Source organism: Ostrinia nubilalis, chromosome 12, assembly GCF_963855985.1.
Source record: "Ostrinia nubilalis chromosome 12, ilOstNubi1.1, whole genome shotgun sequence".
NCBI classification, from domain to species: domain Eukaryota; kingdom Metazoa; phylum Arthropoda; class Insecta; order Lepidoptera; family Crambidae; genus Ostrinia; species Ostrinia nubilalis.
Window position 1 is genome coordinate 12380878 of NC_087099.1, and position 245159 is coordinate 12626036.

Below are 245159 nucleotides of genomic sequence, written 5' to 3' on the forward strand. Positions count from 1 at the left end.
GACCTGGTAGAAACAAAATAAGGTACCTAATCCTCTAATTTGATTTCCCAGTGATCAAACATTTAGCGATTTTCGGTATGCGGTCCTGGGTTCAATACCTGGTTTATTGTAAGAAAATTATATTTATTAATAGCAATGACATAATGTAAAAAAAAATCAATACTTAAAATTACCTAAATAGTAATCCAGCTGGAAGAATTTGAAAAATAAAAAACAGCTAGGTACGTAACTTAACTTTTTCCTATGATGCACATTTTGGCACGCGTGGTGCACCCGTCCGTAGGGACTCTGCGTTCCGCCGCGTGCGTGTAGCCCGCGATAAAAACGTGTAAATAATGAAATGCGGGTAGCCCGCATGCGGATTAAACCCGCACGTGCGTACGCGTGCCGAATTTCGCATTCGCATTCAAAAGGCACTATACCTAACTGACTGTAAATATAACTTCAGTGTTTCAGTGTATGTGGTCTCGATTCGAGATCGTGATGGATTGACTGCCTCTCCAATAACAAAACAAAACTAGTAGGTTTAATTAGAATACAAGTATACCTCATTATCCTGAGAACAAGAAAAATCCAATAAGTTATTTATTTTATGATTTTAAGTATCTTGTACCTATTTATCCTGCATAACTATAGTTATACGACTAGTCCCTAGGACTACGATTATAAATAAAATACAATTGTATTATTGAGTAAGTAGTATGTAACTTAATAATTATGATCTATGCTTAGTAGCTTAGAAATCAAAATCTTCAATCAAAGACTTGAAAGTGGATTTGGTCCTTCAAGCCGGATTCGATATCTAATTAATCAATAATTATGTCTGTTTTGATGATTTTTCTGAAAATTGTAAATGCTAATCAAAGGATTGTAGTTATTGCAGAGTTAGTTTTTGATGCGAGACTTTTACATTGCTATGGTCATCTCAAGTGGCCACTTGGCTAGATTTCGGCTAAAGCATGACTGTCCGTTAATTCTGGATAACATTGGTTAGGTCTGGACGGTCATCAATCGGATGCAAGAGCTCCGCCGGCTGCGCCATACATGATGGACTCGGTGTATAGTAGGTATAGATGGCATTCAGGTCGCGCGCCGCTCTCGCGCGGACGTTCGCTGTGCTCTCGCGCGCGCTCACCTCGTTCAAACATTTCTATCGAAATCGTTTTTTGTTCCGTTGCTTTTTTATTCAGTCTGAACGGCCAGTCTGCGGGCGAGTGCTAGCACGAGAAAAAAGTTCGGTCACAGGGAGCGGACTAATTGTGACTCCGTGAGTTCCTTTCTATCGAGACTGTTGGTGCCAATAAATTGAATTTTGTCGAGGTGACGTAAAGCACGGTGCCGGTGATAACGGAGAGTGATGTGAGTTGTGTTGTGTTGCGATGTGTGTCGGTTAGTGAGGACGTGGTTTGTTTACGATGGGGTACGCCGCGTCGGGTGCGGGGCGGGCGGCGCACGAGGCGCTGCTGGCTCGCCAGGACGCTGAGCTGCGCCTGATGGAGGCCATGAAGCGCAGCCTGCAGGCCAAGATGAAGAGCGACCGCGAGTACGCGCTGGCACTCTCCGCCGCCGCCGCGCAAGGACAGAAAATGGACAAATGCGAGGAACTCAACGGTTAGAACTTAGATCCGACCACCTGATAAACAAAGCTCGCTTGAACTTAACACGCCACAGCTTTAGGCACTTTCAACCTCTAATTTACTCGCCTTATCGTTTTGTTGGAGTTTAGTCTGATTGGATCCCATTACCACTTTCAAATTTAAAATTCTTAATGGCATTTCAGTGGTTGGTTCTGTAGAACTGGATTTACAACTACCCTTAAACATTCGCGCGGATTGAACAACTGTGCGGTGAAAAACTTTATGATTGCATTGACGTCTTTGTCAATGTTTGCTGAAGGAATTTAATATGCTATCACAATTTTCACAAACAGCCATTCTTTGTTGGGTTACTTACATTTGCTTCTACAATTGCACAATAAATATGTACTTATATAGTTACCTACCTACTTACTTATCTATTTAAGTTTGTGTTTTTCAATTATTAATACATAAAGGATTAAATTAATTACCTTACAGTAATAGGTTTTCAATTGGATTTGTCCAAATACAAGTATCAATAAACTTACGCTGATGACTTTCTAAAAGGTGTCACATCACTTACTTAAATAGTGTTCTAGAATTACTTGATACTTAATATAAGATCTGTTAAAGCACTTTAAGTACCTATGCATTGTACTTAGATAAGGAAATATGTTATTGTTGCTCAGTAGTAAGCTTTTACCTGTCGATAAACGACAAAACCTTTCGAACAAAAGATTCGAAGCTAAGTAAAGATTTCCATTGTCTTGCCCTGACATGGTTCTTTGACTGGCTTTTTAGTGAAACTCGTAACTTTACTATTTGAGATAAAGTTTTTTGTTATGTTTACGTATTTGTAAGTAGGTTATCCATAATTTTCCACTGGAATAGCTTTAAGAGGCAGGTCTCTGTAGTTTGTGGTTAATGATTTGTTGACACAATTATTCATATTTTCCGGTTCAGCCTAACCTTATTTAAAGACTGCTTTATTTGGTTCAAATTAGCGTAATTTTATCGTGATGGTTCAGGAAACTTCGAGTAGGTAAATATTGAATTTACTTAGGTTAGGAGGCAAGAAGCAGCCTATGATGGTATTCAGAAAATCATTTAGTAAGATATCACTTGCTCTTACTTACATCTTTTATCGTCATCATTTCAGCCATAGGACGTCCACTGCTGGACATAGGCCTCGCCTAATGATTTCCACAAAGTTTAGGTCGGTTGGTAGCTGCATCCAGCGCCTTCCTGCTACCTTTATGAGGTCGTACATCTTTACCTTGAAGAAACATCAACACGTTCCACCTTCCAGGGTCCGTGATAGCGTCAGCATGGCGCACGATGACGGAGGAGTGGGAGAACACCAGCCGCCTGATCAGGGCCAACGCGGAGGCGCTGGAGTCGCGCGCTCTGGACCGCCTCACCACCCTCATGACCGAGCGACGGAAGGCCAGGAAGGTCTACCAGGAAGACCATTCGAAGATATCCTCGCAATTCACTCAGGTATGTTTTTTTGCTACAAACGTTTCAAATTGTATAGAAAGTGAAGGCTTTTCTCAAACTTAGGATATTTTTAGGTGCGATTATGTTCCGATTCTCGCTCAACGCAACTAATCCAACTTACCATCATATTATATTGACTTCAGGCAATTTCTAAGCGGTGATAGTCATTTGACTGTACTTATCTGTATGTAGTAACTTACAAAATAGAATAATTTTCTTACCTTTATAATTTAAGCTGTATTTTTATGGAAATGAAAATGTAAGGTTTTGTGCAGTTTCTACGCTTTTGTCTCGTAAATCATGTGTTCCATAACAATTACACCGTATTGTAGTTCCTTTATCAGTCGGCTACTATCACCGTATCGGATCACGTCCTGTCGATAGTGCACTGACTCATGGCGTGTTCTGGAGCTCATTGACTGATACATCACGTCGGATAGACTTGCCCTATCGTAGGGTTAGGTCTGTTTTAAAAGAACATTGTTTAGCAACCTTGTAGAGAAGCTTTGTTGGTTAATACTAAATGTTGTTCGGCGAACAGTAAATTGTAAGTTCCTATAATATAAATATAATAATACTGTGATGTAACTCTCACCGAGTCGAGAAATTAATTTTCTATTAGCTTTTACATAAAGCGCTCGTGAGTTTCAAAATAGACGCCCGCTTTGCCGTTACGTAGACCGGTTCAGCTTGCCGCTGGTCCCTCGTCTTCCTATCGCTGATCAACTCCTAGCGCCTACATAATTAGGTCTCAGCAAACGGCGCAGCAAAGAACTGTGTCGAGGCCGGTTTCTAACAGCTCAGCTTTCCCTACCAGTACTACCGTAAACGCTTTCGATGTGGGCTAATCTTTCCTGTTCGAGCAGAATCGAATGATTTCGTTACAACACTCACCTGACACAGATGAACGATATGCAGTCGACGTCAATTACCAATGCTCAATAACAAATCGATTTGAAATATTGTGCTCCAACTCTTCTAACGCTGCGCTGCGCGTGACGAAACGAACGAGCTTATAAAGTGGATTTATTTTTCCAGTTATCCGTCGTAAACCTAAAACCTGTTTATCTGCATTAGGATTCGGAGGCGGCGGGTTATCGCAGCGGACGCTCAGCACGTCTGTAGGATCGGGCCGATTGCCAAATTTTTCCCTGTGATGTAAATAAAACGAGCGATATTGGCGCCATTTAGCGGTGCGCGTTAGTTCCCATCGGTTAGAAATTTATCGGCATCTTAAAATTAGGCTGCTCCAGATTGTATGCTCCGATGCTCGTTTATAATTTCCAATAGATTAATGTTTCCATTCAGCGGAAAAACTGAGGGTGTGACTAAGCGCTTTAGAAAGTTTGTTAGTTTGCAGCGAGGTCGACGCGAGTCGTAACCGACAGGAAGGACACTTTGTATGCGACGGAATGCACTTCATCTAATGAATGATTAACTGTGGGCTGCTCGGACAACCGCTCGGAATGTAGATAACAGGCTGCGTTAGATTTTAAAGTTCGTTGTCTGAGTTCTACGGTTCCTTTGTCTGAAAGGTGCACGATTAGTTCCTAAAGCTTATCATCCTTTACGATACCGTGATTGTTTTACCCGAGAAGGCGAGTTTACCGTAACGTCTGAAAAAGGAAAGCAATCTTGGAGATTGATCAGTAAACAAAGACCGAGAAGGCAAAGATCGGCGTATAGTGCGCGGAACGCGAGGTCCTCGGAGCTTGGTGCTCTCGCTCTTACGTAAGAGGCCAGCGACGGTGTAGAAAAGGATGTGAGACATAATTCAGTGATTTCTAACCAAGTCGCGTAAAGTGACGCTCTGCATGGGGATTGGCCGCGCGGCACCTGTCACCGTTCATTGGCCCTGCGCCTGCGCGCGTGCACCATCGATTTCTTTCTTCTGCAGCGTTTATTTTATTGCCATTATTTCCATTAGGTTTTTGTTCATGGGAAACTTAAGATTGTAGCCGAAGAAAAAGTTAGATCTGCTTCCATTAATCGATTTGTGCTGCAACCTACAATCATGACCTCATTAGACTTGTTTCTGTTTTATGACGGACACCACAAACACCACCATTCATATCAGTTTGATTGCAAACAAACTTGAATTCAGAAGGAAACATAAATTCCGGCCGATCATGTTTAATGAGCTTTAAAGTTGGTGAACTAATCTTGGTTTTGTCAAATACATTTGAGTTGGTCATAACAATGAATCAGCCTACTACCGTTCAACCTTCGATCTCGAGTTTCTTTACGTTGAAATGTTGAAATTAGTAAGTCAGGAAAATCCCATAATGTTTTTTGAATCTTCGAGGTTACTGCAAGGCTGGACGTCCTAGTAACCATACCTACATCCGACTTTTTTAACATTTTGTTTTATTAGATGCTAAATTCGCAGAACACACGGCAATGGCTGTAGTCGAATGGGGAGTTTAGCATGCATGTGCGGTTACACAAATAAACCCTGCAATCTGGGACAAAGAATCGCCATGCAGACGTGTCCGCGTCTATTCTAGTTTCTATCTAGATCTCGCATGAGACGTGATTTTCAAACGGATGTGATACCTCAGCTGTAATATTTTATAAATTAGCAGTCAAGTCGATTATAGCTTATCCAAATTGGAATCAATAAATTGAACAGAATTCTAAATAATTAGTTACAGAATCTAAATATTTATGGAAAATCTTATCCGAGAAGGACATGATTAAGTTTATTATTGGTATCTGTTAAATTAGGTTTTATAACATATTAGTAGTCAAATAGCTCTATAGAAGCTATGATCCTAGACTAGAAAGACTAGTCTTTCACCAGACATTTACAAATCTGCATGGACATTTTTGTGTGACATTTTTGGAACTGTGCCCAAAGTCTGATGCGCTCTTTTCTATTTACATTTTTGCTTGAAGTACCTACCTAACTAGATAAGATATAAGTTTGCAAAAACAAAATAGCAAGTCAGGAAAATATGCTGAAAATTCTTCGAAATAAACCTGGTTAGATATAATTACCAAGTAACGCCATCTCTGATGATGCAGCAAGAGCAAAACTTATGCACTCAAAGAGCGTATGGTACTACGAGTAACGTCAGCTACATTTCAGATGTCTGATGCTGCAGCAAGAGCAAATCTTATGCACTCAAAGAGCATATGATTGCTACTGATGATCAATCGCTAATATAAGATGTCACATGCATGACCGGTTCGCGGTGCTATTGTTGCGCAATCGATGCGTCTGTCGCGGGCGGAAAGTGAAATCGGCCGATCAGTGAAAGTGCCCTGACAGTTATCTAATTTTGATAGCAAGTGATTATGACGCCGCGAGGGCCCACCTGACCAGTTCGAGCGTATAATGAGCGTCTGCTCACTTCCATTGGTAGGCAAATTGGAATGTTGAATTTTTATTTAGCTTTTGCTCACTGGGTTTCTTTCAGTCGCTATAAAAAATTTAAGCTTTTGATCTCCGTACAAAATATGTTCACAAATCGGTACTTGTGACGAAAATTATCAACAGACTTGGAAAATTATTGTGGAACTGTGTATCTTAATGAGGCTATCAATTTAGGCTTTGTTAATTAACTGCTGTAGGTCAAAAATCAATGTACCTATCAACGTGTATTAAATATTTGATGATTCTTTTGGGCATTTCCACCCAATAACTTATTTATTAACACATAGATTTTGAAATTTCTAACAATATGGATTATTTCTAATAGAATACGAATGGTTTCTGGTTGTAAATAATTTTAAAAATCGACTCTACCTACATACTTTACTTATCAATGTGATAGAAGATTTCCATCTGTAGTTACTCGTAGTACTTAGCATCATAATGCGATACGCGTTGTTAACAAAATTCGAATAAATTAATTTATCTTAATCATTACTAATTGACAGTGTGTTTGTTTCGCTGTCTACCTACACACGTTCTTTTTTGGCAAGTAATCAAAAAAGTATAATATCTATTAGGTACTAAAACTACTGATTTTTTATTTTTTATGTTTTAGTACCTAATTGATATTATACTTTTTACAAATCGACCTAAACGGTAGAACCTCCTACTGGAGGTTCTACCTAGTCATGCAATAATCAAACGATTTTAATTTATGTAGTTATGACGTATTTAATATTTATTTTACTTAGAGGTAGTCCTATTCATCTCCTTATTAACCAAGCATTAATGATTGAAAATTACTCTAGAGCAGATTCTGCATTTTTCTAAAATCTGAAATGTCTGAAACGTTTGAAACATAATAAAGTTTGTTTAAAGATTTGTCGATTCTGTATTGCAAGCGTAGATCACATCAACCACATCAAACTCAGTAACTTTGTGTTGATTAGCGGTAAAAACAAAAGAACTTCCTGAATTTACATCAATTTTAAAGACAAGTCGTAAATGTCACGCATTAGCGAGTCCCGTTGAAAGCTTCGCCCGTGAATTTAATTAAAATGAGCAGCTAATTTTAGCTGATAATAGCTATGAATAACCATGACAGCTACAGAGCCACGTGCATTTCAATCCGTCGAATTTAAAAACACCAACTGTTTATTGATTGAGATTATTCACAGAAAACACCTTGGCAATAAAAACTCAATTTTTGCCTCAATATTTCTTCATTCGATTGAATTCACCTCGGAAATTACCTAGGAAAGAGATAGAACTTTTGTGAAATGAACCTAGATCTTATGATCTCACATAATGTTTATTTGGCATAATGATACATGTATGTATTAATCTGTATGAAGCAGATAACATGCTAATATACCTACTAAAGTGTATTTAATTAAACATAATGTAGGTACATTTGTATACGTAAGATATCTTATTCTACTAGGTAGAGCCGTTGTAACAGCAATCAGGCCAAGTTCAAGTTGAAACTAAGTAATTAGGGGTAAATGCATTCGCTTAAAAAGTCTTGGCAAAAAATAAACAATGTAAAACGCAACGATGCGATGATCGCGAGTTAATTCGCACCATTATGCAATTACAAAGGTATTCGAGATCTTAATGGATTAATATAGAGCCCTGCCCAGTGGCTCATTGCCAAGGGTATGTGTCAAATAAATACACGCTATAGTATTTATAATAAAACATACATATTAGAACATATAGCATTTATTAGCAGGTACTTACATAGTATAGGAACGCCAATTTCCTCCATCTACGATGTATGCTGTTTGCATGATTTCTATTCTGTTTAATCACTGATGACGTATTAAAATGCCTGTAGAATATTCTTCTTATTCGATTGAACAATGAAGACGTTCTCGTAGTAAATTAAAAATAGGTACACCTATTTTCACCGTAACCTTTAGCTTAAAGTAGGTACATTTTTGGTCCCGTAGTATTAATTTGCATGTAAATATCATTTACTTAACTAATGTTAGTAAAGTACGGTAACGTTGTTTCTGTTGTACAGAAATAAAAAATGTCGTACCTAGTGATTATTCACATTTGCGAGTAGCTATACCTACTTATTTACTTACACAACCCAGAGCATTATAGATACTTAACGTTATATCAATACTTAGTGTATTGCTAACTTTTATCACATGCATTCACAGCCTTATCACTTGGTATTATTTTCACTAATAATTACTACATTTTACCTTCTATACGATTTACTACAAAAATTACATTGAAAATTTTTCACATTTTGTAGTTATCACATCACTAAAGTAGTACGATCCTTTATCACTTACTGCTGATCTTTTAGGTCCAATGGTCGTGCGGTCGCCTTCTACAGCGATTGTTGTCGAAGATTCAATGTTCACTGCACCACACTGGCCGATCACTTCCACTTTACCAAAATTCTCTTTGATGTCAATGTTGCAGTTCAGCCCGACCATTACTAGGTCACCCACATTCCTTGTTATTTTTATGTGGTTATTGGATCCGATTATTCTCAATCGATTGTTGTTTTCTTCCAGCTCTAGTTCCATATTGTTCCCTGTAAGAATGTATTTCTTCATCTTGTTCTCGTACTTGTATTTGAAGTCCGTTTTCCTCGAGCGTTTTACTGGAAATGTTGAGACGTTTTCTTGAGTTCTTTTTATCTAAGGAAGGAGTACGCTGCAGGGTCTTCCCCGTAGTTAATGAAGACATAATCATTATGTATTTATCTAAAAAAAAGTTATGATGTTTGGACGGGGGACTTGACCGGATAAATCTTGTGGAATAGGTAAAAAGAGTACTTAGAATTATGTAGTTACAAAGTTTTTCCTACATACGAGTATGTGGGGATCACGAGTTCAATACGGCACAACGCGACAGTGCGATATTATTTGTAAATTCTTTAAAAACATTTTTGTAAGTAAGTGTGTTTGATACAATAATATTTCACAAGATCAACCAACAAATATCTAGGCTAAGGACATAGCCAGACATGAATGATGTTATGCATGCTTGAGCATACTCATCAAGTTGGTTGCACTTTAATTATTAACACTCACAAATGACGTGGCTACATAACTCTTATTGAGGAATGCATTGTTAGATAACGATTATGTAATTCATCTTGCGATTGTTATCCTCCCTTACCCTAAGATTAAAGTGTCTTAGGTCGTTGCGTTCTAACGGTTACTCATAGAGAACTTACACAATAAATTCTCATCTTCCGAGTATTCTCTTGAATGACTTTTTATAATGAATGTTGGCTGTAGATTGATATGACCATGGAGTGAACTTGTCATGACAATTAACATTTTTACCATAAAATAGTGCGGGATACCGAAATGATAGCATGCTATTACGGTATGTACGTTACGCTACCTGTCTGAACAATCTAAGTTTGGTCTTATAAAATAATCTTCAATCTTTTCAATTAGACTAAAGTCTAAAGGCTAAAGCCTGTATTCTGAAACACTTACAAATATGCAGCTATAAAGCTAAGGTAAACATAACATTACGGTCCAATAAGGTATGGGCCCAGTTTTAGGTACAAAGGAACCCAGTGCCCAAAGCAATTAATATCATGATGAGGATGACCCCAGCTGTCTCTGTAACGTCATTATCCACCTTGATTCGCCGCGGTGGGCACCTCCGAGGTGATTAATCCCTCCTTACTGTGACGGCTGTCTGCTGATCGCTGATTGGATTCAGGGATATTCGCACCGACATAATGTAATGTCCATCAATTAATTAAAGAATATTAAACAATTGAAGTTTTTTGGTGTATTTTTAATGCCAATACATTATTAAGATGCAAAATATAGTGTCGGAATCGTCTTCTTTCTCTACCTTTCCGGTTTTAGGCAGATGAGAAGTACCTACCTTTTTGAACTGGGTTTATTTTGTATACGAGAGTATGATTTATCAATTTTAATAGTGATCAAAAACACTGGTCCGAAAGATTTACCAAAAGCTTTCTTCTCGATACTTTTCTCGTAGCTTGGACACGTTCAATCGTTACCAAAACGATCGGTGTGAACAATATTAAAGGATCGACTGTTTGATGTAATTACAATATACTCGCAATATTAACGAGTCGGTGCAGCGTGCAACCTCATTCTGTTGCCGTTGCCATAAATTGGCGTGCTTTGACGACGTCGCCGCCGTTTAATTTCGCTGAGAGGCCGTCTCGGACAGTTTAGTGAGGGGACGACTGGACAATATTCGATTTAATATAGTCTTAGTCAACTTCGTCATTTTTTCCTTCGTTTCTGATAGGTACTGTTCTAGAAATATCTCTCTGTGTAATTTTCTGTATAATTTTAGTTTAGTACCTACTTGACTATGTGTCTTATCGTCTTTATTGCGTAGGTTATTTTGATTCGTCTCATCTTTTTTCCTCAAAAGTTGCCTTATTGAGCTGCATATTATTATCAGTTCAAATACTGTTACTTGCTGATTTGTATACCTATCTTTCGTTACTTAAAACTGATGTCTCAGAATCAGCTAGACTCTAGCTGCTAGAGCCGTTCATATTATTGTCTCAAAGTAGGTTTTTAAGGCAATATATTCAGCGCTCCACTTTCATCGACTATTTTATTCGCATCACTACTCAGATACATGGGTTTCTCGTCTGGCCGATCCCTGTTATTTGTGTCTCGGTAACCCTACACTGCTCTTTCATATCGCGTGAAATTGCCCCATGCCGCTCCGGTCTAACCGTGCAGACTTTTTGTATTGACGGCCAATAAAATAAACAAGGTCACGAACTAAATTTTGACTGCAGACCGGAACTTACGGAATCGTTGCCTGGGCTGATTGTGAAGATCTAGTGCAAAATATTTGAAAGAAGAAACTCCTGACTCTACATCTGAAAAAATAATCATACCTACCTACTTATTATGTCATGAGGATTTCGAGTTTATTATGAAAGTGCGAAATACTTAATACTTTAACATTTTACAGTTAAAACTAACCACTGAAAGATAATTTCCTTGTAATTAATTAGCAAGTTCACATTTAAAAGCGACGAAATTAGATAGCTTAACCATACAAAATAGGAAATAGAGTACTTGGAATTGGCAAACGTAATAATTTGAAATTTATCGGTTTATTTTAAACATAGTTATTGTTGTTTAATCACTAGTAACTAAAGAACAAATGCCTCATTCAATAAACCTTTGACAATCATTATTGAGGTTCAACAATAAGCAAATCTGCCAATTCCCTTTGAGGTTATTTGATTACGCTCGCTCATTAAGGGAATCATAACACTCGGTCGGTGGCGGCGTATATTTTATCTGTTGCAGAACACATCAATTACCGATATTAATTTGATATGCACAGAAATAGAATGCACTCCGCCGCCGCTGTCTGGATCTGTCTAATCTACAGGATGTTTATCGAAGCATGTAAATTGATGGGCCTCTAAAAAGTGGTGTATTAATTGCGATCTGTTTTTTGATAAAATCGCACTGAATACGTCATTGGTTGAGTTTTTATTAGTGATCAGCTGTAGATCCTGTCCTGGCTGCACAGAAGTTGCACAAGAGGTGGGAATAATAATCCTTGTTACTGTGAAAAAAAGAAATTTCATCGCCCTTTTCCCTTTAAAAATGTCCATACATTTTAGCTCCCAGGACTCATTCAGCTTTAGTAGGTAAACTCGAAAATAGGTAAGGATTATGTCAAGGTATACTGATATGCTGTTATGAGGATTACAAACGTTCATACTTTGGTGGACAGCTTGTTCGACATCCCGGCATCGGCTAACGTCGGAACAGACACCCTGTCAATGTGTATAATTTTCAGTAATGCCCTGACCGATAATTTAAAGCGCGTGTTTAGATCGATTTGCATTGGTTAAACAACATGCCATGCAAATTGAGGTTTAGTGGGAGAACATCAGGTTCTCCATTTGGAGAGAAATTGCTGAAAGGCGATGATATTTTTGACTCTTACAACATTTTCAATCTTTGTTCTATTTCCTTCAATTCGTTGTCTCTCCTCTTTCTTCTTCTCTACTTGTATATTATTATTTTGGGGATAGATTTTAAGAAACATTTTGGCGTATACCGATCATGTTTGCCGATCCGTGAAAAATATCGAGATGATTTCTTGAATTTTGATCGCGTTTTACCTGTTTAAATAAAATCAAATCGTCATTTATAGAGCCTCCTTATTTGGTTCTTAAAAAATAACATTGTATTATTGCTGTATCCTTTAGTTATTGCGTCACCGCGACCACAATTAATATTCGACAATGACCGGTTTCTGATATTATTTGTAACGAACGAATCAACGGCCGAATAATCAGTCTGATCGACAAGTTTAAAGAACTAAGATTAAAGTTAGCTAAGTTGATTTTTGAACCACATAAAGTTAATTTCTTTTAAGTTTTAAGGATGACAATTTTCTTTTAAACAACTCTACATTGATATAATATAACTTCAAAGTATTCTATAGCTACAAATTATGCCAGAACAATCTAGAGATTGTCGGGTATATAATATCGGATTTGTTCCAAAAAACTAGCCATATTGTAAGTTTACGATAGCAAGATTCTCATATGCCGATTGATTGACCATTTATACGCTTAACAAGCGTGAAATATTACACTTCCCACGAGGTTAAAATAACTGGTAACGTAAGATTAAGAGTAACTTAGATTACAAAACGTAGTTTGTTATTGTTGAAAATGTAGTGGGTATTGTTATAAATAAAGGCATAATATTTTTTGTATAATGACGAGAAGTGTTTTTAGTGAAATTATTAAATGACAGTAAAATATTTAACAGTAATATTTTCATCGTGTAGAGTCGTCATTTTAAAGACTGAAAACGACTAAAAGTATTAATTTGCTTTTGATATTCGTGGGTATGATGATAAACCTTGGTCTATTAAATCACCAACAAATTGGTAAAGCTACGTAATTTTACTAATTACATCATGGTTATTTAATATTTTACACAATATGGAGCAGGCGAGAGAATTCGTCTGGCGCTTAGCCGAGCGGGCTGCGCGCGCGCAACGCTTCTCGGAATCGTTCGTCTGCCTCAAATACATGGTTCGTTGCACTGTCCTCTCGCTCAGCCGCGACCTCACACTCGCATCATAAACCCACTATAATTTTAAATGGAACTTTATCAAACAAAAACACATAAAATAGCACCACTCGTGTGTCCCGCAAACTCACAATATACGAAAACACTGGCATTGTCAGTTCATTCAGTGTTGGTAAATAATTAAATGATATTTATCAATAAATCATGGTCTTGGATTGAAAAAATCTAACCTGATTTGTTTGACCTATAAATAATATTGACCTATAAATAAGGTTGAACTATGGTTATTCGTTTAGTGGTTTCAACCAAATGACGTCCACTGCTGCATAAAGGCCTCCCCTACTGATTTTCACTTTGCACACTACAACTTTGCTCTACCGTGGTACTTTTTACGTGGAATATGATATAGGAAGTGATTATCATGACACCCATGATATAAAACTAAGTAGAACTAAATTTAGACTTATCGTATCCTGTAACCACGGTAGTTAACAGTAAAACCTTTCAAACATAAGTTTCTTAGTGGTATATGATATCGATAAAAGCCTGCTTCAAACTGTACTGTGTTAATAAGTTTATGTGTCGAACTTGTCACGATTTTGATTCAGACTGCTTGACTTTTATGTAACATACGAGTACATGACTAATGTTGCACTAGAAAATCTGATTATTAAACAAACATACATCGTATTGTTTCACTGTCGCAATAATAGTGATAGGTGAATTGTGAAATTTGACCGACGAGTCGTGCCGTTTGGTACAACAGCTTTTTTGCTTAGTTCAACTTTCGTCATTTTGCTTGACATTAATTTTGCAGCCAACAAATGCAATATAAAATGCGCAGTTATCTTGAATGATGAATTTCCCTAAATGACTTTAATTAATCTGTTCATCTGTAATTTAAGGTTCAAATGTTCCAAAAATAAGTGAACATTGGATTATAATTAACCCGTATTCAAGTATGTTACCATTAAAAAACAATCTTTAATTTGAATTCTTTGACAAAAATTGATAATTTTTGTATCGAACCAAAAAGCATTTTGCTAAAGATAAGCATTATGGCAGTATAAAATATCAAAATATTCGGTGTTACATTTTGGTCTTGAAGTCTGCACGAAAATAATTATTTGTACAACTGTGGACTGGCGCCATAGATAACAGGCCATGCTACTGCTATAAATTGTAACAGAAACACTTCAATTGCCTTTCGTTTCTACAGATACAGAGTGTATCTGTATACTAATAAAATACAAATATAGGTACATCTTTGTTGGCGATTACATCTTAGTTACGAGCTATATGTTTATTGAAATGTGTAGTTTAATCCCGTTTTCTTAAACATTTTAAGGGGAACTTATTAGTTCCTAAGAAAAGAAGCGTGAAAGAGACTGAGCTTTTCAATTAAGGGAATATTAATGAATCGTCCTTGATTTTTCAAGAATAATTTGTAAAAGTTGTTTTTAGCCTGGAACTGATATGTAATGTTTTTTTATTTTAACGAAGCATTTGTCACTAATAACAAAGTATGACGCTTCCGCTTAGAAATATAAAATGTAATAATTAACATGTTCGTGTCAATATGCAGTTGAATTTAATTGACCGTAAAATAATAGATAATGGTGTATTAAGTCTGATTGGATAGTTAACAGACTATTATGTAATGTACAGTTACCATTGTTATGTGTTTTTATTAACCCATATAAGTTGACTTATACCGTTTTAACGTCAGTGTTAATGGTCAGTAAAGTTTTAAATAGTATATTCTAATCAAGTTACAGTTCAATGAACTCTACAATAACAAGTAGAACAATAATTAAAGCTAAAGCAATTAATAAAAATGTAATCAAAAATAACGCGAATACTGAAGTAGTATTGCAATTTCTTCGGAATTGCTCATGAGGCGAATGATATAATGTTTTATTGTTAAAAGTAGGTTGTGTAAGTGCCGTGGGAACTCGAATTACATTTTGGATGAGATTGAACTTTTGATTACGTTTAGTATCATAGCCATGGAATGTATGACATTTCCTGATTACCTTTCGCCCTTATTTTGATTGCAATCTTTACATAATGCATTTTTTCTGAAAAATATGAGTGTAGAGTTAAATGTTACTTCAAGTAATATACAGATTACCACCAATAGAGACTGGTATTGTCTTGAGATAGCGCCATGAATGTAGACTTTAGATGCTTCCAATTAAAGATTGCAGTGCAATAACACTGCTGGCTTCAATTTAGATGTCAAACGAAAGGTCAATTGCCAATTTCCTTCGTGATTGTCTCTGCCTAATTGCAGACGTGATCAGTCCAGCAGTCGTGTTCCTGAGCTCACTTAAACCATGATTAAAGATGATTGAGGCGTCATGTTTTACACCACCAGCGAACTCATGTCTCTTGCAGGTAGCTATTTAATCGCTATAATATTTTAGAAGTTTAATAGTGAGCTGAGACCCAAAGAACTGGTTCCGAAAGCGATTCTAATGTTTAATAACTGCAGGTGTTCGGAATTTATCGCCGTTGTCTATTTTTCTATTACATCGGTTGGCTTTTCTCGGAATATTTAACAGCGGTTTTTTTAGTTTGTGCTGTGACATGAATTCGCCAAGTGCTGTAAAGTTTGTAATCAATTTTAAACAATGGACACTCTCTACAGCAGCGTGAGTTGAATGCAAATTCTATTCGAAATAAACTTTTATTGGGGTAGGCAAAGTCCAATACATACACTTTACATAAAAATGTAGTTGTTAATTATGATAATCCTTTCTTGTACTTTTATGACTGGGTTCTAAAGCTTGTATTTGGCCAAAAAAAAACGAATTGTGTACTTGGTTGGCCAAGGTTAAAAAACTTTTCTTTGTTAAATTACCACGAACAGTTCGCGAAGATAAAGCCATTAGTGAACATTTCAATGTCTCCGAGCCGTACCTTATACCCGGCAGTCGTTTAGCATATAATTTTGTAATGTTCCATTCCATTAGTTCTTTGATTTGAATTGAATGGTGGTCGTCTAAGATTATGTTAACAATCTTCCTTCCGTGAATTGGATTAACTAATAATTTTATTGTTATGAACTGATGCTTCAAAACCATCGCCCACATTGCTTTTGTGAATAACGTTTAGCATCTTATTTTGGTTTTGTTGATGTAGGCGATTGTAGATGACAAAGAAGCTTGAGTTAATCTTGCAAATCGTCTGTACCGATTTAACTTTAATCTCATTTATCGTTGTATTAATGTTCATTATTTCCGTCTCTTTTACAAGGATTGCCTTTCTTTCCCAGATTTCCATATAATTAAAGTTTTATTAATATAAATTACATCTTTAGAGCATTTCACACGATCGGGGCGTCACAATAATCTCTCACCGTAACAATAATGGGAGACGTCACTGTTCAGGTATCTAACGAAGTTCGCATAAAAAACAGGACAAGTGGTGTCGGACAACAAGAGGATTCCGTATAATATTCGTAATGCTCCTGGAAAAGTATGAACGAAGCAATGAGTCAGTGTTTGTGTCTTTATTATAATATCCTTATTGTACCTGTAATTGTACCAATAAGGAAAGTATTAAACCTGTATTTTGATTTTTGGTAAACTTAACTATATTTCCTTTGTTTAATCCAGTTTGTCTTTTGATTCTTTTATTTTATTTGCTACATTGCATTGTGCGTGCACTATGCATTAACTGGTGAAGAATTTTTATATGCAACTATTGCTTATGCAACTATTGCTACATATTTTCCTATTTGTAATACTACGACTATCACAGTTTTAAATTCCATGCTTGCTATGCAGTTGTGTAACCTTACGATAATTAATACTTGTACCTCAAGGTGCGTATGAGAATGATATAAAAATAAACACACAATGTTTACTTCTTTATTGTTGATACACAATCGGCCTGAGATGTACCTGTTTACGGAACCCTGATAAGCAAACTGACAGCAAGCGTCCAACGTAATATATTAATGAAAAGATGGGGTACAAAAAACTCGGGATTTAAAATTTAAATGGCGGCGCGCTCAAGCAACTGTTACCAGAGTTTATTTTGTTTGAGAGTTCGGTAAAGAAAACAAAAGTGGGGACGTTCTTTTCTCCTATTTGCCTCTGACCTCGGTCTTATTGACAATGGCTGCCAGGATGAAATATGGCGTGGCTAACAAAAAAGAGATTAGGTGGAGGACGGAGCCGTGCTCTATTGTGGAGCCGCGGGCCGTTTGATTCCGCTTGCCGTTTGGAGTGTCTTTTTTACCATGACTGTTCGATGTTTTCTTAGGATATCACCCCGTAAGTCAAATAGGACAAATGATGATGACGATACGTCGGTATAATTCACATTGTGTATTTATGGGTTTTTATCGGAATTTGTTCAAAGTTTGTGGAATACAAACAAATGTAGAAGTATTAATCTTTAAGGTATTTTCATGTTGTTAGAAGTTTACGATTGACAAAATTTTCCTTTCGTTTAAAAATAACATCATAAATAGTGAAACAAGAGCATAGGTTCTTTTTACTGCTTAAAAGCTCAGATAAGAAAGCAGAAAGTTCAGCGCTTTTGCTTAAAATAATTCCTAGTAAAAAATACAAATCAAACTGACAGTTGATATCTTGATCTTCTAAACATCTTAAAGCTTCAATTGGTACAATCTAACTTAAAAGCTTCTCCAATGGCAACAATGAACTGGCTCAAAGACAATAAAGTATCAGGGCTAATTTAGCATTAGCCAAAGGCGCGAATCGCAGCGCAAACACGAGGTGATACAATTGGCGCCCGTCGGATGCACGGGAGGGGAGGACGGAGGTAATGGAGCGGCGCGTGTGGCAGAGGGCAGACACAATAGCAGCCGCCGACGCCGAGCGTTCCCAGAACCGGTTCTGGCAGGGCACAGCTCCGCCGAATTTCGCGTCGACCACCCATCGCCGCTCCGGCCCGGCTGATACTTATCGCGCCTGTATTTATGACTAGAAACGCCATTACCGATACCGTCCTCGGGCGAACGAATCGCATTGCGGACCGCGGACCAAAGCGGACCTCGGACCACCCGTTGCACCGTTGTCGGCAATATAAATTATGTTGTGGTCGGACCCAACACACGCGCAATGCTTTACCGTCAATCGTTACGTATGTCGATACGGTGCATGAAAAAGTTGCGTTTATGCTCTAAATTATAAATGATATAACATTACGACAGCGTCTGGAAGCAAAGATTGAGGGAGAAGAATTGCTGGTTGCTGCACCGCTACTCTTTAGAGAGCGATCGTCCAATCTTACCGATCCACAGACGAAGGCAGTGACGAGGTTGAAACCTATTTCTGTATCGATTTTAATTAGAAACCATTATTCTGGAAAAAACAAATGTTAATAATACCTAAAATCGTTCGAAGACCAACTCGAGACAATGAAATCGTCTATGTATGTAATAATACATCACATCAAGCAGACTCGTTCTCGGTTGAAATTGATAAATCGTGGCATGAAGTATTTTAGTCTGTGACGCTTAGAAGCGATAAATTAAAACAAGTGAGTGTCATTAGGCCGATCGTAAACAGCAGAGTCGTCTGCTGCCTTGTCGTGATCACATTATAAAAAGGTGACGCATCTACCGAAATATATTGGCAGTGACCGTATTGACTACTTGATAGCAAATGTTAAGCTTGTATCAACGTTAAGTAAGATATCAATCTTACGTGTCAAACACGATACTAATTACGATGTCATATATGTATGTATTACCATGCGATTGCGGTCAAGTTTCACACCTGTTTGATTGAGAAGATTAGCGGGGATTAGATTTTTATTTCACTTCACCACTTAGATGAACAATAAAGATCAAGAACATAGAATTTATTATTTTTCTTTCTACAGATTTCTTTGTATTAGGAGACAAAAATCATTTGCTTCCTGAAATTGAATATTTAAGTTATCAATGAGCGGCTTTTCCAATTTGAATGTCGATACTCCCAGTGTGATCCCATCTCTAGAGTGCACACAGTTCATTGAGTAAACCCGTGTCCCGGCTGCGCGTGCGCGTGTGTGCGACTCGTTTGTTGCGCGAGTTAGAAGCTCGTCGCCGTCGGCGCCGCTCTCCGCCGTGTTCCGACCGCTTTAACAGTTGTTATTGTACTTATAGTTTATTGTTGATAATCACTCGATTGGTAATCATGATACTACTCAATTTCAACTTGTATTTTGATATCTTTGTCGCTTTGTTTTATAACACCAGCGTTGAATGTATGGAACCTACATTATCCAATGTAATTAACATTTATATCCGATATAAAAATGTACTATCCTTGATTGTTAGTATCCGACGGCACTGCAAGGGAAAGTGCAACTTTCTGAATTCTGATCGACTAAAAGTAAAAGCCCGTTAATGCATAACCAACCTATACTTATGGAAAGATTTATAGCTTACATAGGTAAAACTTTGACTCGTGTAACGTAACAGATAAATAAAGTATTTGGAAATGTGAGAATATGATTAAGTACTTTTATTTAAGATCTTATAAAAATGTAATGCCACTATGTTGTGCAGTTGTTCAAATAAGTTGTAGACTTCGTGGAGCTATAATTATTGAAATTTCACCGTAAAAGCGTTCCTCAAGGAACGATACTGGGGCCAATATCTGTGAAAGAGATAAGACAAGATACTGTGGTCTCTATTTACTAGCAAAAGATCGAGGAAACAATAGATGCAGTCAGACTAGAACAAATGTAAAAGCGAGTAAGGTAAATAACCCGACCTAGTTCGAGCGATATCGTCGACAATGATGCTATTATTTTACAGTTTTTCTCGTACTGGCGCAACTTCATCAACACTGATATAATTTAGCCACCATAATAAGAGCTATTATGACGTGTTACGCTGCGTTCCTTTGTTCGATTAACGTAATGGTTGAGGGAGGTGTGGGAGACCTGGAAAGACTGGTGGCACGATATCAACAAACGTAGAGTTTGCTTAGCTGTGCAAATAGAGTCGGTTTGGTAGCAAATGGTGCCACACGCGCGCATTACCAAGAACTTTCTCGTTTACATACTGCTGTACTTACGTTTATCTTTTTTATTTAGAATAATAATCGTAATCGTTTAATAGCAAATATTTTTCACCTGGTATCCTCGACTGAGTACGTCAATCCGATGTAGAAATAGGTATAATGTTTTTCTTATTATGCACATTTTATGGTGAATTTCAGATTAATTTTGAAATAGAATAGGTAAATTTCGATTCTCAAGAAATTGAATATAGCTTACAATGTAGCAAACTGCAGTTGTTTATGTTGTGATAGTATGTGCCTAGTTCTGTCTACTTCCATGGCACATGGGCACGCTATTTATCATTTTAAGACTATAAATCGTGAACTGCGCGATGGAAGTACACATCCATCATGACGAACGATGCTCTGCCAACGTAAAGTTCTAAATGATCTGCGTCTTACCTATGTTTTATTCATCTAGGCACCGTATTATGAATATTGGTATTATTATGCCTGTTGTCATTTGTTTTATTCTAATTCTAGCAGACTCAGCGTACGAAGTGAGCCACCTATGTTCATCAGAAATAATGATTCTAATGGTGAAAAAATCTGTCAAATCGGTCCAGTAGTTTTGAAGCCTATTCAATGCAAACCAACAATTAAATCTTTCCTCATAATAGTGTAGATTTGGACCAAATGGAGTGTAGATTCATACGCGGTATCGTTTTATATTATGGGCCTCAGACTAATGTGGATAGTGGAGGGAGAGCCACCCAGGTAACGGTTGTCACAAGGGCCGGCAAGTGCGTTAACATCTCGACTCGAGACGTGTTGGCATTTGGTGGCATGTCAACGTTCTAACTACTGCGCAGTAATGTTTGTTTATTGTTTTGTAAACGTACCTTTAATGCACGTTTAATCATTTTAATACTTAATAAAAGTCAATTTAGCTTTTATAATTTTATTACTGCCTTTATTATTTGTTTAGTTTGTGTATGCAGTAACATAACGCTTTCAATTTAATTGTTCGACATTATTTATTCGTTTGAACTAGTCCAGTTGATCACAATGACGACTGACGTAAATATATAAACGATATTGGTTAATAAACAATTCTTTGAAGGCTATGTGGATGAGTAAGTAAATTGTAGGTCTGTCCTCAAATGATATTGAAGCTTTTGGTGTAAAGCTTAAAGTTGTTTGTTGGTTGGCAAGGATTTAACTGTCGGGTTTCCTCATGAGGTCCATTGAAGGACTGTTCCCGCCCGGGGCCCTTTCTCACGAACTGCTGTGCCAATTAGATGCAACACGCCCCATACTGATATAATGCACATTATGCGCGCACAATCGCAAATGCCATTGTACACGTTAAACACACGGCTGGTCTTAATAAGTGGCAATGTATACGACCATCATTAACCTGGCTTTGATAAAGCTTCTTATTAGGTTTGTTGGCTTTGCTTTTTACGACTTAGGTTTGATATTAAGATCGCAATTCTTGGGCATTTCTTTACTAATAGATGACGTAGGATCAACTATTGCCAACTCAACAATGTAGGTACAGATTCGCAATATTGGCACATCTACATTAATAATATAATTTTGATTGATGGCTATTGTGGTTTGCTCTACAAACTTCGAGGTAAACATTGTAAGAACAATGTACCTACGCAAGTTTGTTCTGTAATGTAGGTGACAATTTAGTAACAGCAAATAAAGCTAAAGCTGTCCTATCTTATGTACTTGAAATAGGTATTATTTTGCAACTGTATTGTATACTTTGTCGTGCTGTCGTCTATATCGAATATGGTAACAAAACAGGTGTCTCGCTATCATATTAATTGGGTGTGTTTGCGCAGCATGCTAGTTGCTGTTTGACGTCATGAGATGACACCCAGCACGTTAAAGACCTTCGGTACGTGTTGAAATGTTTGTTATTTCCACCAGCACCTAACAAGCCATTACATAAAGATAGGTGCACATACTTCGCGACAGTTTTGCTGAAGATCTGTTCGCCATGTAGATGTTGGTTAATTGGATTGTCAATCTACGAGTACACACAGTTGAAGCTTTTAAAACTATCAGTCATTAACAATTTGGCTGTGACAATCGTAATAGTAAGACAAAAGGGGCAATTTCCATATGTCCAGTCTGGTACCTACCTACTCGAAACGGAAATAAAAGCTTCGAGATTAAGTAATATTACAATGAATATCGTATCACCTTCTGTCTGATAACGAACTCTTTTTAGGGTATTTTTTGCATTTTACAAAATACAAACGATGATGGCAAATTGGGAAATCTATGGATCAATATCGCGGATAAATCGCGTAAGATGACGCCGTGATAATAATTATACGCCATTACTAATTACGTGGTACTTAATGACTAGCACATAGATCATTTTTAATGCTCAAACAGCATCGATATCACAAGCAGTAGGTACTTAAGTGACCACCTGTGCAGTGTGCGTCCAGCGCTATTTCAGGTTGCGACAGACACGTGCACCGGAGAAAGCCGCACGACCACACCTCGGCCTGTTCACTGTTGGCTCTCCTATTCAGATTTATGGCCTTTGGTTAAGCGAGAGACCGAGGAAAGAACATGTGCTTTTAATAATTGTGCAACAGTCAACAGATAACTATGGCTAATGCAATGTTGACATTCTTGCTTTTATTGTTGCGGATAATATTATGTGTTTAGCCGATCAATTGTTATGCGGGTTATGTTTTTATGAGTCACAGTAACTGTACATGCCACAGGCGCTGTTATGTTTAGGAAATCTAGACTTTTCTTTTTGGAGCCAAAATGACTAAAAACAAACAAAACTTACCTAGTTAAAAAACTTTGTACAGCTAAAGTAGCAGTCTCGTTCGTTCGTTTCAGCCAAAAGACGTCCACTGCTGGACAAAGGCCTCCCCCAAAAATTTCCACAAAGACCGGTCCTGTAAAGTAGCAGTCTATTTTCAATCAAAATTAAGAGCCTTTGATTTCAAGTCTTCAAGACACTAAACTGACTTTTTTACCTGTAAATACTACCATACGAGGTATGAAGTAAGTTAAATTGTATGTTATGAGTTGAAAAACACAACACCTTAGGCATTTCGCTGCGGGACCCCGCGCGACGTGTGCGGAATGTAAAGCGGCTCCGGGGCGGATCCCTTCATTTACTATGAGCCACAAAACACGTTGACACGCATATTTACAAACCCTGTGTCCATGCTTTAGTATCCCTAAAGCAGTGGTTCTTAACCTTTAAGTCATGAGGGACCATTTTGCCAAATCTCTGTCTTGTCAGGGACCACTTTTTTTTTCATAATCCTATGAAAGGGGAGGTCGATTTCTCGCCCACTGTGCGACGTTTGCGTTGTGTTGACTCGACTCATCACGTCACTTCACTTGTTTATTACGATGTCTTCGTGGACCACTTGGAATGCCTCCAGGGACCACCAGTGGTTCGCGGACCACTGGTTAAGAACCACTGCCCTAAAGTGTCGAGATTAATTTCTTTGCGGGTCCAATGACAGTTTAACTTTCCCCGGGACAAACTCGACCGTCACTGGTTGGGTTTATATTGGTAGATCCTGGCTACGCAGGAGTTGCAGCGGAGGGAACTAGAGGTGGGAATAGTCCAGTATTCCTAAAGTACGTGGAATATTTTGAAATTCTTGCGCGACTGCCTGTTTACTTGTTAAGAGCCATTTTACATTTTCGTGCGAATTTCTAAGATTTTGGAAGCATGAATTACTATCTTAAGCAACACCCAGAGATTATTTAATAACTGCGAAAGATAGGTCAATCCTTGTTGTTGACCATTAATGAAACGGATTTACTAAAACTCTTTTGCTTAATTCACAGTGCCCCATCTCCCACAACCATTTTACGAAAAAATTGCCGCAGACTCATTTTCAAAGTCCTGTATCTATTATTTATGCTCATATAATAAGCTTAAAAATATATAGTAATCATCGGACATATATTCTTGTAGTCCATTAATGAAATAGATTCTTGAATTTCATTACCATTATTGAGTAAAATCTAAAAATAATTTGGCAAATTTGAAGATTAACGTCACATTTTGATCGTGGTTTTTGGTTTAAAAACACAGCAATAACTGCAATAAAAGTATCCCAAAATAAAGAATATTCATTGTAGAATTAATTTCTACAGTTATTGTTTCAATATTAGTAACCACTTTGTCAAAATATTGATGTGAATATCAGTATAAATTACAATGCGCAAGCCGACATCGATTAGTATGGCGCGAGCGCCCGTCAAGGCAGGACCTGTGTCATTTTTCCCGCCGTGACGTTTACGTGCGTTCGTGTCGCAAAGCGGTGATTTGTACGGCGACCAAATACATTTGATACTATGCCGAGAGGCTGTTTTGAGTCGGCCGGCCGAGCAGAAATTGAAATGATGAATTTTAATTTCTTTGACGGATCTGGGTGTAACTATGTATAATATGTAGGTAGGTACCATGTATTTAATTTAATAAATAAATTATAAAAAAGTATATCCATTATGATAGCACCCTTAACACAAGCATATTGGTTGCCTACTTTTGGACTAGACGGCGCTGTGAAATTGTCCAAAGATTTGTTTATTTATTTATCCGCTTTGAGTTTTGTTTCGTGAAGAAGAAAAAGAAGCGTTTTGTTGTTAAATCTATACTAATAAAAGAGGAAAGATTTAATTGTTTGTTTGTTTGTTTGGAGGCTATAGGCTCCGAAAAAAATTTCTTTCACGATTTAGAATCCTAATTTTTTTCTATGTAGGCTATAAAATATTTTCAAAAACTTTAGTCCAAAATCTTTGATAAAATTCGACGTTTAATAAATAAATTAGATAACATATTAATACGTTTTTTTTTCAGTACGATTTTAGTACTTGTTTTTCAGAAATTCTACGATTTAACTAAACTTCTAAAGTGTTTATATTTTATGCATAATTTATTAACTTCTAAAATATACATATCCTATTGATAGATGACGTGCTTCGTATTTTATTAAAATGATTACCTGACTAGGTTAAAAAGGTGTGGAATGTTATTTTGGAGATAACATGGTTCCATAGAAATATAGAGAGATGCTAAGTAATGCGCTGAGTTCGAAACTCAGTGTCGTATTAGAAATTCACACACACAAAGAAATCAAATTATGTGCTCATTATCCACTGCGGTATCAGTATTCAACGTTCGAATAATCTTTAGTACTATGCAAGCAATATAAACTGTTTACATAATGACGTCGCTACTGTCATCATTGCTTTCACAAGCAATATGTTCCAATTTGTCCCTTGTCACATTTCCCTTTAGTTTCTGTGATCTGTGCTTGTTTCTAAGTTGATATCAATGAAATATTCCTTAGTACTTTTGATTTAAAATATTTTTTATTTTGAAACGTGTTTGAAAAATCAAGGTCAGATTACAATAAAATAACAAGTGAAAACGTAACATTGCATTGCAACTCGCAATTTCGCAATATTGATGAGGAGATTCCATTGGAAAGTCTGTATTCATTCCTAGGATTCCCCTAACACCATCAAATTCAAGAGAATTCAAGAGAGTGCAGTTTCCCATCTCATGCTTAGGGACCACGGATTAAAATAGTGTGGTTGCATAGAGCCTGCAACGGGTAACCGCGTGCGCAGCTGTTCATACTAATTTTCGATACAAAAGCAAGTGTTGGCGCCCTCACGAGTTTTAGTGGAGTTCCATATGGTAGCGGGAGTAGACTTAATGGAAATCTATGCTTCTCCGACAACCAGTTGTATGTGGAATACTCCAGAGTATGCGCACACAATAGCCTGGTGATTTTAGCACCTGAAGGAAAAACAAAAAAACATTGTTTACAAAGAAATCTGCGGCAGGTGTAGTGTTTTAATTTTGTTTTAGAAAGATCTCATAATTTTGTAAGTATTCAAATATTTAAACATAATGATGTGTAGATTTTATATCAAAAAATATAATCATTTAACAAAATTAATTTTCTTAGAATATTTTAATTCTATTAGAACCATTTTCCACTTCATCGCAGAAGAAGTCGCGGGCAAAAAGCTAGTATGAAATATGTAGTATTGCCCGCGGCTTCACCCGCTTGAAATTTAGTTTGTCACAGATCGTCATAAATTATAGCCTATACATTGTTACTCTGGTCGACGCCAGGGATGGATGAGCGTCGCTGTTGCTGGCGACAGGGTCTTCTGGTTCAGGGTTCATGGCGTAGGTCTCAGGCAAAATGAAATCCACTCGTAGAAATTAATAAACTCAGTGTATTCACGAAAATAATTACACACAGCACTAGAGTCGTATCGGAACTGAGTGAACCAAAGGTCTTGCGATAGAAACGTCCGACCCGAGTGATAGTTGAACACAGACTGCCTAGTACTGCTGTACTGTACTGTAAAGTTTCATCAAAATCTGTTCAGTAGTTTTTGCGTGAAAGTGTAACAAACATCCAGACATCAACACAAACTTTCGTATTTATAATATTAGTAAGACTAGTAAAAAGTAAGATAGTAAGATGAATTATTTTAGTTATTTGTTTACTTATAATAATGTTTATTTATTTATTTCTTAGCTTTGTCTGATAATGGATCTGGAGGAGATGCAATGGCCACCTCCGTAACAAAACAATAGAACCCTATGGAGTTTGGGCTTGTGTGATTCGCCTTGACGAATATTTCGTATCCAGGGTCCGATGATGGAGCTGTAAGGGGGCAGATTTTTTTTTCACTATGTGACTGTCTTTATTTTGTACTTAATATATTTTACATATTATACCAATTCGTGTTTCATTATTCGTATCCAGGGTCCGATGATGGAGCTGTAAGGGGGCAGATTTATTTTTCACTATGTGACTGTCTTTATTTTGTACTTAATATATATTTTACATATTATACCTATTCGTGTTTCATTATGAATCGAAATATAAAAGACTTAATAAACTCTATTAAAATTTTAAATTAATTAATCAAGTTTGAATACCTCATTCTACCTTAAAATTAATAACTTAAATCAAGTCTAATACGGTCACGGCTCAAGATTTTTTTGTTCATTTCAGCGTTCTTTTTACTCTTTTGACGTTGCGTTGACAGCTTTTACCTAAATTCGCGCGGAATATTTTTGTGAAATGGCTCTTAATGGAATTGGTGACTAACTCCCGGACTACATTTATCAAACTTTTGACATGAGCCAAATGTAAATAAATAAAATAAATATTTGTATTTTTTTCCCTTCCTTGGATAGCTACGAAACTACGACTAATCAGTAATCTTATCTACGACGTGTTAGAGCGAGATAGAACGATGATTTGGTGCATCCTTGAAAAAGACATCAACGGGGTCTTATTTTTTGTGCGGAAATAAATAATTTTATGGAAATAATGGAAACAGTCTGTATTTAGCGTGGATATAAAGATAAAAGAAATATTTTTTTGACAAAAAGTATTCTAAATTAAATAAATATTAATATTTAAATGATAAAATAATATTTGGACCAAATTAATTAATTTCCAAAACTTATAAATTGAACCAAATATTAAATAAACAAAAATTTCTCGCATCTTGGTTTTATTTTCTACCTTACTCCAGCACACACATAGTCCAACTCTCAGGGCTAAAGTCCTAAAGGCTTCGTAAATACGCCGTCGCGGCGTCGGTTGACTGCAATGCTGCATTCAAAATTACCGTACAGTCTGCAGCGGCCGATGAGTCATAGTCGATGGCAATTAAAATGTTACTGCGAGACTGTTCCCCGTGTGATCGACATTCTGGTTTATGCAGTCAGCCACTTTCCTGTTACTTACGATGTCGTGGGAGTGCATAAAAACCACTTTTTTGGGTTGGTTTTGTTAATAAGTAATTTTGTTAAAAGCTCCGAGTGTTAGGCATGAAGCGAAAAACTCGTTTCAGTGTCACGCAAAGATGAAAGAATTTCGACATTTAGACCAAACAAGGCTTAAATCGAATATGGAGTATCGATTTATACTTGAGTGTCATTAATAAATAAGAGCCCGTTTTCACCATCAATACCCAATTTTTAAGTGACCCCTGTGGTAACACAATATAACTTTTTTTCATAGGGGTCACTCAAAATTTAGGGATTAATGGTGAAAATGGGCATTAATCTTTTTTTTCCTCTAAAGTTTAAGAACCAGCACCACATAAACTGTATTGAACTATTACAGTCTTGATTGGTAATATTCTTCTTCTTTTCGTGTCGACAACATTTTGTGCCTACACAGTGTCAGCCAAAAACTCCGCCACAAGAGTGGCGTTGTCAGTAGCAGTTGGTAATATTGGTATGCGGAATAATAGTAAATCGTTAACAAATTCCTATTTAATTTTTTCCCAATCCGTATGCGAATTGGAGCTCTAATGCTTTAAAATATGCTCACTTCCACTAACTGTAAGTGAATACTCGGTATAATGAGTGTTAACATTATTGTGTTAATCTGAAAATGGTTCGCTTTCCCTTAATTAATTAAAATTTAATTAAGCGTTTCATCGGTTTTTTAATTTATTAAGCATGTTCGATCCCGGAAATAATAATAAAACAATTACATGGATAGGCGATTGTTACTTATTAATTAGCCTAGATTTAATTAATATAATACGGATGTAATCTGATTCATAAATTACCTAACCACCGTCCATCATTGGTATTTATTGTTCAGACGGTAGTAGCAACTTAGCTAGTATTTATAAAATAAATATGTAGTAGGTGCATTGGACCATAAACCAATGTTCACCTCGAAGTAAATAACTATTCTTTTGTGACGAAGTATCAACAGATTTATGCCTTCAGTAAGGCGATTATATTATCACACTGCACCGCGCTCCGCCGCGGTCCGCGTGGCGACATATAAAAAATCATGCACGTAAACGCGTTTTCAGTGTGTTGTGCCGCGCGTGTTTTCTATAGAAACTGAGGTACTTGCATATAATGATTAAATCTGTCGTCCCGCGTACCGCGGCGGAGCGCGGTGCAGTGTGATAATCGCCTAAGTGTAGTTATTTTGTAACATGTAAGCTTTTAAAACTCCATTAAAATAGTTTGCGTGTTTTCTTAAACACATGTGTTAGCGGGCGTGGGCTAGCCTAGTTATATTGGGGGCAGTACACGCGTATTTAAAGCTAGTTGTAAAATACATCTAGTTTCCACTGAGCTAATTATAAATCGCACAAAGCGAATGACTAAAGATTGCAGAGGTAAGACAGTGGCCGGTATTCTGTGTGATTTAAATTAAATTGAATTTTATGCGCTATCCAGTTAATGATAAGAAAGAATATTCATTAGAGCTTGTAGAAAGGTCAATGTAGCATTTATAATAATACCAGATCTAAAACACAAAAATGAGGAAATGAAAGGTCATCATCGCATGTTACTAAGTAGAATTCGCGGCGACGTGATTTATGTTATTATAATAATATCTTCGAAAATTTGTATTAACTTTGTATTACTTTTATAGTCCAGTAGAATTAGCTTTTAAATCGGAAATAATTCCTACAAAAGATTTTATTGTTTTAATGGCTTCATTGGTTGCCTATTAAGACTCTCCTAAGTTTTCGACTTCGACGGAGTTGTGCTTAAGTGGTGGGGGCCCCCGATAGGGGCATTTTTTCGGTTTTCCGGTTATACCGCGTAAAGGACTTACCCTATCAAAAAGTGGTCTTCATGACGGTTGAAGGGCACTTAATCCTGCATTGAATAAGACCAAATTCATATGTTTTGGACAAACCGTTTTCGCGCTGAAGTTCGGCAAAGTAGAAAATATACGTATAATTAATTACCCTCTCCACGTCCAATGGTTTGTTACCCACAGGCTTCCAAGTCTTGAAAAGGGCCACCTCAACCAGTGTAACCCTATCAAGGCTTACGAGCTTGATGCACCTATCCTTGTTCGTCCCAGCCATTCCTTAACTGCGGTTGCTGCACCTCTTCCAGGCACTCACCTGAACGACTCTGTGTTACCTACTGTGGCTGCCCCTCTTCCTTGTATCCTCCTGCATGACTACGTTGCCTAGCCGTATGCCTGGTCTAAGGTTCGACGCCAAAAATCAACAACAACAAGTTCATATTAAAAAGCTGAAGAGTTTTTTGTTTGTTTGTTTGAACGCGCTAATCTTAAGAATTACTAGTTTGATTGAAATCATTATTTTTGTGTTGAATAGCTCATACATTGAGGAAGGCTATAGGATATATACAATCACTCTACGACTAATAGAGGCGAAGCAGTAAAGAAAAATGTTGCAAGCATGGGAAATAGTATTTAAACTATTTTCACTCGTATGAAGTTGATTTTGTGGCGTCGAACCTTGGACCAGGCATATGGCTAAGCAATGAAATCGTACAGGAGGGTACAAGGAAGAGGGGCAGCCACATTAGGTAACACAGAGTCGTTCAGGAGAGTGCCAGGAAGAGGTGCAGCAACCGCAGTTAAGGAACGGCTGGGACGAACAAGGATAAGCGAATCAAACTCGTGAGCCTTGTTAGGGTTACACTGGTTAAGGCAACCCTTTACAAGGCTTGGAAGCATGTGGGTAACAAGCCATTGGACGTGGAGAGGGTCATTAATTATACGTATATTTTCTACTTTGCCGAACTTTAGCGCGAGAACGGTTTGTCCAAAACATATGAATTTGGTCTTATTCAATGCAGGATTAAGTGCCCTTTAACCGTCATGAAGACCACTTTTCGATAGGGTAAGTCCTTTACGCGGTATAACCGGAAAACCGAAAAAACGCCCCTTTCGGGGGCCCCCACCACTTAAGCACAACTCCGTCGAAGTCGAAAACTTAGGAGAGTCTTAATGGGCAACCAATGAAGCCATTAAAGCAAAAAAATCTTTTGTAGGAATTATTTCCGATTTAATCAATTTTTGTGTTTAATTCTACTGGCCTATTATTCTACTAGCTTACTCGGTGAGCTTCGTATGCCTACGTTCACCAAACATAATGTAGAATCTAATAGTGAAAGAACTTTTGTAATCGGTCCAGCAGTTTCGGATCCCATTCAATAAAAACAAATTAAGCAAATCTTTCCTCTTTACAATATTAGTGTAGACATCAGACACTTGTTACGGATGAGTGAATAATGGTCGTAAGTGTCATTCCCCTCAGTATTTCCATACAAAATGTAAACAAAAACAATGTTTACACTGTAAATGAGAATGCCCCCAGCGCGGGTCGTGGTGCGTGTATCCGAGAGCCGCTTGCATGTCTGTGCAAGGGTTCGATGCTTTTAGAATTCCGCTGTACAAATAACAAAACCGTTGTGGAACCTCTGAATCCTAATGCTGCATATCCTATGATCTCCTATGTAGACAGTATTTCAGAGGAAATTAGAAACAGAAGGGGTTCGTTGAATTATGCAAACCGGAGTTCATACTCCGGTTTGACCAGACGGAGAACCAGATAACGAAAAAATACGAAAAAATATGTATAAATACGAAAATGCACCACGAACAGTTTTAGCATTTACTACATGAACTTTCAGGACTTTTAGCTATATGTGCCCGGGACAAACTTAACCTTCACCGGTTAGGTTTTATTGGCGGTCAAGCTGTAGATCCTGGCTACACAGGAGTTGCAGCGGTAGGAACGAGAGGTGGGAATAGTCCCATAGCTATATGTGAAACGCAAAATAGCTTAACAGCTTTTCCTTAGCTTAGCTTAAAAGCTATTGGGGGAGCATTGTTTTCAAGGACAACCAAGCGTGATTATTGAAATGTTTCACTTAGAATCCGTTTCTTTTATTGTACGAGACATTAGCGGTCAGCAAAAAACGACGCTTGACCATTTTCCCAGCTGACCACACGTCACGGGCCGTGAGTCTGTCGCGGCCTGCGCTCTGTGACCGCCGTGATTTGTCCATTGGAAAATTACGCTTTTCCGCTCCAATCTCTAAAGCGTTTCGCTTTTTTTATATTACAAATTACGCAAACGTTGATCTTGGATCATTTGGAATTTCTCAAGATTGTTTTTAAAGATGTTTACAACCTACACGAAAAACTAACGGTATTTACTCCGAACAAGTGCCTTACCGGAAGTCTTAATGTTAGCATTGGATAACAAGCGATAACGTTTTATTGTTTCACACTCACACCTCATGATTTTATCCAAACAAGATGTCTCTGAACACTCGTAAAACTTATTAACTAGGTTTATTTAACTCGAGCTCATAAAAAGGTCTGTGTGCATTTTTCCAAAGAAAACGCTTTCTCCGAGTAGCGGCGAGCTCAAAGTAGTGGCCACACGGGTTAACGACGTCGTTGTACATTTTACAGGCTGCCATTTGGGACAGCAGTCACACCCAAATCACTTGACAAGTTTTTGTAACAATCTGAATCTGTTTTTAATTTGGGTGTTACCAGTGTGTTACCATTCCATCCACTTAGGGAAATAGTTTAATGGATTACGAAATGCCGTAACAGCATTTATTGCATGAAATGATTTATTTGCATTGCATTCTAATTTTTTCAGATGTTATCTCCTAATCAAATAGGTACGATGGATGAGAATGTGGAAAGCAGTTTGAACTCAGCTTATAGATTTTCTATTGTAGATGAAGTGATTGTTACTAGGTTCGATCGGAGACGTATTGGATAATGTATAATGTTATTCTTTATTAAATCTATTTCTCAGTAAGAAGATCGTTCGAAGATGTTTTAAAATTTAAACCTGTAACTTTTTAAGAAGCTTAAAACATTTCGATTGGAATGTTATTATTACAAATACCAAACACTAAGTAACCCTTGATCAGCTGTTTATTACCCGTGGTGTTTCTCACGGGCCATTCAGTTCTCAGAAGTAGCGTTCCGCTTTTGAAATGTTTATGATTATGAGGTAATGTTGATAAGGATCTGGTGCAGTTGCCGTTTGTGATGAAAGTTGTACTGCTGTTCTGCGGATTCGTGTCGCGAATGTGAGTGTGTCCCAGAAGCTTACCACTGTGCACTATTTTTGTGCTACTTAGATTTAAAAACATAATTGACACACACATAACAGTACATAAAACATGAAAAAGTACCAGTCTGTTTACTGTCTGATTATGTGCTGTCTGGTTCTTTCGTCCGTTCGTTGAACTTTTGAATTTAAAATGGTCATTAAAATATTTTTCCCTTAAATTTTCCTTATACATTTACTGCATTCCTGTCTGATTCTTTATTTTCGAGGTCCAGACAGACTAAAAAGACTTGGACTTCTTGGTAAACATGTCGCGCCATAACTTCGTTGTAAACAAATCTACCTATATCACACAGTATAATAGTTGCTAATTCATTCGAGTTACATTCTATACTTTAGCTACATGGTTATAATCATTATTTTGTTTTGCCGTTTAAAATTGGTAATTTATAAAATAATACTGCTGTTAAGTGTCACTCACGAATAATGCGACCGTCGACGCACAGTATTCTGTATTAGTTATCGTGACTGATTGATATACAGTTTATGCAGGTAATTCATTGCATGAGTACGTATGTGTCATCCAAACGAAGCCTAACAATTTCTACTCGATAAGGGAAAATGTATTGGGTTTTCCAATACTTAAATTGCGTAAGTAAATGTCGTCATTCCGTGTAAGTAATGATGAAAATTAGTCTTTAATTGGTATACATTTACATACATGCCCTTAGGCTAGTGTCTCACCTCAAAACATCGTAACTAGGTATCAGTCGAGTGATAGATTTGCATTCGTCGTATGTTTATACGATGAGAATTATTTAAAATCTAAACGACATCAAAATCAAATGTTGATAATTGAAACATACACACATTACCAAAACCTTTTGATAAATATTATCGTATTCCAATTAATGTACCTATAGAACCGTACATTCTAGAACACCTATTAGTAAGGCATGTTTATGGATTTGATAATTTTCTTGGTAATCTACAGTTTGTTATCAAGCAAATACCATTTGTGCAAATATAGGCAGTTGTTTCATTACGTACATACGAACACTGTTGTTTCAAGCACCTTCGATTTAGTTGTTATGTTTGTTATGATAGGTCAATGACGTAATCCGACAGATCCGTCGATGATGCGCGTGCCACTGTGAGAGAACCGCGTTTAGGGCGAAGGCAGACTAATTAAATATTGCAATTAACTTTTGCGCTAGAGACTTCTTCTGCGTCGTAGTTTTTGTCTTTTAAGTTTGTACCAAAAATTTTCATAAAAATCTTTATTGAATTAGACATGAAAAGGTTCTACAAAAAATAAAATATAAAGGTAAATAACCTATGCAATGTCTTTTTCCCTGAAAATTTTCATTGGAAAACTTACTTCGGTCGTTTCAGTGAACATGCCCAGTCTACCAAAATAGTAACCGAACATTTTTATTAATCAGTTGATGTAGGAATTCGTCTTTTACCTCCTAATTATGGTAAATTAAATAGTTTTCCCTTTGGTTATGAAGAAAGTCAAGGCAATTAGACGTTAATGCTCTAAAAGTGGTTGCTAAAGTTATTGAACACGATAGTAATATCGTAATGTTTTTTAATATAAGTCTTGTACAAGAGCTCTTAGATCACTCCACTACAAGAAGGTATGCGCGTACGACTCGCTATGTGGGTCATCGTTGACAATAGTCTGTTTATAAATACGTAGTAAAATACACTCAAGCGGCAAGCATTTGCTGTTTCTTCTTTTAAGTAACGGTACCTATAGGTGCTGGAGTTTCATTTTGTACCTGATGCTTTAGGCTGGATTGCACTATCTTACTTTAACTCTAACAAATGTCTAAAATCTGTCAAACTCCATACAAAAACACCGGTTATCGTTAAAGTTACGGTTAAAGTATTATTGAGCTTTACACTATGAGTTACTCCTGAAGGTTCTTGTTTTCTTTGAAAGTTGCTTGTCACTTGAATAATTCAAGAAAGCTGCTACTTTTCAAGACAAAGTCTGTCTTTTAGAAGCTAACAGTCAACGATTGGGTCCCGTTAACAAAAGATGCCGTGGTACGGTGGTAATCAAGTTTTTAGTTAGTCTAGGTATTCATTACCTACTTACTGCGTGATCGGAGCTTTCACTTTCATCTTTAGTAAATACTCGTATAAAATAATCATATAATAATACTACGCTTCCATTACATACAACGAAATCGTTTTCACTTTCTTTCTATGGCTTTTTTGTGCAGTCAATGCGAAGTTTAAAAGCAAATAGGCTTTTAATGGTACGATGATAGGTTTTGAATATTGCAGTATCGGGTATTTCAATAAAATCATATGGATTCAATAAACGAAAAAATGTGTACTAAAAGCGAGAGTGGCGAAGTCCATTGAACTGTGCAAGTAGTTAGTGGTTTACCGCAAGGGTCCATTCTGGGCCCATACTGACCCTTCGGTTGAGTGTAGGTTGGGTTGGGTGCCATCTTTATTTTTATTTGTATGTATGTAGGTAAGGCTTCAGCGAGATAAGTAAGTGTCCCTTTGAAAATTGAAAAATAAACTAATGTAGAGAAATAGAAAATAGAGGAACTTACGGCTTGTAAAATCACCATCTTAACTTTTTAACACGGAAATACTCGTATAGTAAAATTACAAATCACGTTAATCAGCATTTAACGGTAAAAATATCTAATCATCTACAACTCTATTATATTAGTATAGAAGCGAAAACGTAGTATATTTTTAGAGGAGGTCAAAGCAAATGTTGATCTCATCATTATGTGTAAATACAGAATCGAAAGTAAGTGTGCGACGATATTTGAATGCGTATACTTTCGTTCAATTCATTATTTGCAACCGAATACAACCACTTTCTTCTATTTTGTATAGCCCGGCCTTTGAGATGACTCGGCATTAACATAACAATCTCAATTCTTTTCAATAACATTTAATAAGTGTGAAGTGTCCATTATTCAATGTAAACCGCGTAATTTGCCAGTAAGTTACAGCAAAGATTTTTAATTAACTTGAGCAAAAACAATAAATAATAACGGTACCTATTATAACTGTGAGTTATTTAAAATAATTGACTGAACAGACAGTATCTTTATAATTCAATAATGCATATCAAATTGCCGCACATTATAAAGTTTTATTACTTGTGTATCACCGTTTGGAAGGAAAGTCATTCACGTTATAGGAATGGTATTTTGTTATTCGCAGGTAACATCGAATCAAAATATTTTTTTCAACAAGAGGATCAGTTTTTTATTTATATAAAGGAATGCTTTACGTACGACTACATTATCTCGTGAATGTTTTCCTTTTTAAATGTCAATGTCAAGATAGAATGTAATAAAATGCTCGGCAGATTACGTGTTCTACTTGTAGCCTTGGGATTGATGATTTTGTCTCGTTTTGTTCTTAAATGGTACTTTGTAGCTTGAAGCTTTACGTTGATTGTTATTTTCAGGTCAGTTTCAGGCCCGGTTTCTTGATTGAGATTTTTAGCTTGAGCATGTTCATTTTCTACTTAAGTATGAGTACTTATTATGTATTATATTGTGATGGTCGCGGAAAGTACCTGGATGCGGGCAGCACAGGATCGGTCGTTATGGAACTCCTTGAGGGAGGCCTTTGTCCAGCAGTGGACGTCATTTGGCTGAAACGAACGATGAGTATTAACTACAATGAATAAGAAAACCGGGAGATTCTCGCAAAAGTCAACTAGGTAGTTTAGTACAGTCGCAACTTCAGTCTCGTCTTTAACTTAAATCGTGAACGCATTATGGCATTTGCGTGTCAGTTAACAAAGTAAATGATACTTAAATCAATATTCTCGTAACGCGTTTTTAATTCACTTCACCGTTCCACTCGGTTAATAAAGGGTTCTCGGCTATTTAATGTGTAATATCATTAGACTCACGTGATTCATCTAATGATCGTCTTGACATAGCAAATGATGCAAAATAAGATTTATGGTCCCGTTTTTACCATATTGTAAAAACTGAAAATTATATTGAAATTAATCGCGGAATAACTTTAACCTTAAGTTAATAATAGTCATAAGTGCGAAATTCTTTTTGTTCGTTCAGATTGATGAATTTAACAGATGTTTTACAATGTTCAGTAAATGAAGCTAGTGATATAAACGTCAATTTTAACTAGATTACCGATTGCACAAAAAACATTAGTTTAAAAGTATCGGCAATTCGGTATGCATACCTATTGATACTTAACCCGATTGGGCTTGGGAATCTCAAATATTTCCGGAGCCACTCGACGTACTGGCAGTTTGACGCCTGACTGATCATTGTATATTATTAATAAATTGTTACGAACGCTCATATTCATTGCAAAGTTTTATTACAGATCAGAATTCCAAAAGAGCTTTTTCATGTACGAAGTAGTAATCATTATTTACATAAACAATTTACCTGCACTATTAAAAAGTAGATACATAGAAGCAATAGTTTATTTGTGTAACAGTATACAACAACAGATTAGAAGCGCGTTGGCGTTACGCTGCGCCCGCGCCGCGCCGCGTGGGAGTAGCACAATCGATTTCAATACGGAACAAAATAGAGCAAAACAATAGCTTTATAGCTACGTTGAAATAGTGCCCTCATTTTTCTGCTTTATGCCTAGAAAATAAACACAACACACCTGCACCAAACGTGAAAATAACAAAGAAATTCATACTTCTGTAACCCACTTCAAACTACCTATCCGTTTCACCAAAGATAATGAACGCTTTGTCTACCGTTTAAAACGTAATCAGCGATCAAATTAATTACAATACAATGTTCAATAGGTGAGAAAAACAAAGTTGTCAGCAATTAAGTCTTAATTCATCTAATTAATTGATGTATGGTAACAGAGGGATAAAACTTTATCTTGTCTTATTATCGCATTATCTTTTTATAGCGTAATTAACGGTAGAATTTGGTTCTTACTGAATATTACCTGAGATTAATTAGGTAGTTAGGTATGTAAAGCTATAAAGTCACTTGAAAACATCGTTATGATCGTTACTAAAAGTGCTAAAAGTAGTAACTGCCTGTAAATAAGTTAGAGCGAGGCTAAGGCTTAATTTTCAGATAGATCCAGTATATTCTGTAACCTAAGTAGGTATACCGTTTGATAGAGTAAAGAGTACATGAAGCACTTTCAGGATTAGTAACCAGTTTTTAGAAATAATCAAGTTATCGTTTCCGCCCTGTTTATAGATATCGCCTGGAACACCCTGGTCTGATCCAACAATTCCTTTCCTTTTTTGATCTGAGGTCTGATCCAAATTTCCCGTATAATTAGGTACAAAACCAGAGTTATGATATTGAATCTCTGTCTTTTTGTCCGCAGTTGTCAGAGGAGGTGCAGAGGAAACAAAGCGAGTACCAGAAGTGCCTGGAGTCCTACAAGCAAATGAGGGCCAAGTTCGAGGAGAACTACCTTAAATGTAAGTGTAAGTTTACTCATCCCATTTTCTAATACAATCATATTAATATAAGGCGATACTAATACCTAAAATACACATAAACAATGATGATGTAAGGGAAAGGAAATAATAATGCCGGGATAATCCGTTGGGGTTTCCGCAATAAAGAAACAATTCATTCAAGATAATACATTATCTACCTAACCTAGTTTATTACATAAATAAACATATGATTAACATCTAATCTAATACTTCAGAACCTAATTTAGTAGTGTTAATAGGAAAATTTTCTACGAAATTTTCATCGGTATGATTTCATTGTACTAAAATTCAATGTCACAAGATCAAGAAAGCAGGATTTCGACAATAAAAGCTCAATTTTTAAATCTTATCCCATGGATAAGATTTAAAAATTGAGCTTTTATTGAATATGATTTTTAATGATTACTTGCTTACTAGAACTACCTACTTATTATAGGTACATGTTTCAATAAATTATTAGAAATCCAATCCCCAACGGATTATTCCGACATAATTCTTTTCCCTTTATAGATACCCCCACCTCAAAGTGACCATAACCTTTTCCAGGTCCGACAAGTCGGGGAGGTCGCAAGCTCGATGAGACCCGCGACAAGTACGGCAAGGCTTGCAGGAGGCTGCACAGGGCACACAACGAGTACGTGCTCCTCCTGGCTGAGGCCACGGAGTGCGAGAGGGCGCTGAGGACAGCCGCGCTGCCGGCGCTGCTGGACCAGCAGCGGAGGCAGGGAGAGGCCACTGCTACGTCGTGGTAAGTAGTGAAGTTGAATCAAAGGAAGAAACACTGCAAGAACCTACCAGTAGTGCGATAGTAGGAAGAGGCCACGGAGTGCGAGAGGGCGCTAAGAACAGTGGCGCTGCTAGGCCAGCAGAGGAGGCAGGGAGAGGCCACTGCAACGTCATGGTATGTACAAAATCAAAGTTTTTTATTCAGTACTTAAGCCCTTTCCAGGGTGCTTATATTCGTCCCAAATAGCTTGCCCTGCCACCACTTCAGGAGTTCTGAAGTTCAATCAAAGACTGGAACACAGCAAGAACCCAACAGTAAAGCGACAGTAGGTAGAGGTCACGGAGTACAAGAGGGTGCTGCGGACAGCCGCGCTGCCGGCGCTGCACGCTGCTAGACCAGCAGAGGAGGCAGGGAGAGGCCACTGCTACGTCGTGGTAAGTACACTAAAGATCCAGCAAAGACTACAAGGTACAAAGTACATAGCTTAAATAGAATTCATGACTAGTGCGACAGTGTAGAGGCCACAGAGTACAAGGGCGTTGAGGACAGACGCGTTACTGGATCAGAAGGGGAGGCAGGGAGAGGCCACTGCTACGTCGTGGTGAGTACACTGAAGGTCGCGGGTACACTGCATAGATAGAAGCAATTGCTAATGCAACAGCAGTAGGCAGAGGCCCGGGGTGCGAGAGGGTGATTTTAACTTACAGTACCTATACATATGAATTTAGAAGCGTACTTTTCTAAAGATTTTATACTCAGGAAAATTTGAATTGGAACTAGTTAGAATAAGGACAGGAGGTAAGGCTATGCTGATAAATAGAATCAACTTGGAAACTCACCTACTGTAAATATTCCTGTTGACCACAACAATTAATTGTGACTATGACGTCATATCCTTATTTGAAACAAAATCATAAACGAGGAAAGGTAATAATTGTGATACACAAGTTTTATTTGCATAGTTCTAATTTTGAAACAGCTTTATCATGTGCTGTTGGGTAATGTGGCTTGACGTCATTGTTAATGGGATATTAAATGGGTTAATGTTTCCGTGTAAACAGGAAAGGCATCTTGCTGGAGGTAGTGCAGAGGTCAGACTTCAGCACGGACAAGTTCAGAGAAATCCAGAGCAAGATCGAAACCACGGTGCAGAACCTCAGGCCGCAGGATGAGTACAAGGAATTCATCGAGAAGTACAAGTAAGTGGTCAATAGATTGCAGTTTATGTTTTTGTAATCGATATTTTAAGAGTTAAGCTTACTCCTTGCCTAAACCCACAATGAACATTATCTGGATTCTTCCCTTAAAGTGTTGGGTAGGGAAAATAAAGACCAAAATAAATGAGCGTACTTTGTTATTGATAGAATCAATCAAAATTGGTTCTACTTCTTTGCAGATCACCTCCATCAACGCCCATCTCATTCACGTTCGACGAGAGCCTGGTCGAAGACACGAGCGGGAAGCTTCAACCGAACCAGCTGACGGTGGACAATCTAACGGTGGAGTGGCTCAAGGAGAAACTCACAGAACTAGAGGCGTCCCTCCAGGACAACCGGGAGAAGCAGACGGCGTTGCAAGGGCCCGAGATTATCGGCAATGGCGTTTGTAAGAACAATAACACAGGTCTTACGAATGGCGTTAACGGTATTGACAGGTAAAGTATTTCCTTATACCTAAAATAAGTAGGTCTGAATGAATCATAACGTTATTTCCCTATTTTGTTGACTTGTTCAAATGATTGTCCATACTAGGACGCAAAAGTTGTGGCTTTCTCGGGATTTTAAATTGCAGTTATTATGGTCTACCGTTTTGTACTCGTACTCGTATAATTATATTGATTATATTTTTTAACTCCCAGTAATTGATGTACGGCCTGACGACCCAGTAGGAAAACTTAGGCTGAGTTGCACCACCTAACTTTAACCGAAACTATGACGATAACCAGTATTTTTTGAATAGAGTTTGACAGATTTTTGACGTTTGTTATAGTTAAAGTAAGGATGGTGCAACCCAGCCAATGACATCATCTTGGAACCCAGCCTTATTCTTTTAACTTTGACGTGTTCACGTTTTCCAATTGATTAATTTTCTTTATTCTATCCTCCAGGCATTCACCGCCGCCGATCCCAGTGACGACATCCGAGCCAATGAAGCTTCTAGAACTCCGGGTAGCAGAGCGCAAGTGCGCCAAGCAGGCCGAGATGATCAGGTCTGCGCTGGCCGAGCTTGGCTGCGAAGAGGCGCCGAGCGGGTGCCCTGATTTGTCTGCGGAGACAGTCGGCGTGGACAGTCTTGATGGCAGCTCTCCTGATCACCAGGTATTTGATTGGTTTCTTCTTTGCTTACCAATTTAAGTTTATGGCCCGTTGGTAATACATGATGAGATGCTGCTAGAACTTATTTTACAGAATTACCTAAAAATATTTGTTTTAAACTGAATAAGTATGAAAATGGATACCTATAATGTATAGGCGGTTTGCTGGCTATAATATCTTGTGTATTACAAAAAATAACCTTATCAGGATCGATCCTCGCTCGGGTCTAAGGCGTCGATGGACGTGTTGCGGTTGCACCTCCACTCGATTATCCCTCCGAAGCCCTTCTTCAAAATGTTCACGCGGCCCTTCCGACGCAAATCCGTCCCGTCCAGCCCAGCGCTGCCGCCCAAAACCTACCGAAGCAGCAGCGAGGGCCCCGCCGATACGGTAACAGTCGGGTTCCGCAAGAGGCGCCTCAGGCTGAAGCGGCGCCTGCGCAAGCGTGTCGATGTTTATGTGCATTGTCGTGTTCAAGGCCACAGCGTGTTTAGAAAGAGAAAGAAGAACCGTAGCGCTACCAATCTTTGTCCTAACAGTGTGGTGAGTGCAACTAACCACGCGTAGTGCGCATGGCATGGAAACCGCGCTGCATGAAGCTTTATCTCCCACGACGCACTGAATCCGAGCAAAATAGTCTGCAAAGTACTGTTCCGACGTGGCAGTGTTAAATTTAGCGTCACCGTGCACCGCACGAACTTCGCTCCGGAATAAGCTTTTGAAATTAAAATAGCACAGGCTCTCACTAAAAGTCAGTTTCAAAATCAAGGTGAAGCCGCTTGCGACGTTCCAGAAATGTTTGCCTGTTTACGCGGCGTCTGCTCACGCGGCGGTCGTTGGTTTTACGTCAACTTCATCCTGTTTTTGTGGTGCTCCTACCGACCGATGGAAATAAAAAGATAATAAAGTGTAGCTATCATGTTGTATTATGAGTTCTGAAGACGTCCGGTGTTGAGAAATGGATCCGTTTGCGATGTATATCACACACTCGGAGCTGCCGCCGCCAGTGGTCGTTCCGCGAAAAAAGAAGCGATTGAAGCAGTTGCAACTTGAATTGGAACAAGAACTCGTATGTTGAAATGTTGTTGTGTGTGTTGATTTGATCATAGTTACACTAATGTACGTGGCTCCTATTCTATACTCAATCGATAGTCGAGTTGTCACGATTTGTCATTGACACAATTGCACCAATCATGCTTCTTGAATTAACCGTATCTCAACTCGACTTGATTGGTTTAGGAGCCGGCACGTGGCATGTGTTTCGCGTGGTATTTTGTATTTCAGTTTGAAATAACCTGAGATGTTGTTTATTTACTTTGTTGTGGCATCTAATGTTCCGCTTTATATAATCCAGTTACACATTAATTTATGATTTCCCACGATTTTCTCATTGGTCCCAAAGTGGATATTTGCACAAGTTGGATCTACATTAAGATATGACATCGATCTAATTATTATCAGTTCTACTACACCTACGAGTACTTTTAAACTTTTCCTAACACAGTCTTTCGCTTTTAGGTCAGCGTCAGCGAAACAGAGAGGTCCCTGGTGGAGCAAGAATGGTTCCATGGGGTGCTCCCGAGGGAAGAAGTGGTGCGGCTATTACGAGCTGATGGGGACTACCTGGTGCGGGAGACTACCAGGAACCACGCGAGGCAGCTGGTGCTCTCCGTATGCTGGGGACAGCATAAGCACTTCATCGTACAAACCACGCCTGAGGTGAGTAAGCATCAGTGATGTTGGAGCTCTCATGCCCGTTTTCACCATCAATCCCTAATTTTTAAGTGGCCCCTATGACAACAAATTCCTGTTACTTATGTGTTACCATAGGGGTCACTTAAAAATTAGGGATTGATGGTGAAAACGGGCATCAGTCCCGTTTAAGCACTTGAATGGGTGCCAAAATGAGGCGGGACAAATGAGTTTTTAAGCCTTTTGGGTTACCTTTTTTAACTTGATATTGAATTGACACGCTTTTTAGCATGATCAAACTAATCAAAAGTGCATTTCGTAAAGTGAGTAGGTAGGTACCTAATTGAATAACTGTGATCTTTATTAATTAGATACATGTCTGCGGATCAAGACGTCAAGACCAGTCTGGTCTGTTTCCTATGCAAATATAATTTCATCGGGGCTATGCCATCGCCCACGGCTTTATCAGTGCTTTCCAGAACTTTGACGTCATAGAAACAAACGATCCGCAAACACGAGGGCGTAAATCTGGTTTGGATCTGACGCATCTGTTTAGGTACTTACAAGCTCCCCGAAGACGTTATTGTTAACAAACTACTAACATTACTTCCGTTACAAGGTCTAATTAGAACTAAGAATATCTTAAGTATTATGTATTACCAATTCTTATAAAGAATGCACCAGGATCAATGCTCTTTACCTTTACTTACTATCCATATTTCAAACTAAAGACTACCTTGCGTTCTTTCGCATATTTAAGACTTGGATCGTAAAGTTAAGTCACTTTTACTTAATTACGGCCATCGTTTATGTTCGACTAATAAGCGTTTATTCGGAGGCGATTAAGCGTATATGGTAAATGATCTCTTCGCTATGAATTTAATCGATTTCTTAAACAAAACCCTTCAGTACCATCCCATTTGGGTAAAACCAACAATTAAACTTTTACGGCTTATTTAATTACTCTAACCGGCTGTTTTTGCCATTAACTGTTAAAATGGACCCTAAACCGACTAACTAGAGATGGATTCCACTGACTGAGAAGGGCAATACATTCCAGGGCCACTATCGGTTCGAAGGGGCAGCTTTCCCGTCGGTGGCCGAGCTGATAGCGTGGCAGAGAACGAGCGGGGTCCCGGTGACGGCCCGCTCGGGCGCGCTGCTGCGGCGAGCGGTGCCAAGAGAGACTTGGGAGCTTAATAACGACGATGTGCAGCTATGCGATAAGATTGGAAGGGTAAGTGTACATAGCTTGACCATTGGGCTGAAAAGTTTTCGAGTGTCGAGACGACTCTTAAGTTGCCTAGTCTAGTCTTAACTAGAAGGCGTAGTAGGCAGGAAACAGGATTATCGACAACCACCAGATCTTCATCAGAAGCACCTGGATGCGGGCAACGCTGGACCGGTTGTTGTGAAAATCCTTGGCTTAGTCTACCGACGAGGACGTATTGGGTTGAAGCGAAGTGTTCATACTTATTTGTATTTATTGGTCTTCGACTTGATTTCGTCGTGATGACGATGGTCCGTTCAGTTCACACGTGATGCATTTCAAAGGTCAATATTCTGTTGTTCAAACTGATTGGGCTATTCGTCAAATCTTTTACAGGGAAACTTCGGCGACGTATACAAGGCGCGCCTAAAGACGACTGGCCAAGAAGTGGCAGTCAAGACCTGCAGGGTGGCGCTGCCTGAAGAGCAGAAACGAACGTTCCTGCAAGAGGGCCGCATCCTCAAGCAGTACCAGCATCCTAACATCGTGCGGCTCATAGGCATCGCGGTGCAGAAGCCACCGATTATGATCGTCATGGAGCTCGTGTCAGGTGAGGTCATGAAAAGGAGAATTTTAAATGCTTCGCCTTTTCCCGTCGGGAAATGCTTTGCCTACTGCATGAGGCATGAATCCATGTCGGCCGATGGAAACGGACACTACGGACAGTGGCTTATGTAGGCCTCTCCCCGTCAGAAGGGTGAAGCCTACTCACTATAACCAGATGGACGGTGTTCTCCGGAGCTATTGAAACGGAGTCGCGAGTTATTCGTTGGACATACGTTAGCTTGTCTAAACTCCAAACAGACATGACAAGTTTGGCCCTGCCACATCTAAAATCAGCTGCCCTTGGTCTACTGGTGAATTCGCCACAGGTGAAAGTACCACCACAGGTAGTGAAAAATATTGTTTGAGAAAATCTCTTAATTAGTTATAAGGGATTATTTCAGTCCGAGTTGAACTCACGAGTAATTTTAGACTTTGTCTTCCAGGTGGCTCTCTCCTAACATTTTTACGGACGCGGTCATCAAGCCTCGGGTCCCGAGCTCTCCTTGCCATGTGTCGAGACGCGGCCGCGGGCATGCGGTACCTCGAGTCCAAGAACTGCATTCATCGGGACCTGGCTGCTAGGAACTGCCTCGTTGGCGACGACAACATAGTCAAGATATCAGACTTCGGCATGTCGAGGGAGGAAGAGGAATACATCGTGTCTGGCGGCATGAAACAGATACCGATCAAGTGGACGGCGCCGGAGGCACTCAATTTTGGTGAGAACTCATTATTAATGTAAAACTTTCAGTGCCCATAACTCGCTTCGCGGGTTCTTCAAATTGATAACGCCCAAAACTTGGATGCCGAGTTCAAATAAAGCTAAGTAGTTTGTACATATTTGACTTGTTCTCTCTTACACGTTTAGGGGCCTAGTCTCTGACAGTTCAAAAAATACAGGAAAAATCTTGAGATGTTGAAAAGATAACAAATATAGAAAAAACCTACTTTTACACAAGTCCTCACTCCTCAACTATTGAGGTAGTATGTTTTCTACATGTTGTGTTCATAACACAATTCTATTGACGTCATTCCATGTGCTTTATTACCTTAAATAATCATGCGTACGTACGTAATTTCGCGTGTGCTATGACAAATATTTATTTCTCGTACTTAGAAATAGGACAAATGAAATTACCATTTCCTTGTGGTTTTAGCGTTTCATAATTCGACACGGAAAATAGATAACCTTTCTAAACTTGGTTAACCTTTTTCATTATATTAATCAAATAATATTATGACTATGAATGACCTATATTTATAAGGATATTCTTCGTTTTAGGAAAATACACGTCGCTATGTGACGTGTGGAGCTACGGCGTGCTAATGTGGGAGATCTTTTCCAAGGGAGACACGCCTTATGCAGGGATGAGCAACTCGAGGGCCCGGGAGAAGATCGATGCTGGTAAGTTGTCGATGTAATTGGAAATTATTCCAGAAATAAATTAGCTCACAATACCTACACGATATTGGAACCCAACCACCTGGGTGAACAAATTAAAAAAATTGTGATCAAGCAATTTCAGTAGGTATGTTAAGTTTAACTTTGGCAGATTGCTTATGATGGACCAAAAAATATCATTTGTGTAGGGACAGATTACGTAATAGTTACTGGTAGCTTATTTGTCTGTTTATATGCTCTCTAATAAATTCATATGATTTCTTAATAACGACAACAGTCAGCGTTCAAAAAACCTGACTTTTTTTAGGTGTGCTCGTGGTGTTACTTATTTATAACTGTGAACATTTCTACAGGCTACAGGATGCCCGCACCCGAAGGCTGTGCCGAAGACGTATACGCACTAATGCTGCGCTGCTGGGAGTACGAAGCGGATAAGCGACCGCACTTCCACCAGATCTACACCATCATCGACAACATCTACAACAGATAGCCACAAGCCACGTCACTCGCCCGCCTGTGGAACCGGATAGGAACTAAAGTCAAACTTACGGCCTTTTAGTACGCAAACATAGGGCAAGTGGCCGCGCCTTTGGTAAGCGCATCGATAAAAGACAGCTAACGAGCACATCACTAGCTAGACGTGTTGCTCAATAAATTCGATTATGCGGTAAATAAATCTTAGCATAAATTGATTGAGCACCAAAATAATCGGATTGTAAGAAGCCGTTTAATTCTCGTCTTCCGTAATTCAATGAATTTAATTTCTCGAGGTAGGTATAAACTTATTGACTGAAAAAGCGTGTTCTAAGAATAAAACGTGCCTGATAAGTCATTTTAAACAATACATCGACATAAATAACTCGTTAGATTTATTGTTTTGAATATAATCAAAATACTCTCGTGCAACTACATTATCGTATGGTGTTGAAATATCGACGCTTTTAAACTGAAACTTTTATACTTTAGTAAGTACTCTTTTTATCGAATTTCTTTATAGCTGACCACGTGTGTAGTGAGTGTAGTAAACATTACAAAAGTACCTATTGGATGATGAAAGACTAAGTGCGAATTGCGTCATGGACATGACAAAATAATAACTACTTAAAATGAGGTATTCCGCAACTCTTGACCTGGTTTGGGAACAAATGTATTGGGAGATGAGTGTTCACGCTATTTTTCACGTATAGATGAGTGATCGATGTACTGATACTCTTACTGGTTACATTATTCAATCATCGCTATTCCGAATTATAATTTAACGAATGTTAAGCATATAATTGTTGTAATAATAGGGGGTAAAGTGTGAAATTGCCCATTTTTCTTATTCTTTCTTTTACTAGAAATAAATCGTCAAAAACAGCTTGTCCTAAGTGGTTTCCCTTACCGTTACAAAAATATGAGTATCTTTTAAAAGTATCACTTTATTTTTTTTCTTTAAGTATCCTATAGCTTAATGTTGTCTTAATCTACCCACAAAATTTTATAAAATTCAAATTTATGGTTCTCTAAAAAATCGCAAAAATGAATTTTCTCAATTTCTCCATACAAAATGGCAATTTCATACTTTAAACACCTAACCTCATAACAGTTTATTTTGAATTGTATTCTACTCTCTTATGGATTTATGTATTTTTATGCATAGTCATATTAAGTACATTTTAAAAGAGATGTCATATTAGTATTTCTTTTATAGTATTGTGGATTGCCTCAGGTTACGAAATGTTGATCTCCTTCGGATGGTACTTTCTTAGGGAAGTAAGTGTAGCTACGTATGACCGAAATTTATTCGCATTGTAACTGAAATATGTTTTATGAAAGTACAATTTAGTATCATTAATATGTATTTAAAGTATAACGAATATCGACTGTTTTCAATGAGTGTAAGTATTATTTGTGTAACACGATACGTTTATTTGAAACTTAATACTTGATTTAATTTTTTTAGCTATTACGATTTATATTTTAAACCAATATTTACTCTCTTATATTATGTTGACGCAGAGTGTTATTTTTGTATGTAAAGTTGCAATAAATGTATTCTATGTGATAGTTTTGTCTGTTGCTGCTGCCAATATGTAGTATTTTAGATATTTGTGCTTCCAGTAAATAAGCAAATGATGTAGGTTTGTAGGCGGCACGTGGTCGCCAGACAAAGGAAACGTACTGTTATGTTGACAAATGTAACACAAAGTGAGATATGGATACTAAAGTTTATTTGAGTGTTTAGTATTTTATTTAGTGTAAGATTGACTGTAAATATTTTTTCATGTCATATTCAATAAAGTGCCAGACAATTTTGGATTAAATACATGCGAAGTTTTAATTTTTAGCCACCCTTAGATGAGATATACGAAAAAATAAGATATACCTACTCGACTTCATCGAATCGAAATCTATGACGAATTTTACGTTGTCTAGCCTAGTAATCTCCAGGAAAATTTAATTAAACCATAAATATCAATATGTACAAAATTTATTACATTACATAACATTATAAGGCACAACTTACACTACAAATACAGTTTGATGAGTTCGTCACTAACAGCTGACGGCGTGAGAATTCCTAGATCCGTAAACAATAAGGTAATATAGACTGGCGGTGTGTAATCTACTAAGGGATGCTGTTTCGTGAGGTCCTTACCAGATTTGAGGACACTTGAGAGGTACTTGAACTCGTTGGGGACATCCCTTTGGTTGAGAGGATATATCCGGGAGAATTTGAAGCTCTCTGTTAGAACGTAGACTGGTTTCTTGAGTTCTGACGCCGCTATACCGAGGCCGTAAGTGCCGATCTGCAAAGACGGAAGTCAGTTTTAGGTTACTTAATGAATAAAATTGCCTGCTGCTTGACTTGACTGAATTTCAGTCTGTCGTACTATGACTTTAACGTTTTTCTTTTTCCTTTTTTAAATTTTTGTTTTTCCAAGACATTCAAACTATCTCCATATTTGAACCCACTTGTACTCGTAACACAAGCATATTTAGCTTACCAGGAGGTGCGGGCGAGCATTCTACCACAACCACCGGAGGGTTTTTATTGGCAGTCAAGCTGTAGCTCTTGGCTACGAGTTAGCGGTGAGAAAGAGAGGTAGGAATAGTCCCGTTACCACGAGGGATTAACGGGACATAAATAAACTAAATGGGGTTAAGAAAAAGCCGCCACGGAAGAAGCCACGATAGCCGAACGGTGAAGGGGTCGGACTGGCCGACTCGTGATTCGGGGAACGCGGGTTTGGTCCCCACCGCCGCTCGACTATTGTGGTGAGCTCACTCGTGATATAAGCATATTTAGCTTACCACGAGAGGGTCAGGCGAGCATTCTACCACTGAACCACTGTTTTTATTGGCGGTCATGCCGTAGATCTTGGCTACACAGGAGTTGCAGTGGTGGGAATAGTCCCGTTACCACGAGGGGTTAACGGCACTTAAATAAACTAAACAGGGTTAAAAAAACACAATTTGAGCTGTATTCGTTTCATCCATCAAGACGCGCCCCACCAATTTTTGGTCGAGGGAAGCGCGGGGTGCGGGGAGTTTGATCCGAGCAATCCGAGCATCATTATTGTACATAGTGTGCGTGTGCACTCATGGATAATTTAGCGTGTACCGATAACACTCAAACATTAGAGGAAAAATGGTGGGGCGCGTCTTCGTGGATGAAACGATCTGTACCAACCTTGTTGATGATGCCGCCGCTCTCGGTAACGCCCTCTGCGCCGATCATGACGAGGTCCACCTGCTCCATGATGTATCCTACCGCGCTGTCCAGGATTAATGTGGCGTCGATGCCCGCAGCCACCAGCTGTTTGTGCATAAGCTCACTGCAACACAAACATATTTTTTGTTACTTAAAAATTTCAAAATGGCAATTCAAAATTTTGCAGCCTATTTGCAGAAAACTTTTACGACTATAGTGGCCGTTCCACTTTAAACATGAAAATAAGTTTAAAACACTTCAAAATGGCTTGGCAAAATTCATGTTATACTTGCCCTAGATACATGCATTGTTTTCTAAAGAAAAGAGTTAACACCCTCAGTCAAATAGTGTGTTTAAAGTCTATTTGCAGGTAATAAGTGACTTATGACTTTAGTGGTCAATCCAAATTGAACTTGAAAATAATTTTAAAACACTAATAATTATAAAGAAGTTTTTATCAGTGAAGTAATTTAATTTCTTTTGAGATAATAAAGTTTACTATATTCTGCAAACCATTAATATAAAAAAGTTACTTACCCACTATTATCTGGAGATGACATAGTGACAAACACTTGAAACCTTTTATTAGCTTTTGATGCTTCTAACATTGCTTGTAATACTACTCTGGACCGAGAATGTGTTAGGATTTTCTGTGAACAAACAATTTTGCTTTGAAATTGATTTAATACACATTTTTAGAATCATTATAAGCCAGAAACAGCTTTGATAATACAATAATATTAGATAACTTACACAACCATCACTAATGAAGGGTAAAGCTTGTTTGGCCACCTTCCCTCTGGCCTCAAGCAATGTGTCAAGGAATATTCGACCTCTCTGCAACATTATCTGTTCACATTCTTCAAACGACTGCAAAAAGAAACAAGATATGTTTTAAATTTTACAAACTATAATTGAAATACTCATTGCCATATCTTATTTTATATGATAAGATTTTATATTTAACTAGCTTTGTGTGTCATAAACAGACTATTGTATGTTTGTCCCCCTTTTCAAAAACTTTTCTTGGTATTTCTCTCAGTCTTTATAGATCAAATTCCATTTAATTTGGTTCAATAGTATAAACGTGAAATAGTAACAGACAGTTAATTTAGTATGATTTGCAATACAAACCTTAACATCTAACTTTGCCAAGGTTATGAATCTCATGAAGAGTTCGCAGCCGGAGGAAATGGCCGTTACAGGCTGGTCGCAGTGTCGCATCGCGTCTACAGCCAACTGCAGGTTTAAGTCCAGCTCTCTCACTGTTGCAACTAGAAAATGTTACAATTGATAAAGTGCCTACCTATGGCAGTTATGAGTTAATTAAACACAACATCAACGGGGTCATAATTCAACTAAGTAACAGCAACATCAAGACTTACAGCCGTATTCACAAACGATGCTTGCTTAGGTGAAGCAGAAAATCGAACGCACAGCGTTGAATAGAGCTCTGTGGTTGGTTCATGTGTGACCCTGTGCGTCCACGCGCACTGGGAGACCTCATACGGTTTGTGAATACGGGCGTTAAAGATTACCCAAGGCTTTAATCAGTTGTATCATGCATTGATGGCAAATTGTATACAAGTACCTTTATAGTTTTCTATCACAGTCAAAAGGGTTCGTATAGCTGCAACTCCTGCGGATACATCCTCTTCTTCTCTCAGTATTTTGAGGAATATATCTTGAACTTCTGTGAACACATGAGCAAGTTTTTAAAATTATTGAGCAATCCGAAAAAACGCTACCTACGTGAAAATTGAGGTTTATTAACAAAAATGTTATTGGAAATCTTACCTTCCTTTTTCATTTTGGAATTAAGTTTTAATCCAGTAGAAAATATTGGACGCCAACTTTATATTTTAATTAATATTTATTTAATTTTCAACATAACCTCCCACAAAACCACATAACGAAATTGACTGAAATTGACATTGACAGCTGACGGCTGACTGCTGCTGACGTTGACAGATTAATTAACAAGTTCCATTCTAAGCAGTATATTGTGTTTTGGTTAAAATATAGGCAGGCATTACGCCCATTCAAGAGAGTTAGGACGTTCTCGGGTTTGATTTCCGGACAGGATCAACAAACCATAATAAAATTCTACGTTGGCAATATGAAGACCCTGCGTAAAAAAATGCTTTGTAAATATTTAGAAAATTGAATTGAATTTACTTACATTTAGGTACATAGGTACTTAAGTACCTTCCTAGGCATAGAAATTGGCTAAATGATGGTAAATACCATTAATCTTGCTTAAATTATATTAAACCCGGAATCAAACCTGTTTATAGCACGAGCTTAAAAAGTTTCCTTGAGTAGAGTAAGTCAGTCTTCACAAGTAGACCTAATATGTAAGTACACTAGTGACTATGGTACACTAGTCATAGGTATTATATTACCAGTAGCGGCGTAAGGGGGGGGCGGTGGGGGCGGTCCGCCCCGGGTGCCAAGCATCAGGGGGTGACACAAGTCGCGCAGATTAGTACTCACTGGCATATCTGCATGGCAAATCTGCGGTCAATGTCATGATACGGGGGGGTGGGGGGTGTGATTGTCTTTCAATCTTCGAATCGGTCGGTAGTCCCCAAAATCCTGGGGGGTACCAGGGGGTGCCATAGGACTTGTGACGGGGGGGGGGGGGGGGGGGGTGATCGCCCCGGGTACCAACCCATGCTACGCCGCCACTGTATATTACATCCATATACCTACCTACCTAATAAAATGTTATGAATCACGAAATTCATATTTGTTTTTACGATGAACTATGTTATATAATATGACCGTTACCTACAGAATAATGTCTTACTTAGGTAGGTACTTATACTATGATGACATGAGACCCTTAGGTAATTAAGTACCTATTATATCTGCCAAGTAAGATCGTTACATTTAAATGACCTTTCCTACTGATTACTGAATAAACCTAGTGCGACATCTAGTGGCCAATACGATTAGAAGAAAGCATTTCCCAATCCCAATTCGGAAATTATTTATTGCCCATATTAGGGGTATCAACAATGATTCTTATTGTTTCAAATGACGCAAAGTTTTGCAAGGGAAAGTCATGGCCGCACGCGCTGCAGCCAGTTCACCCGAGTACTGTAGCTCGGCTGCCCGGATGGCTAAGACGCTTCCATCCTCGTAAACCGCGCGCGGAATTTGTAAACTATGGGCAACTCCGCGTCGTTGAAACTGAACGACAAAAGGCGATGGCAGTGAGTATTATCGTATTATCAATTGTTCTAGTTTTAACGTTTGAAAACATTAACTTCACCCGTTGCAATTAATGGTTGCGCGCATGTAATGTTAAATATGTAATACCTAATCATATTCTGTATGAGCTTAGTTAAATTATTTCGCACTTAGTATCATTGTATCTTCTGCTTTTACCACAAAACTGATACATATTTGGAATAGGTACGAGTGGTCCTCTAAGGAATAAAATGCGCTCCATGATTATTTACAAATTATTGAGCAAATGTATGGGGTGGGTATTCGCGAAAAAGTTTGACTTAATCAAAAACAATTCAATTTCGTAAACAATAGGGTTTTTATAATTTTTAATGGGATTTTTATTAGGTACGTAAACGTTACGATTACCTAAGTACCTATGTAAATACATCTGTCTACTTCACAGGCACTGTTACTATGTAAGTAATTATTTATTAGGTATTTAAATTGTGAATAATGGCAATAATATGTAAAGTTTACTTAACGATAAATGCCTAGCAAAGACACTAATAAAACTACTAACAGAAGATGTAACTAGTAAGTTTTAACTACAAACTGAACAACACGCGTAAATACAGTGTAAACGTAATAATGTACCTAAGTAGTCTGTCGAAAGATCAAGCGAAGAAAATCTGCGTTCCTTTACTATGCGTTTACAAAATAAGATACCTACGTTTATATTTACTGTAGGTATAGCTACTATGCAACAGCTTGCTACAATAAACAAGTTGCACTAAGTTACTTTGCGCTAGTTACTAACGAATTACATGACAGCTAGTACAGTAGGTAACTATAAGTTATAACCAAGTGAAAATAAACTATGAAATTGGCGCATAATCATTGTGATATATGACGAAAGGCACCACGGTCGTGTGGCTTTGATGATTGACATGATTTCTTACTCTAAAAGATAGGTGAAATCTTTGTGGTTATTACCTCTAATGATACTATGATAGGGGATTGAAAACAAACAAGAAATCTACTTAGGAGTAAAATGAGAAATCGCTGTCGCTGAACTCATTAATAGCCTGTATAAAAAGCTGAACCATTTGTGTTTAATTTAACACGTACATGTTGAATGAGAGTTTCAAGACACAACGCCCGTAATAACAAACGACACCTGAAGTTACGCTGAAAATGGTCTCTCCAGTTTCTTCGGTCCATTCCGAAACTAAATACCTATTGAAGAAATGCTTTATCCAGTGACTCCCATTTTGTTAGGAATAGGGATGATGACTGGGCAGACAGATAATAAAAAAAATTGGACACATATTTTTTAATTTTTTTCATAATCGAATACCTAATTACAGTATTTTAATGAGTTGAAATGTCGCGTGACGTCACTTTTGAGTAAATTTGTCTGACGGACAAAAAATTGAAATTTTGTCATCTAGCATTAACACAACTATTAATGAGTTTTGAGTCCCTTTAAAAGTTTTTTCTTAAAAGAAGAGGTACAGAGGACAGTAGATCAGAATTTTTTTTTTTGTAATATCGCATCTATTATTTATCGTGGTGTGATGTACCTGCAGCTTACTAATACCAGTTTGTATTCTGTAATTGTACATCATGTAACAGCTAGTCATATAAACCTCTAATACTTCATTGTGGTTGCAACAGGTAATTTGTAAAAGAAATAATAAAACATTGAATGAATCACATGCGGAAATTAATTCATGTTTCTGCTAGTTGTTAACGTCAAGAGTGGAATTGGAAACGTATATTTTAAATAAATCAAAAGCTTTATAGTTTACTAGTTATTTAAAGCATGTGTTGTGTTGTTTTTGTTATTTACTTACTTTTTACCAGTTTAGGAGTTTGGCTGATTACTTTATTTGGTTATTAAATAGACTGAATCAAATCCTTGACATAGCTCAGGGTGAGCCAAAGAAAAACGTCTTGATTCGTGGTGCAATCCTCGGTCGTCAATACTTAGTAAACTTATCTATTGCATTTGAAGAAATGGTGCCAATTCTATGGCTATGCCTTATTATTGAAGTCTATTTGTGGCTTATGTTTGAATAGAATATCATGTAACGTAAACAATATAACACTTTATTTTTATTGTAGTTTTAAATTAAAAAAAAAACAATCACTAAGAATTTCTATTACCAGTGGCCTAGCTAGGAAGCGCGCCGCGCCATTTTATCTATTTATTTTACGCGATAAGCCCATACGTTTGTCGTCTAAAATCATCTATAAGATTATATCACGATGCTCATCCTAGCCCGGCAGGTTTTCAGTGGAAACCACTGTATGGGGGCGCTACAGTCAGGGAAGACAAAACATTGCATCCCAATATTCCAAGGTCAATTAAGAAAGCGCATTTATTATAACGTAGAATGAATAATTTGAATAACAACATATTTATAACTAATCTTATTACTTACCTTAGTCAGACGATTACCTCACTTCGGGATAAACAGCTCATGACCCGCTGACATTGTCTTTTTTGCGACAACAGTTTTTGCCAGACCTTGGCATTGTTAACGGATTACAGGTGTTTCTTAGATTTAACTAAGTACTTAACATAATTAAGTGTAGAACAAAAACGATTAAGTAGTTACACTTTTTTTGCAATTTTGAAGTGGTGTCATTGCAGTTTGTAAAATTATTTTTGTTAATTATCTTGGTAGGTATAATTCCACCATAACAAGTTATAAACATGTTTGGAATTAAATGTAAGAAATGTGTTTTTGTGCGTTTCTTTCTTGAAGTAACAATTTGTTGTTTATGTGCACTCCTCTCTACGTAGCGAGTTTAGCTGTGCTCTCAGCAGTTGGTTAAAATTGGACTTAACGATGTCGCTGATATTATGCAGTGATCTTTTACCTACTTTGGAAATTCGCATGAGCTTTTTTCAACTTAAAGATCTTACCTCTACATCATTGCGGAGAAGTTTGCTGCCAGAATTAATGGCACGAACTTAAGTTTTTTTATGACAGCCGCAAGGTAGTGCTATGTAATCTATTACAAGGTGCAGGAAGTGCAATTAGTGACAGAAGCCGGCGACCTCGACCCGGGCAGGCTCTGTGCATGATACAGATGTTGTTCAGAGGGTCATTAGTTTGATTCTTAAATGTCAAAATAGCGGTTATGAACATAATATTTTATAGCCACTTCGCTAAAACGATTTGGGAAACGAGATAGTTACCTACTTCTGCATTTAATCAAACATTGTGTCGTTTCAAAATCCGAGATTGACAAGGGGGAGCCGGGAACAAATAGTAAAAACCGAAAAAGTTGTCTCTACATAGGGAAGTAGGACCAATATTTTTTAATAAATAAATATCCTTGGACATTATACACTGCGCATCTAGTCCCAAACTAAGCAAAGCTTGTACTATGGGTACTAGACAACGGATATAAAAATACTTAATTTTTTTTTTGTAAATACATACATCACTCCACTACAAACAAATATATTCATGCACACAAATGTTTGTACTGTGCGGGAGTTGAACCCGCAACCTCTGGAATAGTAGTCGGTTTCGAATCACTTCACCAACTGGCCAACTGGAATTGGATTGGAATCCATTCTCTTAGATCTTCATAAAGTGTAACTACTTCTTTGAAAAGCTAGTTAATCTAATGCAGATTACCTACCTATGTTTAGGTCACTCTAACTGGTGACTAATCTACAGATCTTTCTATTTGTAGTCTAAGAGCTAGATTACTATCTGCTACCATTTATAAACTTTATAAAGTTTATCTTTTTCTTCTATTTTCGGTATATTTTTTTTACATTAACTTTTCGAAGTTCATCTTTTTCCTCATTTTCGGTATCCACTTACATTTAAGATGAAAAGGTTTAGAAATAAAAAAGTTTTTATCGTTGTCGCATGCCAGGTTAAAAATGCCAATATGGTTAGAAAACTGGTTCTCTCAGACAATATCTAGTCAGCTCTCGGTCTACCTCGATTCTGTCAGACACAACGACGCCTAGATTGATCGCCGCCATTACTCGCGGATCCGCATATCCTCGCCATTGAGGTGTCGACCCAGTTTCTTATTGCGACTTTGACAACCTTTGTGCTGCACAAATTTATTTCGCATACGATATTCAGTGCTAGTGCTACTTATGTAAGGTAGTCATTGCAAAATAATAGAAATGACTAAACGTTTTCTTATGCATAAGCACATCATGTTGTATTTATTGAGAAACTTTAGTCTAAGAGAAGATTTTAGTGTAGGTAATGCAATGGAGACTGCAACAGAGTAAATATGGGATTCTGTTGCCAATTACATACTGAATATCGGTTGATTAGATCTCTAAGTAAACTAAAACCTCCGCTTGCTCCCTTAAACTATCAATGTAGAGACAATGGAGGATAACTTTTCGACTTTTATATATCCTTCCGTGATGAGGAGAACTGTAGGTAGTAGAGTCTCCCTTTAACTTCTATGGTTTTTTGTAACTCCTTTATATCCGGTATCTACCTAGTCTATTGTGTGTCTATTTTAAGTGACGATTAAGCTTGTGTAAACATAATTAATTGCAGTTAATCGGCACTTGTCAACACTTTCTCTACGCAAAACATCAACCTGTCAACAAAATTGAGGAACCTAATATTATGTTGATTTGTTTGTGAAGCGCACATAATTATTGCTAAATAACAAACATTACAATGCTTATTCGTCAATCAATCGATCAACCTGTAAAATCTACGAAACGTACTTGTTTGTATTGTACAGAAAGTCATTTCGGCTGTAATACAATATTTTAGAGGTTCAAGTAATACAGACGACGGCATATACTACCTGACAAGGATGTTTACTCATTACTATAGTCACCCTGTATGTACCTAAAGCTAAACACTGATGAATCATAAGTATATAACTTAAATATATGTAATGTAACGTAACATAGTTTGATTGCTATCAAGAAAAAAGTTTTAAATCAGGCGCTCGAACGAATGTTAAAATGTGTGATTAAACGACAAGTTGCGTTTTTTGCGGTTGTGATTTTGCAACGACACCGTCGCCACGTCGGCTGGTGGTTAGTATGAAGACTGTCTGCCGGCAATTATTTCGTAAGACCGGCGAGGGACTATAATTTCTGTCATCCGATTTAGTTTATGAGGCAAGAACAACTACTTACTATAAGACTTACCTTACCATAAATATGGTAAGTATGTTTTTCATAAAAATTATGAAGCAGAAGTAGTTCCTCTTACACTAACGTAAGTCCATGTTCTTTTGAGGTAGACCGAGGTAGAGGTTCGAACCACTGCGAACCTCTTTTCATGGGTAAACATTAGTTTGCTCTACAAAAAAACCTCATGAAATCGCGGGTAAAACCGTACGAACTCGAGTACAAGCTGGTAATTAGTAAATTGTTAGGGCGATTATTGCAGCAAGTAAATAGTGCTGTATACCTAACACCTAAATAAATGTTTATTTACACATTATTACACCATATAGCCTAATCAAAGAGCCTACTATCTTAATGAGGGCTATCGTTTTTATACTTAACAGTTGGCACCCCTGGCGATTGACAGGACCTTACTCTACAGTGGCGCCATCTTGATGAGTACAAATGCGATAGTCCTCCTACCACTTTAGCGCTCACCAGTTGGTGCCACTGTCTTCGCTACTAGCAAGTGACAGGATCTTACTCTACAGTGGCGCTAACTGGTGAGCGCTAAAACGATAGCCCTCATTACAACAGTTATTAAATATTTAATTGTACTGGCTACCAAAGTTAAGAATGCATAGTTGTTTAACCTCTTACCTACGGGAGGCACCTATAGTTGCCAAGTCAAAAGTCACTTCTCAATACGGGTGGCATCTATTGTTATTTTGGCAAAGCCAATACCAAATCACGGTTTACGACAAAATAACAATAAAATTTCAAATTAAGTGTAAAATGCGCTTGTAATTATGAAACTAAATTAGTTGCAGAATATAATATTCCAAATTTCAATACCGTAAGTCTCATACTTTTTAAAATATCTTGATGTAACGTTTAGTTAGTATAAATTGATGACTTTCTGTGATTGTAGAATGCCAATTTAAAAATTAGTATAGCAAAAACCATAAATGCATAACCAGTTCAATGAAGTTTTTCTAACACTACGTGATCTCTACAAACATAACACATATTACACATACTTATATGCATAACAGGTTAATACTAGCTATGTACATGTATGTAGGTATGTGCAGTATACGTATAGTACACTGTGACGTATATAAACAGTCGTTATCACAGGCTTATCAGTTGTTAACGATCTAGTATATTTCCTCTTGCACTCGTTATACAACTATGTCTGTCAGGTGTAATATAATAAATTAAATATCTGACCCTGATAAATCCGCATTAAAATAATCTTAGTTAACATTTTGAAGCTTCAGGTCTAAACTATCTCAAAATTGAATCTATGTAGTTATTATTATACCTATGATAGCTGCCCCCGCGACTTCGTACGTGTGAAAATAATTCGAATAATATTTCCCATTTTCGCAACGTTTTTCTCTACTGCTCCGCACCTATTTAGGACGTACGGGTGATGTTATATAACCTAATTAAAGCCTCCTCGATAAATGGGCTATCCAACAAAAAAAGAATTTTTCAAATTAAACCAGAGTAGGTAGTTCCAGAGATTAGCGTGTTCAACCAAACAAAAACAAACTATTCAGCTTTTAATATTAGTTTATCTAGATGTAGAGTTACTTTTGTTACTGTAAATTAATTAAAAAATCCAAGAAGCGAATTACCATCGTCGTAACTTAGTTTCATCCGCGTTCACGATAATAAACTATTTTCGTAGTAGGTACGCTACGAAATTAAATTGAGATAGTTAGCTAACTTGTTTATTGTGATAACTTTGTAAAAACAAGTGTTTTTATTTTGTATAAGTTAAGAGTAAGAGACAAAAAAGCTTCCTTAAGAAAGTGACTTAACTTACTTGAAAGTATTTTATAACAAAAAATATATATAATATACTAGCTAATTAAATAATTACTATTATTATATCAGAATAGATAAGAAAAATATTAAAACCATGAGAGGGCAGAGAGATTTAGTTCGTTGTATAAAAAATTGACAAAAGCTTCTTCTTTTCCAACTTTAGCCAAAATTAGCTTTGCTACGAATCAAACAAAGACCTTCGTAGCACATGACCCTGTCTGTACTACGGGAAATTTTTTTCGCCTCCCCTGGATGACCATCCGTAGTATACACCAAGATAAACCCTAATGACCCTGCGTAGCTTTCTAGCGCCCTTTCTCCAGGCGCAGGGCGTCACGCGATCAGCCGCAGTGGGCGAGTGCGCGTGCGCCGCGCGACCTTGCCGTGATCTTGACGCGACCCGCGTGCCACGCATGTGCACGGGAGTAATCACATTCCGACATTTGACCAGTCTTAACTTTATTCTCATAAACTTTAATATAGGAAATATTAGTTATACCGCAGAATAATAATAGTAGGTATGCTTATCCGGTGTTAAATTATTCAGGAAAATCAAATAACTAACTTAATTGTCAAGATAACGTAAATAAATGTTAGTTAAAGTGTTGGCTAGCTAATCTACATGCGTAGATTTTATATGTAAGATGAAAAATATACGAGTAAATTATGACTTTCAAGCCAATTATATGCGGAAAATTACAAAACTATGTTTTTATATTTACTAATTAAATCAGGTCGTATGTACTATCCTACCTACAATAACAACTACACCGCACGAAGCGATACTATGCGGTTTGTTATCAAAATGGCATCATATCACAGCAATTTTTAAGTGAGTGTGAGATAAATATTTATTGTGACTAAAAAAATCTTTATTTATTATGTAGTCCAACGATTAATAGGTATGGATAGATAGCGAGTCGATGTCTGCTGATATTAGCGTGATCAGTAGCTTCCAACCTTCAGTCGTCATTTCGAGTTCGGCAGAGCTCAATGGCACTGTATTAAGAAAATGTCCAATTAAATTCTAAAACTCAATCTAAAAATTATTTTAACAATTTCTTACCTTTAGTAAAACTTTTTTTAAAGTTATTTGGGTATCTGTGATAATATTTGATCTCCTTTTCGGTTATTTTTTTTTATTTACTATGGAATTCCTTTCTCGCAAAGTCAAATCTAACAGCCAAATTGACACCCGTCAGATGAACGGCGCAGGAGACATTTGCAAAAAACGGTGAGTTTTTTACACTTTGTACAATTTTACACTGAATTATAAAATTTTTCGTTTTGGAAACCAATATTAATAAAGGGAAGCTAAAATAATGTCATCAAGAAAGAGGATTCAATCCAGTAAATACTTTTTGATTTTTTTTATAAAACGATTTATATTTTATACTAGCGGCTGCCCGCGACTTCGTACGCGTGGATCCCGTTTTACCCCCTTCATCTATCTTACGCGGTTTAGATTTTTTCATATAAATGTTTTTTTCCGCTAACTCCCGTTCCCGTGGGAATTTTGCAATATCCTGTTGTAACTAAGCTTCAAGTTTACTAAGGTACCTGCATGCCAAATTTCAAGCGTCTAACTTAAGCGGTTTAGATTTTTCATACAAATGTTTTTTCCCGCTAACTCCCGTTCCCGTGGGAATTTTGCAATATCCTGTTGTAACTAAGCTTTAAGTTTACTAAGGTACCTGCATGCCGAATTTCAAGCGTCTAACTTAAGCGGTTCAGATTTTTCATACAAAACGATTTTCCCGCTAATTCCCATTCCCGTGGGAATTCTTAGGTATCCTATAACCTGCCCAGGAATATGAAGAATAATTGTACCAAGTTTCGTTAAAATCCGTCGAGTAGTTTTTGTTTCTATAAGGAACATACAGACAGACAGACAGACAGACAGATAGACAGACAGACAGACAGACAGACAAAAATTTTACTGATTGCATTTTTGGCATCAGTATCGATCACTAATCACCCCCTGATAGTTATTTTGAAAATATATTTAATGTACAGAATTGACCTCTCTACAGATTTATTATAAGTATAGATTTAATCTGCAACATCAGTTTTTTTGTATTTTAGTAATCTCGCAGGCTGTTAAAACAGCTGTCGTCAACAAGCCTAACTTACGGTAATGAAATTATTCAGGATTTTCTGTATAGTAATGAAATCTGCAGTAGTCTCCCATAGTCCAATAAGATACTTCATGTAGATACAGGAGTAAAAATGAGTAAAAATAGATAGATAGTAAATACCTAAATTTTTATCACAGCATTTTATAAAATTCAGGCTTGTAGAGATGTAGTGTAACTTAATAGCCTTAGGCTCATGTTTGACTAGAATCAGTAATCTTATTTTACTGACTTGTTGAATCTTATTTTGAGAGGAAAACCCATTTTTAAAATATAATAAATAAGGTATAGACTACAAAATATTAAAGGAGAACTAAATCGGTTCTAAAATCCATTGGGCTTTATTACAAAAAGTTAAATTCGCGTTGAACGCTCGTTCAACATTGTTGTTTTATACTTTTTAAAGCAATCTATTCGCCTTATAATTACAATATTAATTTTGCAGTGTGATTCATATGAGCTGTCCCTGTCGGCAGGACGGTATGGCGTGCCCCGCGGTTTTGCTTAGGTACTACAGAACCTCGACTTAAATCCCTAATAAGTAGGTCAAATTCTTCGTAGCTATTTCGTAGTTTGGCAGCTTAGATCTGTAGATGTTCGTAGATTTCGTAGCATACTCGTAGCGAAAGGATTTTGTTATGTTGAAATTAGTTAAAATGCGAAAGCTTCATTTTCTCGACGTTTTTTGAATGCTATCTTAAAACTTTTACCCCTTTTGTATTATTCACAAGAAATAAATAATCTCAGGCAAATGGCTTATTTATAATTTATTAATTTAAACATTTGGATCAATAAATTACAACAAACAAAATGAACGCAAGACATCTGTCTTCAACATTAAAGTTCAAGACTGTATTTTTAACGTCTAGTCTAGTCTGTTTAATAATTCAAATACTTTTATAGACCGAAGTTTGAATAACACAATTCCTATTAGATCCAAAAACTCTGAAAACATTTTTCATATTGAATTTTCTTTATTCGAAATGAATGCCTAATTAATGACTACTTAAGTAGTTTTCTCTGGTTGGGGTTTTTTCGCGTGCAAAGAGAATTAGACTTTGGCTATACATTCGACAGTTATAGACCGTAGAAATTGCCTCTGAAAGAAAAATAAAGATACCTACGTCGATAATAAACTGTTTAAGTTAGGTTTTCTTCACTGGCCTCTGTAATTGCTAGGGGTCGCGTCCACGTTAAGATCGATAACATTGAAGAGGTCGTGTAAATAGAGGTCACTCATGTCGCACCACCGTGCCTCGTGGGTAGGACATGATGCGTTCGAATTCCGTGTTAGCTGTTACGGGGTTAACAATTTAATTTTATGAAAAAGTACTTTTGAGGCCGCTTGAAAACACCCGTTTTTTGATCGAATTCGGCCCGATTTTTTCTCCTGAGCGGTGCAATGTGTATGGTTTATAACATAGGTCCGGCGAGAAAATTGACGGCAAACAAAGGATAATTATGCCGTTTTTTGACGGTCCGTCGTCCGGTGAAAAAACGGATGTTTACAAACCGCCTGACAATTCAGAGAAAAAGACTTGGAACAACAAAGTTCTCTACTTAGTTAATGTTTAGCCAAAGTTTGATCACACTCACTGTGTATGTTTACCTACTACAGGAAGGTGTGGTAAATAGATTGACAAAATACAAAAATAATACATATTATTTACAAAAAATAAATAGTACTTTTATTTGGTGCTCCATAATTGTCAAAGTAGAGCGAAAAACGTAGAAGTTTTTTCTAAAACATATAAAAATTAAAAAACATTTTCACATGTATTGTATTGTATTGTTACATGTAGGTAATTAATTCTATTTTCACTGAAAAGTAACCTCAAGTCATCCCTGACCCATCCATATACGCATTGCCGCAAATGTTATTATTCCCACGGCTGGTGTCATTGCCCCGCGCCGCGCCATCTGTTATCGGCCGGGCGCAACCGCACTGGTTCATATCTGCGTTGTGGTTCGTATCTCGCTGAAAATTTTCCCGCTTTCCCAGGAGCGAGACCGCGATGAGTCCAGCGCCCCCCGCGCACCGAGACAAAAGTGGCGCTCCGTTCGCTGCCGCCAAGCAGTCGCAAGCCGCCGGCGGAGGGAAGTGTACGTACGACGTCATGGAGCGCGATCGCATCGGACTGTGGGGCAGCGGCGATGGCCAGTCCACCAGCCGCCTGTCCGGCCTGGACCGCCTCAAGCACCCCGGCCTCAACAAGGTAAGCCAACTGTTACATTGTCAACAATCCATCATCACAATATTCGGTTAGGTCATGGTTGCATTCACGCATCGCCGGGCGGAAGTGTTTGGCTCTTCAGCACATTGAAACATCCACACTGACCCAGTTAGCTGACGACCAAGTGACATGTGAACCGGCCCCATCCGTCGATTGTATTTTAATGTTTGTTTTGAACTTTATTCCCGGCGCGAAGTTCACGTGGGTCGCGGCGCGTGTCAACAAACGCTCACCTGATGTTAGTTAACCGTATTTATTAATTGTGTTTGTTAACTCCGCGTAATCGCAACGAGGAAAATTATGCAATGTCAATATTGGTATCCGCTGACGTTCTAACTGCGATATTAGATATTAACCGGACTTTTAACAAATGCGGATGTTGTTTAGTACATATTCTATTTGATAAGATAGTACTTGAAATATAAGTTGCAGGAGATTATTTAAAGTGCATGGATGTGTAGTCCATCCTGAAAAATCTTGTTATCTTTGAACGTCAACTGGCCAATAAACAAAATTCAAACAAACCAGCTGTTTGCTGAGTCACCCGTTATCACATAATGCTTTCAAATAACGCGTTCGAGTTTCAGGCTTTGTAATATAATAATTATGTAAGCAATTACGACATTGCTCTGTAAAATATTTTCTCAGTTAACGAACTCGTTAATTAAATAAAAGGAGATTAAATTAATAATAACGAGGGTTATGCGGTTATGCTTATAACCACGGAAAATATGCACGCTGAAACAAAATACAAAGACGGGAAACAATATAATAAACCAAAGAATAGAAACAATTTTATTCATAGAGTTTGTTGTACGAGGATGTAGAGATTTAGGTAAACAATTATGCTGACACTTGCTTACCTGTACAGTTATTTTTCAGTTTAGTGTTAATCCTGTTAAATATGATTATAATATTATTTACATCACACAAAGTAAGCTTTACTAAAGAATATTACATTATAATGGTGGTCCTATCGCTAAATGCAACCCCTTCCAGACAAGGTTGGTGACGGTTGCATTACAATAAGAGGGTCAGTTTTATTCTAAAAGGTCGAATCGATATTCAAATAAGGTTTAATTTAGGTTAATATCCTAAACGGTTTTATCATGCTACTTATTGTATGATAATCCTTATAAATATTACGTTTTCTCTCCTAAAAGTTTCTTCCAAATTGACTTATCCTAAGCACTCTTGTAGAGCTTGAGATCTCTCCAGTCGTTCCATTTATCCAGAACATTTTGCGCCTGCTTTCGTCGACAAAATAATCTAGAAACGTTCTCGTCCTGATTCGCGACGCAATTTTATACTCAAAAGAGCCGGTGGAGTAGCAATACCTAGCTAAGAGGGGTCGCGACTGGCGGGCACTCAGGGGTGACTCGGTTCACCCTACCCTCATATAACTTGACTTACATTTATGACATAGGAATATTAAATTTTCATTATGGAAACGAATAGGTACGCCAGTTTTACATCTAGAGGCAGGCGTCTGTCTTATTTTGAGGTCGTTAGCTTTGAAATTTGAAATTTCTTTCATCAATATTTGCCAGAAAGGCACTACCTATTTGGCTCTATGCCAAAATTTTACTATAATATTTTACATGTTTGTTTACTTCAATATGCAAATGTAGCATGCCTAAATAGTAACACAATATAATTTAAGCATGAGGATAGTTATGTATCAGCTGTTAATGAATGCTAAAAGTACCTACGTCATTCACGACTAACAATAAAATTTGTGTGTATTGAACATTTAGATTTTATTTTAAGTTTTCCTTACGAATTGCTGATGTTATAAAAATATTACGAAAAATTGAAATATTCACAAAATAATTCAAATAGCGGTTCATATGACCGAAAAATGTTATCTATTACATCAAAAACGTCATTCAAAACGTGATATTTCAATTCACATTGCGTACCCTTCTTTCCCTTTTAATCTTGGGTTTCCTTTACGAATTCTGCTATCCCTAATCCGTGACAGGTCACGAGGATGCTCGCTTCGCTAGATTTTCTTTTTTGCCTCGACGGTTGTTGATTCGAGCAATTTATTCCATGCCCTTTTCTGCTCTACTAATAAATATTTCATTTTCTTTCTTATTACGGTCAAATGGCTACACATTAGCCTCTAAGTAACTTATTAATTACACGTTTTGGACGATGTTTTCTGACATTAATAAGGAAGGCCTTCACTTTATTACTCGGGAAGGTATTAATTAATAATTTGCGAAGAAATGTTGGAGAATAGTGCGTAGAATGATTTTAATAAGTCACTAATAAATTGTTTCAATTAGCACAACAACGCCTAACCCAAAAATAAGTAGAGTTTGCATTATGATGACTCTTTATTGGATAATCATACTTATTAGAAAAGTGTGATATTCATATGAGTATAGTTTTAATTAGTACTTTTAGTAGAGACGATCTTAATATGTATAGTGTGATAGGAGCTATATTTTCCAGAAAAAAACATATTGACTGTTATTCTATCAATTTGTCGATCATTCTTTCAAATGGTAATCTCAAAGGTTTCTATGCTTTGCCTAGACTAGACTGCCTGACTGACTAGGTAGACTCTCCCTGACCTTAGTCTTTCGCATATTTGTCCACGTTCACGTTAGGTATCCAATAAATGAACTATGCGTCCATCGACAGTGGGTGTGGGTTCGAAGTATCGATCCACAGCTGGTCGCGGTTGCCTCACGGTGCCAGGCGGCAATTAACACTACTAGTATGTACGCTACTTGCCCACTGACACCTTTTACTTTCCTGCTCCGATTGCTGATCATTCAAGGTCTGCGTAGAACAAGTAGTGAATGTTGAACGAAATGGCTTGATTACTAGACTAGATTATACCTTGGTCATCGCTTCATAGTCCAAACTCCATTTTATTACATCTAGATCCGTATCACTAGCCCGCGGCAAAAATATGTTTGTTTTCCGTAACCAGGTAACAAATTACCTAACAGTGACGTCAGCTGATCGTCTTTTTATTTATCATCATAAAATCATCGTTTAATGCTTTGCGTGCACAAACTTGACAGTGACTATACTAAAAAAGGTTAAAGTACACACTCCATTATAAACTGACTCGTTTAGAGAACAATCGCAAGTGGGAACTGTGGGACACAACGAAAATAAATATTTTTTTCTTTACTATTACACTAGCTTAATAAAAAAATATTAGGAAAAAGTAGGTAGGATTATTATATCAAATATCTCTGCCACACCACACTATATCTTACGTCATAGATAAAATGATATTTCGTAGGACTGCCTAGCCCAAATCTTACTTGATCGATCAGTTAAGGGCGCCCTTTGCGTGGGTCATAATGACGTATTGTTCCTGGAGCCTATTTAGTTTACTATCGTAGACACAAATCACTATGACTGTCAGAAATATCGGTTTGTCATCGCTCTGAAGTTGTGTGTCACGTTCTGGTGGATAGCAAGGTTGGTCTGTCTCAGAAAAGCGTGAATTTGGCTGTTTACGTATGTTTTGAGAGTGTCAAAGATATGTAAGTAGATCTGTCAACAGCATGTAACAATGTTTTAGTTAATCCTCCTATTTGTTCGTAGGTTTGTCCCTTAGTGGCATTTTACGACATCCACATGAAAAGTCGGAATGATCCTATTTTACTCTTCCGGAACCAAACGGCTTTCCTCTGTAAAAGGTTTAAAAATAATCAATTTCGATGTTTTTTTGCCGTTGGCGGTCATTTGTAATCTTCTAAAGAGATATATTTTCCTTTTCTTGATCCTTGTGATATGCTTTCATTGAATTGTAACGGGCTTTTCCTAAAAAATGTAGGTGTGTTAATCATCAAAATAACCGACGAGTAACAGTTACATCAGTCTGACGCATGATTGAATTTTCCTTATTTTTGATTTATTGAGTTACATCTGTCTAAAACAGTAAACTATAAATGATTTTGTTTCCTTCTTTTCATCAAAGACTGCTTAAGCAAGCGCTATTTTACGATCCTTTAGTTTGGGTCAACATCAAATTCACGAAAACAGTGAATAAAATGAAAACTTTATGACCATTTGCCAGTTACCCTCAGACACACACAATACAATCGAACATAACAAAAGTTTTTAACTTCATTCAGATCTGTAAACAAGTCACGTATAGACAATACTCTTTACACCTAGAATAAATAAATAAATGCTCGTTGAGAGTATCGAGATTCGAGCCCATGATCTAACCGTATTATTTAAATGATCGACGTGCCCAGACGACTCAGACGGAGGGTGGCGCCACCATTCCCCGCGGTGGACCGGCAAATGGGACTCCATTTAACTAAACGGGATATATGCCACCTGCAGCCCTTTTGCAGATTTAATATTGTTCTCACTGATAATATTATGACTACCAGATGACTAATAGGGAGATAGGGTATTGACAGAAAATGTGGTAGGACATCTTGCCTATGGTTGATCGTAAATTAAGATTTGAGTCCATAAACACAGTCTGTGTTTATTGGAATAACAATAATGGGCGGCTATGGCCAGTGGGTGTGGTGAAGCCGTGTGGTGACGGCAGAGTAGAATACATTTGTCACCAACCCCTACTCTTCCCGCGGGTGTCGTAAGAGGAGACTTAGGGACTACACATCAAACAGAGAATGGGCAGCAGCGCTCTCTGAAAAACATCAATCTTTTAAACTGCGATCTCCAACCCGCCTGCCAAGCGTGGAGATTATGGCAAAACCCTTCACTATAGTGGAGGAGGCTCATAGTCCAGCAGTGGACTGTAAAGGGCTGTTGATGAATGGCCAGTGGGCGTCCATTTCGCAACAATAGACTTTAAAAACCTGGCAAATCAATAAAACCGACTAGACTAACAATGACTTTAAATTCTATGGTGCTTGTTATCAGATTACGAATTGAAATAATATCGAAATCACTGTGACATTTCAGTCTTGGTTTGAGAGAGACGTTTGTAATCATATTTAATGTACAAAATTGCGAAAGTATAGGGGCACAGAATAGAAAATTATGTAGGTGGCTAAAGAGGGAATTCATTTAAATCTCTTTAGGTAAACGACATTTCTGGGAACATGAAGAAATTCCATGGCAACGGGTATAGACAACGTAACGCAATTTTGTAAATTCGTGCAAAGGAGGAAAATGTAGACAATACTCGAAGCAGACTTTTGTGAAAGTAAATAAGATGAAAGTCGTTTCAATTCTTCAATAAAAGCTTCTTAGAAATGGCAGACTAATTAATAGGAGGCACAGATGGTTGATAACGACATCGTTAAACAAGTTTAAACTCTGTCGTCCATTTGTAACCGTTGAGTTATTATAACATAAATCTATATTACAATTAAAATGTTCCAATAAGGCAATGTCTGGCCAGGTAACTGATAGCTCGGATAATAGACATGGTCGTGGAAAAACTGTTCAATTGTGTAATATGTTTGCTCGTCGCGTCGCGTTGCTATATGGATTACTCGTATTAGTTACTTCATTTAATTAGGTAGGTATCATAATTATGAAGAACCTACTTTTATTTTAAAGTAAACATTGAACTATGACATTAGTACTTTTTAAGTACTTACCTAGTTACCTAACTATGTTGGTGTGAATCTACAAACAGTGTAGAGTTGCGCACTAAGTAGCTTGACTCTACAATTTATTTAATAGGTCGTATTGCTTTTATTGCTTTCCATACAACACTATTATTTAAATTACTTATTATTCAAATTGAATTCAGAACAACGTGCAACGTTTGGTTTCAGCGGACTATTACCTGAAAATAGCTATTATTCTTTGTTAAATTACGAATTCTTTTTGAAGTAAGTGCTTGTACAAATTCTAAGTATCTATTCATCTGACAATAGCGACTCAATTTATCGAACCAACATTGACTTGTCCGAAGTTCCTACGGAAGAACGCGTGACACGTCGAATGTAAGACATTGTTAAAAGTTTTTCCATTAAAAGATGTTTTACAAATTTTAGGTTTGATCAAAGCTCAGAAAAGTTAACGCAATTGCGTTACAAAATGTTAAGTAAAACACAACATTTGAACAGCAAACAGTAATCTTAAATACTACAAGTATTATACTTTTCTTAGTACCTATGCATTATTGCTTTCCAAGGTACGAACCTACTCGTATCATTTATATCGGTGTCCTCTTTCAGCTTGCCCAGTTTTCATCAATAGATATTGATTCAAGAGAAAGACTAATGAATGAAGATACTATCTTACTTATCACAACTGTTAAGTAACTTAACTAAGCATTTCCTCCGCGACAAAAAAAAACTGTCAAACTCCATACTAGGTCTTTCTGCAGAATACCAGTGGCCGTAACGTGCTCCCGAGTACGTTATGGCCTCATACTGAGCAGAGACCAATTTGGTACAACAATTTTATTATTTTTGCTTTATATTGTCAATGTATATCATTTAGTACCAAATAAATATTTTTATTCCTTTCTTTCTTTACTTAAAACACCGGTTATTGTTAAAGTAAGTTGGTGCAACTCAGCCTAAGTATCTTTATTGCACCCATATTATGCGCAGCTGGGTCGGGTAGTTAGTTTAGGTGGTAGGTATTAATAGCCTCGTATAGGTCGTCTTGACATTGGTTTGCGGTCGCGTTGCAGTGACTTAGTAACCTAGTCGTCGCCTGATTCACTGTTCGACTATCTTTTGATTGACTCTATGACTTTGATCGTAAGACTTCCTTTTGTTATAAGTCTAGATCCTCTCTCTTAAAATTATTAAGTGCCTTAAGAGCCATTTCACAAAAATATTCCGCGCGAATTTAGGTAAAAGCTGTCAACGCAACGTCAAAAGAGTAAAAAGAACGCTGAAATGGACAAAAAAATCTTGAGCCGTGACCGTATTAAGACTTGATTTAAGTTATTAATTTTAAGGTAGAATGAGGTATTCAAACTTGATTAATTAATTTAAATTTTTAATAGAGTTTATTAAGTCTTTTATATTTCGATTCATAATGAAACACGAATAGGTATAATATGTAAAATATATATTAAGTACAAAATAAAGACAGTCACATAGTGAAAAATAAATCTGCCCCCTTACAGCTCCATCATCGGACCCTGGATACGAATAATGAAACACGAATAGGTATAATATGTAAAATATATTAAGTACAAAATAAAGACAGTCACATAGTGAAAAAAAAAATCTGCCCCCTTACAGCTCCATCATCGGACCCTGGATACGAAATATTCGTCAAGGCGAATCACACAAGCCCAAACTCCATATGGTTCTATTGTTTTGTTACGGAGGTGGCCATTGCATCTCCTCCAGATCCATTATCAGACAGAGCTAAGAAATAAATAAATAAATATTATTATAAGTAAACAAATAACTAAAATAATTCATCTTACTATCTTACTTTTTACTAGTCTTACTAATATTATAAATACGAAAGTTTGTGTGGATGTCTGGATGTTTGTTACACTTTCACGCAAAAACTACTAAACAGATTTTGATGAAACTTTACAGTACAGTACAGCAGTACTAGGCAGTCTGTGTTCAACTATCACTCGGGTCGGACGTTCCTATCGCAAGACCTTTGGTTCACTCAGTTCCGATACGACTCTAGTGCTGTGTGTAATTATTTTCGGTAATACACTGAGTTTATTAATTTCTACGAGTGGATTTCATTTTGCCTGAGACCTACGCCATGAACCCTGAACCAGAAGACCCTGTCGCCAGCGACAGCGACGCTCATCCATCCAGAATAACAATGTATAGGCTATAATTTATGACGATCACTACTACATATTTCATACTAGCTTTTTGCCCGCGACTTCTTCTGCGATGAAGTGGAAAATGGTTCTAATAGAATTAAAATATTCTAAGAAAATTAACTTTGTTAAATGATTATATTTTTTGATATAAAATCTACACATCATTATGTTTAAATATTTGAATACTTACACAATTATGAGATCTTTCTAAAACAAAATTAAAACACTACACCTGCCGCAGATTTCTTTGTAAACAATGTTTTTTTGTTTTTCCTTCAGGTGCTAAAATCACCAGGCTATTGTGTGCGCATACTCTGGAGTATTCCACATACAACTGGTCGTCGGAGAAGCATAGATTTCCATTAAGTCTACTCCCGCTACCATATGGAACTCCGCTAAAACTCGTGAGGGCGCCAACACTTGCTTTTGTATCGAAAATTAGTATGAGCAGCTGCGCACGCGGTTGCCCGTTGCAGGCTCTATGCAACTACACTATTTTAAACCGTGGTCCCTAAGCATGAGATGGGAAACTGCACTCTCTTGAATTCTCTTGAATTTGATGGTGTTAGGGGAATCCTAGGAATGAATACAGACTTTCCAATGGAATCTCCTCATCAATATTGCGAAATTGCGAGTTGCAATGCAATGTTACGTTTTCACTTGTTATTTTATTGTAATCTGACCTTGATTTTTCAAACACGTGTCAAAATAAAAAAAAAGAATTTAAATCAAAAGTACTAAGGAATATTTCATTGATATCAACTTAGAAACAAGCACAGATCACAGAAACTAAAGGGAAATGTGACAAGGGACAAATTGGAACATATTGCTTGTGAAAGCAATGATGACACTAGCGACGTCATTATGTAAACAGTTAATATTGCTTGCATAGTACTAAAGGGCATTTCTACTGTACGGTGTATTTTTTCTCAATTCGGTGCTAAAATTTATATTTAGTTTTTTAAGTAGTTTCAATACAAAAAAATAAATGTTACTCCATTCTGAATGTAAAAATAGCATTGTCACTAAATATTGTGAAGTGGTTTATGAGAAATGTTAAGCATCGAATTGAGAGAGCACCGAATTGAGAAAATGAAACACGGAATTGAGAAATGAATCTCCAAATATAAAAATCGCTCCGTAAACTTAGAATTGATGACATTATGAAGAAATACCCAATGTATTTCAATAATAAATACTTAAAACGTTTTGATATCTGATTGCTGGTCTATTAGATGGTTCATTTTAGGTTTATGTGTCTGAAATACCAATGGAATAAAACAAAAATCCTAATCAATATGTTAAATTTTTTAATAAGGAACTATAATAAATTCTTAATTTTTATATATTATTTTAATTTTATTTAAATAAAACAAATAAATACATAATACAGGGTCTCTTTGTTTATTTATTCTTAACCTTAAACAAACAAATATTGCAAAACCCAAGAGCTAGATTGACCTGACACTATACCGAAGATATTATATCGGACGTCAGTTTGTACACGATTAAAATGGCACTCAAATAGCTGAAATACAACAAAGCACCAGGTGTTACGGCATTATAGCTGAGCTTCGCCGGTACTAAAGGCTCTACAGAAGCAGTTCAATTCCGTCATTCTCGAAGAAAAAACGCCTCCGGCATGGCACAGAAGTGTGGTGATAGCATTATAGACTTATCTCACTTATGAGGCGTGTTTACAAGCTGTTTTCGAGAGTCCTTACGAATCATCTCGCTCGCAGACTCGACGACTTCCAGTCTTCCGAACAAGCTTGTTTCCGAAAAGGCTTTAGTATTATGGTACACACACAGGTACGCTACGGCAGATTATACAGAAGACCAAGGAGTCGCGATATCGGGGATGATATCGGAGTCATGGCCTCCGTAGAGCCTTTCAACAAGTGGGTCTCAAAATGAACATGGACAAGACAAAAATCATGTCAAATGCCCGTGTTGCACCCACTTCTCTGAAGGTTGGAGACTACACTCGAAGTTGTTGACAATTGTGTATACCTGGGACAAGAGTCCAATGATTGGTAGTTCACCCTATTATTATGATATATTGATTTCATTATTATTTTAAGTTACACAAACAATTTATAGCACAATAAAAGTATCTATTTTCATTTAATATCAATTCGGTGTACGTGTTTTCTCAATTCGATGCCCCATATTCCGCGGAATTGAGATCCACGGAATTGAGGAAAAGTCACATTTCATCAAATTACTCGAAAATATTATAAATTACAACGATTTCTACCAAACGTAATGGCAGATATCAGTTAAATACTTAATTAATTCAGCAGTAATCTCGTTAAATACTTCATGAACATTATTAATGTCGCACACCGGTTTGAGAAATGACCAGTGACCAAAAATTCTGAGTGATTTCAAACCTCTGAAAAATGCTCCTCAAAGCGACTGATCCCTCTTTTATACTGCTCCACCACTCGAGTGCAACTGCTAGTTTATGGGAATCAGGCGTGGGTGTTCGTATTGTGCGTTGTTAGTGATATAGGAGCACAAAAGTAAAAATCACGGAATTGAGGCACACACGTCGGACAAAATTTAAATGTGTTACTGTATTAAAACCCAAGGACTTGCAATAAAGAAACTCATTTATATAGCTTTATTAACTATCCCTTGTTCTGTGAATGTGGGTTTCATAATGGGGAAGTTATTATTTCAAAAGTTATGAAGCAAAAACGAGTAAATTCTGGAAACCGGACACTCCATTTTAGGCCAAATTTCGCCCGTTTTTGAACTTTCGGATTTTTTCAAGGCGAGATGTAAAACCTGGCGGTCTTCTAAATATGCTCTCCATCAAGTCAAGAGTCCTATAAATACGTGTGATTTTTTTCAAGTCCGTACTTCAATTTTAAAGGTACTTTTTTCGCCCCAGTAGGTCGATCGGTCGTCCCCGTAGAAATGCCCTAAAGATTATTCGAACGTTGAATACTGATACCGCAATGGATAATGAGCACATAATTTGATTTCTTTGTGTGTGTGAATTTCTAATACGACACTGAGTTTCGAACTCAGCGCATTACTTAGCATCTCTCTATATTTCTATGGAACCAAGTTATCTCCAAAATAACATTCCACACCTTTTTAACCTAGTCAGGTAATAATTTTAATAAAATACGAAGCACGTCATCTATCAATAGGATATATGTAAAACACTTTAGAAGTTTAGTTAAATCGTAGAATTTCTGAAAAACAAGTACTAAAATCGTACTGAAAAAAAAAGTATTAACATGTTATCTAATTTATTTATTAAACGTCGAATTTTATCAAAGATTTTGGACTAAAGTTTTTGAAAATATTTTATAGCCTACATAGAAAAAAATTAGGATCCTAAATCGTGAAAGACATTTTTTTCGGAGCCTATTGCCTCCAAACAAACAAACAAACAATTAAATCTTTCCTCTTTTATTAGTATAGATTTAACAACAAAACAAAACGCTTCTTTTTCTTCTTCACGAAACAAAACTCAAAGCGGATAAATAAATAAACAAATCTTTGGACAATTTCACAGCGCCATCTAGTCCAAAAGTAGGCAACCAATATGCTTGTGTTAAGGGTGCTATCATAATGGATATCGTATCGTATCGTTTCAGCCAAATGACGTCCACTGCTGGACAAAGGCCTCCCCTCCTCAAATGGATATACTTTTTTATAATTTATTTATTAAATTAAATACATGGTACCTACATATTATACATAGTTACACCCAGATCCGTCAAAGAAATTAAAATTCATCATTTCAATTTCTGCTCGGCCGGCCGACTCGAAACAGCCTCTGGGCATAGTATCAAATGTATTTGGTCGCCGTACAAATCACCGCTTTACGACACGAACGCACGTAAACGTCACGGCGGGAAAAATGACACAGGTCCTGCCTTGACGGGCGCTCGCGCCATACTAATCGATGTCGGCTTGCGCATTGTAATTTATACTGATATTCACATCAATATTTTGACAAAGTGGTTACTAATATTTAAACAATAACTGTAGAAATTAATTCTACAATGAATATTCTTTATTTTGGGATACTTTTATTGCAGTTTATGCTGTGTTTTTAAACCAAAAACCACGATCAAAATGTGACGTTAATCTTCAAATTTGCCAAATTATTTTTAGATTTTACTCAATAATGGTAATGAAATTCAAGAATCTATTTCATTAATGGACTACAAGAATATATGTCCGATGATTACTATATATTTTTAAGCTTATTATATGAGCATAAATAATAGATACAGGACTTTGAAAATGAGTCTGCGGCAATTTTTTCGTAAAATGGTTGTGGGAGATGGGGCACTGTGAATTAAGCAAAAGAGTTTTAGTAAATCCGTTTCATTAATGGTCAACAACAAGGATTGACCTATCTTTCGCAGTTATTAAATAATCTCTGGGTGTTGCTTAAGATAGTAATTCATGCTTCCAAAATCTTAGAAATTCGCACGAAAATGTAAAATGGCTCTTAAAAATACAGTATAGCTTGTTGTTGTTTTCGCGTTATAACGTAAAAAATAGCCAGACAGACACAGATAATTTCGTAATCATTTCGTATTGGTAAACATGAAAATAATATTATGTATTGTGTCTAAAATGTTAATGAATCTCTGAAGAATTTTTATTGACACTTATATTGTTGTGTCGCGCTATATTGTTTTACAAGCTCGGCCGGCGGTCACCAAAGTCAATGTTCCAATGTTATGAAAATAACAATATTACATACAAAAACTGATGATGATGATGATACAAAAACTGTAAATACTTAATCACCATAAACATAGTTACAATCTGTCGTCGTATTATCTGAGAGTGTCTAGACTATTTCCGTGGATTTCTATCATTCATAAATACCACATAATTATCAATGTGTAATGGTCCTTGAAATCTTCAAAGTGCTCGGTATACATATGCAGTACATTTGGGTTTATCAAAAGACGTGTTCAAAGGCGGGATAATCTTTTACCAGCACTTGTGTTACCAAACGTTCTACTATTATCGGACAGATTAAGATCAAATGAAAGGTGTAAATACTTGTAGGTCAAAATATCTTTAATTAGTATGAAATACCAAAAAGCTTTGGCTCCGACCTCCTCGTTAATAATGTTGGATTGCCATTTTGCCATACTTCATGTAGAGTAAGACAGATTCAAAGTCGTCATCGCTTCGCTTCTTCGATCATAAAATTAACGCTGTCACAATGAGGGTTTTCGCCTATGAAAGATCCGCTAGATGGCGGGACGTAGATGTGGGGTCTGACTGCTGCGTGATTGGTGGATTTTGACATATCTGTGAATGTCATGTCAAAAATAACCAATCATGCAGCATTTGGACCTCGCGTCTACGTAGTGCCATCTGGCGGATTTTTCATACGCGAAAACCCTCATTGTTTCAAAAGACAGAGACCCTGTAAAATTAACTTCTGATTAGTGATGTGGCAAGTCATAAGAAAGTTATTTTACCAAAAGCATAGTCATTATAATTATTGATTGTATCCCTGTCTCGAGTCTTAAACGTTGATCCAGGCTACAGAGTAGTTAATATTACCCTTTTTACTGGATACCCTACTCACATGTCTAGCAGAGCTGTGCAAATCTTTCTGATCCTCTTGGGATGGTGGAATTTATTCACGCGCGTACCCTTCATCTGTCAAAGGACAAGATTGAAAAGGCCAGGATTTCCAATAAAGTGGAAAACAATTTGGTAAATCTGGTTTTGGTTCGACGGGTTGTACCGAGAAGTATTCTTTGGAGACGTTTTGAACATATTTTCAGAAATGAAATGTGTTTGTATTTGCAGATGGATGGATTGAAAACTTCTGATTCATGAGTGATGGTGAATCAATTGTCAATTTAGTATCCTTTTCTATACATAGCATATGCTTTATGCGTGCGTTATCAACTGGAGGGGATTGTTGATAACTTTGTTAGTCCTGTTTATCTGTTGTCAAAATATTTTGAGCTTTGTCTCTCCCTACAGAAAGTTCATAATTACAAGTTAGCGGTATTGGCTGCGTTTAATTAAATTTAGCTCGATTGATTTTGGCGGTGGCGAATCTTCATTAGGCCGAAGGTAAATAAAGGGATTGTGAAAGGGATTAGTGTTGCCATGGCAACGCAATAACTTGACACAATAAGCCACCGAAGTGCTTCATAACTTAGCACTTGGTTTAGTTTAATGCATCTTTTTTATCGGGACACATGTGTAATGTTGTGATGTGTGTATTTGTGACAAAAATAAAGAAGTGGAAATGCGGAAAATTATTCGCTAAACTGTTAATTTTAAGCAGAAGTGTAAATTGAAACCATTCCAATGTTGAGCTTAGAGTGTTACTTTGAAACGCCAAATAGTGTATTTACAAATAAGAAATATTGTGCTCCCTATTGCTAGAGAAATGATCAACCAAAATTAAAATAGCGATAAATTAAGTTACTTTTTTTATAAACTTTATTATTTCTAACACCATATAAAGACACACATACGTAACCCATTATTCTACATTAGCTCAAGAATAAATTAATATAAATATCATTTGTATGTCAAAGTAACCTCGCTAAGGTTACAAATGATTGTGTGGAACAAGTAGAGTAGGTAATAAATAGGCGTTGTCTTACACCTTGATCCAAATTTTGACTAATGTGAGCATGCATGCTCTACGGTCTACCTTACTTAAGCCAGGGTGATCGCGCACTAGTCTACTAAATAATAGAATTACATAGAGTCAGTAAATGTCAGGTAATCTGTGGTAGAGTTTAGGTCAATTTGCGATAAGCTAGCAGGATTAATAGAGTTTGGACCAGATCAGCAAGTCTAATCCCAGTTCTCTTTTAAAAGATGTTCGGGATATACTTAAAACACACGTAAAGTGATAAAAGGGCTCAAATCTAGATTGATTCTAGACTAAATATATTGCTTTTGTGAACGACTGAAAAATGTGAAATTCTCCACCGGTAATGCTCGTAGTTTATGAACTTCTCTAATTAGGTATAATTATATTATTACTTCTCTAATTAATTATATCCTTAAGATGTAAAAGTATGGCGTAAAATAATTGAACAAATGTAGAGACTTTAGATACCAACCGGTTTGTAAAGTGAATATATGGCTTAAAATCAGTAAATTCATGTAGATTTTAGAGGTTCATGTTGATCCATTTGAAATGTAGTATAGTATCTCGTCACTACAACATTAGTTTATGTGCAGCCTTATTTTGCCCGCGGTCTTAGGCGGTAAAAACTTGAATGATATGTCGCTAATGACTCCTAACGAGCGCATATTGTCAATTACTTTATAATATTTCAGCATTTATTATACTAATAATAATCGGAAATAGCCCGTTCTGATAACCTAAGCTTAACGTTATTTAATAAAGGTAATCAATAGCCATTGAGCTATTTTTAGATGTATTGTAAAACGTTTTTTAAATTACTAAGGTGACAAATTAGCTACACAAATAATCACCGATTGCAAAACTACTCTTGGGCTACCTCGTTATACTGTACACCTGTACCTCTTCCTACATTTACAGTATTTTTAGTGTCTGAAGACGTATGAATATCGTGTCAGTAGGCCGTTACGTGAGTGCTCCCAGTTTGGCGATAGTCGCGATGGCTCACGTAGTTTGCCAAGTTTTTACACCACATCAGACTACTATGTTTGTTGGAAAATCGAACCAATTATATACATTTGATGACACTATTTGGTTTGATGTGTCGTCGTCTTTACTTTATAATATTTGTCAACGTGAAATTTTAAACTACTTATCATAGCTTTTGGGGCTAGGATGGCGCTGTGTGAAATTGTTCAAGGATATTTAAAAAAAAACTCCATCTGTTTTTATAACGCGTGAGATTGTAAACTAACAATCGGTAATTGGTTATGTTACATTGAAATCTAACAACGTCAGATTATAATCTGTTTCACGTAACGTTTCATGAAATTGTTTCAGTACTAAGTAAATAGCAATTTAAAATTTTATCATGCATCAGTCAATTCAGCTCTTCGCTCTAGTAAATAAAATGTGTGTATAAGGCATAAGGTTTAAGGTCTGAGCAAGATAAATTGGCAAGTTTAATTAACAAAAAATTCAAACATTTTACTGGACGAGAAAAAATGCAATAAGGAGATAAATTATCTTAAATTAGCTAAATCCCCTTAATTGCCATGGCGTTAATCACTCTGCGGCCTAATTAAAATATTTCGGTGGAAAATTAATCAAAGGCCCATCTAAGTTCAGTAATTAACAGGCAATGATCTATCCGTATTAACATTTTCATGAAAGTTTTCAATGTGAATATTTTATTCAAAAAGTTTTCATAGTTTTTCCCGTTTTCTCACAATTTTTGGATCTATAGAATTGTTTAGTTAACACAACATGTAACAGTTATTCATGATTCAGATAATTTAGAAAAAGCACCCATTTATTCTGGCCAAGAATGTCTTGTGAGATGTCAGGTTTTGAACAAACTTAACTCTACAAAAATTCGGTTAAGGGAAGTACTATCATTGTACAGTCACGATGCTGTAACAAGGTGAAATCCTTGATATAATAAATAAGTCTTCCAACTAAATTAGTTTAGTAGTCAATGACATATCATACTCGAAGTAATGAGTTAATAACATAATCGTTACAAACGTTAATCACGCCAAACACATAACCGAATATATTAATTAATTACAATCAGATTATGATCTACAGATTGTATTGAGAAATATGTGTAGGTGATAGCCTTTGATGATAGATTACTTCAACTAAACATGCAAGTAGAATGTGTAATACTTGTCGAACAAGTTGTCGCATTCGGCTTGAGAATTATGTTGTCTAATTTATTTAATCCATTTAGATGACTATGAATTTTCTTGATTCGTCATTCCGTATTCTTATTACGTTTACATGAATAGATAAATAGTAAACGTATCATCGTTAATACTAGATATGTAAAAGTTATTTTTTGTATAAAAACTACAAAAAAAGGTAATTATTCATTGCACAAAGGTAACCTACCACCCACGAAAATCAAATACACATTCAGAATCAGGGTAATTTATACAGCCAAAAACTGTTTACTTAGTAACGGTCAAAATTAGTTTAAATCATAAAGGTGGTGTACCACCGATGTACAACGTTTCACTAGTTGATTCTCTCAGGAAGGTCTTTTTTCATTTATTCGCTCTTATAAAAGTACCACAGAGCTTATTTACGTCATTGTTTGAGACAGTGCGCGCACATGAAAACTTATAAAAAATGTATAAACATTTATTGTTCGCTCGAACATTTGGTGGACTTGTGCCTTTAGTGTGTTTGCCTACTTGATTGCGGACGGCTATTTTGTGGGTAAATAACGTAACGAGGGCCTTTCTGAAATAGGTCTGGGGTAATCTAATATGTATGAACTCAACACACATTAGCCATTAATTTTAATCCTAGGTAATTCATATAAATTCAAGTTTTTTCTGTTTAAAAGTTATCAAGGTCGACTGTCCAGAAGTAGTAAAATATTATTTTGGTTCCTTCACATAGGTATTTCTGATTTCTAATTCATGTATTTGAAATCAAAATGTGATACGACAAAAGTGTCCACCAGAGAAAAGTTTCATACATTCACCCAAAAATCATTACACATTAAATACACTAAGTGTTGCATTATTATGTACGTATGGTTGTTGGTACTTTATATGCTTGCCCGTCTTTAAACTCGTACTCAGCCAAATAAACACAATTTTCCTTCACAAACATGTGCTCCGCATTCTGTATCGAAATTGAATCGAAGAGAAGATGTGACGAAGTCTTGTAATCCAATTCATTAGTAATCTTGCATATATCTTCGTCTCTACTACGAGTAAGATAAAGCTTTTGAGCTTTAGAGTTCGTTCGTTTCCCGATAAATGATATCCCTTTATTCGCATAATATCAGATTCTCAAAATATCAGATTCTTAAAATATTAGATTATCGAAATAGCAGAATCTCAATATAACCGAAAATGGACACTCAACGTGAAAAATATATTTGTATTACCTATATAGGGTGTCCAGAAAGTAGAGGTCAAGCCGAAATGAACATGTTATCTACTTTAAATAAATATGAAGAATACTAATTTAATTGCTGAGAAGATTAATATGTAGTTACATAACATTGTTTATGATAAATGTTACCGTGCTCCCCGCTATGAGTAGAGAGCAAGTTGGACGGTCAAGTTTCAGAAACCTGTGTAGTTTATGCGTATGATTGCCGCTGCATTTATTTTTAAATCTATGGGGATTTTTTTGTTTGAAATAAGTGTTTGTCTCATATTTAAAAATAAATTCGATTTAAAAAATAAAATGTTGTCTTGATTGTACTTTGGCTATATTGAGAATCTGCTATTTTGATAATCTGATATTTTAAGAATCAGATTCATCAGTGGATATCATCCTTTATTCGCTTATGCGAATTGATATCCACTGCTGGACAAAGGCCTTCCCCAAGGATTTCTACAACGACCGGTCTCTAAATTCTTTGTCCAAAAGAACCTATGTTACTTTTACTAACATCTAGGTATCGGTCACAATGGCAGTTCACGTCGTTCAAACTCGTAGTTGGTTCAAGTTGAAGGTCGTATTATTTAGGAAGTCTTACATAATTGGTAGCTTAAACTTAAGTCAATGTTTGATAGAAGTTTTTATCATTATTTCAAAAATAAAGTTACATTATAGAACTTACTAAGGTAAAATAATCCGCTGTATGGGCCGGTGAATCATTTAGCCTTCTGACCATGATAAATATACTCCTTGATACGGCTAGCGGCGTGTTTATCGTAATAACAATATTCCGTATGTTATGATATGAACCGCTTTGTCGGCGTCGATCGATCGGGTATCGCCCGCAACACGTTTTCTAATAAATTTCTAATGGTGTTTCTTGCAATGTCCCACTTCAAGCAGTACTCCTGTGGCTTTGGTAGAAGTGGTTTGCAATGTGCCACGTTTCGCCGCAGTAATTTTGTTAGCACGGCTAACTTGTTTGAAAACTTTTGTAGTACAAAGTTTGTTCGTAACAGTGTGTTTACATTTTAACTTTTATTGTAACTGTGTATGTGTGTGTAGTCATGATTATGTTATTATTTGTGTTATCTCGTTACGAACGAACACCGTTTTTCTTGTCTTCTGTATACTACGGAAGCTGCAGCTGGTAGCAGTATACACTTCGTAGCAGTATACTGTTCGTAGCAGTGTACTGTTCGTAGCAGTATGCTGTTCGTAGCAGTATACTATTCGTAGCAGTATACAGTTCGTAGCAGACCGTACTCGTAGTAGACGCTACGTTTCGTAGTACACGTCTTTTGTAGCGGTAGTCCACTTCGAAAGACGTGTACTACGAAACGATTTTAGTAAATCTCTGGAAAAAGTGTCAATATTGTAACCGGAGCTCAGACTTGCCAGCACAATGGCTCGGAAAATAAGAAAGATATTGTAAAGTCTACTTACGAGAGTTTAGAGCGCATTGTATTTTACACAGAAGTGAAACGACGATATCGCGCAGAAGCTCGTAAACTGTGAAATTGTTTGCACATAAAGTAAACGGTTCTTGTGTCAGTGGGTGGGTAGGGCGATTGTTTTCATAAGAGATTCTAAGAAAAGAATTGGCACAGTTGTGATGTTGTAATGACATATTGTTTGTATTGTTTTGTAAAAAATATCTTGATTGCTTATGAAAATAGTTGCATTTCCAATTAGTAATAATTTGCGCAAGGGTTGAAAACGTAACCCTTTTTCGGATGACTGAACTTACAACATTACATAATATTTTTTACAAATAATTGTTTGTTTATTCGTAAAAATGTTATGTAGCATATTGACGAAACTGTTCATTGTAACAAACAAATTAAAAAAGTACTTTGTTTTGCCTGTTAAACCCAAGAGCACGTAAATTCTTACTTTTAAGGAGCCATTATTTGGAAATGGCAAAACATCACAAGGATTTCTCAAGTTCGTGCAAAGTTAAAACACAATTTCTGTGACGACGCGACGTCCTTAATGACTTATTCATTGTCGGATCTTACAATAATAGCAGTGGATTAAGAAAGCCGATTCGAGAGCCACTCTTTTGCAAATTACGGAGTTATTGAGGGATTACCAGAATTATCGAGGGAGTCGCAGAATTTAAGAAGAGAGCGGTCATAAATGAATGGAAAATAAGGAGTACCTACTTCTACTTAATGGCCACAACTTATAAAAGGGAGAAAAATAGAGCTAGAGAGATCGCTGCTTACCATTAGAGGAATATGTCTATGTGTTGATGGGCGTAGTGACAGAGGATAAATAAAATGGAAAGAGATTGGTGGCAGCTGGCGCCTCGTCGTGACCTCTACGGAGTACCGGAGTGCCTCGCCTCCTGTGACTCAAGGGTTGGTTTCGTTTCTTGTGCTTTTTAGATTAGTGTTATTGATCATGCTTATTTATTTGTTCTTCTTCTAAAAACTTATCTAGCATGAAACTGTTGAGCTATGTTACTCTGGTATTAGATCGATTTTCGGTCGATCGATCGATTAGTGGAAAGAAAATAGAATTTAAGCACCGATTTAATCCTTTAATTACATACTTTGGGCGTTAAGGTATATTATACATATTTCATTTGATTTAATTGAAGGCTTAAATATTGTTAACGTATCACAATTAAACTTTTCTGTTGGAAAATGTGTCCTACTTTCCTATTTAGTTTTAGTTGTCTCTAATTCCATCTAACTTTCGGGCACGTAGCTTTTATTCTAACAGCGGCTCGTTGCGGAGTTTCGTCGTGTTAATAAGTTCGCAGTTTGCATATTAATTCGAGTTTCAGTCAAAACAAACGTCAGAGACACGCCCCCAGACGCGAGGGTAGCGTGTAGATTGGTAAAGTTTATTGAAATTGATTTTTTGTTAACGAATTGAATAAGTAAGGCTGTGAATTTGAAATCGTACACGTGTGTCATTTGAGGTTATATATTTTATTTAAGTACATAAGTAACATTAAAGTATTAAGTTTTACCCGTAATTGCAGTTTATAAACAGTACTGAATAGTGAATAACAGCGCTACACAAAAGTATAATTTTGGCAATTTTCTTAGATACGAAATTCATTACAATTTCATGATTTTGAATATTAAACAGGAAGAACAGCCCTTTTAAAACCGAGAGCCGTTTGAATAAAACATTCGGAAGATTTATGATGAAGGCCGGTAGGGCCAGTTGCCTGAAAGGGATTTGCACGACACCGTTATAAATGATAAAACGGGTCGCAGCCGGCTTCAGAAACGGGAACAATATGACATATTCTACGAGTATTACAATATTAATCAGATTAAGATGTGATGCGAGAAATTAGTTTTATCATCAATACAGTTTTCTTCAGACCGCACAAAACTGACAAATAAAAGAAATTGTTAGGGAGAAATTTGCAACGGAAACGGCTGTATTCGCCAGGAATAAAACTATAATTTTGAATAAACATTCAACCTTAGTTATTTATTTTCATTTCAGTTACATTTAAATTCTAAAGTCTCGCGATTTCAATGCAAAGTTCACAATTTGAATGTCGATAGAGTAATCAAAGCGCACTTGGCACGCAATCGGCGAACTACTGATATGAATGACTGCAACGAATGGTAGAGCCATTGGAAAACAACTTTTAAGCCCGGGTGATAGCGTCCTCAGATTTGATCGGAACTGGTGTGCATGATTCCAATGATGAAGGTCAAATAGGATACCAACGTTTATAAGTTTGCGAAAATAATAAATAGGATTATGGAATTAGAAGCTGAAAAAAGGGTTTAGTTGTATCTCTACATCCTTTTCGTATCTTGATCCTATGCAAAAACTGTATTTCTTGGATCACCGCACAATAATAGTAGCTTATAATGTATTTGTATTTGCTTTGACGCAAATACTTATAGTCCGGCATGTGTCTCAGTCATGGTCACTTCTCTCGGAGTGTGACGCCGCTGACGTCATGGCTCCCAGCTGACTGTCAACCGTTCGCTCGGTCATTTCCGGATATCGGTATGACGCGAACGTAATCATCGTGAATATGGGATTAAACGTTTTCCAGCACATTTGCGGAAAAAAACGAGCGGAGTCATGACAATAACGTTTTTGCCGTAAATGCTTTATTGATTTACTTGGCTTTTCCCACAACTCCGCTCGCCCGAATGTCGATAGGTTAATTGAATGTAGGAGTGTTTAACTCCGGAAGTCTATTGTTATTTGGACTGGAAAGGGAAAATATTCAAAATAACACGTTTCAACTCCAAACAAAGCAAGAGAATGTCATTATTTCAATGTAATCTCACAAGGGATGCTATTGAAGCGCAAATAGCCCTAACAAAAAAGATACGACATCCATTCTATCAATAAATGAGGACTCGAACCGTCTTTACCTTTGTTTCAGAACTTTTCTAAATGTTTTTACGGAAATAAGATCCTTTTGTCACGCAGATGTTTGTTTCTATCAAATTATCCTTCTTTGGTTTTTTTTTTTTATAATTTTGTAGACTTTAATTTTAAGACAATCAAGAAATTGATTCAGCGATTTTAATGGATTGTTTCTTTCTTCCCCAGGGCATGGCCTTCTCCATCGAGGAGAGGCAGGTGCTCGGCATCCACGGGCTGCTTCCAGCCAGGGTGAAGAGCCAGGAAGAGCAGGTCCAGCTGTGCAAGCTGTCTATCGACCGCTACGAGGACCCGCTCAACAAATACATCTATCTTATGGGATTGCTTGTGAGTTTACCTTCAATAATACAAAACCTATCTTTAAATAGGGTTCACCACTAAGCATACAAAACATGTCTTTAAATAACTACTAATAATAGTTTATTTATGAGATGCTAAAATTGGAATGGTACACAATAGACACAATATTTTTCCTTTCGATAGCTTCTAAGCTATCGATTCTTTTTAGCAATAATTTTCATGCGTCATCCAAGAGATCGTAATCGAGCAGAGGTCGCTGACATAGCTTACCGGATTAGCAGCTAAACTAGGCCATACAGCGTTATGGAGGGCCGATGGGGAATAATGGTTATGATCCGAGCAACGACATACCTACTTAGGTATAAAGCGATGGAGCACTTACTGCTTATGGTTTGTTCCCTAAACTAGGTAATCAATAGTGAAAGAACTAGGGTAAAACTAGGTATTGGTTTGAGGTAAAAAATATGATGGTGATGATGTCAATTCTAAAAGCAAAGTAAATAAAGTAGTTTTAATCTGATCGTTAGTCGTCACACAATTGAGTTTATTATGATAAGATCGAGATAAGATAATATGTAATTTACTGCTGTTAGGTGCAACCTTGTAAAATATTTTTATAGGTTTACTTTTTATTTAGAAGTAGATACTTCTCATATTAACGCCTACATATTTTAACGAAAACATGCTATGAGCGCCCTTGGGTTAGAACTCCTACCTAATTGACTTTAGCGTGTGAAACTACCTCTAGTCAAAGCTTCTAAATTTGATAAGACACTCATATGATTAAAACCTGCTTAGTGCCAGTTAAATCGTATTAAGAGCATGAGGCAAGAGGTTCCGTCAAGCGTGATTCCCGCCGCGGGCGTCTTGCAAGCCCGCAAGGTCATCCCCTATGTCATGGAATTAATGGCCATTACAAGGTGTTGCGAAAACTTGCTACAGTTTTGACGTCCAAGGCAAGCACTTATGCTGTCGTTAAAGTAAACTCTAGTAAAGTTATACGAAAAATATTCAGCGACTTGTCTTACATTACAAAAGAGGAGCAAACTTGTCATAAATATCGTTATCTGCCAGAGAAATGCAATCACTGCCAATTTTTCCTATCTTATTTACGTAATCGGATCGGTCGATCAAACGTAATGGGTATTCCTACTAAACTTAAAATCTAGCCATGATAACAACAATCAGCACACTGCAAACTTTGGCCTTACAAGGCTACGCCGATAATTTCCTCCTCTCACAGTGAGAATTTGTGCTCTGCTGACAGTGATTTAACATTTATAGGATCGCAAATATTAATGCCTCGTCACGTATCTTGACAAGGTCGTATTTTTCGCACCCATTAATGGTTATTATCCATTAAGCTTACCTTTATGCAAAACTCGTGAGTATAATATTGATATACCTAAAGAAAATTGTAGCGTTTTATAAGAATGAACAGTGAATACATCAATGATGAAAAGGAGTTATTTGATGTTAAGTAATAAGCTAGCTTAGATCTATCTACATTTATTTTGTAAATCATTGAAATACCTTGTTTCTCATTTTAAGTGAAATGTACAATTTCTTTTGAGAAATAAATTCTTAAACCTGAACCTACAACCTGAAGCCTAAATGCAGTCTCGGATAGTAAAAAAACAAACTCGTAAGCACTCTTACTTTAAAATTGAGTCGTCTTATGTTTTTTGTCTAGCTACAATCTAGAATAAATTAATCGGAATACAACTTTATTCGCCAACGTCCTCTCTTTAGATTGAAAGTTCAAATGTGCATCTCATCCATCTCGCGAGCCCATGCGCCCGTTGTGGACGCGGCTTAAGATATACCACATACTAAACCGGTCCCATTTCCAGGACCGCAACGAGCACTTGTTCTACCGCTTCGTCGGCGAGAACGTGGCCCAGATGCTGCCCATCGTGTACACCCCAACCGTGGGCCTGGCCTGCCAGAAGTACGGGCTGGTGTACCGGCGCCCGCGCGGTCTCTTCATCACCATCCATGATAAGGGACACGTCTATGAGGTGCTTAAGAACTGGTAAGTGGTTACGTAGGTTTCATGTGATTTGTAGGGGAGACCGAGGAGACTTTCATGTAACAGGTTTGTTGAAATTTCTCTGAATCAACAGTTTATCGAGCTAGCAATTGCACGAATTCGTTACTCTTTTTTTCAACACTCCATTACGGTTTTCAGCTCGCTTCAACAACTCTCCTGTCCATCTTTTTTTTAGTCTTTCCATAGAATCCCCTCAGTAAAGATGTTTACTTTTACTTCATAGGCCTGAAACAGACGTTCGTGCCATCGTAGTGACAGACGGCGAGCGTATCCTCGGTCTGGGAGACTTGGGAGCGTGTGGTATGGGCATCCCTGTCGGCAAGCTGGCGCTGTACACCGCTCTCGCGGGCATCAAGCCACACCAGTGCCTGCCCATTACACTAGGTAAGAAATGAAGAAAGAAAGAAATGACGCTTCACGTCTTACTTAGAGGCAAAGGTCTACTGTGTTGAAGAAAGATTCACGTAAAAAGGTCAAAATATTTCTTCGTAGTGGCAAAGGTTGAAAGCAACTTGAAGTGGTTTTCTTTCAATGGACAACACGCATAAGTTGTAATATTAAGTTAAATTATGACTTAATTTAAAGTTTAGATCACACACATTACACTAGTTTTTATTTCACCTCAATCCATCCAGTATTACCGAAGATAGAGCCTCGAGAAGTTTACGGACATTTTAAAATTTTCAAAAATTTCCAATATTCGCGCGTGACGTCACAACATGATTTTGCAGCCCCCGCACGTTAACCCATTTACCACTTTTTGTCTTTTTCCAACTAAAATAAAATTTTACCTAACTGACAACTGTTGTTAGTTGTCATCGTTCAATCACATTTCAAACTAGGCGCTAAAAAAGTAACCATTATTATGCCACCTATTGCCAATTTTGTGCACTATGAAGCCATTTTTACATTTATGCACTTAAATATAAATTTTCTGGAAAAATAACCAAGTTTGTGTCTCTGTGCTCAATAACGAGTAAATAGTCCAGTTATTTGTTAATTTTACTTGGAAAGTTTTCCGGAATTTTTGAAAATTGGTGAATAAATAGATTTCGCTATGTTCTTTCCGAATTTTGTGACCTCGTTTATAGCCGCGCGCGCGCCCGCCTTATTGAAAAAAATCCGCCTTAAAAAGGTTTTTGACAACTACTTTTTTCATTTTATAATTTTTGGGACATAGACAAGCTAAGAAGCTTTGATAAATGTGATAAATTTCATGTAATGTAAGTTAAATAGATTTAGAGTTGTGAAACAGTCAAATTAATGTACCTGCTAAATTGCGAGTTCTTTTTTCTTTGATCATGGCAGGACACGCTGCCGGGTGTCCTAAATATGCTGAAGTATAAAAAAATTCGCGTTGCTGAAGTATACATTTTTTTTGTCTTGTTTGTTTCTACATTACATAATTTTGTATCCTACTAATATTATAAATGCGAAAGTTTGGATGTCTGGAAGTTTAAAATAAAGTAAAGTAATGTTATTTCTCACCAACATAACAGATAATATTATGATAACAAACAATCAGGAAAAACAAAAAGTATGAATGTTGGTGGGTTGATACCTGAACTAGGAAGATTCCTGTGTCTCAGGTTTGTTACTCTTTCACGCAAAAAGTACTCAACGGATTTTGTTGAAACTGTACAATATTATTGTTTTGTTTGTACCCCAGATTAACATATAGGCTATAATTTATGCCGATCTGTGACACTAAATTTCACGCGGGTGAAGCCGCAGGCAAAAGCTAGTCGTGAAATAAATAGGAAAGTTTAAGGTTCTGAAACGTGGTCGCTTACTATGGGCCTCATAAGAAGGCTCAAGGTCACCCAAAGGGTGATGGAGCGGGCTATGCTCGGGGTTTCCCTGCGTGATCGAATCAGAAATGAGGAGATCCGCAGGAGAACATAAGTGACCGACATAGCACGCAGAATTGCTAAAATCAAGTGGCAGTGGGCGGGACACATAGCTCGTAGAGACAGACAGAGTTGGGGCAGAAAATTTCTTGAGTGGCGACCACGGGCTGGAAGACGTAGCGTGGGCAGGCCTCCTACTAGGTGGACCGACGATCTGGTAAAGGTCGCGGGAAGAACCTGAATACGGGCAGCGCAGGACTGTTCATTATGAAAAACCTATGGAAAACCAAAAGGCCTCTCGCCTTTGTCCAGCAGTGAACGTCATTTGGCTGTAACGACGAAATAGGAAAGAATGTAACTATCAAAAATCTTCTCTAAGGCAGCATTTTTCCAATTTCGCAACGAGCGCGGCAATCACACTTAACTAACAGAGAGCATAGCGAAATCTATTTTAATCACCAATTTTCAAAAGTCCCGGAACACTTTCCAGGTAACCACGTTAATTTGTACCAAACGACTGGACTACAATTAAATTGATATAAAAATTTGGGTACATCTTCTCAAAAACAAAAGAACTGGTGCTAAAAGGGTTAAGTGACGTTTTGACATTTGTAGAGGGCCTTGTAGAAGGGGAGGCTATGGTGCTGAATGTGGATTAACTCGAGTGTCATAGTAACTTATTAGACTGCTAAGCTTGATGATAAAAAGAAAAATATTTTATTCAATGTGCATAGTCTGGTCATAAGTTCTGTCATATGATAATAACTTTTGAATTTTGAATGAAGGTTTCAAAAACATTTTTTACTGAATTAGAATTAAAAAGAAAAAATGTGCGATAGTTCGAATTTTATTGTATGTGTAGTGGACGCATAAAGAAGTCCGAACTGCAGTTGTCACGTTGCATTGCTACGCGCCAAAGCAGATTTTCGTTGTGCTGAAAAAGTTTAGTTTATCTTTTCATTAAGTGATAGGTATAGGTGTACCAGAATCTCATGGCAAACAAAAATATTGGAAAAGTGTGTCTTTCATATGGCAAATGTCTATGGCTTTATTGTCACCTGTCAAAGTAAATCAAGTGAACTGTCAGTCGCTGCAGAAATTTTGTAATCTCTTCATGCCTATTTGTTATTTTTGTGAAAAAGTCGAAAAAGCTCAAGCAAGTCATATTGTTTTCAATGTGTATTGTAAAATAAGGCATAATTCAAAGTCAATCTTTGATTTTAAAGCGCGTCGTTGAGTTGACAGTAAGTTGGAGTGAAATTGGATACATTTAGTTTATTACCTAACTGCGTCAGAAGGAGGGTTTTTTTTAAATATTATTCTTATAATAGCTGCTTTATCGGGGGTTTCAGGTGTACCTCACAAATTGGTGCAGAGGAATGGTGAAAATGTTATGACCATGTAAATAAAATTGAAAAAGATTTCATCAAGTAAGATGTAAGATAGAATAATTGAAATGGTGGAAGAGCAATTTATAATAAATACCTCTTTATCTTGATCATCTATTGAAGAAAAGTGGAATCCTTGGAATCGTTTTCTAGTTCTGAATGTAGTGATTAGTTATAAGTATGATACATAATAAAATTAGTTACATAAAGTAATATACGATTTACTTATTTTTCAAGACATTTTCTTACTATTATTACTGACGGGATTGCTACCATGTACCTTAGTTTTGAGTTTCCAATATTTCGGCACTGTTGCAAGCGCCATGGTCACGGAGTAACTGAAGAAATTAAAACCAGACATCGTTCAGACGTGCGTTCAAAAGACCTGAGATTTAAAAAAATCCCACGTTTCGTTTAAACAGTAAGCGAAAAAAAAGTGACTTGAAAATGGAATACAAAATGATAATGTATGGTAAATGATAAGTCTTTATCAATGAAGAAGCAGAAGTTCAATTTCATGTGTCCTCCATCTAGGCTAGTTTCCATCGTCACTCAAAGTTTGGCTGCGGTCTCAAATTTGGGCTTAATTGAGGTATTTTTTGGGTGAGAGGCATAAGAACTAATGCCGTTTTATATCAAAAATTCATACTTAAAGGTAATCAACCAGGTACAAAGTATTTCCTTGTATGTTAGTCTGCCACTCTTTAGTAAGTCCCGAAATCCCCGCTTCGGCTCCCCTACTAACCATTCTAACCATTGTACACAGATAATATCTTACATGCAGCTTTTCATGTTACTACGTCACATTTTCAAAATCCGCGCGGAAAATCGCTCCTAGCGGAAGAGCGCACTTTGTTCTTGAATATTTCAGTCATTTTTAAAGATATCAAAAAAGTAAAAATACAGTATTCATTCTAATTTTTTGTAGTATTTTTTGGCATCTTCAACAAAAATTGTGCGCCATGTCCATTAGTTTATGTATCATCGATACCTACTCGAGTGAATATGTTTCTTAGCTATGAACTTTCTTAGCTATTATTACTTACCGAGATGCAGGTCGTTGCAAACTCAGTTGTAAGAAAAAATACAACAACTCATAAACCCGCTCTTTTCCATAGACGTTGGTACAAACAACCAAACAATGCTGGATGACCCGTTATACATCGGACTTCGTGAGAAGCGCGTGCGCGGCGCGGAGTACGACGAGTTCGTTGAAGAGTTCATGCAGGCGGTCGTGCGCCGCTTTGGACAGAACTGCCTGATCCAGTTCGAGGACTTCGGCAATGCCAACGCCTTCAGGCTGCTGGAGAAGTACCGTGGCAAGTGAGTAACCTTCAAAGTTTTTTTTGTGTAATCGGAGACTTGTTTCTCAGGATGATCAGAAAAGATTCGTAGTCCCGTGGTCTTCTGTAACTTATGTTTGTTTTTATATTTTAGTTGTAAGAATTGTATCTAAATTCGTGTTTTGTTACAGATACTGCACATTCAACGATGACATCCAGGGTACCGCGTCAGTGGCAGTTGCTGGTCTGCTGGCCAGTCTCAGGGTTACCGGCAAGAAGCTGTCCGAAAACACCATCGTTTTCCAGGGAGCAGGAGAGGTAAGAGTCAAATCTATAAGGATATCATCCCTCTACCCACCAAAGTACTTGGACTTATAAAAAAGAGAATAAGGACTCACCAATATTCTCAATCCACAGGCGTCTCTCGGTATCGCCGAATTGTGCGTGATGGCAATGAAGGCTGAAGGCACACCTGAGGCCGACGCGCGTGGACGTATCTTCATGGTGGACTCCAAGGGGCTGATCGTCAAGAACCGTCCCGAGGGAGGACTCAACGAGCACAAGGATAAGTTCGCGAAGGAGCAAGCACCCGTGCGCACTCTGGAAGAGGTCGTCGACCAGGTCAAGCCATCAGTGCTTATTGGTAAGTTTCCTATGAAATTAATTCTAGGTCAGATTTACAGTGTAGTTTCGTAGTAGTAGTAGTAGTAGAAGAAGAATAGGACCACTCTCTCATGTGGATGTCGTGGAGGCGTATTAACGTCATTAAGGTCTCTCCAACCCATATGTTCAGCGTGGGGAATGTAGGCTAAATTACTAGCTCCATCTGCCGATGATGATGGTCTAGTGGTACTAGAAACAGTTAATTTCCCAAATAACTTCCACGTATTTCTTCTTTTACTATAAAAGAGCAATGTTTATCATTTAGTGTCTTGGCATGGATATTTGTAATTTGTCTGGTATTTCAAATAAAGCCTTTTCTGTGCTACAAAATTAAACAGCTGCTAACGTAACTTCTACATTATAGGTGCCGCGGCCATCGGTGGTGCTTTCACGAGCTCCATCCTGCGCAAGATGGGCCAGTTCAACGACCGGCCCGTCATCTTCGCGCTGTCCAACCCCACCAGCAAGGCCGAGTGCACCGCCGAGGAGGCCTACAGCAATACTGATGTATGTATAATACAGAAAATTTCACAGCTCTTATTTTAAGCTGCTCCACAGTCAATCGGCTGTGACCACAATCACACTTGATGTCAAAGTTAGAAATACCTAAGACATAGGAATTGAATCAATTGATTCCACCAGAAAACCCATTTGAGACCCATTTAGTTCAAGGCAGTTTACCGTGTACAGTATCAATTCTCTAATCACACACACTACCATGTCGATTAAAGATAATCAGACCTATGTAGACTTAAGATCCAATGAAATCATTAGAATTTTTATCCTGTCTGATGCTTCTCACGCCATGCATTGCTTACCTACCGAGTTTGCTTAAAGCTACAGCTTGTACCTTGACACAACAATCTCGTATTAAGCTGAAAATTGTATCTTGCTGTTAATATATTACACGCAGCTACTACGCAAAACTGTATATCACTAACCTTGTGTTTCATCTCAGGACCGCGCGATCTTCGCATCAGGCTCGCCATTCCCCGACTACCGCACCAAAGACGGGCGCGTGCTGCGGCCCGGGCAGGGCAACAACGCCTATATCTTCCCCGGGCTCGCCCTCGGCATCATTTGTGCTGGCATCGTCGATATTTCTGATGACTTCATGCTGCTGGCTGCTGAGGTAATTTTCTTTATATTTTTGAGAAAAACGGTGGATATCTGCAGGCTTAAAAACTAATAAGCACGTTACGGAGCTGGTAAGATGGCAATGTAAAAAGAACACAGAACTTAAAGTACCTACATATTGGACTTCACCTTCGATTACATAGGTAGTACTACTATTTTTTATGCCTGAAAGAAAAGCATGTGTGCTTTTCAGGAAAAAAACATAACATTATAACTATGTCTGAGAGTCCTCCGCCTGGACATGAGCTCGCCTGGCCTACATGGAAATCTGAGCCCCGATTACGGTAACTTTTAACGTTTCTGTTCCGGGGATTCTTGGATAGCTCAAACTTGGAGTGCAAGTGTGGTTTTGTTCCCCAGCCGACGAAGCACATGATGTTAATGAAGGCTACTGACAACGCCACTCTTGTGGCGGAGTTTTGGGCTGACGCTGTGTAGGTTTGTTGTCGACATGACAAGAAGAAGATAGTTCAACGTCAAGGATACCTCAATACCAACCTCTTATGGATGACATCGCAGGAGTCGGTCTCAGTTTAAAATGATATCGTAATTATCATATTCAATTATTCATGTTTTCAGGCGTTGTCAGACATCGTGTCACAGACAGACTTGGACAAGGGAAGCTTATACCCACCTCTAGAGGAGATCCAGAACTGCTCCGTGAAAATCGCCAAAAAGATCGTCGAACACGCATACCAAATCGGTGAGATATTCTTCGTACAAATATATTCATCAACGCAAACAAAGACTTAAGAATTAAGGATTTTTTAAAGGAAAATATTGTTATCTCCATACTCAATATTTAATGAAGCTGTTAACGATTTTTTCGAGTTAGCCTGATACTGGATATTGTGTCTTACAAGAACGAGATAAAGGCTCAAATGGCATTTCTAGTTTCCACTCTGACCATGAAAAACCACTCGCCTTAATGGCTTGTTGTTCTGAATCATACGGTATAACCAACGGTGGTATACTGATCTATTAAGTTTATTAGCATGATGTCAAATGAACCGCAAAGTTGCCATTAAGTATGGTTGTTATTGCCATGACTCGATCTTGATTATGGGTTTTGTTTACATACGATACCTACATAAGTTTTTGATTTAAGTGTCGCTTATGACTGTCCCAAGTAAATCTTTGAATTATTATTATAAACAAGTCTTGCTAACCTCTCGTGGTATTGGCTCTGTGCACGATTACAGCGCCAACTAGCGTCCACAACTTTGTGGGCTCTGTCACATTGACATTTAGGTCGTATTTTTGTGAAAAAATATCAAAATGAAAACATAACAAATATTTTCGACTAATAAATTGTTGCGATACCACGATTTGGGTGGAAAAAAGGTTTTGAAATCATTTTGGTCATTCAAATCAAATGAGGTAAGTCCAAAAAGTGTGTTTAATTTTGATTGTGTCAAGGTTTGTTTATTTCATTTATAGTTGTAGTTTTACAGTAAAACAAAAAGAAAAAGCTACTTTAACGGTTTCATTATATAACAGTAAATATATTTAAATGTTCCTGTATCGCTAGTAATAAATTAAATATCGTTTTCAGATCGAAATGAGTATTGTTTTGAAGACCGGGTGTGTGAGTGTTACAATATCAAATTCCAACCACAAACCGTATTTAAAGGAAAGTTGTTGGTATTGGCTGGACAAGTCCGAGATGTAGAAGAATTAAGAACAAAACAAGGGCAGAGTTCAATAATTCACGCTCTCATCATAAGGCAAACATCTGTGCACTGAGGTGCACAACAACTACTGTGACTCATTTTTGTACTACCACGTTGTATAGTCTAGTTATTTCCAAATTGTAAACGGCTATTAAACCAGCCCTATCGAAATACAGTCCACTCTTTTATTTAAGTTCCCAGTAGGACCCTTTTCATGCGATTAATTAATGATATGGGTATTTCTTCGGAGGCAAAATTTTCGATGTCTTTGGGTATAGTTCAGTAACTAACTAACAAAATGGCATGCAATATTTTTTTTCCTATAGCTTAGCTATAGCCCTATCTGGCGCAAATTACATTTTTGACATAATTGCTGTCTTTATACAAATTAAAAATATTTGAAGTGTGATTCTCTGATTCATATGGTGTGTCCGTTAGCCATTTTCCGGAACAAAATGGTTGATGTAGCATTTTCCTTTTGATATATCAATATAAATTAAAATTATTTCGAAAGCTAATGAGTTGTCCTTCTACAAAAAAAATGTGTAATAATTTTAATTAAGTTAGTTTGTTCGCAAAAAAATAAATAAGCAGTGTCCGGCATAAAATACTGATTCATATGGCGTGAGCTGTTCTTGATCATAACTGGTCAGGTTTTAATCATGAGAGTCTGGTTTCTGGCGTGGAGGCAAGCCCATCTTGCAACGGATGAGCTAGAAGGCAGACGTGGAGCTGGTTGGCTTAGAACCCGGTGTGACGAAGGCAAATACTTGATTCATCTGTGCTTGGTTCAGGTGGCATGCTGATTACAATGCCTACTTTATAAAATTATATTTTTGCTTTAAAAATCTAATCTGTCTTCCATGTGATGCTTTTGGGTTATAGATTCATGTAGAAAAATGACAACACTGTAGTTTGTATGTATGACGAGTTTTACTCGATTTCAGGCAAAAAACTGATTCATCTGTGCGTGATTCATATGGTCAGGGCCCTATATGAATCATAAAATAAATTAGTTTTTGATCTATCAAGCACCAAAAAGGTGTTTATTAGCTGAGAATGATATCCCAGACTGCATCTCACTTACTTCTCACCAGATGTGATTGCGGTTTTGTTATGAATAAAAAAAATCATCATCATTTTTATACTATGAATAATGTATGTTTAAACAGTAAATAAGTAGTATATCCGTTAAGCTAGGAACCATAACACAAGCATATGTGTTGCTTATTTTATGGCTAAATGGCGCTGTATGAAATTCATCATCATCATCATCATTTCAGCCATAGGACGTCCATTGCTGAACATAGGCCTCCCCCAATGCTTTCCATCTGTATGAAATTGCCCAACGATTATTCATTTTTATTATTATTTTAGCTACACTTATAGCGTCCATAGCACATAATAATACTGCTGAGCATAGGCCTCCAATGATTTCGAGATTAACTGATTGCCATTGCTACAACCTCTATAAGCTCATCTCACCTTCTTCATCTCTTTGGGTGGACGTCTTAACAACGATAGCTTGGATAAGTGATACAGCTGGGTAGAGCCATCTAAAATATCTTAGTGCCATAAGATGAAAGTCTACATCCAGTGTGTGTTATCAGTGATGACATATTGTTCTGAAAAGCGGCCTCTCACTATAGGCTTACGAACCACAAAATTGCATACCATACTATGGAGTGGACTATGCTTGGTTTTTTTATGCAATCGAATCTGAAATGAGGAAATCCATAAACGGTCTAAAGTCGCATGGTGGCATAGTCCGATGTTTTAGCAAGCTGAAGTGATAATGGGCAGGACACATAGTATGCAGAACTGATGGCCTAGATGACCATCCAATGGATAGCAAGTTTCTGGAGTGGAAGCCACGTGCCGGAAACCTCAGTGTAGAACGTTCACTCACAGGAAGGCGCTGGATGCAGTCCGCTACCAACTGGTCATTATTGAAATCATTGGGGTAGGCTTATGTTCAGTAGTGGATCTTATGGTTAAAATGATTATGATGATGACAAAATATTATGGATGTATACTAAAGTTTCAGAAAAATGTTTTTCACGATTTATTGTGGAATTCGTTGCATTTTTTTTCGTAATATTTTGATCTGATATTGTTTTCATAACAACTGATCTTTTTTTTTGTTATAATATGATTATTTTCTTAATATAGAGCCAATTGTACATAAAGATTTTGAATGTTTTTTCTATTTTTGATTAATATGTAACAAATTCTGATTCATATGGGCACAAAATATTTAAACGTCGATATCTTGAAAACTACTTTACAAAAACGAGTCCCTTATCCAAATATATGTTATTGGGTGTACCTATTTTCATATGAGTCTATTTTACAGACCTAAAATTGAATTTGAAATTTGTCCATATGAATCAGCCGAAGAATGCAATTTCGAAGAAGTGCCCATATTAAAATGTATTACACAGAGACAGAGCTTACATTATTTCTACTTTTGACCACCATGAGCGCTGCGATAGATTATGTTACCCCCACCTAGTACTTCGCACCCAGCGAATAAGCTAATTATGCTTGTTACGAGTGGGTTCACCACAATAGTCCAGCGACGCGACGGCGGGGTTCGAATCTGCGTACCTCGAATTTCTTTTTTTTTTCGACTGGAAAATGCATGAAACTGCATACTCACCCCTTTCATCGTTGGGCTATTGTCGATTCAATGGTTATTGTGACTTACCCAGTCTCGATGATTTAGTTTCAACGGGACACAATTTCAACGAGACACATTTTCAATCAGACACATTCCCACGTGGACACAGTTACAAACTGACACAATACAGTCAGTCGAATAAATGAAAGTGAAATGAAAAATATGAACATTAAAACAACTATATTTTATTACAATTAAAAACAAAATTAAACAGAAATAAGCATCTTCGCGTACTTTCCTTAAATCAATAAAATAGGTAACCTAAACATAACATAGACCAATCAATAAAATTTACCTTGGCTTTTATGAGGGGTTAGGAGGTCAGTTAAAATTCAGATTTCGTGACGTTTCCGCACATAGATATGGAAAGACTAGCGGCCGCCCGCGACTTCGTAGGCGTGGATCCCGTTTTATTACCCCCTTCATCTATCTTACGCGGTTTAGATTTTTTCATACAAATGTTTTTTCCCGCTAACTCTAATTTTGCAATATCCTGTTGTCTAAGCTTTAAGTTTACTAAGGTACCTGCATGCCAAATTTCAAGCGTCTAACTTAAGCGGTTTAGATTTTTCATACAAAAGGATTTTCCCGCTAATTCCCGTTCCCGTGGGTTACTCCTAAGTATACTACTAAGTATAACCTGCCCAGGAGTATGAAAAATAATTGTACCAAGTTTCGTTAAAATCCGTCAAGTAGTTTTTGTTTCTATAAGGAACATACAGACAGACAATAATTTTACTGATTGCATTTTTGGCATCAGTATCGATCACTAATCACTCCCTGGTAGTTATTTTGAAAATATATTTCATGTACAGAATTGACCTCTCTACAGATTTATTATAAGTATAGATAGTCTAACACCCAGACCGGTCACAGGAATGTAAATGCATCATTTCAATTTCTGCCTGGCCGAGAATCGAACCCAGGACCTCTCGGCATAGTAGTCCGTTCCGAACCACTACACCAAACGGCAGACGAATACATACCTACCCATGACATTTAACACATTTTTTTATTTTTTTCATTAAAACATTTAACTGATGATACAATAATTGATGTGTCCACGTGGGAATGTGTCTGATTGAAAATGTGTCCCGTTGAAATTGTGTCTCGTTGGAACCAAATCGTCTCGATCGCATATTCCGTGAAATGCTTGTCATAATATTAAGAGTTGGTATCCTCATTTGTTGTATTTCTACCTCAGGCAAAGCGTCAGTGCTGCCGCAGCCCCTGGACACGGAGAAGTTCATCCGCGCGCAAATGTACGACGTGCACTACGCCGGCGCCGTCCCGCCCGTCTACTCGTGGCCCGCCTCCACGGTGCGCGTCGACATGGTCTAACTACCCACCTCACGCTAACGCCCACTAATAAACGATTTTCAGATTTCGTCCATTTGCAACGACAGTGTGGCATCTCCAATTAGATTAACGTAGATGTCACAGTCGTCGCAAGAGCACGATTTGAATTTAAACACTGTTGTTCAGCAAAGTGGCGACGAGACGAGAAGAAAACTAATAGAATATCGTCATGCGAAGCTGTACGCTTTATCGGGCTTTCACACAAAATTGTCACACACAGCGGGACCGGAGCTGGGACGAAAAGAGAAAAAGTATTCGCTCCGCTTCGTTAGAAATAATCAACCTGCTATGCCGCCCGTCTCAGCACATCTTGTCGCGTCTCCAATTTAGTGAAAAGTGGTACTTTTACTCAATCCCCTAAAAAGCTGAAGTGAGACAGTGCAGATGTCTTGAAATCGTTTACTAGCACAGCCTGAAACAATACTCAAGTCCGTTATGGTCGTAAATCTTGGCTAATAGGTGTCGTTGTGTCTCTGTTCATAATTAATTTGAGCATTGTTTCAAGTTTCGGGCAGAACCTAAAGGACTATATTGTGGTGCCACGATCTTTGTTTGACCGTATTACAGATTGGCCAGTCACTTCAGCGATGAAAATTGATTACACAGTTCCAATGAAAAACAAAATCAAAGATCGTGAAACTACACTATGCGCAGCTGTGATTTACATAAACAAAGAAATTATGTGTATCGCAGTTTTGTAGAGGTGCATAATATCCGCTCTATACTCGTTAAATAAAAATATGCATGTTTTCCTGATATACCATGCGTCATGTTTCTCTCTACAACATTCGAAATATGCAGATATTAAATCGCAATTTCCCAGCGCGTAAAATACGTGTAAACACCAATTAATTTAAAAGGTGCACCAAATAACACTATGAATAAATTCATCTGTCATCTATTTCAATAAATGTTGTTAAAATTGATCGAGCTCACCTGGGCAATGTGACGTCACAAATTCCATTATAAATGTTTTCATCGTGTCACGTTAAAGCATTCTTATCTTGATATCGATCTAAAACATCTTGCTTCTTAGGAGTAATTTTAAATATTTATAATCATACATGTTCTTCATTCTAAAATCTGTTCAAAGCGCTTGAAATGATGTATTGGCCTGTATTAAGCAATGACCCTCAAGTATGAGTTTGAACCAGGATTTGAGCTTCATTACATAATACAAGCCTAGAGGAGAGATGGCGTGGGAGAATTTGTCGTCCATTCGATTAGGATTTACGCAATTAAAATTAAAAATTGTTGATAGATCGGATAGTTACTTCATGGGCGTAATAGATGTTGACGACAGTAAAATTATTTGTGCCCATTTTTTGTATATTACAGGGTGAAATTATTTATAGTACCTAACGTTATAGATGTAGTTACCATTTGTTTATTTATATGCCAGATGTACTTCAAAAATTAAAATTGAATAAGCTATTGTAAAAATATCGAATGTTGATCATTTTCAGAAAATATTACCGCATTTATTATAAGCTTGCACATGTATCTTACAATGTTTAGCCATTCCAAATCGTTATACCTATTTAATACTGCTACTTATGTTATTCCTAGAACGAGCATGTACACCTAGTGCTCGATTGCCTACTTCAAATGAATAATATTGTTTAAGTTAATATGAATATGTATGAGGTATTTTTATGAAAATTTTAATATATTTGATGCGAAGTCGTAGCTATTTGTCTTTTCTTTTCTTCATCATCTACACTTCCTTTACACACACACATACCACTTGCAATATTTTTTTACCAGAATAGATTACAATCATCACAATAATAAAGTCAAGACAGGTAACCCTATGAAGATTGTTAAAATGAGCAGTGTAAACACCGCTTACGTGGAGCCCGCAATGTCTTGGACCGCGGGTTTTTCACAAAATATAAAACTAAGCAAAAACATCAATAAAAATAGAACGTCAGAAAAACAAGTGAAAAGGAGAAATGTAACCTAACAAAAACAAATGAGTGGCGTCAGAATGATGACAAAAATAATGCCGTCTACAATAAAATTGCTGATTGATGTTAATATCGTCAAAGCAGGTCTTCAGGACTTATCAAAAAGAAATAGATCGAACGCTTCGTATAAAACAAATGAAAATACCACATAACGTTTCAGACCGACAGTCTTTATTTCGAATAATTATTTTATAAATACAAATTGAGAAGTACCGATTCACAACAAAATATTACCTAGATTACAATGTTCGACAAATAATTATCACTTATCACTTCATTACTGTACAAGTTTTCACAAGTCGCGGGCGGGCTCACCGCGACAGGGAGTGCGAGCGAGAGCGCGCGCCCGCGCCGGCGCCGTTGCAGCGCGCGCGGTCATTGCCTGCAAGCAACACGCCGTTATTGTAGTAGACATAGTGATAAAGCCAGGTTTACACCGCCAAGTCATGCGATAGACAAATTATACTATGTGTTAAGCTTCAGCCAAACTAACGCTTGTAAAGCCTGGTCCGTGAGCACGTAGAATTTTGTCCAATGACCCCAAGCTACCCAACCTTATATAATAATGTTGCTGTCGCGCTCGCACACTCACTGCGGGCGCCCGTCGCACAGTTGCGACAGCAATATAATTACGCGCGAGCGATAAGGATGGGTAGCTTGGGGTCATTGGACAAAATTCTACGTGCTCACGGACCAGGCTTTAGATCAGATCATAGGCCAATTACAGGACGTGTCATTGGCCTATGATCACGTCGGCGATGGCGATCTACACGCGTTGGTTTGGCTGAAGCTTAAACATTGCTACATGGCTTGTGCAGCGCGTGCGACGTATAAAACTGCGGGAATAGGAAGATCCGTCTCGCGCTCGCACGCTACATACCGATGTAAATGTACCTAATTCCCGTCAATAAAATTACCAATCAAACATGAGAACTTAAATTAAAAATGAGAATGTTAGAAACTTGCCACTTTACTGTACACATACATATTACAATACACATTTTGTTAATTTTCTTTATAAAATAACTTGCTATCTTTGAAATTCGACGAAAGAACTCGGCTTGTATAAACCTGGCCGAACAAAAGAGTAACAGCAGATGCCGTGAGCATTGGGACGGTTACCCTGACTTCTCAAGAATAACAATTTTGGAATAATTTGACTAAAAAGTGACCGTCTGGGAATTCTCGCGGCATTGCATTTATTTCCATTGACTGATAAACGATCAATATCTTTTGGGTAATATGTTATTGACAAAGCAATACTTCCACAAAATAATAATCTATATATATAAAAGAAAGTCGTGTTAGTTACTCCACTTATAACTCAAGAACGGCTGAACCGATTTAGCTGAAAATTGTCAGGGAGGTAGTTTAGAGCCAGGAGAAGGACATAGGATACTTTTTATCCCGTTCGGAATTTAAAAAAAAGTCTGCTTATTTATTGCCATTAAGGCGGAACAAAGTTCGCCGGGTCAGCTAGTTAGAAATATTCTTTATAAAAAAAAATTCGCCATTTAGTAAAAAGTGTCATAATATGTCAGTTGCCGGTAGTGCCGGGTTTTCATGATAATAACATTTATGACATTATTTTATAATAATTATAGCGAATGGTCATCGTTTTAAAAACTAAATTGGTGCCATTCGATGCCAATTAAAACGAATCGGAACTGTTATCGTATAAAATATTTCCTAAGATCATTTCATGCTCTACAAATTTTCTAATAGTTCTAAATGTCAATTAGAGCAAAATAAAATACCGGGAACGCATTACCGTGAAAATGTTGATCGTTTCATATACAACACATTCATTAAGTAAAATAACCTGTTCACCATTTTCTGCGTTTCACTTATGTTATTGAGAGCTTTCAGTAAATTGTGAAACAGTACAAATAAAGTATCAGAAGAAAAAAATACGAAAAGAAAGTCTATCTAAAATTCGTGTAACCTATATACCATAGGATAGAAAAATATATCAATATCAAACAATGTAAAAGAAACAAACAATGTTATCAACAGTGACAAATTACGACTGAAGCGAAAATCAAATGGCACACTGACAAAACAATATTAAATTGGTCAATCATGTCGCAATATGTATTGGGCAAGAGACAAAAAGCTTCAGAAGCAACTAACAGCAATAAGAGCCTGACCTAAGGAATGATGGCCTTGTAAACTGGTGTCCTATAACAAAATATTCGTATGTCAAACATTATTTTAATAACGACTATAAGTTCCCTAACATTGGTTACAAAATGTTAATCTTTTATTAAAAACTAATAATAATTAAGAGGTCAGTCTTCGTTAAATCTATTTATCTATTCTGTAACTCCCACGGCATTGGACTGCAGTACGGCTCGATTGACATTATTTTCATCTTCAGAGTGTTTGAACGCGACTCTAGTCATTCGAATGACGTGTCACAGCTTTATAATGGCCATTTAGTAAAAAAGTTACTAAATGTTATCTTTTTTTACCAATATGTTAGTATATGAGCCGTTTACGCGTCACAGTCGTGCCACTGACCTATATCGTCCACCCAGCGTGGCTGCCGCGCTAGGCAGGAGACTAGGAGTACGCATCGAGGCACTGGTGCGGCGGCAGCTTGTTAAGTAGACAGACACAACATCTTAATATGTTAGTAGTATACGAGCCGTTTACGCGTCACAGCCGTGCCACTGACCCATTATCATCTACCCAGCGTGGCTGACGCGCTAGGCGGGAGACTAGGAGTACGGACCGGGGCGCATGTTAGTAATATATGAGCCGTTAACGCGTCACAGCCGGGGCACTGACCTATCCAGCTAGCCTGGCTTGGCGTCGTGTATGCTACGCACCGAGGCGCTGGTGCGGCGGCAGCTTGTTAAGTAGAGACAGTTTATCTTATATGTTAGTAGTATACGAGCCTTTTACGCGTCACCGCCGTGCCACTGACCTATTATCATCTACCCAGCGTGGCTGACGCGCTAGGCGGGATACTAGGACTACGCATCGAGGCGCTATTCCGGTGGCAGCTTGCTGAAGAAGTTTTTTGACTAATGTTAGTAGTGTTTGCTATATAGGAGCCGTTCAAACGCGTCACAGCCGTGCCACTGACCTATTATCATCTACCCAGCGTGGCTGACGCGCTAGTCGGGAGACTAGGAGTACCCTTATGTCCAAAGGGTACTACAAGGTTCGAGACTATATTGATGACAAGGATGCGTGGTCAGTTCAGTCTGCACATATTTGATGTACTTAAATTTGACTATTCTTACCGTTAGATAATTCCTGGCAATAAGTGGTGACTGAGTTTGTTCCGGCGTTTCTTCTCAGCACTTGCCATATGTTTGTCTCGAAGCGCTGGTAGGGCCCAAAAGATAAGGAGACATGTAAAGTGCCCCATAAGGGCTACCTTTTCTTTTTTTATTATTTTCTATTGACGTTCATAAGTGCCACTTGTGGTCTAAACTGAATAAATATTTTTGATTTTGATTTTACACATCGGGGCTTTGGCGAAATAAAGATAGTTGAACTTTTTTTATCAACATGTTAGTAGTATATGAGCCGTTTACGTCTCACAGCTGTGGTACTGACACATCTACCTAGCCTTTTACCAATATGTTAGTAGTATACGAGCCGTTAACGCGTCACAGCCGGGGCAAGGACCTATCCAGCTAGCCTGGCTTGGCGTCGTGTATGCTACGCACCGAGGCGCTGTTCCAGTGGCAGCTTGTTGAAGCTGAACTTTTTTGTTAGTAGTATTTATTTATGGAGCCGTTCGAACGCGTCACAGCCGGGGCACTGACCTATCCAGCCAGCCTGTGGCCAGTGATTGCTACGCACCGAGGCGCTGTTCCAGTGACAGCTTGTTGAAGCTGAACTTTTTTGTTAGTAGTATTTATTTATGGAGCCGTTCGAGCGCGTCACAGCTGGGGCACTGACCTATCCAGCTAGCCTGGCTTGGCGTCGTGTATGCTACGCACCGAGGCGCTGGTGCAGCGGCATCTTGTTGATGAACTTTTTTGTTAGTAGTATTTACTTTATAGAGCCGTTCGAACGCGTCACAGCCGTGCCACTGACCTATTATCATCTACCCAGCGTGGCTGACGCGCTAGGCGGGAGACTAGGAGTTTGATCAACATGTTAGTAGTATACGAGCCGTTTACGCGTCACAGCCGGGGCACTGACCTATCCAGCTAGCCTGGCTTGGCGTCGTGTATGCTACGCACCGAGGCGCTGGTGCGGCGGCAGCTTGGCGAAGAAGGGGTGCGCGAGCGCGTCCCGCAGCGTGATGCGCTGCTGCGGCTCGTACTCCAGCATGCGGCCGATCAGCTCGAACAGCTGCCGGTGCTCCTCCGACGTGCTTTGCAGGTACCTCTGCGGAGACATTGGACAAATATATCAAATCCAGTCAGATAATAATAGCAACTGGCCCGTTAATATGGTTCCAGAGTGCGAATGCTACATCTAAGTTGTTATGCTTTATAAATCATCGAGAATAACTCATTAACATAACATCTTAATAATGAACATAACTAAATTATAGTCAAAAAATCAATCAATTTAATCAGGAATAGCCATAGCTATTCCTGATTAAATTGATTGATTTTTAAGCTGCATCTTAAACTAGGTCTCCAGCGCGTGTTTTGCCCTACACAATCAAAAAAAGCATGTCAACATTCAAAATTCTTTGTAGGAAATTTTATTGATAGTTGACATATTTTTGTTTATTGTGTAGGGCAAAACGCGCTGGAGACCCGGCTTTACTTTATTAAATACAACTTCGCTTTAGCAAATGTTTTTGTACATTCCTCAGGGTAACCGAGCTATCAGTAAATACCTATCCATATAGTGGAAAAAACAACAACTTACAAGTAGTGGTTTGCAGTTTTCTCTAACGTATCTGCCTGCTGACGATTTTTCGTCCCAGTCTAATTTGCCGTGGTAGAAATATTTTGTTCTAGTTTTGCGTGCCATTCTGAAATAATAAAAATAAATTTCATTAATAAATGTACAATGTATGCAAACTCTAGTGTTTAAAATAATACAGCTAGATCTAGTGGGTCTAGTATGTGTCTTGACAGTCCCGAAGGGTTGTCATCTTTTTATGGCTCAGGGCTAACTTTTTATGCTAACACTTAGTTGTTGCCAAACAATATTGTAATACCTATAACTAAGACAATAAATGATTTATTGATTTGATTTGATTTGAATATGTGTTGTGGCTTGTCGTCATAAAAAAGGTAATCAAGCGACGCGACGGCATATCTTATTATAGTTGCGATAAGTGTTTTTGCAACAAAATGTTTAACCTGACGTAGAACTGTCTAGCATCGTGGCATCTTAGTTAGTTGCATTAAGTGCGTTTTTTGCAACAAACATAATAATAATAATAAATACACTTTATTGCACACCAAAGATAAGAACAGAAAGAAAAGGAACACACAAGGTACAACTAGGCGGTCTTATCGCTATGAAGCGATCTCTTCCAGACAAACATTTATATACTGGCGCTGGATGCAGGCCGCTACCAGCCGTGCGATGTGGAAGTCATTGGGGGAGGCTATGTTCAGCAGTGGACGTCATGTGGCTTAAATGATGATGATGATTTATATACTGATGCGATATTAGTACCTGTAGGGGATGGGTCCGAGGATCCTCTCCATCATGGCGAGGTGCTCGCGGTTGTCGTGCGTCTGGAACAGCGTGATGCCGAGGTGCAGCTCGAACATGATGCAGCCGATGGACCACACGTCGCACGGCTGCGACCAACCTAATTCTGGAACGGAAAAATACTATCGTTAGTCACATACTTTATGACGCATAAATACAGGGGACAAAAGGCGACAATATAGACTAAGAGCTAGTGAACGCCAGACCTACGTCATTTTATAAAAGCTGAAAGTTTGTCAGCGTATGCTCCCAATATAGGATATAATGTTGGTGAATTATGAAGTTTGGGTCATGGTGAAAAACTGTCTGGCAAGGAGTTGGAATTGTCATAACTGTCTGGCTGTTGGGAAAAAATACTTCTAATTATTGGCCAAATATTATACATAGGTAAAAATCAAATTTTATGGTATTTTATGGCGTTCACTAGCTCTTAGTCTAATATCTCAACGATGTCACGGACTGGCGATTCTAGGATCGGAAGTTCGAACCCCATCGCCCGCTGTGGCCTATCGACTATAACGGAACCATTTCATAAAAAATGCCATATGGCAGTCAATCTGTTCCGGACAGTGCACAGTAGGCGGTGCATAAGAGTTACGTTGTAGAGAACTGAACTAAAAATAACCGATTTAGAGGGCATTTGATGTAAACAAGTCAACTCTTTTTTTGTTTCGGTTATTCACTGATATACAAAGTCTGTTTGAATCACAAAAAAATAAGACGAAATAGGTTATCGTCATAATATTGACTTTATACTGAAATGGAAGTTCAATGACGATCGTAAGTCAGATGAATTTATTTTATTTTATTTTATTTATTTATTAGGGACATCAACAGCTTACAGATTTCAATGTAACATTAGACACTTAACACTATGGAAAGCCAATAACAGATATCCACGCAGTAACTTAGTTTAAATTTTGTCTGTGTACAAACAAACATTTGTGAAGAGAAGCTGGGATAAGTTACATAATTTTATTAGTCTTATTACAAACATTTTACAATTAAACTTGTAAAATATTTGCAAAAAACAGTGCTCATAACCTATTAAATTATACTATATTTACATTCCACATTGTTATTTACCATTTACTCGAACGCCAAATGGAGGGAAGCACAGCAAAGAGCGAGGTTAAGCGCTGTCATCAACCTTATCACACAGACAAGGTTGAGCAACGTAGTATTATATTATTTCGAAGATAACGACGAATGCTTCCGTCGTTCGTGTTATAATAATAATGCTCGATTCTAATCACTGAATCGGAACTTAATTAGTGATATTAATTCAAACAAGGCGTTAGGGTACAAGCAACAGCAAATACTATTTTTATTTAAGCAGTATTTAGCTTGATGTGCTGTTGTTGTACTTTGTATGATTTTAGCTTCATTGTGTGGCCACAAAGAAAAGTTTGCTGAACTGATGTGACAAAAGCCATATTTTTAGCGTTGGCGTTTGACTACAAAGAACTAGCTCCCTTACGTCTAGAGCTATATTTGAAACGTTGGTGTGTGGCCACAAAGAGCAGCTAGCTCAAGCCATATCATTAGCGTCAGAGTAGTCACAAAGAACAACTAGCTTATTTAATGTGAAAAAAGTCCAATTTTTAGAATCGGTGTATAGCTCGGTCTGTTTCAACTCAACTAACATAGTTTTTAAGTGCAATTGTTATTAACAAACTGAGTCCTAGTAACTTGAATAAAGAATCATTTATTATTATTATTATAGCTACAAAGAAGAGCTAGCTCATCTCAAACGGCAAGTCATATTTTTAGCACGGATGTGTGGCCACAAAGAAGAGCTAGCTCACGTTTAGTTATATTACAAGCAAAGTTGATTCGCCACAAAGAGCAGCTAGCTCAAAGGGCCATATCATTAGCGTCGGTGTGGCCACAAAGAAGAGCTAGCTCACGTTTAGTTATATTATAAGCAAAGTTGATTCGCCACAAAGAGCAGCTAGCTCAAAGGACCATATCATTAGCGTCGGTGTGTGGCCACAAAGAAGAGCTACCTCACTATAAGGGCCATTAGTTTTGGTGTATGGCCAGAGTAAATACAAATGTAGTAGTAGGTCATCTTCATAGAAACGCACCGAGCGCGGTTTGTATGTGAGCGCGCCAATATACGTATGCGGCGCGCACACACACACTGACAAAATTCGGCGCAACCACGACTGGCTCCCCGCTAATCCACGCTAAATTTTGTCAGTGTGTGCGTGCGCGCTCACATACAAACCGCGCCCGTGCGTTTCTATGAAGATGACCTACTCATTTGTATTTACTCTGGTATGTCCCCCAGGTATAGCTCACCTAATATGACTTCTGGCGCGCGGTAGTGGCGCGTCGAGACAATGGTACTGTGGTGCTCGTGGTCGAAGGTTGCGCTGCCGAAGTCAATTAGTCGCACGTCGCTCCGCTTCACACGCAGCAGATCGTGACTCTGAAGAGTAGAGAAAATTAGTAAATAAATATACATGGACAATGGACATGTTACAGTGCGATAAGTCCCATGCCTAGCAAAGCTTTCACTGTGGGAACTAGATGACGGTTATAATCATACTTAAATATGTATGTACTTTTTATTTTAACCATAAATATCATGCCTTTACAAACGACTGTATGAATATTCAATTAAGTCTGATTTGCAGTAAAAACTCGCTTGTAAAAGCGCTTTCTAAGTCTACTTGCAAAAAATAAACGAGTTTTATGAAAGTTTTTTATAGCACCGTCGAACTTCACGTCCTACGCTATATTGCAAGTAATTATTTTCTGCTACAGTGTCAGCAATTTCTAAGACCTACATTTGAGAAGCTATGATGAATCTGGAGTCATATATCGCATAATATAGCGAATCCACCCAGATTCCGTATGCTTGTAATACGAGCCTAACCGACCGTGTCGTACCGTCGATTGATATTCAATAACAATTAAAGAAAATAAATCGTTCGAAGCGGCTGGCAATGGATTTATTTCCCACATTTAGAAAGTATAGTATTTTAAGTGTTATTGAAATTGAAATTGAAAAAATTTATTGTCAGACCGGGGTCCATAATCGTGTTATTATATCCATATTGCATTGACTTTTGTATTTTTTATCTCAATAATAAGTAATATTAAAAAGTACAGAGTTAATTTGTATGTTAGAAATGTATGAATATTTTAAATTACATAATATAAATTATCTTGAAGCCAAATTATCCATTTTCAAGAAAAAAAAAATATTGCGTATGTTTACTAGTGTTATTTACGCAACTGATATTATGTTATCACATTTGTTTAGTCTATTATGCTGATATTATAATTGTCCTATATAAGCCCGAATAAGACTATTTGGATTGTCTACAGATGACATGACTAGGCATAGACATAGGCCATGAACATTAAACATTTCTACTACGAAATTACAACTGCGTATTAGAAAGAAGTTCTTTTGTATGATGTCATGAAATTTTACATATAACAACTGTTCTCAAAAAGGCGAGTGAACTCGTTAATTTAGTTTGTATGAATTCTTATCACGACTATATTTGTGACGCAATAACACGTGTATACGTATTGTTGTGAACTGACGAGTTCAATCACCTTGCTATATTTACGATTCCAAACTAGGTGTTTACAATCAAGGTGAGTTGAACTGATATTATATTGCGTTTTGTGGTGACATAAGTTACAGTATGACACATCTATATTAATAATTTCGTCAAGGGGTACGGTAGACTGGATCGAAACCTTATATGAATAACAAAGCATAAAAAAATAACGATTTTGAGTCGACAACATATATCCGCAAAATTCGGATAATGGAGAATTTCGTTAAATTCCGATGGCATTGACAAACAAACCGCTGTCGCCATCTTTAGTAGTTCACCATCCACTCACTATGCGATCAACGCCAAAAGCTGGGTTGTCATCGATCCATAAATAAATGGAAATCAGTGCGTTTCGCGATTTTTATGATAATATACTCTTTGTTATGTGTTTTTTCTTTAAACCTGGTATTGGCCGATTCAACCACAAAAAAAGAATATTAGCCATAACCTTATAAGTTGAAGTTCAAATGTCAATGTCATTTAGTTTCTCACAGTGATATAGTTGACCCACGCTGAACTGTCCCACCAAACTCAATGACAGGGGGGCGCTACCATCGTTCAACTATATGGTTTCCAACATGGCAAAAATCGGAACCAGCGATCCGGTATTGACGGTGGCGCCCCACTGTCAATGTCATCGATAGGACAGTCCAGTATTTTGGAACTATAAATTCCAGTGACATGCAATTTTTGTAATGGTAAAATATTTGTAAGAAACTGCAAACAAATGCAAATGTGCAGTCGATGTGTGGAATGCGACAACATTATACTCGGTAAGCGGCTTAATATTTTTTTTTATTTAACCCGAAAAATAATAATAAATGACCACATGCATAGCCTGTGTTGAGTTGTTATCAACATAAATACAGAAACAGACACGATTTTTGCCCCGTTTTTTCTGATAACCGAATAGACTCCTTCATGCGCAAGTTCCACTTGAGCTCGGCTGGTTCTTATTATAAATAATTGTGTAATATATTTTTGCAGATAATTTCAATTATTGCGAGTGTTGTGGCTTAGAAACAATTAGGCAGTTAAGAATAAACAAGGCTCGGGCACTATCAAACCTTTTTCCTAAAAAGCAAAAAGCTGCTTCTGCTGCTTCACAAGATTTATTTGATGACTTTCAGGTAAGTTAATAGTGTAGGTCACTGAGTAAAGTAAAATAATAATAATAATAAATAAACTTTATTTATCTTTCACAGAGGTATAAATAAATATAGAGGTGGGAGGATATACCTACACCTACATACATTCACAATACTTATTATTATTTGAATATTTGTCTAAAAATAAAATATATTTCTCTTATTAAACTCAGTTAGCTCAGATGGAGCGCGACAACGTAGAAGTCGAGGATGTAGGTTCAATTCCTGCATGTGGTGTATTTTTTCATCACATCTTATTAAATTTGTTTAATAAGAGTAACACAATATATTTCTCTTTTAAGGTTGATAACGAAGAGTTGGCGCTAATCGAGGATTCATTGATGATTGATGATGCTTCTTCGGACAACAAGAAAAAACAGCTACTGTCAGTCAGCAGTGATGATTCTTCTTCAGACAACAAGGAAAAACAGCTGCTGTCAGTCAGCAGTGATTTAATTTCTTTAGAAGAAGAAGAGAAAGAAAACATATCAAATGGGGGGCAGACCCCCGAAAAAACGTAAATATTCAAGCAGGTTTAGTACAGAATATCAGCCCCCCAGGACTAACTATTTATATTTAGCACTTTCAAATAACACCATTCAAGTATCAGTACATTCAGTTGGTTCTATGATTTATGAATGTGTTCAATGTCAAGCACTTCATTTTTAGGTGAAAAAATTTAAAATCATTTTAAAAATTGTTGGGTCTATGTATGGGAAGGTATACATAGACCCAGACAGTCTTAAAGCCAATTCCAGAAATATTATTAGCATTTTTTGAACCAAACAGAACAGATGAAAGTGTTCGACAATATCTTTACACTGAAATTCCGACACATTTCAGATTTATCCATGGACAGTGGCAACCACGGAATATCTCAGTCAGCGGCTGATAAAGTAATTGCAAGAATGTATAATTATTCCTTTTCTGATCGGGAACGATATTATCTCCGGCTATTACTACTTCACGTCAAAGGGCCGACTTGCTTCAGAGATGTTAGAACTTATTAATATGAAAATATTATTTACACATCATTTCGAGAAGCTGCTCAAGCAAGGGGGCTACTTTTTGACGATCAAGAATGGGAAAGATGTTTGGATGAAGCAATTGGTTTCAAACTTCCTCGGCAATTACGACAGCTGTTTGCGTTAATTTGCGTGTTTAGTGAAGTAACTGATCCTAATGCTCTTTGGGAAAAATTTGCATCACATTTTATCGAAAACTTTACAAGATCCCGCCCTGAAATATTATCCAAACAGTTGGCTTTACAAGAAATTGATGAAACATTAAAACTCCACGGAAAGAGACTAACAGATTTCGGACTTCCGGAGCCAGATATTGATGAAAATAGTATTTTCTTATCTGATCCCGTTTCTGACTATTAATAAGAGTTATTTACATAACCTATATTAACGATTGAATTTGATTGTTTTGTTAATTTGTCTTAGTTTATTTTGAATGTTGATTTAAAATAAAAATAATTTGTGTAAAAACATTTGCAGTTTTTATTTACCATATTTAATATTCTTTGAGAACCGATGACTACAGAAACATCTATCTACATTTTGCACCTAGAATTGTGTATTATGAGTCAAATTGCACCCGAGCGAAGCCGGGTTTTCATCTAGTACTTTAATAATATTCGGACACATTTCAGTAAGTGGCGATCTTCTTTCAGTCATGACAATCCGATTTGTTTTGGATACGCTTCTTACGGTTTTTGTGGCTAGCGTCGACTTCTAACTGGTTTTACGGTTGTTAGTTACTTACGTTATGTATTAAATACTCTGGAGGCATGTTAAGTAACAAACCGCAATTTTTAATAAGCTTGCCCGACTTTATTAGTCTCGACCTAGCGAGAACGACTTAGTGAACAAAATGCCTCAACGCAAGCGATTAAAGTGCCTATTTAGTCTTATGTCATAAACCCTGTTTATGCTATGTACAGTAAAGTAAAGTAAGTATAAAAGTAAAGTGTTAACTGCCCATTGCCGGTCATGACGTCTCGTTCTATCGCAAAGAATCACCATTTGATGAGAGCGAGAGTAAAAACGGAAATGGATAGTTAGCACTGTGACCGATAGTACTTAATAAAACGTCTAGCGCTTAACCATTTCAGGTCAGTGCCTGAAGTATGTATGGGAGCGACACGGGAAGTTTTTGAGACGTCAAACGTCAGCGAGACTTGAGACGTGATTCAGGCCTCCTAGACAAAACGCACTTTTTGATCGAATCGAAAATCGAATCCGTCAAAACTCTATACAAAAAAGGGGCTTTTCGACCACTTTTCGACTGGTTTGCGATTATAATTTGCACTTTGTCTAGACCCACTGATTCGTATGCTCTGTCACGTCAAAATGTCAATAGCACCCTCCCGTATAGATCCAATATACTGAACTGTCCTATCCGTGACATTGACAGCGGGGCGCCACTGTCTATACCGGATCGCTGGTTCCGATTATTGGCATGTTGGAAACTATACAGGGTGTTAGGTAAATGGGTATATGAGCCGACACTAGCCCATGTTAACATATGCATATAAATGGTATGGTGAAGTTAGAAATTTGATATCATCATTTTATTTTTTTAAATTTTCATACAAAATAAAATTTATAAGATCAGATTTCTATGAAAATTAAAATAATTAAAACGATGATATCAATTTTCTGACTTCACCATACCATTTATATGCATATGTTAACATGGGCTAGTGTCGGCTCATATACCCATTTACCTAACACCCTGTATAGTTGAACGATGGTGGCGTCCCCCTGTTAATGAGTTTGGGTGGACAGTTCAATTTAGGTCATCTATACACTTTATTGATCCAGTTACGCGCGAGACCTAATTTGAAATAATAACCAACCTTTTTGGAGCTCGTGTACACGTTGACGACCTCGTAGTCGCTGTCGACGAACAGTATGTTCTCCGGCTTGAGGTCGGTGTGCGTGAGCTTGTTGTCGTGCAGGAACAGCACGCTGTAGATGAGCTGGTACGAGATGTGCCGCACTTGCTCCAGCGGGTAGGGTTGGTAGTTGTTGTCTTTCTGCAACCGCAAACAAACACCGGTTAGGCCCAGAACAGACGGTGAAACGCAACTGCAACGAAACTGCAACATTCTGATGATTCTGATGAATGAAACTGAAAGTTTCAAACTGGTCGCGTCATGTGTGGTCTCTCAACGGACGCTATGGAAGAAACTTAGATACAACTCAAAAGTAACTAGCAGTTGCAGTTTCGTTTCACCGTCTGTTCTGGGCCTTACATAACTTAAAGTTTATAATATTATCATAACCACTGATTAAAGAATCTAAAGGGAGATGTGAAAAGGCACCGGCCCCGCCGTGACGCAGCAATATGCCCAAAAACAGAACACATTGCTCGCGACAGCGATGTGACAGCAGTGACGTTATACACGGTGTTTCCTTTCTTTGCATTCTTGCCATATTTACACAGAGGTAATTACTGATACTGAACACAAATCAGTAAAAAAAGGAATGCCGTAAAATTTTGTTTTTTAATCTTGAGTATTTTATTTTATCGACAATCTGTTAAACACCACTAATTTATCGTAACACATGCACATCACTTGTTGGCGATGGCGACGGAGACTCTTTCTATTTTTAAATATCTATTGCAATCTTTGTTTTTAAATAATTTTTGACACTTGTAAAAAGCTGACGCCCACTAGGTTTATTCCAATTGCGCCTATTGAACGTGCGAGACAAAATTGGTTTAATCCAATTTGTACTGCAAAACCAAATTTACTAAAAACTTAGTGTGCTTTCTTTATGGGGGTCTCTAGTTTATCTAAAATAACAGGTATTGTTTGCTATGTTTATCTCTGTGAATATGACAAGGATGCAGAGTAACACCCTGTATAAAGTTTATATTATCATAACCAATGTGATGTAACTGACACGGTTCTTATCGAGTTAATGTCATGTTGATAACATTTCTAGAACTAATTAATGCAAATTACTTTGGCACTTCCAATGTCGTAACTTGGTAGGAAGAAAGTTTTATTCATAACTTAATATTTATGATGTTAGAGACGGAAACAATAATTTTAAGTGCCGGAAGCTCAGTAATGAGTCAGGTTTTCGCATATTCCCGTAACTTGCGCTTGCGCAACCGGGATTAAGCAGCGATACTCCGTGAATGCTAAATGCGATATCTTTAAACATCAGATTACTCACCAGGAAGTCAAATACACTCTGTCCGAGCATTTCGAATGCGATGCACATGTGTCCGTGGTACTCGAACCAGTCTAACATCTTTACACATAGGCTGAAACAAAAATATGGGTATTTTAGACCGGGGTTGTGTCATCAAGATGACATGAGTTGGTAAATTTAGAATACTAATAATACGTCATTTATTTTAAGATGAATTGCAAATCAAGGGCTCAGTGATTCAGTATCAAGGGCGCTCTCGTTCGGCGCCGTTTTGATATTTAGAAGATTAGGGGCAAGCGGCAGACGGTATTTTTATGTTTTCGGTTGACATCAAGATGTTGCTGGCGCGCGGCCAGGCGGGAGCCGTAGCGTCGCGTATAAACGCGCAAGGTCAAATATTGTTACATTGCGCGCCGTCACCGAAGAATTAACAGATATCAACAAGTGCGTGCTTTAATCAACGATAATACCTAATGAATACGTTCATGTACTCACTTCTTACAATCTGGGTCAACTTCTGCCAATTTCTCTAGTACGTTTATCTCTAGTTTCGCAGCCTCTCTGTACTTCTCAACATTCTTGATTATCTTCAGAGCCATTCTGTGCTCCCTGAAAATTATAAATAGACAAAACATTAATCATTTTCCCAGACAAATTTTGGTATTCGCTGGCAATAAGTATCGAAAGTAGCCGTTAGTATAAACAAACTAAAATAGCGTTGAATAATTGGAGTCAGGTATGCGGTGCCAAACAATGTGTCATCATCCGGAGAAGTGAACGACACTGCACATAAGCCGAAAAACTGTACACTGCAAGCCAGCAGAGATATCTTCGGCCGCGTTCTATATACTTGCGATGGACGCGGAGAAAACACAATTAAAAAAGAAAAAATCACACGTGATTTCACAGCGTAATAAGACTATGAAAGTTATGTATCTGGCATATTTATTGCAGCAATATTTGTTCTAATGATGCATTAAAATAACATTTACTAAACCGATAATTAAAGTTGTTTTCAGCTGACAGATTTATAGCAATGTTTCACATCATACAATTAGTTAATAAACAATTTAATGAAAATTAATGAACATATACAAATTATAAAAACGCATACATTATAGGCACATATCATCAGCATTATTATAGATATACAGGGTGGAAACGATAAGTGATATCACTCGATTATTTCTAAACTATACAAGATATCGAAAAACTGGTTACTAATCCTGAAAGTGCTTCACGTGCTTGCTTTCAAACGGTACCAATAATAGGTTACAGAATAAATGGGATCTATCCGAAAATTTAATGTTTCCAGCTTCCATACTAAATGTATGCCAACTACATAATACTACAAGTCTTAGTGTGTTTTTTTTAATTAAATTATAAATTCTTAAAATAAACTCGTTAATTGCATTCATTTAAAATTATTTATGAAAAACGATGTCGAACAAGAGATGAGTGGTATGACTGTGGTGTTCGTTTCAGCCAAATGACGTCCACTGCTGGACAAAGGCCTCCCCCAAGGTTTTCCACAATGAACGGTCCTGCGCTGCCCGCATCCAGGCTCTTCCCGCGACCTTTACCAGATCGTCGGTCCACCTAGTAGGAGGCCTGCCCACGCTACGTTTTCCAGCCCGTGGTCGCCACTCGAGAACTTTCCTGCCCCAACGGCCATCGTCTCTACGAGCTATGTGCCCCGCCCACTGCCACTTGATTTTAGCAATTCTGCGAGCTATGTCGGTTACTTTGGTTCTCCTACGGATCTCCTCATTTCTGATTCGATCACGCAGGGAAACTCCGAGCATAGCTCCGAGCATAGACTGTGGTGTATGAAAGATGAAAAAAATAATTTTTTATTTAGATCCAGTTTATACTGTAATCTACTTTATCTACTATTGATACCGTTGGATAGAGCTCGTGAAGCACTTTTAGGATCAGTAACCAGTTCTACGATATCTTGTGTAGTATTTAATATTATAGGGCTGTATCTTGTACAGTTTCGAAATAATCGAGTGAGATCACATAACGTTTACACCCTGTATATACATTTTTTGTATAATTTTAGAATGTTTCGATTTGGTTTTATTCATGAGTGACTTTTGAACAAATACGAATTACATTCTTAATTCTTTTGACATTGATTGGAATTATCAATTTGAACTGTAAAATATAATATACTTGATAAAACATTTATTCAGGAATTACATAATAATAATGACTATGTTTATGCATACAGAGTGATAACATGCGTTGAAAGCGTCATACAGAACAAACTGGAGTGAGACAGGACGAAGTGAAACTATAAAAACATAATTTTACTCACATTTCTAAATCCTTCACCTCGACCACCTTGCCGAAGGTGCCCTCACCGAGTGTGTCGATGATTTTGTCTGCAATTAAACCAAGGTGACATATTAATTAAATGCACACAAACAGTCATGATGGAATTCGGCATTGGTTTTTAATGAAAAGGGCTCATTATAATAGCAATTGAACACATTCAATAAATGCATTTACATATTAGTGAGCTAAAAACCAATGACTACCACTCCAACATGACTGAGAATTCGATGATCTGTAAGTTACCACTGAATTGTGAAAAATTTAAATTAAATAAAAAAAAAATAGATTGAATTCTTGATTCCACATAACACTGAGCACTAAAATTTGATTTGGGTCATTAACAGAACTAGGTTTCTTGAAATTTCTGCTGTCTGTATCAAAAGGAAATGCAATGTGTTTATTGTTTATGTGTAAATGATGTTAAAAATATTTGATTAACTGTCACTGTGTGTGTAATGTATGGTATGGTGTGGTGTTTGTGTAGTGTAGTAGCAGTTTGTTTAAGTTATGGTGTGGACACGAACATCTCGCTCCCATGACATAGCCGGGCCAGTACACCAGGTGTCCGTCCTTGTCGTCCTTGACGGAGGAGCGTGCCCGGGAGCTCTGCAGGCGCCAGCCAGCCGCGCCGCCGGGAGCGAAGCGCCGCACGCCAGCCGCACGCCAATGCGCCAACGCCACACGGATGCCAATGCCACGGAGAGCGCCACGCGTTCGCCACGACCCGAGTAGTGTTGTACCCAACAATCAGACAATGGAACGGTTGCCCGTCAGACAAGCGACAATTGGTATGGTGTCGTACATGCTGTTAAAGGGCGGACGGGTGGGCGCTGCGGAACGGCGCTGGCGGACGCCCGAGCCGGGCCCGGGCCTCGGGCGCCCGCCGAGCGCGCCGCCGTTCGCACGGACCGGCCGGGAGCGGGACGGGACGGGAGCGGAGCTGGGATCACTGGGAGGGGTTCCGACGCACCTCACGCACTCTTTCAATCTCACATCGACCGCTCACCCTGGGTTTAAGGAATAACAGTGTCCACCCGATTGCCATTTAAAAATAAATAAACACAATCCTAATTATACTAACGCTAGCACCGAGCGTATCGGGATATCGCTTACGCTTAGAATTAGACAAAATATTAACGTAAATATGTGACATTATGTTAGTTTTCAAAACACGCATAAGTAATGTTATCACATGCACTATCATGGCACTTTTTTATTCTTTACGTCCACGTTCAACGAATGTCAACAGATTATTAGCGACTGCGTTCGTATTTGTTTGAAACCGTCAAGCAGTTATTTGCTTCTACCTCACATTTCTATAATAAAATTTTACTACTGTTTGTTTTTAAACGTCGAGACACATGCATTCCACAGAGTAAATATTGTTTGAGGTGCTATTATAAATCGTAATTAGGCGTACAATGATTACGAGTCATTCATTCGATGTAAATAAATATTAGGCTAAATAATGTTTACTGGTACAAGTGTTGCAACACTTCACATTGAATAGGAAAACCACGGACCGGGTGTTTGTTAGCGGCACACAGAGCGCAGGCGGTTAGCAGTGCTTACAGGCGGCGTGACCGCGCGCCGCAGCAGGTGGCGCGGCCGGCGCGGGCGCTGGCGCGCGCGCAGCTCGGGCGGCAGCGCCACCACGTCGCCCACGCCCAGCGGCTCCGGCTTCTTCGTTGCGACAGTTTCGTTCGACACATCGTTGCCCTCCTTTTCTCCGATGCGACCGTACACCTCGTCCAGGTGCGCGTACTTCATTATGAGGCTCTGTATCTCCTTTCGTCGCGTCTCTCGCTCGCTCAGCACCCGATCTCCCACCGGGGTCTTGTCGTCGTCCTCGTCGCTGGACGGAAAGTATATTTGCTTTTGTCCCACTGTCTCTTTTGATGGAGAGGATGCGGGAGTCTTTGTTAATTTTGATTTTGTCTTTTCGCTGCTGAGCGGTGAAACCAAATCGCGAACACCCGAATGTATGTCGATATTGACAGGTCGCAGTGCTAATTTACCTTTCTTATCACTGTTCTCACTTTTTTCGGCTCGGAGTGATCGTCTCTGGTGTCTTCTGTAAACACTATCCCTATCTTTCCCATAGTATGGACGATCTCTTAAGGGTATTATATCATATCCGTTTTTGTTTTCATCTTTGTCCTTCTGTTTCTGATTAGATGATAATCGGCGGTCAGCTGTGTTTCTAAACGGCGTCTTGTCTCTGGTTTTCTCACGAGAATAATTGTTTCGTTTAAATGAACTTTCACCGAAAACTGCAGTCGTCAAGCTTCTCATTAATCCTCTAGGCATAGGAGGTTCCGGTTCTAATGTTTTATCACGATCTTCTTTCTCTTTTCTAGCTCTCTCTTTTTTCTGGACGGCTATTCTGTCTAAGACTGACGAATATTTATCTTCTAATCGGCTACGTGTACTTCCTAGAAGGATCGTGCTATCGACATTATTATTGGCTTCCTTGAGAGGATATCGTTTGGTAAATGGAGATGATTTATTATCTTTCATATGGGCTCTGCGGAATGAGTCACTACGACCGAGAGCACTAATGCCGGAGGTAGAATGTAAAGGTGATATGTCAAGTCTTGATTTGGGTGAGCTGAGGTAACCGTACGTACGATCATCATTCAGTTTCCTCGTGGCCGCTGAGACACCGGTAAGCAAAGGTGTGTACGGTGATATATGTCTGGAGTTTTCGTATCGTCTTACACTGGCAAGAGCTGAATTTTTACTAGAAAGCAACTTGTCATCATATCTGGTTCGTGCGGCACTTAATTTTGTGTCTGGGACATCTGATTTTTCTGAGGGTCCCCGTCGAGTTAGCCGATTGATGATGTTGGAATAGCCATCCGACAATAGCTGTGTCACGCTTGTGGTAGACGACCGGCTGTAACGATGACGCCGAGGGCTAGTCGTGCCATTTCCATTGGCGTTTATTGTTGTCATGTTTATTCGATAAACTTATTTATTATTTACACTCACTTTACCCTGGATAAATTACGTAGTATTCGAATAACGTCATAATTCCACAATGAACCACAATACACAAAACATATTTTTTTCAAAAAGTGGTGAATGCTTCGGTACCGGACATTAGACTGGGTCTATCTCGAGATTGGGAGCGTACCTAAGCGCGAACGAATTTCAGAAAGATCACTAGCGCAGGCGAGTGCGGCCGCCGGTGCCAAGTAATGGTCGTGGACTAAAAATATCGGCAACCCGTGGGAGCGCCCTCCCGCGCACTCCCGGTGTGCGCGCGCGCATTTCTTCGCATTACACTTGTTATAATTTTGTATCTCAATTTACTTTTTCTTATTTCTTTATTTGCGTATTTACACAAGTCTGCGGTCGTGATATATTTGACATGGAAACGTTTGCAGGACCTAATAGGGAACGACATACGTAGATGTCTACCTACGTATTTACGATTTTGTTTTGGCAAACTTATGTAGTGGAATGCTAGTGTCTTTTTATACGGAAAATACTTATTAATAGAGTAAGAGCTGGTTCAACGAACAAAGTTGTCAATCAGTGTCAAATTATAATGGAGAAGTAGTAATTAGTCATGCGAGTCGGTGAACTTTTTGATATTTCTGAAACTTACACCTTTCTCTGAACGATGAGCTGGGCCGCCAAGACAGTTCTGTCAATAAGCGGTAAGTAATTGGGTTAGTGGGGCGCGTGTGAGTAGCGAACAATGCCGCCTGCGCACGCGGCCAGCACGCAACAGATCCATCTCACAAGATAAACAATTATTATCCCATAGGTCAGCTGTGTGTTTATCTCGAGTTAAACTTGAACGAGAGATTACTACGTGTGTTATCTCACTGGACATGACATGTCACGGGTAGTCCGAAGCGCTCGGGAACGGCGGATGCGGGCGCCGCGATAAAACGTCCAGTGACACGAATGCTCTACGTGTCTCACGCTTATCATTTTGTAAACGATCCGTGTTACATTTGTTTTTTATTCTACTTGACGCCCCGACAATTCTGCAATTGGTTTAAATAAGTAGCTCCTATTTTCTTTCACCATCATAATAGTATAATCATGTCAATTTAGCTGTTTTTAGATTGTATCTACTATTTATGAAATATTCATAAGAAACTGAAAGTGAATTAATTACCTTTCATCGCAGGATTTTACAATTCTAGGTAAGAATGTTCTAGCTTTCGAAGGAAGTGGTACTGGTATTGGTGCAGGCAGCGGAAACCGCGCGAAAATAACCAACATTCTATAGCCACATTCGCGTACCGACCTCTTGCATGCTTTGAACTTTTCCCCTTTTATTCACCAACACTTTTTATTACGATTATCGATTTAATAATAAATTTCAACTCTATTACGAGTATTTTCATCAACATAATAGTAACATCGAATGATTGACTGAATTCATTGAAAAAAGTATCCGCAGTTGATATGGAATGCACGTAAGTGGCAACAGTTTAAATGTTTACACAGTTGTATCACAAACATGGGTCAAACGCACCTGCAGGAATACATTATCATCAGATATAAGTGGATAGTTGTATTTGAAGATTACTTGAAATATGTGAGATGAATTATTGTATGAATTAACTTTACGAGATGTTATGACACAGAGAGCGATTAGAACAAAAAACACTGATGCAACATATTCATCGGCACTGATAACGTTGCGGAAGTATTGGTTTAGACTCATCGCCACATGTGAACTGTTGGTAAGCATCGCACACAGACTGTCGGCGTGCTCTCAAACCAGCTGTTTAGTGCGCCGCAGGGAATAACAATAGCAGGTAAGGAGACCTCTTGCGCTATTGGCCCATCATTCATTGTAGGGTAGGGGCAAGTAACTGAACATTTTAAAAGGCCATGCGATATTGCCCATTTGAATATGTCACATCTGCAGTGTTTATGTTAATTATATTTAGATTATGTAAGATGATAGTTTAATAATTAATTATTAAAACTGACCTTGCCTGCTAGCCGACTACAGGCACCGTCTATATCAAAAAGGACTTCTGCCACGACAGAGAGCAGTTTCGCAACATCATGCCACTTGCACCTGTGCTCCTTGAGAAACCGCTTGTAAAGCTCATAAAAGGAGGCTAGACGTAAGGGCACTCTCACACGATCGTGTTTTAATGATATTTCAGTCATTGTACGAGGTTGCACTACGATTGATAACACTAAACAGAGCACTGCACGCCACAGCCCGAGCGTGGGGGCGGGTAGGCACTGCGCCGGCTGCCTCACAACTGCTCTGTACTGGCGACCGATACCGCCGGCCGACCACAATTCTTCTTCAAATCAACGCGACAAAGGTTAAGAAAGGTTTGTAAACTCATCGAAACGTAACAATCAGTGGAAAATGGAAATTAAAATTGCAACTATTAATCAACATGAAACGTTCACGTTCAACGGCGAAGAATGGACTGAGGGAACTGCGCGGTGGTACTTTAATTAAAAATGTCCAGCAGGAATGAAGCAAACAATTTGTAACGTGAGCTTTCGGTTCAAACAGGATTGATCCGCGTTGGAGCGACTCAGCTGGTCTTAATTACTATAGTAATTAGAAATATTGAAAGAATTAGTAATTAGATTTATGAATAGCATCAAATTGGTTACATGAGAAATTTTATACTCACTGCGATTAGTTAGTTTACGGTAGGTTACATGAAAATCGTCACGTGTTAAATAGAAACGCAAGTTTTTGTTTACCAATGATAACAATAGTTTTACATAAATTGATCAAATATATCAGGTAAGTAGGTATAACAATAAACAATAATTGTTTTTGTTCCGTATAAGGCTCTAATGAAAGCTACTTTTCAATTATGAAAAGAGTGATTAGACCGATATAGCGGTATTTTGAGGCTAGTAGTGGTCGGGCGGTTGGCGCAACATGCGCGGTATCGCAAGGTCGGCCGGAAGGAACTGGGCATTACCAAATAGATAGGTGGGTTCGAAACACCGCATGCCGCATTTATCAGACCATATCAACCGCGCCGTACAATGTATTTAATGATACGCGATAGGACCGCCATCCTCTATCAGCGTTCTTGACCTTAGAATACGCCTTAATGTTAAGGTAAACGCTTCATCTATGTTACTAAACTTGGTGTATTACGTGACCAATATTTCTTTGCGCAATATACAACTATTTCTGCGATAAAGAGGTCGCGTTTTTGAATCAGTAATATTTACTGACAGAAGGATGAGTAAGAAATTACATTCGTGTAGTAGTCAGCGAGGGGTCTGATTCACGAGATCCGCACTGAGCCGCCTGCGACGGGTTTCAATTGATAGATTCGGTACTACAATTCAAAACAATTGAGCCGCACGCTACTTGATGAACGCCCATTAACTGCTTCGTGGGCTCGTTGCCTTCTTATGAAATGCATATTAACATACCCCGTTTATTTTTACATTAAATAATGAATATTTCATCCTCATTAAATATTTTCGTACTTCGCGAATCTAGTTCTCCGCCTGTTTTCATTATTATGAGCAGCTGTGTTAACTCAGTAAAGGAATAAGCCTGGCACAGTTTTTAAAGTATGTAGCACAAAACCTACTATTAAAACAAACAACTTGGTCAAATTGTTATCGTTGACAGGCAAAAAGGTCACTTTCAATACCTACACTAATATACTAGGTTACTGTTAAACTTGGATTTTTCGATCCAAATAAAGAGCTTATTTATATGAATAAGAATAAATTCTTGAATCTAAATCAAATTGATAATAAAATACAAGTATGTAACTCATATAAATCGCAAGTACATGAAGTGCGGTAATAAGTTGTGCAAACTACTAATAAACAACTAACGTTTTTTATGAACTGTGAAACAAATAACGGAATAATTTTTGACTAATATTGATTTCTGAACTGAATTGAAACACGACTATTACGTTTTTTTTAAGATATTGTTACATATTATCGATTTCTGGACTTCTTATTTAATTAATTATTATGTCAGCTCGTTAGGTTTCTGCCAAACCAGTTCGATTGAATTTCAAATTGGTTAAGTCAGGTAATATTTTAATAACATTAATTACAAAATCTAATTAAATTAATAATATATCTTATTAAATTAATAGTATGTTCAGTACGCTTCAGTAACCATTTATTAACCCTTTAACGGACAAAGCAAGTTAAATTCTTTTCAGTGTTTTAAGATCTGAAAATGTAACAAAACTATTACTGAAATCAAAATTACTGAAAATTACCATTTTGAATAGATTTTGACCAATTTGACCGTAAATGACAAGTCAGTCATTTTCAGCAATAATTGCGTCCTTCAGCTAATCACCATAGATAACTAAATCAAGTTTATTATCTCTGGATACGTAAATAGGAAACGTCAAACCTAAAATTAGTTTTAGAGAGTGAGTGATTCCAAAATAGCAAACCTAGTCTGACACTAATATATTTATAAGTTTCAATTTTCTTTTAGAAATCGACCGTGGGAATAAATAAATAATGAAGTGTGTGTTGTTAAATAATGAGCTATTCCTGCACTTTGCGTTTGTAATAGTTGCTAGTCTAGTGAATATAGTACGTTATTAGGCACTTTAATTATGAGTGTAAAAGCTCTTTTAAAAGCTTAAATGCAAAAAATAAATATCCGTAAACTCTTAGTTTATGATACCAATTATTATTGCTGTTAACCTGCCTACTATATTGTAATAAATTGTCTGAATTAATTAGTTAGCGTGAGAGGCTGTGGTTTCCACTCCAGTGTGACTCGATATCACACGGAGTGGACGAGACGGTCGATGGATTCGCCTAGGTGAAGGTAAGCATCACGGTACTATTTCTGTGCTCATGCGTCGTCCATGTTATCAAAGGCAGAACACGTGGCGCCATCTAGCGAACGGCATCAGAATCGCATAGCTAGCTACATACAAGCGTAAAAGCTGGACTATTTTCGAGACGGTCATACGTATGTTATTTACTACTATAGGAACATAAAAATGTAATTGTTGTTTGTTTTATAAAACAAAAATAGATTATCGGAAAGTTTTTAAATTATGCATGACGTAGATGGTCCCATCTAAAGGTGCGTCTTATATTTCAGGACCTTAACTATCAAATTTAATTATGTATTACGATGACTGGTTGTAATGAAAATCAGAAAAACAGATGCAATAAGTGGGTTTTCAACACACAACAAGTGTTAGTGCATGCTTAAGTAACATATCAATCAACCTAGCCTTGACATTTTTGTAAGTTCACAGTTTCCTGTAAACTGTTTCAGACTGTAATAAAATGGGCAAGAGAATAGTGATGAATTAAATCCTTGACCTGATAGTATACTCTAAAATAGATGCGCATTGCTCTCAATATACACACGTTGGCAGAGCATTGCGCAGTTACTTTTAATATAACGTTCATACATTTATTTCATTTATAGCGTTTCTAAAATGTATTGGCGCTTAAGATGAAAAGGTTGATTAAGTAGTATCTGACCTCTACTTCCTTGGGTTGCTTGTCAAGCTTTAGCTGGGACACAGGCGGAGGCAGGCGTGGCGGTTGATATGAGCAAGAAGGTTGAGGCTCCACTTGGTGGTTTGCATTGGGGGGTGCTTGCGGAGAGGGTTTTGGACTCTTCGGAGCACTCACTGGCTGACCTTCCGCATTCTGTACACGTATTTGAGGTGCTGACTGGGGTCCACTTGGTGTGACCTCATTAAACGGCCTTTTGGGAGCCAACCAAGCGGGTGGGACAGCAGGTGGTTGAGGCGCCTGTCGTAACACTTGCTTGTTGCTGGTGGTACTCTTTACTTCCTCAGGTATATGTTTTTCTGGTGGCTGGTCATTCGTTTTTTTACTGTTCGAATTTAAACTCGATGAAGCAGGTTCAGCCGTTATCACACTTTGATTTTTAGGAGGTTCAACGAATTGTGTTTCCTGATTTGGTAATGAATTAGGTACAGGAGGTAGTTTCGTAGGTAATGGATCTTGAAGTGGAATGGATGGCAATTGGCTAAGAGGTAGATTGGCCATTGTCGTTGTACTCAAAGGCAAATGTTGCATTTCGTCCGTTTTATTAGACTCTTTGATAGTTTCACTTTTAGTAACTGCACTAGGTTTAGGAGGATCAGGTATAACTGGAGATGTGTCATCTCTACTTTGAGAATAATCACTATCACAACATGATAATTCATCGAGACTTTGTACTAAATCTAGAGCAGATGCTTCGTGATAATCTGTTGAACATGGTGAGGTGTCATTACTTGTATCATCGCCAGCGATACCATGTAATCTTTGTGGTGAACATTTGCTGCTAGGTATGAACGCTAAACTAGATGTTATATCATTTGAAATATCAGCATTTAAAGATTCTTCCGTGGAAGATTCTCTATTGAGAGTTTCAACTACATTCACTTTTTCATCGTCACTCACTATATTACTCACTACAGCCGTTTCGCGAGCCACTAATGCTTCTTCAGACAAATTTTCACATTCTTCAGTATTATTCTCACTAGGATCATCAATTATTGCAGTTGCGAGTTCTTCAAGACACGAATTGTCATCAAATGATTCGATCTTGGCTTGTTCTACTACAGGTAAGCTCATGTACTGAGGTATTGCATATTCTAAGTCAGTCAAAGGCATATAATGAATAGCATCCTGATCTCCAATAGGAGTCTCAAAGTGTGGAGGATAGTATTCAAACGCCGAATTATCTGTCCCGTACGTAGACCAAGGATCATTCGGTGGGATCATAGGTAACCTATCATAATATAATTCAGGATTAAAATTACAATCGACTAGTAGTTCAGGTTTATAGTCCCAGGTTGGCACAAATGAATCTTCAAAAGCCAAATAGTTTTCAGGAAGAACAACCATAGTGTTGTTTATCTGATTAGGATCTAAAGCGTATGTTCCGTCATAAAACGGATTATTAAGAACTAGCGGTGCTGGTTGTAGAGGACCAATGGGTTCAACAGATATTTCAGCTTCCACGAATAATCCATACTTTGATAAATCTGGTTCTGATCGCCTGTGTCGAAGAGCACTACAATCAACATCAGACGGAGACGAAAATATGTCCGAAATGTCGAAACTATGAGTTCTTCTTAAAATATATCCTTCTGGTTGGAACTGTTGCTCATTGTCCATATCAGTTTGCAGAACACCTTTGTCGTCATGGTTTTCGTAAAGCGTTTCGTATGTCGGTACACCCACGTTGTTTATTTCGTTCAAGGCTGATGCATCGTTTGTTTGGTTGTGATCAGCATCGGCGGTAGCGTCGACGTCACAAATGTCACGGACGACATCACTGGGCAAGAGCACCACGTGCGGCAGGGCAGGTGGGGGCCCGCAAAACAACAGGTTGTTAGGTGGCGGTCGCGGCGGCGGAGCAGCCATGGCTGCGCGCTGGCCACCCGCGGTCCAGCGCGACGGACTAGTATTTCGGCGCGCGGCGAAGACGCGCCGGGCGGCCGACCGAGCTTTGCGACTGACTGAAGGCGTTCCGAGTGACGAAGGCGAACACAAATAGAACGGGCGCAAGCGCGAGGAGGTCGCCGTCTCTCGCGCACATCTTCACGGGCGAAGGCGCATGCGCACGCGCAATGGCAAGCCAAACCCGTCCCGCGTGTTATCCCAAACAGGCACGCTGACGTTTATGCTTTATTCTGGTTCCGCACTTCGCTTACGACGGGTCCTATTCTCTACTAAATAACATACAGGTTTTCGGGTGGACACTTGTTATAATGGCGAGCGACGAGTTTGAACTATAGATCATACAACCTTCCATACTTCAACTAAAATAAAATAACAAATGAAAAGAAACGGTGGGACTCACCTGCTCAGGTGGTGACCGCGGTGAGGAGTCGTCGCGATGGTGTCTCCTCCGCCTGTGAGATGTTGGTGAACGCCTGTGATGTGACCGTTTGGAACGTTCATTTCTCCGCCTCCACGAATGCTCCGAGCTGTGAAATCATCGATCGGCAGGCTGTAGGGTTAGTTAATAGGATAACGACGAAGCATCACTACAAAACATGTTTTGGTGAGATCGGAACGTATGCTAAGAGCGATTGAGCAAAATCCGTTTCTACTAACGTGGGTGAACGGTCTCCGTAGCCAGAATGAGGGTCTACAAGTTGCGCGAGTTGGTCTGGTGGTGGCAAGCAACAAGCGCTCAGGACCGCTCGCACAGCAGCCCAGCGCTGTCGCCCCGTGCCCTTGATTGTGGTCAATTTCTATAACTACCTTTACATACTTTTACGGATGCTGGTTTGTAAACAAATCGACAACAGAAATAAATCGTATGTACGCTTGACTAAATTGAGCATTTAATTGTACTCGTACATTTACATAGTTTCCATTTGTTAAAAACTATTCAGCTTGCGCTATAAACGCAGAGTTATTACACAAATCACTTGTGACATGACTGAGTGGTGTTGCTAGGTGATGAATGGGAGAGAATGACGGAGATAATTAGATGTTATCGTCGTGTAAATGGAACTCAACAAGGACCGACGCGGGCTGCGGTCGCGGACAAACTGCTTGTTCCGATTCGTCGTCCGCTACGAGATACTTGGAATAGTGACGTACAATCATTGCTCGTTTCAAAACAAGCGCCGTCACTGAATACAGCCGAACAATCAGAATACTACGTCAGGAAGCACATTGTCATCGCATCATCGCCTATGAGCACACGTACCTACTTTGTATATTGTACTTTGATGTACCATGACTAACCAAATATAAGTATATCGAACTCTTACGTTGTTTTGAACTCTAGACCGACTCACCAACAAATTCGAAAACTTTGTGGACTAGAAGTATAATGGTTGCCATTAAGACTAGAGAAACTTTCACTTCTGTCCTTCATCAAGCGAGAAGTCATCATTACGAATGCAACACTAATTTGCAGCACTATTTAACTTTAGGTGTGTCTTCGAGACTGACCAAGAAATAACTGCAGGATGGCACTAAGAGACGCAGTGAGTCTAATAGAATTAAGTTGCACGTAATTGGTTTACCTAGCTTCTATGAGACATTAATAGAAAAAGGGCAAAGGCTTTACTGCAACGATTGACGCACATGGCAATTCTTTTTTTTACTGCATAACGTGCTGACACTGCTGACATACTTTATACTATAACACTCACTGAATGATTGAAACTTAGTATAGTTTGCACGGATGATTTACATTTCTTTCTTAATTTCCAATTCCATATCTTTTGCAAATATCACTAGATAAATATTAGGTTCTTTTAATAGTTACACGATGTAACAATCTGGAGCTGTGTGCATATTGCGAAGGCGTTTTTAATGTATGACGGGCGTAATGTTGTATTGTGCCGAGTGACTCCTAACGCGTTGAACTTGAACATAGTCACTTTTAAAATAGTGGACCTTCGTATCTAACCGCCGCGCCACAATAACACAGACAGATGGCAGTATTTTTCTTACATACTTAACTTTGATTTAATGTGACAAATGCACATAAACCCTTGTCTTAGCTATCCTTACTTTTTGTTGCCTAAACTTGACAGACGATACGACATACAGCAGAAAAACGTAGTGGCGGACTTATGATTTGCTATACGCAAACCATGCCATGCATTTAATGCAGTGTTTTGAATAACAAATGGATCGATTTCCTTCTGCGAGCCGTCCACATAAGTGACACAATTAAGTCACAGACAGTGAAGCAGACTTGACACTCGGCGACACTGTGCACGTCTCATGACACGTAACTATGCGAATAACAAACACAGCGTTCACTTTCAACGAGCGACGACATCCAACCTCATCGATTCGTTTGTTACGTGTTGATCTTTCCGAAACTGGCTTTTATAGAAATCTTTGAAAACCAGCCTGACCAGTAGAAATACGTCATATACTTAGTCCGGAATCAGAATTTGTTTATCTATTGGTTAGCGGATGATGGTATTTCCTATTAGCATTCGTAAGCATGGTGAAACTCTCTTCCTTCCGTTTTCATTTATCAGCAAGGATTGTGTTGTGTGCGGAGGTGAAAGTGAAAATAGACGTTAACACGTATGTTCTTGTTGCCATAACGAGAACCGACTGTTACACTCAAATAACGACATAAGCTATGTTTGGTTGTGATAAGAATATTGATAAACAATTTTAAGAAAGTCTTGGAGTCAATATTTACTTATTTTTAAGGACAAAATATAATGTAAATAACGAGTTCTTACTTAAATGTTCTGTTATCATTCATAAGTATACTGGTACGATTGTAAGCAATTAATGCAAATTAAGTGATATTGGTAAAATGGTTTGATTGTATGAACAAAAACATTATTCGTAATGCGGTCAACGTTCAAGCAGCAACGGTATTCACACAACGGTTCTTTATATTTAGAAACACCGAACACGTGTTATATTGGGATTGAATCATCATTTCTCTTTTTAGTGATAAACTGGTATTTCCTGATCACACGTGTGATTTAACTTTCGATTATTTATTTACAATTTCACATCTAAAACGTGTTTCAGGGATTGAATAAATGCCGTATTATGTTAATAACGTTACTGGATGACAACGACGCGACGAAAAATATGCAATGACAATTCGCGTTAAGGTCAGCGAGGCAGCAGAGCAGGCAAATCGTGGCGAGAGTGGAACGCCTGGGGCACAATGACCATAATCGATCATTCGGCCGGTGCACACTGCGGCCAGTTACGAAATCGAAAGCCGCAGTCTGCGACGTGACACGAACTGTACCCGGTCAAGGATCAATCTCAAAACTGGACAAACTGTAGAAGACCGCGTTACAAAGTTATTAAAATCGTGCATCAATGTTGCAATATCCTACGTGGTTCGTTTTGATTGCGTACAGTGGGGTAGGGTGATGGACTTATTTTACGGTCGAGTGGTCGAACATCCTGGCTGGAGTTTGTGGGGCATTTTTTGTGAGTCGGTGATGTGATCGCGGTCGGTGCGGCAGACAAGGCCGCGCCGGATGAGCGCTCGCTGTGAACCGTGTCAACGGTGCACCGCGACTAATCGCACGCCCGCGCCGCCGCTCCGTCGGGTCAATGACAAGCATGGATCTAGCCAACTTTTATGGTCATACCAGATTTTTCACTCCGCCTGGTGATTTGTTGTTCGACCATATCTGAACTTTTCGGTTACTATTTTAGGCATGTTCCGAATAATATTTTAATTGACAATGAAATAAATTAAACAACTATAATAGATTTGCGATTGATTTGCAAACTTTATCAAATTCATAAGATGTTAATCCTTATAGAACTGCAAAAAAGACAACGCTTGGAAATAACCAAGCAATAGATTAGCAATAGAATGTAAATGTTAATCGGTTTAAACAGATTGTTATTTTTATTTTAAACGATAACTACGGACCTAGTCATTTACTAACTTTAATCTACATGAAAAAATAATGCAACCGAAATACCGATTAATCCCATGAATATTTTATTGAAGCATAAGACTCAGAAGAAACAAAATCTGTATAAAAAATCTTCCCGTTTTTTATGTTTTATCAATTAGTTGTATCATGAGATAAAAAGCGTGTTTTCCACCTGGCCCAATTACGTGTAAACAGGTATCTGACCTATGTCTCATCGAATTAACTCGGTAGTTTTCTCAAGTCGGGATACATTTTGTGATTCATACTCAGGAAAAAAATTATCTTACGATTTGCAACCATTAATAACTACGTTGCTAAAATACTTGGAACATGTACGTCAAAACAATACAGGAAAGTAGATATTCTTCGTAATCTCAACATAATATCGTTTTTCATAGCCCGAGCGATCTATCTCTTACCCTAACAAAAGAATAACAACTCTTGTAGCATAAACATCTTTGTTAATGTGTTTTGGTCGATAAGTTTTTAGGTATTGTCACATAAAATAATACGAAATTGTATAGATACTATAAATGCTAACCCGGAGGGTACCGTCAACTCGTACGATATTCACTTTATTGCACCTTGTAAAGGGTGTGGGGGTTTGGTAGAGCGACTCTAATGCCGCGAGGTTAAGCATTATGGAGAGATAGCAGTAAATTCGAAATATTTCGGGAATATCATGTTTAGCAAACATAATAAATGTTAGAACTAAGATACACCTATGATGTCTAATATTACGTTAATCGTAGTAATACTAAACTGGCTCTAAACTAAAAGATACCTAATATTGTAAAGAATATTATGCATTTTGCCTTGTTTACACATTATCTGATAATGTAATTCTACGTAACACCATGTAATATTGTTTGAGGCGATAGCGTCTCCCGAGAATAGTGGTGCACAACACGTACGGCGCAGGACCAGTTCGCAGTGAAAGTTGTTCATACATGTAGCCAGCTTTTGACATTTGGCAGATGTACGTGAGCAGTTTGCAAACTATACCATTAGTATTAGCGGAGTTTACTTGCTGAAACGACTGTAGCCATATATTTCAGCCACTTCAGGACTGTAACTGTATTAAGTTAAATTACGACTTAAACTCTACCCTCGCAGATGATCACGACAGTTTTAAAGTAATCTATTAAGATTATACAAATCATTGACATCGCCTGGCAGTCCTGAATCCATTACAAAATAGCAAAATGAAAAAATAAAACAACTAAAATGAAAAATAAATGGAAAATTGGCCTGTACTTATTTCACTTTTAAAGTACTTAAATAGCAAAATAACTAGTGAGAGCGTCAGTCGAGAAGCCACAAATTTTACCCGCAACATCTTGGCGACACTTTCTCTGAACAATTGCTCAGTCAGGTAATAGTTAGCTTACACTTCGGTGGGTAAAATAATCGCGAGACAATAACATTTTCATTACGTCATGACGCCTACCGAGTTGACAAATCCTTTGCGAGCGTTCAAACCAGGACAGGACCTTGAAACATTCACTGTGAGCGCTATCAAGACGAATCTTTTAAGCTGCGGCTGCCGGGCGCCCACGAATTTGCAAAATGTTTACATTTGTGTAGAACAAATTAAAACATTCGCGTATCGATACGGAATAACAAAAACAACAGTTAGACGTTGTTTGCATGGATAATTACTCACGTAAGCATGATCGCGATACACGGTCTGAAAACTTCGACTGCAGCTTTATGTAACAGTCAATGCAGTTTATCATTAGAGAAGTTTTGTACTCGAGGGCACTATCGAGAGTCGACGTACAATGTGCTTCCATCGGTATTCAAAGTTAGTCAAATGGCGATAATGAGCATGGAGATTAAGCAACCAGCAGCAGCGGGATGGAATAAAGCGCAACGTAGTGAGTCACGGCGACGGTTGTGCAACCATTTTGCACAACAGTACCCAAACCCTCGGTGCTACTGTCATACAGTATAATAATTTAAGCCAAATAGTTTAGTGGCAATGAACGGATTTACGATTTTATACGGCCAGGGTCAGGTTACAAACTCTGGGTGGGTTTTATGAAACAATGGCAACAGGTAAAAAACGTGAAATGACAACACAAACGGTACATTGAATGCTCAACAAAACTAACGAAATCAAGATACGCCTCGTTGGTTAAACTACCTTACCTAAGGTTGATGCCTAACTTATTATTTCAGACATAGAGCGAGTAAATAGACGATTTCGAACGCGAAAGTTTTTTCCAGTTTTACGAGACGAATACTTGGACTTTAATGTTTTAGAAATTTTGCAGACTCAAAAGCTCGTTAACATACTTCCAGTAGGTAATTTGGAGCGCGATAAGGACGGTGTTAGTAAGATGCATCTCGTCATTAGTCTACATACGATACGCTCCACTCGTGTTCGCGCATGCTCTTCTGGAAAGCGGCCGACTTGGGCGTCCAGGAGTCCACGCCGAGGTAGAGCGCGGGCAGCTCGGCCACCTTGACCTCCAGGCGCTCGGCCAGCCGCTGCTCCACCACGCACTTGGGCCCGCTCGTCAGCGGCCGCGGCGGCTCCTTCCCGCTGCGTCTCTCCGGCCCGCTGTATCCGTTCAGTTTCTCCCCGTTGCAAGACGTCACGCTTTTCGGACTATCTGTGCTGAGCAATTTGCTCTTAACGGTGTCCGTCTTACCGTAACTTTTATATTGCACTGACTCTGTTCCGTTCGCTGTTCGCGAATATTTCAAAGAATCATACGTATCGCCGTTCAGGCTGCTGTACTCGACATTGTTCAGGCTGTCGACGCGTTTGGATGCGACGTCGTACCCGGTTCGTTTACTGTAACGTTCCTCGTGACTCTGTTTGAGAAAGTTATTTTCGAAACTAGTTTTACATTTAGGAACATTGTTTAGGTAGTCGCTATAGCTTAAATCCTTATTGTGTAACCCTTTATCACAGCCCTTTTTGAGTGTCTCTTGTATATCTATACCGTTCCCATTCACACGGTTATAGCTGAAGCTCGAAGGCTGGTCATTGTTGACTCTGGAGTCTAAAGACTCGATTCGTTCTGCATCCTTACTTTCGAATTCATGTTTAACGAGAGCAACTCGCGATACATCGCCGTTAACGCCGTTTTTATATTGCGACTTGTTGGCAAAATCTGCGGCAGTAATTCCAGCTCTACTCTGTTCACTCGGGACCGTCCACGTGTCGTGCTTCTTCCTCTCGCTGCTCTTGGAGGACCAGGCCTTGGCGAGCGCCGCCTTCAGAGCTTCGCGCCGTTCGTGCACGCTGACCCTCGGGTACTCGTGGATAGGGACTATGGCGGGCGCGTATAAAGTCGATCGCGGCGTGGCCCGCGTTATGCGGAAACTTCTGAACTCCCTGTTGAACTCCGAATTCAGAGAATAAGCCGGTATTCTCGAAGTCACCATTTTGAGATCAAAATTTCCACTGGCAGTTATAACTTTGTTCACTTTCAAACTTATATTTGCACCGGGCACACTGAACACATATCGACTCTACCTGTAACGTTCGTATAGGAAACGTGTTGAACTGAGACGGTTGCAAATGTTGGAAGGAGGCGATTTACATGCCGGGAGTCGGTTGCACGTAAGGAATTGCACGGATGTGTCGGTGGTCGGTGGGCTGCGCGACCTTCGCGGTGGGCGGCGGCGCGCGGGACAACGCTCTGGTCAACGAACCGCCCCGCCGGCCACTCCGGCTACCAGCTTGCATAACGCACTCGCGAACCGTAGCCCTAACTTATCTCTTATGCAGTTATGCCACCGTGATCGGTGGTCATGATTGACGCGCATAATTCAATGCAACACATACATCACGAATGCACCGCTTTAATATTTATGAACATTAGTGATAGATAAATTTATTAAGTCGTCGAGTGATAAGGCGTCATTTAAGCGTGTTTTGTAGAGCAGTTATGCCGTATAAGTGCAACAAGTGTCGCCTTGATGGTGTCCCTAATATGGCCCGTGGAGCTGCTGCCATATGGCCCGCGAGCGATACATCCTCGCCTGTCTCCACTCCAGCTGCACTGACATAAACATATCTTTAAACAAACATCTTTTCTGGGTCAACACTCGACGCAAATAATGATACGACGACGGTCGATTTAACTAACAATATTTAAACTACAACTCACTATGTAAGCACTGTCTAATTGGTATTGTATAAATCTTAGACATTGATTAAAAACATTAGTTCGTCTTGATCGATAAGGCCAACTTGCATTACGTAGGTATGTATGAATACGTTAAGGCTGTATTATTGAATAATACATCACATGAGATAAGTCAGTCAGGCCTGTTTATTAATGTATTAAACTACAGTTATTGTTCTGTTATCATCGCGACAAGGGAAAAACACTGCAGACACATCTAGTTCAACACATTTCCGTATTTAAAGATGGTAATTGGAGCACTTTTCATAGAGGAAACGAGCACTGTTCGTCAACACACTGACACTATCGGTGGCTGCGGCCGATGAGTCCTCAAATAGGCATTGAACACGGTTATCATTCGGGTATGTGGTATTCGATAAGACGAGTGATCGTTGGACAAAGGAGAGCAGCCACCGGAAGCGAGTGCGTGAGTGGTGCGGCGGCGCGACCGGTCCTCGTGCATACCTTCTCGTAGCGCGCGCGAGAACTGCGTGCGGCGTGCGTGCACCGCAGCGACTATACTGACGAAGGGAGGCAACGCGCGCCCGCAGCGAGGACCCCACCGCTGCCGCCGCCTCTCTCCTGCTCACCACTTGTGACTCTAACGCCAGAGCACTACGGGTGGAATCGCAGGAGCACTGACCTTCGCTACCACAGCGTGTCGTCGACATGCGAGCTATGAGCCAGTTCGAGTGCTCGCCTGCACCGGCCCGAGTGCACTACTCGTTCGAGTTTTAATTTAAACCACTCGACAAACAAAATGCAATCTATGCCTTTACCAATACAAACTTTACAGGAACGTTCAGATACAGTCGATATTGCGAAATCCTGCACTGAAACTGGGTCTCTTAAATACCAGAGACGACTTACTGTTATTTTATTTCATTTTTAAGTCTGCATCTTAATGTGGCATCCGTATTCGTCTCGAAGAACCGTAACAAACGTGAATTTTATTAATTAGCGCAGCGAACGTTCACGCAATACTAATTAGAGTTATGTTATAAATACAATTATTTGTGAAATCACAACGGACTCCTTGCTCACGCTGTTCTCAGTGTTCGGTTCCGTAATGACGTGACTGGTAACAAATTCTGAAACTACGGCAATTAGTACACGCGCGATCTCACCTTAAACATTTCTTGTAGCTCAACTATAACGGATAATTTATTACCTGAAACAAAAGAATTTCTCTTATTAGCAGTTGTAGCTTCAATGAAATATTTTTAGTGTAGATAGTAAAATTATAATTAGCGAAGTTGTTCAATGTGAATACAACTAGCGAGTACTTGAAGGTCGGGTGGGTTTCGAAACGACTGCATCAACCGAAGATTATAATGTATGCATTTGGGCCACTGACAAAAACCACGAATGTCTACCGGCGATTTCGATTCGATAATTTACAAAGCCTCGTATCGCCTTATATAAACATTAACAATTAACGAAAATTACACTTAAATAGCTTATAACTAAATTAGGATGGGTAATTTTCATATTATTTTTAAGGTGGCCAATTAATTTATACTGCTAGCTAGCTGATAATCACGTTCATAAAACTATGTTTATATCATAATTTAATTAGGCAAGTGAATATTTCGCAATAAATTAGATATTTTCGTCGCGAAGGCACATGTTATTATGAAAATTTTGTTTTATACGACATCTAAATTATTGAAGAATCGCGTGAAGTGGGCGAAGAAACATTAATTTATTAATTAAGAAATTTAAGAATTAATAGGATCGTTGAGACTGAATGTAGAATTTCCATGTTGCCGAATAAAAAGAGAAAGTTGCGGGGCGATATTGACAAAGTGAGTTATTACAGACGAGGACTAGAGAATGATTTATTGCCGACCGTCTTTATCGCTTCGCTAAGACATCCCATAACCATAGTTTTTATGAATGTATCGAGTATATTCGACACAAAAATCCTTTATTTGTGTTTATTTTCACATACATTCCGCCCCGCTCCTAATCGTGTCAGTGTGCCACACTGGTTTAGTGTGGTACAGGCGTTGCGCGAAATGATTACAATGAGAAAAAGATTGTGATTAAAGGTGAATTAGGTAAAACAAGAGTAAATTATAAATTATCAATCAAAAGCCAAAACTTCTAAAAGAAATTATTTTTTGCTATCGCTTTACTGCTGTCCATGGTGCTTAAAATTCAAATTCAAACTATTACAGACAAAAGCTAAATAACTCCATAATAATTTCTATATTAAAAAGTGTACATAATGAGTAACGTCTGATCGGTAAACTACGTGCTTCAAACCCATACAGACATTGAATTTCAAGAAACACAGAAACGTGCCATGGATCATAACTTCTATGTTTAAACCACAAAGCCTTATTTTGTTGCAAATTATGATTTTAATGGAATATTTTTAAAGGGTAAATAATTTAAAAGTACCAGTCTACCAGTGTCCTATTAAAGTAGAATAAACAAGGCCTAACATTAATGAAGCTCATTAACGACGATATTATAATATTTGTAAATATGGTTCACGATTATTGAATTGATATGCTTTTTCATTTAAAATCATCCATGCTGTTAGTTATATTAGCACTACTTACACAACGAGAATATTATTTCAATTAGATCGTGCCTTATATGAAAACGTATGAAGTGACAAACATTCCTAGTGCTAAAATATTTTGTTCTTGAACCTCGTTAAGTCGTATCCAGTTAGAGACAACAACCCCCTTGACCGATGGGTATGCCGCAAACTGACGTTTAGCTGAAAAATGTATTTTGCCTACTAAAACGACCTATTTTTTATTTGCCAGGTGAACACACAAATAAAATTAATAATAATAATAAATAATAAATAATAATAAATAGTCTTTATTTCAGGCTTTTACATCCCATAGATATCTTAATAATAAATTTTCAAAAAATGTAAGTTGTAACGTTGGAGACAATAATTATAATTTACCTAGTAGGTACATAAAATTTATAAAATTTTAAAAGTTATTTAAAAACATGGGTAAAATTTTAAAATACGATTATTTAATAAATTAAAAAATTAATGGATTATTGAATAATTTTCAAAACTGTAAAAATTTAAAATATTGTTTTATTTCCTATATAAAATAAAATTAAAATAAAGATAAAATTAAGCCATGGTCGGTTTGCTTTTTATTTATGTGAGATACAAATATGGCATACACTGGGGCATTATATCTTACTCAGTGGTGATGTGTGTCACTGCCAACGATTATACGCTCGTATGGCTTTATTCCCCTTAGGGTGCTATATCTACTATCGTGATATTCACTCAACCTATAAATAATAATAAAATTACTTTATAATGTCGCGTTACTTATGGTCAGAAGATAGTTTGCTGAGGCCTATTCTAAAATGGTTTTCCTCAATAGTTATTTCTAAATGTAGACAATTATCAATATAATTGTATTAGTTTCCTCATAAATTAATTGAAAACGTACAAAGTGCGGCAGCTTAAGCTCAGTTGTAATAGGCGCTACTTTTCAGCATTTCATAATTATAGCCTGATGTACTAACTATTGACGTGCATATTAAATACCTATTTCACAATAATAATATGCATATCCAGGTCAGTATAAATTTCACTTGACGAAAAACCCAAATAATGAGTAATTTTCAGATGATTCATCAATAACATTTTCCTAAGGGACCGTTATGGTCTCGTTCCTCACAACCTACACACACGGAGTTCTTTGTAACCCTAAATCGAAGGCATTCCGTTACATATGATGGAAGAAAACATGTTAATTTGACAGTACTTACAGCAGAACTTGGCAAAAAGTTCAAGAGATGGTGCTGTAGGCGATCGCGTCAGACTATTCAATTGGCGGCACGTAAATGGAGGCAAAAAATTATGGTACCGGAGGCGGCTGTCGACAAACGGCGAGGTCCAATGACCCAAATGGTTCATTACTAGGCCGCCTAGGCTAACGAAAGAAAAATCGGTCACTGTCTAGCACACGCCATTACCGACTCACCTCACTTAGCGAATGCGTACGCTCAGAGAAACTTTACCCGAGCTATTAGTGTCAATTGATTTAACATGATTTTTCTCATTACTCCATTTCAGGAGTTCAATCACTTTTGTTATGAAAAGTTCCGACAGTTCCGCGTACAGTCCGATGTTGAAGTACACATAAGTCACGAACAGATAACGATACTCTTCAGTACGTGCTCTATAAGGGTTGATTGTAGAGATTAAGTTCTCGGAGATGGATCAGATTAACAAATACCAATCATTGTATACAAAAAAACTAGGAACAGTGTATTAGTTGAGCACTCTAAATCAGTGTTGTTATTATTCATACTCTACCAAAGCGAATTAATCCTATGCCATACATGGCACTCCCACAGAAACCTGATCTGGCAAGTCCAACACAATCTAAACAATTTATCAAAATAGCGACCGTAAATGGACTTCCTGGATAGAGCCCTGGGATTCTCGCCACCACTTTAGGTGCAACACGCTAAGTGATCGTGAAAACACACTTTTTGCCCGAGATAATTGTTATGGATGATGACCTAATCAGAATTTTAAATTACATTACATACAAGTATCATCATTTAGTTGATTATGGTTTTGAATTTAAGATTAATAAAACAGTTTTTCTTTACTTTAAGAAATTTTCTGTACCTACCTTTAATTAAGCGTCTGAAGAACGCCTATTAATTGAAGATAACAGAGCAGTCGACTCACCTAGTAGCTCGTAGTCATTAAAATATCATAAATATGAACAAATCAACACAATATTTTTAAATTACTTTAAATAAAATAAATCTTTGGTCAGACTTTCTTGAAAGATGATGTCTCACTGATAAATAAAAGTAATATAGGTAATTGGGGCTGATTCATGACACCAAATCAATGTGGTGAGAAAAAGGATGATCACCTGCGGTGTAAACGGTTGTTCGCCTAATTACTATGCATTAGCGTTGGTGATGAGTTTCAAAAAGTAACGCAATAATAACTGAGTCAAACATAACGGTCCTCATTAATCATTGGGGTCAAAAATCTAACAGAACATTACTCGATATTGACGTGTCATCGCTCCTTATTACCGCGGTCTACGACGCAAAAGCTGGCCACTTTCCGATGTGGTGCAATGTTTTCCTGGTCGAGTCGTTCAACCTATAATTCTATGGCTGCATTAAATATTAGCTACAATCCGTCAATGTTATTACACGTTGCCCAACTCACAGAACCCACATAGAGCGTTACTAAAATACGTAAAGATCTATAATCGTATTACACTCGATGGTAAAACTGGTTCATTTGAAGAATATTTATACAACAGATTGGGCTGTATTGATGAATGTTAATGTAAGCAGTCCGCGTACGTATAAGGCGACGATAAAATTAGACTACTTATAAGTTTTATTTTCTACGTGTTTCTATCTCGTTGTGGTGGCTATTTATAAAAGTTGCCTTATTTGTAGAGGTAAGTAAACTTTAATCTGCTTACTTTAATGTAAATAAGTCTAGTTTGATTTAAATTTTCACTAATAAAAGTTGTTTTTCTTTTCACCTAGGATTTTTATGAGTAAAAAATTTATCGAAACCGAACGGAAATTCAAACAGATGAATCATTAGACATAAGTTTTTATAATGTTGCGTCATAATAACATTTCTAATATGACTAGAATGCTATGTATAAAGATGCCAAGCCAGATCTTCAATTAGCCTGACAGACTTTACCCTTAACAAAAATCAAATTGAACGCCGAAAACAGTTAATCTAACGCATCAAATTGAACGAGACGTTTAATTGTTTTTTGTTTATTTTTACATTGAGACAGGAGAAATCGGTCCGTCGACCTGAATTAAAAATGCCTTCCCACAAAGACGTGCCCGTCGTTCTCGGAAGCACAACAAAGATCCTGTACGTGTTTGTGACTCACGCCTGGTAGAGCCTCGCTCCAGACGAACAAAAAGAACAGAAATGTTTGAGACTGCCAGCCAACAAGACAACGCTAACAAGGTAAAGACCATGTTATTGCGCTTCTTTCTCTGAGTAACGATGACGGGCAGTAGAGTGCAGGTAATGAATTTCCACGCTATTGGCAAGATGCAATTTGAATAAGTGTTGTTAATCTTCATTGAGCTCATGTTTGGTGTGCAGTACATCAATATTTAATTTTCTGCTAACTAATGACGGCAAGACTTTAAAAATAAGAAAAGTGTATATTAATATGATATTGTGTTCGTTAATGTTTCTGATATGAACGTTGAAAACATAGAAGAGTACTTTTGTTTTAGTTAACACAGCATCTTCTATATCTTTTATTTATTTCGCAAGTTGGATATTATTAAAGCATTACTGAAAAAAGGAAGATATACTAGATAAATTTTACTGAAATCTGTTGGCTAAAATCTTGGTTTTAATAACAGCTTTTCTGGGAAATTTTATTTAGACACTAAACTGCACATAACATTTCATCCCAAGCTAGGTGGTAGACATCACTAATGTTGTGAGTTGTGGGACATATTTTGACACGAGACATGATCACATAAAGTGCAAGAGTTGCAACAGCGCCTATGCGGTGTATTGCAGCGGTCGCAGCCTGCGTGCCGCGAGGCGGCGCGGGCGGCAATTGGGGCAGAAAGCTGTCAGTGCGCCGTCGCATACAGTTCAATTCGCCGAACGGCCGCGTAGGTGTCCACTTTAGTGCCACTCGCCATCCTTCATACACCAAATTGCTTGTTCCCATAATTTGTATTCGGGGTCGCCGTCACACTTATGATGTGCGATTAGAAAGGAGATGGCAATTGTATTGCTACACGAAGAAACGATCCACATGTGGGAGTACGACCCGTCTGGGCGAGGAGAAATGTTGTATACAAACCACTTCGCCAACATGTCTAGGTGTATAATATTATCTCGCACATAACTTGCCCTTACAAAGTTCATTTTCGTTAATGGTTTTATTTAACCCGGTAGATACTTAATTATCACTACCATCATTAGCACCCGACCTATATGACTCAGAAACAGAAATAAAATACATAGGTACAGCTTTGTATTCGAAACGCGGAAACGTGTATTTTTTATCATGAAGGAGGTTAAATGATCGACGTTTTTATCTGACACGTCACACTGTAAAAAAGGGGCAAGTACAACAAAGGAGACTTTCGCTTATTAATATTTTTTTAATAAAAGGAAAATCACGTCACGTGAGATGACAAACGAGTGCATCAACATTGTACAGCCACGCGGGCTCGGGTGGATCACAAACGGGCCCGCCGCGCAGCCCGGGCCACGCCAAACATAAGGCGCATGAAAACAAAAGTGATCACAGTTTACGCGAGAAGCGAATACCTGGTTGCGTAAACGGTATGAACTTGCGTGCTTTGCATCTTGCCTACAGACGATATGCTCGCCGCCTACGCCTAGAGCCTAGGGATATTCCGATACTAATAAATACGAGTAGGTACTCGATACTTTTGATTCGATACCAAGTATTTATTGTATCGAATCAATTTTGCGATACATAATCGGTATCGAAACAAAAATACTTGGTATCGAATCGAATCAGCAAAACAACCGAAAACAATAAAAAAAACCGAGAACGCATCATACAGAACTGAGAGAGTAAAAACAGTCAGCTAATCAGCTTTAATCGGTTACCGAGTTACTAGAGCCCGAGCCGAAAGCGAGAGAAGGAGACACCCGCACCCGCCCGCAAATCATCTCGCCATTCCGCCATTGTGAAAGTGTTAAGTGACTATTTAACAAGTAATTTTATTAATTGTAATCATCAAATTCATCGGTTTATTCCAATGTTATCATGGCATAAACCGATAAATAAATAGTTGTTTTCTTCTCAATTTTGTTTAAATTATTGTCCTTCAACGTTCATTGATAGCACCCTCAAAATAATAAAACAAAATAAAAGTTCCAAAAAGTATCGATATCAGTAAGTATCGATACTTTAGGAGTACTTATTTAAGTAGTATCGAAAAAAGATTTGAGTATTATCGAAATGAGTAGGTATCGATACTTAGGTGGTATCGGAACATCCCTACTAGAGCCTGATCCACAATAGACTTCCATATTTGTCGACCGCAACAAATGGAGAAATGACGATAATTAATAAGACATGTCAGCCGCAAAAATATAAAGAATTATGACAGTGACGTTGACGGAACCGATAGAAAGTGTAAGTTGAAAATAATATATGGACGAATTTTTATGATTGAAAATAAAGGAAGTCTGATTGAATTAAAAGAACGATGCATCATAACAATGGCGACTACAATACAGACCCAAATAACTTATGACTTGCAAGTAAATCGATTTACAGCGAATAAACCATTGCCGGTTAAATACTTCCGTGAAGGAACAAATTGCCGAAAGATTGTTTGCAGTGTTTTAGTGCGACGCCTCCGTCGATATCTGAACAATACGTGGGCGGGCCGATGCATTGCCGTTCCTTAAACGGAAACCTTGTTTACCTACTTGTCTTCCCTTTAGGATAGCCGATATCGATGCACCGCAAGGTCTCTCGTCATATACGCGTTATTGCAACGTCGAATTTAATAACCAATACAATCTTTCAATCAGGCCGTCCTTCATGATTCAAATAAGCAGGCGAATTTCCGTAATCGTGACCCGCCCGGTGATGACCCACGCGAGCCTCACGAGTGCATCGCGATCGTTACGTTTTTATACAATACAGAAAAGGAAATAAATGATTCCATTTGCATAATCGAGTAGAAGCTGTCACAGTTAGTCTTTATTTAGTAAGCTTATCGAATCAACTAGCTGAGTATATGTGTAACTGCACGGTATTGCATAAATTCTCAATAAAGCATCATATTAAGATGCTAAATATCCGTGCAGGCATTGCTGCTACCCGCTGTAATGTTCCCTGTAATGCATGCCGTGTATGGCGGAATGCGATGGTCAATGTCAGTGCTACACATCGACACGGTTTATAAACAAAGGGACATGGAAGTATGAGTCAAAAACGTGTGTAAGTTCTCTATAACAAAACACGGTTTATTGCACGTGCAATACGGTAGTCACCTAGAGTTCTAGACGATTAAATGCATATTATTATATCGTAACCAGTGCTGCAACTCTAATGTAAGAAAGGTGTTGCATGTAAATATGTATGTATTCATATTTTGCAATAGTGTAATGTAGGCTTGGCTTCCAGCTCTTTACAGCTATGAATTCGCAGTTGCTTCTCTACATTTCGTTACCCACAAAATTAAAGTTTTAAATGAGCAAGTTTAATTTTTTTAACTAAGCAATATATTCTTACATAAAATGTATGTCGCACCAGGATACAAATTACAATTTGAGTAAATAAAGCAATCGAAAACAATCGTCGCGAGTGTAGTTAGTTGACAATTCGGGTTAACGCAATCATTCGCTGGTGAGTCAGGGAGGCTAACTGTACAGGCTAGGTCTGCCCCCATGGCCTACATCTATTCAGATGGCATTACACTCAATACTCGGTATAAACTCATTACGCCAGTCTTTTCAATGTCGCCTTTGTTCATGTGTGTACCCGACTCCGCGTGCTTGTTACATTCGAAAGTAATTTCGAGTATGGTGCGACATATTGACAAAAATTGAGGGCACCGCATTCTACATTGACCGTCATCGTGTTATTACGATGAAATCGTGAGAGAAAACATTGTTAATAAGGAAAAGACTAGAACTTTTGCCGCTTTAATAAATATAGTTGCAATAAAAAAGTAACGCCCACGGTCAAACTAGACAATACAACATTATGGCCCTATTAATGGGTTTACTGTTTAACTAGCATGCGCATATTTTATTCGGGACATTCGATTAGCTCTCATATGAATACAATGAAAGATCTATTATCGGATTCTCCACTAACATATATTGAAATAAAATCAAGCTCAACCGTTAGCTAAACACTCATCTTGTACGCATTACTAACATCATTAATTTGGTTACTCGTCGGTCATGTGTAATATTGTAATGTATGTTAATACATTAAATTTTTTATGTTCGCGTTACGGACAAGTTTAAAAACTACATTCGCTTATTCCGTGAAATGGAGAGTTTAATTAATAAATGTGTTAATAAACAGATATAAACAAGCTCGTATAGAGCAGCTTTCACTAGCCGCGCCACCCACCCGCTCGGGCCCGCCACAAAACACTAGGCACGAAAATATTAAATGAATGTGCTTGTAGCACCTACAGATTTTTAAATTTAAGCTAATTAGTCTCTTTAATTGTGCTTTAGAATTTGATTGACATAGTAATAGTGAAAGTGAAAACGCGTAACGGCTTATAATTTCGACGGAGAAAGGCGTTTTTGGATACGTAAAGTCTTTTAATAAATAAACATAATTCCACGTAAATTATTACGCAAGCATTGTTAGTCGTAAATCTTCGCAAGTTACTGAAAAACTTCAGTGCATTACAGATGGATAGCTTACTACAGTTTCGTAACTTGCTTTTAGAAACTGCAGTTCTTGTGTGCTTCGAAAATAGAAATATTGAAAAAAATACAGTTCAAAGTGTTGTGGTTATGATTAGTTCCTACAAAATGTAATGGAAATCAATTAGGTATGCAGTTGTTGCGCCCGCCTGCCTGCAGTCGCAATGGCATGGACATTAATCGAGCCATTTCAATACGTAATAGATGACGAAATGAAGGAAAAGAACTTGGACGGTAGAATGAATAAAGACTATTGTTTGACTATATGGTAATCGTTTAACCGTTAACTCGATGATTACATCTATTTTCAATTTACTTAAAGAAACCGTCAGTGACTCGGAAACAAGCCGGATGACTGGAATATAAAACGTACATTTCACTTGCAGATGTGTTGTTCCAAATGGCAGTATGGAATACTGATAACAATTACAAGACAAGAACATGACAAAATACAAATTAAATGTTGTCTATCATTAATTTATATTCAGACATCCCGGTCAAGACGCGATAAAAAAACAATTAATTATCTCAAGTCGCCCGATCATTATCAAGTATTATAACGAAAATATACAGTCCTAATAAAAATTCGTTCTTAGGTTTTCCAGTCAGAGCTTCTTATTTCAGCTTAACCGGTCTGAGATTGAACAATACAGTAGTTGTTGCAATTAGTCGTTCTTGCACGCCGCGGTACTTTCTACCGCGACTGCGTTCCACAATGAACAATCACATTATTATACTTTTTGTGTATATTAGTAAAAGTAAACACACACTTGTCTTCTACGCCTCTCGTTGTAGCCATCGTTGTCATATTGGGCCACTGTTGTGAAATACCACCTATAGTTAAATATCTTTATTGGTTTCACAGCACGCTCAAATAAGTAACCATTGAGCGTGAAACGACGTGTAAAGATGTAAAGGCCACCCGTGTGTGGCACCCGTGAAGGGGAAAGTGCAAAAATAAGTCTCTTTTATCTCTTAAATAATTAAATAGCTTACAAAACTGAGGTTAATAAGCCTACACTCGCTTTCGTCTCCCAAAATGGCGATAGCAATAACGATGAGTAATGAATAGAGAGCTGCTTTAATTCGCGCCGCTGCCTGCGCCCACGCACTCGGTACACGGCGCATCCACTCGGAACAATGCTTACTGGTTTACTTTCTCGATTGACTCACACTGATTCATAGCGCATGTCTTAAGATCAGAATTAGATTAATGGTACCGGTCTAGATTAGGCCCCGAGTCTCAAAATCGTAATGTCGACAAGTATCACTTTCATTGACACCGATACCATGACAAATTGACGGTGTGAGCATAAACAACGCGAGCCTCGCGAACGCAGCTTGATTTTGATCAAAGCTATAATTGAATCTTTTTAGTCGCAAAAAATGTGAACACCAATCAGATAAAACTGCTTCTCACTACTATTAATTTTCATTAAGCCGGACCATTGTTTTTGCTATAAATAATTGATTACTTGTAAAATTATTCACACTGTTATACCGACATACAGGAGGCATGGAAAATTTCTTGTATAAACAAAAGATATGCAAGAATATAAAAATAATGTCATTTTTGTCATGTCGTAAAGCAAAACCAAGCGTATGCCAATTTTTAATAACGCGTGAGTTTGGACAGGGCGGAAAACAAAAATTTACAGCTTCCGCGATGGGGCCTTCGAACTGCATCAGCGGTGACCTTCGCGTAAATCATTGCCTGGGTCACACTGTCTAATAAAAGGTATGTCTTTGTGATTGTGTTCAATTTTGTGCCAATAACCTGGAAATGGAGACATCCTTGGAATGCGCGTACGTGCATCCTGCGCTGCGCTTGCGCAGTGGTGCGCTAATGAACGTGTCGCGCGGCTGACCCCCGACCCACGCGGGTTCGACGCCCGCGCCGCGCCGCCCTCCCCGCTCCTAGCCCGTTCCTGCGCATCAGGACTATGTCAGACGCATTTATCGTCTTTAATCACTACCGTTGGTCTCTTGTTTACACATTGAACAAAGAGCCAACTGTATCAATTATATCGCACTTTATTACCCACATCCTGCTCCTCCCGCTTAAACAACTTCGTTAATATACTCATAGTAGTAAGGTTATTATGAGCAATGCTGATAAGCTTCAAGGAAATTAAACCTTCCAATCTTTCAAGGCCAGACTCGTTCGCCATAGCTGTATATGGGAAAGGCATCCCAAAGGATACGCATTTCTGAAATCAGATGTTAAATGATAACACGTTCACAATATGGGATAATGAACGGAAACTTCGACGAGTTATTGTCTGCTTGCAATCGTACATCGCCAATATGTAATCATCAATCAGGAAAGTTGTCCGGTTAGGCGCTAAGTGATAGGTGGCTGTGGTGAGGTTTCTTTCTTGGTTTCACGTTGATGTCTCCAAGTTAAGTCGTTGCCGACGATGCAAGACCGGTATTAAAGTTGAAAAAACCATGAGTTTCCTATAATTGTCACAAGCAGCAGAGCCCGAGCACCTGCTGGCAATTACACATATTAAGCGGACGTGCGCAGTTAAAACGACCAGATACCAACGGAACCTGTCATAGGAGAAACTAGACGTGGTGTACTGTACTTAGTATGTGACATGTCGACTTCAGTAGTGCAACGCTATAGCACCAGTCATTCCAGTTATGATTTGAATTCTGTGGATTGGAGCAAATTGCGAAATGGCGAGGCAGATAATAGGACAAAGAGGCCAGTGGTTTGTCTATGCAACTGTCGCTGCGGTCGTGGAGTGCAGGGCACGGGGGGAGGTGTGCAATAGCGAGGCGCACAATTTGTGTCCGTAGGCTGCGGCTGCGGCTACGGCCCTCGGGAGCAACGTACTGCGGGACCGGTTCGCTAATCGATCCCGCACTGGCTCGCGCTCCTGTCCGCACCTAAACATCAACTAACGGCTTCTTCGCAACCAGCGCGGCCAGATATCGCGCGGCTCGCTGCACTTTCTGCATTTACTGCCGACAAGTTATTAAAATATAACGTGATCTTACACTACGCCGACGGCTTATCTACATAATGCTACCGATACAGGCAGGTGACCTGCAATAACTTAGAATTTTGTCCTAGGTTTGGTATTTTTTGTAATTACATAAATTCCAATACGTAACACAATAACCAGACAGGCACGTATTGATTTAAGTTTGTTACGTAAGAGTTTCGCTGGAGACAACTATTAAGTCATTATGTCACCATAATGAATGTTGAGACGTCGGGCATGGCATTGTCGGCGTGTGCGCTTTTTCTCTAAACTGATCGAGCTGGGCATAAAGCGCGCGTCAATCGCGTAGGTCGCTTTCCGCGGACGTGACAATGGCTCCATTGTTCGCGACTGTGGAACACTCCACAACGCCAGGAAAACCTCTCTTGTGAGCCATTTATAGAGACATGGAATTTAAAGAAACGCTACAGATGTTAATATCGCAGCAATATTGTTTAATGTCGGTGCTATCAGAATAGTATTAGATAAATGTGACTGTTATAGTTACAATGATTTATGTTCCGGCCAAGTAGGGCCAGAGAGCGGTGATCTATAGTCCTCCATCGTCTCATAAATAACATCTTATTCGAGATTTCATTTAATATTGATTTAAAGCTATTATCGTATGCGTGCTCGTTCACTTAAATTACGGTGAAACATAAAGATCGAAAGAATCGAAACAAGAACGTTCAAAAAACCATTTTAGAAGTTGTTGCCGTCACACAAGAATTCACAAACCACAGAAATGTTTAATGTATAAGAAGTTTACACATGTAACTAAAACCTCCCAATAAACGCATATATATTACATATCATCACGCTATCATATGAACGAGTAATGAACATCGTTTGAAATGCGACGAGATGCCAGCTCAAAAAAAAAAACATTTTTCTTTTAATCTTTTACACTGTTACGATTTGAACGCATGGCAATCGACATGCAATTTGGCACCGATTATAATCTAATATTAGAGAACCAAGTAGCAAGATTGTTTTGCAAAGCTAATTTATACTTTTTATAAGCGGCGTCTGCGTTCTGCGTTCACAGTTCAGGCAGGATTATCCGCGTTGGAGTCTGCGCGTCGTCATGCATCTTCATCCGCAATAATTTTAAACTACTTTAAAGAGACATTCTATTCAGAAGCAACTCGCTCTCAAGGAACGCGTTGTGAATTGGCACCAGTGCCTTGAGCCTTCATAAAGAACCGCTTTTTAAATTTAATATGCTTGATTCGTGATGTTATCTGTGGTGAGCTGATTTTACGTAGGTCATTTTCGATTCGACACGTTTAATCTTAAAGGAATCGAGTTCGTAGCGCATCAATTTGTTGCGTGCTCGCTGCAGAGTAATTAGCGTAACAAAGCTTCATGTCGGGCGATTGTGAGCTTAATGAATGCAGAGGTGTAATCCTCGCCGCGTCGCGGAGACCCTGGCGAGACCCTCGCGGCTCGAGACGACAGCAAGGTCGGCCGATGGGCCATTGTTCAGATAACAGGATATGATGAGCTCGACCTCGCCATCGTAATCCGACACCTTAGACCGGGAGAAGGAAATCATTTTCTATAATCATTACCTTGTGTACTTGTCAAAAATAAAACGATGCGACAAACACATTGAGGATGTACATTAAAGTTAGATTTTCTCATTCATAACGTTATGAGCATTTCGTGCCTTTGAGATTCGTATTATTACTGAACATTAACAATAAATTGGTTAGTAAAAAATGACAAGGTTCACTAGGGTCATCTATTCAGCATTATGCAACTTCAAAGTTGTAAAAAGTTATAAAATGTATTATTACTGTATTACTCAACCCTTTGCTTTTTCTTGGGGTACGGGTCGGAGCCGCTTATCCTTTCTCCGTGATGTCGACATTTAAGACTACTTAACAATAAATTGGTTAGCAAAAAATGACAAGGTTCACTAGGGTCATCTATTCAGCATTATGCAACTACAAAGTTGTAAAAAGTTATAAAATGTATTATTACTGTATTACTCAACCCTTTGCTTTTTCTTGGGATACGGGTCGGAGCCGCTTATCCTTTCTCCGTGATGTCGACATTTAAGACTACTTTCTAACGTGTATCGCTTTGGTTCTGCAGCATAGATCGGCTGGCTATTCACAGAGCACTATATAGCTTGGTAGGTACAACGTTGATAAGAAGGATAGTGGGCACTAGGTTGGACGGTCGGGCTAGCGGCAGGGCTGCGTGGCAACATATCGGCGGGCCAGCGAATGGCCGGCGGACGGCGCGAACGCATAAATCGCGGATCGGATCGTATCAGAACCGATACGGAGCATAAATCGGCGTCGGAGCCGCGGCGTTCCGCCTCGCGACATGGAAAGCGTTTCTTGGCCGCGATCTACGCGGATCACGCCAGATAAATCTTGCGCGTGCCGTACCGGGAACGCGGTGAAATCAAAAATAATGCTCTATCATAACACTGTTACATGCGTGTTTTATTTAACAATGTTTGGACTAGACGGTGTACTTGCACCGTCAAGAATAAATATATGAATACATAGTTCCAATATACTGTGATCATGCCGTTGTAATATAAACTGCCTTTTTTTATGTGAGGCCAGGCGTATTAGCATATCCACGAACTTTGACATAATATATTTCCTGCTTTTGAACGCGAAGAAAATGGTACGATTTATATTATACCTACTTCTGTGGAAAAGACAGAAGGTAATGTGGCGAATAATGACATATCGATGGCTCCTACGTATACTGGCGTAAGTGAAAAAAGTAAATTTTACAGGAGAGCCATTTTAGTGGCCAGCACCATATTTTTGGGTCATATCTTCTGACCTACTAAAACGAATTTAATGAAATTTCACATTTAGCCTTAACATGTAATGCTTTTGCTACTGCTGTTATCAATTTTTATATTTTTCTTATATATTTTGAGATTTTACGCATTGCCCTTTTACGTCGGCATATTTCTATAATTTCATGTATATTGTTCAACGTAAAGAGACTTAAATGACAACGTAAATATAATATTTTAAGCGATTACTCTCTTTATTTATGCATGTAATTATTTTAATTGTTATCATGTGCTATATCAATAATAAATCAGTTAGAAAAAGTCGTTTAATGTACCGTTTTACGTTTTAACGCAAATACGCCCATATACTGTGCTCGAGATTTAGTTAGGTCTTTTAACATAATGTGTTATATTTTAAAAAAATATAAATAACATGAAAAAATCGAATTGCCTAAGGTGGGAATTGAACCCACGATGCCTTAGGCAGTTAGATTTTTTCAAGTTATTTATAATTTTCAAATTAGTTTGAGATGCGACTCTTAACGCTAAAAATTAAATAACTATATAATGTGTCATAATTTATAAATAAAACAATTTGCTAAATATTTTCATGGCTTTATTTAAGATTTGGATTATAAAAAATATATGTTTATGTAAGCAACTACTCGTATAGATTGACGAATCGTATGATTGGGCTTTATACGTGGCGTAGTTTTGCACATACGCCTATTTGCCTAAAATTTTATTTTGTATCTAATGGAAAAAAAAATTTTTTATCTTACTGATGTTATAGATTAGAACAAAGTGAAATCATTGCTTAAATAATTGGAAAAAGGCGTAAGCGGCAGTTTCGCCCTTATACGTAGGAGCCATCGATATGATAAATATAAAGCTTCGAGAGTAAACTTTCATGTTCTCTATTTTAATTACAACACGTAAGTAAACAACGTTGCGTTAGACTTGGCTATAATACTGGAATATAACAATGGTGCGAATTTCAATGCCCGCTTAGCTACAATACCGAGCGCAAGCAAGATTGCAAGCTCAGACTGGTTTCGGATGGCGTTAGCTTGCAAAAAGCTCGGCGTAGGCCGCAGCTGCACCTACTGCACTTCTAGTTTTACTGTGTCAAGAACAACTCCTCTCGCCCCCACCCCGCGCGACACTCGCGCCACCATTTGTCAATGCGCACAAAATGCGAAACAGTCTCATAAACAAGTTTCGAGGTTCGACCCCGCAAAAACAAATGCCTAAATACTCCTTAACCCTCTTAACACTACACCAAAAACAGTTTTTGACATGACGTGACCCACTATTTTGGTAACAATGCAACTATCTCTCTACCGTTCGTTAGCCAAACATCGCGTGACAATACCTAACTCATGCAATGCAGATGCGTTTTCTGAAACACTTGCCGACAAAGGAATTCGCAAATTAATTTGACGGGATGACGTGATTCCATTTAGTGAAAACCAAAATTACTGTGTTTGCTCACAGATAACATAAAGATAACCGTTTTAGTAATTGACATTTCAGAGGTCCTTGGCACACAAGCGTTGCGAAAGACAAAAAATGAAAACATATTGGCACGTATTATTGTATTCAGAGAAAAAATACTGTGCGACTAGGGTTTCTGATTTCTCGGCCTATTTTTTTTCTCGAGTTTCGAGAATTCTCGAGGCCAAAGTCTCGAGTTTTCTCGGGTCTCGAGTCTTTTACTGAAAACTGCTGAAATCGGTTGAAATTTAATAAAAATACAGGTTTTTTTTTAATCTAATATACCTATTTTTATGCACAACAATCAATATTAGAATTTAGTTCCACTTATTTTGGTAAGGAAATAAACAAAAAATAAAATCTTCTTTCATAATTAATACTTACTCTAATAATCATAACAAAAGTCATAAACTCGCGTGTACTTTAAGGATAAATAACAATAAAAATCTGGAGCTACAATTGAATCACTTGTTTTATAAAGGACACAAGTCCGAATAGCAAATTTACGATAAAAAAATAAATAAATTTTCAATTTTTTTTTTACTTTAGTCGACACTACGCTTCCAATCTATGCACATGTCGTGGCAGCTTTTAATTAAGGCTACACTATAAACACGTATTGTTTTCAATGTTTTTTCCAGTTACACAATTAACAGTCTTGTTTAGCTGTCCTTAAATAAATAAATAAATAGTTTTTTATGAACAAAAAAACTTTGTGATATTCTTTTTAAATTCTTACAGATAACGACTTGAATAAACTTTACGAGGAGGGACGAGTACCTAACCTAACGTCTGTTAGGTAAGGTAACTGTCTAGTTAACAAAAGTCAGATTAAACATACATACATAATAAATATAGCATACTCGTTGGTGAACATTATTACTTAGTTTCGATTGAGATCATTACTTGCAAATCAAATCAGTTAAAAAAGGAAAGACTAGGCCAGTCTAAAAGCAACGTTGACCTATTAAATAATAAAAAACTTACTTTTGTCTAGGAAAATAGGCTTTCAAGAATATTAAAGCTTCAAAATCGAAACTCGAGAATTCTCGAGCTCCGGTAATTTTTTTCTCGTCTCGAATGAAGCCAAATTTCTCGAGTTTTCTCGAGTTCGAGAAAGCTCGAGCAGAAACCCTATGTGCGACCGTCAATCCAAGGTGCCTTCGCGAGCGCGATTATCTATCTTTTTAAAATTACATTGTATACTTATAATAAGTGTGGATGGCAACAAAAGATACAACTAATTTTGTATTAAAACATCCTTGTATTAAGCTCGGAGGTGCGATTAAAGAAATAATTTTCACAGCACTTATATTAGTAATATGCAGGCAACAGGCAATTACTGTCGCCGGCCCTTTGTGCGAAATATTAATTTATGGGCGTGCGCACTGATACATTATGTATTAACGCTGTGCAGCTTACAGACAGAGCTTAGCCAATGGAGCCCATGATGTTATTGAACAGATGCATTCATCAGGGCATGTGCTGTTAGGATCTTTCTTACAAATGAATGATTAAATTAAACGAACCATTATAAACTTTCAAATTGTTCATTAGACAGAGTAAATACCTTAACCAAATAATATCACCTCTTTTATCTACGCTCCGTACTGTAACTGTTATTTGAAGATTTCAGTGCACTGAAACTAGATAGTTTGTGCTTGCTAATAAAATAGGAATTTCCTCGTAAATTATTTTACTAATGCTTTTTGTAGTAATGAATGCCTAAACTAAGTACATATGCACAAACGTGTGCGACTTTTTTGCCAGGTTAATTCATTTGTTTACTTACTGTATTCACAACATAAGGAAAACCATTTTTATTTAATGAAACATAACATATTCATTAAATACAACCTTTTGGTTAATTTATTCAATGCATGTGTCACCATAAAATAAACTAATTGAGAGATAAGAAAGGAAAGATAATGTCCAGGCATGCCAAAACATGGAAATCACTATTGCACTTCCTGAAAGGTTGTGTCACACACAATGTCATAAACGAAGGTCGACATTTCATAGGAAGGTGATGATAGGTGATAAGATTATATTAAGTAAATTTTAAAACTTCCAACAGGCATGTCACAATTTAGCTCGAGCGAAGGTAAAAAGCCAAATCTCTATTTCTTTAAATTGACAAAAGTTGCATTTTGTTTAGAAAATATTTAGAAACGCAGTAGTTCTCATACATATGCCGATAAGTACAGGATATTTAACAACAATACGGGTGCAACTTTAATGAGTTTTTTAACCTTAGCTGAACTCCCGTCTTTTGTGGTTATACCCTACTAAAGAACAGGAAAGATAAGATTTTAAAATGAATTTCTGTAATTAAACAATAATTGTACGTTAAAAAGCGGCAAAACTGTAAATGGTAGTCGGTAATTACTAATTACTTTTCGACAATTATCGAACTACTCATTAATAAGCATACAATGAGATGAGAAATGCTGGAAATGCGAATCTCACATGAATAATGCAACAAAACAAGACATAATACGATTGTTCGCGGAAAAACGAATCTGCAAGGGTTTCGTTCGGATCGCGATTCACGCAATTACCGCAAACTTGATTTCAAATGGATTACACAAGTATCCTAATTTAAAAACCTGAAACTTACATGCATATGTTTATATTATTTTAAAAAAACTAGCTATTTGAGGTTGAAATCATTCATAGTTCACCGCGTTTCTTTCAGGATCTATTAATTGCTCCATGTAACAATATCCAGACTTCACAATAAATATTTTTCAGATTCGATACTCACAAAACAGCGTTACGTAAACTGTACATTATGTGTCGAAACAAATATTCATCAATATTCATAACTCAGTCCATAACGGAACAGGAGTTGGTTGGGAGGTTTTCAAACCCAGTGACAATAGACCGTAATAAATAAATGGAAAACCAAGTAACTTAGCTTGAAGCAGCAGACAAAATGGGATCAGTGGTGGTAACAATGTAACTATGCAAATGGATCTCACGAAAATATATCACTATTGTGATTGTGGTAGAAAATGATGAAAAAAGTCAAGTGCGTTCCCACACAATGTACAAGCAAGTGGAAGGTCACTGGCGAAGCACGTGTGACAACTGACAGCGGCCGATGTATTGCCAATTTGTTCGGCACTCCTCCTTAATCATACAATAAATTGATTGACAGTTGGCACCTCTGATAGTTTGGTAGTTGCTAATTGCTCATAAGATAGGCCCCCTTAATTTAATTTATTGTCCGTGGTGCATAATCTTTTTCTTAAAGGTTTTAAACCTTTGTTTGTCACCTGTCATCCGCTTTGCAATGGAGGGAAGTCGAACCTTAATTTCGAACTCCTCCTATGTTCTTCTGATTAATTTCGTTGCGGGTCCAATGACAGTTTAACTTTCCCCCGGGACAAACTTGACCTTCATTGGTTGGGTTTTTGTGGCGGTCAAGCTGTAGATCCTGGCTACACAGGAGTTGCAGTGGTGGGAACGAGAGGTGGGAATAGTCCAGAGGTGCCCTCTGACAAGATGCAAGAATATAATTTAAGTTAAATGGTCATTCAATCATATTTATTCGGCGCACTGGAACAGCTAAATTCAACTTGAAAAACCTCGTCCTTTCAACAACTTACAATAAAACTTTTAAACTAAAAAGCTGATGAAATGTGTATGAATCCATAGACTTTCATTCGTTAATTTCCAACAGTTACAATTTTTTTTTGTATTGAAAATAAAAATATAATCAATAATCATGAAGACATGCACAATATACAATACTGGATTGAAATGTAATTATGTTGGGTAGATATTTTCGAGTAGTTTAGAAAGCATTAAACATTATATCAAGTTAAAATTGTGTCAGAAATGTAGGGTTCATTACTGTTTATTTTGACATTTCCAAATGTGAATATCAGTCAATTCGTCAGTCAATGAATAAAAAATATTTATCAGGTGCGTGTGTATTATTGATGTATTATTAGTAGTAATGTTAGTTGATCATCAAATTACTGATACAATAAGAAAGTAGATTCTTTAGGAAAATTTTAATAAAGCCGGATTTTAATTGTTTAACCATAAACATTCAGAAAGAAATCATCGAAATTAACTTCTTTACGATCAACTATGGGACCAATGAGGCATGTAATTCTTCAAGCATTAATCAATTCATACCTAAAACGAGAATCATCCAAAGATCGGAGCAAAGAGCGAATATTAAATTTTCATATTAGCCATCTTCAGAATCATTTACACCAAGCCCTATTCCACGGCAAATTACCATAACCGCAAGTATGGTGGTTATGTGGTTATCGCGGCATCAGAAGACATTGGGCAAAGCTCGTATCTGGGAGCGAGGTCGATTGATTCACCCAGCACGACTTCCTAGCGAGTGACCCCGGGGCCGAGGGCCGCAGCCCGGCCCTGGTGCCGCGCCGCTCATGCCCAGTCACCGTTACGTTACCTATATCTCCATCATGCGGGGCCATTGTCTATCCGTCGCTCATGTTTACTGTTTTTACCATGTCAATAAACCATTACACCAAGACTTTCATCGAAATCTAACTCTCTATTTATTGTAGAAAATAAATAATTTACGAGATTCCACAATTATCTATAAAAAATATATGTAATTAAATATTAATATTTCGTGATCACTGATCAGTTAGAAACATCAGTCGGACACGCATGACAGAATGCAGGATTCATAAATTTTAAAAGAACATTCCTACTACAGTCTACATTCCTAAGTTTTTTGCACTTTTGAATAAATACTGTGAAACTGTGAAATAAAGAAAGCCGAAAGAAATTATCAGAATTTTAACCATAGCATTTATAACAACGCCATCTGTTTTGAAAACCTGAACTAATCTAATGCCCTCTAGTGCATGTGTGAGGTAGTTCGTGTCGCGATTGTGGTTCTAAGGCAGCTGGTACGTTGGAAAGCCAGTAGATGTCGTTAGTATAGCTCGTGTAAGACACTGCGACATTTCTACATGACCTACAAACTTCTGGGAAATCTGGCAGGATTTTTTATTCATAGGATAAACAGAAGATTTGTACCTATATTAATTTGTAAATAAGAGAAAGGTTTAACTAAAACAAAAACTATTTAAAATGCATGCAAGATGTATGGATTTTGTTGAAAATACGATTTCACCTTCACTTTTTAAAATTGTAAGAGCACCCATGCACCAAATAAAATACTGTTATTTGGTGGTTACTGTGGGTTGCTGGAATTATTGTGGATCATCTGCATTATCAATGCAGCTGTTATTGCAATAAATAAAATAAAAAGGTGACATACCTGTCACGATCCCTGCTCCTGCTTCTTTTCCTGTAGGACCCCTCCCGGGTGCCGTCGTCGAGCCGCCTACGCTTCGCCTCGTAGGACCGCGAGCGGGACCTCGAGTGTGAAGTGTAGTGCTTCCTACGTGTCCGCGGCATCTGCAAACGACATCCAACAGTTTTACTCAACAATACATCAACATTACAGCGTCAGGCGATAGATGTGGCGAAACTGGTGTACCATAAGCATGGCTAATGCTGTATGCTGTGTGAAGCAATGTATGTACATTATATGCTGTTGTCAATCAAATCACAATCAACAACATGTTTTCACAAAACAATTTTGAATTGTAACGGTAGGTTTTTTTTAAATTACTTACATTATGGAATTCTTTTTGTTTTCAAAATAATGTTAACGGCAAATCATAGGCTCAATGCAGATGTGCTGTTTCAAAGAAGCATACATTTTTATGTGTGTAATTTGAATAGAAGGCTAAATAAATGCCTTGAAGAACAGTCCATCCCAGAAGCATAGTCAAGATGCTTGTAATATTCAATTTATTTAAAATTGTGAAATAGGTATATGACTCCCCAATGATAGTTAGTTATAAAGTATAATTTGGTTTAGTATTCGGATAATGCATTTTTAATGATGGAGTGTAATTTGATTAAGTCGTTCTTAAGTGTGTCTACATAATTAAGGAAAATCTTCGGACAATAATGTTGTGTGTAAGCATACAGGTAGGTAAAAGTAGATCAAAGACATGGATATCAATGACGTAGAGCAATATTAACCATTTAACGTAGTGGTACTATTTTACAAATCAAATTTCAGTTAATGCATATAATTATGTGTCACTCTCAATCTATACCTATATCATTAGCATTACACAAAGTTCCTTCTAGAAAACATAATAATACACACACATGGAAAGATGGATGCTGTTATGATGACAATGTTTTGTTTTTGATTACTCATAGTAATAAATACTATTCATACCGCAAACTATTAGTAAATGATACAATCAATCCACACTATGTTTAGGTCAACAGTTAGCTTGGAAATAAGAATCTAGCATGAAGCCAATACATCTGAAAAAGCCATCATACCGATTTGAAGACCAGTCAAAACACAAACATACCCATTATAAAGAAGAGCTTATACATTCTTTGGTATACACTTGTTATTTCATATGCATTAAGTTTTATTAGAACTACCTCGTATTAATTTAGTCATGATGATGATATAAGTTTGGGTGAATGTTACAGTTTGACAGGCCCACAAAATTATAAGGAAAGTACTCCAGGTACCTCCACTTACCATTACAAGGATACCAAAACTCGTATCCAAGCAGTTAAAGCTGAAAAACATAAATAGTTTAGTCCTTTGACGGACACAAAGAACAGTGATACCTACGATAGTGAAGAAAACAAACCAACATGCTTAACGAAATTTGTTTTTCTTATCTACAAAATGGATCAATTATAAGAATAAGTTAAGTAGCTATTAGGCTCAAGTTCTGGCTTATTTAGACTGGCCTCATCCCTGTATAGTTTAGTTATTCCTGCTTATATTAGTCTAAACTATGTATCACTTTAAGAACCAATTTTAGAAAGTGTGAACTTAAGAAAAAGTCACTGTTAAACATTAGAATGTAATGAATGATGGAAACGAATAATTATGTATCATGCAGAAATGCAGCTGCTTGTAAAGATTTGACAGTGGCAATCTTAGGTGGCAATCAAAAACCAGCTGATTGCTATAATAACACTATAGAACAATACAGAGTATAGTTAATCCTGTCAATGGAAAACTACGCCTTGAACAGTTGATATCAACAAACGCAAGCAGCTGTAATGTAACACGTATGAATGCAGATTTTGTGCGAAACTAGGAAAATGGAAATGCTGTGTGCTCTAATGACAAAACACTACGACTAGGTAAAGCTTTCACTATCAGCTGCTACGAAAACTGATCATAGTTATACATATAACTGTGCCAAAAGCCCAATATGTCAATTTATTGGTATGTATTTACATTTGGCACGCTGACGCCATGTTGGTTTGTATGGCTCACTGGAGCCCTAAACAGACCCGTTTTTTAGTGTTCTAAAATATTTAGACTTACCCTCAATTCACGTAAATATTTCAATTTACACCAAAGTAGTTGAGTAAAATTAGTAAGGCAATTCCAAGTTCGCGATGCAGAACCTTGAAGAATGCTTCTTCGCAATAAAGGCCCGAACATCGATCCAAATCCAAGACAGCGTTGGTTGGTTGTTGAACAGCGATGGCGTAGAGCGTAGTAAAGTTTCTTTTCCCTGTCAAAAGTTGCACTTTTTTAAATAGTTTGCATTCTATTTATAATATTTTATATGAAATAATGATAAATGATTTTTTGAGTACTTTTGAGCTGATTATTGGTGTAATTAAATGTTATGTTTTTCTAAAAACTCAATTAAAAGTTTATAAATTACCGGAAACTCAGAGTACTGCACGCTACCTATCGGCAAGATTATGAACTATTATGACATTAGTGTTGCCACAAAACAAATTATACTGATGCGTTCATAAAATATTTATTTTCTTGTATAAATATGTATAAATTCTTTTTTTTAATATTTATTTTGTTACGGTAGCTAGTAGATATAAAATTGAATTAGCTTTACCTAGAAAATGTATTAACTTAACATTTTTTTAGCTAAAACAAACCCACTAAGTTCTTAAATCTAAATAATAACAGTACCTAGTGAATAATGTTAAAATAAGAGCGAGTATTATGCAAAAGATCACACATGTAGGTACCTCTTTATAATTTATTGTTCGTCTTTCATTTAAAAATAAAATCTTTTTGGTATCTTTACGATGAAGGAGCAAATCTGGAATACTACCTCCTGTCTAATTACCTACATTTTAAAATAAATATATTTTAAGTTGGAATATAATGGGAAAAATCGTTAGACATAATTATCTAAGTATTTTATATTCTTACCTTAGTGTCTCCAGTAATTGGCCCACAGATCATAGGAATGCCAGTTACCTATTTTCTATAGACTTATTTCTTTTCAATGTACTAACAGTCTCTATCACTTTTTGTTTGTACAAGATCTTCAATTAATGTTTTACAGTTTTTCAAATGTTTTTCACAGGTTAACACCGCGCAGGTTGCTAAGTACACAGGCACAAAGCAGTTCAAATCGTCTCTAGCAAACCAGCTTACTCATATTATCAATTTTGAAGCAAAAAAAGAACGTTGTGTGCCTTCATTTAGAACAATACGAGCACTGAATTAAATTCATTTACTCAGACAACCAAAACATTGATAAAAATCTACGTTTTGCAGATAAGCCTCGACTGTCTAATACCTATGTACTTTACCTACATTCTTACACTGTTAAGTTACTGATTAGCGTGGTAGCTAAATTAGTTCTTAATTAGCACACAAAAAAATACATCTTTTGCAAGACAATGAGATAAATCGCAGATAGTCGATAGGTGTAATTTAACTTTCCGACGATAAGCAGTTACTTAAGTAGGTATTTTAGGTATCAATCAATTTAAGACACACCTTAAATTACGTTTATCAATATTAAATTACGTTCTACATTAATTGGATGATAAGAAATACCTTATGTTAGTATTTAAGGTTAATCTTAGTAACATGATAAAATTTTATTAAATAATCTCTGTAACTTTTATTAGAAAGAAAGAAAGAAAGTATTTATTTGATGCGAGTATTAAAAGCATTACATATCAATCATAGTGAGTGTCAATCATCGAAATCATCAAAACATCCCCTCTACCAGTGAGTGTATGGTCGTTATAATTCAAATTACGGCGCGCGCGCACGGGTGACTTTTGTCGCCGTGACAGTACCTGTCTCTCTTTATAAAAAAACATATATACCTACTTATACTATAGCGGATAATACTGTTTTTTTTTCGGACTGCGGCCCATTTTTTTCGCCGGTGGTATAATTTATAATGAACGTGTGCAGTGTGCACATTGTGTCGAACATAGTCCGGCGAGAAAATTGACAGCAAACAAAGGATATCCTTTTTTAGATGATCCGTAGCGTCGTACGGAGAAAATACGGATGCCTCACGGCGACAAAAAATTCAACCTAGGTACCTAGCTGACTGTGCTAATTGCAACAGTCTTCATTCTGAACAGCTTGTTAATTTAGTAGTTATAAGTAGTTAATTACTAGCACTTAGATCACAGAGTTGCGTAGGTATGCCTTATCAATACATAATGCAATACTCTGCATCTTGCTGATATCTGCTGAAATTGTCTACAGTAAAGGTGAAGAAGGTAGATAGAGAGGAAATGAAGAAATGGTACATTTTAAAATACATATAAATAAATTAATACATAAGGTGTATTATTACAATGTCATGGATTCAAACCCGCAACAGCGGCAGACGTTAAATTTAGTTAACCTCAGTATTATGGTGATTATAATAAACAAAGCTCTACATTTTTCATTTCATGGCAAGCCTCACATAGGTAGGTGGAACATGAAGGAATACGGAGTATTGCGGAAAGTTATAAGTTTACTTGAAAGTACAATATAAAAGAAGAGAGAAACATCCTACGCCTCGTTGACCTACGGAGAGCCCGGGATATTATCTCAAGTACAAAATCACAAAGGAGAATGCCCATTTCACTAAGTGAGCGTTCATACTCACGCTAAGCTTAATACGAGGCTTGAAAGAGTATTAAAGCGGACAAAACATAAACATAACGTACCTATGACACAACAAATAATATGACAATGAACTAGAACCTTCATGGTATCAGTTTTCCGGGCGTGCAATTTTATTTTTCTGAGCTCTACCTTGTGGAAGCATTGTGGAAAACCTTGGAGGAGGCCTTTGTCCAGCAGTGGACGTCATTTAGCTGAAACGAACGAACGAACGAGCTCTACCTACAGGGTGAGAACGACAACGACAACGACAAAACTGGTTTACTGATCCTGAAAGTGCTTCCTGTGCTTCATTTAAAGCTCTATCAAACGGTACTTCGCGTCGGTTCTAAATAAATATGCAATGTATGAGTTAGTTTTTTAACACTTCTAATATTGTTTGAAGTGCTCTACATAGGTAAATAATTGGTAGTACCTATGTACTCGAATAATTAGCCATTAATTTTACAAAAAGAAAAAATCGAGCGCAATACTATCCTAATTAGGTAAGTATGCACTTTTGTACGATGACGAAATCTCAATTAATAACAAAAACATTTTAAGGAAAAGCACCGATAACGTAACCGTTTTGTTATTGTATTATTAATTTATTATAAGTATAAAATTACGTTTCTAAATAAATTGATTGCATCATTTATTGCATCAGCACTGGAGTGTATATTCGGATTGAAGTCCCAGTGAAATCAGCAATTATGTAGAGCACGCATGAAATCGAACATACTTTCATCACTGGAAAATACGAGATACGAGGCACGAGTGAAAGTGCGATTTTGAGAAGGGAGCGAGGCCGACCTTCTGGCCGGAATCAGCTGATCGGGTTTGCGCAGTGCGCAAATCTGCGGGGGGCGCGGGCCCTCGTGCTCGCGGCGGCGCCGGGCCAGTCGCGTCCGCGGCCCGCCCCCCCCGGCCGCGCCCACGCCGCTCCGGCCGCCACCGCCACCGCGTGCGCCCACCCAATGCTGAAGCTGTGATATTCGTACAAAACCAAAGGCCCCAGGCCATGTCTCAGAGCCGGCGAAGCGAGAGGCCCGAGACGCAGCCGCCCGTACCGTTATGAGAGACAATCAGAGCGTGCCTGACTCGTGTACAACAACAAATATGTTCGACATGTCAATTCAGGAGGTGAACGGGAAGGGTCCCAAGAAGAGGAAAAAGTCGTTAGAGCGTATCTGTGATAATGAGGGGCGGGAGGAGCTGGTCGCGCGCGAGGCCGGGCCCGCGGCGGCGGCGGGCGCGCGCGGCGTGCGCCTGCTGCACTGGCGGGACATGCCGCAGCACCTGCAGTTCAACCCCTACGTGCTCACCGGCTACCGGCCGCTGCAGAGCTGGGCCGGCTGCGTCGGCAGCCTCTTCTACTTCCACAACGAGACCATTAATATACTTACGCACGGTAAATTTCAAAATACTTATATTTATGACAATATCATCAAAATAGCTTTTAAGTACAGCATTGTGTCATTTAAAGAGAATACACTACAAATAGCAAGAAACTACCTACACTACAAATAGCAAGAAAAACTGGGAAGATTGACTTTATTTCTGTACCATGGCATTAAAGCTTAAATTCACCGTTTTGATACGACAATAAGATTTTATACACCTTCTATTCTACTATCTATGTCTACATTTAGGTAGGTAGATCACTATTATGTAATATTCGTCACAATTTATCGTGTTTTGAGCGCAATTTATAGCATCACAGCTACGCGGTAGTATGACATAACAAAGAAAGTTATTTTAGGTTATTAGACTTACGGGAAATAAATTTTTTCATTCACTGCACGTTTTCTTAGACTCATCTTACGTACTGAGCTTAAAAACACAATCAATTTCATAATTTTTCATTCATGAATGTCTTGTTTCATCTTTCCAGCTCACGCAAACTGAGCGCACGGAAACGATTTCGGCTTGCTCTACATTTCTCAATTGTAAAAACTTTCTGCTACGAACTAGTTAGGTATATATTTCCATTTTATTTCACTATTGATCTAACCGTTATGTGCTTAGCTATTCGGTAATGCAATTTTCATAGAACGAAAGTTCTATTCCTCCACATTTCTAACAAATTGGAACACTCCTCTGGAGATTAACATTTTAATTTCAAGTTATTTTAAAAGGGACGAATGGAATTAACATTTTTAGGCATTTAATTTCCGACTTACCTAAAATTCCTTGTCCTAACCTAAAATTCCTTCTCGTACCTATTGCTTTTAATTTTATAAGCTCTACCACGATTTATTTACAACGCAAAATATTCCAACAATTTCCTAAAAGAGGAATTAGGCCAAGGCATGAATATTCATATTTTCTGGAAGTAGCGTTCGATCCGACTACTGGCATTGGCACAACATTGTTTAACCGTGAAAAGGGGTAAGTAACGAGCCGATTATGAATATAATAAATTGCTGGGAACAAAAGTCCGATGAAATAAAATTGTGAGCATTCCACCCGCGGCGAAAGCGAGCATTTGCAAGCATGGCATGCCGTAAACAGGGGTGGACTTGGGGTTTCCCCCTCGCCCCTTTGCGTATAAATAAATCGCACGCAAAGGGGTATAATATTAGACAGGTGTGTAACTATAAAGTGAATTTACGTACTAACGTAGGACGTTCACTTTAGCAAATAGTAAATACTGTGAGCTTTACCAGAACTTCTAAACAAAACTTATTCAGGTCTTCATAATAAGATCATCAAAATATCTGGCCTACTTCCTATTTCCATCATTTATTTCATCGCAATTCTGTGCTACGAAAGTTCTGAAGTTTTTAAATTCGTAGCACTACGTAGTAGCTACGCTGTAGCCATAGATTCGTAGCATTCCTTCACTATTCAATGTTAAAACATTGAGCTTTTTCCGTGAATACCGAACATTCAAGGCAACTAACGTACATTTTTGTTTTTATTGCGTTTCCAATGATTACTTTAGTATAATTTTATGCTTATACCAAATAAGTTACGTGATAAAAGCAAAACTCATTATAGAAAAAGCTTTACGACAACAATCATCGATCATCGATTTTAGCCGAAAGACGTAAGGCAGCGGATACTTTTTATGTGTTTGGAATTGGATAATCTGCATAAATGTTTCGGTTAATGTAACTTCGAACACATCATTGAATAAACGCCAGTGATGCAAATCAGTGGATGATTTGCCATTAGGTTGAGTTGTTCTCAAAAACGAATCTAACTTTCATACTTCAATGCTTTCATGCAGTCGATTAAAAATAAACGCACCCTCTTTGTCCCAGTTACGTCTCTGTCAGTCGTACATTCAGAGGGTGCGCAGCATTCGGACGAGCGCCCGCGCTCCACCTGCACATTACTGCATTTTATATTGCGCCCGCGGACAGCCGGGATGCTCGGGGAATAATACCCGCCTCATTTTATTTATGAACCGTGCCACGCTGTAAAACATCATAATTTTATCTGAAACAGTTCATTTTAAACTCCGTTTGAGTGTTGCCATGTACGTGGGCTAAAGATTAAAATAATGAGTGTGAATATTGTCGTTGTAAGATTATTATTCTGTGAATAAGAAAGACATGATGTTGTTATCACAAAAATGTAATAATAGTACACAGTCATCATCATCATCATCATTTCAGCCACAGGACGTCCACTGCTGAACATAGGCCTCCCCCAATGACTTCCACATCGCACGGTTGGTAGCGGCCTGCATCCAGCGTCTTCCTGCTACCTTTATCAGGTCGTCGGAGATCGAATCAGAAATGAGGAGATTTGTAAACGAACTAAAGTCGCTGACATAGTACACAGTAATGCCATTTATAATTAAACATAAACCCTTCGTGTACATTACTGTTCCTTTGTTGTCAAAAGTTGTATAACCATTGTACCAATTAATCAAAGGCTTTACAGCCTTAAGTGCAATTTACACTAAGTAGATATGTAGACTGGGATTAACGCAATGGTTTCTTTTGTTCCGGGAAGGCGTTTTCCGGGAATTTCCCGGTGTTAATACAGTGAAGAGACAAAACGATGAGACACGTGCAATAAATCAAACGTTTCAGGGGTCAGTATTAAGTACAAAGTAGGTACTTACCTTTTCTTAATCCGAGTTAATCGTCAGCCCCTCCAAGCTCCAAGTAAACTACAGAATCACTAAAGAATAATGTGAAAAGACGAGAAACTATGGTTTTCACGGTTGGTTCGTACCACTTCGTAGATATGGTGCACTTCTCAGTTACAATTATACTTTCTGTAAAATTAAAGTACATATCATTATGTCAGTTTGTATCAGATTTTTTGACTCCTCAATAGTGAAGCAAACTATGTTTATTCTATTGCTTTCAAGACGTAAACCAAAACTTTCCTAATGCCTAGTAGCTACTGCACATCCGCCCCGACCTACCCCTGTCCAGGAAATATGGTCAGTGCCGTAGGTTTATTAAATTTCCTGTTGGCAAACGCTTAGAGACCTCTCGAGCTTAACTAAACAGGATAGGACGGAATCAAGCGGTCAGGTTGCATGTCCACATTGATAATTCAAGTCGACCCAGCGTCGAGTCGAAAGCCCTTCTCGAGAGCACTACGTGGATTAAGTAAAGCTCTCATAATCTGATGCATATTTAATTTTGCGGCTTGGATGTATGCCTGGTTTACTTTCGTGTATCTTCCACTAATGTAAGATACTCAGCCGCAGAGCTATGATTTAAGTGGAGCTTTTAGTAAGAAGCTACCCCACATCTAAGAATATGCCTCTACTTTTATAGGTATACTGAATTCTGTCTCTAATTCAAATATAATCTTGCAGACTAGAACAGATCCCTATTTTAATGCAGTGTTTTTCAACCTGGAAGCCTCTATAGGGTGTCGCGAGAGGTCGTTAAAACTACCTCAGTAAAAAAAACAGTAAAGTTTTAAAGATAGATTTATAAGAAATCTATTATGACAATGCGTAAATGTTGTATGGATTGAAGTATTCGGTCCCTACAACATCTTTGTAACATTATAAAATGCATGAAAAAACAGCGAGCGGTCTGGGTGTCGCGAAATATTTCCCCGGTCGTGTCATGAAAAAGGTTAAAAAACACTGTTTTAATGTAACCACATTTAACATAAAGTGTGATTGAGTCACATACTGCCTTGTTCTACATAAAAAATGGAACCTACAACCAAATTCCATACATGAAATAATAAAAATACTAACGAACCAAACATCATCGTTATAATTGGTTAAAATTACTACCCCTCAAGTGACGAGTTAATGACATTCCATTTAGAGTGTTTAGTGCTTAGCCAATTCATGGGCCGGGGAGTTATTATCGCGCCTAAACGTCGGTTGTTTGCCTACGTAAGCTCGTGGGAACACGTTACATATGGGTTGCATTACTACTTATTATTTTAACCTTGGATAATGGTGGCTCAGCTAATGTATTCGTATGTTCTCCTATAGAAAAGTGCTTTTTTTAAGCCTATTTACAAAGACAAAGACAAAGACAAAGACATTTATTTGCAAAGAATAGGTTGATACAGATAGTGTTGTAAATACAGAGTGCTCTATTCTGCTAAAATACATTAACATGCAAATTTTTTGTCCAGAAATTCCTGAACACTGTAAAAGCAGGAAGTGGTTAGCCATTCCCTAAGCTTTCTGGTCATTACTTTTGCAGGACCTATTTTAAATCTTTCAGGAATTTTGTTATAAACCTTAATGCACATAGAATAACAATTTTTATGACAAAGTGCGATTTTTGGGCAGAAGTCAAATACTAGTCTATTTGCTGACCTTGTGTTTCTCGGGTATACCTCAGCAGCAGTTTTAAACAATTTTGGATGTTGTGTTACAAATTTGTAAATTTCAAGTATGTACATCCCGGGAACAGTGAGTATGCCTAGTTTCACAAATAATGGTTTACATGTTTCAAAGGGCCCTTTACAACATAGAGCTCGTATGCATTTTTTCTGAGCTATGAAAACCCTTTGTATATCGGTACCATTTCCCCAAAGTATGAGCCCATAGCTTATAACAGAAGCAACATATCCGTAGTAGGCACTTAACGATACACTCAGAGAAGTAATTCTTGTCAATCTTCGAAGGACGTAAACAAATCTATTAATTTTTTTACACACATTGTCAATATGGCATGAAAAGTTTAAGTTTTTGTCCAATAAGATACCTAAAAATGTCAAATTATTTACGTGGTCCAAGGTTATTTCATTATTATAATTTATGTCCATTTTAATTTCTTTACGTCCTTTTACATTGAATTGTATATATTTCGTTTTAGCTAAATTAGCAGTCAGATTATTAAGGTTTAGCCATTTCATTATGTCATTTATAGTATTGTTAATGTCATATTCATAGAGATTTAATTTGTCAGCGTTACATTTGATTATTACGGAAAGATCATCTGCAAATAAAATACACCTATGTTTGGTAGCAGATGGTAAGTCGTTTATATAAAGTAAGAAAAGTAGCGGTCCCAAGACGCTGCCTTGGGGTACACCAAATCTGTTAGATTTGTAAGTAGATCGGCATGTGCTATTTTCGTGATTTGATTTGGTTATTTCAACACACTGGTGTCTGTTCTCCAGATATGTTTTAAACCACTGTAGCGCGTTTCCACGTACTCCATATACTTCTAACTTATCCAGCAATATGTCATGAACTACCCGATCAAAGGCTTTAGACATGTCAAAAAAAAGCGCAGTAGCACATTGTTTTGAATTTAGGCCAAGGACAACTTCATGGACCAGGTTGAAGCAAGCTAGAGTAGTGGATTTTCCTTTTTGGAAACCATTTTGTTCTGGATTGATAATGTTAAACTTTAGACAAAATTTCATTAGCCTAGCTTGCATAGCCTTTTCAAATATTTTTGATAGCACAGGTATCAACGTTATAGGGCGATAGTTACCAATTTCAGACGTGTCCCCTTTTTTGTATATGGGCTTAACTATAGAAAACCTCAATTTTTCAGGAAACTGTCCTGTCTCAAAAGATAAGTTAATGAGATATCTTAATACAGGAGCTAATTCATGGCTACAGTATTTTAAAATTTTTGTAGGAATTTCATCATACCCACATGCATTAGAATTTTTAAGAGACTGGATTAAATTTATCGTCTCTTTTACATTTAAAGGTTCCAAGAAGAGGGAGTTAGGAGTAGATTTTAAGTTAGTTAATACTTTTCTTTTTCTATCGTTGTCATAAATAAATTTGTCACCACATATGTCAGTATAATAGTCGTTAAAAGCTTGAGCTATTTTGTTTGTATTTGTTATTATATTACCATTTAAGTCAATCTTTGAAATACCTAGCTTCAGTTCGCGGTTTTTTGTTTCATTGTTAATGAGAATCCATGAGGCCTTGCATTTATTCTGACTATTTAGTAAAAATTTATTACTACAATTTTTTTGTGCCGTTGAAATACATTTTTTGAGTATTTTACAATATTTTACATAGTTTTCTTTTTTAGTTTTGTCAGTATTTCTATAAGAGGCAAAGCGAAGCAATCTTTTCCTTTTAGTAGATATTTTTAAGCCTCTTGTGATCCATTTTTGTTTTTGAGGTTTATTATTAATTTTTAACTTTACCTTTGGAAAACACAAATTATAAAGCAAACACAAAGTTTCATGAAATATATTAAATGCTTCGTCCATATTTTTCTCTTGGCATACCTCGGAAAAAGTCAATGATTTCAGGTAGTTACAAAATTTGTTTTGGTTTTCATTACAGAAATCTCTTTTATATACAATCCGGTGTTGCACTAATGGCACTTTTTGAACGGGTATACTGAGCATTTGTGCAGTGTCATGGTCAGATAGTTGTAGTGGCAATACTCTTCCGACACCATGTTTTATATTACTAAGTATGTGATCTATACAATTTTCGCCTCTGGTAGGTTCGTTTATGTGGAGAGTAAGGTCAAAATTTTTGGCAATATCCATTAAGTAACGAGATTCTTTAGTACATATTAGGGTATTTATATTAAAGTCACCAGTGATAATGATTTTTTTGTTGTTATGTCTCCTAAATATGTCGGTAATTACTGCTTCTAGCTTAGCCAAGAAAGTATTTGCATATTTGTTATGTGAGGAGTATACGCAAAGTATGATTAAGTTATGAGCGAGTACTTCTACCCCACAACATTCAAATATATTTGGTACGACGTATTTACCGAAGCAGGTTAACTCTTTGTAGAGTAGTCCCCGCCTCAGCAGTATACATGTACCTCCTCGTTTTGTTTCTCTACAGTAGGTAGCGGCTAATTCGTAACATTTTAGTGTTAAATTTCTTTCCTCGCCCCTCTTTACAAATGTTTCCGAAAAACAGAGTGCATCCGGTTTAGTTTTATTGTCTTCTAATTCTGACATAGTTATTTGTATTAAATCTTTTTTAGATAAAAAGCTTGCTATATTTTGGTGGAATACAATAAAGGGTTCATTTTTTATGGATTTTTGGTCTTTTTGGTTGTTATGAGTCACGAAAAAAGTTATTTCCTAGGTCAGTCTTATGTGTTACAGATGCAAGCTTTTTAGGTTTAAAGAAGTCTAGTATTAATGTTTGTTTGGTCAATTTAGTTGGTGAGTCATGCGTTGTAGGTTTAGTTTCCCTTGTCGTTCGTCTATTACACATTGAAGTTATTCTTGTAGCACGTATTTGGCGCCTGATAAAATCATAATTTAGGTATTTTCGATCATAATCAATAGAGTCCATTAGTATATTTAAGTAATAGCATGTGTCATGAATATAGCTCTGATAGTGATTTTTGTTCTTAAAAAAGTAACAATTTGAAAACCTTTTACATAACAAAGTAAGCTCTCTATTTAACAATGTACTATTGACATGCCTGCAATTCATTACATTCATTACAATAATTGTCTGATTTTGCAACGATTTCAACAATGTATATAATTCTAATATGGTAATCATTGGATCGCGGTCATTTTCCCCAACACACAATACAAGTTTATCCAATTTATTAATTCCTAGGTTTTGGCAGGTTTTTAATACTTCTACCGTGGGAGCGTCAGGTTTTATAAATGCTGATATTTGGTATTTGTCGCATTTATACTTATTTCTTGTTTTCGTTAGAGCTGCTGCAAGTCCGGTGCATTGTTGGGTTCCAATAATAATTATTCTTTGAGCTGAATGTTTTTCGTCGGTGTCATCGTCGCTATGGCTTAATTTATTACCATATCTAGAAGATGAAGTCTCGGCGCATTTATTATTATCCAGATATAGCTTGGTTCTAAGTTCATCGACTTGTATTTGTAGTGCAGCTATTTCCCCCTCGGCCATCAGCAATTGTTGTTGCAGTTTTTCAATTTTTTCTTGAAGAGCTGATGTGTATTCAGTAGTTACATTTCTAGTGGCGGTGTCAGTCATGTATCTAGGAGAGAATGATGACGTTGAACGTCTTATTCTGTTTTTCCTCGTCGGTGTTACTGTTGACAGGAGGTCAGATTTATTCGGTGTTGAGGTTTGGCACATTTTCATCAGAACTTCGATTTCCTTACTCAGTTTGCCTATCTGTTTCTTTAATTCGTTGTTCTCTATAATAGTACTTTCCAACTCGTTTTGTGTCGTCATAAGACTTGTTGTGAGGTCATTTATTTGTTCTCTAAGGTCTTCCGTGTCCAAAGGAATGAAGTCCACACTCTTTGAGAATCTTTCCGTTACAGTATCATCGGAAGAATATTCATCCCCGAAGTCTAGAGTGTCATTTGTATAGGAGTCCTTTGGGCTTTGCTGTGATGATTCCAGTGTTAGGTTAGAATCCTTTGATGTGGTCGGTAATTGTTTCCTCAATGTTACATTTGAGACTTCTTTGTCATTACTCGTAGTGTTAGTGGGTTTTATTGGCTTAGGGTTCAGTTTGCACACCCGACACTTAACTTTTGCTCTCTTTTCTGGTACCATTAGTCTATACAGCTTTTCAGACAGGCCAATGCAATCAAAATCATATCGTTTGTTGCATTGTGAGCATAATATAGTTTCATTTTTTTCCCTTTTCAGCTTACACTTACTGCACACAACTGGATTTTTGCAATAAGATTTGTCGTCTTTTCTTCCCTTAGACTCCATCATTAATTAAAAAAAAATAAAAAGTGGAAAAAAATCAAAGTGTCAAAAATACAGCACTGGCAAAAAGCAAAAAGTAACTTTCTAGTCTCTCTGGCGGTGGGATTTGAACTTGGGTTCACTGCGTATTGAACCACACTTCATCCAATTGCGCTATCTGTCGATGATATGGAGTGGCGAATTTGTCTATTATGTATCAACTGGAGCTTATACGTGTTTTAGAAAGTCCGTTGACTGTCATTGGTTCATGAGTCACACACAACACGTCTATTTGTTGCACTTTGTTTATTCACCTTCACTTCGTAGAAAAAATACGTTCACTGTATTAGCGTTTTTGATAATTTAACTTCACTGGATTGTTTATTGGAGAGTTTTTTGTAACAGTTAGTTGGTAAATATGTTTAACTTCGCGTATTATATACTGGTTAGGCTTAAAGTCGCAAGTGACACGAATTTGGAAATATTTACTACGGAGCTTTGCGCAACACAGCCGCTCGGTGCGGGGCGCGCGCGGGGAGTTGCAGAAATAAATGAGTTTTAATGAAATCGATAGATAGATAAATGACTATATTTTGTCATATAAGTTACTATTTCTATAAAAATAGTTGTTGAAATGAAAAATTAAGTCGCGGTTCTCTTGTAAATAATTTCAAGACCCATTCAAAGAGTCTTTTGAAAATTTATGTTGGTAAATTCGTAGAAAACTGACATAATAATATGTATTTCAAATTCGATGTAATATTATGTTGCTACCTAAGTAGTTGCTTCTAAAACTACACTTCATCTGCTACTACTTTTGTTACATTTATAAAATACTAGCTTTCCGCCCGCGGCTTCGCCCGCGTGGAATTTTGTCTGTCACAGAAAAACTTTATCGCGCGCGTCCCTGTTTCAAAAACCGGGATAAAAACTATCCTATGTTCTTTCCCGGGACTCAAACTATCTCTATGCCAAATTTCATCAAAATCGGTTGCGAGGTTTAAGCGGGAAAGCGTAACAGACAGACAGACAGACAGAGTTACTTTCGCATTTATAATATTAGTTGGGATTCCAAAACTAGTTATTAATATGCCATTTGCCTTTTATGATTAATATATTGTTGACGACGCCTTTGAAGTCAGTAAACGCTATAAAAAAGTTCATGATGCGAATATTGTTTCACATCAAAGGAGTACCGACCATTACCGTTTAATGAGCGTCATTATTTATTAATGCTTTTCATTTTGCCTTAGGAAAATTTCTCAAACGCGAAATCTAGATCGATATTTTTACAAAATTCAGTTAAAACTTCATTATGAATAAAGTTGTTACGATAAGACCATAATAGACACGAACGAAATTTTAGTACGCAATCAAAAAAACTTGTGAATTCATAAAAGAGCAATAAAAACGCGACGATTCATTAAATTAAGAAAATAATAGTCTACTTTAAGGCCAAAGGAATGGAGCTCAGTGATTTGTTATCATTTTTAAAAGTGGTTCTCTGTCTTAAATTGGTTTCTTATTTCATCAAACTTTGTTTAGATAAAATATTTCTACCAAATGAAATTAATTTTATTGTTGTTCGGTTCATAATTTCACAAACGTTCTATCGTTATCATTTTCTCACAAAATTAAAATGTTCTTTATCTTTGTTGTTTCCTTGCCTGTTATACATTTTTGGAATGTCTTCTAAGAATACACGCTTAATAAATATGACATACTTCATTTATCAATGGATTCAGTTCATACAGTGTAGTGAAGAACTAAGGCAGTTTGCCTTAGTTTAGTTCTTGGCAACCTACCCTTTACTTCCCTTTCTTTAGATCCTAATGGGTTTCTAGATTACAATCCCCTGAAACGCTTGTAAACATTTTTTTCGTTTCACTGAAGCGTGAACGTACAGCCTTAACCTAAAAAGCTGGATTGTGTAATACTTGGTCATACTTGGAGCGGAGCCAAGCTTTTCCTACTTAGTCAATTTATTGTTCTCGGTCACCTGCTTTGGCTGCAAACATAATTGTTTTACAATTTCATAGTTAGTAATACCAGTAATACTGTCTAGCTTTGTTACTATTTCTAACAACAGTTTAATTACTACGTCAGCAGTTTTTGATTGAAGTTACTAATTTCTAGAGATCCGTACGTTTATTCCATGTGTTTAGAATACAGTTAACATTTCCAGATCTAAGTAAATGAACCGTCCGATTAGTTATTTACTTCCATCTCAGGAATTTCCATCTCAAAAAATCTCTTAATTTTTTTCCTTTCAGTCCTAAGTTTTCATTTTCAGTGTCATTAATCTTATATTGACTCTACATAGTAATTCTTTCTACATCGGCCCGCTGCATTATTGAGTGCCCGGGCCTGCATTTTTAGGCCCGGGTACACAAACCATTAGCCCCGTTACATAATAAAACATTGACAGCATCGGGTCATTTGGTTATTTGACAAGATCTTGCGAGATAAAATATCAACCATTTATGATTACTTTCATTAGAAAGTATGAAAGTATACATATGGCAAACAATTTAACATAAAATTATAATCGCTCATATTGTTAGCTGAAGTACTAAGCCTAACTGCAATGATATTTTATTCTTAAAAACATAATCATAAAGCAAACTATTTTAAAGTTAAAAGTGAAAAAACGGTGCAAATTTTCTAAAATATGTAAGCACTACGTTAGTTACGTAAGTTGCTATTTTAACGTCTGTCTGTCGAATAAATAAATAAGCTCTATGTATAAACTTACCTACAATTAACCCCGTTAGCCCGTCTGGCGCTAAATATACAATGGCTATCTGTTGTCGTGATATGTCAGCGTGCCTGCATTATTTAGTCTGCCGGGCGGCGTCCATTACTGCGTCGGTTAGCGCTAATTTGCTTAGCTTAGCCTTTATAGACACGTCAAAGAATGCAATCCCCGGGGCGTTGCTTAAATCAATTCCACACTTTACTTTAATTACAACTAGTATATTTAATGTGTCATATAGGGAAAGGTTTCGTTTTCTGAATTTTCTAACGTTGAAAAATTTATATTGTAGTAAAATCTGTTGTGGTGATATGTCAGCCTTTATAGACACGTCAAAGAATGCAATCCCCGGGGCGTTGCGTTAATCCCTGTCAATTCCACACTTTAATTACAACTAGTCAATTTGTGTCATTTATAGAAAAGTCTCGTTTTCAGAATTTTCTAACGTTGAAAAATTTATATTGTAGTAAAATCTGTTGTGGTGATATGTCAGCGTGCCTGCATTATTTGGTCTGCCGGGCGGCGTCCATTACTGCGTCGGTTAGCGCTAATTTGCTTAGCTTAGCCTGTGACACGTCAAAGAATGCAATCCCCGGGGCGTTGCTTTAATCCTGTCAATTCCACACTCCACTTTAATTAGTCGGTGCGCTAACACCAGCTTACAAGTAGTAGTTATGTGTTGACATTTTAATTAACACGTTGAGTGCGAAACCAGGTCTATAGACCTTGTGTACGTCTCGCTTACCGTGCGGCTAAGAAAATTATAGTCTTCCTTGTCGTGCGAAAGGCATAACTTCAATTGGGTCCGGTGTAGGAAAGTGATGAATATATATCTATGATGTATTCTTAAAATAGAATCCAATGATGTACCTACCTTAATACCAGGTTTTTAGACCTGGTACCGCACGGAAGTAATAAAATGTCTTCACAATGCGAAACCAGGTCGAAGCACCTTGTACCCTGCGCACCTGGTACCGCACCCCACGCTAGCTTCATGCAGCCAGTGTTGCCTCGCATTCGTAAGAAACGCACATGTCGACATGGCGTCAAGAGAAACAAACAAAATCAAAACTGCAAATTGATTATAATTTAATTTGCTACACGATTTATTGCTAATTTAAATAATGTTTTTCGTGACAAACATTTGAAGTTGTAACTAAATGTTATTAAATAATATGTTTTCTTTAAATGTAGCTTATTTAAGTATTTATGCACGTATGTCTTATTTGTAAAATATTTAGACTAAATTATTAAAACATCTTTGTTTGTTACTTTTTTAAATTTTTATTAAAACTTAATTTAAACTATCGATATTTGTATTTCACATCCCTAGAATACCCACCAGATTTCCCTACTTCAGTGCGGCACAGGGTGCATAAGCCTTGTATTTTGAATATAGCTATAATTTTTATACTAAACAAGTTATTCACGAACGCCTTCAGGTGTATGTCAATAAATGCATTATTATTAATATTCAAAGAAAAAAAACACAATATCTATTAACATGAAGCCAAAAATAAAATTTATATATCTTAAATATTACAAGGTCTTTAAGCCTTGTGCCGCCACAATGTAAGTTTTAATACCAGGTTTATTGACCTTGTACCGAAGGAATGGAAAGTATTAGAAAGTTACTGCCGCAGCAAAGGTGTTAAAGGTGTTGTTTTCAGTCATCTCTAGGATTATCCACGCTGGGAAAATTGCTATATTGGTGACAAACCAACTTGTGTGATGACAAACTATATTTTGTTTTGAATATTATTATATTCACTTTATTAAGTGAAATGCAAAAAAAGTTAACAAGAGACCATTTATACCTTAATTTACATCATTATCACCTGTTTAAATATGTGAAAAAAATCTTTGTGGAAATCCTTGGGGAGGCCTTTGTCCAGCAGTGGACGTCTTTAGGCTGAAACAAACGAACGAACGAAATAAAAAAAATAAAATAAAAGTATTAATTTATCAACCTACCATGAAATACCTACATTTATGCTTAACGGATTTACTTAAAATATTGCAAATTAATATCTTTTGAAAGCCATAAATGATACCATATTTTTTACCGACACAACCCTACGCCTTGCCACGCACCGGCGGGCTTCAGCGGCCGCTAACTGCGTCACCGCGTCAACTGAACGCGGTAATTACTGCCCACAGCGGTGTTACACCGCCCAATTAAACAGAAACCAACCTCAACGATTATGACACATAATCGGAACACCGTTATAAAGACTTCAACGCGTCAACACTTAAAAGTTATGATGTACTAGTATACCTACCAACCTATTTCTACAGTCAGAGGACAAACAGGTGTGACAAAATTTCTTTTTCAGCTGTAAATCTTAACTATGGTTTTAAAACGATTTAAAAAAAATATTTTTGCTCTATGTTTTAAAATCACATGAGCTTATCGCTATGCACAACCATTCATAGTTTCCGCTATGATGATGTCCACATTTTTACCTTATTGTACGATGCTAAATAAATCACAGCTACTAGTATATTTTGATAATTTGACGTGTATTTTCCTAATTGTTATGCTTTTCTCCGTCAACCATCTATAGCAAGTAGGTAACTACCAAGGCACTATTTTACGTTTAAGCACATTTCAAACCAACTGTAGTGAATGACTGCATCTGAATAACGAGAGATCGCATGAAGTGCCCTGAGGGCCAATTGTTAGAATCAACAATGGGACAATCCAGTTGATTGAAGCCTACAATGTCAGCCTAACAATAGTTAGCAAAACGCACATTACTAAGCCTAGCCACGTACGGTACGAGTCTAGCCAGTCTGAGCTTAGTGCTAATCTGCCGAGGCAACTAGCAGCCTGTGCAATCCAGGCAGTGCCTAACTTCAGCTGCAGCCCGTCGAGTTCTTAAGCTGGTTGTTAGGAGCGAGACATATTGCCTTAAGCGAGAAAATAAGTTGGAAACGTTATTTATTTCAAGTTAGCGCCTGCGTTAACTCGATCATCAGTTGAATGTTCGGTGTGAGAATGTTTTTATATGTACCCACTTTTGTGTTCGCGCGTTTCCGTAATTAATATTTTTGTTAAATTGTATTTTCTCTACAAGTTATTTTTGTAATCTTTTGAGAAAATAAATATCTTAAACCTAAAGTTAATTTTTAGCAAAATCGTGTCTATACATTATGTGTGCGACTTTTCAAACAATAGATTTTTCTAATAACATTTAGCTAATTTAATACAATCGATGACTCTACCTATAATAAGCAAATGTCTCTATATATTTCTATGAAACTACGCAATTGTTTGCAAAGGCACCTTAGATACTTTTACCCATATCTCAGTTATTTGACGTGACAAATTGCTCTACAATTGGCAATTTTATTATCAAAGAGAATGAACTGATTCAATTCGATCCAACATTTTCCTAACCTTTTATTCAAAAGAAAGGTGAGCGTAGGAATTTTCCCTCACAAGGCTTGGCAATGTATTTTATTTATGCCTGCATTTAATAATAGTGTCACGGCCAACATAATCGATATGTATTTAAGTTCACGGAGCCTCACATGCTGTATTTACTTTTATAACTAAGTAAAAAATGTGAAATTATAATAAACATGTGAAGATATTTGGTACTCACTAAATTTCTGTTTGTGTTTTCAAATATACGAGTACCTACCACAGCTGTTATTATCTTCTCGGTACTGCATTCCAACGTGACGTAGTTTGCCATTGTTCCTGAAATATATTAATTATTTAAATGGATTTATTTGCTCAGAATGCAAACAATACAGAATTGTATACCTACTGAATTAACTAAAGATCAATAGACGTAAATGAGGAGACAGCTGTGCTTTAAAGCAATTCTCTCGGCAAATGGTGCTACAAAGTAAATCTCGTAGCCCGTCGTAGTCTATACATAGATAGCTAGATGATTGTAGCATTTGTAGCCCATAAGCCGTAGTATATGCAATACAGAATAGACGATGCTACCATATGAATGTGCAACAACAAAATAGCTTAAAAGTAAAACTTTTTATACATTTTACGTTACTTTATGTAACTTAATATAATCGTTTCCATTCTCAATCGGACCCTTATAAAAGCGAAATACCACTCACTCATATCACGAATTCTCAGAAACTATAATCCTACAAACTAGGTTCCTTATAGGGTATCTTAGACCGCTAAGAACGGATTTTATGAAACTCCGCACCAAGGAGGATAAATCGGGATCCACGTGAACGAAGTCGCGAGCGGCCGCTATTACTAGATATAGCTAAATTGATTTTGAACTTGCACAGCTTTCACTTTAGCCAAATGAAATCTAAAGTTTTGGCTTACTTACTTACTTTGCGCTGATTTTGCGCATTAGAGAAAACAAAGACAATCGATTCCAGTAGCTCAATTCGGACTGCAGGCAATCTTAGTGGCTAACTTTGGAGCTTTCTCAAAGCTGCTTAAAGTTTCTCCTTGAATATTAGCTGCACAATCGATAATATTTAATCTACTCGAAGGAAGTTGCTTTAGTTTGGTTAGAGATCTTCAGGACAGTATTTTGAAGTAAGAACTTTCACTTCGCAAATCTACGCGTATGTATGTACCTATTTTGGGATAATATCACGGTTGCAGGCGTTGGCGTTAAATTAAGATTCAAAAATGTAAATAAATCGTTTTTTCAACCAAATAATCATAGTGGACATTCTTGTGTGATGCTTTTACGAGTAAGTCCAGCAGTGGACGTCTTTTGGTAAAGCGATACGAAATGTGGAGGTTAGATATTATGGAATATAGTCCGCAATGTGCTACGCATTGCTCATAAATTATCATATTTTATAGCGAGTTTTCATGAACAATTTCTGCTGAAAGATCAAGGATTGAGTTATACGCTAGTAAATTACTTCAATGGCTGCACCAGTCTGTCACCAATTGCCATTGCATTTCTAGTAAATGAAAGTGACCTAGATGTTTCCAGTAAGAGCTAAAGTGTCTGCTTTTGTGAACATGTCGGTGGCGCAGCGTGTTTTCCAGTTTTATTTTCGCCGCCAATTTATGTGACTCGTCTGGTGTAGTTATTGTAGCTGACAGTTTAATTAAAGTGGTTATAACTCAATTTAAAATTGCTTGCTTTTATAGCGAAGGCGTTGGTAATTACTTATTTGTATGTAATGAACAAACACAGGTATACTAAGACTAACTATTAGATTTTGCGAACTGATTGGTTTCCTAATACACCTAAGAACTAGTCAATAAAAGCAACCAAGATTTTATTATTAAAAGAACTTTTTTGGATATAATAAATCTACAAGATTGATTCAGTGACTTACATTATTTTATTTGTCGGTATAATATTGTGGGGGAGTTTAATGTATTAACAACACGCGGAAACTTCCACACTGGTGAGTGTTGTATGAGTAGAGAAAAGCACAATGGAAATCGTTACATCAAATCATGAAAGTCATTAGGTACCAATTTTCAATTTCGTTACATGATAACAACTCTCAAACAAATTTTAAACATTAAAAATGCATTTTGAAATTAACATCCTGAAAATAATTTCGATAATCTTTCCACAATATTTTGAAATAACCTGTCAGTGTTTAATACAGAGTGAATGTACTAAATAATATGAAATGCTCCAAAAATATAATCCGTAAATACGATAAGCTGGCAGCTGTCATTGAGCCACGATTCTAATCCTCTCGAGAACGGTCCTTTTATGAAAGCCAGTGACTGAGCTCTTTATTGTTTTATGTGGAAAATACCTACGGACGGCAAATAAAAAGTTATTATTATTTGCGGAGATGTCAGTCGACTGAAAAAATATATATTTTTCTCAAAAATATATATTTTTTACTTTATTTTGTTAAATAATTAATGCATATGATACAGAAGAATTCTTTAATCACGAAGTGAACATAGTCACCTACACATTAAATGAAGTAAACTCAAAGTTGTAAAAAGATAAAACGACAATAATATGCAAATTCTTGCGTGATCTTACGCAAACATGGCAAAGCATAAACATTTGGAATAAGAAAATTTTCTTTTCGAATTGACTTTCATTATTCGAGCACACAAAATCGGTATCTTCATTAATAAAATCAACTTAGAAGCGAATCACAAAAATGCCACATAAAAGGAAAATCCAAGTAAGTAATCTCATTAGGAATTCTGAATAGAAATCATTAGTCGATCAAAAGCGACATTTCTACCTGTTATTCAACCTATAAAGTGAATATGTAAATCAAAGTGGTCGCTAGAACTCCGAATAATTTCCGCAAATTGCCGACGTTCGCAAGTGTCCGTTATTTTCAAGAAAATCACCCCTATTTAATGGACGTGACATGCCACTTATTTTGCCACTTCTAAGGCTGCCATTAGGTATTATTAACTTCGATTGCAAAGTTAAATTGGCGTCAAGAAATCAATAAGCCATTTGTAAAACGGTAGGTATTAGTTAACTGCACAGGTAATGAAGTGTTACGATGGAAGTGGATGTTGTTCCGCCGCGTGTTTAGGGATGGAAAATGACCTAATAGAATGAATTCTCTAGAGAATTAAAACGTGAACGTATTACAGAGCCGTGTGAGTGAATGCTCATTTTGATGCATTCACGAGATATTTTCCTTGTGTTTCAGTTTAAAATTTAATTTTAGCTTTAGAGAATCCATTTTTTTTATAATTCTTAATAAAAATAATGTTCCTAGCGTATCGTATCACTTTAATACTCCAATTACTCAGCATTTCTCAACAATAAATAAGACAATAACATTGTAGGAGACAGAAACTGTCTTGCTCGGGCGCTCCGAATAAACTTATTACTCATTTTGTCACCCGCATCCCGGGGCAGACAGCTGGAACATGTGACTAAACGAAGCAGCAGTATAGAAGCTGTATGGCTTTTGCGATGTAAAATTTGATCATCTCCGCCCGTCGTTTAAGCTTATGTCCAGTTAACGTTAGTGTTGTTCGTAGATTAGTGTGCATCGAGTTGAAGAATTTTATCGATAAAATAAAATACTAACCTAACCTAACCTTAACCTATCAATTTTAATTATTAACTTCAGTTCGACAGTTCTCATTTAGTATCAACAATTTTGTATAACTTCAGACATAAATGTTATACTTTCCTTAACCTGATGATAGTCATTATTTATTGATGCACTAGTTAATGGGTCGTCGAGAGTCTGAACTTTTCATTTTCATTCTTGATTTACGAATCTTCCAGTTCCAGATGTTAAAAAAGTTAACATTTTTTTCGCCATAGGAACCTACACTTAGGCTGGGTTGCACCATCTTATTTGAACTTTGACAAACGTCAAAAATCTGTCAAACTTTTTTCTTTTTTTCTGTAAGACTTTTTGTTAAATCCGTTTGTACAATTGTTTGTCCTTGTTTTATCCCTAATAAAAAAAAATCCATACAAAAAACACCGGTTCTCGTTAAAGTTACGGTCAAAGTTAGGTGGTGTAACTCAGCCTTAGTGACCAATGAGTTGAAATTCAAGTTTCATTTTGAGCGATTTCCATCAGCTACTTAAATGATTATTGATGAATAAAACTGTCTTCTCATTCCATTTCTCTAAAATTAATTTCGTTGTTTCATCGCTGATCCATCACGTTCGATGTCTTTATTTGTTTATCGACATCGCAGCATCGATCACCGGCCTGCAGTGGCAGCTGCCGTAATTCGACAATTTCCTTTGCAATTAGGCCGCTGTGTCCCAATTAATTCTGCTCCGGAATGGACGCAAATTGCTCACAAATGCCTCAAATTCGGTTTACCTGCATCGGTAGATCGCTAGCTGTTTGACTGATGAAGATATTCGACATTTGGTGACATCATAAAAATGGCTCGCTTAATTAGAAAATACAGGGTGTCCCAAAATAAGGATGTCACATTGACGCATTGGACAAGTCCGTTTTTAAAAATAACTGACGTGCTAATATTGGGACACCCTGTATAACAGTAAAATGCTTCTAAATGATAAATGTTACTAAACACGTCAATGTTATGATCATAAACATCATGTTCGAATGTTAGCACATCAAGCTTAACTCTATGTCATCGTATAAAGTAGTAAATAGATGCTATCGTGCAATAAAAAAGTAAAAAAACTAAAACCCAACTACGACAAAAAACGACGCTGAAAAAGTATAAAACAAGATTTTCAGAATACTGAACTGAACAAAGTTGCTAATATAGTTGCATAGTAATTTTCATGTTTGGAAAACCGCAGTCACACGTTGTCAAAGTGCTACGGTAGGTAGGTACTCGTATATGTAACGTGTGACTACGCCTTTCCAAACATGAAAATTACTATGCAACTATATTAGCAACTTTGTTCAGTTCAGTATTCTGAAAATCTTGTTTTATACTTTTTCAGCGTCGTTTTTTGTCGTAGTTGGGTTTTAGTTTTTTTACTTTTTATTATTTGTACTATTTTGGTGATAAAGTGTATTTGTGGCGCATAATATTACCAAAAGTTAAATTGATGAACTAATAAGTAGTAAAGAAGCTATGAACGCATAGATGTGAATTATATGCAATCAGCCCATGAATACAGGTAAAGTCACAAGCAAATGCTAGTAATATATATATATTCAAAATGTACAAGTAAAGCGCTTTCAAATGATACCAAACACGGCATATTTATCTTAACTTTATTTTTTTACTCTCTATGTTTTGTCCGCTAGAGGGCGCCACATTAGATTTTGTGAAACCCCATGTAGCCTATAACCAGCGGACAATTAAGACGCTTCTAATGATATGTCATTTGTCGAATTCTGATAAGTAGTTTAGAAGTTACGAGGGTACACATGAACATACATACATACATACATACATAGCCTGTCAAAATCATAACCCTCCTTTTGCTTTGCCGTAGTCGGGTAAAAATGGAGAGTTATGTGTCAACAGAACTACAGGCTATATCAAAATATTGGATTGTTTTATCTTACTAAACATGCGTGATTTATAATGAGTCATACAACATCCCCATAGCGACAAGTCCTTGCGTGTGCGGCCTCAATTACAGCCATCCTTTGTTCTGGCGTTTGTCACGCGTCCCGTGGTCAGCCTCATAATGCTTATATTTATCGGCTAATCACGCACCATCATGAAAAACATTGTTATACGGGAAAAGAGCTTTAAATGTCACTGGCTGTTGTAACTTTATACTCGTAAAAAGACTAATAATGTGAATAAATATCGGTATCCCACGTCTAAAAAAAGAAAAAAGTTAGTTTTACATTTTTGGGTGCAGTTTTGTTTACTCTACAGAAAGCTAAGTAGGAATAGATATCGGTATGGTCCCACGTCTAAAGAAAAAATAAAAGGGATACATTACACGCAAACCACGCAATGTTAGCATAAGGACGCAGTTTTACTTTACGGACGCGCTTTTACTCTATAGAAAGCTAATAATAGCTTCGATAAACTTAATTAAAAGTTTGTGAATTTCATGATAATAGTATAGCACGAATTAGGTAACTTAGTAAAACTTGAGTAGTTTGGATTGTATTCTTCGTCTGGGTGCTAAAAGCGTTATGAATTAGTTATACTGAAATAAGTTGCAGCTAAAGTTACAGCCAATACTAACAGTAGATAATAATCAAACAACTTAAACGCCACCCACCTAACAACAAAGTTATGTACAGTACAAACTACCTGAAGTACCTACTATTGTCGATGAATAGAAATATGTCTACGAGTTGATTTATTCAAGAAGTAATTAATATAATAAAATAAAATACCACATCCACCCACGTCGGAGTTTGCTACGAGCTACGAGAATTCGTAGCTATTTTTAACAAAATATTTTCTCGTATAAAATAATATCGTCGTAATCTTGGCACAAGTAAATTTAACATTGCGTAAATTCTTTGAAATGAATACGAAGCAGTAGTAAAGTAAAATTATGAGTATGAATGAACTAGCCATAAAATTATATAGGTATAGAACTTTACTACGCTAGGTTAGTTTAAGTATAGCCTGACCAGGAACATAAAAACCCTGGCATAGAGGCGCGTCAATCGCATTTGATAGTGCAACACTGAGTACAGTCGTACCTGTGTTAAATTAATAGGCTAACTTTATGTATCAGGATTCAGGATTATGGGCTAATTTGATATTTTCATAAATTAACCAAAAAATATTATTATAGGTAACCTGGTTTAAATAAATTAAATGAAACCATCAATCGAGTTAGTAGGATTTATTTTATTATTCATCAATAATCAAATTCAGAACTTGAATATTCAACTGCAATGTTTGGTCATGAACGTTTCAAACTCGGTACTTCTTTCCCAATTCCATAAAATTCAACACTTAGAAAGTGACAGAAAATTTTAAAATAGGTAATTGAAACAAACCACAGCTAATTTTCATAGTGGACTGTACTATACGATAAACATGACAGTCAATTTGACAACCTTTGTCGGAAACATTATTCAATGAAAATATTGTCCGAACCCTTAGTATTTCTCTTCGACAAATACTTTAACACATTGTGAACCACTTTTCTTTCACGACTATAAAAAGATTTTAGCAATTTAATTCACAAAATCAATTGCGCACATTTAAAATAAAGTTTGTTTACACTTTGACAGCAATAGACTGACATGCAAGGTGACATGTCAATGAAGTTTTCAGTTACTGTTGCCATTAAAAGAAATTAGTACCATTAGTTTTCCGCAACATGGCGAGGGTTTTTATGTTCCTGGTCAGGCTATAATTATGTATTAAAGTTATTTATTCTGTGGGTAAGTGGTCAATTACGGTGTACACACTCAAGTCACGAGTGTACACACAGTTGATTCGAATTCGGTGAATGAGTGCCAACTCATAACATATTCACCCTGTTTTCATTATGCATGCTATAACGACAATTGATTTCGGGGTTGGAAAATCTTTACATTAGGCGAAAATAAAGTAACTTGATAGTTAGCGATAAAGTAACAGAAAATTATCCTTCTTTTGTTTAATGGCAATATTAAAGAGGTTTGTTTGTGCCAATTTTTAGTGGACATTGATATAACTATAACAATAGAACACAGTTGTTTTACTTCTATGACTTAGAAAATAAATGTTTGACTTAAAACTAATGCTCTTGTGTTTATTAACACTTACGTAGTAGCCTTAATAAACGTCGCACCATTTCCGGACGAAAACAGCCGGAGCATATTTACAAAGTTAAGTGATTTTCGTCTATTCCCGCAGCACACTGCAAACACGCCGACTAATACATCACTGTCACGCGCATACACGTTCCACGCCGCAGCTCATCCTCATCCGCGATCTATCCAGTGCTATCCGGGTGTTATTCCTGTAGCGATAAGTGCTACATGCGTATTGCTCTACATAGGAGATGATTAACAAATCAGTAAATTAATCTACTTACTTCTTCCTCTTCTTTCGTGTGAACGGTGACTTCGACCAAAACTGTACGATCCCAATAATGTTCCATGACGTGGCCCTTGGGAGGTCTTCCATTGTACAGGACACAAGGCCCATTCAAGGAGCCTATGGTCTGAAACTTTTCTGAAATAATTGGTGGTTTATGTTTCAGTACTTTTTTGTTGGGCCAGTCCTTATTTTCTTACTTCAATATTAATTATGCTTTAAAACTCGTATTTTAAGCTTGAATTTAATAAGACAAAAACTAAACAGACCTCTTTTTCCAACCATAAAGAGTCGTAAATCACTGTCAAGCGCATCTACAGCACCTATTTTTTTAAACTGTCTGAATTTATCAAGATTTACTCTACGCTTGTCCAGCAGTGGATGTCATTTGGCTGAAACGAACGAACGAACGAACTCTACGCTTGTTTGGTCGGTTAAAAAATCTGCAAATTAATAAAATTTTGGTCTTTTTCTCTCCACAACGTTATATTTTGGCGTGCCTATGTTAAAGTCCTAAATTCAAATAATAACCCCTGGCCGTGGATTTATTAACTTTGTTAACTTAATCGCGCAAGAGTCGTTACGTTTGCAGGCTGTCTGCAAAATATTAAACGTCTTTTACGCAGTTATGTTACGGCGGGATTACGGCCATAACTTCACACAGCGTAGCAAATATTTTCATGGGTACACAAAGGCATTTTCTGTATTTTCTGACTGACGCCTGGGTATTCACGATAAACGAAGTATAATTATCTTCCATCCTCCTACTATAGGTTGACTTCAGGGCTTTCATTTTATATTATCCAAGGCTTCATCTATCTCCTACAATACTATAGTAATGCAGTAACTATTAGGAAATCGTAGTCCAGCGATCTTTCATCATCATCATCATCATCATTTCAGCCATAGGACGTCCACTGCTGCTGAACATAGGCCTCCCTCAATGCTTTCCACGTTGATTGATTGGTAGCGGCCTGCGTCCAGCGCTTCCCTGCTACCTTTACGATGTCGTCGGCCCACCTTGTAGGTGGACGTCCCACGCTGCGTTTTCCGGTACGATCTTTACAACTCTCGCTTAATATGGACCTTTACGAACAATGGGCATCGCCTTCTGACGTATCACCACAAAAGTTACCCATAAAATGCTCCATCCAACTTATCTGGCCTCGAAACAAACTTCCATTCCAGCCTACAAAATCGTATTACCCTCAGAACAATGCATAGAAAATTTATGTGAAGCTGGCGAAAGAAAACTTCGCGCTACGAGAAAGTTTCGTTTTGTTTTTCTTAGCCTATCCACAGTAGTTAAAGTTTTCTTTGCAGAACAGATTTCCATCAATTATAAACCACCTGTTTAGATAATAGTTACCAAAGTTTTAGCAACTAAAATGAAGAAAGCTTTAATCTGATTACTTTGGGTCTAAAATTTCTGAGCTATTTAATATAGATGAGACCTAAGAAAATGTTATATTTTGTCGTAAAAAAAGTCTTAAATGGTTAGACTAAGAGCTGGTGAACGCCAGACCTACGTCATTTTATATGTATAAAAGCTGAAAGTTTGTCAGCGTATGCTCCCATTTAGGATAGAATGTTGGTGAATCATGAAGTTTGGGTCATCGTGGCTTTGGCAGCTATTCTAAAAAAACTGTCTGGCAAGGAGTTGGAACTTTCAAAACTGTCTGGCTGATGTCAATGTGGAAACAACTTCTAATCATTGCCCAAATATTATACATAAAAATCAGATTTTATGCACCGAATTCCAGTCCCCAGCTGATAACGATGTTTTTTGTCTTTTGCAGATGGGATACATGACCTGATGATAATAATGACTTTTTCTTCCGCAGGTGTATCGCTAGTGTATATGATAATGGTGCTGCCAGGCCTGCTGCCGTGGGGTGGCGGCGGCTCCTGGTTCCTGTCGCTGTGCCATCTACTGGGCGCGCTGGCGCCGTGGTGCGGCTCCTTCCTGTACCACCTGTTCATGAACCACACGCGCGGCGAGGCCATGTACCATCGCCTGCTGCAGCTGGACATGCTGGGCATCTGGGTCAGCCAGAGTATAGGTCAGTGCACGACTGTTAGACAATAAAAAGTTAAATTTCGTAATATATTCCTGTACCACCTGTTCATGAACCACACACGCGGCGAGGCCATGTACCATCGCCTGCTGCAGCTGGACATGCTAGGCATCTGGGTCAGTCAGAGTATAGGTCAGTGCACGATTTTAGCGCCCAAGACAAGTTAGAACCCATATCAGATTGGTCGACTCGAGATCCAATGAACGCTGGTTCGAACCCACTGCCGCATGACTATTGCGGTGAACCCGCTCGTAATACAAGCATATTTTATATTTAGCTTACCACGAGGGGTTTATGGGACTACTCGTATTAGTAATTTGTGCAATACAAGCTACTATACGGTAAGGTCATGTACCACCACCTGCTGCAGCTGGATATGCTTTAAATATAGGTCAGCCAGAGTATAAGTCAGTGACTGATGACAACCAAGACAATTAGCACTTCTATTCGAAGCCCCTAAGGCTTGATTTCGTCTTACGGTGACGTCGGTCGCGTAAGTCTCTGATGGAATACGGGTACTTGATGCCAGGAGCGCAGTGGGGTGCCTAATAAAGTCAATGATATTTGTCACGCCAGCGTAGAAGGCAATCAAGTCTAAGAAAGCTCATGAAAATTGGATAAAAAGCAGAAACAGTCATAAAAGTCATTTATTTTCTGCAAATATATAATAATAAAGCTTTTATTACATATTCCAGTATTACTTTAGTCCTAGGGAAGCTTTTCGTATTCATTCAAGTAGGTAACTCATCATGAAATCATTCCTTCGGGAAATCCCTTGCCTTCTATACTCTTTGATAATCAAAGAACTAAGTGAAATCTGTTATTTCGTGAAATACTTAGATACATAATAGAACTTGAATGTTCTTGGAACTTGCCTAAAACGGATGAGACGAGGAAAACGAAGAAAACGCAAATTGCTTCTTTTTCAACTTAACGACTTAGTTTAGTTCAGTTGTGTGAGGAAACACCAGACTGATTACTAAAGTTAAATTAATCCAACTTTAGCAACAGCCTAACTTACTCATTTATTAACTGACGCTGAAGACAAAATGCTTACACTTTTTGAGAGATCAACCGTAAGCAGCTAACCAAAACTAGGCCACGTGGTTCCTAATTTTATTTCAAAGGCTTTTTCTATAATAGAATAGGTATCTAAAAATAAATAGTAATAAGTCTATTTTTAATATGACCTTAATTAAGCCATTTTATAAAGTAAAGTAAAGCGAACCCGGATAAATACAAAAGTAAAGGAAGTAATGTTTTGTTATGGAAATATCATCACAATTTTGGGGAGAAGGAAATTGAAGGAATACAAGAATATAACACGACATGGGTTGCTACGCACAAGAAAACGAGATGCCTACGTTTTGTGAATACGTTTTTATATTCTGAATAATCTGAATAAAATTGTCTTTACGCCCACGGGTTTATGTGAAATAAATGTGCGAAGTTTAGGGAAAGATAGTGTCCTCCAGTTTCTTATTATGAAAATGTTCAATGCAGTTCCAGTATGTGATACTCGTAGCTTAATTATTCACCTAAAAGTAATGTAACTAAAATAAGTTCCATTCGCAGAATATTACTAAACACAAGTGACAGTTATTGCAAAAGTACAAGATATTATTTACACCTTTACTATTTTAGTAAGCGCCCAGCCCGACCTGGTAAAGCTTTTAACGACTGCTGTTTATTACCTAAATATTATTTACTGCTGAGTTGCGTATCCAATAAAATTATTCATTTGTGTAGACAATTATTCATTTGTGTGTACAGTAGTGTGATACCTAAAGGGACGGTCTCTTTGAACTCTGACCTTCAGCACAATTGTTGCTTTTAAGTTCAGCATTTAGCCGAGTGATTTACAACCATACATTATACGGCCCTTTCGAAGCGCCTAAATAATAGAATGCCATTAATTTTTGACTACTTGACGTGCAGTCGTTTATCACTTATCCGGGAGGCCATTAATCTTCTCCATTAATTCGCTACTCGAGGAACATGCTCCAGATGCTGCGTCTTCGATAACTATGTAGAATTAATATGTCGTGTCAGCTCAGGGAAACAAGATGTATTCTACTCAATCTACCACTCAAAGTGAAGGTCTGGCAAAATACAAAGTACTAACTAATAGTGAATTTATAAACGATGCCGCGATGTCACAATTAGGAACAATGAATTAAAACTTACAGGGCAGATATGTACCATCCTAGACTGCATCCCACTTAACATCAGGTGCGATTGTGGTCAAATAACTGCCTTGTTATTCATAAAAAAAACATTCGCTAATTATTTTCATAAATTCAAATTACGTTTTATTAGGTACGTATCTTTCAGTGTATGACTCACCTCTTCATTTTTTTCTGTGAATTACAAAATAAATAGGTACGTTTTTACAACTATGCGTGCTTTAAACCTGAAGAACATTATCAACGTAGATTTAATATTTAATTAAATTAGGGCTTTGAACTCATTATACTGAGGGCACATGAAGGCACTCAAATTGAATAATTAAGCATTAATCAAGAGGATGACAGTGTAAAAGTTTTGTGATGTCGCTCATATGCCGTAGTAGGGATGAAACGTGTTAACGTAGTACTGTAACTACGACGTCGTAGAGTTGAAGCTACGCCGTAGCTGTGTTTCAGTTTTTCCACAATAATGCTAAAAAGCCTATAAGTAGGGTAATTTATTCATGTTGTAAGCATTAGAATGAGTCAGCTATTTCAACAAATACTTAGTTTACAAATGAACAAAATTCCAACCACCTTGAAACCTTTCAAATTGAATTGAACGTGACTAAAAGCCACTGGGCTGGTAACAGGTGTTTTGATTTTATATAAAAATATTTATTTAATAAATGGCATTCAATGATCGTAGCGACATTTAGTCAGTCTCTGTAAATATACTATACTTTCAAAACTATGAAAACAAAATCGCAAGGGAAATCCCGTCTCGTAAATTGTACTAGCGTCGAAAAAGTAGAGTTCGTCTCTCGAGATAGCGGCTCGGAAGAAACATAAAAATATTATCAGTTACAACGTTACATAAAGGCAATATCCACCGGTTTGGTTTGGCTCGAACCAAAAATATAATAGACATCTATCTGTAGTGTTGGGAACCGATAGGTCTAACCTTCTTATAAACTTGTCTTTGTTTTTATAGTACTTTTTTATATCTTTTAATACCTAAGCATACTTTTTGGTTTTTATTGTGTTTTGATAACTAAACTTTCTTGATTTTGATAACAAGAGTTTAATTCCCGCCTGACACGCCCCAGCAGCTGTGTACATGTACGAGTAGTATAAAACTAATATTATAAATGCGAAATTTTGGATGTCTGGATGTTTGTTGCTCTTTCAAGCAAAAACTACTGAACGGATTTTGATGAAACTTTACAGTATTATTGTTTATAACCCAGAATAACATATAGGCTATAATTTATGACGATCTGTGACAAACTAAATTTCACGCGGGTGAAGCCGCGGGTAAAAGAAGCAGTGGTAGGGTTAATATTGGGACGTGTAAAAGTGCTTTTTAAAAGCCTATTTGCAAAAATAAATGAGTTTTTATGAGTTTTAAAAGCTAGTATAAAATAAAATAAAAACTTCTACTGCACAACGATAACGGGAGTGTACTGGGTAACTGGGTAGTTGCCAATTTATATGTATAAATAAAATAGCCACATTAATGCGATAACGAGATCATAATAATGCAGATACAAAATGGCCATCCATTTGTCCGGTAATTAGCTACATCATATTAATTTGGCCAAGGCACGTTTAATTACGGCCGGGAAACTAAGGCCACAGCCAGCGAAGAACAAATAGGCTTACACCAGAAAAAATATTTTTTTAAAATTGCTACATACTTATTTTCTTTCTTAGTTTAGTGATTCTATCGGACTACTATCGCCCGTATTCACATTTCACAAACGATGCTCGCTTAAGTGAAGCAGCAAATCGATCGCAACAGCGTTGAATAGAGGTCTGTGATTGGTTCGTGTGTCACCCTGTGCGTCCACGCGCACTGTCATAGTAAGTTTGTGAATACGGGCCAAGCGAATTCAAACTCGTAATCTTGACTGGCGTTACCAGTCAAGATTACGAGTTTGAATCCGCTAAGGAAGATAAATGTACCTACATATCCATTATCCATATGAACATCATACGAACTAACTGCACTAGAATGTGAATAATCTTCAGTTTATAAAATTAAACCCAATCTAGAAATTATTTAACATAATTAATTATACATGATTAAATGCGCGAGAGCATGTTCTTTATGGCTGGGTTTGACGGATGACGTTGTCGATTTTCGCTCTACTGAACTTGTCACCCGATATCTCGTTAATATTAAAAGCTTCTTCAGGAAGTCTGAATAACGAGGGGTACGTAGTGTAAAGTTTAAAATGTTTGCTCTATTTTACTAACTATAGGTTGCACCATCTTACTTTAACAAACGTCAAAAGTCTGTCAAAGTCCATTCAAAAACATCGGTTAAAGTTATAGTTACGGTTAAAGTTAAGGTATACAACTCAACCTAACTTTATTCAGCGCCTGGCGGCTCTACCTTTGATTGTGTTGTCGATTTGATCGCTAATTTTAAATCAGGTCATTCGCTATCTGCTTCGTTTAAATCACTGTCATCCGCACAATGTGAATCTGGATATCGGCTTTGCAAATTCATGGAATGTGTAGGACGTTCATAATTAACGTATTACCTACCTACCTATTACGGATGATTTAATTACGCGATGACACGGTATGCGATAATATGATACTTACTTGTTTTTAAATTGGAAAACTTTGATGTGGATTTTGGTCACAACTTTAACTGTAGGTAACTTTTGGCTTTCATGATAAAAGAAACTAGTCATACAAAGAAAACATTATTTGAATGAAAAGTAGGTTGTAAATTCGTTTATGTGTAATTTTCCGCAAACATATCCCACATGGTACAAAACTAATCAAACAAAGATTCCGCCAGTCACGATTCGCCTACTTTCGATTGTATGATTTGTATGGCTTTAAATCCATTAAATCGCCATTGACGTCACAAGCGGGGCAATCCATCCTTGTTCAGCCGGCAACATTCGTTCCACACGCAGACGTAATCTACGGGTCACAGTATATCATTGGGAACTTTAATAAACCATGTAGTAAGGAAAACTGTCATGTAGGAACGTAAACGGGTGCTGCTATGCGAGCTAAAGTATCTATTTTACGAGTATGCGATCAATCTCTAGCTACGTTTTTTTTTTCAAATATTCCTTGACTTTAGAGAGGGGTTCAAAGAGAATAAATGCCAGTCAGTTAGTCATTATGAAAGAAAGAATTCTTGGCCTTGTTTGAAAATTTTGAAATATGACCGTGAATGCGCCACGGTATCAAAACTAAAGGTTCGGCCAAACCAACGCGATCACACGCGATCAGCCGGCGTGCAGCGATGGCGATCAATGCATTTAAGTCTGGTCGCCATCGCTGCACGCCGGATGATCGCGTTGGTTTGACCGAACCTTAAAGCAATGGTTAATATTTTGAGGTAATAGGTGAATTGATCGTACCTAAACCTTATATTATGTGCTCGAACTACAAACTCATTAATCTAATTTTTAATCATCAAAATTCAAATGCCTCTTTTGTATACGGTCCTAGGCTTGCGAAAGCTGCCAGCGACTAAAGACAATTTTAACATCTTGTGCTTGTAGACAATGTAGTATTCGACTTTGAATAAAGATCCCGTAACTTCGCGAAACGAGACAATACGAGACATCTTGAGTTTATCATATCGAAATCTAAAACGAATAATTCATCATAGAGGTAAGTGTTCATGTCTTTACGACTTTCGTTCAACTAGCTCGTAAAGATATGCACACAGCAAATTCTACTGAAGCTCCTTGAGGATCGTTTGCATAACTTAGCGTACCTATCGCGGTATTCTCTCTTCACATTTGCAGTTGCATCACCAAACTTCGCTGGAAATCCGATATAAATCGAAAGTTATAGTTCATTTGGCTGAGTGCCCAAGTCGTTCACTTCTGGCAAAGGTTGCAGGTTTGATTGGCACTATAGCAAATTGATGAAATAAATAAGTAGTTATTGTTCCATATCACTATACAACATTTTGCACTGGCGGATTAGTGATTCTACGAAATCATGAGTTCGCTGGTGAATCACGCGAAGTTATGCAAAATCTTAATTTTAAAAGAGATAATTATGTGTCTTGAAGTGTACTACTACGTTTAGTCATCAGTTCGGAGGCGTGACAGACGCACCTTGGAATGACTAACTATCGCACGTTCATCATGACACAATCGTTTACAAACTGAGAATTGTATTAATAAAAGGCGTGTTGGTTTATTTAAGTAGTCATCGGGTTTCCTCTGAATAAATTATAAGGAATGAACGTAATCGTCAGATGTTGGAATTACCTGGCAACGTCGTGCGAACCACCTGCCTCGCGTCACGCGCCGTCACGGGCGCGAATTATTTGCCGAGCACTGCGTCGCAGCTGTGACGAGGGACTTGCAAAACAAAATCAATAAAATATATTATTCCATCGAACGTAGCAAACCTATTTGTACTGTCAACTATACAAGTTTCTTGCAAAAAGCACTGTTAAAAGTAAATAAGTGTTTACTTGATCAATCAATACTAAAACTCGATCACACCGAGGTGTCACTTGATTACTTCTTGATACATTGAAAATTCGAACACAAATTGACGTACCTTCATATTTTTATTATTAAATAAATAATTAAAATTTACCTTGTCAAGAATATTTAAAAAATCTGCAGGCGTCAAACCTTTCTCTTTGCACGGGTATCCCCACTTTTTCACGGAAAAAAATGGCGTCTTAAAAATGGCACGTGCCGGGTCAAGTGCAATGTCACGACTTACGTCCGCCCCTGGCCGTGCAGTCGGCCCCTTTCCACTATGGCTGACCATTTTGAAGTCTTGGGCTAAAAGTAAAAAGAAAATTATGAACAACTATTCAAAGAAACGATGAAAGAAAAGAAAGAAGAAAAAGAAAAAATTTGAATAGATACTCGACCTTCACAATTACACAATAGAAATAATCAGTTGGGAAAATAACTGTAAAACCCTGGTTTTCCTAAATAAATAAATAAATAAATAAATAATAGTTCGTTCGTTTGTTCGTTTCAGCCCAACGACGTCCACTGCTGCACAAAGGCCTACCCCAAAGATTTCCATAACGATCCGTCCTAAAATAGTACCTAATGTTTACCAATAACAATTATTGCTAACCCAACGTTGCACCTTTTTGTGCCTTAGCTTACTTTCATACTCATAAAAGCTGGAATTTAGGCCGACCTTTTAAGGCGATGAAAAGGCTGCGAGCTTGTGAAGGCAAAATAGAAGCAAGCAGCATATGGAATCGGAATACGAATCGGCAAAAGGTACAACAAAGAGAACGGAATAATGGACTTTTTAATCAAAATATTAACATGGAGTTTCCTCTGTTGTCTGAGATTGATTTTCGTAACTTACAAAATGATTACCTACACATAAATGTAATCGCGATTGTAGGTAACCTTTTAGTTCAAATCAAATCTAATCTTTTATTCAGTACTTAGGCCGGTTTTAGGGTGCTTATAGTATACATACATATGTTATAGACGTACGTCGCAAATATAGCTTGCTCTACCACTTCGGGACAATATATGGGCTAATTATTATTATTGACGGGATTGCTACCACGTACCTTATTTACGAGCCTCCGATACCTATACCAATCCCGTCAATAATAATTATTCTGTTAGTGACCATGAAAGTATAAAGCAATCTATACTTCTATACTCACTAATATAAATATAAATAATATAAATGCGAGAGTAACTCTGTCTGTCTGTCTGTCGGTCTCGCTTTCACGCCTAAACCACTGAACCGATTTTATATGAGATTGTTTGAGTCCCGGGAAAGGACATAGGATAGTTTTTAGCCCGGTTTTTGAAACATAATAATAAAGTTTTTCTGTGACAGACAAAATTCTAGGAATGCTAGTTTAATATAAGGGCTGGTTCTGGGAAGAAGTGACGAAAGAAAACTCTGTCACCTTTGTCAGCCTCTATTTCAATTTAAATACGGCATTACTTATTTTAAACAAGATAAATACGGACAAAAATGTGTAGCATAATCTTATGTGCTATCGACTGCTCTTTAGTTAACCGTGAAAAGGCACGTATAAGGGAAACATGACAATATTGTCATTGTTCTTGCTAACACGAGCTTTGAAAAAGCCCTACAGCCGGGTCAAGGGCGCGACCGCATATTACGGTACAGCCCTTTGTTGCAGGCTCGCTGCAGACCGCCCTTACGTAACTTTGGCGGTTATCTGGAACTGGAAGTTTTAAGTCTTATTGGACATGACTGTTAATTGTTTACTGTTTGAATGCTTTTTTACAGAGGTATTCGAGGACTTTAAGAAATTTTGGGTTATAGCTATTGAATTCCAAGTATTCTTTTATTCCTAATATAACTAACTTAAGCAAATCCATTGATTCAGATTTTGGATACTCTAAAACTTTTCGAATTTTGGCAAATAAAATTATTTGTACCCCCACAAGCCCCACATGCTACAAGAACCTCTAGAATGAATTGAAAATCAATTCAATAGTAAGATTTAGTATGATTTATTCGATCTCAAGTGGCTCTACAGCATCCCATTAATTACACTTTTGGATGTCTCAGAACAGCTCGTTCAATCCTAAATCAGAGCGTAACTGGATGCGCCGGAGGGCCTGGCACCTCGCCAGGGTCTTAGGCCTCAGCCTCGAGTTTAGCGGGCAGCGGGGCGGGAGCGGCGGCGGCGCGGGAGCGGGGCGGGCAACGCAGACCCGTTCTCGAAACAAGCGGGCAGCTCGCGCGGCGCTTTAGCGGAGAAGTGTTGTGTTCGGGGTTGTGTTGTCGAGATATTTGTTTTTATTCGCAAACGAAATGTCTGAACAACGGCGACAATTTTATTTCGATTCAAATTTATTCCTAACGCTCGATTTATTGTGGGCAAAAGAAGGAGTGCGCTGCCCGCTCGTTGCCCGCTCCCGCGCCGCTGTTTTCGAGAACCGGTCTATTTGATTTTACGCATAAGATCCTGCCGCTCCCCCGCCGCCGCCGCTCCCGCCCCGCTGCCCGCTAAACTCGAGGCTGAGGCCTTATACCCTGGAGATCTACTGCCGGGTTATAGGCTATACCTAACTATATTGCATTGTTTGGACACATTCACGAAGTTATTACAACTAGCCGGCCATATTTAGTGGCTTTTGAGAGGCGCTTGACCTAGTACTACAAGCAAAATAATTGGGGTGATTTGTTAGGAATTCGGTAACGCAATTTAACAACACAACCCAAGATCTAGTACTTAAAGCAAGATAATTGGGGTGATTGTAAGGAATTTATTAATTACGTAACATAATTTGATAACACAACTCAAACTACCCAATTTAAATTAATATTGCACCGGTCGTTGTGGTAATCCTTGAGGAAAACCTTATCCAGCAGTGGATGACTTATCATTAAAACAGAATTAACGATAAACAATTATTACATCGACTGGCACCAATTAGTTAAAATTATACTATAATTCCATGTGGCAATTACCAACAGTGCAGGTGATGAAAATAAAATGTTTTCCATCTAAAATTGTTTTGTCTGCCTTGAATTCTAATAAGTGGCACGTGCCATATTTTCCATTCCATAATTTATATTTACATAACAGCTTTTATAAATAGAAAGCTATGCACCGACCACTAAACTAGAACTTTGTAACAAAAACCGTTGAATCTTGAATCTGGGTAACAAAAACCGTTAAGCGTAACAAACAAAGTTAAACCAATCTACATAGCGTAAAATATGTCTAGCAAAGTGAAATGCGCGTGTAATTTAGCTTCGCTCACAGTAGGGTATGCGCTTTAGACAGCTCGTAGCGATTGTCGTAGCGGAAAATGCTCGTAGTCGTCTTATCGTAGCGCTACGAACGTATGGTGAATTATGCAAGGCACTTGAAGTAAGGTTTGCACTGTATTGTTATGTCCTTGTACCCTTGTACTTATAATGTTTATTAAATAAACTCAAGTTTTATTTAGTAACTGCAAGACTAGTTTGTTATTTGAGAGATATTTTCTCAATTCTATTTATCTACACCTGTCCCGCTGTGTGCTTCTTAGGTAATCAAATCTCATTATTTTTTTGACACAGACCCTGAAGGTTCTGTATAATTTGGATGATCTAATAATGATAATGGAATCGGAAATGTACTCTAAGAAATACCTATTCTTTATAAAATGAGCCCTGATGGCAATCCTGTTATGAAAATATCGTTGTTCCATTTCCAAGACCCCGAATTAATCCTGCCCAAATCAAACATTGTGACTATCCAAAACACCCGCCCTGACCGGTAGATATCGAGCGCTGCACCGATTAGTCGGCGCCATAATGACATGCAATCAAGTCGGTCGGTGACAAACCCGCGGTGTTTGTCGAGCCCATGATTACCACACTGTAGCTACCAATAACGTAATGCTACGGAAATTTCCCCTCATTTGAAAAGTAAGTAGGAAAGATAATGACGATAATCATATGTTTACGACGCGTTTAAAAAGTGAATGAATTCTTGCGCTGTTTTTCGTGTTTCACGGTGCGATTATACTAAATGGAATTTTAATGTGTATTCAGAGTTCATTACTTTCTCCTGAAAAAACTGACCTAGGCAAGTAGCTATACAGTCCTAAAATAATTGCCCTTCTAGACAGACTATCATTACTTTGTCTTACAAGAACTGCTTACCCCTCTAATATCGTTGAGGGTAGTGATGACTGGTTCACAGTATTACCAACACAATAGTCTACATAAATTAGCAAGTCACTGCATAATTGATTACCACGCAATTTAGTTCATGCGTCAATTAACACACACACCTGTCGTGCTACAAGAAAACTGCTCCTGAATAAATGGTATTTCTTACTTTTATTTATTTTAACCGGCAGACAGTGACTGAGACTGTTGGCGGCGCTTCTCAGAATTCGTCAAATGTTTATTTAGAAATGCTGATAGAGCAAAAGATTTATAAACCAAGTAAGGCCCTCGAGGGCAAGGGCAACACATTTTAAATAGTTTTCTTTTATTTCTATCATAATATCAGTCTAAACAAAGAAGGAAAATTTTGATCTTAGCTTTGAGAGTAAATTGCACTTTAAAATGATATTTCATATGAATAATAAGCCAAATCTTGTAATCGACCTTTATTTTGGTTCTGTGATCTGTTTTTAATAAGAATATTTGATAAAGTCCGAAATGAATATTCAAAAGGCTCAGCTCAGCGCTTGAATCAACTACAAAGACAAAGCGAGTTTCAAATTAACAATTGTACTTACAAATTCTTTTTGTAAGAATGAGGTATAAAATATAGGATATATTTGTATTAATCTCACTAATTTTGTCATAAATGATTTATGAAGATAAAAACATGTCCTGAATCTATTATTCCAATCAATATCGACACAATTAACGGCAAACATCGCAAAATTGTTTACAATCTACATTATTGTTTTTTGCGTCTATTCTTAGATTTATGACTGGAAAATGTAAATGAGAGTGGGTCCGTTGCTCTCGTTATACTTCTGAATGCATAACAAAACTTTAGGGGACGTCTCCACGCCGCCAACCAGCGCCATAACCTTGTATTGATCTGAAAAGTGCTAAATTTGGAGTGTGCCAGCGGCATCCAGCTTCAGCTACAGTACAAATGTCAGTAGGCCGGCACAAACTGGGTCACCCCGAAGAAGCCTATACAGTCTGCGTCGCTAATTGAACTCGTACAAACGATGCCTTAATTCAACTATCGATTCCTAATGGTCTATTGGAGCTAAAGGCGAAGCAAGTGGTGAACCATTGTGAAAGGTAATTATGGGAGTCACGCTTTGATTGTGGAATCGCGAATGCTCGTGAATGGTAAAAGCGATCCGCTTTGTTGATTCTAAACCCAATTAAACTTAAACTAATGTAGGTACTTATTGCTAAAATAAATATAGAGTTCACCACATAGGCCGATTCTTGATGATACCATTAGCATAATGAATGGCCAATGTCAAAATCTTAATTAAGTGGCCAGTACTTAAGAAAGCACTCGGGCTCCATTCAGGACGACCCGATAATGAGGGCAGAGGTTTGATTTCATACAAGATGAAGTGACTCGTGAGCACCCTCTTCTGCCGCTACAATAATTAAGAGATAGTCCCTAATGGCTGGGTTATCTTAAATAACGATCTTGGAATAAGAGCAAGGTTTCTTCTGTGGTTACATTTTTAGTATTTTGGCACGGCAACATTATTAACAACGCTGTGTTGAGATAGTTATTTCACTAATTTCAGATATTACCAGAGCCAGCAAACTTGAACCATAACGGCTTTCTCCCGAGACCTTTCCATTGCCTCGATAAATCTCAGAACTCCGTGAAAATTGCAATTTTCGGGATTAAATTTTGCTAAATCTGTCTGTTTTAACTGTCGGTAGATTAACATTTAATGAATTTAGGGAATCGCTGAGTACTTTGTAGATTGTGCAACGTTAATTTTGTGAAAATAGCAAGTTATTGGTAACCCACAGAGAATATTGTAGTCAAGTTGAAAGAAAATTACATAGGAAAAGCCTTCCCGGCTTAGTAGCCTAATTCAGGATTAGTGTATACGAACAAAGTATGATGGAAGATAAGGAAGCGGTCTGGAGCGAAATTGCCGTCCTCCTATCCTATCCTCCTATCTATATTTAATGGTCTTTGTGGTCTAAAAATAGAGTCTATTGTTAATTACTCGTTGATATTTAAGGCATCTCTATGAAAACATCAAATTAGGTATTTCGAATTGACACAAAACAAAATTGTTTCAACTTTTACCTCAGCCCAACTTTAAATGCTGCAAAGTCAATTAGGAAACCGTGGAATCTAAAAATAAGGGTGTTTCCAGAAATGTTTTCAATTAAAACCCGTCGCAAACATACACATGGAGCGCCAAACCCGCGGCCTCGTTAGCGACATCAAGGGAGCGAACATTTCCTCTGTACGGGCGACACATTTTAAACGCTAGAGAAACGGCAGCTTGTGTACCAGTGATGCAAAGCGAAGTAGGTACTTCAATTTTAATTTGTATATTTTTACGAGCAGTACAGTATTATAGGTTAGGATGTATGTAGGGAACGATCCCCTTACTTACGTGCATAGAATTTGAATAAGTCTTAATTAATTTGAAGGGACAGCGATTTTTCTTTTTTTTTTTAATAAATCTTTGGACAATTTCACACAGCGCCAGATTTGGGACATATTTTTTATTTGTAAATATTTAATCCATGACATAGGTTTATTTCTATGTTTAATATTTTAACATTTGATTTGTTTAATAAACTTTATCTTTATTATTTGAAGGGTGCAATATTTTATACAGATTTAGGCCATACATTACGCCAAATCTACTTACAAGAGATAAATTGTTCAGATTGGGTAAAGTTGTAAAAAAATTACTTTTTATTCAACAAAAACTACAATTTCATTTTAGATATTTCTTTTTTTCAACCAAGTAAACTAGACTAAATTGCTTTGAAATGAAAAATATGTACCTAGGTACCTGCTTCGTAGTCACCTGTTCGTACCGTAGTCTACGATTCTCGAAGATCCGTAGCCCGTAGCCGTAGTCGTTATGCTTTCCTTTATTCCGAAGGGATTAGTTCAATTATATTCATCATCATCATCATCATCATTTCAGCCACAGGACGTCCACTGCTGAACATAGGCCTCCCCCAATGACTTTCACATCGCACGGTTGGTAGCGGCCTGCATCCAGCGCCTTCCTACTACCTTTATCAGGTCGTCGGTCCACCTTGTGGACCACCAATGATATTACCACGTAATTTTACTTAATCATCATATTCCTAATTATTTTAGACGTCCACTGTTAAACTTAAGCAGTATTAAATTCCATTCCTGTAGATAGACTCCAGCATTTTCTCATTCTTCTGGCCGTCTATGCATAGGGCAAATTGCCTACTATTTCTGCTCGAGCTGTGGAATGGTGGATATGTACTATAGCAGCCTTAGTCGGGCAAGTTCTTATTTTATTAATTAAACATTAATTGAAACATGAAAGTTATGAGGGCGCATTGTCAAATTTAAAATCAGTATAATAACTTTTACCTCAGTTGAACTTAAGCCTCAATATTGAATTCCATTCCTGTAGATGACTCCAGCATTTTCTCATTCTTCTGGCCGTCTATGCATAGGGCAAATTGTCCATGGAATTCCGCTCAGTATCAAAACTCACATTCCGCGCCAAGACATTAACTTGATTACGCCTCCCTCCATTGCACCGGAGGTAGGCAGCGATATTCCAACTTGCTCTTTTGACATCGTTTTACTTGTAGTGAAGCCTGTTGCTCAGGCTGTAACTGAATATGGAATACAAACCAAAATGACTTTCCTCTACTAGTCAAAACGATTGAAAGACACAAATTCTTAAACTATTTTGACTATTTCTTGACTACGTCGTTGCCAAATAAAGAAAAAACGCAAAATACCTACTTACATTTTGGTTGAGGCCACAAGGTCCCTATACTCCAACATTAATTTTGCCTGCAAATCTAAAGGCAACGCTACATCCGTTTTGATAGGACTGGAGAATAAACATAACTTCACATGTTAGTAGGAACCCAGAGCAGCAAATGAGGAATTTGGAATGTAAAGGCTGATCCACAACATCTTTGATAATTTAATTTATTTTTTTATACTTTATTCGTAAAGGTAGTTGGTAGGCGATGCAATGCAGACCGCTACCAACCAGCCAATCAGGAAAGCAGTGGGATCCCGGCTTATGTTCAGTAGTGGACGTCATGACGTTGAGAGGATGATGATGATTTACAATACACTAATATTATTTTTAATTAACACAAAATAATCATTTTGTCTTATTTGAAACAACGTTCAAATTGTCTTTACAATAACCGCACGTTGCTTCCATTTTATCTCAATATGTAAAGTTATTTTATTATGAAAAGAAAAAGAAAATGTTGTAGTAACAAATGACGCCAATTTAAACGCTACCTCCACCGGCGCTATCTCGCGGCGCAGGCGTGTAATCACGGCCTTACGGTTATGGCGCGCTTGTTTATGATTACGCCACGTGTTTATTTTTGGAAACATCAAACATGGAACCTTACCCTTACCGTCCCGAAATATTATTTGCCCGTCTCACTTGTGTATGATTTTATTGTATTTTTTTTATGGTAAGGCTAAAAATACGACCATTCTAATCCATTTGCACGATTTACACGATTTATCCATTTATAAAGCACCATGCGTTTACTTATTACAAGTATTCCCGTCATCATAAGATGCTAGTGTTTTTCCGTGAAACTATTAATACGTATTTCAGTCCGTCTTTGTGTTTGTCACTTTAACAATTTTTTAACTTTCTTTTAACGAAATCATATCGATACTATACATATTTATTCGACTGCGCCTTATTTTGCTACGATAATTATATGTATAGGATATTACACTGATGTTATGTCGTAATAATAAGTCGCAAAGTTCAAAGAATGTTTGTGGCAGCAAACGCGCCCATTTGGATATTAATCTGACTCTACATAAGGCGATATACTCAAGGCAAACTATGGTTACACTTATAGCTTTCAGTCTTATTGCCTCGCCTTAAGAGTGAAAACTTAACAAGTGTTTGCACCATACTATACCTGCAGAAAACAGCGCACTGCCCCGCGTGACCCAGTTCCACCTATTCAAATACATTTGCGAGACTTTATTCAGGCTTTCTGTTGTAAAATAACATCTTTGGGTTGTTCTTGATTTAATGGATGCGGAATTAAGAGACAGCGGGCGCGGCAAGTGGTCTTCGAGAGGTCATCGCGCTTTATTGGAGGCCCATCGAACCACTCACTTGTGATTTCTTACTGTTCCCCCTCTAGCGAAGGGCCCTTGGCGTGCGTTTGTAAATGGCTACAATTTGAACACCTTCTTTTAGCTTCGACAGTGTAGGTAAGGCTATGAATAGAACTTGACAAAGGGATCGTAAAAATGAAAGATTTTTTTGTTAGCCAGCAGTTATTGGTGAAATCAATCTCGCAAGTTCAAACAAAGTGAACAACGGAACAGAAACTCATTTCATTTTACTTATACTCAGAGGCATTTTCGTTAGTTGATAGTTCTTCTAAAAATATTCTTGACCTCTCCGCTTTTAAAACTCTAGGGCCATGACATTCAACTGCAAAGTTTGTTAGATCAATAAACCAAGCTTCAAAATCTGCATTTTGGTACACTGCACAATCAGCCAGCTTATGTAACCCTATTGTTTTAGCTTTCAATGAACTTAGAATGCTGTTAGCTGCATTAAAACGAGCTTATCGTAGCTCTGAATAATCTTTACAATTAGTAAAGCAACTGTTCAGATGATGCCAAAGCCTTAAATTAGTAACCAACGAATAATAAAATAAAATAAATAAAGTACAAAACATAAATAAAATAAGTTTCGACTGTATTGCTAAAGCCATGATCACAAGCAGCTATATTTATAATACCAAACCCTATTTAGCTCCCACCGCAAACACCGTTTGGAAAGAGCAATTTTGTGCTATTTCTTCATGAACCCAATTTACTTACGCGGTAATAAATCACCGAATCTACCACACTGGCATTATCAGGGAATGCTCGTGATAATCAGTGATCAATATTGAGGCGATCAGCGCACAATGCGCTGGGAGCGGCAGTCTGGGACTTCAAGGCCGGGCGGCTCCGGAAAGAATCGAACGGAAAACAGTTTTCCGAAAACTAATTTGGAAATACAAACAGAAACCATTATGGTGCAGGTTTATGAGTAAAGTCTTTAATGGGAAAAGGGGTTATGGGAAGCGATTAACATGCTTATCACCAACGATATTTCATCAGATATTATCAACCTTCTTTCCAAAGTTATAATGTTACTAGCTTTCCGCCCGCGGCTTCGCCCGCGTGGAGTTTTGTCTGTCACAGAAAAACTTTATCGCGCGCGTCCCTGTTTCAAAAACCGGGATAAAAACTATCCTATGTCCTTTCTCGGGACTCAAACTATCTCTATGCCAAATTTAATAAAAATCGGTTCAGTGGTTTAGGCGTGAAAGCAAGACAAACAGTCGGACAGAGTTACTTTAGAAGTATAGATAATAACTCATACTCGTACCTGAATTGAGGATAAGGGAACGAAAGTAAAATTCAATCTCCACATTCCCCACACAAGTAGCACGAAGATTTTCAACACACTGGCAAATGAGTCAAGTCTCACCAAGTTTTCTGTTATCTATTCTTTTATTATCGATGCCCTATCTATACCGTAGGTATACCACCACCAGCACAGTATTATCAGTTTAATAAGGTTTACTCCTCGCTACAACCTAATACGAACCTACTTAACTACATATTAAAAATATACCAATATTATAAATGCGAAAGTAACTCTGATCTGTCTGTCTGTCTCTCTTTCACGCCTAAAATACTGAACTGATTTTGATAAAATTTGGCATAGAGATAGTTTGAGTCCCGGGAAAGGATATAGGATAGTTTTTATCCTGGTTTTTGAAACAGGGACGCGCGCGTAAAAGTTTTTCTGTGACAGACAAAATTCCACGCGGGCGAAGCCGCGGGCGGAAAGCTAGTTATAATATAATTAGATACCTATTTACCTACTATGACATAATTAAGTATACTGCTGAATATAGAGGCATGAAACGAAATTTTGCGCAATTATTATATTAATGAATTACCTAATAATATACAGTTATAGACAGCTTAATAAATCTCTGTATGCGTATGGGTTTTTCCAAGCTATGCATGCAGATAATTAAATGTGTCATTTGTGCATTGTTTGCGTTGTTACGATATGAATAGAGACATATTTATGACAAAAATTTATGTACTAGAAATTATGAAAATATGATGAATGTAAGTGGTAGAAATGGGTTTTGTATTCAGTTGAATATTTTTCGGGATAATTGACAGAACGAAATTCAGGCGGGAAAAAGCAAAATATTTTAAATATTTTCAGTCGTATACAATAGTACCTTACACAGTTTATTTTAAAATCGATAAATGTCATGACATGCAACCCCTTCTTCTATACATATAACCTCCAAGTTGGCGACCCTGTGGGATGCCCTTCTCATCTATACGAACTGGCCCAGGCTATTCGGGGACTGCCCAAAACATATGAAACTTTGATGAGACGTTAGCAACTTTTAACGGCCGCCATTTTCTCGAATGTTTTTTTATCAATGCATTAGTAATAAGTTTAGCTAATGCACATATTATATGCCGTTCTCCAGAATGTACAAGCTTTCAAATAGTTACCTGAATAAATTATATACGTACAGTCAGAGTCAAATAGTTCGAGACACCCAAAGTGACCCAAAAGTTGTCAGCACAACCTTATTCCAATTGAAACAAAGACGTGTTGCGAACTTTTTGGCTACTTTGAGTGTCACAAACTATTTGACGCTGACTGTACCCATATCCTACCTTCGTGCAAGAGCATAATAATTAATTCTGAACCTAGGTACAATAGTACCTGTCCTTGGGTCTGTGTTTCAGCCAAGTTGTTGATAATTACAGTTTCAAGTGCCCATTGAGTGCTTACAACGCAATATCATCCCTTTGTTAGGTAGAGAAAGGTCAGTGTAATTGTTTTTCAGTTTTTAGTAGAATGAGTCTCTACGGCATAAAACCTAAAACAGCTTCTTTTAAAAAATAACCCTTGCGAAGCACTGACGTTACTCTTAATGAAAATACAAAAGGAAACCTTACTTTGTTTTAAAGTATTAAATTATGTAGGTAATCTGGAATGGGGATCTTTTTATCACGGCCGGCGTCCGACACGGTCACAATCACAGTGACTGCTCAATAATGGGACTATTGGGAACACTTCCAACGCGACACACTGAAACTTTGATGAGCACTTCAACAATTTTATCACTTACTGACATTTCTTTAGTAAATAAAAAGTTAATGTAAGGCTGGTGTCAGAGCAGTTTATGATCCGCTAAAGATCTCAGCACAATTTCTGATTCCATCTTCCATTTTGATGGGTACCTTCGCGCACGAATACGCACAATCGATCCTGCGTCTCCTGAAACATTGATGAGAACCTTTTGCAATTTTTATTCGTGTTTTACTGCCGCTCTGCTCGGTTCGTTTTATTGTATTTTTAGCAAAGAGGGTTGTCGTAATTTTGCTTGAGCAACGAATTTGCATTATGTATTGTTGAAACAGCACTTTGTCGTCGCCTCAAAGTTAGCTTTAGAGAGATTGCCTATTATACGAGACATTTTGATCACTAGTCGCAATAAAAGCAACAGTCAAAAAGTATAAACTCAAAAGCAATCCTGAAAATTGTTTTAATTTATTAGTAGATAAATTTAACTAAGATTAGTACTAGTTTTATGTTACGTTTCATATTGTAATGTTCATTCTCAACAATGAAAGGTAGTTGACTTGAATTGAACATCTTTCGATCGACGTCTACTTGCTATTCCAAGACAGTCTTGCGTTGAATTTATGGAGCAAACTTTCAGTATTGACAATGGAAAGAATTTTATTTCAGTTGGTGAAGTTTTAATGATTGGTGAATAACAAAGTCATGTCTGAGAGATCATCAGAAAGCCCATTGCCGCCATTAGCCCGGATCATTTAAGTTTACATGGCCTACTGTAGAGTTCCCCCCGTAAGCTCAATTTCTGTTCTAGATCGTCAATCCACCTAGAGGGGGGTGCCCACACTACGTCTTCCGATCTGGTAAAGATCGCGGAAGGTGCCTGGATGCGGGCGGCGCCTTGTCCATTGTCCAGCTGTGGTCGTCATTTGGCTGAAACGAACGATTCAGTTTCTGTTGCCAAAATCTCGCTTCTATACATTAGCTTATCCGCGCTAATGTTGCCACGTTTTGCCATAAAAACTTAGTTTGACCCTAATGTGGACAATAAAAGCTTTGGAAGTGAATGTAGCCGTTTCTCTATAATTAGGAGCCTTGTCTATGCCGCAGCATTAAACACAAGCGGGTACAAACTAGGCAGCTGCTCGCAGCTGTCGCGGACTGGGAAAAATAGGTTCTGTGGAATTTGCTTTGTTTCACAAACAGTGGCCTCATTTAAAAGTCTAGAAAATTCCTTCTCTGTAACATTGAATGCGCAATCGAAACATTGTAGCTGTCGCTTTATTACTGTTACAGCTTTTCATTTCCTCAATCTTGTCAGAAGCTCAAGTCCAATAGCTCTACAATATCTGGGGGCACGGCAGTGCCCCCGCCCAAGTCGAGCGCGAAGCAAACACTGCCGTACCATCCTTTACTGGAACCATTTCGCCGCATTTTCAGGCCCCTATTTGAGAACCTCTGGATAAGACCAGAACGCTGAAATTTTCGTTATCTAGTAAGCTATAATCACAGACTTAAAATCCAAAATTTCAAGTCTGTAGGTCATTTAGTTTCGAAGTTAAGCGAAAGCAAAGTTTCGCATTTATGACACTCACTCACTGATGATCATCAAAATAGAACTAGTACTTCCCATAAACTCAGAGAGCTGAAATTTGGTACAGAGTTAGGGTTTAATGGCCACATTAAGGGAAAACTATAAAAACTAGGAAAATCGAAGATCTGGAGTAACACCATAATTCATAATCAATACTACTAGCGCCACACCGGCATCGTGGTGTTCGCCTGTACCGCTCACCGCTAGATGGCGCTAGCACTTTGAGCGTCGATTTTCTGCACCGCGGTGTCCAGATTTTTTTTCCTTTCTAGACCCCCCCGTCGATTAAGTTGAATGTTGTGTAATTTATTTACATTTCGTTTATTTCGTTTATTATATCGTAAGGTTCGCTAAGGTTAAGGTTATGATATTAAAACCATTCTGATTCATTGTCCATTTTAAAGGTCGTTGAGTTTATTTGTGTTTAACTGTTTAATATCGTAAAAAAATGTCGATAATATTTAAAGACGACGACGTTAAATAATTATGCCACATTCTACAAAAAGGAGTGAAATCCCACCAAAAACATTCTGTAAAAAACTAGCCAAGTCTCGATGGAGCTGCTTGTTTATCTCTAAAAAGTAATGAAATCTAGACAAAGTCGTGCCAAGTCTATGGTTCCTTCCTGCGATTTCTTTATTATTATAGTTAATGTTGTGTGACTTGGCCGTTGAACAATCTTTATTAAGATAATCATACATAAGTATTATTGAAATACGCAGCTTTATTAAGCCTACAATTGACTGGTTATTGAATCAACGTTTTCCAAGTGGCAATTTTCCATCATCAATGGATAGCGGTTCTGGCGACAGATTGGTGCAATGGTGTCATAGAGCACCTGGTTTTGTACACTTCAACGGCCAAGTCACACAACATTAACTATAATAATAAAGAAATCGCAGGAAGGAACCATAGACTTGGCACGACTTTGTCTAGATTTCATTACTTTTTAGAGATAAACAAGCAGCTCCATCGAGACTTGGCTAGTTTTTTACAGAATGTTTTTGGTGGGATTACTGTTACAGCTTTTCATTTCCTCAATCTTGTCAGAAGCTCAAGTCCAATAGCTCTACAATCTATTTCATTATATTGAAGCTATGGCACAGATTTACTTTTGGTCTTATAATTATGATATCACTGTGTTACTTTTAGCCTCAATCTTAGTTAAAATGACAATAAAGCGTAAAACATATTAGGTGCGAGTATGTGATTCGCAAAACACTGTAGAAAAACGATCTAATGAATAAAGTCTGCATTCTGTATAGCAATCAATTAAAATTATTATGTTTTAGCGTTCAACGCTGCGAATTATAAAAGTCACTTTTTATATAAAAATAATATGGAATGTTCCACTCCAGGCCTTGGCTAATTACCCGTTGCCCGATATATCGTGTGTGCGGGCGCCTGCAACCGACGCGCTCCGCTCCGCTTGACCAAGCCACTGTAACGAGCTGGGATTTGAGCGCAATTCGGAATCATATACTTCAGTAACTTTTTACACAGTACTTTTTAATCAAGAGTACAAGTCGGGCTTAATCCTTCACCACGTTTCACTTTTTACCTCTGACTATTCACAAAAATAAGCTACATTTTTTACAGGGAAAGCCATATCTTCTGGAATAGATTAGACTTTTTCAATGACAATTTTGTTTTTAGTCATTTCGTTTTAGATTACAGAGACATAAACTCTAAAATCATATTTGTGAAAATAATGTGTAGCTTATCGAGCTTGTTGCCAACAACTCCATACTAACTTTAACTCGTACATCAATGTTTCGAACGACGCGCCTGCATTCGACATCCGTCCGTAACTCGCGCTCCGCTTCGCTCATACAAAGATAAAGTTGACTAAATGGCATCGGTGAGAGTGGAGTTGACCGCCTTTATTATTACAACTAATATACAGATGGAGGTACTTCAACGTTTATTGCTGATTAAGTGCAAAGATTCAGCTCTTCATATTATCTGGGTTAAGGATTTAGGGATATAAAACTCATTCATATTGCCAGAGATAAGGATAGGGATATAAAGGGTTGGAGACTGACCATCCTCGTTGTCCAACGTAGATAAATGTAGCTGAATTAATACAAGATATTCTCTTGTGATGTTTTATGATATTGCATTCCGAAGAATGTTTGCGTCCGCTTGAAAAGCACAAAGATATTATATTACTACTAGTCTAGTACTGCGACTAGAAAATTAATAAAAATTCTTATATTTTTCAGCGAGAGATGCCGCAGCAAGATTGTTTGTTCCAATTGATACGGCGGAGTAAACAGCCGCCTGATTGAATTGGTTCATGTTTTATGCAACAGGGCAAGATTCCAATCAGCCGGGTAACCCGTTTAATTCGATTTTAATGTCGAATTCAGATATTTAAGATACGTATCAGCACGTCCACGCTGCTCCGGCTAATATCGTTAATGACCTGAATATTGCCTGGCGCGGCTTATCTGATATCGCTACCAAGTTCACAATACTGTGGGAGTTAGTGATTAGATCTGCAATACGTAACACCGAAAGTTTTAAGGCGTTGAAAGTTGATGCCCATTGCACCAAATCACAGTTACGTCAACGTATTTTTGAAATCTTCTAAGTATCGTTTATACTTAGATAGATTTCAAAAATAAGTCTCTGAGTCTAACAATGTTTATCTATTTATCTATCTTGCTTTTAGAATAATTCTCGCCTCAGAATACTTACTACATGATATCAACAATACAGGGTGTAAAAAAGGACGAACCAAAAATGTGTTGGTTCAGAGTGAAGTCTAGCATACAGGAAAAATATAAAAAACATACAAACTTTAAAAATAGAAAGATTATTTTGTTTAATAAGAACTGCAGCTTGCAGAAAATACACTGATATACAGGGTGGAAACGATAAGTGATCTCATTCGATTATTTCTAAACTAAACAAGATATCGAAAAACTGTTTACTAATCCTGAAAGTACTTCACAAGCTCTATCCAACGGTACCAATATTAGGTTACAGAATTAACTGGATCTATCCGAAAATTTCATGTTTTCGGCCTCCATACTAAATGTATGCCAGCCAAACAATAACAAAAGTATTTTTTTTTATTAAATAATAAACACTTAAAATTAACTCGTAAATTGCATTCTTTTTTAAAATTATTCTTGGAAAACATTGGTTTTAGGCTTTACTTGCTATAATATTAACAAGACATGAGTGCCATGACTGTGGCTGTACTAAATGTATGGAAGCAGGAAACATTGACTTTTTGAATGGATCCTGTTTATTTTGTAACATTTTATTGGTACCTTTGGATAGAGCTCGTGAAGCACTTTCAGGATCAGTAACCAGTATTTGAATATCTTGTATAGTTTTTAATATTATGTGGTTTTACTAAATGTATGGAAGCTGGATACATTGAATTTTCGGATAGATCCAGTTTATTTTGTAACCTATTATTGCTACCGTTTGAAAGAGCTTCTAAAGCACTTTCAGAATCAGTAATCAATTTTTCGATATCTTGTATAGTTTAGAAATAATCGAGTGAGATCACTTAACGTTTCCACCCTGTAGACAAGTGTACAGAAAATTGACGGCCAAACTTCATCACTCAAGCCTTTCCCATACATATTTCAGGACGATATCTTCCCGTCTTGAGAGCAATGTGAAAGATTTATACATAGAGCATAAGATATATGATTATGTACCTATGTCTGAGAATAAGCTGCCATGTGCGGGCACGAGATGTATGTGGGAGATTTGGGCTGTCATTGTTTTTTTAGGATTGCTCATCCATTTTTTGCTGATCCTCCGCGAAATATAGTAGGGAATTTAGTGCAATGATTTGTATGGAGACCCCTCCACTTTGGTATAGAAGGCACATTTTTGCACCAGTTGTTCTTTGGGTGCTCCTGAGTAGATTTCCGTCGGTAGACATCGGGAGCCCCCCCTGTGGTAGCAGGGGGAGGGGGGGCAAGTTTCCTTCTGCCGCGCTTCACTTTAAGGCCCATATCTTCAAAACTATGGGTATTAGGGCAAGTGTGGTGTCATTTTCGGATAATTAAAGGATGGCGAATTCATTTCTAGAACAAACTTTTTGCCTTTTCATACAAAAAAATAGAAATATTGAGTAAAATTCACAAAAACCAAAAAGTATTTTTTTAAAAAAACGTCGTTTACTTTTAAACCACTGGAGATAATCTAATAAAAAAAATATGTCCTGAAAGCTACATTTATCAGGATTATAAATATATACCATTGTATGGTACTTTTTTTTAAAAAAGTAGGTGAAAAAAATTTTTTCTTCAGGACACAGCGGGCGAATTTTAATGCGCGTCGGAAAAAATATATTTATTTTATCCATGAATTCATACTATTTGGTTCATAAGCAAGTAAAGATTATTATTTTAGAATTTATTTAGAGTTCCTGGCACATCATGCTACCATGATTTGTATTTTTTCTTCAATTAATTTTGAACTCTATGTGTAAGACATAAGGTTGAAAATAGTTTAAATACATTGTATTATTGAAAATATCATAAGAAGAAAGCACTAAATAAAGAACTTGAATTTGTCTAAACGTCTAATGATTATTATTATTATTTTAATTAACATTTTTATTTCTACATACTATTGTACCAGTGATAACGGAAAGGTAAGTGTGAGAAAAGTGAGGATTGATATTATCATAGTACGGGAGATTATTTTTAACACAAAGGCTACGGCTGTGACCATTATAGTTGTTTTTTCAGACAGCACCAGCTTCTGCACTACTTCTTGCACTTACATCTCACCATTTCCAGGCAAGCTTCGGCAGCTACGGGCAAATCGGTCCATGTAGGCTCCATGTTGCTATCGACTCCGGTCCACACCCAACCAGTCGGATAAAGGGAAGACTGAGTCGGTTGCTTGCAACTGATCCTATAAGCGAACCCCTTGATATACTGCCAGTAGCCAATGCTGATACAAAGCTGTCTGGGTTATTTTATGTAGGGTCACACCTAAGCGTAGTTCACAGCAACCCATTAGGATCTTTATTCTCCCTTTTTTATTTATTCCCTATCATCCAAAAAAATCCTATCCATTAGTTAAGTGAATTAAGCGTCTGAGTGAAAGCCACCTAATAGTCTTCTGATGCCGGATATGCTGACCCAAGCAGATCCATCCTTACAGTATTGTTTCATGGACTCCACATTGTATTCCACATGCTCGAGAGCTTCTGTTGTTAGGCCCATTGTGTGGGACATGTGATTCGTTCCATAATGCCCAGTTTGCGTACCTGTAATTTCTTGGGCATACCTTTGAAAAGTTTTCTTCATGACCCTGTATTTCCCTTTAGGAATGATTTGGAGAGGCTTATATCGTTGGAGCTTTCCCATTCAGCCCTGTTATTCTTGGATATGGCCATATTATGGCCATGAGGTACCTAAGCTTTTAGATAAAGGTACTATCAGTTCTGACCCAATAGGTATCGTCTCTGACCCTTGTCTCGCTTGACTGTCGGCTCTCTCATTGCATTCGATCCGTGTATGTCCAGGTATCCCACATTAGGGACACTTTGTCATGCCTTCAGAGTTTGTTCATCTTTAAGATTGCATCTAGAATACCTAATTCTAGACTCAACCTTTACTGAGGCGATGGCTTTGTTTGAGTGCTGCCTGGCTGTGGCTAAGGATGTAAATATTGCGTTTCTTACACCCCTGTTTTTAGTGCACACATAATTATAGCGTAGAATTCAGCTTGAAATACTGTAGCAAACCTCCTTAAACGTTCACTGTGTTTATTACTACATGCTTGACTATTAACGAGTGCTGTAAGTGCCCACCAACCACTAGGCAGTTTTGTATCAGTATGTCAAGGGCAGTAATTAAGTCCTTATGATTTTTTCAAATTACATATTTAAAATTTAGTTGGTTCAAGGGGTTCGCGTATAGGGTCAGTTGCAAAGCAACCGACTCAGTCTTCCCTTTACCCGACTGGTTGGGGGTGGACCAGAATCGATAGCAACATGGAGCCTACATGGACCAATTGCCCGTAGCTGCCGAAGCTTGCCTGGAAAGAAGTAGTGCAGAAGCTGGTGCTGTCTGAAAAAACAACTATAATGGTCACAGCTACTATGATAGTCATGGTACTATGATAATATCAATCCTCTCTTTCCTCACACTTACCTTTCCGTTATCACTGGTACAATAGTATGTAGAAATAAAAATGTTAATTAAAATAATAATAATAATAATCATTAGACGTTTAGACAAATTCAAGTTCTTTATTTAGTGCTTTCTTCTTATGATATTTTCAATAATACAATGTATTTAAACTATTTTCAACCTTATGTCTTACACATAGAGTTCAAAATTAATTGAAGAAAAAATACAAATCATGGTAGCATGATGTGCCAGGAACTCTAAATAAATTCTAAAATAATAATCTTTACTTGCTTATGAACCAAATAGTATGAATTCATGGATAAAATAAATATTTTTTTCCGACGCGCATTAAAATTCGCCCGCTGTGTCCTGAAGAAAAAATTTTTTTCACCTTCTTTTAAAAAAAAAAGTACCATACAATGGTATATATTTATAATCCTGATAAATGTAGCTTTCAGGATATATTTTTTTTATTAGATTATCTCCAGTGGTTTAAAAGTAAACGACGTTTTTTTAAAAAAATACTTTTTGGTTTTTGTGAATTTTACTCAATATTTCTATTTTTTTGTATGAAAAGGCAAAAAGTTTGTTCTAGAAATGAATTCGCCATCCTTTAATTATCCGAAAATGACACCACACTTGCCCTAATACCCATAGTTTTGAAGATATGGGCCTTAAAGTGAAGCGCGGCAGAAGGAAACTTGCCCCCCCTCCCCCTGCTACCACAGGGGGGGCTCCCGATGTCTACCGACGGAAATCTACTCAGGAGCACCCAAAGAACAACTGGTGCAAAAATGAGCCTTCTATACCAAAGTGGAGGGGTTCTTGCACTAAATTCCCTACTAATAAGCAAATATAAGAAGGTGTATCTGCTTATGGACGAGTATAGAATAAGCTTTTGAATACGAGTAAATTAAAATTCGTTTTGTGAATTTATAAAAAAGAACTAAGATAGATATAGCAAACAGTTTAACCTTAGGTTCCAGGGGAAATCTAAACCATTAAAAAGAAAAGACATAAAACCAATAAAACAAACAAGTCATACAGGATCCCTCGTAAACTTTTATTCTTCTATATTTAAACTTTAACTCTGCTGTAACTGAAAAAAAATGCTAGGTAGAGACAACAGCACATTAAACTAAATACTGTGGCATCTTATGTAGTTCTAATACGGGTGATTTTGCAACAAAAACTTATAGTCTGATGTACTGTTCTGTACATTTAGCCCTTTCCATTAGGTGCCGATGCCGAACCCGCCCTGAGATTGACGGAGAAGATTTATTATACAAATTGATGATTGATGCGGATAGTTCGGGAAGTGGGAAAGTAAGTCATTAGTATCCTATTCCTATTGTACGAGAGGAACGTAACTAATGAGATTTAACCACCATTAGTGTTCTGAAAATACCTACTTACCTAAAAATGTAACTTACTACTTACCTAAATCTGGCAGTAATTATCTAAATATGTATAACTCAAAGGTGACTGACTGACTGACTGACTGACTGACTGACATAGTGATCTATCAACGCACAGCCCAAACCACTATACGAATCGGGCTGAAATTTGGCATGCAGGTAGTAGTAGTAAGCATCAGTAGTAGGCATCCGCTAAGAAAGGATTTTACGAAACTCCACTCCGCGTACAAAGTCGCGGGCGGCCGCTAGTTATTATTATAAAGGTTTATTGCTGCATTTTATTTTTAATACCTACTGCCTAAATGCCGAATTTTCACATAATTTAACTTTAAGATATAATTATTTTTGAATGTGGTAGGTACGATGACAAAATCACGGTTAATACTTTGTTTTTTAACTTTGATTGAAACCAATGCAGTGTACTCGTGTGTTGAGAATCCAGGCTCACTAAATACGATACGACAGAAACATGATTAAGCCCACCAAACGTGCTTCTTACATACCGTCAACTTGGGCTAAACCCATCTGCACGTCCTTGTTAGTTACAAATTGAATTTTCAGTTCAACCTCCGAGCCCTCCTCTGTTCCCGTATAGGATCCGAAACAACTCATTTAGAGAATTCCCCATATTAGATACTGTGTTTTGCCCTGAATAACAAATTACCCGATTAGAGGTAGGTACTCGTGATTTTTTCTATGGGTTTTTACCTTCATAACACGTTCCAACGGTTATTATTTTCAGAAGAGTTTTACGTCAAACCTGATAAACGAAGAATTCAAGTAATGTCGATAAATAAGGCAAATAAAAAACATCAGATTTGTCTAATAAATAAAATGGTTTTAATAATTTTAATAGACCCTCTTCAATCCTGATCCTTTGAAATGTTTTTCACAAATTTCCATGTGTTCTGGGTGCCATAATAAAATTGTGATCGCGCCAGAAATATTCGACGAAACTGCATTGGCGCGTTAAATCCGCCCTTTGATCGCTCCACCTGAGGTCGAGCAATCGGATTACGTTAGAAAAATATCTAGTTTTCGAGTATTGAAGCGACAATAGGTGTCTGTTCTAAAAAGCCTAACGGTGGTGGTATATCAGACTGAAGTTTTGAGATAAGATGAATGCTAGTAATACGGTGACGGATCGTTGGGCGCTGAACTCTATTGCGATGAACCCACTACTGATACAAGAATATGTTTAGCATAATTGCAGGGGTTAACAGGTTTTTTAACGTACACGTACCGGAAAGCGCAGCGTATAGGACTTCCACTCACAAGGTGGACCGAAGACCTCATAAAGGTAGCAGGAAGGCGCTGGATGCAGGCCGCTACCAATCGGTCATTATGGAAATCATTGTGGACTAGGCCTATTTTCAGCAATGGACATCCTATGGCTGAAAAGATGATGATGAACAGGTTTTTAAAAAAACACAAGAATGTACCTTATTACAATGCATGTAAGAACGAATCGTGGTTGTTGCAGGCGCGATCCCGATGGTGACGGCGACGGTGTACTGTGCGCCCGCGCCGCTGCGATACGCCGCGCTGGCCGTCTACTCCATCGGCAGCATCGTCGGGCTCTATAAGGTAACATAATATAACCAAGGTTATAGAGCAGGGGTGGCCAACCAGTCGATCGCGAATATTAGTCCAGTCGATCGTGGCAAGGCAAAAAATACTACATGATTGTGTACTAAACCATGCTGTTTCATTTAAGATTTCAGATCGCTCAGGGTTTCGTTAGTAAACAGCAGATCTTATGTCTAATCAAGTTGGGGTGGCCTCTGTTATAGAGTATACTCTTTACTTTCAAAAGTTTGAAGTACATAGTTCAGTAGCGTGCAACATTTAATCAAAGTCAAGTGTAGAGAAAAGAGGGTTCAAAATCATGAAATTCGTGTTACGTTTATTTATCTGTTCCAGTCTAAACTCCGAAATACATATAGGTATTAAACAAAAAGGCATGAGTCAAGAAACCATTAAATGAATATTAAACATAAAATGTATGACAATGATTCTTAGGCTGAGTTGCACCATCTTACTTTAATTTTGACAAACGTCAAAAATCTGTCAAACTCCATACAAAAAAACACCGGTTATCGTTTAGGTTACGGTCAAATTTAGGTGGTGCAACTCGGCCTTAGACTTAATAGGTAAGCATTTCTAGCATATTGTATTAAGTCGACTGTAAGTTCATGATAGGAAAATAATAAATATTAATTAATACGATTCATACCTTATCTATGAAATTCACGTGTTTTTAACATACGTACATAGGCTCAATGTAAAATACCTATGTAAACACACCGTATTAACTGATACTAAAATACTTTTGATAAAATTATCCTTGTTATTGTTATGGAAATAACAACGATGATAACTTTAACTAACCACACTTCAAACTGATAATGTAAATTGTAGTTAAACTGAACTAAGGCTAATCCATTAACACAGAAATGAACACTTAACAATAGATATACAGAGTGTCCCAAAAAGTAGTGTCAAGCCGAAGCCCAGAGGCAGAGCATCACTAGGTCTACCCAAATCACCGTGACTTTTGATAGTTTTCGAGTTATGATTTTTTTACAACATACAGGATTTTAGTGTACATTCGTGTTATGGATTTAAATACTTCTGAATCAGCTAAGCCTAATAGTATTCATCTAAAAATAATAAAAAAATCAAGCATATAACTTGACTATTCGCGCCACAGTGACCAAAAAAGTGCCTAAGCACAGAAATGTAAAGCAATCATAACTCGAAAACCATAAAAAATCGCGGAACATACATGGGGGTGATTTGGATAGCCCTAGTGATGCTCTACCTCTGGGCTTCGGCTTGACACTACTGGACACCCTGTATATTTACTAGAGATCTATTGCACCTTTTCATCGAATAACTAACATTAAACAATACCTACCTAAGTAGGTACCATTCACTATGTATTTTGCATAGTTGACAATACTGCAGATTATAAAGATACCTTCATTGTATAGGTTTGTACACCACATAAAAACTGACAAGTTACTGAGAATAAACATAAAAAGTTGGATTAAGTTATTGTTATGTAATACGAGTATATGAATATGGACAAACATTTTGGGCACTGGGTTTTTCCTGATGTATATCCTCATAATATTTCGCATGTCTAATGTACAGTCGGCTACACAGTTTCTGCAAAAAATAAGATGTTAAATTAAATGTTTCGGTAAAAGACATTCACAATTTAAAGTTTGCTCATTCTTTAAACGTGAACTAAATTTCTCTTTCTTTTTGGGTATAAACAATTTCATTCCATTATAATGGAAAGTCCTGGAACCCTAGAACATTCGAGAGAATGCCCGGGCGAGCACCAGACGCGGGGAGAGCAAATATGTAATTATTTGATTGCAAACAAACGCCGCGGTTGCACTCAGGACAATTCGGTTTATTTTTCGCCCAAACTCAACCACTCTATACGGGTTCCCGATTACGCAATCGGCAAATAGTTTTCAGTTACTTTGTAAATAAGCGAAACTTTACTGCAGACTTTTGCGGACAATTTCAGAGAAAGCGTTATGAAGATGTTTATTTCCTGAAATGGTCCGTGCGGCGTCGCACAGCGTTGCGCAGCTCCCGTAACTGCGTCACGGTCGTAAAGGCCAACTTAGGCTATGAATTTTACTCAATACTCAACCATTTACTGCCACATAAGTTTACTAACCTTTATTTGTCACCTGTCATGGAGGGAAGTCGAACCTTAACTTCGAACTCCTCCTATGTTCTTCTGATTAATTTCTTTGCGGGTCCAATGACAGTTTAACTTTCACCCGGGTTAAACTTGACCTTTACTGGTTGGGTTTTTATTGGCGGTCAAGCAGTAGATCCTGGCTACACATGAGTTGCAGCGGTGGGAACGAGAGGTGGGAACAGTCCCGTGCTGTACCACATTAGCACATTCACGCAGGAATTTTAAGAAACTCTTTTGTGTCTGATCAGGCGATGCGCGCGTGGTCTCCCTGGGAGCGGCGGCTGTGCTTCGCGGCGCCGTTCTGCATGCGGCTGCTGCTGGCCGGCGCACGCGCAGCGCGCCTCGGCGGCGGCGACCCGCACGCCATTCTGCACGTCTTCCTACAGGTAATAAGGGGCAGACTGGGCTGAAAGCGCTGAAACGAGTCTGGGATGAGGGCAGTGATGAATCATTTTACGCTGAGGTCGTGAGCCCGATGGTATTCACGTCTACTACGTCAGCGGCGAAGCAGAAACTGACAGGACTTGCGAGTCTCTGACTAAAAGAAAATGGGTAATAAATGAACTATTTTAATTTGGTTTCTTGCTTAATTGACAAACAATGAAGCGCCACCTCGACTATTAGAGAATGACCAACCATAGGGCCTCTGAAATATTTCTTAATTATGAAAGTACAAACTAAATGCTGAAAATACATCTCATTTGATTGGTTATGTTTGGCATTCGCTAAAATCGGAGTTGGAACTTTCAGTTGTCTTGTGAGCAAAAATACACTAGTGCTGTGTCCTAAAAATTATCCTAAATAATTTATTATGTATTAGATCTTTTAATATGGAAAGAGATCGAAAAAATAATCGTCAGCGTAAATCAGCTAATTTGTATGGAAATTCGAAAGTTGGAATTCGTTTGCTCAATTTTGATGTTAAAGTAAAAGTTGTTATCTCGGCATCTGATGATAATGGAATAGCCATCAATAAACCGCTTAGAAACAAAATACCCAAAATAAAATAGAAAACAACATTAGTAATCAATCATATCCAATATCCACATATTATAGTTAGTAGCGACTCTACATTTTCTTGATATGTACTGTAAAATTCTCTGAAACGCCACCGACTCTAGACGTTTGATTTTGTTTCATCTAGAAAGTGTAGAAAATAAATTGGACTGTCATTTCAGTAATTTTTTTCTGAAAAATGCGCTGAAAGTCATTTCTATAATACCCGTGGAAATAATAAATCAAATTCTTACCTAGGTATGCCTTGGAGAAACGAATGAAACTTTCGAAAAAATATTCCGTTGCTAGTTTTAAATAAGCGACTTTCTCGGGCCAGCTTGCCATCGATAGCGTTAGTGGCACTCACAACTCCGTGACTTTATCCGCATCAAATCCGCTCGGAGGAATGACATTCCTCCCCTCCCCCGCCCCACCCCGCCGAGATTTGTCTTTGACAAGATTTCCTCAAGCCTCAACTGAATTTTAACAGGCACCCTCTGACGGAAGTATTACTTCGGAACCAGTTATTTCAATCAATGTCGGTTTTAGAATAAATATTTATTCGGAAGTTTTACTACGTTATGTATTTTGTGTGTATTTTTATTTGCCTTTCTAAGATTGTTGCGATGTTTCGCCTCAGCCTTGGTCAATTTTAGGGAAAAAATACACTAGGAATAAAATTGCTTTTGGGTTTTTTGCCCATAAATGGTGACACTCGTAATACTTTTTCAAGCAATTGTGTTAATAATACGAAAAGTAATTACAATAGCATTAGTTATGTTTAGTGAATCATTTTTATCACTATAGAATTCATCACCAAGCTGAGAGTTAGTATTAAAAATTAGAATACCTAAGTTATAATGTTAGTAATATTAATATTAATTCAACTTACGTAAAAAGTAAAACGTGAAAAAGCATTGAGGAAACCTCCATTTAGGCATAGTATAATAATGAGTATTTACAATTTAGGTAAAGAAATACATTATGCCAAAAACATTATTCTAATCGTACAAATTATTGAACAATGTAGTATACGAGTACTTTACATGGGTATTCCCTATTCCCCATCCAAATATCAAATATAACCAGTGAATCCCATATCGCGTCACTTCGTAGCGCTCTATACACGACGCGACTTCGTACGCGTGGATCCCGTTTTACCCCCTTAGCCTACACGTCATATAACATCTACCTGCATGCCAAATTTCAGCCCGATCCGTCCAGTGGTTTGGGCTGTGCGTTGATAGATCACTATGTCAGTCAGTCAGTCAGTCAGTCACTTTTGAGTTTTATATACAGGGTGTTAGGTAAATGGGTATATGAGCCGACACTAGCCCATGTTAACATTGTTGATATTTCGGGGAAAACCATTGAAACACGGAAATATTAACAAACGTATTATATTCGAGACTTCACAAGTTTACAGGAAGAAAGATGGCGAGAGAGAGAAAAAAGTGCTGCCAACATGAAACGTTTAAACTAAACAATAAAGCCAACCTTAATAAACTAATCGATTGCGTTCTCATTTACCAACACTCCCTCTAGAACGCAAACCCATTTCATTAATACAATACAAATGCTTAGCAAGCGTTACACCCTTGGTTAAATTGTCAGCTACCATGTAACTACCATTAACAAATAGAAATTTAACTTTACAATCAACAACATTCTCTCTCAGGAAATGCAACTTTATATCTATGTGTTTAGTTTTAGGTTTATAACATTCATTTGAAGCTAGTCTTATTGCACTTTGGTTATCACTATAGATTAGTAACGCAGTGTCCACTCCTTGGCCGAGCTCAGCTTGCAGTTGCCGAAGCCACAACGCCTCCTGGGTCGCCGAAGCCATCGCCATATATTCAGCCTCTGCAGTCGAGAGCGCCACAGTCTGCTGCTTACACGAGTTCCAAGATATGCAAGCATTCTGAAAAATAAAAGAATAACCAGAGCATGATCTTCTATTATGTGGGTCACTAGCCCAGTCTGCGTCGCAATACCCGGTTATTTCCATGGAGTCATCTTTGACATAACATAGCTTCAAGCTTTTGGTCCCCTGTAGGTATCTCATAACCCTTTTAACTCCAAGCCAGTGTTGAATCCCTGGTTCATTACAGAACTGACTCAATTTGTTCACAGCATACATAATGTCAGGCCGTGTCACTTGTGATAAGTACATCAGACAACCCACCGCTTCCCTGTATGGGAAATTACTATCTTCATTTTCAGGTTTCTTATCAAATTTCATATTCACTTCTATTGGAGTGCGCACTGGTTTGCACTCAGACATGCCAAATCGTTCCAATACCTGGTTTATATATTTCTCTTGGTCCAACATGATCTCACCTGCCTCACGACATCTGTTAACATTTATGCCAATGCACTGCTGTATCTCACCCATATCTTTCATACAAAATTCTTCCTCCAGTTTTGTTTTGATATCTGTGGCAACAATCTTGTCATTCGCAAAAATCATGAGATCATCCACCCAAACTGCAATAAAAATCATTTTAGATTCATTTACAGAATAATAAATGCACGGATCTATTTTTGATCTCTCCAATCCGATTTTTAGTATAGCACTATTCAGTTTCAGGTTCCACTGCCGACTAGCCTGCTTGAGCCCATAGATTGATTTATGTAAGTGACATACCTGATCACTGCTTTCATAGCATTCTGGTTGGGACATATACATTTCTGTGTCTATGTCGCCCTGAAGAAATGCGCATATAGCATCCATCTGAATCATTTCTAGGTCGTATTTAGCAGCTAGAGCAAGTAAGTAGCGGACCGACGTGTATCTTACCACTGGAGCATAGACCTCGTCATAGTCAATTCCTTTTCTTTGTGCACACCCCTTAATTACCAATCTTGCCTTATAACGAACTATCTCACCTTTCTTATTTGTCTTGGTTTTGAAGACCCATTTACTTGGTAAAGCTCTCTTGCCTGGTGGCAAATCCACCAGTGACCAAGTCCCGTTCTTTATTAGAGAATCGTATTCCTCATTCATGGCCTTCTTCCACTCTTCAGCATGAGGAGACGAGAGAGCTTCTTCAACAGTAAGCGGGTCACCCAAATTAATAACTGGACAAAAATAACTCACATCATGATCATCCCTTTCTGCATACCTGACAGCTCTGCGTGGACGTAAGTTTATTTCACGTGCTGGAGAGGAAATGTCAACTGATTCCTCTGGTATGTAGGATGGATCATCATTGTCACCTGACAGGTATTCATCGCTTGACTGGTCTAAACTGGTTTGTGGTTCTTCATTGCAGGGTTCTTCATTCAGCTGCACTTCAGGATCTCTGTGAGGTGAGCAAGGTAAGTACACATTATTCTCAAGTCTTCGAACATTTTCTAAAAATATCACATCTCTGCTTTTGATAACTTTATTAGTGTCAGGATCAAGTAGCCGGTATGCCTTACTAGATTCACAATAGCCAACAAATAAGTACTTTCTAGACTTAGAATCCCACTTTCTACGCTTTTCTTTGGGCACTTGAACCATTGCTTCTGAACCAAAAATTCTCAAATTAGATAAATTAGGTTTCTTGCCTGACCACATTTCTATAGGGGTTTTGCCATCAAGTGATTTAATCGGTGATCTATTGACTACATAGGCCGCAGTTGCTAGTGCTTCTGCCCAAAATTCCTTTGACAAATGAGCATCGAACAACATACACCTAGCTCTTTCTACTAATGTCCTATTCATTCTTTCAGCTAGCCCGTTCTGCTGGGGTGAGTATGGTGCACTTGTTTGATGTTCAATCCCATGTTTACTCAGAAAACTGTCAAATTCTCTGCCACAGTACTCCTTACCATTATCTGATCGAACAGATTTAATTTTGGAATCAAGTTCATTCTCAACTTTACTCTTATAATCCTTAAAAACTTCCAATATATTCAGTTTGTTAGTCAAAAAATAAACATGAACCTTTCTAGTGTAGTCATCTATAAAGGTAATGAAATACTTCATACCTCCCAGTGATGTATGTTCCATCGGTCCACACAAGTCAGTATGGATAAGTTGCAGCGGGCGTGAAGCTCTGGAACCGATGTTGTTGAAAGGCAATCTGCATTGTTTACCTTCGAGGCAGGTGGTACATGTCAGTGAAGCTTTACTCTTGTTGGGAAATGCATCTACTCCCTCTGCGCACTCCGGTAACTTGTTGAGATCTGAAAAATTCAGGTGTCCCATGCGCCTGTGCCATAGGACAACATCATTTAAATTATCTGAACATAAGTTAGAAAATACCTCTCTGTGAGTGTTCAACTGATACAATTTATTCACTAGTGTGGCTGAGCAGATGAGATTATCATTTTTATCATAAATATCACAACCTTCTTTACTAAAATTTACTTTACAGCCATTGTTTACCATGGCACTTACTGAAAGGAGATTTGCAGCAAGTTTAGGTATGTAAAGGACATCCCTTACCTGAATCTTCTGTTCATTACCATTTATAAATAAATTGACCTTTCCCATACTTTCTACAGGTAGCGGTGTGTTACTGGCCACAGTTATGGTGGGTATTGGTGGACTTGTGACATCATACATCCATTCTCGTTTGTTGGTCATGTGCATTGAGGCACCTGAGTCCACATACCACAGGTCCGGATTCATTGTCTGTGAACATGCTGAAAATGCTGCAACAAAGCCTTTATTTTCATCAACCTTTTCAGTAATCTTCTTCGGAGCACGGCAGTTCCTGGCAAAGTGTCCATGCTTGTTACAGTTGTAACAACGGGGTCCTTTTTGTGTGTACATCTTTCCTGTGCTGTCATTCCTGTGAACGGCTGTCTTCCTTGTGAAGAATGCTGTGCTATCTGAGCATTGAACTTCCTGCAGGAGTTTTGTCTTGATGGAATCTGCGCTGATCGTGATCCCGGAGCTCTCCAATCCCATGATCATTGGCTTATAAGCTTCAGGTAAGCCAGCCAGCATCAGCGTTCCAAGCCATTCATCATTAATGTCGAATTTTATGTTCCTGAGCTTGTGTGCAGTCGACATTATCTTATTCACATAATCATCCACATTACGAGAACTGTCCAATGTAGTTGTGATGAGGTCTCTCAGCAAGGCGACTTTTCTGTACAATCCACTGTCATCGAAAGCCTGCTGCAAACTGTCCCAGACTTCTTTACATGTAGTTGCACTCTGTACATGTACGTAATTGATAGGATCTAGCAGTAAAATAAGCTTCGATTTCGCCTTGATTTCCCTCTTGGCATCAGTATTGGTTCCTTCAACACAACTCCACAAATCTTCAAGACGAAAATATGCTTCCACTGCGAATTTCCAACTCGCATAATTGTCTCTTCCGACAAGTCTGTCTATATGAAACGGATTGTGGCCCGGATTGGACATTTTCTTCGTGATTATTGTGAATTCAGCACCGAGCAGACCGTTACGTTGAAAAAACAATTGATGTACGTCGGTGAAAAAACGTATCAGAATACGCCGTGTTCGGAATTTCCTTATTTATGTTATTTTCAATGGTTTCCATCAACTACGCTCTGCTACCATGTTGATATTTCGGGGAAAACCATTGAAACACGGAAATATTAACAAACGTATTATATTCGAGACTCAGAAATTCGAGACTTCACAAGTTTACAGGAAGAAAGATGGCGAGAGAGAGAAAAAAGTGCTGCCAACATGAAACGTTTAAACTAAACAATAAAGCCAACCTTAATAAACTAATCGATTGCGTTCTCATTTACCAACAAACATGGGCATATAAATGGTATGGTGAAGTCAGAAATTTGATATCATCATTTTATTTTTTTAAATTTTAATACAAAATAAATTTTATAAAATCTCGATTTGTATGTAAATTAAAATGAAGATATCAATTTTCTGACTTCACCATACCATTTATATGACCTAGTGTCGGTGTCATATGCTAGTATGTCATGGGCTAGTGTCGGTGTCATATACCCATTTACCTAACACCCTGTATATGTTACGGTCAAAGTGATAAATGTGAAAATTATGAATAATCGCCGGTTATTATGAATAATTACCGCATGATTTGGTAAATGTGATTAATATGAGGTCATTTATGTGTGTATAAAACTAAATAGGCGGCATAGGGGTACCGCCGCACCTTAACCTATTTTTCACTTTAAATCAAAACATTATGTTATAGGCATCATGGAAAAGTAATATTTTCCAAGAAACATTCCAAACTCATTATGCCAAATTATATTAATATAATGATATCAAAACGTACAAAAGTTTGGCTGTACATGAGCACGTACACAAGATGTTGTTCTCTTTTATTAAATTTGTTAGTACTAAGGTTGAATTATTAAATAATCACTGAATGTGATTAATTTATCACTTTTACCGCGACTGTCATAATAACCGGTTATTATTAATAATTTTCAATTTATCACATTAACCGTAACATATAGATGTATGTGACTTCTCGAATGGAATCCATACAGTTACATTGTCTCCAGGTACTAGAGAGATATTGTCTAAAGCTTGGAGCTAGCTCGTAGCTAAATGAGCACCCCGGGAGCCCAGCAATAATGAATGGCGTCGTACGAGCCAGCACGACGTGTCTCGTATGGAGTTTAATTAAACCCTACATACGGTACAGGCTGTTCGTTGTTCCAGAGAGCTCTTAACAAAGGCTAATAACACGTATTAAATGATAGAAATAAAATGTTTTAATTTGATATCATTTATATCTACGTTAATTTTCAATTGCACTTATGAACGGCCTTCACTAGGCCAACTTTTATCGGTGATCTAGCTGTACTACATCCTATCTAAACCGGAGTTCCAACAGTAGGGAATAATAATAAAATAAAAAATCCATCAGAATCAGATAGTATAACGCACATGTACATAATATACCATGTACATTACATCTTGCGAACCATATTAACAGGGCAATGTTATTATTATAGAAATCGTTACTATTGTTAACTTATGAAACTCCCGAGCATTGTTCGTTAATTGTTACTGAAAGTTATTAAAAGCTAGTCAACAGTCTTCCCCCAAATTGTTTAGAAGAAATATTGCCGTGACTATTTAAAGTATTCCGTGACTGTAACTTGTAAACTATTTCACAGAACTATTTGAAAATTTAGGAACGGCCGTGGCATCGAGAAAGTGCGACGACATTGGGGAACTTAGTCTAGTAAAGGTGAGTATAGACTAGCAGCGGTTCCCGAAAGGTGGTCCGCGGAACCCTGGGGTTCCGTAGAAAGGCCGCAAGGGTTCCGTAAAAAATATTATCCCACGTTTCGTGACCGACGTTTTTCGCGCGCACCGACTTGTTTACGCACAAGCACAAAATATAACCTTCTGTTATATTTTGTTGCACAAGGGAGGGGCAGGGCGTGCGGGCGGAGTAGTACGGGGGTTCCGCTAGTAAAAGTATAATCAATTAGGGTTCCTTGGCAAAAAAAAAATTGGGAAACCCTGGACTAGAGCATTTACTTGTAACAGAACAACGAGCCGCTCTATAAAATGTTCTAGAGTTCACCTTTTCACGAACCAAACCTCGTTAATTTTACCTGTATTGTACCATTCATAAGAACGTTACGTTACATAGAAAAGCAGAATGAAGTATAGTTTAGTTTAAAGTCTTAATTCAGGTTTGACTAGTCAAACCCCGATATCATTAAATTGAGTTTCGACCTTTGCCTGACCAAATTAATTACTCCTAGGTTTGACTAACATTATTTAGTCAAAGGCCGAAATGTTTGGGCTTTGACTAAGACTTCTAGTCAGACCTGAGGATTGACTAGTCAAACCTAGGAGTGGCGGAACTTCGAGGTTTGACTATAACATATGCATAGGGGAGCGAGGGGCTTGTTGTAACAGGGGTAAGTAGTAACAGGCTCTTTTCACTAGGATCTTAAACGCAATTGACGTATGTCTTTGACTCGATTTAACCTTTATACCGCGCCGTATCATGTTGCCATAGCTAGTGTCCCGCCGGCCGGCGCAATGAGCGGAAGTATGCACGTGCTTCATTTTTGCCAGGTAATATAAAATTGTACTGTCGTAAAATATCGGTTTGGGTTATTATTACTGACTAATTTCAAATGTTCTATATCTTATTTCCATTCAAATTTATCTATCTCTGATAATGTGTAACAGTTTTTATGATTGCTAAATTGTTTAAATAGTTATCTTGATAAATGTTCAAAATCATACCATGGGGTTAGTTGTAACAAAATGCGGGGGCTTGTTGTAACATGTTACAATTAATAATTACGAAGCATACCTTAGATATAAATAATTTAATCACTGTGATTTAAAAGTGCGAATATAATTATAAGTAGTGTTTAACTAAATAAGACTGCTAATTACTTAATTTTTAGGTGTTGCTTACTAAAAAAGTGTATTTACGTTGATTTTTGATAAGAATTATATAATACTTACTTTTAAAAGATGTGAATTTTATTAAAAACAAGCTAAAAAGAAATGATTAAAGGTATTATTGTCTTTTTTTTGGCGTTACTACTTGCCCCGGTAGATGTTACAACTTGCCCCAAGCACGAGGTAAGTTGTAACACCGCACTTCTTCTAGAAAATAATTGATTGTAAAATAATGACCAATATTTATGGTATTATTTTTACTTGATTTGGTACAGGAACAGTTACAGCATCCACCCATCTTTATTTAGTAGACATTTAATCAATAGATCTCAAGATATATTAGTTTTAATGAAAACTGTTACAACAAGCCCCTCGTTCCCCTACTCACCTTAAGGCAAGCAACTTATAGGTCTAGTACTTAACTGAGTCAGTGCCTGACGTATGGGAGCGGCACGGGAAGGGTGACATTGACATATTATGACGTGACAGTGTATACAAATATGAAGTACACTTGACGTCTCACTGACATTTGACATCGCAAAAACACTCCCGTGCCGCTCCTTAAACCTCAGGCACTGACTGTAAGCGCCAGAGCTATAGTTATAATGCTCTAAAGGCAAACATATGAAGTAGTAGAGTAATATAATATGCGTTAAGCAGATTAAACGGGTCGCGGCTGCAAACCGCCCAGATATAGGGCTTCGGTACAGCCTGGCGATAACAGACAACCTACTAAGTAGGTACACATGTAATTTCGAGCCAAATTAATCTTAATTACCCTCTCAAAACTTAAACTATATAGAACGGTTGAACTGGATCTCTAAGGCTGAGTTGCACCACCTAACTTTGACCGTAAATATAACGATAACCGATGTTTTTTGTATGGTGTTTGACAGATTTTTGACGTTTGTCAAAGTTAAAGTAAGATGGTGCCACCCAGCCTATGTATACTTTTACATTACGTCATCTGCTAGTTAGTGGCAGATAACGCATGAGATGCACTCAGATTGAAATAGTAGAGTCATATAATAATATACTGCCAACCCACTTTGGTTAAAATACTGTTAAGATAATGAATACAACTTACAACAACGTGTCTCTTGTGTGACTCTTCAAGAAAATATGGGTCATCTACAAACTTATTTAAAATAGTAAGACACAGGTCTTAACGCGACGTTTATTAATGAGTTACATTATGTACACACGGCTTGACGTTACGGCTGCGATGCTGCAACGCGAAAGTTTAAAATCTTATTATACAAACTTGTTGTCCCACGTCTCCGCACAGCTATTCTTTCTCTCTCGCAGATCTCTTTCCCGCCACTGAATCTGTCACTGTCACAATCACTGAAAAAATTATATCAAAGTAGAGTTCCACCTCGTAGAATGCAGTATAAAATAACCAGCTATACCGATTTATAACTGTCACAATATTAGCGTCCAAAGTCTGCCCTGGCTGATTACCACCGCACGTGACTTTGACCCCAGCGTAATGCGTCATTACCTAACTACCCCAAAAGATACATAAACAATTAAAACTTGGTATAATCATAAAATATTAATGTGTTATGAATCACAACGGGTTTTAACTAATGTATTTTATAAATAACACGCAGTGTTTTCTTCCGATGACGGTAACTTACTCGTATTTGTGAAGACTTAAACACTCAGATAAGATTCAAGATAATTGCTATAATGCTTCCCAGAGACACTTGACCCTAACCTAATGAGTCGCTGTACTTTTCTCTGCATTTCCAGTTCTTAATGGTTTGCAGATAAAGAAATAATATTTTCACGCGTTCTACAGAACAGAGCCATAATTCATAAAAAAAATCATTTTTGTGTAGGACTGTTTAGTTTGTTACGAATAAGAAAGAAGGCGATGATGATATCAACATAATATTATGCAATAATATCAATGTAATTGTAACCAAGTTAATATTATTTCATAGGCATCTAAGATGTTGAGGAACACTCAGTATTTCACGGAACAGGCAGTTTAATTGCTACTTCGGGTATGTAGATTCTTAGTACTCTATACATATAGTACTGCAATGATAAAATTATTCAAATTATACATTTACTTGATGTATAACAAATGGATAATTGTAAACCTAAGTGATACCTATAGATGATTATAGCTTCGCGCCTACAAAGCGATTAATTACAAAATTCTGGGTAAATTGCTTGTTGAACGTAGTTTGATCTGCCTGATGTCATTCTGATGCACAAACAAATAGCAAGTGATATAACTACTCATATTAATTAGTCATCTTAGTCAGGAACAATTTTGATCTCCATTGACGTTCGCGTGCACAGAAACAATAGAAAATCAGTTTTTTCGATCCACTGAATCGTTAACATTAGCACTATAAAATAAGAGTCCCCCGCACGTCGATCTGTTCGCGAGAAACTCAAAATTGCTGAAGGGAATTTCATGCGGTTTTCATCAACAGGTAGGGTGAATTCTACGCAATGCGTCTACAAGACACGCGCGAGTTATAAATTCGCTCGTGTTCGCGCGTAGGATTCGCGGCGAATTAGCCCTTCTGGACAAGGCCTTAGTCGTTTTGTGACAGAACTATTACGTGAGCGAAACTGAGGGCAAAAATATTAAAGGTACAAATAATAATATTTTTATGTCTTTTAACTTCAGGATGCGGTCTCGTTGGGAGGTGGCGTCATCGGAGCCATGCACATCCCGGAGAAGTGGTTCCCAGGGACCGTGGACCGCTGCCTCAACTCGCATAACATTATGCACGTGCTCGTGGTCCTGGCCGTGTACTCCATGCACCAGGTAGCAAACTCCTTTCATACCAGAAAGTTTTCACTACTTTTACTCAAGTCGATTTACTTTTACTAAGTCGAACCTTAACTTCGAACTCCTATGTTCTTCTGGTTAATTTCGTTGTGGGTCCTGTGACAGTTAATTTTCCCCCTTGACAAACTTGACCTACACTGGTTGGGTTTTTGTTGGCGGTCAAGCTGTATATCCTGACTACACAGGAGTTGCAGCTGTGTGGGAATAGTCCCGTACTTTTACACTACCTTCCCAGGATAGTGCTCCTATTATTACTGGGGTTGCTCTCAATCTTAGTGGGCCAATACGTGTCTCGCGCAATATACTGAATCATACATACATTATGAAAGCAAGCTCACGTAACTTTAAATCTTCTTATTAAGTTTCATGTAGAGACAACAGCTGCTGCAAAAGATGTTATTGCAACAAATATGTAGAGTCTTATGTATTTTCGCTTGTACATCATACATCATTCATACATTGGGACGGTGTTTTTATTATTCTACTATTGGCCGCTCACGACTTGTAGGGATCCACGCGTATGTACATACGCGTGGATCCCGCTTTACTCCTTTAGGGGTGGAGTTTGCAAAATTTGAGACTCCTAGCAATTGTAGTTTCTGAGATTTCGTGATGAGTGAGTGAGTCAGTCAATCAGTGACCTTTCGCTTTTATGGATATAGATTAATTTTAATTTGCACTTAAGTTTTTTCATTACCTGAGATTGTCAATTGTCATTCCAGGTGACGACCCGTGACCTGGCGTGGATGTCGCGCGTAGAGTGCCACGCGCCGCTGCGCCACCTCTGACGCCCGCCGGGCCCTCCGTCGCGCCCACTCCTGCGCAGCCTCGCACTGCTGATCTAGATCCAACCCTGAATAAGGCCCTCTTTCCCACTGGGCACTCTGGGTCACTCAGGGCCCAGTGGGAACGAAGAAATGCGGTCTTTATCTGCTCTCATAAAAATTAAACAGTCACTTGTGAATACTAAAGTACGCAATCGCTGAAGAGTTATATATTTTTGCAATTTCCCTTTTTTTAAGATAAAGGTATTTTAATGGCCTGGAAGCCCTGATTAAAGACAACCTTGAATTAGCAGCAGCACATTTCAAAACGTGAAAGATTCAGAAAAAAATGTTGAATTTAGACCTTTGCATTTCTGAAACTCGGATCGATTTACCATTAAAGGAAGCCTTTCGTTGCTTGAGTTGAGTGAGTACCCAAACGAACTGAAAACAAAGACGTGGAGGTTCAAAATTTGCTACAGTTTTGGGTTTATGTTTGCTACGAAAAAAAAAATACATCCGTGCTTATCAGCGCGACATAGTAGACAGGTGGCACCAACTCATGTGATAAGCGCCTTTCCTTGTCACCTGTCTTCCGCCTACACTGAACGGATCCCGTATATTTAAAGTAAAGTTTATAAACTAAACCATAGTGTATTAATAAACTATAATTCCCTATTTACTTTGTTGCGGGTCTGAATCTCCGAAGTCAACATCGTGGAATGGAAAATAACACGAGATTAATGTAGGTCAAGCCATTTTTAATTTTGTAAACGTCCCAAAATAAGTAACTCTTTTTGAATTCCAAAAGTTACCTACAAGTTATGGATAAAATAAAGATAAAAACTTTACGCTGACAAAAAATAAGGAATGTAATATTGATGATTTAAGGTTCTTTTTATTTGACTGACTAACACATTTTGTTCTGTTTTGTCGTGTTAGTTAGTTAAATAAAAAAACATAAATTAATAATATTCATATATGTATACATATTTAACATTCCTTATTTTTTGTCAGCGTCAAGCATTTTATCTTTATTTTGCACTAATATACGATTTTTATTTATGTTCAAGACATGTAGTGAAGTCATTCTTGCAATGAATAATTTAAATTGTATCATATAATTTTAACCCTACTACGTTAGTTATTACAAAACATAATTATCCCAAGTTATTTTCGTATATTAATTACAAACAATGCTAAAGGACATAAATAATTATTATGTAACTAAGTAGGTTACTGGGTTATGTAACTAGGTAGTTATTATCAATACCTAAATATAATAGTATCGAAACATTCCTTCAACAAAACAGGTAATGTGAGGATATCTTTTAATGGTTTAATTAAAGATTAAAATGATTGCATGCAAGTAAGTACGACTGGAAACCGAGAAAAACGTAGAGTTAACTGGCCAAAAACATAATTTAAAATCAATCAACGCGATGCCAGCTAATTCTGGGTTGAACATAAAGTCACAATTCAATTTTGGACGCTAGTGCAAACGTCTAACTTCGCACACTTACTCCTTTGGAATGGGTATTATATTTTATTCAATAAACGTGATTAAAAGCATCATAAAGTAAATTAAAAAAAAAGCAAGATAACTACATAGAGCATCATCATACAAAAATCTTATTTGCGTTTGAGAAGAACAAAAAATGTGTAGGTACCTATTAAATTCATGTCGCCACTAATACCAATCCTTAACACACTTTTGCAAGTACTAAAATATGATGTTAATTTATGTTACAAAGGTGCACTGCATAATGTGCAAAACCACCTTATCCTTAATAATCATAATAATCGTGTTAAAATAATACAAACTAGTGTTACTTTGATAATGACTAATTACGCTAATTAATACATAATTTGTTTATACCAACAACATTAATAATCACACAGCAACGGTATTGTTTATCGCATCGAAGGTATCATTAGGGCAAGTGTAGCCTTTACTAAATAAAACTTATCTTAAAGTGATCGTAATATTCAAATCCATTATACACCAATTAACGTAACTTGATAGGTTTATGATAACGTTTTATAGCATGGCTCATCTTAATATATCCGACACTCAAACTTCTAAACAATAAATCAGGTTGTTTATATAAATTAGCGTTCAGATATAAATAAAAACTAAGATAATTAGTAATAAGTTTTCGAGTACAATTAAAACCGATCATTTGAACGCGAAACGAAATCTAATGCTCTTCGTAGATGTATTGAAATTAGGCATAGCGTTAAATAATATTGTTACTACAAACTTTAATTATAAATCGTCCTACTTCGGTCTGTCCTTGTAGTTTAGAACACTCATGTATCCCTTGTGAATAAGATAATTGCGATTCGTATAATTAATCACAGGTACTTACTATTGTTAAAGCGTGGGCTGTGTGAGTCTAGACCCGAGGGCAACACAATGTAAAAAGACACGTTTGCTCGACTAGTGATAGCTCATAGAAAAATTAGCTTATATCTTTATCGATCTTATTTTTACATTCCATACCAGGATTTAGTCAAATATTTGATAGAGTAATCATATTTTAGCATTTACTTGTTAGTGATCATCGTGCTTTAAATCACATAATGTTAATGCTTCATCATCTAATAGTAAGTTAACGCTAGCTAAGATTTTGGTTACATTGATTTTGTGCGGTTTGGTGTTATTGAAATGAACTTATTCGTAGAATAACGCAATACAATAGAACGTTAAATATATCCACTTAGGGAAATCATATTTGTCCGCACTCATATTAAGGTAATCATAAAATAGTATTATGATTATTTAAAAGTCAATTGGAGTTTTAAAACTGCGTAAAATTTCGGCAAGTGGTGAGATGCTTCTTGTAGATGCGCTCACTCTCGCGAAGCTTGACGCTGATGCCGTAGGCTTCTAAAATTCTAAAAGCGTTTTATCAAAGTTGTTTGAAAACCACCCAAGAATGTTGAATAATTCAGAAATGTGGCGCAGTCATAACTACACGTGGCAACTGAATCACTTAGTATGAATAAATCAGAAATAAACATTCATCGTGAGTAGTCTAATCAGTCAATCTACAATGTCTTATTGAGATCTACGATGAGTAATTTAAATGTTCTTCTGATTTTGGTTTCTGGATTAGTCGTGCGTAGTTCCTTATTTGCCTGTTTGATGTGTACTGTGTACTAATTAGGAAACATCGACGACCAAACATTCGTTATATTTTTGTATTAAAATCATGAATGTTGTGCGCTTCCCGCTTCACGGCACTAATGGACGTGCGCGAACGAACACGTATCCCTCGTTACTCGCTCGATAGTGTATTACTCAAAGGATTAGACTAACCGTAGTGTGAGTAGTTAGGTAGATTACAAGCAATAAATAGATGACAATTGTTAAGAAATTTGACAAAAGTAGTCGCGTAAACGTTCGATCAGAGAAAATTTTACACAATCGTTGAATTTTTAAAACAAATCTTTTTGATGGCTTTAAATATCTACTTTTGTCAAAGGTCTGTTGTTTTGATTAATGATTTATCGTGGATGAAATAGTTTTAGATGAGTGGAAGTGTACTTGAGGTTTTTACTGGGCGAAGCGGTGCGGCGCTCTCTGCTCGCTCGCTCAGCGCGCTGACACGCGCCCTTCATTCATACGCGATCTTCTATTCTAATCAACAGAATTATTTTCATTTATATATTTTTGGAAAATAAATGTTTTCGAATAGTTACAACAACATGTATTTACAATAGGAAAAAGTTTATTTTTCTGTGTGATTACAACTAAAGACGCTACCTATATTTCGAAAAGTCTCTGTACAAAAATTATTTATAATCTAGCAGTCAAATTAGTTGGTTGATAAAGTTCTTCTATTTTATTATAACTATTAATTGTGACTTGCCTAATGTTCGTTATTTACACGCTAATAAAACGTAATGAGAATAATTTTATACGTACTCGAATCTACTGAGGCGAGCGCGCTATTTGAGGATGCCTCTAAATTAAGATTTACGATTAAAACGGAAAAAAACTTTTAAAATTTAATTATATTCTTAACGTAGTTAAGATGTAAAATATTTTGCTTTCATATTTTGTTATTTAAAGGCATACAATTGAAACAAACAAAGAATACTAATTTTACTTTTATGCACGATGGTTTTTATATTAAATAAAAATGTGTCTTTATAAAATTTCGCCCGAACTATGTAAAAAAATGGATGCCAAAGAAAGAGTTCAAATAAACCTAAACTACATCATAACCTAATTTATGTATTGTGCATAAAAATACATAGTACTTAAATGCATTTTCCTGAAAAACGTTTTGTTAAACATTTCAATATCATTCGTTCTAGTAGACGTACCTACTTTAGAAAATTTCCAATGCTAGCTTTACTTTTTCATTTTTGCAATGCAATTTTATCTACTATACGAGTATTAAAATAAATAACTTAGCCGTAAAGGCAGCGAATGTAGAGTGATATTCAAAAGCAATATAACTAAGTTTTGTATAACGTTGGTTTAACTTTTTTAAGGAACTATTCCGTTACTGTTACTGCACTCTTGTACTACATAGAGTACGAACCTTGATCATTCTCAATCCGTAGACGTTGAAGAGAGTATTAAAGTTTAATTTGAATTCAAATGTATGTTTCATTTACCTATCCACCTATCCTCAATACAGCAATTTACATAATCCATATAACAATCCTTGTCAGTTATTTATTTTATTGATTACTATAAATAATTTTGTTATTCGTGGCATTTATATTTATCAAAGTTATCGCTAATTGATACCTACGTTTTTAAATAGAAATTTCATACTAATTATGTTAATAAATAATGTAAATCAACACACGAGTTGCGTGTGGGCTGAAAATAGATCTGCAATCAATAATAATAATTGTACGCTAATATGACATTGTACAGCAATGTACATAATTATAGTAAACTCCATGGAGGTAACCTCCATGGTAAACTCACATTATATTTTTACTGGTTTGTACTGTACAAAAAAAGCTACGCGGTAACTCCGTAGGTTTGTACGTAGCGCAGGTCAAGAGAGTCAGATAATACATATGTCGACATAGCTGCTAACAATATTCAGACTTATTTTTTTCTGTTTTGTTGATTCACGTGCACATTATAGTACTTACATGCGACCGGTTGAACAAATTAAATCAACAAATAAATCATCCAGTATTCTAATAACACCGCTCAGAGCGGCTCTATGACTTATTAATTTATCAGGTCATGGAGCTAATCTGAAATAGTCCATTGATAATCATTGGACATGATCTGTCAGCCTCCTTGCTTGCGTCACTCCATTATGGAGGGAAAACCCGAAGGCCTGAGACTGCGTCGGTCGGTACCGTGAATTAGGAGGCGAACATAACACTCTTAATTGACAAAAACACTGCCACATAACTACCTACATTTCAACGCCGCAGTAAAACCAGTATTAACTAAGTAAGAGAGATAAGAAGATAAAGTTTCAATTTATTCTTTAGATTAGACACTCAAAAATAACTACGAATCGGTGATAAATGTTAACGATATACCTACCTAATAACCAAGACAATGTGCTGAAAGTACTATAGTACTAAAATTAATTACTATGGCAGTTGCTGAAAGACAACAACATTTACCTGAATACCTGAATTCGAGGTCCTATAAAGTCACTAACTGTTTCCGACCCAAGATAGGCGCTGCATTAATGAAGGAAGCGCATTGCAAGTGCACGCTGTGCATCAATACGGGTGCGCTGACGTAAAGTGTCGTTACCCGGCCTCGATGCGCTGGCGCACAATCGCGAGAAAAATAAAATACTATCGACGCGGATGTACTCTGTGCTGCTCTTACGACTTAAAAAAAGACAACAAAGCTAAAGAAAGTGTTACTTGGCATTACATAAAGTCTATCGAGTAATAATATGGTTTGTCACATCCATAAATTAATAAAGAAAACCAACTAAGGCTGTATTGCACCATCTTACTTTAACTTAGACAAACGTCAAAAATCTGTCAAACTCTATACAAAATACACCGGTTATCGTTAAAGTTACGGTCAAAGTTAGGTGGTACAACTCAGCCTGAGTATTTTAAATTGCTACTAAAAAAGTACTCAGTTACCAATATAGGTTGCTAGGGAGCGAAAAACTCCAAATCATCGCCCTACACTCTTTAGTACTCTGAACATACTACACCAGGAACTGCGATCAACGCTATAGCAACCACATGTCCAATTGTCCATTGTGCACTGGGCCGTGACCGATCCGCCCATTTTTAATCGCCAAAATACTACCTCTCACGTTACACTTAAAACTTTGATAAGCAAGTGTAGATATAATTACAAATAAATATAATTTAGCTTTATTTTACAACGAGAATAAAAGGCCTAGCCGTAAACAAGCGACAAAAAGCCTGAATGCCAAAGATAAGCCGAAAATTTCGTGGAAAGCAAGAAAAGAGAGAAAGAGGCGTTGAACGCATGAACAAAATTGTATTAAAATAAATAACATTTATTACTTTGGGCATCACAAAGACAAGATACCAAAAATCAGTACTTAAATCATAAAATAGAAAGAAAATAGCAGCGCAACAGTTTAATTTAAAAGGAGCTCAGTTACGAATAACTTTTTACTGGGGGTTTTAGTCACTAACTCATGCCTACCTGGAAAATATACAATGAATGACGATGATAAAGATATTTACGTTACAACATACCGTCATAGTAACACTTCCCGAAATCTCGGCGCATACGGGCCGGGTGACGCATGCGCCATATTATTATATCGCAGCCTAGCCGGCTCGGCCTCCGCAGGGTCGGAGCGACTGCGTTTATGATGCGCTGGGCTGAAGGTACAACCTTGCAAAGATAAACAGTACCCTGATTAAAAAACATACTACCCCAAATTCATTTCGTTGCGGGTCAAATGACAGTTTAATTTTCCCCCGGGACAAACTTGACTTTCACTGGTTGGGTTTTTATTGGCGGTCAAGCTGTAGATCCTAGCTGTACAGGAGTTGTAGCAGTGGGGTGGGAACGAGAGGTGGGAATAGTCCCGTAACCCAAATATGAAAATTTTTAGGACACACGCTGGTAGCTGTGCAAGTACAGGCTGGGCATACAATGCCCTGTTGGTGACTGTCATTACAATCTCACTGGGCCACAAACGCATCCTGCCCATCAATTATTTAAACGATAGTAAAATGGCAGAAAGAAAATAAATAATGCGGAAGTGCGTTAATCCTGGTAAATTTCCTCATTGTCTTTAATTAAATAAAAAAATAAACAGGTAAATAATTTGATTGATACACAAAAAGCGTGCAACAACAAAGTTATTAATGTATTGAATCATAAGTCTGAAAATGATTGATTCGTCAATTAAAAAATTTAATTAGAAATGCCCCCTAAATATTACGCAAAATGTTACGTTTAATTACCGTACGTAATTTAAATACCGTGGTTACGCTTCGTTTAAAAGTAGGTTAAATCTAATACAATCACAATACTCATTTAACTGGATGTATAAGAATCATTCGT

At 37.5% G+C, this 245159-nt stretch overlaps 5 protein-coding genes and 3 long non-coding RNA genes across 19 annotated transcripts; 5 read left to right on the forward strand and 3 right to left on the reverse strand.

Annotated features, from left to right (window-relative positions):
* Positions 1-1059: 1059 nt before the first annotated feature.
* On the forward strand, positions 1060-49130 carry LOC135076982 (tyrosine-protein kinase Fer). 6 transcript variants are annotated; one of them, XM_063971514.1, is made up of 14 exons: positions 1060-1611; positions 2887-3077; positions 38753-38855; positions 39417-39618; positions 40659-40796; positions 40994-41251; positions 41705-41915; positions 42120-42302; positions 43431-43631; positions 44650-44841; positions 45211-45424; positions 45864-46139; positions 46703-46825; positions 47176-49130. In XM_063971514.1, exons 1-14 carry the CDS (start codon positions 1416-1418, stop codon positions 47310-47312), a joined length of 2625 nt encoding a protein of 874 aa, XP_063827584.1. In that variant the 5' UTR covers positions 1060-1415; the 3' UTR covers positions 47313-49130. The 6 variants fall into 6 exon arrangements, with proteins under 6 accessions (XP_063827584.1, XP_063827587.1, XP_063827585.1 ...); XM_063971517.1 differs by having other exon boundaries at positions 44665-44841; XM_063971515.1 differs by having other exon boundaries at positions 38753-38849.
* Positions 49131-49279: 149 nt separating this feature from the next.
* Positions 49280-52446, reverse strand: LOC135076554 (translation initiation factor eIF2B subunit alpha). The gene is made up of 7 exons (XM_063970999.1): positions 52317-52446; positions 52111-52212; positions 51654-51793; positions 51273-51389; positions 51057-51169; positions 50499-50643; positions 49280-49614 (listed from the first exon to the last, which is right to left on the reverse strand). Exons 1-7 carry the CDS (start codon positions 52327-52329, stop codon positions 49333-49335), a joined length of 912 nt encoding a protein of 303 aa, XP_063827069.1. The 5' UTR covers positions 52330-52446; the 3' UTR covers positions 49280-49332.
* A 1201-nt stretch (positions 52447-53647) lies between these two features.
* Positions 53648-103273, forward strand: LOC135076961 (NADP-dependent malic enzyme). Of its 2 annotated transcripts, none has more exons than XM_063971491.1 (12): positions 53648-53740; positions 64807-65020; positions 87364-87522; positions 89349-89530; positions 89772-89932; positions 93905-94109; positions 94261-94387; positions 94487-94712; positions 95097-95239; positions 95691-95864; positions 96449-96572; positions 101430-103273. In XM_063971491.1, exons 1-12 carry the CDS (start codon positions 53694-53696, stop codon positions 101564-101566), a joined length of 1899 nt encoding a protein of 632 aa, XP_063827561.1. In that variant the 5' UTR covers positions 53648-53693; the 3' UTR covers positions 101567-103273. The 2 variants fall into 2 exon arrangements, with proteins under 2 accessions (XP_063827561.1, XP_063827560.1); XM_063971490.1 differs by lacking the exon at positions 53648-53740 and adding an exon at positions 61609-61903.
* Positions 61910-63393, forward strand: LOC135076962 (uncharacterized). The gene is made up of 3 exons (XR_010258352.1): positions 61910-62019; positions 62755-62803; positions 63250-63393. It is a non-coding gene; the product is annotated as an uncharacterized LOC135076962 (long non-coding RNA).
* Positions 103274-103703: 430 nt separating the features above from the next.
* LOC135076963 (dual specificity protein kinase CLK2) lies at positions 103704-165174 on the reverse strand. 6 transcript variants are annotated; one of them, XM_063971496.1, is made up of 14 exons: positions 164929-165174; positions 164065-164257; positions 161956-162095; positions 131273-131399; positions 120987-121068; positions 120443-120509; positions 118615-118728; positions 118141-118231; positions 116808-116987; positions 111514-111643; positions 109168-109312; positions 108406-108511; positions 107763-107910; positions 103704-103936 (listed from the first exon to the last, which is right to left on the reverse strand). In XM_063971496.1, exons 2-14 carry the CDS (start codon positions 164182-164184, stop codon positions 103866-103868), a joined length of 1521 nt encoding a protein of 506 aa, XP_063827566.1. In that variant the 5' UTR covers positions 164185-164257; positions 164929-165174; the 3' UTR covers positions 103704-103865. The 6 variants fall into 6 exon arrangements, with proteins under 6 accessions (XP_063827566.1, XP_063827567.1, XP_063827564.1 ...); XM_063971497.1 differs by lacking the exon at positions 164929-165174 and adding an exon at positions 163258-163297 and having other exon boundaries at positions 164065-164156; XM_063971494.1 differs by lacking the exons at positions 161956-162095; positions 164065-164257; positions 164929-165174 and adding exons at positions 137194-138315; positions 139436-139520.
* On the forward strand, positions 113465-114337 carry LOC135076965 (uncharacterized). Its single transcript, XR_010258353.1, has 3 exons — positions 113465-113566; positions 113781-113923; positions 114244-114337. It is a non-coding gene; the product is annotated as an uncharacterized LOC135076965 (long non-coding RNA).
* A 2523-nt stretch (positions 165175-167697) lies between the features above and the next one.
* On the forward strand, positions 167698-242259 carry LOC135076712 (progestin and adipoQ receptor family member 4). The gene is made up of 6 exons (XM_063971132.1): positions 167698-168034; positions 192645-192863; positions 222463-222566; positions 224958-225095; positions 236712-236852; positions 237599-242259. Exons 1-6 carry the CDS (start codon positions 167698-167700, stop codon positions 237662-237664), a joined length of 1005 nt encoding a protein of 334 aa, XP_063827202.1. The 3' UTR covers positions 237665-242259.
* Positions 227090-231292, reverse strand: LOC135076966 (uncharacterized). The gene is made up of 2 exons (XR_010258354.1): positions 229687-231292; positions 227090-229013 (listed from the first exon to the last, which is right to left on the reverse strand). It is a non-coding gene; the product is annotated as an uncharacterized LOC135076966 (long non-coding RNA).
* Positions 242260-245159: the final 2900 nt, after the last annotated feature.

What these genes read in the sequence shown, in the direction of transcription:
- LOC135076554 (XM_063970999.1), bottom strand. An exon ending in TGTGATAGAAAACTATAAAG is followed by an intron (nt 51,794 to 52,110) that starts GTACTTGTATAC and finishes AACATTTTCTAG; the next exon opens with TTGCAACAGTGAGAGAGCTG. An exon ending in TCATCTCCAGATAATAGTGG is followed by an intron (nt 50,644 to 51,056) that starts GTAAGTAACTTT and finishes TTTGTGTTGCAG; the next exon opens with TGAGCTTATGCACAAACAGC.
- LOC135076982 (XM_063971514.1), top strand. Translation starts at nt 1,416, where the DNA reads ATGGGGTACGCCGCGTCGGGTGCGGGGCGGGCGGCGCACGAGGCGCTG. An exon ending in GCGAGGGCCCCGCCGATACG is followed by an intron (nt 42,303 to 43,430) that starts GTAACAGTCGGG and finishes TTTCGCTTTTAG; the next exon opens with GTCAGCGTCAGCGAAACAGA. An exon ending in GCCGGAGGCACTCAATTTTG is followed by an intron (nt 46,140 to 46,702) that starts GTGAGAACTCAT and finishes TCTTCGTTTTAG; the next exon opens with GAAAATACACGTCGCTATGT.
- LOC135076712 (XM_063971132.1), top strand. Translation starts at nt 167,698, where the DNA reads ATGAGAGACAATCAGAGCGTGCCTGACTCGTGTACAACAACAAATATG. An exon ending in CATTAATATACTTACGCACG is followed by an intron (nt 168,035 to 192,644) that starts GTAAATTTCAAA and finishes TTTCTTCCGCAG; the next exon opens with GTGTATCGCTAGTGTATATG. An exon ending in TTCTGCACGTCTTCCTACAG is followed by an intron (nt 225,096 to 236,711) that starts GTAATAAGGGGC and finishes TTTTAACTTCAG; the next exon opens with GATGCGGTCTCGTTGGGAGG.
- LOC135076961 (XM_063971490.1), top strand. Translation starts at nt 61,818, where the DNA reads ATGGAATTCCTTTCTCGCAAAGTCAAATCTAACAGCCAAATTGACACC. An exon ending in GGAGACATTTGCAAAAAACG is followed by an intron (nt 61,904 to 64,806) that starts GTGAGTTTTTTA and finishes CCGCTTTCCCAG; the next exon opens with GAGCGAGACCGCGATGAGTC. An exon ending in TCTATCTTATGGGATTGCTT is followed by an intron (nt 87,523 to 89,348) that starts GTGAGTTTACCT and finishes TCCCATTTCCAG; the next exon opens with GACCGCAACGAGCACTTGTT.
- LOC135076963 (XM_063971492.1), bottom strand. Translation starts at nt 130,833, where the DNA reads ATGGCTGCTCCGCCGCCGCGACCGCCACCTAACAACCTGTTGTTTTGC. An exon ending in TGTACACGAGCTCCAAAAAG is followed by an intron (nt 111,644 to 116,807) that starts GTTGGTTATTAT and finishes TCTACTCTTCAG; the next exon opens with AGTCACGATCTGCTGCGTGT. An exon ending in CGCGCCAGAAGTCATATTAG is followed by an intron (nt 109,313 to 111,513) that starts GTGAGCTATACC and finishes TTTCCGTTCCAG; the next exon opens with AATTAGGTTGGTCGCAGCCG.